The following is a 239,776-nucleotide window of genomic DNA, read 5'->3' as shown; positions in this document are numbered from 1 at the left end:
TTATCAGCACATTCTATGTATGCTGTAATTTAACTTTGAACTGCAGAAAGGAAGGATCCAGCGGAGTAGAAGGCAGCTAAAATACAAGATCTTGACAAAGACTCTCCCAGTCGAAATGCGTTGATCTAAATGACATGCTATACACCCGACTTCATGTGCTTTATTGCAAGTTTTATTGAATTGAAATAAAAAGTATTTTAGCTGCCTTTTACGCCGCTGGATCCTTCCTTTCTGCAGTTCAATATGTTTGCTCCAAACTGGAACCCTGCTTGGCGTTATCTGACGGTGAGGATTCTTCGCAGTGGTGAGCTGATCTTTCCTTTGGTTTTTTTGTAATTTAACTTTGTCTATTACCTGGTGATGTGAGGGGCTGGGGAACCTCCATCATGACATCCTTGTACAGATCTTTGTGTCCTTCTAAATACTCCCACTCCTCCATGGAGAAATAGACAGCAACATCCTGACATCTTATAGGAACCTGACACATACAATGATACCGTCATCCCCCGATCCCTTCATAGTGTTACTGTATAATGTCCCAGCATTCCCAGCAGTGTCACCTCTCCAGTCAGCAGCTTAATCATCTTGTAGATGAGTTCTAGGATCTTCTGGTCATTGATGTCCTCATGTATCAAGGGTTGAGGTGGAGGCCCCATGATTGAGCTCAGGGGTCCTCCCCATCCCTCAGACACAGGGTCCTGACAGCGCTCACTAGAGGTCTTCTTCACTACTGTGTAATCCTGGTTATGGAGAGACACATTAATAAATCTCACTACAGACATTTCCAGAGTCCTCACCTCTCCAGTTCTGTCCATCTGTTATTCCCATAGATAAGAATGATGTAATGTGACGTCATCAGAATCTCTCACCTCTCCAGTAAGTCGGAAGAGGATCTCTAGGGTGAGGTGTAATATCCTTTCCACCATCTTGCCTCTGTCCATATCCATTTTTGATTTGTAAATAAGAAAAATTCTCTTATGTAGAAGATCTTCACCGAGAGGAACCGATATTGTAGAGACCTGAATGAGAAGATGAGCCGATGTAACATCATAAAAATCCTGTGTAATAATAATAATTACTGGAGATAATAAGGGAAACATATGAGGAGATTTATTATTTTACAATATTTAGTTTTCTTCTTTACATCTACTATTAAATCCTATATATTTAGGCCACAGACAACAGGCAGTTACTTCCTTGGAGTCGGGAGCTGAATACGTTTCTCATAGACTCATCTTCCATAACACTAATTCTCGTCTCATTTCCCGACACTGGAATCGGCATTAGCAATACTGCAGGAGATATTCATTACACATGACAGGAGAAATAACCACTTCATGATGAGGACAACATCTTCATCTTCTACTACGGCTCTAGAAACATTTGTCCAGAGTCCGTCACTGACTCCATCACCACCTGCCGTCTATATGAAGGTTTCCCATCTTCCCCGCACTGTAATCTTCTATCACGTTAGCTCTCATGTCTGATTCAAACACAGAAGTTTGAGACTTTTATAAAAGATTTTTTAAATTGCACAAAAACTGTAGACAGAAATTATTTGATCCCAAAGTCTCCATGTACAGTGTTTTATGGGGTTTATTTCTGGCCTTAAGGTTTCCCATATTACAAGAAAAACAAAAAAATATATAATAAAATGTTTCAAGCGTAAATTGGCACCAAGAATACTTGGAAAAAGAAAAAAACATGCAAAAAGCATAAGACACATTGTGGAGACATGGGGGATCAACGGGTGCCCTGGTTTGCTAGCCGAAACTGCATGAACCAGGGATCATCCCACCAAATCCCTGCTCTCCTTTTACCGTGGGTATAACGCTACTCAGACAACACAGGGTGAGGGCAAAATAGTGTAGCAATCCTTTTTTGAACCACAAAACAGGTAAATGACACATAGAACTGTCCTAGCAAAATACTCAAGATAGTGAAAAATTACAGTCTCACTCTTCTGCTGATTCGCCGGAATAAGAGCAGTTGCAACTTCAGAGCTTCCGAGGCCAACTACCCTTACTTGAGGCACACACAGAGAGGAGGTAACAACAAGCTTAAGAAGTGACAGCCCATTGAGGTACAGAGCAAGTGATTGGGGGTCCAAATCCTGACTTCGCCAAAGTATCAATGGTTCAGTGATGGTCAATGGAGCAGATCTGTATTATTTCAGCTGGGGCCATGGTCCCCTAAGCTAGCATCCTGTAGAATGTCAAATCTGTGTCCCCTGTGATGGAGCAATGATCTGGAAGCTATCTTGTAGAGCATTTCTGGGTGTGATTTTGTCAAGAGTCACTGGTTGTTTTGATCTCTGTCTCTCTTGGCTGTCTGGATGAATGTTGTTAGAAAAATATTCCATTTATATAGTTAACAACTGTTCTCCTTCATACCAGCATCCAGATGTAAAGAGGAAAATGTGATGAGATTAATTTGCATTGTTTGACTAGTTAATCAATTTGCATAGTTTTTACTCCTCTCTTTTGCAAGGCAACAAGCCACAAGGCCCACACAATGGTCATTCAACATATTAAGCAAACATCCATTGTTCAATGACTGCATCACTGGCTTGCAAAGATAGCGGAAAATAAGTTGTAGGAGCTGATATAAGTGGCAAACATTAGACATTCAAAAAGAACATTTAAGACTCATATGATATGATGGTTCTTGACCAACTGAAGAACAAATGCATAAGTTCAAGTCAACATATAGACAACAATCTATTCCTCCTGGCTTACTGAAAATAGACGTCTCGTTAATTAAAATAAAATGCTGTGTAGTCACACACACTTTGTAATTTTTAACACATTAAAAATTTGTTTTTTTTAAATGAACCCTTTTGGGCACTAGAACATATATGTACACCGCAGTGATGGCACAGGTGCAGCTACAACAAAAACCCTGGCAGTTTAACCACTTGCTGCTGGCAAAAGCAAACATGGCAACTCAAACTTTTGACAGAGTTAGGCTGAATGCCCCTCCGCCCCCAAGTACTCAATAGTATGGGGTGGCCTAGTTACTACGATACTTACATGCCTAATAATGGTGTCTGGGCTGCAATGTACGAATGAGGCATCCAATAAGTTACCTTTTAACGCCACCATCCACAGAGTAAAGTTACATGAAAGCACTGATTTTGAGGGGTTTGTGCGACTATATAATGTATTTAGGGGCCTCCAGACAAATGATGTCAGGGCAGAGAAGGATCTGGCATCCTGAATTTCAGAGGCTAATCCGATTGTTCTTCCTGTAGATAATCTTCTGCTAGAGGAGTCTGGAGGCGACTCTCATACAGCCCACAGGAAAGCTAGAATATTTGTGTGCATGGGGGAGTTCGGAGAGATAGCCGTCTGCCAAATGACCGTTCAGCCAACATTTATCTCATGTGTATGGGGCTGTTAGTATTACACTGACAGGCAGTGATGATACACGGCACTACAGTAGAACAGGGCATCACCGTAGCCATCAGAGGCTTGTATGTTTTATGATCGCCCTAACCAGAAGTGTTTAAAAAAAGTTTAAAAAAAAAGGTTTAAAATGAAAAAAAAAAAAAAATTATCACGGTTATAGCGACAATTGAGAAAACAGAGTCACTGCACAATGTAAGTTAAGTCACGTCCATAACTCTATTATCCTATACACAGTGGAGTAGATAGAAATCACAGGTCCCATAGCAACAGCTGGAATTGGGCCTCCAACCTCAAAAGGAAAATAATATTATATATACAGTGGGTACGGAAAGTATGCAGACCCCTTTACATTTTTCAGCTCATAGAGCATGTCAGACCACATGAGAATCAGGAGGTGAAAGGAACTGACCAAGGAGCTCAGAGACAGAATTGTGCAAAGGCACCAAAAGAATTTCTGCAGTACTCAAGGTTCCTAAGAGCACAGTGGCCTCCATAATGCTTAAATGGAAGAAGTTTGGGACCACCAGAAGTATTCCTAGACCTGGCCAACCAGCCAAACAGAGCAATCGTGAGAGAAGAGCCTTGGTTACAGAGGTAAAGAAGAACCCCAAGATCACTGTGGCTGAGCTACACAGTTGCAGAAGGGAGATGGGAGAAAGTTCCACAAAGTCAAGTATCACTGCAGCCCTCCACCAGTCGGACTTTATGGCAGAGTGACCCTATGGAAGGCACTCTTCAGTGCAAGACATATGAAAGCCCACATACAGTTTGCTAAAAAACACATGAAGGACTCCAAGATTATGAGAAATAAGATTCTGTCTGATAAGATGAAGATAGAACTTTTCGGTGATAATTCTAAGCGGTATGTGTGGAGAAAACTGCTTATCACCTGCCCAATACAATCCCAACAGTGAAACATGGTGGTGGCAGCATCATGCTATGGGGGTGTTTTTCAGGTGCTGGGACGGGATAACTGGTTGCAATTGAAGGAAAGATGAATGCGGCCAAGTACTGAGAAATCCTGGATGAAAACCTCTTCCAGATTGCTCTGGACCTCAGACTTGACCGAAGGTTCACCTTCCAACAAGACAAAGACCCTAAGGACTCAGCTAAAATACCAAAGGAGTGGCGTCAGAACAACTCTGTGACCATTCTTGACTGGCCCAGGCAGAATCCTGACCTAAACCCAATTGAGCATCTCTGGAAAGACCCGAAATTGGCTGTCGACCAATGTTCACCATCCAACCTGACGGAACTGGAGAGGATCTGCAAGGAAAAATGGCAGAGGATCCCCAAATCCAGGTGTGAAAAACTTGTTGCATCATTCCCAAGAAGACTCATGGCTATAATAGCGCAAAAGGGTGCTTCTACTCAATACTGAGCACAGGGTCTGAATACTTATTATTACTATGTGATACTTCAGTTTTTTTAATAAATTTGCAAAAATTTCTACATTTCTGTTTTTTTCAGACAAGATGGGGTGCAGACTCTACATTATTGAGAAAAATGAACTTTTTTTGAATTCACCAAATGGCTGCAATGAAACAAAGAGTGAAAGATTTAAAGGAGCCTGAATACTTTTCATACCATATATATATATATATATATATATATATACACTCACTGGCCACTTTATTAGGTACACCATGCTAGTAAGGGGTTGGACCCCCTTTTGCCTTCAGAACTGCCTCAATTCTTCGTGGCAGAGATTCAACAAGGTGCTGGAAGCATTCCTCAGAGATTTTGGACCATATTGACATGATGGCATCACACAGTTGGCGCAGATTTGTCAGCTGCACATCCCTGATGCGAATCTCCCGTTCCACCACATCCCAAAGATGCTCTATTGGATTGAGATCTGGTGACTGAGGAGGCCATTTGAGTACAGTAAACTCATTGTCATGTTCAAGAAACCAATCTGAGATGATTCGAGCTTTATGACATGGCGCATTATCCTGCTGAAAGTAGCCATCAGATGTTGGGTACATTGTGGTCATAAAGGGATGGACATGGTCAGCAACAATACTCAGGTAGGCTGTGGCGTTGCAACGATGCTCAATTGGTACCAAGGGGCCCAAAGAGTGCCCAGAAAAAATTCCCCACACCATGACACCACCACCACCAGCCTGAACCGTTGATACAAGGCAGGATGGATCCATGCTTTCATGTTGTTTACGCCAAATTCTGACCCTACCATCCGAATGTCGCAGCAGAAATCAAGACTCATCAGACCAGGCAACGTTTTTCCAATCTTCTACTGTCCAATTTCGATGAGCTTGTGCAAATTGTAGCCTCAGTTTCCTGTTCTTAGCTGAGAGGAGTGGTACCCAGTGTGGTCTTCTGCTGCTGTAGCCCATCTGCCTCAAAGTTCGACGCACTGTGAGTTCAGAGATGCTCTTCTGCCTACCTTGGTTGTAACGGGTGGCAATTTGAGTCACTGTTGCCTTTCTATCAGCTCGAACCAGTCTGCCCATTCTCCTCTGACCTCTGGCATCAACATGGCATTTCCGGCCACAGAACTGCCGCTCACTGGATTTTTTTTCTTTTTCGGACCATTCTCTGTAAACCCTAGAGATGGTTGTGCGTGAAAATCCCAGTAGATCAGCAGTTTCTGAAATTCTCAGACCAGCCCTTCTGGCACCAACAATCATGCCACGTTCAAAGGCACTCAAATCACCTTTCTTCCCCATACTGATGCTCGGTTTGAACTGCAGGAGATTGTCTTGACCATGTCTACATGCCTAAATGCACTGAGTTGCCGCCATGTGATTGGCTGATTAGAAATTAAGTCTTAACACACAGTTGGACAGGTGTACCTAATAAAGTGGCCAGTGAGTGTATATATATATATATATATATATATATTTAATTAGTGTAGTTATACATCCCAACTCTGCAGACCACATGCTGCCATTGTACTTGGGTGGCCCAGACCAGATGATATGAAGATGAATTAGGGAGACCAAACTCCCCAAAAAAATTTTTCACGACTTAAAAACTTGATGAGGAGTATATACATAAGATAGCAAGAACAGCACTCTACAAAATGCTTTTTCTGCATTATGCAGAGTCAGGAACTTTCTGGTTACATGTGGCGGTACATAACTTTTGTTACAAGCTACAACAGTCCAGCAAACCATTATGGGAAGGCCCATGATCCCCTGTGGGGACCATACAGGCTGAGATGTGTCACCTCGGTCCCTCAGAGCTACCAGTTGACTTGTGATGACCTCATTGGCTGAGGTGCATCGGTACGACTCCTCAATAGTACTCTCAAGGTCCATTCGATGAGGGCCACACACTTCTTGGCGTGGCAATGCATCTTCAGCTCTCCATAGGAGAACTCGTGTCCCAGTTTGGCGACAATGTAGCTTCCTCTCTAGTATAGACAATTTGATGATTGCTAAGATAGTTGGAGCGCCCCGCGGGACCTGGGGGTACTCGGAATCGGTCCCGTCGACTTCCATGGGGGACAGGGTCACGGCGGCGGCGACCTGGTCCGTGGCCCAGAGGCGTCCAGTAATAAAATAGGGGAAAGTTGTGTGGTATTTATGTGGTAAAAATGAAAATAAAGTTATTAGATGGTGAAATACGTGACACCACCTGTGGTATTCTAGTCAGAGGTGACCGGCGCTGCGGTGCTGCTTCTCTGGGATGGATGTTGGGAGCAGCTACGATGTTGTAGCCCTCCACAGGTAGGGCTGTAGTCCCAGGGCAAAGATGTTAAATAAATAGTAAAAATGGCTGTGAACGTTGGGGTGCAGAGAAATGAGAGGGAAGAGGGGAAGAGTCTTGAGGAGATCATTTGCATATTCCCAGTGCCTTCTGGGATAAGTGAAGAGTCTCCGCGAGCTCTACGATCACTGGGTTTTGGCCGTTGCAGCTGAAAAGAGGAAATCGGAAAACCAGGGGAAGAGTCTTGAGATCATTTGCATATTCCCAGTGCCTTCTGGGATAAGTGAAGAGTCTCCGCGAGCTCTACGATCACTGGGTTTTGGCCGTTGCAGCTGAAAAGAGGAAATCGGAAAACCAGGGGAAGAGTCTTGAGGAGATCATTTGCATATTCCCAGTGCCTTCTGGGATAAGTGAAGAGTCTCCGCGAGCTCTACGATCACTGGGTTTTGGCCGTTGCAGCTGAAAAGAGGAAATCGGAAAAACCGCGCGCCTATCGGCGCGCGAATTTTGGCTCATCTTTCATCGTTTTTAAGAAATCTCAAGATGGAAGAGGCCAGGAGCCATTTGGTGAGCTGCATTTCTTGCTACATGTTCACAGACTTACCAGTGGAAAAGCCAAATTTCACATGCCACAAATGCAAGCTTGTGTCCCTGTTGGAGGAAAAGTTGCAAAATCTCGAAGAGAGGTTGGCTACGTTGAAGATCATTAAGGAAGGTGAAGAGTTCTTGGACAGAGCAGAATTATCTCTTCATGTTACAGAAAGAGAAGAAATTCGAAGTGCACCTGAAGAAACAGAGGAATGGAGACATGTGACCCAGAGAAGCAGGAGGATCAGGAGGCAGTCAGCACCCATACTGCTCAGAAACCAGTACCAGGCTCTCACGCAGGAAAATGATGAAGAAATACATCAGGATAAGACTTTGCCAACAAACAGCAACCTTGTACGCCTTCAGAGTCCTCCTGGATGGAGAAAGAAAAATGTTGTGAAGAAGAAACGGAGAGTGGTGGTCATGGGGGATTCCCTGTTGAGAGGAACAGAGGCCGCTATCTGCAGACCGGATATAACTTCAAGAGAAATGTGCTGTCTTCCAGGTGCAAAAATTAAAGATGTGTCTGACAGGATATCAGGACTCTTCAGACCTACAGATGACTACCCATTCCTGCTACTACATGTGGGGACAAATGACACCACAAGAAATGACCTGGAAACCATCTGCAGAGACTTTGAAGACTTAGGCAAGAAAGTGAAAGAACTGGGAGCGCAGGTGGTCTTCTCTTCCATCCTCCCAGTGGATGGCCATGGAACAAGGAGGTGGAATAAGATTCTGCAGGTGAACAACTGGCTACGTCGATGGTGCCGTCAGCAACGATTTGGATTTCTGGATCACGGAGTGAACTACTTATACGATGGACTACTTGCTAGAGATGGGGTGCACCTTACGAAGACTGGAAAGCATGTATTTGGAAGTCGCCTTGCTACACTTGTAAGGAGAGCTTTAAACTAGAACAACATGGGAAGGGAAGCAAAAGACCAGAAAAAGCCATACACCTGACAAATGCTATTGAGAACTCTGCTAATAGAAGTGGAAAGGAAGAACAAAGACGAAAGAATCTAATTAATAAAAATATTGGAGAAAGAGAAACCAATCACAAACTAAAATGTTTCTATACTAATGCACAAAGCATGGGCAACAAACAAGGAGAATTGGAACTACTAACACAGGAAAAGAAATATGATGTCATTGGAATCACTGAAACTTGGTGGGACAATACACATGATTGGAATACAAGACTAGAAGGATACAACTTATTTGCAAGAAACAGACTTGATAAACGAGGAGGAGGTGTTGCATTGTATGTTAGAAACGCGTATATCTGCACAGAGATTGAAGCTTCAGAGACTGGGAGTTCTGTGGAAACTGTTTGGGTAAGAATACAAGGACAGAACAATGGAAAGGACACCATTGTAGGCATTTACTACAGGCCGCCTGTGCAAGCTGAAGATATGGATGAACTCTTTATGCATCAAATGGCCAAGTTCTCCAAAAAATATGACATAGTTGTCATGGGAGATTTCAACTATCCAGACATTTGTTGGGAATCTCTCTCAGGCAAAACTAACAGGTTAAGGAAATTCTTATCCTCTCTTGCTGACAACTTTATCTTCCAAAAGGTAGGGGAGAAAACAAGGGGAACTGCTACCTTGGATTTAATCCTTATAAACAGGGAGGAAATGGTTGAGGAGGTAAAAGTGGCTGGAACCCTAGGAGGTAGCGACCATGCTATTTTAGAATTTTGGATAACTAGAGGCGGAAGACCTGTGAAGACTCAGACGTCAAGGTTAGATTTCAGAAAGGCAGATTTTAAGGGATTCAGAAAGATAATTGGAGGGATCCAATGGCTGGATATCCTTAAAGACAAAAATGTCCAGGAAGGATGGGAAATCTTGAAAAATGAAATTCTCAAAGCACAGTTGTTAACAATTCCGAAAAGAGGGAAGAATAGGAAGCATTTAAGGAAACCAGGATGGGTGAAAACAGAACTTAAGCACATGCTAAAAAGGAAGAAAAAAATGTTTATAAAATGGAAAGAGGGAGGCATATCTAAAGAAGAATATAATGCTGTCTGCAGAATCTGCAGGGCACAAATCAGATTAGCTAAAGCTGAAAATGAATTGAGGCTTGCAAGAGATGTCAAAAGCAATAATAAAGGATTTTGGGGATATGTCAAAAGTAAAAGAAAAGTCAAAGATGCTATAGGATTTTTACAGGATGAAAATAATGAAATGGTAAGACAGGATGTTGAGAAGGCTGAACTTTTAAATTCCTATTTTGCATCTGTTTTCTCTCAGAAAGGAAATGTAACACCAACTGTTATTCACTGTCCTATTAAGGGAATAGAAGAATCCAGGATATCTATAAACAGAAAGATAGTGAGGAAACACTTAGCTAACCTAAATGAATTCAAGTCTCCAGGTCCAGATGAATTACACCCCAGAGTACTGAAGGAGATAGCAGAAGAAATTTCTGAACCACTCTCCATAATCTTTGAAAATTCTTGGAGAACAGGAGAAGTGCCAGAAGACTGGAGAAGAGCAAATGTTGTTCCTATCTTCAAAAAGGGGAAGAAGGTGGACCCAGGCAACTATAGGCCGGTGAGTCTGACTTCTATACCAGGAAAGATCTTTGAACAAATTATTAAACAACATGTAAGTCAATACCTGGATAAGAATGAAGTGATCAAACAGAGTCAGCATGGGTTTGTAACTAATAAGTCATGTCAGACTAACTTAATTTCCTTCTATGACGGTATCACTGATTGGGTGGATCAAGGAAATGCTGTAGATATAGTATATCTTGACTTCAGCAAAGCATTTGACAAAGTCTCTCATACAATCCTTATTGAAAAAATGACTAAGTATGGAATGGACAAGGCAACTGTTAGGTGGATTCATAGCTGGCTTAGTGATCGGACCCAAAGAGTGGTCGTAAATGGCTGCACATCCAGTTGGAAGAATGTCTCAAGTGGGGTACCACAGGGCTCTGTCCTGGGCCCTGTATTGTTCAACATCTTTATCAACGATTTAGATGAAGGAATTGAGGGTAAACTGATTAAATTTGCTGATGACACAAAGCTAGGAGGGATAGCTAATACTAGAGAAGAGAGAGAGAGGATTCAAAAAGATTTAAATAAACTGGAGAAGTGGGCAGTAACTAACAGAATGGTTTTTAACAGGGAGAAATGCAAAGTACTACATCTGGGCAATAAAAATGAAAAAAGCATATATAGAATGGGAGGAATAGGGCTAAGTGACAGCACATGTGAAAAAGACTTGGGTATACTAATAGATCACAGACTGAATATGAGTCAACAGTGTGATGCAGCAGCAAAAAAGGCAAATGCAGTTCTAGGATGTATTAACAGAAGCATACAGTCTAGATCACGTGAAGTCATTATTTCCCTCTACTCCTCTTTGGTCAGACCTCATCTGGAATATTGTGTCCAGTTTTGGGCACCACATTTTAAAAAAGACATCAACAAACTGGAGCAAGTTCAGAAAAGAGCGACCAGAATGGTGACCGGTCTGCAAACCCTGTCTTATGAGGAAAGGTTGCAGGATTTGGGAATGTTTAGTTTGCAAAAGAGAAGACTGAGAGGAGACTTAATTGCTGTCTACAAATATCTAAAGGGCTGTCACATTGTAGAAGGATCAACTTTATTCTCATTTGCACAAGGAAAGACTAGAAGCAATGGGATGAAACTGAATGGGAGGAGACACAGATTAGATATTAGAAAAAACTTTTTGACAGTTAGAGTGATCAATGAGTGGAACAGGCTGCCACGAGAAGTGGTGAGTTCTCCTTCAATGGAAGTCTTCAAACAGAGGCTGGACAGACATCTGACTGGGATGATTTAGCGAATCCTGCTTTGAGCAGGGAGTTGGACCAGATGGCCCAGGAGGTCCCTTCCAACTCTACGATTCTATGATTCTATGAGAGAAAGACACAGAGAGGTGCAGTTTCCTTACCTTTTACTGGTAATTGGTTATAGTCCGGAGTACCACATACAGGTGATGGAATGAGTCCGGCTCGCCTGGAGGCATTCAGGGGATCCACCTTGCCAGGTGGGGATTTAGGACCTTCCTTTCTGCGCTTTGTGTGTGGGTCTCCGCTGTATATAACTATGCTGCGACCCTCTATTCGTGATGGTTTCACTAACCTGTACGGCTGTCAGCGTGACCCTATTCCACGGGTACCGTTCTCTTCACCGTCGACCCCGGGCTCCTTATCCGCTGCCGTGCCCTCAGGTGTTCAATGTGCACAGGAATTTACAATCCCCTGTACTTTCAGATTCGGCTATCAGGGCGTACAGCTCCTGTCAGCCTCGGACTCTGATGTCTCTTTTCTCTTTGTTAGCGCTTCACTCAGGGGTCTGCTATATGCAGTATTTTAGCTTCCCTAGAGTCTGTCTCTGCTCATGTCCTACTCCTTCTTCAAAGATCAGCTGCCTGTCTTGAACTGACAGGATCTTCCAGAAAGATCTTTTTATCTCACGTTTTTTTAACTGTCTGTTATTTTCCTCACAGCTGTTTCGTTTCCATGACAACTCCCTCAGCTGATTTCTAGCTGACTCACCAACCCCCTCTGCTGGCCAGAATTTATAAGGCATCTCCCTTTTCTGACCTGCAGCAGGAAATTGTGATTAAATCTATGCTGCCTGGCATGGGGGTCCCTTTTCTGCCTCCAAGCATGACTTCACCTCTTAGAGGGAGGCGATGTCACTGTGACAACCGGACTCTGGGGTGTCACATAAAGAATACTTAATCCCCTTTAATTAGGCCTCCTGCTCCCTCTCTCCCATGTCAATGTACCAGTATTTTTTAACTAGGCCTACTGGCCTGAGCTAAGGACCTCAACCTGCTCTTTGTCTCCGCTATGCTCCCTGTCTGATATCCAGATTTCCACTACCATTATATCTTTGCTTTCCTTAAGAGCGTTCTATCTGATGTCTCCCTCTTGGGACACAACACCATATCAATTCACGTCTGCAACCAGATAGACCAAAAGGTCTGTATTTCTCACTTACTTATTCCTATCTGACTCATCACAAGGAATTTGTTCTCCTGTGTGCCCACGTAGCTCTGAATGAGGGCTCCCGCACAGTATGGTGGCCCCCACAGCCCCTGACACAGTATGATGGCCCCCACAGCCACCCACACAGTATTATGGCCAGAACAGCCTAAAACACAAAATGAGGGCCCTCACTTAGTATGGAGGACCTTACAGTCCACCAGAGCCCCCAATCAGCATAATGGCCCACATTAGCCACCCACTCAGTATGGGACCCCTCCACAGCCCTACACTTAATATGATGCCCTCACAATTCCTGATAGTTAAAACAAAAAAAAAAAAAGGCACACACTACTCACCCAACCCCGTTCCCGAAGTGTGCTGCTCCGGTCTATGCAGTGTGAGTACTGAGGCTCCATACTACAGGAGTGATGTAGTAATGTCATTGTACCTGCAGTGCACAAAGTCGTAGATTCATAGGTGATGACTGAATGGTGGATCAGGAGCTTTTGACTCCCTGTGTCATGATCCAGGACGGGATTTCGCTTTGACCCGTCCTGGTTAGACTAGGGGTTAATTGTGCTGCCTCTCTCTGGCAGCAGGAGGCTATTTAGTGCTCACTGGACCTGGGTCCGGTGTCAGTTATACTCCTGCCCTCGGCTGAGTTAAGTGACCTCTTGTATACGTGTGCCTTGTGCCTGATATCTTGCTTGCTTGTTCGGTTGTGATCTGGTTCTGTCCCTGTTACGAGTTCTGCCTGACCCTCTTGTACTGCGCTACCTCTCGTGTATGACTCTCTGCTTGTGACCCGATTTCTCTCTGCTCGTCCCCTTGGTACCACGTCGCCCTCTTGTGTATGACCTTTGGCTTTGTCTGACTACCCGTCTGTTTGTCCCTCCTGTACCTCGTTTGCCCGTACTGCTGTGACCTCTGTTTTGCCTGACTCTGAGTTGTTGTATGGTGCCCTGTCCTATCTGAATACAGGACGCTAAGCCCCGCCCCCTTGCAGTCACATGACCATAGGTCCCGTGCAGACTATTCAGTTTCAGTGTCCGCAGGTCCTATGCCTCTTTACTTTCCAGCGCTGACTGGACCCTGACACTATTAGCCTGAAGCACGCATGGTCACCTCTGCTGCCCTGCTCCACAGGTAACTCTTAGCACTGCTTCTGTACTCAGGACACGCGCACTGGCTCTATGAGCAAGTGCAGTGCGGTGTCTCTGACACCCTGATTCACTATTATATTCAATTATATCACCGTCGTGGGAATGTGGAAATCACTGAGTTTGTGATGATGGTGAAGGAGAAGATGCCGTTGGCTTGTCGTGGATGTATATAACCATATGTAAACAATGATGCTGCTGAATAATTGATAGTCACCATCTTATCCTATCCAGTACCTAAACAAAGCTGATACTGGCTAGCCAGAAATGTTGGCACCCTAAGAAATGACGGCACCCTAAGAAATGACAATGGTGCCCCCGCACAACGGTGGCTGCCCTTCAGAAGCCCTAGTTAATCCCGATATACATATCAAAAAAATTCACTGATACATTAAATAGGACCAGATACGTCTAGGTATATACAGGAAAGGGTATGGTTCTCATCAGAGAATGGTTCAATAATAGTCCTTGACATGCTCCCCCAACAGCTTCATCAGGAGGCTTGGTACAGAGATGATAATTCATGATGCTCAGCAGTGTGCCTAATAGCCAGGAGGCCCACTTCATCCAAAACCACTTCCCTGACTAGGAGACCCATTCCCATTCCTAGAGGTGAATTGCCATAGGACATATAGAATGGAGTCTGTCTACAATAATGTACTGCGCCTGCGCTACTTATGTGCTAGAGGTCCGATAATGTTCGTCCCCTAGTGTGCATGTCCGGACGTGACGTGCTTTATACTGAAATGTCAGACAAACTGATTGCCGCCTCGCCACTCGTACCCAGGACTGCACATGCCCGTAGTTATGCGTTCCACGCCAGAGCACATCTAGGATCATTGTCTGCAATTGCGCAAGCTTAGATGTGCGAATTCCAAACCGGAGCGCATCCCGGTCTCCTATCTGCGACTGTGCATGTCCGGAAGCATGCGTTCCATGCTGGAGCACATAATGGATTAGGCATAGAAGAGCAAGAAAAAAGATCATGCCCATATATAAAGGAGCACCTCAATTGTATATATAAAGAATAATGACACTTTATTAGACAATATTACAAAAAGCAAAAAAAGCACACAAAGCATATTAAAAACATTTAAAATACAAAAAAGACCTACAATGAGTCATGCCTTATTATAGAAGCAATGACTTACCACACCTACTAATCTCCCAAAGAACCAGATAAGTACATAAAGCCACTGTCAAAGGTATTGCACATCACAAATATAATACATATGTAGCAGAATCAGATAATACTTCAGTGGCTATAAAGTGCATATGAGAAATACCATGTGGGCCCAGAGGTCCACAGAAAAAAAAAATGCTTTGTGTGCTTTTTGTGATATTGTCTCATAAAGTGTCATTATTCTTTATATATACAATTGAGGTGCTCCTTTATATATGGGCATGATCTTTTTTTCTTGCTCTTCTATGTTATGTTTTTTTCCAGGCCCTTAGTGAGCCCTCTTGTTTTGAAATTTATGAGCGGTGCCCTCCACTTCTCCAACACATAATGGATTAGGATTACATTCCAACAATAGAGAAAAATCCTGTCTCTGAGATCAGAGTCATGGGAGACTAAAACAAGTAAAATGTAAGGGGCAGGTTCATGTGGCCATATATAAAAGTTCTGAGGTTTTACAGAATAATCCCTCTGGGAAAAGTTTCATTAGTGGAGGAACTGGAGAAAGATTTACATGGTCTCATCCAATTACATGTACAACATTCTCCACATCTAAAGAAACCACAGATTCTTCTATCTAGCCATGTCCCCTTGGGTGCAGGGGTTTTTTTTTGTTATAGAAGCTATGGAGTAAATGGTCCCCAACTGACTGACCCTTTTCTGAAAGTTATTGTGGGAGTAGATTCCACAGCACACCTCAGGTTTGGGTCGGCCACAGGTATATCCCAGTGTTTTCTATGGATATTAAAGATTCGGTCAATCTGATTGTCGGAAGTTCCTATTACTCACATTATCCCATCTTCTTCTTGGTCAGGTTTAAAGGAGTGTCTGTTTCTCCCGCTTTCCAGCTAATGATTGTGTGAAATCCCAAATGTACTGCAAGTACCTTTCCCCTGAATCTGGGGTTAATGTCTATTGCCTGTATATTAGAATCTGTGACATTAGAACAGTTCTTTCTCAATCGTAAAAATTGGCCGGGGGAATTCCTTTTTTTTAAATTTTTTGGAGAATGGGCTGGTCGCTATCCCACCTCAATAGTTTATTAGTGCTTGTAGGTTTATAGTAGAGGAGGATTCCTAGGGTCCCATCCTGTTCTTTCTTGATTAGTACATCCAGGAAAGGCAACTGGTTATAATTAACCTCAGATTTAAATCTAAGGCCCACTCTATTGATGTGGAGCTCCCTGACAAATTCAAGGAATTGTTCACAAGTCTCTGACCAGATGATAAAAATGTCATCAATATATCTATACCACACCCCAATATATGGATGCCACCACTTATGATCATCACTGAATATTGTGGTTTCCTCCCACCAGCCCAAAATAGGTTAATATACGAGAGAAAAAGAAAGAAGTTATGAGTAAGAGTCAATTTTACAAGATCCTCCATGTTGTCATTGTGTCTGCTACACTCTATTGATCTCGATTTCAAAAAAATGTCTTACTCCTCTGAAACCATCCCTATATTACTGTAGAAAACCTCAATACCTAGTAAGGCCTGTATACATGATCGAGGGTATACCTGGATTGGAGCAGGCAAAGGTAAAACCATGTTCCAGCAGGATTACTTCAACTATAAAACCTCGCAATTTATTCCAACTGCAGGACCTCAGGCGGAACCCTGAGAAAATTATATGATGTGTGTGGGGGGATGACGGTACTGTAGGAACATAAAACTGTGTGTGGGGAATGATGGTACTGTGGGAATATTATACTGTGTGTGGGAAATAGCGGTACTGTGAGAACATTATCTTGTGTGTGGAGGGATGGCGGTGCTGTGGGAACATTATACTGTGTGTGGGGAATAGCAGTACTGTGGGAATATTATACTGTGTGGGGGGATGGCGGTCCTGTGGGAACATTATACTGTGTGTGGGATGGCGGTGCTGTGGGAACATTATACTGTGTGTGGGATGGCGGTGCTGTGGGAACATTATACTGTGTGTGGGATGGCGGTACTGGGGGAACATTATACTGTGTGCGGGGGGTATAGCGGTCCTGTGGGAACATTATACTGTGTGTGGGGGGATGGCGGTGCTGTGGGAACATTATACTGTGTGTGGGGATGGCGGTGCTGTGGGAACATTATACTGTGTGTGGGGGGATAGCGGTACTGTGGGAACATTATACTGTGTGTGGGATGGCGGTACTGTGGGAACATTATACTGTGTGGGGGGCATCATACATACTCCATAATGGGCATAACGGGGGCATAACACTGTGCTGTACGTATCCATTACAGAAAACAGAACAAAAACGTTATGATTCTTATATAGTGGCAACAAAAACGCTAAAAGTCTCAGTGCTGAAAGAACGAGGAATCTATCCATTCCTCCACCCGCAGAGCCGCACTCCACATATATGGCTGCTCTGTGCGCACAGGACCTGTGATGAGGTCACAGGAGGGGAGGAGTCAGGGGTCACATGATCAGGGCCTCAGTGTATGCAGGACTCTGCTGTGCTGGTTGTCATGGTGCTGGATGCGGGGAAGTTTGTGTGGGGTCAGGAGCCACCTGTGTACGAGGTGTACGGAGCAGAAGCACGTGTGTATGAGGTGTACAGTCATGGCCAAAAGTTTTGAGAATGACACAAATATTATATTTTCACATGATCTGCTGGCCTCTGGTTTTTATGTGTGTTTGTCAGATGTTTTTATCACATACAGAAATATAATTGCAATCATATTATGAGTAGAGTTGAGCGATACCAGCCGATACTTGAAAATATCGGATCGGAATGGATCGGCCGATCTTAAAAAAAAGTATCGGTATCGCCGATTCCGATACCGGGAACCAATGCAAGTCAATGGGGCCAAAATATCGGAATTAAAAAAAACCCTTTCTTTCCTTGTAGGTTAATTCTACATGAAGAAAAACAACTAAGAATAATGTAGAATGTATTGTGGGAGGTGGAGGAGACATTAAAGCCATAGAGGTTTAGCCCAATCAAATGGAATAGCAGGAATTAAACTTTTTTTTTAAAGATGTTAGGAGTTACAAAGATATTGACTATGTTAGCCTCATTTATATTTTGCCAGACATGTATGTCTTCTTCTTCTTTCTTCTTTCTTCTTCTTTCTTATTCTTCTTCCTTTTTTTACCTTCTTCTTCTTCTTATTCCTTTTTTTACATTCTTCTTCTTCTTCTTCCTTTTTTTACATTCTTCTACTTCCTTTTTTTACATTCTTCTTCTTCTTCCTTTTTTTACATTCTTCTTCTTATTCCTTTTTTTACATTCTTCTTCTTATTCCTTTTTTTACATTCTTCTTCTTCTTCCTTTTTTAAATTCTTCTACTTCCTTTTTTTACATTCTTCTTCTTCTTCTTCCTTTTCTTACATTCTTCATATTCTTCTTATTCAACAATTATTATTCTACATATTCAACTTCTTCATCTTCTTCCTATTCTTCTTCATCATATTCTTGTTTGTGTCAGGCATTCCTGTAGTTGTTATCTAGAAAAGTTAGAAGTTTACACCTTCCGTTCTGCCTGTCACAAAAGATTTACAACAGGATTTGTCCGCGTTCAGTTTGGCCTGCAGCAGCAGGCCTTTTCCAGGGGCACCACGAGGAGGAACGGACTCACCCCCATACACTGCTTAGTCTTCTTCTGCTTATAAATAAGATAATATCATTTGCTCAGAGTATTAGTCTTATGCTTAATGTTCTTCTGCTTTGTTTTTTTTATGCTTCTTTGTCTTCTCTCTCTTGTTGTTCTGCATCTTGGTGGTTGTCTTCCTGTTCTTTGTCCTCTTGAACCAGCTGACGGTACTGGCACCCGGAGGGGCAGCAGAAGGAACAAGAGCCAATGGCACTACCGAGGACCAGCTGACGGTGCTGGAACCCGGTTACTAAGCAGGAGGTACCTGTGCTACAAAGCACTACCAAGGACCAGCAGACGTTGCCGGAACTCGGATACCGAGATGGAGGCACCTAGGCCAAAGGCTCTGACGAGAACCAGCTGACGGTGCTGGAACCCGGAGGGGTAGCATAAGCTGCAAGAGCAAATGGAAATAGCGAGGACCAGCTGACAGTGCTGGCACCCGGAGGGGCAGCAGAAGGAATAAGAGCCAATGGCACAACCGAGGACCAGCTGACGGTGCTGGAACCCGGTTACTAAGCAGGAGGTACCTGTGCTACAAAGCACTACCAAGGACCAGCAGACGTTGCCGGAACTCGGATACCGAGATGGAGGCACCTAGGCCAAAGGCTCTGACGAGAACCAGCTGACGGTGCTGGAACCCGGAGGGGTAGCATAAGCTGCAAGAGCAAATGGAAATAGCGAGGACCAGCTGACAGTGCTGGCACCCGGAGGGGCAGCAGAAGGAATAATAGCCAATGGCACAACCGAGGACCAGCTGACGGTGCTGGAACCCGGTTACTAAGCAGGAGGTACCTGTGCTACAAAGCACTACCAAGGACCAGCAGACGTTGCCGGAACTCGGATACCGAGATGGAGGCACCTAGGCCAAAGGCTCTGACGAGAACCAGCTGACGGTGCTGGAACCCGGAGGGGTATCAGAAGTTACCCCTGAAAAGCAAAGTTGGCATGCCGCAAGCTGGCCGCAGTTACCGAATCACACAGTCCTACAGGGGGTGCTTGTCCTACTGGCACTATGGAACAAGCCTTTCTTACCAGAACCCACAGTCCACATAGGAAGCACCTAAACTGCTGGCACCCTAGCCTCGGCTAACCCAACCGCAACACGACATGGCAACTTGGGGTGGCAAACTGACATTGACACTTCCCGGAAACAGCAGGCAGGGCTGGAACCAAGCTGGGCAGGAGGGAGTACCCGTGCCAAAGTCAGTTATGAGCAGCAACTGGCGATGTTGGAGCCCAGGACAAGCACTTAGCAGGCTGAGGCCTGATGTGCTGTCAATTGGGAGGCAGCAGGACAGTTTGCCATCAAAACAGCAGGGGAACAGCTGACGTTACTGAACCCCACAAACACAGGAGCTAGTGTTTTACTCTGTGAAGACGGCACTTCCGAGCAACAACTGGCTGTGTTGAAGCCCAGGGACAAGCACGGAGCAGGCTGAGGCTGCATTGAAGAAATTTTAAGATCGGTTGTAGACTACTAATTTGAACCAAGCTCCACTTAGGCCTGTGGCTTCACTGATTTTCGTATTTCCCCTGTCCTCCAACCCCGCCAGTTACAGCTCCGAAGTGGCGTCTGCATGTGGGAATGTGGACAGAGCAGGCGACATTGCCGGACACACATCAGGGGATTAACTGACCGGACTGAACACCTGTAACACAGGAACAAGTGTGGATTGTGCAGACGCCACTTCGGAGCTGTAACTGGCAGGGTTGGAGGACAGGGAAAATACGAGAGACAGTGGAGCCACAGGCCTAATTGGAGCACGGTTAAAAATCAGTAGTGGTACGACTGTGTAGGCAGCAGGAGACTTTGCCATCCACACAGCAGGGGATCAGCTGACATTACTGAACCCCACTGAGACACGGGAGCAAGTATCTCTTTCCGTGTGGACGGCACTTCCGAACTACAACTGGCTGTGTTGAAGCCCAGGAAATAGGAGGGTGTAGGCAGAGGCCTACTGTATTTTGAATGAGGTGACAGCAGGAGAGACTGCCATCCACACAGCAGGGGATCAGCTGACGTTACTGAACCCCACTGAGACACGGGAGCAAGTATCTCTTTCCGTGTGGACGGCACTTCCGAACTACAACTGGCTGTGTTGAAGCCCAGGAAATAGGAGGGTGTAGGCAGAGGCCTACTGTATTTTGAATGAGGTGACAGCAGGAGAGACTGCCATCCACACAGCAGGGGATCAGCTGACGTTACTGAACCCCACTGAGACACGGGAGCAAGTATCTCTTTCCGTGTGGACGGCACTTCCGAACTACAACTGGCTGTGTTGAAGCCCAGGAAATAGGAGGGTGTAGGCAGAGGCCTACTGTATTTTGAATGAGGTGACAGCAGGAGAGACTGCCATCCACACAGCAGGGGATCAGCTGACATTACTGAACCCCACTGAGACACGGGAGCAAGTATCTCTTTCCGTGTGGACGGCACTTCCGAACTACAACTGGCTGTGTTGAAGCCCAGGAAATAGGAGGGTGTAGGCAGAGGCCTACTGTATTTTGAATGAGGTGACAGCAGGAGAGACTGCCATCCACACAGCAGGGGATCAGCTGACGTTACTGAACCCCACTGAGACACGGGAGCAAGTATCTCTTTCCGTGTGGACGGCACTTCCGAACTACAACTGGCTGTGTTGAAGCCCAGGAAATAGGAGGGTGTAGGCAGAGGCCTACTGTATTTTGAATGAGGTGACAGCAGCAGAGACTGCCATCCACACAGCAGGGGATCAGCTGACGTTACTGAACCCCACTGAGACACGGGAGCAAGTATCTCTTTCTGTGTGGACGGCACTTCCGAACTACAACTGGCTGTGTTGAAGCCCAGGAAATAGGAGGGTGTAGGCAGAGGCCTACTGTATTTTGAATGAGGTGACAGCAGGAGAGACTGCCATCCACACAGCAGGGGATCAGCTGACGTTACTGAACCCCACTGAGACACGGGAGCAAGTATCTCTTTCCGTGTGGACGGCACTTCCGAACTACAACTGGCTGTGTTGAAGCCCAGGAAATAGGAGGGTGTAGGCAGAGGCCTACTGTATTTTGAATGAGGTGACAGCAGGAGAGACTGCCATCCACACAGCAGGGGATCAGCTGACATTACTGAACCCCACTGAGACACGGGAGCAAGTATCTCTTTCCGTGTGGACGGCACTTCTGAACTATAACTGGCTGTGTTGAAGCCCAGGAAATAGGAGGGTGTAGGCAGAGGCCTACTGTATTTTGAATGAGGTGACAGCAGGAGAGACTGCCATCCACACAGCAGGGGATCAGCTGACGTTACTGAACCCCACTGAGACACGGGAGCAAGTATCTCTTTCCGTGTGGACGGCACTTCCGAACTACAACTGGCTGTGTTGAAGCACAGGAAATAGGAGGGTGTAGGCAGAGGCCTACTGTATTTTGAATGAGGTGACAGCAGGAGAGACTGCCATCCACACAGCAGGGGATCAGCTGACGTTACTGAACCCCACTGAGACACGGGAGCAAGTATCTCTTTCCGTGTGGACGGCACTTCCGAACTACAACTGGCTGTGTTGAAGCCCAGGAAATAGGAGGGTGTAGGCAGAGGCCTACTGTATTTTGAATGAGGTGACAGCAGGAGAGACTGCCATCCACACAGCAGGGGATCAGCTGACATTACTGAACCCCACTGAGACACGGGAGCAAGTATCTCTTTCCGTGTGGACGGCACTTCCGAGCTACAACTGGCTGAGTTGAAGCCCAGGAAATAGGAGGGTGTAGGCAGAGGCCTACTGTCTTTGTAATGCGGAGACAGCAGGAGAGACTGCCATCTCCACAGCAGGGGATCAGCTGGCAATGATGAACCCCACTAACACTTGAACGAATGTGTTTGGCTCTGTGGAGACGACACTTCTGAACACCAACTGACGCTGTTGGAGCCCAGGATTAGGCGAGGAGCAGGCTGTGGCCTACTGGATTTTGGCAGGTGAAGGCAGCAGGAGACTTGCCATCTCCACAGCAGGGGAACAGCTGGCAGTGCTGAACCCCACTAACACTCTAACGAATGTGTTTGGCTCTGTGGAGACGACACTTCTGAACACCAACTGACGCTGTTGGAGCCCAGGATTAGGCGAGGAGCAGGCTGGGGCCTACTGGATTTTGGCAGGTGAAGGCAGCAGGAGACTTGCCATCTCCACAGCAGGGGAACAGCTGGCAGTGCTGAACCCCACTAACACGCTAACGAATGTGTTTGGCTCTGTGGAGACGACACTTCTGAACACCAACTGACGCTGTTGGAGCCCAGGATTAGGCGAGGAGCAGGCTGTGGCCTACTGGATTTTGGCAGGTGAAGGCAGCAGGAGACTTGCCATCTCCACAGCAGGGGAACAGCTGGCAGTGCTGAACCCCACTAACACTCTAACGAATGTGTTTGGCTCTGTGGAGACGACACTTCTGAACACCAACTGACGCTGTTGGAGCCCAGGATTAGGCGAGGAGCAGGCTGGGGCCTACTGGATTTTGGCAGGTGAAGGCAGCAGGAGACTTGCCATCTCCACAGCAGGGGAACAGCTGGCAGTGCTGAACCCCACTAACACTCTAACGAATGTGTTTGGCTCTGTGGAGACGACACTTCTGAACACCAACTGACGCTGTTGGAGCCCAGGATTAGGTGAGGAGCAGGCTGTGGCCTACTGGATTTTGGCAGGTGAAGGCAGCAGGAGACTTGCCATCTCCACAGCAGGGGAACAGCTGGCAGTGCTGAACCCCACTAACACTCTAATGAATGTGTTTGGCTCTGTGGAGACGACACTTCTGAACACCAACTGACGCTGTTGGAGCCCAGGATTAGGCGAGGAGCAGGCTGGGGCCTACTGGATTTTGGCAGGTGAAGGCAGCAGGAGACTTGCCATCTCCACAGCAGGGGAACAGCTGGCAGTGCTGAACCCCACTAACACTCTAACGAATGTGTTTGACTCTGTGGAGACGACACTTCTGAACACCAACTGACACTGTTGGAGCCCAGGATTACGCATGCCGCATGCAGAGGCCAATGGGCAGCGGTTTTTATGGAGGTTGTGGACTACTACTGATTCTAACCATGCTCCACTTAGGCCTCTGGCTCCACTGTCTCTACTATTTACCCTGGCCTCCAACCCCGCCAGCTACATCTCTGAAGTGGCGTCAGCACAATCTACACTTGTTCCTGTGTTACTGGTGCTCAGTCCCGTCAGTTGATCCCCTGATGTTTGTCCGGCAAGTTCGCCAGCTCTGTCCTCATTCCCACTACTGGTTATGGGAATGTGGACAGAGCAGGAGACCTTGCCGGACACACATCAGGGGATAAACTGATGGGACTGAGCCACAGGAACACAGGAACAAGTGTAGATTGTGCTGACGCCACTTCAGAGATGTAGATGGCGGGGTTGGAGGTCAGGGGAAATAGTAGAGACAGTGGAGCCAGAGACCTAAGTTGGGCACGGTTAAAAATCAGTAGTGGTTTGAATGTTGATGGAGCTGGTGACTTTGCCGTCCACACAGCAGGGGATCAGTTGGCATTACTGAACCCCACTAACACAGGAGCTAGTGTGTTTCTCTGTGCAGACGACACATCTGAGCGACAACTGGCTGTGTTGAAGCAAAGGGATTATAGTTCAGGTGGTAGAAAAATGAACACACCAGCAGACCTGGATACAGTTGCCAACCACTAATTTAGTCTGTAAGAGGAATGGCAAAGTCTTTGGAGATCCAGGCCTTGTTCATTTTCAGAAAAGTCAGCCGGTCAACATTATCGGAAGATAGTCGCGTGCGACGGTCTGTTAGTACACCACCTGCGGCACTAAAGACACGTTCCGATAATACACTGGCAGCAGGGCAAGCCAGCACCTCCAATGCATACTGGCTAAGCTCTGGCCATGTATCCAGCTTAGAGACCCAAAACTTGAAGGGGGAAGAGCCATCTGGGAGTACAGCGACAGGGCAAGACATGTAGTCTGACACCATCTGACGGAAGCGTTGCCTCCTGCTGACTCGAGGCGTCGCTGATGGTGTAGACAATTGTGGTGGACACACAAAACTTTGCCACATTTGGGCCATAGTGGTCTTGCCTTGTGCTGCGGCGCTGCCTCTGCTCCCTCTTTGTGCAGAGTTTCCTCCACTGCCTCGACGCACAGAGCTGCTTTGTAAAGCACTAGCAACAATGCTGTCGGGTGGAATGGAAAACATTATGGACTGCACCAGTGACTCTTCGTACTCCCGCATTTTACGCTCCCGGTTCAACGTTGGTATGAGCCTTTGTACGCTGTCCCGGTAGCGAGGATCTAGGAGGGTGTACACCCAATAATCAGCCGAGACGAGAATGTGGGCAATGCGGCGGTCGTTTCTCAGGCACTGCAGCATGAAATCAACCATGTGCTGCAGACTCCCAACTGCCAAAGAACCGCTGTCCCCTGTTTGAGGCGTGACCTCGGCCTGCTCTGCATCACCCCACCCTCGCTGTACATACTGAGTAGAGGTTTGTGTACCTCCCTCCTCTGGAGAGATGTCTTCCTCCTCCATCGACTCCTCCTCATCCTCCTCACAAAGTGTCCCCTGCCTAGGCCTTTGTGAGGAAACACGTAGCGCAGACTGTCCAGAAGCAGATGGCATTTGGGACTCCTCATCCTCCACCTCTTCTGAAACCTCATCCCTTAGTGCTTGCAGTGTTTGTTGAAGCAGGCAGATAAGGGGGACAGTCATGCTGACTAGTGCATCATCTGCACTCGCCATCCGCGTGGATTCATCGAAGGCACGCAAAACGAGGCAGATGTCCTTCATAGAGGCCCACTCAATGGTGCTGAAGTGTGAACGGCGCACAGTGCGACTTGTTTGCGCCTGATGCAGCTGGTACTCCATGACTGCTGCCTGCTGCTCACACAACCGCTCCAACATATGTAACGTTGAATTCCACCGGGTGGGTAGGTCACATATGATGCGATGTTCCGGAAGGCCAAATCGTCGCTGCAGAGCAGCGAGGCGCGATCTTGCCGTGCTGGAACGTCGCAAGTGAGCGCACTCTATGCGGACCTTGTGCAACAGTGCAGCAAGATCCGGATAGTCCCTCAGAAAGCTCTGCACGACCAAGTTAAGAACATGTGCCAGACATGGGATGTGTGTGAGGTTGCCTAGGCCAAGAGCTGCCACCAGATTTCGGCCATTGTCACACACTACCAAGCCCGGCTGGAGATTCGCTGGCCCAAACCACACATCGCTCTCCAGCTTGATAGCATTCCAGAGCTCCTGCGCTGTGTGGCTTCGATTCCCCAAAGAAATTAATTTGAGTACAGCCTGTTGACGTTTGGCCACGGCTGTGCTCATATCGGTCGTAACAGGCTCCTGCTCTGCTGTTTCTGAGGAACTTGAGTAGGAGGAGGAGTCTATGTGTACAGACTGGAGTCCTGCAATCTGTGGCGTTGGAAGAACACGTACAGCGCCACTCTCCAGATCAACAACAAAGTCAGTTATGAGCAGCAACTGGCGATGTTGGAGCCCAGGACAAGCACTTAGCAGGCTGAGGCCTGATGTGCTGTCAATTGGGAGGCAGCAGGACAGATTGCCATCAAAACAGCAGGGGAACAGCTGACGTTACTGAACCCCACAAACACAGGAGCTAGTGTTTTACTCTGTGAAGACGGCACTTCCGAGCAACAACTGGCTGTGTTGAAGCCCAGGGACAAGCACGGAGCAGGCTGAGGCTGCATTGAAGAAATTTTAAGATCGGTTGTAGACTACTAATTTGAACCAAGCTCCACTTAGGCCTGTGGCTTCACTGATTTTCGTATTTCCCCTGTCCTCCAACCCCGCCAGTTACAGCTCCGAAGTGGCATCTGCACAATCCACACTTGTTCCTGTGTTCCCATGGGAATGTGTACAGAGCAGGCGACATTGCCGGACACACATCAGGGGATTAACTGACCGGACTGAACACCTGTAACACAGGAACAAGTGTGGATTGTGCAGACGCCACTTCGGAGCTGTAACTGGCAGGGTTGGAGGACAGGGAAAATACGAGAGACAGTGGAGCCACAGGCCTAATTGGAGCACGGTTAAAAATCAGTAGTGGTACGACTGTGTAGGCAGCAGGAGACTTTGCCATCCACACAGCAGGGGATCAGCTGACATTACTGAACCCCACTGAGACACGGGAGCAAGTATCTCTTTCCGTGTGGACGGCACTTCCGAACTACAACTGGCTGTGTTGAAGCCCAGGAAATAGAAGGGTGTAGGCAGAGGCCTACTGTATTTTGAATGAGGTGACAGCAGGAGAGACTGCCATCCACACAGCAGGGGATCAGCTGACGTTACTGAACCCCACTGAGACACGGGAGCAAGTATCTCTTTCCGTGTGGACGGCACTTCCGAACTACAACTGGCTGTGTTGAAGCCCAGGAAATAGGAGGGTGTAGGCAGAGGCCTACTGTATTTTGAATGAGGTGACAGTAGGAGAGACTGCCATCCACACAGCAGGGGATCAGCTGACATTACTGAACCCCACTGAGACACGGGAGCAAGTATCTCTTTCCGTGTGGACGGCAATTCCGAACTACAACTGGCTGTGTTGAAGCCCAGGAAATAGGAGGGTGTAGGCAGAGGCCTACTGTATTTTGAATGAGGTGACAGCAGGAGAGACTGCCATCCACACAGCAGGGGATCAGCTGACGTTACTGAACCCCACTGAGACACGGGAGCAAGTATCTCTTTCCGTGTGGACGGCACTTCCGAACTACAACTGGCTGTGTTGAAGCCCAGGAAATAGGAGGGTGTAGGCAGAGGCCTACTGTATTTTGAATGAGGTGACAGCAGGAGAGACTGCCATCCACACAGCAGGGGATCAGCTGACATTACTGAACCCCACTGAGACACGGGAGCAAGTATCTCTTTCCGTGTGGACGGCACTTCCGAACTACAACTGGCTGTGTTGAAGCCCAGGAAATAGGAGGGTGTAGGCAGAGGCCTACTGTATTTTGAATGAGGTGACAGCAGGAGAGACTGCCATCCACACAGCAGGGGATCAGCTGACGTTACTGAACCCCACTGAGACACGGGAGCAAGTATCTCTTTCTGTGTGGACGGCACTTCCGAACTACAACTGGCTGTGTTGAAGCCCAGGAAATAGGAGGGTGTAGGCAGAGGCCTACTGTATTTTGAATGAGGTGACAGCAGGAGAGACTGCCATCCACACAGCAGGGGATCAGCTGACGTTACTGAACCCCACTGAGACACGGGAGCAAGTATCTCTTTCCGTGTGGACGGCACTTCCGAACTACAACTGGCTGTGTTGAAGCCCAGGAAATAGGAGGGTGTAGGCAGAGGCCTACTGTATTTTGAATGAGGTGACAGCAGGAGAGACTGCCATCCACACAGCAGGGGATCAGCTGACATTACTGAACCCCACTGAGACACGGGAGCAAGTATCTCTTTCCGTGTGGACGGCACTTCCGAACTACAACTGGCTGTGTTGAAGCCCAGGAAATAGGAGGGTGTAGGCAGAGGCCTACTGTATTTTGAATGAGGTGACAGCAGGAGAGACTGCCATCCACACAGCAGGGGATCAGCTGATGTTACTGAACCCCACTGAGACACGGGAGCAAGTATCTCTTTCCGTGTGGACGGCACTTCCGAACTACAACTGGCTGTGTTGAAGCACAGGAAATAGGAGGGTGTAGGCAGAGGCCTACTGTATTTTGAATGAGGTGACAGCAGGAGAGACTGCCATCCACACAGCAGGGGATCAGCTGACGTTACTGAACCCCACTGAGACACGGGAGCAAGTATCTCTTTCCGTGTGGACGGCACTTCCGAACTACAACTGGCTGTGTTGAAGCCCAGGAAATAGGAGGGTGTAGGCAGAGGCCTACTGTATTTTGAATGAGGTGACAGCAGGAGAGACTGCCATCCACACAGCAGGGGATCAGCTGACGTTACTGAACCCCACTGAGACACGGGAGCAAGTATCTCTTTCCGTGTGGACGGCACTTCCGAACTACAACTGGCTGTGTTGAAGCCCAGGAAATAGGAGGGTGTAGGCAGAGGCCTACTGTATTTTGAATGAGGTGACAGCAGGAGAGACTGCCATCCACACAGCAGGGGATCAGCTGACATTACTGAACCCCACTGAGACACGGAAGCAAGTATCTCTTTCCGTGTGGACGGCACTTCCGAACTACAAATGGCTGTGTTGAAGCACAGGAAATAGGAGGGTGTAGGCAGAGGCCTACTGTATTTTGAATGAGGTGACAGCAGGAGAGACTGCCATCCACACAGCAGGGGATCAGCTGACGTTACTGAACCCCACTGAGACACGGGAGCAAGTATCTCTTTCCGTGTGGACGGCACTTCCGAACTACAACTGGCTGTGTTGAAGCCCAGGAAATAGGAGGGTGTAGGCAGAGGCCTACTGTATTTTGAATGAGGTGACAGCAGGAGAGACTGCCATCCACACAGCAGGGGATCAGCTGACATTACTGAACCCCACTGAGACACGGGAGCAAGTATCTCTTTCCGTGTGGACGGCACTTCCGAGCTACAACTGGCTGAGTTGAAGCCCAGGAAATAGGAGGGTGTAGGCAGAGGCCTACTGTCTTTGTAATGCGGAGACAGCAGGAGAGACTGCCATCTCCACAGCAGGGGATCAGCTGGCAATGATGAACCCCACTAACACTTGAACGAATGTGTTTGGCTCTGTGGAGACGACACTTCTGAACACCAACTGACGCTGTTGGAGCCCAGGATTAGGCGAGAAGCAGGCTGTGGCCTACTGGATTTTGGCAGGTGAAGGCAGCAGGAGACTTGCCATCTCCACAGCAGGGGAACAGCTGGCAGTGCTGAACCCCACTAACACTCTAACGAATGTGTTTGGCTCTGTGGAGACGACACTTCTGAACACCAACTGACGCTGTTGGAGCCCAGGATTAGGCGAGGAGCAGGCTGGGGCCTACTGGATTTTGGCAGGTGAAGGCAGCAGGAGACTTGCCATCTCCACAGCAGGGGAACAGCTGGCAGTGCTGAACCCCACTAACACTCTAACGAATGTGTTTGGCTCTGTGGAGACGACACTTCTGAACACCAACTGACGCTGTTGGAGCCCAGGATTAGGCGAGGAGCAGGCTGGGGCCTACTGGATTTTGGCAGGTGAAGGCAGCAGGAGACTTGCCATCTCCACAGCAGGGGAACAGCTGGCAGTGCTGAACCCCACTAACACTCTAACGAATGTGTTTGGCTCTGTGGAGACGACACTTCTGAACACCAACTGACGCTGTTGGAGCCCAGGATTAGGCGAGGAGCAGGCTGGGGCCTACTGGATTTTGGCAGGTGAAGGCAGCAGGAGACTTGCCATCTCCACAGCAGGGGAACAGCTGGCAGTGCTGAACCCCACTAACACTCTAACGAATGTGTTTGGCTCTGTGGAGACGACACTTCTGAACACCAACTGACGCTGTTGGAGCCCAGGATTAGGCGAGGAGCAGGCTGGGGCCTACTGGATTTTGGCAGGTGAAGGCAGCAGAAGACTTGCCATCTCCACAGCAGGGGAACAGCTGGCAGTGCTGAACCCCACTAACACTCTAACGAATGTGTTTGGCTCTGTGGAGACGACACTTCTGAACACCAACTGACGCTGTTGGAGCCCAGGATTAGGCGAGGAGCAGGCTGGGGCCTACTGGATTTTGGCAGGTGAAGGCAGCAGGAGACTTGCCATCTCCACAGCAGGGGAACAGCTGGCAGTGCTGAACCCCACTAACACTCTAACGAATGTGTTTGGCTCTGTGGAGACGACACTTCTGAACACCAACTGACGCTGTTGGAGCCCAGGATTAGGCGAGGAGCAGGCTGGGGCCTACTGGATTTTGGCAGGTGAAGGCAGCAGGAGACTTGCCATCTCCACAGCAGGGGAACAGCTGGCAGTGCTGAACCCCACTAACACTCTAACGAATGTGTTTGGCTCTGTGGAGACGACACTTCTGAACACCAACTGACACTGTTGGAGCCCAGGATTACGCATGCCGCATGCAGAGGCCAATGGGCAGCGGTTTTTATGGAGGTTGTGGACTACTACTGATTCTAACCATGCTCCACTTAGGCCTCTGTCTCCACTGTCTCTACTATATACCCTGGCCTCCAACCCCGCCAGCTACATCTCTGAAGTGGCGTCAGCACAATCTACACTTGTTCCTGTGTTACTGGTGCTCAGTCCCGTCAGTTGATCCCCTGATGTTTGTCCGGCAAGTTCGCCAGCTCTGTCCTCATTCCCACTACTGGTTATGGGAATGTGGACAGAGCAGGAGACCTTGCCGGACACACATCAGGGGATAAACTGATGGGACTGAGCCACAGGAACACAGGAACAAGTGTAGATTGTGCTGACGCCACTTCAGAGATGTAGATGGCGGGGTTGGAGGTCAGGGGAAATAGTAGAGACAGTGGAGCCAGAGACCTAAGTTGGGCACGGTTAAAAATCAGTAGTGGTTTGAATGTTGATGGAGCTGGTGACTTTGCCGTCCACACAGCAGGGGATCAGCTGGCATTACTGAACCCCACTAACACAGGAGCTAGTGTGTTTCTCTGTGCAGACGACACATCTGAGCGACAACTGGCTGTGTTGAAGCAAAGGGATTATAGTTCAGGTGGTAGAAAAATGAACACACCAGCAGACCTGGATACAGTTGCCAACCACTAATTTAGTCTGTAAGAGGAATGGCAAAGTCTTTGGAGATCCAGGCCTTGTTCATTTTCAGAAAAGTCAGCCGGTCAACATTATCGGAAGATAGTCACGTGCGACGGTCTGTTAGTACACCACCTGCGGCACTAAAGACACGTTCCGATAATACACTGGCAGCAGGGCAAGCCAGCACCTCCAATGCATACTGGCTAAGCTCTGGCCATGTATCCAGCTTAGAGACCCAAAACTTGAAGGGGGAAGAGCCATCTGGGAGTACAGCGACAGGGCAAGACATGTAGTCTGACACCATCTGACGGAAGCGTTGCCTCCTGCTGACTTGAGGCGTCGCTGATGGTGTAGACAATTGTGGTGGACACACAAAACTTTGCCACATTTGGGCCATAGTGGTCTTGCCTTGTGTTGCGGCGCTGCCTCTGCTCCCTCTTTGTGCAGAGTTTCCTCCACTGCCTCGACGCACAGAGCTGCTTTGTAAAGCACTAGCAACAATGCTGTCGGGTGGAATGGAAAACATTATGGACTGCACCAGTGACTCTTCGTACTCCCGCATTTTACGCTCCCGGTTCAACGTTGGTATGAGCCTTTGTACGCTGTCCCGGTAGCGAGGATCTAGGAGGGTGTACACCCAATAATCAGCCGAGACGAGAATGTGGGCGATGCGGCGGTCGTTTCTCAGGCACTGCAGCATGAAATCAACCATGTGCTGCAGACTCCCAACTGCCAAAGAACCGCTGTCCCCTGTTTGAGGCGTGACCTCGGCCTGCTCTGCATCACCCCACCCTCGCTGTACATACTGAGTAGAGGTTTGTGTACCTCCCTCCTCTGGAGAGATGTCTTCCTCCTCCATCGACTCCTCCTCATCCTCCTCACAAAGTGTCCCCTGCCTAGGCCTTTGTGAGGAAACACGTAGCGCAGACTGTCCAGAAGCAGATGGCATTTGGGACTCCTCATCCTCCACCTCTTCTGAAACCTCATCCCTTAGTGCTTGCAGTGTTTGTTGAAGCAGGCAGATAAGGGGGACAGTCATGCTGACTAGTGCATCATCTGCACTCGCCATCCGCGTGGATTCATCGAAGGCACGCAAAACGAGGCAGATGTCCTTCATAGAGGCCCACTCAATGGTGCTGAAGTGTGAACGGCGCACAGTGCGACTTGTTTGCGCCTGATGCAGCTGGTACGCCATGACTGCTGCCTGCTGCTCACACAACCGCTCCAACATATGTAACGTTGAATTCCACTGGGTGGTTAGGTCACATATGATGCGATGTTCCGGAAGGCCAAATCGTCGCTGCAGAGCAGCGAGGCGCGATCTTGCCGTGCTGGAACGTCGCAAGTGAGCGCACTCTATGCGGACCTTGTGCAACAGTGCAGCAAGATCCGGATAGTCCCTCAGAAAGCTCTGCACGACCAAGTTAAGAACATGTGCCAGACATGGGATGTGTGTGAGGTTGCCTAGGCCAAGAGCTGCCACCAGATTTCGGCCATTGTCACACACTACCAAGCCCGGCTGGAGATTCGCTGGCCCAAACCACACATCGCTCTCCAGCTTGATAGCATTCCAGAGCTCCTGCGCTGTGTGGCTTCGATTCCCCAAAGAAATTAATTTGAGTACAGCCTGTTGACGTTTGGCCACGGCTGTGCTCATATCGGTCGTAACAGGCTCCTGCTCTGCTGTTTCTGAGGAACTTGAGTAGGAGGAGGAGTCTATGTGTACAGACTGGAGTCCTGCAATCCGTGGCGTTGGAAGAACACGTACAGCGCCACTCTCCAGATCCGTACCCGGCTCCACAACATTGACCCAGTGGGCAGTGAGGGAAAGGTATCGTCCCTGTCCATGGTTACTGGTCCACGCATCGGTGGTCAGGTGGACCTTGCTACTAACGGCGTTTAGTAGCGCATGTTTTATTTTGCCCTCAACATGTTTCTGCAGGGCAGGGACGGCTCGCCTGCTGAAATAAAAGCGGCTGGGCACGTTGTATTGGGGGACTGCCAATGCCATTAAGTCCCGGAAGGTGTCAGTGTCCACCAGCCTGAATGACAGCATTTCAACTGCCAGAAGTTTGGCAATGCCAGCATTCAGAGACTGTGCTCGGGGATGGTTTGCCGAGTAAGGGTGCCTTTTATCCCATGCCTGTGCTACCGATGGCTGTGATGGATGGGAACGTGCTGCTATGGGTGTAATCTGACAGGGTCTCCGGACAACAGTGGCAGAGGTTCTTCCTTGGCGATCCTGTGAGGAAGCCGAACCAGCAGTGTGTGAGCTGGAGGAAGAGGGCCCAACACGAACTGAAGAGGTGGTAGGTGGTGCTGTACGTTGGCCTACGTCTTCAGGGTGTCTCTGCAACTCCAACTCGTGCTTGGTGCGCACATGTTTCCACATATTTGTGGTATTGAGGTTGCTGACATTTCTCCCTCTTTTGACTCTCTGATGACACAGCTTGCATTTGACAAAGCAAATGTCATCTGCAACTGTGTCAAAAAAGGACCACGCACTGCAACTCTTGTGAGCGCCCGGTTTGCCTTTGGAAGGAGGAATGCTCCTAACGGGTGCTGAAGTGGAGGGTACAGGCAACCAAGTCTTCCCCCTCCCTCTGCCTCCTGTTTTGGCCGGTAGGGGAATCTCTTCCTCCGAGCTGCTCCCACCACCTTCCTGTTGCTCACGCCATGATGGGTCAAGGACCTCATCATCTTCCCTCCCCTCTTCAAACAGCTGCTTCTCCGGGGTTGTCTCGCCAGCACCGTACGCACCAGAAAGTGGCAACTGAGTCTCGTCATCATCTGATGCGTACTGAGGTGTGCTGACCATAGGCACTGGCCCACTCGCCTCTTCAGATTCAGAGGGACAAAGAAGTTGCGCATCACTGCATACTCCCTCTTCTTCACATTCAGGAATGCTGCTTGGCTGGCCCCCTCTTTCCAAGCCAACAGATTCCGAGAACAGAAGTAGAGACTGTGATGGCTCCTGTCCATGTCTCTCTGACTGCCTGGGCACTTTGGCAGGTGGTGAAGAGACAGATGGTTGCTCTTCGGTGCTCTGACCCTGAGAGGATGCGGAAGTAATTGAAGTCGATGCGTTAGCTGCCATCCATCCGACAACGGCTTCAATTTGTTCCTCCCGCAGCAGTGGGGTACGTTGAGGTCCTACAAAGCTGCGCATAAAGGACTGTTGCCTGCTAAAACTGGGGGATGCTGATCCACTGGTGCCCGCAGCAGGCCCAGAATCCCCACGTCCTCTACCTGTAGAATCCCCACGTCCTCTCCCTGCAGAATCCCCACGTCCTCTCCCTGCTGAAACTCCACGCCCACGCCCACGCGCCTTACTCCCTGCCTTCTTCATCTTGCAAGACTGCTTAAGATAGGCAAAAAAGTACAAAGGGGGGCCTTAGTGTGCTTATTCCTGAACAGCTGGTTACAGGTACAAGAAACACTAATTTTATGAAGTGTGTGTGTGTGGATTAGACTTTAATAGGAGCTGATGTGGCCTACACAAGTTCCAAATGTAGTGTTTGGTGAACTTTTTTTGTGGTTTCTTTGTTGGAAACAAACTCAAAGTATGTGAACAAAGAATTGAAACTGATAGTATCACCAACTTTTTGGAGCTATTACAATGCAGGCAGGTAACCTACAATGCAAAAGATGAGGCTCCAAAAAAATTGGGTAATACTAATCTGGCTGCGCCGGCAGGGCACAAGCCAGAAAAAAAGGCTCCCCTATCTACTCCTATATAGTGTTTGCAACCAACCAATGTTGATGGATACGGATGGATGCACACTAATAGGAGAAGAAAAAATGAGCTGCACTCAAAGACAAATATGTGTGAGGCAGTGACGCACGTTGAGCGTCCTACAACCAGACATAGCTGCAGGACACTCTACTCAGCGTGAGCTGCACTCACACACAGTCAGAGGCCTCTCAGACAGCCGTCAACAGTGCAGCTAAGTGGGCACTGGCACTGACAGGCTGCAGAAAGGCTCCGCTGTGTACTCCTATATAGTGTTTGCAACCACCGTAGATGGAGACGGATGGATGCACACTAATAGAAGAAAAAATGAGCTGCACTCAAATAAAAATATGTGTGAGGCACTGACGCACGCTGAGCGTCCTACAGCCAGACGTAGCTGCAGGACACACTACTCAGCGTGAGCTGCACTCACACACAGTCAGAGACCTCTCAGACAGCCGTGAACAGTGCAGCAAAGTGGACACTAGCACTGAAAGGCTGCAGAAAGGCTCCGCTGTCTACTACTAGTGTTTGCAACCAACGTATATGGATACGGATGGAAGCACACTAGATTGAAATTATGTAAAAAATGCAGCTCAAAAAATAAAAGATGTATGAGGCAGCAGTGATCACACTGGGTGGCCTACAGCCTGACGTGGCTGCAGGACCCACTCCACAGCGTGAGCTGCACTCACACAGCCCTTGCAGACAGCTGTGAACACTGCTGCTAGGGCAAAGAAGGCTACAGTGGTGGTTTATGTAGCCTGGGTAAAGCACTAGATGTTTGGTGGAATCGCTATTTCTAACTGTCCCTCACAGTCTTCTACAGCAGCCTGTCCCTAACTGAATTCACAGCAGAGTGACCAGAAATGGTGGCTGCGGTGGCTTTTATAGTGCATCATGACATCATTTCGGCAGCCAATCACAGCCATGCCAATAGTTAACATGCCTACATGCCTAACAGGATGTGCCCACACTTCGGAGGATTCCCATTGGCTTAATCAAAGCAAGCAGGCTCATAGCATGATGGGAACGTCCTATTCCGATTCCGATTCCGGAATCCGATATGACAAAAGTATCGGAACTAAGTATCGGAATTCCGATACCGCTAATATCGGCCGATACCCGATACTTGCGGTATCGGAATGCTCAACACTAATTATGAGTAACAAAAGGTTATATTGACAGTTAGAATGAGTTAATGCAGCAAGTCAATATTTGCAGTGTTGACCCTTCTTCTTCAGGACCTCAGCAATTCTCCCTGGCATACTCTCAATCAACTTCTGGATCAAATCCTGACTGATAGCAGTCCATTATTGCAAAATCAATGCTTTTATTTTGTCTGAATTTGAAGGTTTTTGTTTGTCCACCCGTCTCTTGATGATTGACCACAAGTTCTCAATGGGATTAAGATCTGGGGAGTTTCCAGGCCATGGTCCCAAAATCTCTATGTTTTGTTCCCTGAGCCATTTAGTTATCACCTTTGCTTTATGGCAAGGTGCTCCATCATGTTGAAAAAGGCATTGTTGATCGCCAAACTGCTCTTGGACGGTTGGAAGAAGTTGCTGTTGGAGGACATTCTGGTACCATTCTTTATTCATGGCTGTGTTTTTAGGCAAGACTGAGAGAGAGCCCATTCCCTTGGCTGAGAAGCAACCCCACACATGAATGGATTCAGGATGCTTGACAGTTGGCATGAGACAAGACTGGTGGTAGCGCTCACCTGGTCTTCTCCGAATAAGCCGTTTTCCAGATGTCCCAAACAATCGAAAAGGGGATTCATCAGAGAAAATGACTTTACCCCAGTCCTCAGCAGTCCACTCCCTGTACCTCTTGCAGAATATCAGTCTGTCCATGATGTTTTTCCTGGAGAGAAGTGGCTTCTTTGCTGCCCTCCTTGAGACCAGGCCTTGCTCCAAGAGTCTCCGCCTCACAGTGCGTGCAGATGCACTCACACCTGCCTGCTGCCATTCCTGAGCAAGCTCTGCACTGCTGGTAGCCCAATCCCGCAGCTGAAACACTTTTAAGAGACGGTCCTGGCGCTTGCTGGTCTTTCTTGGGCGCCCTGGAGCCTTTTTGGCAACAAGGGAACCTCTCTCCTTGAAGTTCTTGATGATGCGATAGATTGTTGACTGAGGTGCAATCTTTCTAGCTGCGATACTCTTCCCTGTTAGGCCATTTTTGTGCAGTGCAATGATGACTGCACGTGTTTCTTTAGAGATAACCATGGCTAACAGAAGAGAAACAATGATGCCAAGCACCAGCCTCCTTTTAAAGTGTCCAGTGGTGTCATTCTTACTTAATCATGACAGATTGGTCTCCAGCCCTGTCCTCATCAACACCCACACCTGTGTTAATGGAGCAATCACTGAAACGATGTTAGCTGGTCCTTTTAAGGCAGGGCTGCAATGATGTTGAAATGTGTTTTGGGGGATAAAGTTCATTTTCTAGGCAAATATTGACTTTGCAAGTAATTGCTGTTAAGCTGATCACTTTTTATAACATTCTGGAGTATATACAAATTGCCATTAGAAAAAATGAAGCAGTAGACTTTGTAAAAATTAATATTTGTGTCATTCTCAAAACTTTTGGCCATGACTGTACGGAGCGGAGCCACGTGTGTATGAGGTGTACGGAGCAGAGCCGTGTGTATATGAGGTGTACGGAGCGGAGCCGCGCGTGTACGAGGTGTACAGAGCAGAGCTGTGTGTACGAGGTGTACAGAGCAGAGGCGCGTGTGTACGAGGTGTACGGAGCGGAGCAGTGTGTGTACGAGGTGTACGGAGCGGAGCCGTGTGTGTACGAGGTGTACGGAGCGGAGCCGCGTGTGTACGAGGTGTACGGAGCGGAGCCGCGTGTGTAAGAGGTGTACGGAGCGTAGTCGTGTGTGTACGAGGTGTACGGAGCAGAGCCACGTGTGTAAGAGGTATATGGCGTAGAGGCGTGTGTGTACGATGTGTACGGAGCAGAGCCGCGTGTGTAAGAGGTGTACGGAGCAGAGCCACGTGTGTAAGAGGTATATGGAGCAGAGGCGCGTGTGTACGATGTGTACAGAGCGGAGCCGTGTGTATGGGGTGTATGGAGCAGAGGCGCGTGTGTACGAGGTGTGCGGAGCAGAGCCGCATGTGTAAGAGGTGTACGGAGCAGAGCCACGTGTGTAAGAGGTATATGGAGCAGAGGCGCGTGTGAACGATGTGTACGGAGCGGAGCCGTGTGTATGGGGTGTACGGAGCAGAGCCGCGTGTGTAAGAGGTGTACGGAGCAGAGCCGCGTGTGTAAGAGGTGTACGGAGCAGAGCCGCGTGTGTAAGAGGTGTACGGAGCAGAGCCGCGTGTGTAAGAGGTATATGGAGCAGAGGCGCGTGTGTACGATGTGTACGGAGCGGAGACGTGTGTATGGGGTGTACGGAGCAGAGGCGCGTGTGTACGAGGTGTACGGAGCAGAGCCACGTGTGTAAGAGGTGAACGGACCAGAGCCGTGTGTGCACGAGGTGTACGGAGCGGAGCCGTGTGTATGGGGTGTACGGAGCAGAGGCGCGTGTGTAAGAGGTGTACGGAGCAGAGCCACGTGTGTAAGAGGTGAACGGACCAGAGCGGTGTGTGTACGAGATGTACGGAGCAGAGCCGCGTGTGTAAGAGGTGTACGGAGCGGAGCCGTGTGTGTAAGAGGTGTACGGAGCAGAGCCGTGTGTGTAAGAGGTGAACGGACCAGAGCCACGTGTGTAAGAGGTGAACGGACCAGAGCCACGTGTGTACGAGGTGTACGGAGCGGAGCCGTGTGTATGGGGTGTACGGAGCAGAGGCGCGTGTGTATGTGTACGGAGCAGAGCCACGTGTGTAAGAGGTATATGGAGCAGAGGCGCGTGTGTACGGAGCGGAGCCGCGTGTGTACGAGGTATATGGAGCAGAGGCGCGTGTGCCAGCGCTGCGTGCACGCCTGACTATGTGCCCACAGGTATTTAACTCCTACCTCTGTTTGTCCTATCCACTCATTTTTACATGTGAGCTTCTTTGATGAGTTTTTTTCATGATGGTATGATCTTGTTTTCTATAGGGACTCTCTCCCTTTGTCCCAAGACCTTGATATCTCTCTCCTCCCCTCCAAAAAGGTAAGCTTACATACCAGTCTATTTCTGTTCTCTATTTTCCTCCATCGTTTTGCCTGTTACTATGCATTCCACCACTATATTTTTACATTGAAAAAAATATTAAAAAACTGACCAATAGCAAATTTTTTTCTCACTTTTTTCCCCCCTTTTTTCACTTATATCTTTTTATATTTTTCCATATATTTTTGGTTTTTCCATTTTGATTTTCATTTTATTTTTTTCATCCATTTTCTCATCCATTTCATTTTCGTTTTTTCCTTTTTTTTTTTTGTTTCATTTTTTCGTTACATTTTAGTTGCCATTTTTTATTTTTATTTCTTATTTTTTTCCCTTATTTCCTTAATGTTTTTTTATTAATACTCTTATTCATTCCTACAGAGAATATTGCTACTTATCGTGACTGCCTTCCATGGACTTTCCATGCTCACATATATCTCCATACCTCTAGGTACTAGTTATTCTCGTATATTTCCTTTGATCCGGTAATTTCTCCAAAATTTATTTTATTTTTTTCCTGTACGCAACTAAACATGTTATAAGTAACTTTGTTATATTATCAACATTTTTAGATACTTCTGTCATATATGAAGTGTGAACCTCGTGTTAACTGGTGTTTCTCATTTTTTTGTCATATATTTATACAATTTTGATGAGCATCATCTTCCATTAGCCCTTGTAATATTGATTCTGAAACACAGTGGTTTTTATGTTTTTGGTTTTTTTTGTGTTTTTCTGTCTTTTGTTCTCAGTCTGATGAAGGGTCTGAGTTTTAGACCAAAACGTCTCCTCCCCTCCAAAAAGGAGAATCTTGCTACCTATCGTCGCTGCCTTCCATGGACTTTCCATGCTCACATATATATCTCCATACCTCTAGTCTGATGAAGGTCTGAGTTGTAGACCGAAACGTCATATAATTTTGGGAGAATCTGTTGTACTAATAAATTTCTTCTGCATATATTTCTTTTGAGTGCCGGAATTTCTTATACTATACTATACTAATAAAACCTATATATTTAGGCCACAGACAACAAGCAGTTTCTCCCTCGGAGTCGGCAGCTGAATACGTTCCTCATAGACTCATCTTCCATAACGCTAATTCTCGTCTCATTTACCGACACTGGAATCGGCATTAGCAATACTGCAGGAGATATTCATTACACGGGACAGGAGAAATATCTACTTCATGATGAGGACGACATCTTCATCTTCTACTACGGCTCTAGAAACATATTTGGCCAGAGTCCGTCACTGACTCCATCACCACCAGTTATTTGTTAGTGTATTAGGGGAGCGTGCATTACATTGTTGGTGACGTCCGTTTTTCTTTTGTAAAAAAAAAATAATTATTTGCTTTGGGTAAATCTATAGAGAGGTCATTAGTGTAGTGAATGTCTGTAATTTTTATACAAACTATTTTTTTACATCTTATCTTTTCATTTTTTGCTTCTGTTCATTTTTTCTTTCTACTTTTTTCTCTATTTTTAATAACGGTGATGTCACTGCTCTATAGGGCCTCCCAGTGATGAACTGACAGAAGACAATGCCTCCTGCAGTGCACCACTGAGGTTACCTGAGTTCAGGGTCTCACTTCACAGCAAAGCTGCTTGAGAATTAGGGTTAGGGGTACGGGACCTCTTTCACAGCGGCAGAGGGATACACAGCTTATCCCCCGCCTGTCGTTTCATTGCTGGAGCCCCTGGAGAGCGGTCACATCAGCTGATGTGGCTGCTCTCCAGGGGAGATCGTCGTGGGACACTCGTTACTAATTGGACTCTGCCGGAAAAGGTAAGTATAGGTTGGTTTATTATTTTATTTTTAATACAGGAGATCGATGGCTTCGGGGAATTCGGTGATTGGCAAGTATGTAATCTATGTTATGTGTTGTATGTTATATGTACTGTATATTCTGTCTGTTATATGTATGTAATGTATGTTTTATTTTTTTACATTCAACACATTAGCCGGATGGTGGGACTATTACTGTCCCATCATCGGCTAATGTACAGTATCAGTCAATGACAGTGTAGCAGGCATAGCCCGATGGCACTTGCAGTCCCATCGGACGATGCCTGCATACACATACACACCCACTGCACAGCCAGCAGAGCCCCCCCACCCGCCGACAGCCGGCACACAGCCCCCTCCTGCCGACACAGCCCCCCCACCCGCAGACAGCCGGCACACAGCCCTCCCACCCACAGACAGCCGGCACACAGCCCTCCTGTTGTGAGTTCATTCTCTGGTTCACCAGTTGTGAGTTCTCCTTCCAGACTCCCTCTGGTGGTAACAGGAGGCAGTGAGGCGGATTTGATTGGTGGAGATCTGCCACCTGAGAAAGAGGATGACGATTGGACCTCAGGAGTCTCAGATTGGATTTAAGACAGCAGACGCCCTATTCTGTCGCTGGTGATTCCTTCTGGCTTGTCAGCTCTTGGTTTTCAGCTCTGTTCCAGTCATCCAAAGCTAAGTTTTTCTGCTAATGTTCACACTTGATTTTGTTGGTCTATTCAGTTTCTTGTGTGGTCAGCCAGCCCCGGCTGCGGGCGGTGCTGAATTTCCACTCTTATTTATCTGTATTTGCCAATTTGCTTTTTGTCCCTTACTAGTTTGGCCTCTTTTTGCTCTGTCTCAGAATATTTCAGAGTGCTGATATAGTGGGAGAAGTCTAGTGACTTCAGGGTTAATTTTGCTATCAGAAGTGTTGGACATTATTTTTGTAGGGTTTTTTGCAGGTTGCAGACAGTGTCTTTCCTTTCCTTTCTAGGTAGTTTGGGCCCCATCGTTTGCTCAGCCTATTTTCCTGCCTGTGTTTGTGCTTTCATCTTGTTTCACCGTCAATACATGTGTGGGGGCTGTCTTTCCTTTGGGGTCTGCTCTGGGGCAGTTAGTTTTCCCCTTTTCTTGCTTTAGGCTTATTTAGCCCTCCGGCCGTGACGAGGCGTCTAGGATCATCATAGGTACGCTCCACGGCTGCTGCTAGTTGTGTGGTAGGATCAGGGATCTGCAATCTGCATAGTTACCAACCTCTCTGGTTTTCTGTGACTTAGCTTGTTTTGCTTTATCCTCCTCAGTGACCCATTCATAACACCCTCCGCCCGCAGACAACCGGCACACAGCCCCGTCAATGTGGATGGGAGAGGAGTCACGCTGCAGAGCGATGGGGCAGCACCGCCCACAGACTGCTGTCACTCTTGATGAGTGACAGCAGTGTGCAGAGGCTGGGTCACGCCTGCTTATTATGTCACGTCAATTTCCAGAGTCAGGAAATTGACGTGACATCAGCGGATGTTAGCGTCGGCTGCAGCCTGGGGGTCACGTGACCCGGACTCAGCTGCCAGCAAAGCGCTGCTCAGAGGCAGAACAGGCAGCGCAAGGCAATTACAATATTCATTAGAGGCCCCGGGAGGGATACGTTGGGGGTTAATAAAAAGTAGTGGATAACCCCTTTAATACTTTGTTGCACCACCTTTTGCTGTGATTACAGCTGCAAGTCGCTTGGGGTATGTCTCTATCAGTTTTGCACATCGAGAGACTGAAATTCTTGCCCATTCTTCCTTGGCAAACAGCTTGTGCTCAGTGCTGTTTGATGGAGATCATTTGTGAACAGCAGTTTTCAGCTCTTTCCACATATTCTCGATTGGATTCAGGTCTGGACTTTGACTTGGCAATTCTAACACCTGAATACGTTTATTTGTGAACCATTCCATTGTAGATTTTGCTTTGTTTGGGATCATTATCTTGTTAGAAGACAAATCTCTGTCCCAGTCTCAGGTCTTTTGCAGACTCCAACAGATTTTCTTCAAGAATGGTCCTGTATTTGGCTCCATCCATCTTCCCATCAATTTTAACTATCTTCCCTGTCCCTGCTGAAGAAAAGCAGGCCCAAACCATGATGCTGCCACCACCATGTTGACAGTGGGGATGGTGTGTTCAGGGTGATGAGCTGTGTTGCCTTTTCTCCAAACATATCGTTTGGCATTGTTGCCAAAAAGATCGATTTTGGTTTCATCTGACCAGAGCACCTTCTTCCACGTGTTTGGTGTCTCCCAAGTGGCTTGTTGCAACTTTAAACAACACTTTTTATGGATATCTTTGAGAAATGGCTTCTTCTTGCCACACTTCCATAAAGTACAGATTTGTGCAGTGTACGACTGATTGTTGTCCTATGGACAGACTGTCCCACCTCAGCTGTAGATCTCTGCAGTTTATCCAGAGTGATCATGAGCCTCTTGGCTGCATCTCTGATCAGTCTTCTCCTTGTTTGAGAGGAAAGTTTAGAGGGACAGCCGGGTCTTGGTAGATTTGCAGTGGTATGATACTCCTTCCATTTCAATATGATCACTTGCACAGTGCTCCTTGGGAGGTTTAAAGTTTTGGAAATCATTTTGTATCCAAATCCGGCTTTAAACTTCTCCACAACAGTATCATGGACCTGCCTGTTGTGTTCCTTGGTCTTCATGATGTTCTCTGTGCTTCAAACAGAACTCTGACACTATCACAGAGCAGGTGCATTTATACGGAGACTTGATTACACACAAGTGGATTATATTTATCATCATTAGTCATTTAGGACACCATTGGATCATACAGCGATCCAAAATGAACTTCTGGAGTGAGTTTGCTGCACTAAAAGTAATGAGGCCGAATAATATTGCACGCCCCACTTTTCAGTTTTTGTATTTCCACAAAAATTTTAAATAACCAATAAATTTCGTTCAACTTCACAATTGTGTCCCACTTGTTGATTCTTCACCAAAAATTTACATTTGGTATCTTTCTGTTTGAAGCATGATATGTGGGAAAAGGTTGAAAAGTTCCAGGGGGCCGAATACATTCTCAAGGCACTGTAAATCTAAGGACCACTCTATTGATGTGGAGTTCCATGACAAAATCAAGAAATTATTCACTCGTCCACCACCAGATGATAAAAATGTCATCAATATATCTATCCCATACACCAAAATATGGATGCCACCGCTTATTATCATCCCTGAATATTGTGGTTTCCTCCCACCAGGCCAGGTATAAGTTAGCATACGAGAAGGCACAGGGGCTCCCCATTGCAGTACCCCTAAGCTGGTGGAACTACTTCCTGTCAAAAAGAAAGAAGTTATGAGTAAGAGTGAATTTAAGAAGATCCTCCATGAAGTCATTATGTTTATTACACTCTACTGATCTCGATTTCAAGAAATGTCTTACTCCTCTGATACCATACATATGCGGCCGATATTCGCTGTATCGGAGTTCCGATACTGAGTTCCGATACTTTTAGAATATCGAATACAGGAATCGGAAGTTCCCATAATGCAATGAGCCAGTTTGATTTTATTCAGCCAATGAGGAATCCTAAGAAGTGTGGGCACATCCTGTTATGCATGTTAACTAAAGGCATGGCTGTGATTGGCTGCTGAAATGATGTCATGTTGCACTATAAAAGCCGCCTCCATTTTGGGTTCACTCTGCTGTGAATTTACTTAGGGACAGGACGCTGCTGTTCTGACTCTGAGTGACAGTTTGAGCTAACGATTTGCTTTATTGTGCTTTACCCAGGCTACTTTAGCAACCGCTGTGTGAGCTTTCTTTTGCCTTGCAGCGCTGTTTACGGCTGTCTGCGAGGTCTGTGTGTGTGAGTGCAGCTCACGCTGTAGTGTGTTCTGCAGCCACCTCCGGTTGTAGTCCGCTCAGCCTGCATCACTGCCTCATTCATTGTCCTTTTTTTGCATTAGTGCTGCTCATTTTTCCAGATTTCTCCTATTAGTGTGGTTCCATCCGTATCCAGCTAGAATATTTGCAAACACTATATAGGAGTAGATAGAGGAGCCTTTCTGCTGGCTTGTGCCCTGCAGCCCCAGCCAGATTAGTATTAGCCTATTTTTTGGAGCCTCATCTATTGCATTGTAGGTTACCTTCCTGCATTGTAATAGCTGCAAAAAGTTTGTGATACTATCGGTTTTACATCTTTGGGCACATCTAGTGTCTTTTTGTGAGAAAAAAAAGTTAATAAAGTTCACTAAACACTCCACTTTACAGTTGTGTAGGCCACATTAGCTCATATTAAAGTCTAGTCCACACTTTATAAAATTAGTGTTTCTTATACCTGTTAGCAGCTGTTCAGGAATAAGCACACTAAGCCCTTAGACTGATAAAGATAGGCAGAAAAGTACTACCAAGATGAAGAAGGCAGGGAGCAAGGCACGTGGTCGTGGGCGTGGAGTTTCTGCAGGGAGAGGACGTGGGGATTCTGTGCCTGCCGCGGGCACTAGTGACTCAGCATCCCCCAGTTTTACCAGGGAACAGTCCTTTATGCACAGCTTGTAGGAGCTCACCGTACCCCACTGCTGCGGGACGAACAAATTGAAGCCATTGTCGGATGGATGGCAGCTAACGCATCAACTTCAATTAGTTCCTGATCCTCTCAGGAGCACTGAAGAGCACCCATCTGTCTCTTCACCACCTGCCAAATTGCCCAGGCAGTCAGAGCCCTGGACAAGAGCCATCTCTACTTCTGTTCTCTGGAAAGAGCGGGCCAGCCAAGCAGCATTCGAGAATTTGAAGAAGAGGTAGTATACAGTGATGCGCAACAGCTTTGTCTCTCTGAATCTGAAGAGGCGGGTGGGCCAGTGACTATGGTCAGCACACCTCAGTACGCATCTGATGATGAGACTCAGGTGCCACTTTCTGGTGCGTACTGTGCTGTCGAGACAACCCAGGAGAAGCAGTCGTTTGTAGAGGGTAGTCTAGATGATGAGGTCCTTGACCCATCATGGTGTGAGGAACAGGAAGGTGGTGGGAGCAGCTCTGAGGAAGAGATTCCCCGAACGGCCAAAAAAGGAGGGAGGGGGTAGACTCGGTTGCCTGTAGCCTCCACTTCGGCACCCATTAGGAGCATGCCTCTTCCAAAATCCAAAATGGGTGCTCCCAAGACTTGCAGTGCCTGGTTCTTTTTTGACACAGTTGCAGATGACATTTGCTTTGTCAAATGCTAGCTGTGTAATCAGAAAGTGAAAAGAGGGAAAAGTGTCAGCAACCTCAAAACCACAAATATGTGGAAACATGTGCGGACCAAGCACGTGGTGGAGTTACAAAGACACACTGAAGACCTAGGCCAATCTACAGCGCCACCTACCACCGCTTCAGCTCATGTTGTAGCCTCTTCCTCCAGCTCACACACAGCTGGTTCGGCTTCCTCAAAGGATCGCCACGGAAGAACCTCTGGCACTGTTGTACAGAGACACAGTGTCATTCCACCCACAGTACCACGTTCCCTGTCATCCTCACACTCCCAGGCCAGTCTACAGCCATTGGTAGCACAGGCATGGGAGAAAAGGCTCCCATACTCGGTAAACCACCCCCCGAGCACAGGCTCTGAATGCTGGCATTGCAAAACTGCTGTCCCTTGAAATGCTCTCATTCAGGCTGGTGGAGACTGACACCTTCCGTAACTTCATGGCATTGTCAGTCCCACAATACAACGTGCCCAGCAGGCAAGCCGTCCCTGCCATGCAAAAGCATGTGGAGGGAAAAATTAAACATGCGCTACAAAACGCTGTCAGTAGCAAGGTCCACCTGACCACCGATGCGTGGACCAGTAACCATGGACAGGGACGATATCTTTCCCTCACTGCCCATTGGATCAATGTTGTGGAGCCGGGTACAGATCTTGAGAGTGGCGCTGTACGTGTTCTGCCAACTCCAAGGACTGCAGGAATCCAGTCTGTACACATTGACTCCTCCTCATACTCCAGTTCCTCTGAATCAGCGCTGCAGGAGCCGTCACAGTCTACCTCCACATGGACCCGTAAACGCTTACCTGTTACGACTGATATGAGCACAGCTGTGGCCAAACGTCAACAGGCCGTATTGAAATTAATTTCTTTGGGGAAATCGAAGCCACACAGCACAGGAGCTCCGGAATGCCATCAAGAAGGAGAGCGAAGTGTGGTTTGTGCCAGCGAATCTCCAGCCAGGCATGGTAGTGTGTGACAATGGCCGAAATCTGGTGGCAGCTCTGGGCCTAGGCAACCTGTCTGGCACATGTGCTCAACTTGGTCGTGCAGAGTTTTTTGAGGGACTATGCGGATCTTGATGCACTGCTGCACAAGGTCCGCATAGAGTGCACTCACTTGCGGCGTTCCAGCATGGCAAGATCGCGCATTGCAGCTCTGCAGCGCCGATTCCACCTTCCGGAACATCGCATCATATGTGACCTACCCACCAGGTGGAATTCAACGTTACATATGTTGGAGAGGTTGTGTGAGCAGCAGGCAGCAGTAATGGAGTACCAGCTGCATCAGGCGCAAACAAGTCGCATTGCGCGCCGTTCACACTACACCACCACTGAGTGGGCCTCTATGAAGTACATCTGCCACGTTTTGCATGCCTTTGATGATTCCACGTGGATGGCAAGTGCAGATGATGAACTAGACAGCATGACTATCCCTCTTATCTGCCTGCTTGAAAAAACACTGCAAGCACTAAGAGAGGAGGTTGTGGAAGAGGTGGAGGATGAGGAGTCACAAATGCCATCTGCTTCTGGACAGTCTCCGCAGGCCTAGGCAGGGGACACTTTGTGAGGAGGAGTCAATGGAGGAGGAAGACATCTGTCCAGAGGAGGGAGGTACACAATGCTCTAGTAGTCAGTATGTAGAGCGAGGGTGGGGTGATGCAGAGCAGGCAGAGATGACCCCTCAAGCAGGGGACAGCGTTTCTTGGCTAGTTGGCAGTCTGCAGCACATGGTTGATTTCATGCTGCAGTGCCTGAGAAACGACCACCCCATCACCCACATTCTCAACATGGCTGATTATTGGGTGTACACCCTCCTAGATCCTCGCTACCGGGACAACTTACAAAGCCTCATAACACCGTTGAACCGGAAGCGTAAAATGCGGGAGTAACAAGACACACTGGTGCATTCCATCATGTTCTCCATTCCACCCGAGAGTAGTGCTGCTAGTGCTTTACAAAGCAGCTCAGTGCGTCGAGGCAGTGGAGGAAGCTCTGCACAAAGAGAGAGCAGTAGCAGCGCCTCAGCACAAGGCAAGACCAGTATGACCCAAATATGACAAAGTTTTGTGTCCCTGCCACAAATGTCTACACCATCACAGACGGCTCCAGTCAGCAGGAGGCAACGTTTCCGTCAGATGGTGACAGACTACATGTCTTGCCCTCTCAGTGTTCTCCCACACGCCTCTTCCCCCTTCAAATTTTGGGTCTCAAAGCTGGATACATGGCCAGAGCTTAGCCAGTATGCACTGGAGGTGCTGGCTTGCCCTGCTACTAGTGTATTATCGGAACGCGTCTTTAGTGCCGCAGGTGGTGTACTAACAGAACGTCGCATGCGACTATCCTCCGATAACGTTGACCGGCTTACTTTTCTGAAAATGAACAAGGCCTGGATCTCGCAGGAATTTGCCAGTCTTCTTCCAGATAAAATAATTGGTTGGCAACAGTATCCAGGTCTCCTGTTGGGTTCATGTTTCTACCACCAGAACTGTAATCCCTGGGCTCCAACACCGACAGTTGCTGCTGAGAAGTGCCGTCTGCACAGTCAACACTTGCTCCTGTTATTGGAGTTCCGTAACGTCAGCTGATCCCCTGCTGTGTGTCCTTCTGAGTGTACCTTCTGCTACATTTCCAAGTTTATGCTTTTTGAAATGGTTTTTGGTAATCACTCGGGATCTCCCTGACGACGACCCTAAAGACGACGACCCTGAAGACCACCCCCGAAGAAGACGACGACCCCGAAAACGACGACCCTGGAGACGACGACCCTGAAGACCACCCCGAAGAATTAAAAAAAATTTTAAAAAAATTAATTCCTGCTATTCCATTTGATTGGGCTAAACCTCTATGCATTTAATGTCTCCTCCACCTCCCCCAATACATTCTACATTATTCTTAGTTGTTTTCCTTCATGTAAAATTAACCTACAAGGAAAGTAAGGGTTTTTTTTCATTCCGATATTTGTGTCCCATTGACTTGCATTGGCTTCCGGTATCGGAATCGGCGATATCCGATATTTTTGGGGCATCGGTCCGATCCAATCCGATCCGATATTTCCCGATATCGAAAGGTATCGCTCAACACTACATGCGGTATATAACTGTACAAAGTCTTGAAATCTAGTAAGATCAGCTCCCCTACATGCATGTATACATGCTCGAGGGTATACAAGTAGGGAAAGGAAAATCCATTTTCCGGAGGGCTTATTCCAACTGTACGTTAGGACTTATTCCAAATGATTCTAACTGACTCTCCCTTCCCCGCGGTCAGTAATTGGGAATCTCCACCACCTACCTCCGCCTGGAGAGCTGCACACCAAAGAGAATAATGGAGCCTCTGGCACCTACCTCCACCCGCAGAGCCGCACTCCACAGAGATTAATGGGGCCTCCGGCACCTACCTCCACCCGCAGAGCCACACTCCACATAGAGAATAATGGAGCCTCCAGCACCAACCTCCACCCGCAGAGCCACACTCCACATAGAGAATAATGGAGCCTCCAGCACCAACCTCCACCCGCAGAGCCGCACTCCACATAGAGAATAATGGAGTCTCCGGCACCTACCTACACCCACAGAGCCGCACTCCATATAGAGAATAATGGAGCCTCCAGCACCAACCTCCACCCACAGAGCCACACTCCACATAGAGAATAATGGAGCCTCCAGCACCGACCTCCACCCGCAGAGCCGCACTCCACATAGAGAATAATGGAGCCTCCAGCACCTACCTCCACCAGCAGAGCCACACTCCACAGAGAATAATGGGGCCTCCGGCACCGACCTCCACCCTCAGAGCCGCACTCCACATAGAGAATAATGGAGCCTCCAGCACCGACCTCCACCCACAAAGCCACACTCCACATAGAGAATAATGGCGCCTCCAGCACCGACCTCCACCCGCAGAGCCTCCACATAGAGAATAATGGCGCCTCCAGCACCGACCTCTACCAGCAGAGCCGCACTCCACATAGAGAATAATGGAGCCTCCGGCACCGACCTCCACCCACAGAGCCGCACTCCACATAGAGAATAAAGGAGACTCCAGCACCTAACTCCACCCGCAGAGCCGCACTCACCATAGTGAATAATGGAGCCTCCAGCACCGACCTCCACCCGCAGAGCCGCACTCCACATAGAGAATAATGGAGCCTCCAGCACCGACCTCCACCAGCAGAGCCGCACTCCACATAGAGAATAATGGAGCCTCCGGGACCGACCTCCACCCGCAGAGCCGCACTCCACATAGAGAATAATGGAGCCTCCAACACCGACCTCAACCCGCAGAGCCTCACTCCACATAGAGAATAATGGAGCGTCCAGCACCAACCTTCAATCCGCAGAGCCGCACTCCACATACAGAATAATGGAGCCTCCACCACCGACCTCCACCCGCAGAGCCGCACTCCACATAGAGAATAATGGAGCCTCCAGTACCGACCTCCACCCGCAGAGCCGCACTCCACATAGAGAATAATGGAGCCTCCAGCACTGACCTCCACCCACACTCCACTTAGAGAATAATGGAGCCTCCAGCACCGACCTCCACCCGCAGAGCCGCACTCCACATAGAGAATAATGGAGACTCCGGGACCGACCTCCACCCGCAGAGCCACACTCCACATAGAGAATAATGGAGCCTCCGGCACCTACCTCCACCCGCAGAGCCACAATCCACATAGAGAATAATGGAGCCTCCAGCACCAACCTCCACCCGCAGAGCCGCACTCCACATAGAGAATAATGGAGCCTCCACCACCGACCTCCACCCGCAGAGCCGCAATCCACATAGAGAATAATGGAGCCTCCAGCACCGACCTCCACCCGCAGAGCCGCACTCCACATAGAGAATAATGGAGCCTCCGGGACCGACCTCCACCCGCAGAGCCGCAATCCACATAGAGAATAATGGAACCTCCAGCACCGACCTCCACCCGCACAGCCGCACTCCACAGAGAATAATGGAGCGTCCGGCACTGACCTCCACCCGCAGAGCCGCACTCCACATAGAGAATAATGGAACCTCCAGCACCGACCTCCACCCGCAGAGCCGCACTCCACATAGAGAATAATGGAACCTCCAGCACAGACCTCCACCCGCAGAGCCGCACTCCACATAGAGAATAATGGAGCCTCCGGGACCGACCTCCACCCGCAGAGCCGCACTCCACATAGAGAACAGTGGAGCCTCCAGCATCGATCTCCACCCGCAGAGCCGCACTCCACATAGAGATTAATGGAGCCTCCAGCACCGACCTCCACCCGCAGAGCCACACTCCACACAGAGAATAATGGAGCCTCCAGCACCGACCTCCACCCGCAGAGCCGCACTCCACATAGAGAATAATGGAGCCTCCGGCACCGACCTCCACCCGCAGAGCCACACTCCACATAGAGAATAATGGAGCCTCCGGCACCGACCTCCACCAGCAGAGCCGCACTCCACATAGAGAATAATGGAGCCTCCAGCACCGACCTCCACCTGCAGAACCGCACTCCACATAGAGAATAATGGAGCCTCCAGCACCTAACTCCACCCGCAGAGCCGCACTCCACATAGAGAATAATGGAGCCTCCAGCACCGACCTCCACCCACAGAGCCACACTCCACATAGAGAATAATGGCGCCTCCAGCACCGACCTCCACCCGCAGAGCCGCACTCCACATAGAGAATAATGGAGCCTCCGGCACCGACCTCCACCCACAGAGCCGCACTCCACATAGAGAATAATGGAGCCTCCAGCACCGACCTCCACCCGCAGAGCCGCACTCCACATAGAGAATAATGGAGCCTCCAGCACCGACCTCCACCCGCAGAGCCGCACTCCACATAGAGAATAATGGGGCCTCCGGCACCTACCTCCACCCGCAGAGCCACACTCCACGTAGAGAATAATGGGGCCTCCGGCACCTACCTCCACCCGCAGAGCCGCACTCCACATAGTGAATAATGGAGCCTCCAGCACCGACCTCCACCCGCAGAGCCGCACTCCACATAGAGAATAATGGAGCCTCCAGCACCGACCTCCACCTGCAGAGCCGCACTCCACATAGAGAATAATGGAGCCTCCAGCACCGACCTCCACCCGCACTCCACATAGAGAATAATGGAGCCTCCGGCACCGACCTCCACCCGCAGAGCCACACTCCACATAGAGAATAATGGAGCCTCCAGCACCGACCTCCACCCGCAGAGCCGTACTCCACATAGAGAATAATGGAGCCTCCAGCACCGACCTCCACCCGCAGAGCCGCACTCCACATAGAGAATAATGCAGCCTCCAGCACCGACCTCCACCCGCAGAGCCGTACTCCACATAGAGAATAATGGAGCCTCCAGCACCGACCTCCACACGCAGAGCCGCACTCCACATAGAGAATAATGGAGCCTCCTGCACCGACCTCCACCCGCAGAGCCGCACTCAACGTAGAGAATAATGGAGCCTCCAGCACCTACCTCCACCCGCAGAGCCACATTCCACGTAGAGAATAATGGAGCCTCCAGCACCGACCTCCACCCACAGAGCCGCACTCCACATAGAGAATAATGGAGCCTCCAGCACCTACCTCCACCCGCAGAGCCACACTCCACATAGAGAATGGAGCCTCCAGCACCTACCTCCACCCGCAGAGCCACACTCCAAGTAGAGAATAATGGGGCCTCCGGCACCTACCTCCACCCGCAGAGCCGCACTCCACATAGTGAATAATGGAGCCTCCAGCACCGACCTCCACCCGCAGAGCCGCACTCCACATAGAGAATAATGGAGCCTCCAGCACCGACCTCCACCTGCAGAGCCGCACTCCACATAGAGAATAATGGAGCCTCCAGCACCGACCTCCACCCGCACTCCACATAGAGAATAATGGAGCCTCCGGCACCGACCTCCATCCGCAGAGCCGCACTCCACATAGAGAATAATGGAGCCTCCAGCACCGACCTCCACCCGCAGAGCCACACTCCACATAGAGAATGGAGCCTCCAGCACCTACCTCCACCCGCAGAGCCACACTCCACGTAGAGAATAACGGGGCCTCCGGCACCTACCTCCACCCGCAGAGCCGCACTCCACATAGTGAATAATGGAGCCTCCAGCACCGACCTCCACCCGCAGAGCCGCACTCCACATAGAGAATAATGGAGCCTCCAGCACCGACCTCCACCTGCAGAGCCGCACTCCACATAGAGAATAATGGAGCCTCCAGCACCGACCTCCACCTGCACTCCACATAGAGAATAATGGAGCCTCCGGCACCGACCTCCACCCGCAGAGCCACACTCCACATAGAGAATAATGGAGCCTCCAGCACCGACCTCCACCCACAGAGCCGTACTCCACATAGAGAATAATGGAGCCTCCAGCTCCGACCTCCACCCGCAGAGCCGCACTCCACATAGAGAATAATGCAGCCTCCAGCACCGACCTCCACCCGAAGAGCCGCACTCCACATAGAGAATAATGGAGCCTCCTGCACCGACCTCCACCCGCAGAGCCGCACTCCACATAGAGAATAATGGAGCCTCCAGCACCGACCTCCACCCACAGAGCCGCACTCCACGTAGAGAATAATGGAGCCTCCAGCACCTACCTCCACCCGCAGAGCCACACTCCACGTAGAGAATAATGGAGCCTCCAGCACCGACCTCCACCCACAGAGCCGCACTCCACATAGAGAATAATGGAGCCTCCAGCACCGACCTCCACCCGCAGAACCGCACTCCACATAGAGAATAATGGAGCCTCCAGCACCTACCTCCACCCGCAGAGCCGCACTCCACATAGAAAATAATGGCGCCTCCGGCACCGACCTCCATCCGCAGAGCCGCACTCCACATAGAGAATAATGGAGCCTCCAGCACCGACCTCCACCCGCAGAGCCACACTCCACATAGAGAATGGAGCCTCCAGCACCTACCTCCACCCGCAGAGCCACACTCCACGTAGAGAATAATGGAGCCTCCAGCACCGACCTCCACCCACAGAGCCGCACTCCAAATAGAGAATAATGGAGCCTCCAGCACCGACCTCCACCCGCAGAGCTGCACTCCACATAGAGATTGGAGCCTCCAGCACCGACCTCCACCCGCAGAGCCACACTCCACATAGAGAATGGAGCCTCCAGCACCGACCTCCACCCGCAGAGCCGCACTCCACATAGAGAATAATGGAGCCTCCAGCACCGACCTCCACCCGCACTCCACATAGAGAATAATGGAGCCTCCGGCACCGACCTCCACCCGCAGAGCCACACTCCACATAGAGAATAATGGAGCCTCCAGCACCGACCTCCACCCGCAGAGCCGTACTCCACATAGAGAATAATGGAGCCTCCAGCACCGACCTCCACCCGCAGAGCCACACTCCACATAGAGAATAATGGAGCCTCCAGCACCGACCTCCACCCGCAGAGCCGCACTCCACATAGAGAATAATGGAGCCTCCTGCACCGACCTCCACCCGCAGAGCCGCACTCCACATAGAGAATAATGGGGCCTCCGGCACCGACCTCCACCCGCAGAGCCGCACTCCACGTAGAGAATAATGGAGCCTCCAGCACCGACCTCCACCCGCAGAGCCGCACTCCACATAGAGAACAAAGGAGCCTCCAGCACCTACCTCCACCCGCAGAGCCAGACTCCACGTAGAGAATAATGGAGCCTCCAGCACCGACCTCCACCCACAGAGCCACACTCCACATAGAGAATGGAGCCTCCAGCACCTACCTCCACCCGCAGAGCCGCACTCCACATAGTGAATAATGGAGCCTCCAGCACCGACCTCCACCCGCAGAGCCGCACTCCACACAAAGAATAATGGAGCCTCCGGCACCGACCTCCACCCGCAGAGCCGCACTCCACATAGAGAATAATGGAGCCTCCAGCACCGACCTTCACCCACAGAGCCACACTCCACATAGAGAATAATGGAGCCTCCGGCACCGACCTCCACCCGCAGAGCCGCACTCCACATAGAGAATAATGCAGCCTCCAGCACCGACCTCCACCCGAAGAGCCGCACTCCACATAGAGAATAATGGAGCCTCCTGCACCGACCTCCACCCGCAGAGCCGCACTCCACATAGAGAATAATGGGGCCTCCGGCACCGACCTCCACCCGCAGAGCCGCACTCCACATAGAGAATAATGGAGCCTCCAGCACCGACCTCCACCCGCAGAGCCGCACTCCACATAGAGAATAATGGAGCCTCCAGCACCGACCTCCACCCACAGAGCCGCACTCCACGTAGAGAATAATGGAGCCTCCAGCACCTACCTCCACCCGCAGAGCCACACTCCACGTAGAGAATAATGGAGCCTCCAGCACCGACCTCCACCCACAGAGCCGCACTCCACATAGAGAATAATGGAGCCTCCAGCACCGACCTCCACCAGCAGAACCGCACTCCACATAGAGAATAATGGAGCCTCCAGCACCTACCTCCACCCGCAGAGCCACACTCCACATAGAAAATAATGGCGCCTCCGGCACCGACCTCCATCCGCAGAGCCGCACTCCACATAGAGAATATTGGAGCCTCCAGCACCGACCTCCACCCGCAGAGCCACACTCCACATAGAGAATGGAGCCTCCAGCACCTACCTCCACCCGCAGAGCCACACTCCACGTAGAGAATAATGGAGCCTCCAGCACCGACCTCCACCCACAGAGCCGCACTCCAAATAGAGAATAATGGAGCCTCCAGCACCGACCTCCACCCGCAGAGCCGCACTCCACATAGAGAATAATGGAGCCTCCGGCACCGACCTCCACCCGCAGAGCCGCCCTCCACATAGAGAATAATGGAGCCTCCAGCACCGACCTTCACCCACAGAGCCACACTCCACATAGAGAATAATGGAGCCTCCGGCACCGACCTCCACCCGCAGAGCCGCACTCCACATAGAGAATAATGGAGCCTCCAACACCGACCTTCACCCACAGAGCCACACTCCACATAGAGAATAATGGAGCCTCCGGCACCGACCTCCACCCGCAGAGCCGCACTCCACATAGAGAATAATGGAGCCTCCGGCACCGACCTCCACCCGCAGAGCCGCACTCCACATAGTGAATAATGGAGCCTCCAGCACCGACCTCCACCCGCACTCCACATAGAGAATAATGGAGCCTCCGGCACCGACCTCCACCCGCACTCCACATAGAGAATAATGGAGCCTCCGGCACCGACCTCCACCCGCAGAGCCGCACTCCACATAGAGAATAATGGAGCCTCCAGCACCGACCTCCACCCGCACTCCACATAGAGAATAATGGAGCCTCCAGCACCTACCTCCACCCGCAGAGCCGCACTCCACATATATGGCTGCTGTGCGCACAGGACCTGTGAAAAGGTCACAGGAGGGGAGGAGTCAGGGGTCACATGATCAGGGGCCTCAGTGTATTAGTGATGGATAGTGCGGCTCTTCTTGCTCCTTTTCCCTCTTTTCTCCCTCCTGTCCCTTCACTATAAAGCCTGGGCCTCATTATACGGCTGTACAGGGGTCTAGTGAAGGCTTTTTAGCCCTTTCCTCAGACTGTAGCTCCTGGGATCAGGCCCTCACTCCTGTCCCTTCACTATAAAGCCTGGGCCTCGTTATACAGCTGTACAGGGGTATAGTGAAGGCTTTTTAACCCTTTCCTCAGACTGTAGCTCCTGGGATCAGGCCCTCACTCCTGTCCCTTCACTATAAAGCCTGGGCCTCATTATACAGCTGTACAGGGGTCTAGTGAAGGCTTTTTAGCCCTTTCCTCGGACTGTAGCTCCTGGGATCAGGCCCTCACTCCTGTCCCTTCACTATAAAGCCTGGGCCTCATTATACAGCTGTACAGGGGTCTATTGAAGGCTTTTTGGCCCTTTCCTCAGACTGTAGCTCCTGGTAACAGGCCCTCACTCCAGTCCCATCTGTCATGAACTCATTTTCTGCTCCACCAGTTGAGAGTTCCCCTTCAGTTCTCCCTCTGGTGGTGACAGGAGGTATTGCGGTTGGTTTAAGTGGTATTGATCTGCCACCTGATGAGGAAGATAACGATTGGATCTCTGGAGTATCAGACTGGATATAAGACAGCCGACGCCCTATCCGGGTGCTGGGCATTCAGTCTGCTTCTCAGATTCTGGACTTCAGCTCTCTTCCAGTCTTCTCAAGTTAAGTTTGTTTTTTTGCTAATGTTCACACTTGCACTTGTTGGTCAATTCAGTTTGTTGTGTAATCAGCCTGCCCCTGCTGGGGCTATGCTGAAATTCCACTCCAATTAATCAGTATTTGCCAATCTGCTTTTTGTCCCTTATTAGATTGGCCTCTTTTTTGCTCTGTCTCAGAATATTTCAGAGTGCTGATATAGGTTTAGAAGTCTAGTGACTTCAGGGTTAATTTTGCTATCAGAAGTGTTGGACAATATTTTTGTAGGTTTTTGGCAGATTGCAGACAGTGTCTTTCCTTTTCTGTCCTTTTTAGTTAGCCGGGCCCCATCGTTTTCTCAGCCTATTTTCCTGCTTTTGTTTGTATTTTCATCTTGTTTCACCGTCAATACATGTGGGGGGCTGTCTTTCCTTTGGGGTCTGCTCTGGGGCAGTTAGTTTTCCTCTTTTCCTGCTTTAGGCTTATGTAGTTCTCCGGTTGTGACGAGGCATCTAGGACCAACGTAGGAACGCTCCACGACTGCTGCTAGTTGTGCGGTTAAGATCAGGGATCTGCAATCTACATAGTTACCAACTTCTCTGGTTTTCTGAGACTTAGCTTGTTGTCTTGCTTTTCCTCCTCGGTTTCCCATTCATAACACCCATCACTATAAAGCCTGGGCCTCATTATATAGCTGGATTAAAAACACACATGTGACATGCACAAATGTGAACAAGTCTGTTGGACAATGTTCACACCACCCTGACTGAAACACAAACAAAGAGCACAGAATGACAAATGTGCAAAAATACCTTGCAGTAAGACATATGACAGTAGTCAGCAAGTGCTGATAAAAGGTAATAACAAATACAGGGTATTTAGTCGATACTTTTTTTTGCAAAAAAAATGAATGCCAAGCTGTTCCACCTCGTCAAGGTAACCCGTATTGAAGCAGTCCCTATCTAATGTATTTAAAACCAGAACATATGAACAGTGCCTAAATGAGCAGGATTAAGACAGGCGCTTTCTAGTATGGGCACGTGGTGCAAGACAACTTATGTGCATGTCACACAAGAGAGGGGTGGGGTCTCTCAAATCATGCATAAGCACGAAAAAAACTGGATTAAAAACACACATGTGACATGCACAAATGTGAACAAGTCTGTTGGACAATGTTCACACCACCCTGACTGAAACACAAACAAAGAGCACAGACTGACAAATGTGCAAAAATACCTTGCAGTAAGACATATGACAGTAGTCAGCAAGTGCTGATAAAAGGTAATAACAAATACAGGGTATTTAGTCGATACGTTTTTTTGCAAAAAAATGTATGCCAAGCTGCTCCACCTCGTCAAGGTAACCCGTATTGAAGCAGTCCCTATCTAATGTATTTAATACCTGAACATATGAACAGTGTCTAAATGAGCAGGATTAAGACAGGCGCTTTCTAGTATGGGCACGTGGTGCAAGACAGCTCCTTATGTGCATGTCACACAAGAGAGGGGTGGGGTCTCTCAAATCATGCATAAGCACGAAAAAAACTGGATTAAAAACACACATATGACATGCACAAATGTGAACAAGTCTGTTGGACAATGTTCACACCACCCTGACTGAAACACAAACAAAGAGCACAGAATGACAAATGTGCAAAAATACCTTGCAGTAAGACATATGACAGTAGTCAGCAAGTGCTGATAAAAGTTAATAACAAATACAGGGTATTTAGTCGATACGTTTTTTTGCAAAAAAATGTATGCCAAGCTGCTCCACTTCATCAAGGTAACCCGTATTGAAGCAGTTCATATGTTCAGGTTTTAAATACATGTCTTACATACATGTCTACTGTCATATGTCTTACTGCAAGGTATTTTTGCACATTTGACATTCTGTGCTCCTCATTATATAGCTGTACAGGGGTCTAGTGAAGGCTTTTTAGCCCTTTCCTCAGACTGTAGCTCCTGGGAACAGGCCCTCACTCCTGTCCCTTCACTATAAAGCCTGGGCCTCATTATACAGCTGTACAGGGGTCTAGTGAAGGCTTTTTAGCCCTCTCAGACTGTAGCTCCTGGAATCAGGCCCTCCCCTCCTGTCCCTTCACTATAAAGCCTGGGCCTCATTATACGGCTGTACAGGGGTCTAGTGAAGGCTTTTTAGCCCTTTCCCCAGACTGTAGCTCCTGGGAACAGGCCCTCACTCCTGTCCCTTCACTATAAAGCCTGGGCCTCATTATACAGCTGTACAGGGGTCTAGTGAAGGCTTTTTAGCCCTCTCAGACTGTAGCTCCTGGAATCAGGCCCTCCCTCCTGTCCCTTCAGTATAAAGCCTAGCCCTCATTATACAGCTGTACAGGGGTCTACTGAAGGCTTTTTAGCCCTTTCCTCAGACTGTAGCTCCTGGGAACAGGCCCTCACTCCTGTCCCTTCACTATAAAGCCTGGGCCTCATTATACAGCTGTACGGGGGTCTAGTGAAGGCTTTTTAGCCCTTTCCTCAAACTGTAGCTCCTGTGAACAGGCCCTCACTCCTGTCCTTTCACTATAAAGTCAGGGCCTTATTATACAGCTGTACAGGGGTCTAGTGAAGGCTTTTTGGCCCTTTCCTCAGACTGTAGCTCCTGGGATCAGGCCCTCTCTCCTGTCTCTTCACTATAAAGTCAGGGCCTTATTATACAGCTGTACAGGGGTCTAGTGAAGGCTTTTTAGCCCTTTCCTCAGACTGTAGCTACTGGGATCAGGCCCTCACTCCTGTCCCTTCACTATAAAGCCTGGGCCTCATTATACAGCTGTACAGGGGTCTAGTGAAGGCTTTTTAGCCCTTTCCTCAGACTGTAGCTCCTGGGATCAGGCTCTCACTCCTGTTCCTTCACTATAAAGCCTGGGCCTCATTATACAGCTGTACAGGGGTCTAGTGAAGGCTTTTTGGCCCTTTCCTCAGACTGTAGCTCCTGGGAACAGGCCCTCACTCCTGTCCCTTCACTATAAAGCCTGGGCCTCATTATACAGCTTTACAGGGGTCTATTGAGGGCTTTTTGGCCCTTTCCTCAGACTGTAGCTCCTGGGATCAGGCCCTCACTCCTGTCTGTATTGTGACCTCTAATATCTGAGATTTGGCCATGTGGTTTTACATTAGTCAGTGCGGCGACATCGGCCGGCGCTGGAGAAGATTCTTATCAGTAAATCCTTGGAGCCATGTTCCAGCTTCTTACAGAGTAACTCTGATCTCTGCACCGCACACATGCAGATTACAGGATGGAAGCAAAGCAGATGAAATGGGAAAATGAGTTTATTTCAACCTGAAACAAAAATGTCTAAATGCTCCCAACGTTTCCTGCGGGTTGTGCACAGCACTACAATTCCCAGCAAGTCACACAGAATCTGGCTGCAGCACTGGTTACATACTATAGTTACAGTAACATTATAGTAATGATCATTGAGGTAGTATTGCATGTAACAGGTGTAATGAGGTGTCCATGACTTTACCATTGATAGCCTTATGATCAATGTCTGTTCTGTGGTGATGTGAAGCCTGGCAGCCCGGGAGATCACCTGGAACTTCCACCTACAGTTACTGAGCTGCTCAGTTTACTGTACAGTAGCCGCGTCCTGCACTTCCGTCCCCTATGGAAATACAGAAGATGGAGCCGCTCCATAACCGAGCAGCTCTGACTGCGGCTGACACAGAACAGGTGTTCAGTAGGGGGATCGTGTGTCACAGTCCAGCCATTGATGTCCTATTGTAAGGATAGCCAAATGCAAAGAAGTGAAGGATGGCACTCACCATTCAGGACCCGTAGAAGCGCAGAAGCGTGAAACGGTCATAGTCCGTACCCAACACATTGCTCCTGTGCCGATGTTTTTTATTCCTGAATAAAGTCTCCAATATTTGAACAGTGAGTGCCATCCTTCACTTCTTTGCATTTGGATATTCTATTTGTTTTTCTTCATGGATTGAGCACCCGTTCTTTGTGGGTTTATGACGTTTCAAAACGTGTGTGATTTGACCTCTAAGCATTGTGCTGAGGTTGAGGTGGCGCAGCAGTGCTAAGCCCTTTTTTCTTTGTATTCTAAGGATAGACCAATGTTAAAAGTCTTGGGCAACCAACTAAAGCAAATGATGTGGAGTTGGGTCACTAAGAGTAATATATACACATACAGTGGGTACCAACCAGAGGCATACCTAGGGTTTTGATTCAGGGCGGCGAAACCTCTCAATGGACACCTAACCAGGTAACCTTGATTACAACTGGTTTAAACATTATAGTCCTTGACCTCATACACGGGTCACATTCCGCACATGCATCAAAACCACCATACCTTACACGGATACCAGGAATGTTTAAAGTTTTTTTTAAAAAACATAATTTATCAATCAACATTCAAAGATTACATAATATAGGTGCTCATAGATCAATCAAAAACGGATGGGAAATGAACACAAACAGCCAGGTCACAAAATAATTATATGTAAAATGCTAGGTGGAACATAAAACTCATGTATCCATGAATGCTCCTACTAAAGTTGCACAAATTTATAAATATTTGAGAGCAGCTTGATCAGTAAATCAATACATGTAATGCATTATAAAAAATACATCATGACGTCTGACCGCTGCTTTCCTTAAAGTGTCTATGTGCAAACAAAAGATGGACTTGTATCTCAATAAGAGCAGAAACTAAATAATGCAGAGTTTTTCCTTATTGGAATTAGCCACCATTATATACAAGACATGTTAGAGTACCTGTGATGCTGTGTCGGGACCCACCACGTATCCCCTGACGCGCGTTTCGGCGTTCCTTCTTCAAAAGGGGCGTGATACGATTAGAAGTAAGAGCATTCATGGATACATGAGTTTTATGTTCCACCTAGCATTTTACATATAATTAATTTTGTGACCTGGCTGTTTGTGTTCATTTCCCACCCGTTTTTGATTGATCTGTGAGCACCTATATTATGTAATCTTTGAATGTTGATTAATAAATTATATATTTTTTTTAAAACTTTAAACATTCCTGGTATCCGTGTAGGGTATGGTGTTTTTTATTTCTTGATTACAACTGGGTGGCGCACCCTAATAGTGGATGCACAAGAATTTTAGCAGATGACCGCGCTGTTGCTGAAAATAATCTCTATATAAAGACCGATATTGTTGTTACCGCCATATGGTCAGTGGTAAATACCAGTCCTACAGAAAATGTAAGAGATCACAGCACAGTTACAGATAATGACTTACCGCTGACGTTCTGTCTGAAGAAATCGTTCACTTTTCCCGTCTTTTCCATCTGGCCCAGACCGACATGACAACTCCTCCAGCCAGGACTCGGCTACAGAGAATACAACAAAGACAGGTTTCACTTTGCATATTTTCAGCACTGTCACCAATGGGACTATTCCCAACCTTCACAAACTGCTCATCCTGCTGATAATAAATAATAACCAGAGTAGGGGACCCACACCCAGAGTGCCAAAAAAGTGGGAAATTAAAATTCTATCATTGTGAATCAAAGTAAACCATGGGTAATAAAACCACTATAATAGAGCACACTGAATGAATTGGACTGTACTAAGACTGGACATCGGAAAAGGAACCACCATAAAAACGAGACAAAAAACCGACTGAAAGTCCAAGGACATTTTTGATAATATAAAATATACATTTTATTGGTATATCAGGATTAAAATGGTATAAGATCAAAAAAAATATAATTCTTAATTAGCAATAACAAGCTGTATGCTATATAGAAAGAATCAAGTGGGGCGCAGCTCAGTGGTATAAAAAATAGATGTGGATATCTGTGATTGTATAGGGACATACTGTAGTAAACATAGTAAATAATGCAATGTGAAAAAAATATTATTATAAAGTGTAAGGAAATATATAAACATGTATAAAGTATATATATTTTTTAAAAAATATGTACAAAAAAATACAATAAAAAAAATATACAATAAGAATAGTAGTGCCACTCAGAATAAAGTGCAAATATAGTGCAAGAAATAAAGATATATATATGCAAAAAAAACTTTGATAAATATAATTTGAAACACACAAATTGTTAGTGAGGTGTAATACTCCAAAATCCAAATAATAATCCAAAAAGAACCACCAAGTGGCAGTCTATCCACAAACGGAAAAACTCAGCACATTGGGACTATTTCTATACACTAAATATGATAGTGATATTATATATCAGCATAGTGCTAGTTTTAATATATCCACATCTTAGTATTAGTACCAGGAATAAACATGAAAAATGAATAGGTATTGTATTATACTATTAGTAACTCACAATATAGTGTCAGCAACTCCTGGTCTCCTGAGGCATCCTCCCCAACGCGCGTTTCAGCCCACAGCCTTCGCCTGCGTCTATAAAAATGGCATAAGACCCTGACAACATTGTTCACACCTGTGAAGTCAGAAATGCTTCCAGGGACACTTGCAATGATGTTCCCATGGCATTTGAGCAGTGTTTCCATAATTTCCAGACGTTTTTAGACCCTAAAAGGACCCCCGGGGGGGTCACGTTAAAAATGCTCGGGTTTCCCATAGACTTACATTGGGTTCGTTGTTCTGGTCGAGAACCCGAGTATTCCAATTTGCTCGATCCGAGCAACGAGCACCCGAGCATTTTAGTGCTCGCCCATCACTAGTCATATTGTCTTACGCTGAGGATATGCCCTTGAAATGGGAGTTTCAACAAGACAACGACCGTAAACACACCAGGAAACAAGCAAAATCTTGGTTCCAGTCCAACAAAATTGAGGCTATGGAGGGGCCAGCCCAATCTCCGGACATTAATCCAATAGAACACTTGTGGGGTGACATCAAAAATGCCATTTCTGAGGCAAAGCCAACAAATGCCAAAGAATTGTGGGATGTAGTCCGAGCATCCTGGGCTGGAATAACAGGTGACAGGGACAGAAGTTGGATGACGCTATGCAACATAGATGTGAGGCAGTTCTAAAAAACTGTGGGTAACAACTAAATATTAGGTAGGTGATTCACAGGAATGATAAATCCACGAAATAGTACATATTGTGAGTTTATAAAGACAAATGCCGACACTGCTGGTTATTAGAACAGCCCAAAGTTCATTATTTGTTACTTTTTGTAAAGTAGTTAAAGATCATCTACATTTCTCTTCATGTTCTGAAATAGAGAACAGTGTGCAAAGTTCCCAATGCTGGAAATAAAAACTAGGATAACGATTTTGTGATTAACTCATGTTTTTGAACAGACAGCTATTATTTTTAACGTTAATTTATCATGACACAGGTGTAAAGTTTTTGATGAAGTTTATCACAATCTTGTCTAGTTAGTTGGTTTCAAAAGAAATTGAAAAGTCAACATTAAGGGAAACTCTGTTGTCATTGTACAGAAATTCACACTTGGCCTCACTGCACATTTACTGTTGTCGATCACAAAAGCAAAGTTTGGCCAGAAAGACTGGACCTGGTCTTGTAGGGACCATATGAGCACATTCAGCAGCACAGAAGGGAGAGAAGGAAGATTCATCCAATAAGATATCAGGGATCTAGGAAACCATCAGCATCATTACCATACACTTTCTCTTACAGGTGATCAAGTGGTTTTTGACCTTGTCAGCACATTTTATGTGCGCTGTCGTAGTAAAATAGTAACCTAGTTAGCAAGGCCAAAAAAAGACATTAGTCCATCCAGTTCAGCCTATATTCCATCAGAATAACTCCCCAGATCTACGTCCTTCTAAAGAACCTAATAACTGTAAGATACAATATTGTTACGCTCCAGGAAGACATCCAGGCCTCTCTTGAACCCCTCGACTAAGTTCGCCTTCACCACCTCCTCAGGCAAGGAATTCCAGATTCTCACTGCCCTAACAGTAAAGAATCCTCTTCCATGTTGGTGGAAAAACCTTCTCTCCTCCAGCCGCAGAGAATGCCCCCTTGTGATCATCACCTTCCTTGGTATAAACAGATCCTCGGAGAGATATTTGTATTGTCCCCTTATATACTTATACATGATTATTAGATCGCCCCTCAGTCGTCTTTTTTCTAGACTAAATAATCATAATTTTGCTAATCTCTCTGGGTATTGTAATTCTCCCATCCCCTTTATTAATTGTGTTGTCCTCCATTGTACTCGCTCTAGTTCCATTATATCCTTCATGAGCACCAGTGCCCAAAACTGTACACAGTACTCCATGTGCAGTCTTAACCAGGGATTTGTACAGAGGCAGTATAATGCTCTCATCATGTGTATCCAGACCTCTTTTAATGCACCCCACGATCCTGTTAGCATTGACAGCCGCTGCCTGCCACTGGCTGCTCCAGGTAAGTTTATCATTAACCAGGATCCCCAAGTCATTCTCCATGTCAGATTTACCCAGTGGTTTCCCGTTCAGTGTGTAATGGTGATATTGATTCCTTCTTCCCATGTGTATAACCTTACATTTATTATTGTTAAACAGCATCTGCCACCTTTCGGCCCAAGTTCCCAACTTATCCAGATCCATCTGTAGCAGAATACTATCTTCTCTTGTATTGACTGCTTTACATAGTTTTGTATCATCTGCAAATATCGATATTTTACTGTGTAAACCTTCTACCAGATCATTAATAAATATGTTGAAGAGAATAGGTCCTAACACCGACCCCTGCAGTACCCCACTGGTCACAGCGACGCAGTTAGAGAATATACCATTTATAACCACCCTCTGCTTTCTATCACTAAGCCAGTTACTTACCCATTTACACACATTTTCCCCCAGACCCAGCATTCTCATTTTGTGTACCAACCTCCTGTGTGGCACGGTATCAAACGCTTTGGAAAAATCAAGATATACGACGTCCAATGACTCACCTTGGTCAAGTCTTTAGCTTACGTCTTCATAAAAACTGATTAGATTGGTTTGACCGGAGTGATTCCTCATAAAACCATGCTGATATGGCGTTACACAGTTATTCTCATTGAGATAATCCAGAATAACATCCCTCAGAAACCCTTCAAATATTTTACCAACAATAGAGGTTAGACTTACTGGCCTATAATTTCCAGGTTCACTTTTTAGCGCCTTTTTGAATATTGGTACCACATTTGCTATGCGCCAGTCCTGTTGAACAGAAGCCATCACTATGGAGTCTCTAAATCTACATCACTTAGTTCTCTTAGTACTCGTGGGTGTATGCCATCCGGACCCAGAGATTTATATATTTTAACCTTATTAATCTGGTTTTGCACCTCTTCTTGGGTTAAATTGGTGACCATTAATATAGGGTTTTCTTTGTCTCTCGGCATTTTAAGTAGCATTTCATTTACCACCGTGAATACCGTGGAGAAGAAGGTGTTCATTTGGCTTTGTAATTTACAGATCTGGGCAGGGAACGGACAGCATCTTCTAATTTAGCTAGGTGAATCTTCCAGGTGGTAAGTTCTATAGAAAAGGGCTTTCAATGCGCAAAGTAATTTGAACAGTTTTGGGTGGAGGAGAATGTTGTGGTCTAGCAGCAAAATGGTGATCACACGATAGTCATACGGCTGTACTACATCACCGATAAAGCAGCCACAGTCAATGACTTGGAATAATCTGTGACTTCTCTGCATTTAGTGGTTACTACTCACCTGGGTAGTCATATGTAGGAATCTCCTCTGTACACCACTCATTGCCCCTCACATATGTCTCTGTAGTATTAATATGGGTCAGATCTTCACCCTGAAACAAATATTGTAAAAGTCTCAGACAGATGAAGAAGTCACATCTATGATCAGCTCTAATCCTGCCATCTCCACCGTTCTCATTACACAAGTATAAAACATATAATACTGGTGGATAAAACAAGACTGAGCACAAGACCTTCACAGCCATCTACACATCATAGGGGAGATCTCATGACACCTTCTCTCCATCTACCTGATGATCCTGAGGAACATTGGGATCTTCTTGTTTACAGTCCTGTGGAAGAAGAGGACGGGGACATCTCTCTGGTGTTGTCCTCTTACTGGATAGATCTGGAGGAAACACATACAGGGACTGACTTCATTCTTTACATACAGATAATTATAGGCCGTGTGTATTTAGTCCTGTCTATTACCTGGTGATGTGAGGGGCTGGGGAACCTCCATTATGACGTTCTTGTATAGATCTTTCTGTCCTTCTAAATACTCCCACTCCTCCATGGAGAAATAGACAGCGACATCCTGACACCTTATAGGAACCTGACACATACAATGATACTGTAGGGAAGTGGACTGACCCATGGACCTGTCTGAAGAGGAACTGTAAATGTAAGATGGGCAGTAAAGATACTTGACATGAATTTGTATATATGTATGGGGAAACAGCTAGAATTAGGAAGAGATGGTGTAGGACCGGGTTTTGGCCACTAGGGGGAGACAAAGAATAGCAGGAAAAGGAGACGGTGTAGTACTGAGGTTTGGCCACTAGAGGGAGACAAAAGAAAGCAGGGAAAGGACTTAACAACAGCTAATGCTGTTCCTCTCAACAGGGAATCCCCATGACCACCACTCTTCGTTTCTTCTTCACAACATTTTTCTTTCTCCATCCAGGAGGACTCTGAAGGCGTACAAGGTTGCTGTTTGTGGGCAAAGTCTTATCCTGATGTATTTATTCATCGTTTTCCTGCGTGAGAGCCTGGTACTGGTTCCTGAGAAGTATGGGCGCTGACTGCCTCCTGATCCTCCTGCTTCTCTGGGTCACATGTTTCCTTTCCTCTGTTTCTTCAGGTGCACTTCGAATTTCTTCTCTTTCTGTAACATGAAGAGATAATTCTGCTCTGTCCAAGAACTCTTCACCTTCCTTAATGATCTTCAAAGTAGCTAACCTCTCTTCGAGATTTTGCAACTTTTCCTCCAACAGGGACACAAGCTTGCACTTGTGGCATGTGAAGTTTGGCTTTTCCACTGGTAAGTCTGTGAACATGTAGCAAGAAATGCAGCTCACCAAATGGCTCCTGGCCTCTTCCATGCTCCTACTGTTAAAGAGATATCAAAGCGTTGAAAAATGTGCCAAAATTCTAGCAAATGCTAAGGTTGAACGATTAAACGGTACACTTAAGCTAAAGATTCAAAAAGCAAGTGAGTAATTGGGGAAACCTTAGACAGAATGTCTGCCTTTAGCTCTTTTCTCCATTAGGTAGACACCCAGCAGAGAGACAAACATGTCCCCTTTTGAGGTTCTGTTTGGATCAGAACCAAGACTAGGCCCGTACTTCCCACAGACATTACAGCTACAGTGTGACAACCTCACCAGTTATGTCCAGAACCTCCAAAAGAGACTCTCATTGATGCAAAAACAAGTTTTTGATTCTATTCCAGACCCAGAGAGTCAAGAAGGAACCCTTTCTCTCCAGCCTGAAGATTGGGTAGTGGTTAAAAGACATGCAAGAAAACCATTGGAGCCAAGGTTTGATAGTCCCTACCAAGTCCTCCTTCCTACAGCCACATCAGTAAAACTCGAGGGAAAACCTACTTGGATTCATGCAAGCCACTCTAAGGTCTTTGAAAGAATGATGATGCTGGCAACCTTACCACAGAAGGGACAGATGGTTCAGATAACCCAAAATGATGGGACAATAACTAGGTAGAAGGCTCAGTTGGGAACATTTTGGTTGAAGACCATTCCTCAATAGGACAATGCAAATGATGAGAACTACGATGTAAGTTACGAGAAGGTAGCTATAGAGACAGGTTATTCAGAAAGAAAAGAATGGCTTATGTGGATGAAATATACTACGGAGCAAAATAACTAGAGTTGAGCGACTTTTGGTTTTTTAGGGTCGCGTTTCGTTTCGTGAAACCCGACTTTTCCAAAAGTCGGGTCGAGCAAGATCGTCCGATTATAGGGAAAAGTCGGGGTCGTACCAAAACACGAAACCCAATGTAAGTCAATGGGGAATAAAAGTCGGCAGTGAGAGGAGGACAGGAAACACACCTACAGTGCCCATTTGAATGCCAAAAGCATCAATTCTTCTTACTTAAGCTTGTCAACCTTAATTAACTTCATAATACAAGTTACGCACTGAAAAATGGGGGTTATTTGGCTACAGTTGTGGGGGGGAGGGCTGGCTCCAGGTTTTCATGTGCCCTGGGCGAAAGAGCGCCCCTTTAACACATACCACAACTCATCATGCTCCGATACGGCAGAGAAATAGCGGTATAGTACAATGAAAAATACTTCACTTTTTACATCTCATGACGAGGCCCATCTATTTCTCCATACAGAATCATTGGTCCCATATAATGTTTGAAACAGTATATGATGAGCTCCACATAATGCTACAGTATATGTTGGTCCCCATGGATGAAGCTCCACTGTCTTATGGGCCCAAATAATGCTCCAAACATAATGGGCCCCATTTCTAATGCTCTAGTGTATAATGGGCCCTGTAAATGCTGCTCCAGTGTCTGATGTCCACCTTTGGAATGTTCCAGTGTATGGTGGGCCCCATCTATCATTCTCCAGAGTATAGTGCTCCCCAAAAATTGCTGTCCCAACATTGAAAACAATCAAATAAGTCTTCTCGCTAGGGAATCCCTGTACTTGTCTGGACTCCTCGTCGTCCCCATCTTCGATCTCACTGCACAGTATTTCAACTTTGCAAGTGCTGTGATCCTGAGCAAGCAGGGGGGGCCCACTCGTTGGCGACGGCACTGGCACAGGGCCCCTGATAGTACGGTGGTGTGTCTGATGGCGGGTGGGCCGAACCTGCACTTTCATCTGCAGCTTCCTCTTTGTCACCGTGTAAGATGGAACTGTATATGGGAAGGGTAACCTGAGTTTCATCAGGGTCAGATTCAGGCCGTGTAGCGTGCGAGGGGAATGTAGTGGTCTGGGTCAATGTACCAGCAGATTCATCGAGCAGTGGCTGGGCATCAGTGCACTTGTGTCGCCCCCAGGAGTACGGTCGCCACAGTGGCATTACCTTCTTCCTAGGGAGTGTAATGTCATGCTTGGGAGCAACGAACGATCTCTCTAGCAGGTTAACTGATTGGGCGGCGTTATTCCCACGAGTCATGACCCTCCAAACAGCGTTCATGAAGGCAAAGTGTTTGTTTTACGTGGGCAGTATGGTTGCAAAGCTGAACCTTAAAGGAATGTCCAGAAGGGCACCACCAGGAGTGGAGCCTACGGTTAAATTCGACTCCACCTGGGAAACCTCAACCATGCCAGCTACAGAACAGATGCACACATTGGAAGCTTAATTCCGTTAACGAACGAGACTCCGTCATGCCCCGCCGTCCGAGTCCGGCTTACTAGAGGGACACGTGAGGCTCTGGCACATGAGATTGGCCAATAACTGGTGTGTCATGCCCTTACATGTCCGTGGCTGCATGTGCGCTACACTGAAAAGGCCAGCGTTTGTCGCTTACAGGTGCAGATAACCCGCTGAACAACGTTAGTGATGGGGATCACTGATTACAATTATTACCCGCGAACAATGATTTCCCAGTAAGTGCAGGTCAACCGCAGTTCCGGAATTAGGCCTAACCGTCATTCCTGAAAAAATGAAAAACTTACGTATGCAAACCACAGGTGCTGTAGCTTGCTTAACAGCTCGCCAGCCGTTCTCACGCCCAGTATGGATTACACGTGATTGCACAAAGGTGAGAAAGGGTACCGTATCCCCAGATAACATGTATGGATAGCGTACACATTCAAAATATATGTCTATACATCAGGAGGCAGGCTCAGACGGTGTTAGGCCCAGTATGGATTGCACGTGATTGCACAAAGGTTAGAAAGGGTACCGTATCCCCAGATAACATGTATGGATAGCGTACACATTCAAAATATGTCTATACATCAGGAGGCAGGCTCAGACGGTGTTAGGCCCAGTATGGATTGCACGTGATTGCACAAAGGTTAGAAAGGGTACCGTATCCCCAGATAACATGTATGGATAGCGTACACATTCAAAATATATGTCTATACATCAGGAGGCAGGCTCAGATGGTGTTAGGCCCAGTATGGATTGCACGTGATTGCACAAAGGTTAGAAAGGGTACCGTATCCCCAGATAACATGTATGGATAGCGTACACATTCAAAATATATGTCTATACATCAGGAGGCAGGCTCAGACAATGTTAGGCCCAGTATGGATTGCACGTGATTGCACAAAGGTGAGAAAGGGTACCGTATCCCCAGATAACATGTATGGATAGTGTACACATTCAAAATATACGTCTATACATCAGGAGGCAGGCTCAGACGGTGTTAGGCCCAGTATGGATTGCACATGATTGCACAAAGGTGAGAAAGGGTACCGTATCCCCAGATAACATGTATGGATAGCGTACACATTCAAAATATATGTCTATACATCAGGAGGCAGGCTCAAACGGTGTCAGGCACAGTATGGGTTTGACGGCCCAGACTACACAGCGGAGGAGCAGGGAGAGGTAAAGATTGCAAATGCTGGGGCCCTGCCCAAGCAAGGGGGGCCCACTCGTGGGCATCGGTACTGGCACTGGGCCCCTCATAGTACGGCGGTGTGTCTGACGGCGGGTGTGCACCACCACCGTCAGAGACACTTGATTGCACTATGAGGGACCCTGTGCCAGTGCCCGCGCCCAAGAGTCGGCCTACCCACCTGTCCAGGGCAACGGCACTCGCACGGTGTCGTGCGCTAGGTGGTGACCCCGGCCATGGGGGGGAGGCAGCACAGTTAGGGAGTTTTAGAAAGTGGCATATGTTGATGTTGGACATTCAGCTGATGCAAAAGGTGAAATAGGTCAAGTCCCAGGAAGAGGTGGACCAAAGCAAGCCATTTTTCTGTCACCCTATGTGTCATCAGGGGAAGGTGGGACAAAATCCTTGGAAACCCATGCGTGGTTCATTTTAATGAAGGTTAGATCATCCACATTTTGGGTTGACAGACGGGTCCTTTTTTCTGTCAGGATTGATCCAGCTGCACTGAAGACTCTTTCCGATAGCACACTTGCAGCTGGGCAAGCGAGCTCCTGTAAGGCATATTGTACCAAATCAGGCCAGGTGTCCAGTTTAGCGGCCCAATAGTCAAAGGGGAATGACCTGTGTGGGAGAACATCGATATGGGAGGAAAAGTAGTTTGTAACCATAGTTGACAACTGCTGTCTCCTGTCACTTTCCATCGATGCAGTATTACCAGTTGTGTGAGCGGTACTTGAAAAATCAGTCCACAACATTGTCATGAAACCCCTGTCTCCAACGCCACTTCTGCTGTGTGCACCACGAACACCTCTGCCAAGCTGACCCCGGCCCGTACGGCTCGTGTGAGAACCATCACCGCTGCTGTGTGCTGGGAATGCCTCAAGCAACCGATTTACCAGAGTTGCTTGTTTATTAGCCAATATTAGGTCAAGGTTCTCCTGTGGCATGATGTTTTGTAATTTGCCTTTATAGCGTGGATCCAGGATGCTGGCCAACCAGTAGTCGTCATCGTTCATCATTTTGGCAATGCGGGGGGTCCCTTTTTAGGATCTGCAAGGCATAATCTGACATGTGGGCCAATGTTCCCGGTGTCAATGATGCACTGCGAGTGCTGGTTGGAGGAGCACTTTCTGGCAAATCCACATCCCTCCAGTCACGCACAAACCCTGTACCAGACCTTGCCACGCCAACATTTTCACTTGCCCCACGAGATGCATCCTCCTCCCCTAAGTAATCATCCCCATCATCCTCCTCCTCCTCCTCCTCTTCTTCCTCCACCTCGTCCAGGAGAGGTCCCTGAGCAGACAATGGCTGAATGTCATCAAGGATTCCCTCCTCCTCTTCCTCCTCATCAACATTGGCTGCAGAAGCCTGCTCCTTAAGGTGCGTCAAAGTTTGCATGAGCAGACGCATAAGTGGGATGCTCATGCTTACGATGGCGTCGTCTGCGCTTACCAGCCGTGTGCATTCCTCAAAACACTGAAGGACTTTACAGAGGTCTTTCAGCTTCGACCACTGCACACCTGTCAACTCCATGTCTGCTCTCAAAGTGCCTGGCCGTGTATCCTCCCACAAATGCATTATGGCCTGCCTCTGCTCGCACAGCCGCTCCACCATGTGCAGGGTGGAGTTCCACCTTGTTGCAATGTCGATAATGAGGCGGTGGTTGGGAAGGTGGAGCAATCGCTGCAGCTTCTGCATACGAACGGAGTGTACAGGCGACCGGCGGATGTGCGCGCACAGTCTTCGCACCTTCTGGAGCAGGGCTGTTAACTCCGGATAATTTTTGAGGGAGCACTGCACCACCAGGTTCAAGGTGTGAGCCAAGCAAGGTATGTGGCTGAGTTTTGAAAGGGCTATGGCTGCCACAAAATTACGGCCGTTATCACTAACTACCTTGCCTGCCTCAAGATGTACACTGCCCAGCCATGACTCAGTTTGTCGCTTCAAGTACTCGGCCAGCACCTCGGCGGTGTGTCTGTCGCCCAAACACATCATCTGCAACACAGCCTGCTGACGCTTTCCACTAGCTGCTCGATAGGGGGACATCTCGTGTGCAACAGTGGCAGCTGCAGATGGAGTGCTCGTACGACTGCGCTCTGTGGACGAGCTTTCGCTTCTGGAGGAGGAGGAGGAGGGTCGAACGCCTACAGCCAACTGTTTCCTATACCGTGGGCTAGGCAGCACTGTCCCACCACCGCTGTCCCCTGTGGACCCTGCATCCACCACATTAACCCAGTGCACAGTGATGGACACGTAACGGCCCTGGCCATGCCGACTGGACCATGCATCAGTTGTGAGGTGCACCTTTCCGCTCACTGACTGCTTGAGTGCATGGACAATGCGGTCTTTCACATGATGGTGGAGGGCTGGGATGGCTTTGCGAGAGAAGAAGTGGCGACTGGGTAGGTCATAGCGTGGTACTGCATAGGCCATGAGTTCGTGGAAAGCTGCGCTTTCCACCAACCGAAAGGGCATCATCTCAAACGAGATTAGTTTGGCAATGTGGGCGTTCAAACCCAGTGTACGCGGATGAGAGACTGAGTACTTTCTTGACCTACTCATAGTGTCTGGGAGGGTGAGCTGGACTTGAGAGCTGCATATGGTGGAAGTAGCGGTGGACAGGGCGGACTGAGAGAGGGTTGATGATGGTGATGAAGTTGGTGTTCTTCTGATGGCCTAGAATCAGTCTTTCGTTGATATAACAGTGGGATTCCCTGACTGCTGTGGCCTTGCAACGACACCTCAACATTTGCTGCTGTGCTGACCGGTGGGCTTACAGTGGGGGAAACAATGTAGCGTTGCTGACTACCTTCGTTGTGATCAGTTGCACATGTGGCACTTGAGGTTTGGTGTTGTGTCCACGCTTGCAAGTGCATGGTGTTTAAATGTCTAAGCATGCAACTGGTATTCAAATTTTTCAGATTTTTCCCTCGGCTAAAGGTCTTTGCGCACTTCTTACAGATAACCTTGGCCTGATCATGAGGATTTTGTTCAAAAAAGTGCCACACTGCCCTCTTCCTACTTTGGCAGACATTTTGCGGCCTAGCACACTGTGATCTTTTGACCCTCTGGACAAGCTGTCCAGCAACTCTTTTGATTTTTGGAACCTGTCTTTGGAGTGCTCCGGGCCTGCCAGATAGCAGCTGTTGCGATGTCGATGTCTGCTGTGGATGCTCCTCATCTGAGCTATTGGAAGCAGCACCCTCTTCCCCCAATGGATGCCAATCTGGGTCAACAACTGGGTCATCCATCACCTCCTCTTCAATGTCATGTGCACCTTCCTCTGTGTCACCGTGTATGGTGGTATAGTGTGCGGGAAGGGGCACCTGAGTCTCATCAGGGTCAGAATCTGGCTCTGTACACTGCGAGGACAATGTAGTGCTCTGAGTGAATGTACCAGCAGAATCATCCATCAGCGGCTGTGCATCAGTGCACTCCATGTCAGATTCATCTTGGCCTGGGTAATTCACCATTTGACTTGATAATCCAGGCATGGTATGTGAAAACAGCTCCATGGAGTAATCAGTAGTATGGCCTGCGTCATCCTTCAATCTTGGTTGGGGTGAAGGACACAAGGAAAGGTGTGGTTCATGAACATGAGCCTCCAATGACGACTCAGTGCTTTTACTTTTTACAACTGAAGAAGAGGAGGCGATAGAGCTGGAGGCTGAGTCAGCAATGTAAGACAAAACTTTTTCCTGATGCTCTGGCTTTAAAAGCGGTTTGCCAACTCCTAGAAAACTAAGCCTTTGAAGCCTTATGGAGCCAGACGATGACGCAGGCTCAACACCTCCTGCATTCGGTCCTATTTTGCTCTTGCCACTACCATCAGATCCACCACCAACACCATCATTACCAGCTGCCAACCCCCGCCCAATTCCACTGCCTCTTCCACCAGCCTTCCTCATTTTTGGTAGCAATGTAGACAAAATCCAACAAACTATATAGTAATGTAAAACAAGGTACAAGGTGTCTATAGGACAGGGGAGATTTTGAATTTCTGCTCACACTAGTGGACACTGGACACTTTTGGATTGTGTGAGGCCCACTGAATATCTGAGCGCTATGTCACAGGCTCGATGGCACAGCTGTGACCAAAGTGACTAGAGGATAAGTGAGATTTTGAATTTCTGCAGACACTTGTGGACACTGGACACTTTTGGATTGTGTGAGGCCCACTGAATATCTGAGCGCTATGTCACAGGCAGAAATTGGTTAGTGTATCACAAACTACAAGGTGTATGTAGAATTGGGCAGAGTAGGAATCTCCCTAGAGTGCAGGTCTGTAAGAACGGAACATGTCCTCGACTTATTCTCACAGAGTGACACAGATAGCTTCACTGTGGCTGTGATAACAGCCGTTACACGGTACTGTGTGAGGAGCGTACACCGCTGTCTGGTGTGAAAAAATGCACGCTCAGTACCTCGGCAGGACAAAAAAAAAAATTGGGATTGCTTTTAAAAAAGCAGTTTGCAGCTCAGTACCTCAGCAGGACAAAAAAAAAAAATTGGGATTGCTTTTAAAAAAGCAGTTTGCAGAGCAGTGGGTAAACAGCAATGCAGCTGTCAGGAAGCCTTAGAAGGCAGCCCAACAACCAACACCACTGATACACCACAATATAGCCTCCCCTTGCACTGCACACACAGTGACTGGTGTGTTGTACAGGCACAATCGCTAGCAGCAGAAGCAGTTTTTTTTTCTTCTTCCCTGCCTAACACTCTCCCTACAGAATCAGCAGCAACCTCTCCCTATGCTAAGATCGGCAGAAGTAAGATGGCGGTCGGCGTGCACGCCCTTTTATACCCCCTGTGACGCCCACCAAAGAAAGCCAATCACTTGCATGCCCTTCTAAAAGATGGTGGTGACCCGTGCCTATGTCATCACGTTGCCCACAGTGTCCGTGGATCCTGATTGGCTGAAAAAGAGCGCAAAACAAACTTTTGAAACGCGACTTTGGCGCGTAAGTCGCCGACCTCGTGGCCGACCTCATCCTAGGGTCGGGTTTCGTTTCATGAAACCCGACTTTGCCAAAAGTCGGTGACTTTTGAAATTTTTCGACCCGTTTCGCTCAACTCTAAAAATAACAAATCTAAGTGTATTGCGTGTGCAACTGCCAGATCCCAGTTAGGGACAATTCACCTCAAATTCTCGGAACAAGACCAAAAAGATTTGCAATAAATTTTTAGCCTTGTATGATGCCGCATATGATCCTACTAATGATACTGTGTTACACTCTCTCATAACTATACCTGCTGATAAAAACTGATCAAGTACCCCCTCGAGTTTTCGCATATCCAGGGAACTATACCTGCTTTCAAAGAATAGGGACAGGAGTGGGGAGATTGGTATTAAACTTAACTTCAGAATTCTGTGAAAACACCATCCCCATAGACAAAGATACTGATGGATATGACGCTAAATGGTTTACTGAGCAAACTGCAGCTAGAAGTGATATATGGTGGTTATGTGGGGACATGAAGCCAAGGCCCAGGTTACCAGCAAACTGGATGGGTAGCTGTGCTTTGTCCCAGGTACTTATGCCATTTGAAATAATCTCATCAGAAGAGATACAAAGGGGTTAGATGAATGCCAAAACTATACGCAGAAACAGAAGGTTGTTACGTGCTGGATCTTTGATCCAAGAGTCTACATAGACAATATAGGAGTTACTAGAGGGTACCAGATGTAAAATACAAAGCTAGGAACCAGATAGTGGCATGGTTTGAATCGGTTTTCTTTTGGTGGGTTACACTTAATAAAAATGTGGACTGGATAAATTACATCTACTATAATCAACAAAGGTTTATAAATTTTACTACGGATGCAATAAAGGGAATAGCAGAGCAACTAGGTCCAACTTCTTTAATGATGTGGCAGAATGGAATGGCTTTAGACATGTTGCTAGAAGGAAAAGGAGGGGTTTGTAAAATGTTTGGCACTTACTGTTCTACTTTCATCCCGAACAATACAGCTCCCAATGGAAGCATCATAAAACAATTGGAGGGTCTCACATCAATTTCTGACGAACTAGCAGAAAATTCTGGTATCGACAACGTGTTCTCACAATGGCTTGATTCGTGGTTTGGAAAATGGAGTCATCTGATGTTTAGTCTCCTCATTTCTCTGGCAGCTGTAGCAGCCATACTTGTTACATGTGGATGTTGCTGTATTCCCTGCAGCCGAGGACTCCTCCAAAGATTGATAGATACATCCATTAATAAAACTATGCACATGGAATTGAAACCTCGCCAAGACGAACATGATAAGCTGGTATAATTGAGAATAGAATATGATCTTCCCACCTCATGGGGAATTCGGTGAAGAAAGTAAGGGGGGAAAGTCCGACACTGGCATTAGGCCTTTGATCTACCTGTGGGTTAAAAGAAGAATCATATCTGTTCTTATAAGGAGGGATTGATAGGGGATTCAGAGACCCCTTATGGGACTTTTCCTTATAAATATAAAGATTTTGATTTTAGATAGATTTGTCTGTTCTGCTCGTTGTGAGCAGATTCAGGTCACAGTGACCTATAATAGTTACATGATCGCCAAGTGCTAGATTGACTTAGGAAACTAGTATGGGTGTTGGTGCTGGGAAAACTGATTAACTGTGTAAATTTCACATGATCAACGCCTGTTTGCTCTTACCTGTTAATGAAATGTTCCGATGACAGACGATGATAATGCTACTTTTAATACAGGTTATTGCTATAGATAGCATGCACGTAATAAAGATGTATATGCCCATCTTAAAGGGTATATAATGGGGGCATCTTTCAATAAATGTATGGCTCTTTGATACAGATACAACCTGTTTCTGTGTGAATCCAACATTTGAAAACCATCCAATATACTGTATGGTCTACTTGAGACCAACCTAACTGTTCTGTCCCTGCATGAGGCGAATGAGGATGTGGCTGGTGAATAGGGGCTGGGAGGGTCTACCTTCGTTTCCTCAATGCAGGGCAGACAGGACCATGTTGCTCAGCGTCCGGAGAGATGATGCACACCAGGGATTGTACAGTCCAGACTTGTTTAATTGGAAATCTGGACATCCAGCGTATGATTGGTAATTAGAGTTGAGCGATACCGTCCGATACTTCAAAGTATCGTATCGGATGGTATCGGCCGATCTTTAAAAAAAGTATCGGTATCGCCGATTCCGATACCGGAAGTCCCATTCAAGTCTATGGGACTTCCGGTATCGGAATAAGAAAAACCCTTTCCTGCCCTTGTACAGCCTCTCTGGGGTCTGTACGGGCCTTTCGGGGGCCTGTGCCGGCCTGCCAGGGGGTCTGTGCAGGCTCCGGTGGTCTGTGCCGGCCTGCCGGGGGGCTGTGCAGGCTCCGGTGGGCTGTGCCGGCCTGCCGGGGGGCTGTGCCGGCCTGCCGGGGGGCTGTGCAGGCTCCGGGGGGCTGTGCCGGCCTGCCGGGGGGCTGTGCCGGCCTGCCGGGGGGCTGTGCAGGCTCCGGGGGCTGTGCCGGCCTGCCGGGGGGCTGTGCCGGCCTGCCGGGGGGCTGTGCAGGCTTCGGGGGTCTGTGCAGGCATCGTCCGATGGGACTACAAGTCCCATCGGGCGATGCCTGCTACCATGACAGTGATTGACACATTAGCCAATGATGGGACAGTAGTAGTCCCATCATCCGGCTAATGTGTTAAATGTAAAAAAAAAAATAAATTACATGCTACATACATACAACATGCATACTACATACATGCTACATTCATACTACATACTACATACATGCTACATACATGCTACATTCATACTACATACATGCTACATTCATACTACATAAATACTACATACAACATACATACTACATATATACTACATACATACTACATATATACTACATGCATGCTACATACATACTGCATGCTACATATATACTACATGCTACATACATACTGCATGCTACATACATACTACATGCTACATACATACTACATGCTACATACATACCACATATATACTACATACATACTACATACATACTACATGCATGCTACATGCATGCTACATGCTACATACATAACACATATATACTACATGCATGCTACATACATACTACATGCTACATACATACCACATACATACTACATGCATGCTACATACATACTACATGCATGCTACATACATACTACATGCATGCTACATACATACTACATGCATGCTACATACATACTACATGCTACATACATACCACATACATACTACATACATACTACATGCTACATACATACTACATATATACTACATGCATGCTACATACATACTACATGCTACATACATACCACATACATACTACATACATGCTACATACATACTACATATATACTACATGCATGCTACATACATACTACATATATACTACATGCATGCTACATACATACTACATGCTACATGCATGCTACATACATACTACATACATACTACATGCTACATACATACTACATATATACTACATGCATGCTACATACATACTACATGCTACATGCATGCTACATACATACTACATACATACTACATGCTACATACATACCACATATATACTACATACATACAATACATTCATACAATACATACATAGACATACAGTACATATAACATAGAGTAACATACTTACCAATACTTGTCACATTGTTCCCCGAAGCCATTGTCTTTTCCGGAATAAATATTAACATAACAAACCACAAAAATACTCACCCACGATCCGAAGCAGTCCACGAGTGTGTCCCACGACGATCTTGGGTAGAGAACGGCAGCATCAGCTGATGCTGCCGTTCTCTACGGGCTGCAGGAATCCAATGACGGAAGGTAGGTATCCTTCCGCACTGTATTCCTCCGCCACTTAAAAAAAAAAAAAGTCCCTAGTCTCACTTTATGCCATTGCTGTGTGGGAATTTCCCACGCAGCAATGGCATAAAGTGAGACTAGGGACTTTTTTTTTTTCAAGTGGCGGAGGAATACAGTGCGGAAGGATACCTACCTTCCGTCATTGGATTCCTGCAGCCCGTAGAGAACGGCAGCATCATCTGATGCTGCAGTTCTCTACCCAAGATCGTCGTGGGACACACTCGTGGACTGCTTCGGATCGTGGGTGAGTATTTTTGTGGTTTGTTATGTTATTATTTATTCCGGAAAAGACAATGGCTTCGGGGAACAATGTGACAAGTATTGGTAAGTATGTTACTCTGTTATATGTACTGTATGTCTATGTATGTATTGTATGAATGTATTGTATGTATGTAGTATATATGTGGTATGTATGTAGCATGTAGTATGTATGTAGTATGTATGTAGCATGCATGTAGCATGTAGTATGTATGTAGCATGCATGTAGTATATATGTAGTATGTATGTAGCATGCATGTAGTATATATGTAGTATGTATGTAGCATGTATGTAGTATGTATGTGGTATGTATGTAGCATGTAGTATGTATGTAGCATGCATGTAGTATATATGTAGTATGTATGTAGCATGTAGTATGTATGTAGTATGTATGTGGTATGTATGTAGCATGTAGTATGTATGTAGCATGCATGTAGTATGTATGTAGCATGCATGTAGTATGTATGTAGCATGCATGTAGTATGTATGTAGTATGTATGTAGTATGTATGTAGTATGTAGCATGTATGTAGTATGTATGTGGTATGTATGTAGCATGTAGTATGTATGTAGCATGCATGTAGTATATATGTAGTATGTAGTATGTATGTAGTATGTATGTGGTATGTATGTAGCATGCATGTAGTATGCATGTAGCATGCATGTAGCATGCATGTAGTATGTATGTAGCATGCATGTAGCATGCATGTAGTATGTATGTAGCATGCATGTAGTATGCATGTAGCATGCATGTAGTATGTATGTAGTATGTATGTAGCATGCAGTATGTATGTAGCATGTATGTAGTATATATGTAGTATGTATGTAGCATGTAGTATGTATGTAGCATGCATGTAGTATGTATGTAGTATTTTTTTTATTTTTTTTTTTAACATTTAACACATTAGCCGGATGATGGGACTACTACTGTCCCATCATTGGCTAATGTGTCAATCACTGTCATGGTAGCAGGCATCGCCCGATGGGACTTGTAGTCCCATCGGACGATGCTTGCACAGACCCCCGGACATCAGCACAGCCCCCCGGCAGGCCGGCACAGCCCCCCGGCAGGCCGGTACAGACCCCCACAGGGTGCACAGACCACCGGCAGGCCGGCACAGCCCCCCGGCAGGCCGGTACAGACCCCCACAGGGTGCACAGACCACCGGCAGGCCGGCACAGCCCCCCGGCAGGCCGGTACAGACCCCGGGCAGTCCACACAGCCCCCCGGCAGGCCGGCACAGCCCCCCGGCAGGCCGGCAGAGACCCCCGGAAGGCCCGAAATGACGGCGCATCATGATGCGCACACACCGCGCATCATGATGACGTCAGTCTGTCAATCAACTTTGAACTTCCGATTCCGATGCCGAATTCCGATATTGAAAAAATATCGGAAGTCGGTATCGGAATTCCGATACAGCAAGTATCGGCCGATACCCGATACTTGCGGTATCGGAATGCTCAACACTATTGGTAATACAATAGTTCTCCAGAAATGCAGAGTGTTAACAAAGTGGTCGAAAAACTGATGCCTTTCACAGCTCGGTACAAGCATGTCTCTCCCAGAGAAAGTGAAACTAGCAATGGCTGGAAGGAGGAAGAGGAGAGCCGAACTTTGAACCAGAAGTGGAAGGCATGCATGAGGATTAATTAGCTGCAGGATCCCATACATAAAAAAGACCAGCAGGTGGCAGCAGAGCAAATGCAAGACAATTATACACAGCATGGAAATAGTACAATATAGAAACCATATAAGCATAACTTAGACGGAACAGCAAATAATAACAGAAGATTGCCCACATCTATGAATGAAGCAATTATTGTCCGGGAGAAAACCCTGAGCCCCCAGACTCGTATAGTCCAATAACCCGACTCCCTGCAGATAATGAAATAATAGCCAAAATACTAGCCAATAGGGAAAGAAAATGATAGTGGAAGTGATTCATGAAGACAAACAGGATTTATACCGAACAGACCTACGGCACCAACATCAGACGGTGATATCTTACTATACAGATGAGTAATAACGAGGCTGGAAATAAAGCAATTATGTCCGTGACGCTATGAAAGCTTCCGACAGCGTCCAGTCGAATTAATTATGGAAAGGATTGGGCAAAATGGGATTTGGTCATAAGTTTATAAATTGGGTCAATGTTCTCTATGGGTCACCACCCGCTAGATTGAGAGTAAATGGTCGATTGTCAGGGCCATGTGAGTTGGGCAGGAATACACAACAGGGGCGCACGCTCTCACCTCTCCTATTTGCAATAGCAATGAGCCGCTGGCTTGTAAACTGAGAGATTCCAAGGACTTCATTGGTGGTGAGATGGTGAGTCTGTGTGCCAGTGACGCTACTGTATGTGGGCGATATAGAATCATCTGTTGGCCCAATAATGATAGATATAAAAGATTTTGGTGCAAAATCAGGCCTAAACATCAATTGGGTTGTCTGTTATATTCCCACTGACCCTCTCCCACATATGGAAACAATTGCACCAGCTCAGACACAAGTGGTGGAACAGATTAAATATCTCAGTGTGGTGGTCGGTTCTAATATTACAGAATATATAGTGTTAAATATTAACCCCTCACTAGAGATTTATATCCAAAATAACTGCATGGTGTAAATTTCCTCTGTCTGTAATAGGTCGGGGGAATCTTATTAAAGTGATTTTAATGCCACAATTGTCATATTTGCTTCACAAATTCCCATGTTGGATCCCTCCTCCCATATTCCAAAAGGTGCAGTCATTGTTCAGAGAACTGATATGGTGCCAGCGAAATGCAAGGATAAAACTGACGTCACATCAAAGGGACAAAACTGAGGGAGGTTTGGAGATTCCAGATCCATGGATCTATTTTTATAGCTTTGCAACATTTTCATGGGTGTGAAAAAGAGTCTGGGCAAGAATGGTAGTCTTTTCTATCAAAACAAAAAATGTGTGTCACCCATATACGAACTGGAGGTGCTCACTAAGTACACAGGTATAGGCCGACCTTAGCAATGATGTACAAGGTGTGGGACGGGAAGAGACTGTTCGGGATTAGGGAATACTCTAATTTTACCCCATTATGGCAAAATCAGCGACTGGTGGAGTTTGGCAAGTTGGCTGGTATCAGAGGATGGGAATCAAGAGAAATTCAGACTTTAGATCAGTTAGAAGAAAACTGAACATTTAAAAGCTTTAACAAACTACAACAAGAGTGTGGATTGACTCACGGCCTCTTCTATCGATACCTACAACTTAGGCATGGATATCTGACTTGGCACAGGATATACGGAAAAATTATTTACTAGTCTCTCGTATATAGAACACTGAGCTTTCTTTTTAGACTTGGGGTATGTCCAAATGCAGATTGCCCAAGATGTGGAACAGGAGATGCACGTTTGTTACACATGTTCTGGGAGTGCAGGAGATTGGGCTCCTACTGGAAAAACACAATATCTATATATATAAAATTGAATGTATGTGTGCATCACCAACCAATCACGAAGCATCTTTTATTTCACCAGAGCTGTTTAAAAGAAGCTGAGCTGTGATTGGTTGCTATGAGCAACAGTTTTCCCACTCCACAACACCTCAGCAGACACTGACTGGGTGGGAGAAATCTAGCATCCCTGGGAACATAAGCTCAAAGCCATTGTCTGCCCCCCAGCATCACACATCCTCCATCCCATAGGCACATCTTCCCTCTTAAAGGGATCTCCGATATAGAAGTTAGGGCAACTCCCTCAGCGCTCTGATTCTGCCCCGAGCCTTCTATTAAAGGTATCATTGGTATGGAAGTCAGGGCAAATCCATCCAGTGCTTTGGTTTTGACCCCAGGCCTCACTTAAAGAGATCCCTGGTATGGAAGTTAGGACAAATCCACTCTGCGCTTTGGTACTGACCCCAGGCCTCTGTTAAATGGATCTCCGGTATGGAAGTTAGGGCAAATCCCTCAGCGCTCTGATTCTGACTCCAGGCTTCTATTAAAGGGATCATTGGTATGAAGTCAGGGCAAATCCATCCAGCGCTTTGGTTCTGACCCCAGGCCTCTCTTAAAAGGATCCCCGGTATGGAAGTTATTGCAATTTCACTCATCATTCTGGTTCTGACCCCAGGCTCTCTTAAAGGGATCCCTGGTATGGAAGTCAGGGCAATTGCCTTCAATTGCTCTGGCACTGACCCCAGGCTCTCTTAAGGGGATCTCCTGTATAGAAGTCAGGGCAAATCCACTCAGGGCTCTGGTTCTGATCCCAGGCTCTCTTAAAGGGATCCCTGGTATGGAAGTTAGGGCAATTCTACTCAGCACTCTAGTTCTGACCCCTGTCTCTCTTAAAGGGTTCATTGGTATGGAAGTTAGGGCAATTCCACTCAGCGCTCTGATTCTGACCCCAGTCTCTCTTAAAAGGTATTCCTGGTATGGAAGTGAGGGCAAATCCAAACTGTGCTTTGGTACTGAACCCAGGCTGTTGTGAGTTCAATTTCCCCTTCACCGTTGATGTCTGATGAACTCCCTCTGCTGGTGGAGAGGTATTGAAATTGATTGGGTTGAGAAGAACCTGTCATCTGAACAGGTGGAGCCTGATTGGACACCCGGAATCACTGAGTGGATATAAGGCAGCTGACGCATTACAGGGGTGCTGGTGATCCTTTCTGCTCTGAGCTCTTGCAACCAGTTAGTCCTGTCTACTGAAAGCTAAGTTTTTGCTCTCTTATTTTTCCATGAGATTTTGTCTGTTTGCTTAGTGTTTTGTGTTCAACCTGCCTTTGTTGGGACGGGCTGAGCTCCATTTTTGTCTCTGATCAGTTTATCTCTTTGCTCTGTTTTCAGAATATACCTGAGTGCTGATATAGTGATTTTGAAGTCTAGTGACTTCAGGGCCTTTTTCCCTATCAGACGGTTGGGACATTTTTGGTAGGGTTTTTTGCGGATTGCAGCCAGCATCTTTTCTGTCCTTTCCTATTTAGTTAGTTGGGCCTCATCGTTTGCTCAACCTGTCTTTCTGTCTGTGTTTTCATCTGCTTTTCACCGACAATACATGTTGGGGGCTGTCTATTGCTTTGGGGTCTGCTCTGGGGCAGTTTAGATTTCCCCTTTCTTTAGGCTTATTTAGTTCTCCGGCTGTAAACGAGGGGTCTAGGGCACCGTAGGAACCCCCCACGGCTACTGTTAGTTGTGGTGAATAGGATCAGGGGTCTACATTCCGATAGCTACCAACCTCTCCGGTTTTCTGGACTAAGCTTGTATTTTGTTTTTTCCTCCTTCGGTGACTCATTCATAACAGAATCACCAGCCATACCGCAGATTCTAGGGTACTCAATAGCAGGAAGGAATTGTAAAAAAAAAAAAAAAAAAAAGGGAAAGAAAAAAAAGTGTCAGAATTTTTTATTTTTTTGTGTGGATATTTTTTCCTCTGTGTCTTTGAGGCCGTAGGGGGAATTTTTTCTTCTCAATGGAGATGAAGCAATTGTCTGATCGTGTGGAGCAGCTCGCTGCTGAAGTGCGGGGAATTTCTACCTATCTTGCTCATTCACATGTTGCTGAGCCAAAGATCCCTACTCCTGATGTGTTTTTTGGGGATCGGTCTAAATTTTTGAATTTTAAGAATAATTGTAAATTATTTTTTGCCTTGAAGCCTAACTCATCAGGGAGCTCCGCACAGCAGGTTAAATTTGTCATCTCTTTGCTGCGCGGCGATCCTCAGGATTGGGCGTTTTCTTTGAAACCTGATGATCCTATTCTAACTAATGTGAATGCATTTTTTCAAGCCTTGGGGCTGTTGTATGATGAACCTAATGCTATTGATCAGGCTGAAAAGGCCCTGTTGGCATTGAGCCAGGGTCAGGATTCTGCAGAGTTGTACTGTCAAAAATTCCGAAAGTGGGCGGTCCTTACTACCTGGAATGATGGTGCCTTGGCATCTCTCTTTCGGAAGGGTTTGTCAGAAACCGTAAAAGATACTATGGTGGGATTTCCTGTTCCCTCTGGTCTTGACAATTCTATGTCATTAGCCATTCAGGTTGATCGGCGTTTGCGTGAATGCAAAACTGCACTAGAGGTGTTGCCACCTGTTGAACAAATGTCTGAACCTATGCAATGTGATAGAGTTTGGTCTAGGGCGCAACGTCAGGAGTTCAGAAGGCGTAATAAGCTGTGTTTTTTCTGTCGAGATGCCTCGCATATTAATTCTGTCTGCCCTAAATGAGAGAAATGTTTTGCACACTCATTTGCTGTGGGTGGTGTTCAAACTAAGTTTCTTCTGGCAATTACTCTGATCTGCTCCCTGTCCACATTTTCCGCTAAGGCTTTTGTGGATTCGGGAGCAGCTCTGAACCTGATGGACTTGGATTTTGCTAAACGTTGTGGATTTCTTTTGACACCTCTGCGGACGCCTATCCCTTTGAGGGGTATTGATGCTACTCCTTTGGCGAATAAACCTCAGTTTTGGACCCAGGTGGTAATGCGGGTCGCCCCAGACCATCAAGAAAATTGCAGATTTTTGGTGTTGCATAATCTGCATGATACCATTGTTCTGGGGTTTCCCTGGTTGCAAATCCATAATCCAGTTTTGGATTGGAAATCTGTGTCTGTGGTGAGTTGGGGTTGTCGGTGTGCCTTTAGTGACGCTCCTGTTTTCTCCACCTCTCCCCAGTCGCATGATGTTCCTGACAATTTGGCTGATTTTTATGATGTATTTAGTGAGAATGAGTCTGCGTCTTTGCCTCCTCATAGGAGTTATGACTGTGCAATTGAGCTGAGCCCTGGGTGTAAATTTCCCAAGGGTCGACTTTTCAATTTATCTGTACCCGAGCATGAGGCTATGCGATCCTACATTAAGGAGTCGTTGAAGAAGGGTCATATTAGACCATCCTCTTCTCCCTTAGGTGCTGGGTTTTTTTTCGTGGCCAAGAAGGATGGTTCATTAAGGCCTTGTATTGACTATCGTTCCCTCAACAAAATTACTGTTAAATATCAGTATCCGTTACCCCTGATTTCTGATCTATTCTCTAGAGTTAAAGGTGCTTGCTGGTTTACCAAGCTTGACCTCAGGGGGGCGTATAATCTTATTCGCATTAAGCATGGGGATGAATGGAAGATGGCGTTTAATACTCCAGAGGGACATTTTGAGTACCTGGTGATGCCTTTTGGGATCACTAATACCCCTTCTGTCTTCCAGTGCTTCATGAATGATATTTTCCGAGACTTTGTGGATACATTTTTGATTATCTATCTGGATGATATTTTGATCTTCTCCAAGGATTGTGATTCTCATGTGAAACATGTTCGGACTGTGTTCCGGATCTTGAGGGAGAATTCCCTGTATGTCAAAGTATCGAAATGCCTTTTTGGGGTACAGAGGATTTCATTTTTGGGATTTATTTTGTCTCCGTCAAGTATTGAAATGGACCCGGCCAAGGTACAGGCCATTTATGATTGGGTTCAGCCCACTTCTTTGAAGGCCCTCCAGAAGTTTTTGGGTTTTGCTAATTTTTATCGTAAATTTATAGCTAATTTTTCTGGTATTGCCAAACCATTGACTGATTTGACTAAGAATGGTGCTGATGTGCTGAATTGGTCTCCGGAGGCTGTTTCTTCCTTTCAGGAGCTGAAGCGAAGGTTCACTTATGCTCCGGTTTTGCAGCAACCTGATGTCTCACTCCCGTTTCAGGTAGAGGTGGACGCTTCTGAGATTGGTGCAGGAGCTGTTTTGTCCCAAAAAGATCCAGTAACATCTAAAATGAATCCCTGTGCTCTCTTTTCCCGAAAGTTCTCCCCATCTGAACGTAACTATGATGTGGGGAATCGGGAACTGTTAGCCATGAAATGGGCATTTGAGGAGTGGAGACATTGGTTGGAGGGAGCTAGACATCAAGTCGTGGTCCTTTCTGACCACAAGAATTTGATTTACTTGGAGTCGGCCAAACGCTTGAATCCTAGACAGGCTAGGTGGGCCTTGTTTTTCACACGTTTTGATTTTGTGGTCTCTTTTCTTCCAGGCACTAAGAATGTCAAGGCAGACGCCCTCTCTAGGAGTTTCTTTGCTGATTCTCCTGTTGTGACCAAGCCTGCTACCATCTTAGGTGAGGGGGTAGTTCTTTCTGCCATCTCACCCGATTTGAGACGTGCTCTGGAAGAGTTTCAGGAGGACAAACCTGAGCGTTGTCCCATTGGAAAATTGTATGTTCCTGACCAGTGGAGGAAGAGAGTGATGTCTGAAGTTCATTGCTCTGCATTGGCTGGTCATCCAGGTATTTTTGGTACTAGAGATTTGGTGAGTCGGTCTTTTTGGTGGCCCACCTTGTCTCGTGATGTCAGGAGTTTTGTGCAGTCCTGTGGGACTTGCTCCCGGTCTAAACCTTGTTCTCGCTCTAGTGGGTTGCTGATGTCTTTGCCAGTGCCCAGGAGGCCATAGACCCATATTTCAATGGATTTTATCTCTGATATGCCTGTCTCTCAGAGAATGACTGTTATTTGGGTGATTTGTGATAGATTCTCTAAGATGGTCCATCTTGTACCACTCCCTAAGTTGCCATCTTCCTCAGAGTTGGTGCCCTTGTTTTTGCAACAGGTGGTTCGCTTGCACGGGATTCCTGAGAACATTGTATCTGACAGAGGAGTTCAGTTTATTTCTAGATTTTGGAGGACTTTATGTTCCAAGCTGGGAATTCAGTTGTCCTCCTCTGCGTTTCACCCTCAGACCAATGGGCAGACGGAGAGAACAAACCAGACTTTGGAGTCGTATTTGAGGTTTTATTTCTGCTGATCAGGATAATTGGGTTTCATTTTTGCCCTTGGCCGAATTTGCTTTAAATAATAGAGCTAGTTCTGCCACTTTGATGTCACCTTTTTTTTGTAACTTTGGGTTTCATCCTCGATTCTCTTCAGGGCAGGTGGAGTCTTCTGCCTGCCCAGGTGTTGACACTATGGTGGAGAGAATGTACCAGATCTGGGACCAAGTGGTGGATAGGTTGTCTCTCTCCCAGGAAAAGGCCCAGCGGTTTTCCAACCATCATAGGACCATTGGTCCCCAGTTTAAGGTTGGTGATATGGTTTGGTTGTCATCAAAGAATATCTCTATGAAGGTGGCTTCTCCAAAGTTTAAACCTAGATTTATTGGACCTTACAAGATTTTGGAGATTCTTAATCCTGTCTCGTTTCGATTGGCTCTTCCTGTTACATTTAAGATCCATAACGTGTTTCATAAGTCTCTGTTAAAGAGGTTTCTTGAGCCAGTAGTTCCTGTGGTGGCACCTCCTGACCCTGTATTGGTGGAAGGTAATGTGGAATATGAGGTTGAGAAGATACTGGATTCTCGCCTGGCTAGACGGAGACTCCAGTATTTGGTTAAATGGAAGGGTTATGGCCAGGAGGATAATTCTTGGGTCCCTGCATCCGATATTCATGCCGAAAGATTGGTTCGTGCTTTTCATCGGGCCCATCCTGATCGTCCTGGTGGCGTGGATGAGGGTTCGGTGACCCCTCCTCAAGGGGGAGGTACTGTTGTGAGTTCATTTTCCCCTTCACCCCTTCACCGTTGATGTCTGATGAACTCCCTCTGCTGGTGAAGAGAGGTAGTGAAATTGATTGGGTTGAGAAGAACCTGTCATCTGAACAGGTGGAGCCTGATTGGACACCCGGAATCACTGAGTGGATATAAGGCAGCCGACGCCCTACAGGGGTGCTGGTGATCCTTCTGCTCTGAGCTCTTGCAACCAGTTAGTCCTGTCTACTGAAAGCTAAGTTTATGCTCTCTTATTTTTCCATGAGATTTTGTCTGTTTGCTTAGTGTTTTGTGTTTAGCCTGCCTTTGTTGGGACGGGCTGAGCTCCATTTTTGTCTCTGATCAGTTTATCTCTTTGCTCTGTTTTCAGAATATACCTGAGTGCTGATATAGTGATTTTGAAGTCTAGCGACTTCAGGGCCTTTTTCCCTATCAGACGGTTGGGACATTTTTGGTAGGGTTTTTTGCGGATTGCAGCCAGCATCTTTTCTGTCCTTTCCTATTTAGTGTGGGCAAATCCACTCTGCGCTTTGGTACTGACCCCAGGCATCTCTTAAAGGGATCTCCGGTATGGAAGTTAGGGTAAATCCCTCAGCACTGATTTTCACCTCAAGCTTCTATTAAAGGGATCATTGGTATGGAAGTCAGGGCAAATCCATCCAGTGCTTTGGTTTTGACCCCAGGCCTCTCTTAAAGGGATCCCCGGTATGGAAGTTAGGACCGTTCCACTCAGCGCTCTGGTTCTAACCCCAGGCTGATGGGATGATGTGGGATATTAGGGGTAGTAGTCCGGTGGCTCTGGCTGATGTGGGATATTAGGGGTTGTAGTCCGGTGGCTCTGGCTGATGTGGGATATTAGGGGTAGTAGTCTGGTGGCACTGACGGGATGATGTAGGATATTAGGGGTAGTAGTCCGGCGGCTGTGACGGGATGTGGGATATTAGAGGTAGTCGTCCGGTAGCTCTGGCGGATGGGATGATGTGGGATATTAGGGGTAGTAATCAGGTGGCTCTGGATGATGGGAAGATGTGGGATATTAGGGGTAGTAGTCTGGTGGCTCTGGCTGACGGGATGATGTGGGATATTATAGTGAATGTGGCTATGCGGAGTGGGCAGGGCTCTACACTCAGCTTTATTTATACTAGGAAGCGGCCTATCTTCATCCTGTTCATTTAGACACTGTTCACATGTTCAGGTTTTAAATACATTAGATAGGGACTGCTTCCATGGGGTTACCTTGACGCGGTGAAGCAGCTTGATATACTTTTTTTGGCAAAAAAAGTATCGACTAAATGCCCTGTATTTGTTATCATCTTTTCATCAGCACTTGCTGACTACTCTTATGTTTTACTGCAGGATATTTCTGGACAATTGTCATTCTGTGCTCTCTGTTTGAGTCAGTGGGTGGTATGAACAGTGTCCTACCGACTTGTTCATATGTGTGCATGTCACGTGTTTTTAATCCAGTTTTTTCCATGCCTATGCATGATTTGAGAGACCCCACCCCTCTCTTGTGTGACATGCACATAAAGAGCTGGCTTACACCACGTGCCCATACTAGGAAGCGGCCTATCTTCATCCTGTTCATTTAGACACTGTTCACATGTTCAGGTTTTAAATACATTAGATAGGGACTGCTTCAATAGGGTTAACTTGACGCCGTGAAGCAGCTTGATATACATTTTTTTGCAAAAAAACGTATCGACTAAATACCCTGTATTTGTTATCATCTTTTCATCAGCACTTGCTGGCTACTCTTATATGTTTTACTGCAGGATTTTTCTGCACAATTGTCATTCTGTGCTCTCTGTTTGTGTTTGAGTCAGTGGGTGGTATGAACAGTGTCCTACCGACTTGTTTATATGTGTGCATGTCACATGTGTTTTTAATCCAGTTTTTTCCGTGGCTATGCATGATTTGAGAGACCCCACCCCTCTCTTGTGTGACATGCACATAAAGAGCTGGCTTACACCACGTGCCCATACTAGGAAGCGGCCTGTCACGGGGTCCTTGTCTGGTATCACACAATCAACAGAGCAAGCGAAGAGTGAACAATTTTACAAGACCTTTATTCAGGCAAAAATACGAAAAGGTCCATATTCAGTCCACCACACAAAGGATAAGATAGTCCAGAATAAGAATGCAGTCCAGTATCAGGATAAAATGTCCAGGGAAACGAGATTCCAAAACTCTAGCACCAGAGGATAAAATGGGTCCTTCTCTCTCTGAAGTGCTGTCTTAACACAATCCTGTCCACACCGGAACTGACCTGTCCAGCTGCTGCTCTTCCCCTCCACCCCCTTCTTTGTCCAGGGGTAGTCAAACAAGTTGGGGCCGGTTTCCAGGCCTCCCAGAGAACAAAGGGCCTTAGGGATTAATGCACTACAGGGGGTCATCAAGAGACAGATACAGTGAGGCTGTAGACTTACAATGTAATAAGAAAAACACTATGAAAATGACTGAAATAGAAAAATAGGAATATACAAAAAAATGATATCCACATAGCATATCACACCATCACAACCTATCTTCATCCTGTTCATTTAGACACTGTTCACATGTTCAGGTTTTAAATACATTAGATAGGAACTGCTTCAATAGGGTTACCTTGACGCGGTGAAGCAGCTTGATATACATTTTTTTGCAAAAAAACGTATCGACTAAATACCCTGTATTTGTTATCATCTTTTCATCAGCACTTGCTGACTACTCTTATATGTTTTACTGCAGGATATTTCTGCACAATTGTCATTCTGTGCTCTGTTTGTGTTTGAGTCAGTGGGTGGTATGAACAGTGTCCTACCGACTTGTTCATATGTGTGCATGTCACGTGTTTTTAATCCAGTTTTTTCCATGCCTATGCATGATTTGAGAGACCCCACCCCTCTCTTGTGTGACATGCACATAAAGAGCTGGCTTACACCACGTGCCCATACTAGGAAGTGGCCTATCTTCATCCTGTTCATTTAGACACTGTTCACATGTTCAGGTTTTAAATACATTAGATAGGGACGGCTTCAATAGGGTTACCTGGAGGCGGTGAAGCAGCTTCATATACATTTTTTTGCAAAAAACGTATCAACTAAATACCCTGTATTTGTTATCATCTTTTCATCAGCACTTGCTGACTACTCTTATATGTTTTACTGCAGGATATTTCTGCACAATTGTCATTCTGTGCTCTCTGTTTGTGTTTGAGTCAGTGGGTGGTATGAACAGTGTCCTACCGACTTGTTCATATGAGTGCATGTCACATGTGTTTTTAACTCAGCTTTATTTATATAGATACAATCTTTATAATTTGTTATAACTAACCGTAGTTGGTTACTAAGCCCGGGCAACGCCGGGCTCTTCAGCTAGTGTTTAATAAAAGGGGTATTTGGTGTGCAAATCCAAACAGACCCCATAATATGCATATTGGGATATTAGGGAGATTCAGTCGATTTTGAATCCCCGATGGCAATAAGTCTTTTGTGAAGATTGTATCAAGCACGCAAATTTATTGCACAACATTGGCGAGACACCTAACCACTGACTGTTAATGAGTTATTAAATAAGCTGAACAATATTATTCGGTTGGATAAATTGGCATATAAAAAGAGAAAAGCAATCAAGAAATTTGACAACATCTGGGGATCCTGGTTGAATGTTCCAGACCTGCAATCTTTAATACGCCTGAGAAATAATATGACAATTTCTGGCTTCAGAAACACTTGTTGTATGATCACCCGAGGTTAAACGATATAAGCAGGGCCAGTACACATGTAAACTAATTATTATAACTGAATGGCAGTTATTCCAATGTATACACATCATAAAAAAACATGAATACAGATTTCTCTGGAGTGTTATCGGGGAGGGGGGTCGTATTCGTTTGTTTGAATGAAAAAAAATTGAATCATTTTTATTGCATTTTATGTATAACAATAATGTATAATGATACCATATAGCATTGAAAACATCTTTGTTCAACTGATGTCTTTGTAAAAACTTTATTGTGTAATTTTCTTAATAAAAATTATCTAATTAAAAAAAAGTGTGTCTTATAGTCCAAAAAATATGGTACGTTCTAAAGTAATTTCCCTTTCTCATTCAATTATATGACTGTGTTATATCTTTTTGTACAATTTGTCAATAACGTATATTGTTTCTTCCCATCTGAATTATTTTTGATGGCCAACAAAATACTATTTTCCAAGTAATTCATATTTCACACTCTTGGTATGGGAAAAAAAATTGGGTAAATGTGGATTTACTCTGCGCTGCTGAATAACTGGCTTTATTCAACGTGTTTCAAAGTTGTCAGACTTCTTCATCAGGAAAATACCACAAATTACATTTTTTCCCTTCGGTTGGTCATCAGCGGACCTGAGGATCTGCTGCAGTGAATACGGTTATAAGTCAAAATTTGGCTTCATCTGGTGAGTGCAATCTTATTGTGTTTAGTCATCTGAATCCCAGATAAGACCCTATTGGTGCTATTTCTCCAACAGTATTTATTACACTCTAGTTATGATGTCTTCTCCTCTGTGTGGGATTTTGACTTCTCATTCTTCATGTTTGGTCCTGTTAACATAAAAACACTTCTAAAAACCTCCCATGCTGGCACAGTTCCAGCAGTGTCAGCACTTACATTTCAGGGCCTCAGGTTGTTATGTCATGTGAGCCCTGTGTCCAATTAGCCCTGGCTTCACTGTTCTCACCTTCAGACAGCTCTGTCTTCCTGTTGATGTGTGATGTAACAACATCATATGAACCCCAGGAATGCGAGTGCTGATACCGTTGGAACAGCACCAGCTCGGGGGTGAATATGTTTTTTTTATATTAACAAGGCCAAACACAAGGATAACCACTTTAAGAAAATACAATTTCAGTTTAAAACATTTCCCACATTAAAAACATGAAAAAGGCTTCTCCTCTGTGTGGGTTCTCCAGTGGTGATCAAGATGCGTTTTCCGGGTAAAACATTTCCCACATTCTGAACATGTAAAAGGCTTCTCCCCTGTGTGAATTCTCTGGTGTATAATAAGACTGCGTTTCTGGTTAAAATATTTCCCACATTCTGGACAGGAAAAAGACTTCTCCCCTGTGTGAGTTCTCTGGTGCCTAATAAGAGTTGATTTAACCAAAAAACATTTCTCACATTCTGAACATGAAAAAGGCTTTTTCCCTGTGTGAATTTTTTGGTGACCAATGAAAACTGATTTATTCACAAAACTTTTCCCACAATCTGAACAAGAAAAGGGCTTCTCCCCTGTGTGGATTCTCTGATGATTAAGAAGAGCAGATTTCAGGTTAAAACATTTCCCGCATTCTGAACATGAAAATGGCTTCTCCCCTGTGTGGATTCTCTGGTGTATAATAAGACTGCATTTCTGGTTAAAATATTTCCCACATTCTGGACAGGAAAAAGGCTTCTCCCCTGTGTGAGTTCTCTGGTGTCTAATAAGAGTTGATTTAACCAAAAAACATTTCTCACATTCTGAACATGAAAAAGGCTTTTTCCCTGTGTGAATTTTTTGGTGACCAATGAAAACTGATTTATTCACAAAACTTTTCCCACAATCTGAACAAGAAAAGGGCTTCTCCCCTGTGTGGATTCTCTGATGATTAAGAAGAGCAGATTTCAGGTTAAAACATTTCCCACATTCTGAACATGAAAATGGCTTCTCCCCTGTGTGGATTCGCTGGTGCCTAAGAAAATCTGATTTCCAATTGAAACTTTTACCACATTCTGAACAGGAAAAAGGCTTATCCCCTGTGTGGATTCTCTGGTGGTAATCAAGATGCGCTTTCCGGTTAAAACATTTCCCACATTCTGAACATGAAAAAGGCTTCTCCCCTGTGTGGGTTCTTTGGTGCCTAACAAATTCTGCTTTCGAATTGAAACTTTTACCACATTCTGAACAGGAAACAAGCTTCTCCTCTTTGTGACTTCTCTGATGTTTACCAAGAGTTGATTTGTCTACAAAACATTCTGAATAGGAAAATGGATCCTCCCCTGTGTGACTGCTCTTGTGACTATCAAGATCTGATTTCTGGTTAAAACAGTTACCACACTTGGAACAAGAAAATCTGTTTTCCGCTGTGTGAAGTTTTTGAGGTTTATGAAAAGACTTTTGAAGGGTAAAATGGTTTTCATATTCTGAAGGTGAAAATGACTTCTTTGATTCAGAAGTGGTTAGTTTTTTAATGCTTATTTTGTGACTTTGGTTTTCCTTAGTAGTTGATAATGAATCAGAAGATTGGACCTGTTTCAAAGGTTCAGATAACAGATCTTTGCTTTGAATGGATATATCTTGAGTAATGATATTCACTTCAATTGTATCCTGTGGGATCTCAAGCGCTTCTGATTTAAAAACTGAAGATGTCAGCTGTCCCTCTGATCTCCTGGTACAGTCATCTGCTAAGACAAAAAACATTTTTAAATAAAATATCCTTGATTTTTATTTATTTTTTTTAACATTTCTAGAGCGTAGAGAGTAGAGCGTGGTGTGGTGTTCAACTGTTTGTTCATTCTGCCTCCCAAATATGGAATAAAAAAACACCAATGTTGTATTGGCAAAAATAATACTAATAAAATGTCTACTCATCTTACAAAAAACAAGTCTCATTTCAGGTCCATCATCTGTCAGTGTAAAAAAAGTGGTTTCCCCATTATTAGTGGCTCAAAGTTTCTTGAAAAGGAACATGACTTCCAAAAAACAATCAAGCAATATCCACTCTCCCAAAGTCAAATCTCCCCCTTGCCTCTGTGCCTTGCAGTGTTCGCAAAATCACTTTTAGCATCTATGTATTTGGCTTTATGTAGTGGGAAGAACCCACTTAAATTACTTTATGGTGTGCCTCCTGTAGCACAATCTGGGTACTAGTATGTGTTGGGGAATAAAATGGCAAATGTGCAATTTTTACTCTCCAACATCCCCTGAGTTCTAATTTCTGGAAAGTGCCTGTGGAGTCAAAATAATCACTACTCCTATAGATTAATTCACTGAGGGTTATAATTTTCAAAATTGAGTCATTTTATGGGGATTTCTACTGGACTGTTTTTTTTTTTTTGCTATTTTGTCATATAAGGGCTTCTGCTAATGAAGTGCCCCATCTCCTCTGTGATTTGCTGCTGCAATGTCTGCTTCTGTCACCAGATAGCGCCTTATTCATTCTGCAGGTGGCACTGGTGATAAAGAGGACATAAGAATAAGAAGCTTTGGGTGGCACAAGCTCTGTCCAGCCACTAAGATTAGTTTACTGGGACCAGTAGTTCCATCCAGTCTGGCAGTATGAGTGTGTTTGTGTTGTCCAGCTGAAGTAATCTGTGCCCTGCTTCAGCTAACTGGAAAGCACCGCACTCTACTAAAACTTAAGGTATATTGCAGGAAGCTGCCAGATACAGCCTTGCTCTCCTCTGGTTCAGTCCTCTGTGCTCAGATCCCTACTTGTGTATTTGTTTCCTTTTGTGTCCCCAGCCATTTAATGACTACTCTTGTGTCTTCTGATTTTGTATTTTCTCTGCCCTCCTGGTTCTGACCCAACTACTAGATTATTCTTCTTGCCATCTTATGTGAGCAGGTTGCGGGATGCAGAGCAAGAGTTAACGTTGTTTTTACTAAAACAGGGATATATTCCATGCAGGGAGAAGCGATAAACAGGGTATCACAAAAGGTATGAACACAAATGATGTAAAAGTTGCAGGAACGGATATTCTGAATATAGCAACAGTTCTTAAGGGTTAACTTATCAATCTGACGGCTTCCTAACTGTAGAGTCCACATTGTAAACGGTGGTGCCAAAAGTTAGCACATGATGGATCTGGTGTCATCCTGAAGGTGTTGATGATCAAAGTTCTGACGGCAGCGAACAGTCCTTGACGTCTTAGACAGGGTTCTTGGTCCAGGATTTGCTGTGTGGGGTGAAGTACAGTCCACAACACTGTCGGAGCTTAAGGTGGCTCGACAGAAGTACAGTATACTGGCAAGAACACAGTTCACGATGAGTCACCTTGTCCTCCTTTAGCGGCACGTGTGGGTACTCACGGGCCCAGTGGGATTGGCACCTTGCTTTGCGGGAGCCAACAGGCACATGGCATGTCTCTGGTCACAGACTCTGTCAGTGGTCACAGGGAAGCTCGAACGCCGGCCTGTGCTATCACGATGCTCATGGGATGGAGCACCAACAGTACCCTGCTGCTCACTGCTTGTTCCCACCAAGTCTGGTTTCTGCACCCGGTCTGGTCCTTCTTACACTTACACCACAGAACAGCAGGTAACACTATAGCCCAAGCCTAGGGGTCTCTGAGTAAGTCCAGCTCCATGTAGAAAGGTTAAATGGTGATTAGCAAGACAATCCCTATTTTGGACACTATCTACTGTAGTGAAAAACTGCGATTATAGATAATACAACTACTGAAATGCTCAAACTCGACAGTCTTCATCATCAAAGAATGAGTAACAAGTGGTGAAACCTCTCTGGGCTAATTAGAGTATATGGCTTGGTGGCTCTTGGCAATCTAAACTATCGTAATGGTGAATATTTTCTGTCAGATGAGTTTCAATTAGAAATATTAGACATTCAAACATAACTATTTATAATAGGGCAGAGCTGAGGTGTCTTAAATTTAGATCTCAGGCATTTGGAAGAGGCAATGGATTTTTTTTAACCCCTTTCTGACATCGGACATAATAATCCATCCATGTGCTCTTAGCCAATTTTACCAGGGACAGATTATTACGTCAGCACAATCGCCCACGTGCACGATGATTCTGACAGCTGACATCCGGCACCAAGTGCCGGGAACCTTCACGCATTGTTCCCAGCACTTTAACCCCCAAAATGCTGTGATCAAACATGATCTTAGCAGTCCAGGAGCCGGCAGAGGGCTGACAGCCCCTCTGCCCTTGGATCGAAGACCCTGCAGTGTGACGCGGGTACCGAAAGTTGCCATGGTGACTGGATGCTGCCATGACATCATCCGGGTCACCAGTGCTAGGAAACTTGCTGATCATGTGTAGAGCTGACAGTTTACATAGTATAGGGATGCTAGATAGGATAGTCCCATAGTGGTACAAAGTAAAAAAGTTAAAAAAAAACTAACAATTTTTTATTAAAATAATTGTAAAAATATTTAAAACAAAAAAAACCCCAAGATATTGTATCCATAAATAAATATTTGTATGGAAAAACAAACAATAAAAGTACACATATTTGGTATCACCGTATCGGCAATGACCTGACCTATAAAACTGTCCCACTAGTTAACCCTTTTAGTAAACACCAGAAAAAAATGAAAAATAAGGCAAAACAATTCTTTATCATCATACCACCTAATAAAAAGTGGAATAAAACGCGATCAGAAAGACAGATATAAATAATCATGGTACCACAGAAAGCGCCATCTTTTCCCACAAAAAGCAAACCACCCTACAGCTCCATCAGCAGAAAAATAAAAAAAATTATAGCTCTTAGAATAAAGAGATGAAAAATAATTATGTTTTCTATAAAATAGTTTTTATTGTGTAAAAGTGCCAAAACATAAAAAAAAAATAAATGAGGTATCGCTGTAATCGTACTGATCCGAAGAATAAAATTGCCTTATTATACTATACACGGAATGGCGTAACCCCCTAAAAGAAAAAAATCCTGAATTGCTGGTGTTTGTTCATTCTGCCTCCCAAAATCAGAATAGAAAGCAACCAAAAAATGTCATGTGTCCGAAAATGGTACCCACATAACTCTGGGCAAAAATATGGAAAAGTTATATCTCTCAAAATATGGTGATGCAAAAACTGTTTTTTGCAATAAAAAGGTGTCTTTTAGGCTACTTTCACACATCAGGTTTTCGGCGTCAGGCGCGATCCGGCGTCGTGCCGGAGCGTCGGATCCAGCAAATATTTCATAAAACCGGATCCGTTTTTCTGCCGGATCCGTCTTGTTCTTGACAGACAACACCGGATCCGTCTCATCCGGTTCATCCGTTTTTCGACGGATTACGCCGGATCCGGTTTTTAAAAACACCCCTTGTGGCCTTCCGAACGGGATTGGCTACTGGAAAACTATATATAGCGTGTTCCTACAGCCCTTCTTTGACAGGTTGTAGAGGAGAAAGTGCAGGTTGGAGAGAAGAGCAAGTTACTGGCGAAGATGGATGTTATCATTGGAAATATTTTGAAGAATTTGGCGGATTTTACAGCGGAGGCGAATCGTTTGAGGGTGATTGTTCTGGAGGAGAGAGCGAGACAGCAGCGCATCAGGCATCGTAGACGACGTTTGTGGATCCACCCCATCACAGCCAAGAGAATGACGCGTGGGGTCTATTCTACACTCTGCATGGACCTTCGACGAAACCCGGATAAATTTTTTGGATATGTTCGGATGAAAATGGAGAATTTTGATTACTTGGTGGAGCGCATTGCACACCTCATAAGAAAAGCAGACACCTATTGCCGCTTCTCTGTTTCACCCGCAGAGCGTCTGATGGTGACTTTAAGGTAAGCCACATTTATTGGATATGCTCGCATCAGAGCACACTTTCACTGCAATCTTGTTGGTGGTAGTTTGTATCTCCATGTGTTATAGCTGAGTTTTGGTATGTAATGCTGTGATTTAAAACTAATTGATTGTTTTTTAATTCCCCACAGATTTCTTGCAACTGGAGAATCCCTTTCGTCACTGCATTTCCAGTACAGACTCGGGATTTCCACCATATCTGGAATAGTGAAGTACACATGCCGTGCACTGTGGGACTCCTTAGCTGAAGAGTTTTTACCAGAGCCCACAACAGAGAGGTGGATTGAAATTTCAGAAAAGTTTCAACAGATATGTCAGTTTCCCAACTGCTTGGGCGCTGTGGACGGAAAACATATCCACATTGTAAAGCCAGCCGGATTGGGATCGGAATATTTCAATTACAAGAAATATTTTTCAATTGTCCTCATGGCCATCGCTGACGCGGAATACAAGTTTATTGCTGTTGCTATTGGGGCCTATGGCCGCTCTAATGACTCTCAAGTTTTCAAACTGTCTGCCATGGGGTGTAAACTGTATGGAAACACCTTCCAGTTCCCACCCCCTAGACCGCTGCCGCAAACATCTGGTCCACCTATGCCATTTGTCTGTGTAGGGGATGAAGCCTTCCAGCTGTCAGAACACCTTTTGAAACCGTACTCTAGCAGAGGATTGACAAGAACAAAATGCATTTTTAATTACCGCCTCACAAGAGCAAGAAGAATGGTTGAATGTACCTTTGGTATTCTGACAGCCAAATGGCGGGTCCTATTGACTGCGATCAACCTCAAGACAGAAACTGTGGACGAGGTGATCAAAGCTTGCGTGGTACTCCACAATTTTGTTATCTGCAAGGAACCCATTTCCATTGAGGACACCTCTGAAGAAACCACCTTGCAAGATTACCATGACATTACCACTAGAAGTTCTGTGACAGTTTCAGTAATGAGGGACAATTTTGCACTATACTTTATGTCACCTCAAGGCAGAGTACACTGGCAGGATGACAGAGTGTGAAAGATTTGTGCCCTTAACCAAAATTGTGTACCTTCTGTACCAACAGTATATACCTTTGCCAACCAAAGTTGGCTATCTTGTCATGGTCTTACTATTTTTACCTTTAGGCCACAGGTGTGTACCTGGTTGTGTTTTATGCAAAGTATTTCACCTTTTAACAAAAGTTGTGTACATTGTTAGGAAATCACCAACAATAAACACAACTTTTTAGGTGAAATACTTTGCTTCAAACACAACCAGGAACACAACTGTGGCAAAAAGCTAAAATTTACCCACAGTTATATACCTAGTTTTGAATACCATTTTACCTTTTAAATACCCTGTATTTAACCTTTTTGGCCGCAGAAAGAAATGACTGACAACCAGTGTAAAATAATTTAACTTTTATTGAAAAATGTTTTTTTTAGTAAACTGTTTTTAAATTTTAATAAACTTTTTTAATAAAGCTTTGAAACCATAAAACTGGTCATTTTTATTAAAATACACACATTATAAATCTGTGTAGTGTGGGGTGGAAATACTGCTGGAGGGGCTGCGGGACACTTCGACACTGGGAGTGTGGAGAGAGGACTGGGATCGTGGTGGGGAAGGAACAGTTAGATGTGAAGGTGTGGAAAAAGCTACAGAATGGGTGGACATGTGGGAGGCAGAAGAGGTGGTGGGCGGTGGAGTGGAGGGTTGGGCAGGGACTGTAGGAGCAGATGATGTTGATGGCAAGTTGTATGGGGAAGGAGTTTGGTATGGGGCAGGTTGCTGGAAGTGGGGAGATGTCTGGTACTGGGGAGGTTGCTGGTACTGGGGATGTTGCTGGTACTGGGGAGGTGGATGGTATGCAATAGGAGGGGGAGGATGGAAAGTGGCTGGAGGGGGTGCAGGTGGAGGAACTACTGGGGTGGGAAGAGGAGGTTGGGAGGTAACGTGCTGGAGAGCACCGTGGCATGAATGCATTACATGCATCTGCTGGGTAGGAGATAGCGTTTCCATGTGCTCCACAACAGACCTGAAAAAGGTGTGGTTTGGCAAAGATCTTGCTTCTGAATGCATGGTTTGCAGAAGTGTCTTCACCTCCAGAATGCTGGAGTTGATCTGCTGAAAGCCTGCGGAGATTTGCTCTGACAAGACTTTTAGACAGTTCTGGAAAGATGCATTCAGATGCAAGAACTCTGGCGCATAAGTCTTTTCCTGACCCCTCTGCCGCTGCCGGCCAGTACCCGCAGGTGTACTAGAGGTGGCAGGGGCAGAAGGGTGGGGTAAAGGGAAAGCGATCTCCTCACCAGCAGCTTCATGTAATGTAGGCGGCCACGATGCTCCTGTGCTGGTGGATGGGACAGAGGGGTCGAATGTGTGGGAAGGCTGTGAAGGTGCAGATGTACCGGGGCGGTCGAAGTGTCCCTCGGTGCCGGTCTCCTCAGGGATCGCCTCAGAAGGGTCCAACCGTGCAGGCTCCCGAGTGCTGCTTACCGTGCTGTGGAATAAAGAGAAAAAAAAACAATTAAAAAAGTGACATGGTATGGCCCTGGCTGAAAAAAAATTGTTGCATCTAAACATTTTTTTTTCACATGTGGTGTGTAATATTTACCTTCTGGTGACCATTGTATCCCGGAGGAACGACAGGGCTTGTGCGTACTTGTACTTGCTCCTGCGTCCTCCAGATCCACTCGGGGCCCGCATCTCTTTATTGAACTCCTTCTTGAAACGATCCCTCACAGACCGCCACCGCTTCACAATTCTGTCCCCTGAAACGAGAAAGGACAAAGTGGTTAGTATACAACATCAGTGTTTCCCAAACTCCAGTCCTCATGGTCCCCAGGGGTCATGTTTTCAGGATTTCCATAGTAAATAGAAATCCTGAACACATGATCCGTGGGGACCACGAGGACTGTTGTTCGGGAAACACTGGTTTACATCAAGCAACCGGTACTGTATATACTGACGCTCTTTAATCTGGGCCCGAGCATCGAGGTCCTCCCAGCGGTCCACAAGGAGCGAACAGATTTCCTCCCAGAGTCGTCGGGTAACGATCAGGTCAGCGTGGAGGCGGTCAGCCTTATTCCAGAGCGGCTCCCTTTCTCTGACGAGATCGATGAGGTGGTCCACATCGATTCCTCCATCCTCACCGTCAGAGTCGGGAGCACGCTGTGAAGGCTGTTAAAGAAAAAGACAAAAATAACATAATTAACCTCCACAAAAGAAATGAAATAAAAAGTGCAAAAAAACAAAGCAAAAATATTTATACTTACACGCTGGTGACCGCCGCGTTGCTGTCGCCGACGACCCTGGGAGGCACTCCGAGGACCTCTTGGCCGAGCACCAGACTGGGAAGACTAGAGAAGAAAACAAAAAATGTTATGTCTTTGGATGTAGGCATTTGTTTGCTGTGTGTGGTCTGCAGAACATTGTTTTCTATGTGTTGTGTGTAGTGTGATGTTGTGTTTCTGCGTTTGATGCCAAAATCTTACCAATTGTGAGCCCACTCCAGGTGTCTGTCCACCCCTTCCTTCTTCTTCTGGGAGCTCCTCTTCATCTTGTGATCCCTGTTTTGAAATAAAAGGCAATGAATAGACATATATTACAGAGATGATGGATTTTGGAAATAAAAACTTACCGTCAAACGCTGATGATGCGAGGGAGGGCTCCCAGAAGAAGATGTGCTGTCCTCTTGCTGGCCAGACTCCATGCCTGTGGGTGGTGTTACAGCTGCTGCCAGTGCTGCTGCTGCTGCTGCATCTCTTGGGCGGCTGTTGAATAAAGAGAAACAAAGGGCCAATGAATATCTTGATATTCCATGGCCCTAGTTTGGAGGAATGGGGGATTTGATAATTACCGTCTCTCATCTGCTGCTGGACTCCCCTCCTCAGCATGTTCCATTTGCTGCTCCATTTGGCGTGGTGGTGGTGGTGCTGATGGTGCTGCAGTGGTCTCCTGCCTTCTCCTGCGCCTGGTTGCTGTCTTGGGTGGCATGTTGGGTGTGGCTGAGGGTCCCACTGTCTTGCTTTTATATATGTGTCTTGTGGGCAGAGTTACTGAGCATGCTCAGACCAAAAAAACCGGATCCGGCCACCGGATCCGACTGTCGCCGGATCCGGCGCATTGCGGCGCTCATAGGCTTTCATTGTGTGAAAAAGCCGGACGCGCAGGATCCGGCGTGTCCGGCTTTTTCGCCGGAGATAAAAAACGTTACAGTAGCCGTTTTTTCCAGACGCCGGATTGAGACACATTGCCGGATCCGGCGAAAACCGGATGAAACGCATGGCCATCCGGCGCGATCCGGCGCAAATGCAAGTCAATGGGGGGGAAACCGCATCCGGCATTGCATTTCGCCGGATCCGGTTTTTGTCAAAAGCGCCGGATCGCGCCTGACGGCGAAAACCTGATGTGTGAAAGAGGCCTTAGTGTGTGTGACAGCAGCCAAACATAAAAACAGATATAAATCTGGTATCGTTGTAATCACACCAACCCGAAGAATAAAGTAGCCTAATCATTTATACCGCATGAAGAAGTAAAAATAAATAAAACCAATTTTTCACATGGTGTTGATTTTTTCATTCTGCTTCCCAAAGATCGCAGTCAGGCTTGGAGCACATTTATCCTGCGCTCTGCATTGAGCGCTTACATCGAGGTTTCCATGTAAATCTCTGAAATACGTGATTCAGACGGAACCACTGGTGGAAGATTCCCTATAAAGAGGCAAATGAAGGCACTGTGGATGCCATCTGACCTATGATCTGGTGGTGTCCGTCTTTTGAGGATTGCAAAAAATGCCATCGGCCACAGTTTTGTGAACTTCTGAAATGAAGAACACAGCTGAACATAGGCCAGACGGAGTCCTGAGTAACTGTGCTGCATCATTATAGTGAATAGATCTCTCAGGGGTTTCATCTAAATCACGCCACTCAGAGATCTAGATGGAAACTCCATAACAAGCGGTCAGCGTACAGCGCTGGATAAATGTGATCCCAGACGTTATGTAAAATGTTGCCAATAAAAGCTTCAACTCAATCCACAAAAAAAAGCAAGCCCTCACTCAGGTCGGTCATCTGTTAATGGAAATATATAGGGGGCTTCCACTTTACTGGTAGCACAAAGGCTCTGGAAAAGCAAAATGGCTCCATAACCCTCCAATAGAAATTCAGCAAATTCTGTGCTGCCAAATCCATATGCCCCCCCCCCTTCTGAGCCCCACAGTGCACCTAAACCACTCCAATAGAAATTCAGCAAATTCTGTGCTGCCAAATCCATATGCCCCCCCCCTTCTGAGCCCCACAGTGCACCTAAACCACATATAGTGCCCACGTTTGGCATTTCTGAAGCGATGAAATCCCATCTAACTTGCGGGTGCGTGGCTCCAGAAACACGGGCTGGGCATAACGTACTGGTGACTGCAACATACTGGTCACTACAACTGCAGTTTGCAATTTTCACTCGGCAACATTCAATGCTGCTTGTTTCTGGAAAATACTCATGGAGACAAAAATCGGCATTACCACTGTAGATAAATTCCCAAAGGGGTATAACTTCCAAAATGGGGTCACTTGAAGGAGGATTCTGCTTTTTAAGTAATTAAGGGCTCTGTATGTGGTGTCGGCAAACTCTTCTAGGAAAATCTGCGCTCCAGGAGGTAAATAGCGCTCCGTTCCTCCCGAGTCACTCCATATGGCTAATTAATACTGCACATATGGGGTATTGCCACGCTAAGCAGAAATTGTGGGACAAATTATGGTGCCATTTTTACCCACTACTTGTGTTTTTTCCATCATGTGGGGTATTGTCATGCTTAGGAGCGCATGACGTCACTGCTATGTGCTGCTTACAAGCATAATGCAGCAGCTGGCATTGGAACAGGAAGCTGCGAGGAAGTGCAGGAAGGTTAGCAGAATGGTTTATTTTTTAATGTTTTTTTCTGGGGCCATATATACCAGGATGGGGGTCAATCATGCCAGGATAGATAAGAGTGAGCCATGCATATGCATACCAGGATGGAGATGGAGGCCATGCATACCAGGACGGAGATGGGGGCCTGTATACAAGGATAGGGATGAGGCTGACCATGCCTACCTGAATAGGGATGAGGGGGCCATGCATACCAGGACAGGGATGAGGGGGCCATGCATACCAGGATAGGGATGGGGGACTGTTATGATTGAGTCACCGTAGGAGGCAAAAATAGAAATGCTAGCTAAGTCCAGAAAACCAGAGAAGTTGGCAGCTATCGGATTGCAGACCCCTGAACCTATCAACACAACCAGCAGTAGCCGTGGGGGGCTCCTACGATGCCCTAGGCCCCTCGATCACAGCCGGAGGACTACATAGCCTAAAGACAGAAAGGGAAATCTAAACTGCCCCAGAGCAGACCCCAAAGCAAAAGGCAGCCCCCCACATAATGACGGTGAAGCAAGAAGAAAGAACAAAACACAGACAGAAAGATAGACTGAGCAAAGATGGGGCCCAAGCTAGCTTAGATAGGAAAGGACAGGAAGGCTGCTGTCTGCAATCCGTGAAAAACCCTATGAAAATAAGAGCCAACAAACTGACAGTAAAAAAGGCCCTGAAGACGCTAGGCTTCAAAAAGGCTATGTCAGTACTCAGGAATATCCTGAAGACAGAGCAACAGGCAAAAGGAGATTCAGCTCACCCCAGCAGGGAATGGCAGAATCCAGAAAAGCAAGGAAAACAAAACACTAATGCAAAAAGGCAAAGCAGAAATCTTAGCTTTAGATGAGCAGGAATCAGACTGGTTTCCTAGAAGTCCACAGAGAAATCACCCGCAGGCCAGAAGGGCGTCGGCAGCCTTATATCCAGTCATTAACTCCACTCAGCCAGTCATCATCATCAGCCCCAGGTGTTTGACAATCAGGCTCACTATCTTTCTTCACCAGAAGAGGGAGTTCACCAGACCCCAGTGACGAAGGGGAAAATGAACTCACAACAGTACCTCCCCCTTGAGGAGGGGTCACCGAACCCTCAACCACGCCACCAGGGCGATCAGGGTGAGCCCGATGAAAGGCACGCACCAATCTTTTGGCATGAATATCAGAGGCAGAGACCCAGGAATTATCCTCCTGACCATAACCCTTCCACTTAACCAAATACTGGAGTCTCCGTCTAGCCAGACGGGAATCCAGTACTTTCTCTACCTCTTATTCCATGTTACCTTCAACCAATACAGGGTCTGGAGGTGCCACCCCCGGAACAACAGGTTCAACAAACCTCTTCAACAAAGATTTATGGAACACATTATGGATTTTAAATGTGACAGGAATAGCCAAACGAAAAGAGACCGGATTAATAATCTCCAAAATCTTGTAAGGTCCAATAAATCTAGGCTTAAACTTAGGAGAAGCCACCTTCATAGCAATATTTTTTGATGATAACCACACCATATCACCAACCTTAAACTGGGGACCAATGGTCCTATGTTGGTTGGAAAACCGCTGGGCCTTTTCCTGGGAGAGAGATAACTTATCCACCACTTGGTCCCAGATCTGGTGCATTCTCTCCACCACAGTGTCAACACCTGGGCAGGCAGAGGGCTCCACCTGCCCTGAAGAAAATCGAGGATGAAACCCAAAGTTACAAAAAAAAGGTGACATCAAAGTGGCAGAACTAGCTCTATTATTTAAAGCAAATTCGGCCAAGGGCAAAAATGAAACCCAATCATCCTGATCAGCAGAAATAAAACATCTCAAATATGACTCCAAGGTCTGGTTTGTTCTCTCTGTCTGCCCATTGGTCTGAGGGTGAAAAGCAGAGGAGAAGGACAACTGAATTCCCAGCTTGGAACAGAAAGTTCTCCAAAATCTAGACACAAACTGGACTCCTCTGTCAGATACAATGTTCTCAGGAATCCCGTGCAAGAGAACCACCTGTTGTAAAAACAGGGGCACCAATTCAGAGGAAGACGGCAACTTAGGGAGTGGTACAAGATGAACCATCTTAGAGAACCTATCACAAATCACCCAAATAACAGTCATCCTTTGAGAGACAGGCATATCAGAGATGAAATCCATTGAAATATGGGTCCATGGCCTCTTGGGGACAGGCAAAGGCATCAACAACCCACTAGAGCGAGAACACGATTTAGACCGGGAGCACGTCCCACAGGACTGCACAAAATTCCTGACATCACGAGACAAGGAGTGCCACCAAAAAGACGGACTCACCAGATCTCTAGTACCAAAAATACCTGGATGACCAGCCAAAGCAGAGCAATGAACTTCAGACATCACTCTCTTCTTCCACTGGTCAGGAACATACAACTTTCCACTGGGACAACGCTCAGGTTTGTCCTCCTGGAACTCTTCCAGAGCACGTCTCAAATCGGGCGAGATGGCAGAAAGAACTACCCCTTTGCCTAAGATGGTAGCAGGCTTGGTCACCACAGGAGAATCAGCAAAGAAGCTCCTAGAGAGGGCGTCAGCCTTGACATTCTTAGTTCCAGGAAGAAAAGAAACCACAAAATCAAAACGTGTAAAAAACAAGGCCCACCTAGCCTGTCTAGGGTTCAAGCGCTTAGCCAACTCTAGGTAAATCAAATTCTTGTGGTCAGTGAGGACCACGACTTGATGCTTAGCTCCCTCCAACCAATGTATCCACTCCTCAAATGCCCATTTCATGGCTAACAGTTCCCGATTCCCCACATCATAGTTATGTTCAGATGGAGAGAACTTTCGGGAAAAGAAAGCACAGGGATTCATTTTAGATGTTACAGGATCCTTTTGGGACAAAACAGCTCCTGCACCAATCTCAGAAGCATCCACCTCTACCTGGAACGGAAGTGAGACATCAGGTTGCCGCAAAACCGGGGCGGAGGTGAATCTTCGCTTCAGCTCCTGAAAGGAAGAAACAGCCTCCGGAGACCAATTTAACACATCAGCACCCTTCTTAGTCAAATCAGTCAATGGCTTGGCAATACTAGAAAATTTTGCTATAAATTTCCGATAAAAACTAGCAAAACCCAAAAACTTCTGGAGGGCCTTCAAAGAAGTGGGCTGAACCCAATCGTAAATGGCCTGTACCTTGGCCGGGTCCATTTCAATAGTTGACGGGGACAAAATAAATCCCAAAAAAGAAATCCTCTGTACTCCAAAAAGGCATTTAGATCCTTTGACATACAGGGAATTCTCCCTCAAGATCCGGAACACAGTCCGAATATGTTCCACATGAGAATCCCAATCCTTGGAGAAGATCAAAATATCATCCAGATAGATAATCAAAAATGTATAGACAAAATCTCGGAAAATATCGTTCATGAAGCACTGGAAGACAGAAGGGGCATTAGTGAGCCCAAAAGGCATCACCAGGTACTCAAAATGTCCCTCCGGAGTATTAAACGCCGTCTTCCATTCATCTCCATGCTTAATGCGAATAAGATTATATGCCCCCCTGAGGTCAAGCTTGGTAAACCAGCAAGCACCTTTAACTCTGGAGAATAGATCAGAAATCAGGGGTAACGGATACTGATATTTAACAGTAATTTTGTTGAGAGCACGATAATCAATACAAGGTCTTAATGATCCATCCTTTTTGGCTACAAAAAAAAAAAAAACGGCACCTAAGGGTGACAAGGATGGTCTACTATGACCCTTCTCGAACGCCTCCTTAATATAGGATCGCATAGCCTCGTGCTCGGGTACAGCTAAATTGAAGAGCCGACCCTTGGGAAATTTACACCCCGGGCTCAGTTCAATTGCACAGTCATAACTCCTCTGAGGAGGCAGAGACGCAGACTCATTCTCACTAAATACATCATAAAAGTCCGCCAAATAATCAGAAACATCATGCGACTGAGGAGAGGTGGAAAACACCGGAGCCTCACTAAAGGCACACCGACAACCCCAACTCACCAGACATAGATTTCCAATCCAAAACTGGATTATGAATTTGTAACCAGCGAAACCCCAGAACAATAGTATCATGCAGATTATGTAACACCAAAAACCTGCAATTTTCTTGATGGTCTGGGGCGACCCGCATTACCACCTGGGTCCAAAACTGAGGTTTATTTTTAGCCAAAGGAGTAGCATCAATCCCCCTCAAAGGGATAGGCGTCTGCAGAGGTGTCATCGGAAATCCACAACGTTTAGCAAAATCCAAGTCCATTAGGTTTAGAGCTGCTCCCGAATCCACAAAAGCCTTGGCGGAAAATGTGGACAGGGAGCAGATCAGAGTAATAGCCAGAAGAAACTTAGGTTGAACACCACCAACAGAAAACGTGTGTGCAAGGCGTTTCTCGCGTTTAGGACAGACAGAAATAATATGCGAGGCATCTCCACAGAAAAAACACAACTTATTACGCCTTCTGAACTCCTGACGCTGCTCTCTGGAAAAAACTATCATATTGCATAGGTTCAGACATCTGTTCAACAGGTGGCAACACCTCTCGTGCAGCTCTGCGTTCGCGCAAACGCCGATCAACCTGAATGGCTAAAGACATAGAATCGTCAAGACCAGAGGGAACAGGAAATCCCACCATAGTATCTTTTACGGCTTCTGACAACCCCTTCCGAAAGAGAGCAGCCAAGGCATTATCATTCCAGGTAGTAAGTACTGCCCACTTTCGGAATTTTTGACAGTACAATTCTGCAGAATCACGACCCTGGTTCAATGCCAGTAGGGTCTTTTCAGCCTGATCAGTGGCATTAGGTTCGTCATACAACAACCCCAAGGCCTGAAAAATGCGTTCACATTAGTCAAAGTAGGATCATCTGGTTTCAAAGAAAACACCCAATCCTGGGGATCGCCACGCAGCAAAGAGATGACAATTTTAACCTGCTGCGCGGAGCTCCCTGACGAGTTAGGCTTCAAGGCAAAAAATAATTTACAATTATTTTTGAAATTCAAAAATTTAGACCGATCCCCAAAAAATACATCAGGTGTAGGAATCTTTGGTTCAGCAGCATGTGAATGAGCAAGGTAGGCGGAAATTCCCCGCACTTCCGCAGCGAGCTGCTCCACACGATCAGACAATTGCTTTATCTCCATTGAGAGAAAAAAAAAAAATTCCCCCTACGGCCTCAGAGATATAGAGGAAAAAATATACACACTTTTTTTTTTTTTTTATACAATTCTTTCCTGCAATTGAGTACCCTAGGATCTGCGGTATGGTGGGTGATTCTGTTATGATTGAGTCACCGTAGGAGGCAAAAATAGAAATGCTAGCTAAGTCCAGAAAACCAGAGAAGTTGGCAGCTATCGGATTGCAGACCCCTGAACCTATCAACACAACTAGCAGTAGCCGTGGGGGGCTCCTACGATGCCCTAGGCCCCTCGATCACAGCCGGAGGACTACATAGCCTAAAGACAGAAAGGGAAATCTAAACTGCCCCAGAGCAGACCCCAAAGCAAAAGGCAGCCCCCCACATATAATGACGGTGAAGCAAGAAGAAATAACAAAACACAGACAGAAAGAGACTGAGCAAAGATGGGGCCCAAGCTAGCTTAGATAGGAAAGGACAGGAAGGCTGCTGTCTGCAATCCGTGAAAAACCCTATGAAAATAAGAGCCAACAAACTGACAGTAAAAAAGGCCCTGAAGACGCTAGGCTTCAAAAAGGCTATGTCAGTACTCAGGAATATCCTGAAGACAGAGCAATAGGCAAAAGGAGATTCAGCTCACCCCAGCAGGGAATGGCAGAATCCAGAAAAGCAAGGAAAACAAAACACTAATGCAAAGCAGAAATCTTAGCTTTAGATGAGCAGGAATCAGACTGATTTCCTAGAAGTCCACAGAGAAATCACCCGCAGGCCAGAAGGGCGTCGGCAGCCTTATATCCAGTCATTAACTCCACTCAGCCAGTCATCATCATCAGCCCCAGGTGTTTGACAATCAGGCTCACTACCTTTCTTCACCAGAACAGGGAGTTCCTCGGGCATCAGTAGTGAAGGGGGAAAATGAACTCAACAGTGGACCATGTCTACCAGGATAGGGTTGAGGGGGCCATGCATACGAGATAGGGATGAGGGGTCCATGCATACCAGGATAGGCAAGAGGGGGCCATGCTTAAATACCAGAAGAAATTAGAAAAAAATGGAAGCAAAAAATATGGTCAGTTCTGTAACAATATCCCCTATATTAGTACAGAACTGACCATATTTTTTGCTTCCATTTTTTTCTAATTTCTTCTTCTATAAACTAAGTGCGTCTTATAGTCCAAAAAATACGGTACTTACTGCAAAGTCAAAAGTTCACATACATTTCATTAGTATTTGGTACCACTGCACTTAAACTGAATGACTCGGGTAAAACATTTGGGATATCCTTCCACAAGCTCCTCACAATAGTTGGACGAATTTGGTTCCTTCCTCCTGACAAAACTGGTGTAACTGATCCAGGTTTCTAGGTCACCTTGCTTGCACCTGCCTTTTCAGCTTTGCCCATAAATTCTCAATAGGATTGAGATTAAGGCTTTGTGATAGCCATTCCAAAACATTGACTTTGTTATCCTTGACCCATTTCCACCCAAGCTTTAACATCCTGACTGATGTCTTTTCTCATGATGCCATCTATTTTGTGACATGCACAAGTCCCTCCTGCAGCAAAACAACCTCACAACATAATGCCGCCACCCCGTGTTTCACAGCTTGGATGGTGTTCTTAGGCTTCCAAGCTTCTCAGTTTTTCCTCCAAAAGTAATGATGGTCATTATGCCCCAAAAATTAAATTTTAGGTCTTTTTTCCTGTGTGCATTTGTAAACAATAATCTGTCTTTTCTGTTTCTTTTGGAGTGATCTTCTTGGCAGAGAGGCCTTTCAGTACATGTTGATACAGTACTCAATTCACTGTGGATATTGACACAATTTTACCAGCTTTCGACATCATCATTACAAGGTCTTTTGCTTTTGTCCTTGGGTTGATATGCACATGTCGGACAAAAGCACATTCATCTCTGAGACACAGAACCCGTCTTCTTCCTGAGCGGTATGATGGCTGGACATTCCCATCTAATTTGTACTTGCGTATAATTGTTTGTACAGATAAACAAGGCACCTTCTCAGTCTTGAAATTGTGCCAAAGGATGAGCCAGACTTGTGCAAGTCCACAATTCTCTTCATGATTTCTTGGCTGATTTCTTTAGACTTTCCCATGATGCTATATATAAAGAAGCAGTGTGTTTCAGGTGTGCATTCAAATACATCTGCAGGTGTGTCTCTAACTAACTCAGTTGCTTCCAAACACATGACATCATATGGTCCAGAATTGTTTAAACGCATACTAATCTTAGTGTATGTAAACCTTTGACTTTGCAGTAAGAAATAAAAATGCCTTAAATCATTCTCTCATTATTCTGGCATTTGGCAAATATTAATAATTATGGTAATCTTAATTGACCTAAAACGAGAAAGGTTTATTCTGATTTCATGTCTGATATTGAGACAAACATGCATATGTGTCTTTTTACAGAGTGGATGTAAACATTTAGTTTCAACTGTATATATGAGGGGAGAACTCGTTTATTGTGGACCATTGGAAATTCTATGAGTTCTGACTACAAGAGCAGAGAAAATTTTAGTGCTCCCCATTTCAGGAGCGATTTTGCAGTAATCTGAATTCCTTTTGATTGAAAATATAATTTATGATATGTAGTGAATCCATGAAACCAGGGCTCAAGCCATGTCAACACATCTCCTGCAGGTGTGAATAAATATATATTACTGCCATCAGCCACATACAGTTGTGGCCAAAAGTATTGACACCCCTGCAATTCTGTCAGATAATACTCAGTTTCTTCCTGAAAATTATAGCAAACACAAATTCTTTGGTATTATTATCTTCATTTAATTTGTCTTAAATGAAAAAACACAAAAGAGAATGAAGCAAAAAGCAAAACATTGATCATTTCACACAAAACTCCAAAAATGGGCCAGACAAAAGTATTGGTACCCTCAGCCTAATACTAGGTTGCACAACCTTTAGCCAAAATAACTGCAGCCAACCGCTTCCGATAACCATAAATGAGTTTCTAACAATGCTCTGCTGGAATTTTAGACCATTCTTCTTTGGCAAACTGCTCCAGGTCCCTGATATTTGAAGGGTGCCTTCTCCAAACTGCCATTTTTAGATCTCTCCACAGGTGGTCTATGGGATTCAGGTCTGGACTCATTGCTGGCCACCTTAGAAGTCTCCAGTGCTTTCTCTCAAACCATTTTCTAGTGCTTTTTGAAGTGTGTTTTGGGTCATTGAACTGCTGGAAGACCCATGACCTCTGAGGGAGACCCAGCTGTCTCACACTGGGCCCTAAATTATGCTGCAAAATTTGTTGGTAGTCTTCAGACTTCATAATGCCATGCACACGGTCAAGCAGTCCAGTGCCAGAGGCAGCAAAGCAACCCCAAAACATCAGGGAACCTCAGCCATGTTTGACTGTAGGGATCGTGTTCTTTTCTTTGAATGCCTCTTTTTTTCTCCTGTAAACTCTATGTTGATGCCTTTGCCCAAAAAGCTCTACTTTTGTCTCATCTGACCAGAGAACATTCTTCCAAAATGTTTTAGGCTTTCTCAGGTAAGCTTTGGCAAACTCCAGCCTGGCTTTTTTTATGTCTCGGGGTAAGAAGTGGGGTCTTCCTGAGTCTCCTACCATACAGTCCCTTTTCATTCAGATGCCGACGGATAGTATGGGTTGACACTGTTGTATCCTCGGACTGCAGGGCAGCTTGAACTTGTTTGGATGTTAGGCCTGTTTCACACTTCCGTTTTTTCAAATCCGTCAAAATCCGTTGTTTTCCGTAAAAAAACGGATCCGCCATTTTTTGCAGGATCCGTTTTTTTTGTCCCATAGACTTCCATTACGGTTACCGCGGATCCGTCTTTAAAAAAACGGATCCGTTTGCATCAGTTTCCGTCAAAAAAACGGAAACGGATCCGTTTGGCGGACACAAAAACGGAAGTGTGAAACAGGCCTTAGTCGAGGTTCTTTATCCAACATCCGCACAATCTTGCATTGAAATCCCTTGTCAATTTTTCTTTTCCGTCCACATCTAGGGAGGTTAGCCACAGTGCCATGGGCTTTAAACTTCTTGATGACACGGTGCACGGTAGACACAGAAACATTCAGGTCTTTGGAGATGGACTTGTAGCCTTGAGATTGCTCATGATTCCTCACAATTTGGTTTCTCAAGTCCTCAGACAGTTCTTTGGTCTTCTTTCTTTTCTCCATGCTCAATGTGGTACACACAAGGACACAGGACAGAGGTTGAGTCAACTTTAATCCATGTCAACTGGCTGCAAGCGTGAGTTAGTTATTGCCAACACCTGTTAGGTGCCACAGGTAAGTTACAGGTACTGTTAATTACACAAATTAGAGAAGCATCACATGATTTTTCGAACAGTACCAATACTTCTGTCCACCCTCTTTTTTATGTTTGGTGTGGAATTATATCCAATTTGGCTTTAGGACAATTCTTTTTGTGTTTTTTTCATTTAAGACAAATTAAATGAAGATAATAATAACAAAGAATTTGTGTTTGCAATCATTTTCAGGAAGAAACTGAGTATTATCTGCCAGAATTGCAGGGGTGTCAATACTTTTGGCCACAACTGTACAGCCTAGAGATTTATCATGGCACAGGTTTACTTTACGTAGTAGTATTTTATGTAGACTGTGAGCCCTCGCGGGCAGGGTCCTCTCTCCTTCCGTACTTGTGTGTCCCTTGTCTTGCACATGTTTATTGTATAAACCAAAAGAAAAAAATCGTGACCAAAATCGAAGTATAATGAAAATAGAAAAATATTTATTAGAATGTACAGACATACGGAGAAGGGAAGCTACCCTAAAAGGCACAAGTTGCAAAAAGACACTCCATGGATCAATACACACATGATGAATATCATAAGGGATAAAGGCAATAATTATAATAAAAATAATCAAAAGATAAATACAATAGAGTTCAGGTATACTGATCATCAATGCGGTATTACACAAAAGATATCACATAATTTTGCTATGATAATAAGATGAACACCAGACACCAAAATATAGGGCTGTGTGCAATATTGATACCTTCCCTACTGTTATGCCGTCCCTCCAAGGGTGAATAAGTGTGCAATGAGGTCAACTGTTCCCCAGATAGTTAAATACAGTAACAATTTACCTAGAGTAATAATGGGGGCAGGAGCCAGGTCCAGGAGCGTCACTCCGACACGCGTTTCGGCTTAAACCCTTTCTCAAGGGGCGTAGCCATAGGGGGAAGAGGAAGGTATAAAAAGCCCCAACAGCCAATCAAGTCGGCTGTAACAGTGGTCGTCATGGTCACAAATTGACCAATAGGGAATCGCGGTTCACATGTAATGTGACGCTACCACTCAGACACCGTGAGGTGACGCATGCGCATACCAGACCAGGGGATGGGCGGCGGCGTCATGTGACACGCGACGTGGACAGTCGTCGCCATGCCAACATAGACACCGGGAGCCGGCGCACAAACCAAGGTGCTAACGCGCATGCGTGCCGGGTCAGAGGGTAGATGGTGCCAGTGGCGTGTTAGTGTTATCTATTTTGCTGTGTGTCCTTGTAACCTTATATATGTAGACCTGACTACGAGGCCATTTAAAATACGTGTCCGCGAACACATTTTGGGGATTATAGCTGCCGCCGACCAGGACGATGTATCCGCACTAAGGACCCTTCCACGTCACTTCAAACAACATCACAATTGTGACAGTTACCTGATTAGATTCAGGGGTATTGATGCTACTGATCCTGGCATTTGGGGCGATAAAATTAGTGCCAGGCTGGCCCAACGAGAGACTAGATGGATTTGGGCCCTAGATACGGTCCAGCCTAAAGGATTAAATGAGAATTTAAGTTTTGTCCCATTTCTATGATCAACCATGCTGGGTTAAATGCATTTGATGTTTTTAATTCTGGATTCTTATGTATTTTACTTTTTTATCTTCTAGCCCTAGTGACATGGTCGTCTTTCGTTTGTCCTGTGGGGAAGGCTTCTACATGATGCATATCGTCTTATGCGAAGGAAGCATTGATCAAAGTGATATTAGTGGCAGTGTTCTATATATATATGTTTGTCATTATGCCTTCGGCGAATTTATAGAAATAAAGCATTAAAGTATACATCTATTTATTCAATTATACATTTTGTGAAGTTTTTGAATGTTTGAGGCAATATTTTATGTCATCAATTTTTGTATAGTATTGCCCGTATGGCATAATTATTTCACTTTTTGTGCACCGCAGATACATTAATATAATTCTATATTTATATATAAGGAACTATTGAAATAGCCACCTAATTTAAATCTTCTATGATATAGCTATTTTTGGCACACTTGATGTGATGTGGCTAATCTGTGGTGCGGTGCCATTTGTATTTTTATGGTATTGAACAAATCTCCTATCCACTATATATCCTTTCCTTTTCTATTTTCTTTTTTGTTTACTTTCTTCCCCTCGTATTAATATTGTTATGGCTATCTCACCCATGTTGACCCAACCATGTCTTTTATTTTGCATATCTTATTTTAGATCTCGTATGCATATGTGCCAGTTCCTGCCTTGTGCCGGTCTTTGGAGCTTATGTCGGCATAGCAACCATTGCTTATGCCGTGGGTCATGTGACGCCACTGTCACCATCTACCCTCTGACCCGGCACGCATGCGCGCTAGCGCCTTGGTTTGTGCGCCGGCTCCCGGCGTCTATGTTGGCATGGCGATGACTGTCCACGTCGCGTGTCACATGACGCCGCCGTCCATCCCCTGGTCTGGTATGCGTCACCTCACGGTGTCTGAGTGGTGGCGTCACATTACATGTGAACCGCGATTCCCTATTGAATTTATGACCATGACGACTGCTGTTACAGCCGACTTGATTGGCTGTTGGGGCTTTTTATACCTTCCTCTTCCCCCTATGGCTACTCCCCTTGAGAAAGGCTTTTAAGCCGAAACGCGCGTCGGGGGTGACGCTCCTGGACCTGGCTCCTGCCCCCATTATTACTCTAGGTAAATTGTTATTGTATTTAACTATCTGGGGAGCAGTTGACCTCATTGCACACTTATTCACCCTTGGAGGGGCGGCATAACAATAGGGACGGTATCAATATTGCACACAGCCCTATATTTTGGTGTCTGGTGTTCATCTTATTATCATAGCAATAATTATGTGATATCTTTTGTGTAATACCGCATTGATGATCAGTATACCTGAACTCTATTGTATTTATCTTTGATTATTTTTATTATAATTATTGCCTTTATCCCCTATGATATTCATCATGTGTGTATTGATCCATGGAGTGTCTTTTTGCAACTTGTGCCTTTTAGGGTAGCTTCCCTTCTCCGTATATCAGTACATTCTAATAAATATTTTCCTATTTTCATTATACTTGGATTTTGGTCGCGATTTTTTTTTTTTTGGTTTATATTATGGCATGCGATTTTTCCTATAATTGGTCCTTTTTTCATTTTTTTTCACTGGTAAACTTGAACACTACCCTTTGGGTGTGTTTGTGTGATGCATTTCACAAGATATTCATGTTTATTGTACTTGTCTATATTTCCCCTTTTCACATGTAAAGCGCCATGGAATAAATGGTGCTATATAAATGTATAATAATAATAGTTTATAGTCATCCTGTTTGAAGTTAGTCGGTTTTATAGAGAAACTCTGTTATAGTACAGAAATTCACACTTGGCCCTCACTGCACACTTAATGTTGTCGATCATAAAAGTGAAGTTTGGCCAGAGAGACTGGACCTGGTCTTGTAGGAACCATATGAGCACATTCAGCAGCACAGAAGGGAGAGAAGGGAGATTCATCCAATAAGATATCAGGGTTCTAGGAAGTCAGCAGCATCATTACCCTCCGCTTTCTCTTACAGGCCCATCATAATACTTTTCTTCAAGTGATTTTCTAACATGTCAGGACATTCTATGTACACTGTCATTTGGCTTTGTAGCTTACAGATCTCGGCAAGTAATGATCAGCGTCTTCTAGTCGCAGGGGGAAGGTGGATACTCCAGGTTGTAAGTTCTACAGAAAATGCTTTCAATACCCAAAGTCACTTGAACAGTTTTGTGTGGAGGACAATGTTATGGCAAAATGGTGATCACAGGATTGTGATATGGCCGGACTACAGCACTGATAAAGCAGCCACAGCCGGTGACTGAGAAGAGTCTGTGACTTCTCTGTGCTTAGTGGTTACTACTCACCTGGGTAGTCATATGTAGGAATCTCCTCTTTACACCACTCATCACCCCTCACATATGTCTCTGTAGTATTAATATGGGTCAGATCTTCACCCTGAAACAAATATTGTAAAAGTCACAGACAGATGGAGAAGTCACATCTATGATCAGCTCTAATCCTGTCATCTCCACCGTTCTCATTACACAAGTATAAAACATAATACTGGTGGATGAATCAAGACTGAGCACAAGACCTTCACCACCATCTACACATCATAGGGGAGATCTCATGACACCTTCTCTCCATCTACCTGATGATCCTGAGGAACACTGGGATCTTCTTGTTTACAGTCCTGTGGAAGGAGAGGACGAGGACATCTCTCTGGTGTTGTCCTCTTACTGGATAGATCTGGAGGAAACACATACAGGGACTGAATTCATTCTTTACATACAGATAATTATAGGCCATGTGTATTTAGTCCTGTCTATTACCTGGTGATGTGAGGGACTGGGGAACCTCCATCATGACGTCCTTGTACAGATCTTTGTGTCCTTCTAAATACTCCCACTCCTCCATGGAGAAAAAGACAGCGACATCCTGACACCTTATAGGAACCTGACACATACAATGATACCGTCATCCCCCGATCACTTCATAGCGTTACTGTATAATGTCCCAGCATTCCCAGCAGTGTTACCTCTCCAGTCAGCAGCTCAGTCATCTTGTAGATGAGTTCTAGGATCTTCCGGTGATTGATGTCCTCATGTATCAAGGGGTGAGGTGGAGGCCCCGTGATTGGGCTCAGGGGTCTTCCCCAACCCTCAGACACAGGGTCCTGACAGCACTCACTAGAGGTTATCTTCACTACTGTGTAATCCTGTTATGTAAAAACACATTGATAAATCTCACTACAGACATTTCCAGAGTCCTCACCTCTCCAGTTCTGTCCATCTGTTATTCCCATAGTTAAGAATAATGTAATGTGACGTCATCAGAATCTCTCACCTCTCCAGTAAGCCGGAAGAGGATCTCTAGGGTGAGGTGTAATATCCTCTCCGCCATCTTGTCTCTGTCCATATCCATCCTTGATGGGTAAATCGGGAAAATTCTCTTCTATAGAAGATCTTCACTGAGAGGATATTGTAGAGACCTGAATGAGAAGATGAGCCGATGTAACATCATAAAAATCCTGTGTAATAATACAATTACTGGAGATAATAAGGGAAACATATGAGATTTATTATTTTACAGTATTTAGTTTCTTTCTTTACATCTACTAATAAAACCTATATATTTTAGGCCACAGACAACAAGCAGTTTCTCCCTCGGAGTCGGCAGCTGAATACGTTTCTCATAGACTCATCTTCCATAACGCTAATTCTTGTCTCATTTACCAACACTGGAATCAGCACCAGAATAAAGATGTACACCGCAGGGACCACTTATGATTGAGTCACCGTAGGAGGCAGACACAAAAATAGAAGCTACGTCCAGAAAATCAGAGAAGTTGGCAACTATCAGATTGCAGACCCCTGAACCTATCAACACAACTAGCAGTAGCCGTGGGGGGTTCCTACGATGCCCTAGACCCCTCGATCACAGCCGGAGCGCTAAATAGCCTAAAGACAGAAAAGGAAATCTAAACTGCCCCAGAGCAGACCCCAAAGTAAAAGGCAGTCCCCAACATATAATGACGGTGAAGCAAGATGAAAAAACACTTACACAGATAGAAAGATAGGCTGAGCAAACGATGGGGCCCAAGCTAGCTAAACAGAACACGAAAGGAAGGTTGCTGTCTGCAATCTGCCAAAACCCTATCAAAGACATAAGCCAACAAGCTGATATGAAAAAGACCCTGAAGCAGCTAGGCTTCAAAAACTAAATCAGCACTCAGGTATTTTCAGAAGACAGAGCTAAAGGAATTCAGCACACCCCAGCAGGGAATGGCAGAAATCCAGAAAAACAAAGCAAAACAAAGTCTAAGCACAAATGCAAAAAGCCGAGCAGAAAACTTAGCTTTAGAGGAGCAGGAATTCAGACTGGTCTCCAAGGATCCCACAGAGAAATCACCCGCAGGGCAGAAGGGCGTCGGCAGCCTTATATCCAGTCAGTAACTCCACTCAGCCAGTCATCATCATCAGACCCAGGTGTTTGATAATCAGGCTCACTACCTTTCTTTACCAGAAGAGGGAGTTCTATATCTACACCAGCAAGCTAGAAAAATACCAGAAATAAAACTAATCTACTTTATTCAAAATTAGATTTAAAAAGGACTTAGTCCATTCATAAAAAATGTACATGTACAAAAAGACAAACACTTACAAGAAAAAACCACTCAGTCAGATGCGGTAAGACCAAACTTTCAAACACCTTACCGGTATACCCTTAGTGTCGTTATCCAACTATACATAGACACCCCCTCAGAGTATCCGCTTAGTGTAAATTTCTTTTGAGAAATCACACTCTCATGGTGCTAGAAAAATGTCGTTTACAGATCCATTGTTCTTTATGTGCCACTTCTGTGTAACATACATAATCATCACTAACAATGATCCTGGACAAATTTCGTAGTAACAGCCTTATTTCAATAATCACCTAAAAATGGCATAATAAACAGTCTGTAATTATGAAACCAGGGTGTGAACCTAGACATTCCTCTTTAGATCATGCAGTTCACCACCTTTACAGATTTTTAATGTCATCTAGTATATCATGGAAAGATCTCACCCAAATCTTTACATTCATGGGTTCCTCCATGTGACGCTCCCTTCTCCCTACGCGTTTCACCAACCAGATCATCAGGGGAGTACTGAGTACAGCGTTATGCCTACATGAGAAAAATGCCATCACTGGGCTGTTCATTTACCCGCTTTTTATAGCATGCACTCTTTAGTGTGTTCCCGCCTCATAAAGATGGGCGGGTGTATGCCCATGACCACTTCCTGTTTCTGTGTCACTATAGTGACAAGCCCGTTACTCATATATTCCTTCACATCACTTACTCACTTACTCACATAGCATATTAGTAGTATGCGATTACATCGACCTCCATTTAAAACACATGATCGTGCGCACTCTTTTCTTTATCGGGTTGCATAGTAACGCACTGACGTCACCTTTCTTTAGCGCATGCGCATTCTTCTTTGTCACGTCCAACCCTCTTTCTTACGTCACGGCGCCTATTCACTTCCATCATTATATCATTATAATGATGGAGGTCGATGTAATCGCATACTACTAATATGCTATGTGAGTAAGTGAGTAAGTGATGTGAAGGAATATATGAGTAACGGGCTAGTCACTATAGTGACACAGAAACAGGAAGTGGTCATGGGCATACACCCGCCCATCTTTATGAGGCGGGAACACACTAAAGAGTGCATGCTATAAAAAGCGGGTAAATGAACAGCCCAGTGATGGCATTTTTCTCATGTAGGCATAACGCTGTACTCAGTACTCCCCTGATGATCTGGTTGGTGAAACGCATAGGGAGAAGGGAGCGTCACATGGAGGAACCCATGAATGTAAAGATTTGGGTGAGATCTTTCCATGATATACTAGATGACATTAAAAATCTGTAAAGGTGGTGAACTGCATGATCTAAAGAGGAATGTCTAGGTTCACACCCTGGTTTCATAATTACAGACTGTTTATTATGCCATTTTTAGGTGATTATTGAAATAAGGCTGTTACTACGAAATTTGTCCAGGATCATTGTTAGTGATGATTATGTATGTTACACAGAAGTGGCACATAAAGAACAATGGATCTGTAAACGACATTTTTCTAGCACCATGAGAGTGTGATTTCTCAAAAGAAATTTACACTAAGCGGATACTCTGAGGGGGTGTCTATGTATAGTTGGATAACGACACTAAGGGTATACCGGTAAGGTGTTTGAAAGTTTGGTCTTACCGCATCTGACTGAGCGGTTTTTTCTTGTAAGTGTTTGTCTTTTTGTACATGTACATTTTTTATGAATGGACTAAGTCCTTTTTAAATCTAATTTTGAATAAAGTAGATTAGTTTTATTTCTGGTATTTTTCTATCTTGCTGGTGTAGATATAGTCTTCTAGCTAGTAGATCACTCGCTGTTAACCGCCCAGAAGAGGGAGTTCCTCGGGCCTCAGTAGTGAAGGGGAAAATGAACTCACAACAGTACCTCCCCCTTGAGGAGGGGTCACCGAACCCTCAACCACGCCACCAGGGCGATCAGGGTGAGCCCGATGAAAGGCACGCACCAATCTTTTGGCATGAATATCAGAGGCAGAGACCCAGGAATTATCCTCCTGACCATAACCCTTCCACTTAACCAAATACTGGAGTCTCCGTCTAGCCAGACGGGAATCCAGTACTTTCTCTACCTCATATTCCATGTTACCTTCAACCAATACAGGGTCTGGAGGTGCCACCCCCGGAACAACAGGTTCAACAAACCTCTTCAACAAAGATTTATGGAACACATTATGGATTTTAAATGTGACAGGAAGATCCAAACGAAAAGAGACCGGATTATTAATCTACAAAATCTTGTAAGGTCCAATAAATCTAGGCTTAAACTTAGGAGAAGCCACCTTCATAGCAATATTTTTTGATGATAACCACACCATATCACCAACCTTAAACTGGGGACCAATGGTCCTATGTCGGTTGGAAAACCGCTGGGCCTTTTCCTGGGAGAGAAATAACTTATCCACCACTTGGTCCCAGATCTGGTGCATTCTCTCCACCACAGTGTCAACACCTGGGCAGGCAGAGGGCTCCACCTGCCCTGAAGAAAATCGAGGATGAAACCCAAAGTTACAAAAAAAAGGTGACATCAAAGTGGCAGAACTAGCTCTATTATTTAAAGCAAATTCGGCCAAGGGCAAAAATGAAACCCAATCATCCTGATCAGCAGAAATAAAACATCTCAAATATGACTCCAAGGTCTGGTTTGTTCTCTCTGTCTGCCCATTGGTCTGAGGGTGAAAAGCAGAGGAGAAGGACAACTGAATTCCCAGCTTGGAACAGAAAGTTCTCCAAAATCTAGACACAAACTGGACTCCTCTGTCAGATACAATGTTCTCAGGAATCCCGTGCAAGTGAACCACCTGTTGTAAAAACAGGGGCACCAACTCAGAGGAAGACCGCAACTTAGGGAGTGGTACAAGATGAACCATCTTAGAGAACCTATCACAAATCACCCAAATAACAGTCATCCTTTGAGAGACAGGCATATCAGAGATGAAATCCATTGAAATATGGGTCCATGGCCTCTTGGGGACAGGCAAAGGCATCAACAACCCACTAGAGCGAGAACACGATTTAGACCGGGAGCACGTCCCACAGGACTGCACAAAATTCCTGACATCACGAGACAAGGAGGGCCACCAAAAAGACCGACTCACCAGATCTCTAGTACCAAAAATACCTGGATGACCAGCCAAAGCAGAGCAATGAACTTCAGACATCACTCTCTTCTTCCACTGGTCAGGAACATACAACTTTCCACTGGGACAACGCTCAGGTTTGTCCTCCTGGAACTCTTCCAGAGCACGTCTCAAATCGGGCAAGATGGCAGAAAGAACTACCCCTTTGCCTAAGATGGTAGCAGGCTTGGTCACCACAGGAGAATCAGCAAAGAAGCTCCTAGAGAGGGCGTCTGCCTTGACATTCTTAGTTCCAGGAAGAAAAGAAACCACAAAATCAAAACGTGTAAAAAACAAGGCCCACCTAGCCTGTCTAGGGTTCAAGCGCTTAGCCGACTCTAGGTAAATCAAATTCTTGTGGTCAGTGAGGACCACGGCTTGATGCTTAGCTCCCTCCAACCAATGTCTCCACTCCTCAAATGCCCATTTCATGGCTAACAGTTCCCGATTCCCCACATCATAGTTACGTTCAGATGGAGAGAACTTTCGGGAAAAGAAAGCACAGGGATTCATTATAGATGTTACAGGATCCTTTTGGGACAAAACAGCTCCTGCACCAATCTCAGAAGCATCCACCTCTACCTGGAACGGAAGTGAGACATCAGGTTGCCGCAAAACCGGGGCGGAGGTGAATCTTCGCTTCAGCTCCTGAAAGGAAGAAACAGCCTCCGGAGACCAATTTAACACATCAGCACCCTTCTTAGTCAAATCAGTCAACGGCTTGGCAATACTAGAAAATTTTGCTATAAATTTCCGATAAAAATTAGCAAAACCCAAAAACTTCTGGAGGGCCTTCAAAGAAGTGGGCTGAACCCAATCGTAAATGGCCTGTACCTTGGCCGGGTCCATTTCAATAGTTGACGGGGACAAAATAAATCCCAAAAAAGAAATCCTCTGTACTCCAAAAAGGCATTTAGATCCTTTGACATACAGGGAATTCTCCCTCAAGATCCGGAACACAGTCCGAATATGTTCCACATGAGAATCCCAATCCTTGGAGAAGATCAAAATATCATCCAGATAGATAATCAAAAATGTATAGACAAAATCTCGGAAAATATCGTTCATGAAGCACTGGAAGACAGAAGGGGCATTACCAGGTACTCAAAATGTCCCTCCGGAGTATTAAACACCGTCTTCCATTCATCCCCATGCTTAATGCGAATAAGATTATACGCCCCCCTGAGGTCAAGCTTGGTAAACCAGCAAACACCTTTAACTCTGGAGAATAGATCAGAAATCAGGGGTAACGGATACTGATATTTAACAGTAATTTTGTTGAGGGCACGATAATCAATACAAGGTCTTAATGATCCATCCTTTTTGGCTACAAAAAAAAAAAACCCGGCACCTAAGGGTGACGAGGATGGTCTAATATGACCCTTCTCCAACGCCTCCTTAATATAGGATCGCATAGCCTCGTGCTCGGGTACAGATAAATTGAAGAGCCGACCCTTGGGAAATTTACACCCCGGGCTCAGTTCAATTGCACAGTCATAATTCCTATGAGGAGGTAGAGACGCAGACTCATCACTAAATACATCATAAAAGTCCGCCAAATAATCAGGAACATCATGCGACTGAGGAGAGGTGGAAAACATCGGAGCCTCACTAAAGGCACACCGACAACCCCAACTCACCACAGACATAGATTTCCAATCCAAAACTGGATTATGAATTTGTAACCAGGGAAACCCCAGAACAATAGTATCATGCAGATTATGCAACACCAAAAATCTGCAATTTTCTTGATGGTCTGGGGCGACTCGCATTACCACCTGGGTCCAAAACTGAGGTTTATTTTTAGCCAAAGGAGTAGCATCAATCCCCCTCAAAGGGATAGGCGTCTGTAGAGGTGTCATCGGAAATCCACAACGTTTAGCAAAATCCAAGTCCATTAGGTTTAGGGCTGCTCCCGAATCCACAAAAGCCTTGGCGGAAAATGTGGACAGGGAGCAGATCAGAGTAATAGCCAGAAGAAACTTAGGTTGAACACCACCAACAGAAAACGTGTGTGCCAAGTGTTTCTCTCGTTTAGGACAGACAGAAATAATATGCAAGGCATCTCCACAGAAAAAACACAACTTATTACGCCTTCTGAACTCCTGACGCTGCTCTCTGGAAAAAACTCTATCATATTGCATAGGTTCAGACATTTGTTCAACAGGTGGCAACACCTCTCGTGCAGCTTTACGTTCGCGCAAACGCCGATCAACCGGAATGGCTAATGACATAGAATCGTCAAGACCAGAGGGAACAGGAAATCCCACCATAGCATCTTTTACGGCTTCTGACAACCCCTTCCGAAAGAGAGCAGCCAAGGCATTATCATTCCAGGTAGTAAGTACTGCCCACTTTCGGAATTTTTGACAGTACAATTCTGCAGAATCACGACCCTGGTTCAATGCCAGCAGGGTCTTTTCAGCCTGATCAATGGCATTAGGTTCGTCATACAACAACCCCAAGGCCTGAAAAAATGCGTTCACATTAGTCAGAATAGGATCATCTGGTTTCAAAGAAAACGCCCAATCCTGGGGATCGCCACGCAGCAAAGAGATGACAATTTTAACCTGCTGCGCGGAGCTCCCTGACGAGTTAGGCTTCAAGGCAAAAAATAATTTACAATTATTTTTGAAATTCAAAAATTTAGACCGATCCCCAAAAAATACATCAGGTGTAGGAATCTTTGGTTCAGCAGCATGTGAATGAGCAAGGTAGGCGGAAATTCCCCGCACTTCCGCAGCGAGCTGCTCCACACGATCAGACAATTGCTTTATCTCCATTAAGAGAGAAAAAAAAAAAATTCCCCCTACGGCCTCAGAGATATAGAGGAAAAAATATACACACTTTTTTTTTTTTTTTTTTTAATACAATTCTTTCCTGCTATTGAGTACCCTAGGATCTGCGGTATGGCGGGTGATTCTGTTATGATTGAGTCACCGTAGGAGGCAGACACAAAAATAGAAGCTACGTCCAGAAAACCAGAGAAGTTGGCAACTATCAGATTGCAGACCCCTGAACCTATCAACACAACTAGCAGTAGCCGTGGGGGGTTCCTACGATGCCCTAGACCCCTCGATCACAGCCGGAGCGCTAAATAGCCTAAAGACAGAAAAGGAAATCTAAACTGCCCCAGAGCAGACCCCAAAGTAAAAGGCAGCCCCCAACATATAATGACGGTGAAGCAAGATGAAAAAACACTTACACAGATAGAAAGATAGGCTGAGCAAACGATGGGGCCCAAGCTAGCTAAACAGAACAGGAAAGGAAGGTTGCTGTCTGCAATCTGCCAAAACCCTATCAAAGACATAAGCCAACAAGCTGATATGAAAAAGACCCTGAAGCAGCTAGGCTTCAAAAACTAAATCAGCACTCAGGTATTTTCAGAAGACAGAGCTAAAGGAATTCAGCACACCCCAGCAGGGAATGGCAGAAATCCAGAAAAACAAAAGCAAAACAAAGTCTAAGCACAAATGCAAAAAGCCGAGCAGAAAACTTAGCTTTAGAGGAGCAGGAATTCAGACTGGTCTCCAAGGATCCCACAGAGAAATCACCCGCAGGGCAGAAGGGCGTCGGCAGCCTTATATCCAGTCAGTAACTCCACTCAGCCAGTCATCATCATCAGACCCAGGTGTTTGATAATCAGGCTCACTACCTTTCTTTACCAGAAGAGGGAGTTCCTCGGGCCTCAGTAGTGAAGGGGAAAATGAACTCACAACAGACCACACAGGTGCGGCTGCAACAAAAACCCTGGCAGTTTAACCATTTGCTGCTGTCAAAAGCAAGCATGGCATCTAAGAACAGGGTCAGACTGGCCTGGTGAGATATCGGTAAAATCCCCAGTGGGCCTTTGCTGAGAGAGTGAGACATCTTCATTCCCTGACAGCTCCTGCAGTCAGCACAGCATCCTTCTCCGGCATATGGTGCAGGCAGGAGGACGCCCTGTGAGAGCGGATCTATGGCTGCCTCACTCTCCGGCTGCTCTTCTCATGCTGTGTGCGGCGTATTTAATATGGGAGACTTTGCAGACTGTTCTGTGTCTGTGAGCAGACTCAGAACAGCTGCAAAGTGACACGCATGTGGCATAAAGTTTTAGGAAGGGTGTTTTAACATCTTGAAATTCGATGCCATGGGGGCGGAGCTTACCATTTAGTTCCCACTACTCTAAGTGCCGGATGCATCTTGGTGGAATGGAGACAGAATCGGATGAGGCAAGTAAGCAATAATCGGACTTCATGTTTAGAATGGGTTTATGCTGGTGCTTATTCTGTACTGTTGTAGTGCCAAGATGTTAATGGCCATCAGGAATCCATTCTTTAAGGAACTTTTATAATTTTAGACAGTAACAGTTCAGCTTATATTAGCCTTGTATTTTCTGAAATTTTCCTTACACCCGGACCGCATAGCTCCTTTATCAATGTTTAGTGGGAAAGCAAGTTTATAGTATCATCCAAACACTGCATAGCTCCATTATCAATATTTAGTGAGAAATGTTGTGTTTATAGTATGGTAAAACACTTGGTATCAGGAGAGCCTTTGGCATGTTTTATCCGGTGATGTATTTGTCCGATGTTGATTGACGTCTGAAGAGTTGGCCACTCAGCCAGAGGGAAACTGTATTGGACAAATAGAACTTGTTAGGGCTTGTGTAATACTTGGTTACGCAAGCATTTGTTTCTAAACAAATTATAAGCTGGGGAAGACTGCAGCTAAGACAGAAGCCCTGTTAACCTGTGGACTAAAAAGGGGATGCCCGTGACATCACAGTGTGGATCCCAGGAATTCCTCTGTCTTCACTGTTCTGCTTCTCACAGCTGATGTTCCTGGACAGATGTGCTATTCCTGGTGAAGTTTTTCCTGTGTAGTGTGCAATGTAGGTACTTTACCTCTGATTTATATTATGCAAAAGTGTACGCAATATCACACTATTTCCTATTTTCTGTAATCAATTATTACAATAAAATTACTCGCCTTCTTTAAAGCTGTATCCGACCCCTTTATATACTTGGCAAAACATTTGGTGTCAGAAGTGGGATACGCAGAAGGCTTAGAATTTAAATTTAGCTAAATTCCGATAATCCGGAATTTTGAGACCAAATTCTGATAGCCCGGAAAAGTGTGTGAAATTGCGTAAAACATGTCTTTCTTTAAGAAAAAAAAGAAGTTGGAAACATATCTGTTGAGATTCCAGACTGGGAGCAGGCTCCCTATTGTGTTTTGGCCAATGTGTGGTGGCAATGTGCTGGATTGAGTGACTCATAGGATAATTTTAGGAAAAAGGCTGAACCAGCTGATGTGGTGCCATGTTTGAAAAGGATGGAAGTTAAAAGGAACAAGGAATTGAATGCAGTGAGTAGGAGAGGTTGAATTTTGTTACATGCTTATAGGAAGCAGCATGAAGAACGTATTCAGCTGTTGCAAAATACTTGGCAAAATAACTATTTTTTGTGTACACTGAACTTGTTTCATGTGTGCTGCTGCACTTGTGTGTGTGCATGGTGCTTGTGTGACGCATGTGCATGGTGCTTTTGTGACGTGTCTGCATGGTTCCTGTGTGATGTGTACAGTATTCATGGTGCTTGTGTGATGTGTGTGCATGGTGCTTGTGTGACTCATACAACATCTAAGGGTACGTGCCCACAATCAGTAAATGCTGCGGGTTGGACGCTGCTTACTTATGCAGCATCCAACCCACAGCGTCCAGCTGTTACAACATAGTGGATAGGATTTCTAGAAATTCCAGGTTCACTATGCGTCTGTTCTGTCTCCACATAATTTGAATGGAGGTTTAGCTGATTGATATGCGCTGTGAGAAGCCTTCCCTCCATATTCCTAGATGAGGAGCAGACAGGACCATTTCCAAACTCAGCGTACACAGGCTTGAATGTAGAACCTCAGCATTGGTACAATTCAAATCTGGGTTTATTTGGAAGGTAAGGAGTGCATGGGAGCTGTACATGGGAAAGGAAAGTATAGAGATGCTGATGTGTATGAGTTGTGATGGAGGGGGAAGGGCCGGTGAATGTGGATGGCAAGGGACACACAGAGCACAGGAGGATAGAAATAAAATACATGGTTAAAAGGAAGTACAAAGTGTGATTTATCTGACTCCTGCTCTGACTAACTGCCATAGAATAACTGCTTTTGATTGATGCATAGCTAATGCGATGCTTTGCTGAATGCATGCTACCCCTCACATGTGTGCTCCCTTAGAATATTGCTAAATTTATAGGCCCTAATACAGGGACAAGAGAGAGGGATTGTGGGAGCTGTTTGTTATAAATTAGCAACAGCTGCTCAACACATCCTGGTGTGGAATAGATGATCAAAGACGCTAGTCTTGATTCCATCTCTATGCTATAGCACCTCTCCCATAATAACATTTCTAGTGATTCCCCCCCATGGATATACAACAGTAAGTACTGAGAACAATGTAACAGATGAAATATAGCAAAGGAGTTGAATAAAATGATTACCAGTTCAAAATGCTTTGTGACATGGAATAGAGTAAACACATGCAAGATGGATCAATGCAGGAGTTGAATGAAATGACTACCAGTACAAAATGCTTTCTGACATCGAATAGAGTGAACATATGCAAGATGGATCAGTGCAGGAGTTAAATGAAACGATGACCTGTATGAAGAGAATAGAGATGTGTGTTAGATTCTGCCATGGAATAACTGCTTTTGTTTGATGCTTAGCTAATTAGATGCTTTGTTGAATGCATGCGACCCCTCACATGCGATGAGCGAATAGTGAAATATTCGGATTCAGGAAAATTGGCATGAATAATTTCTAATATCCGTGTATTCGTACTGACTAACAAATCCAATGCAAGTCAATGGGAACGCCGAATATTTTTCTGCTGGACCCAACAAACGGGTCTGGGGGCCTGAGAAAAAAAAGCTGAAATGGATGGGAATAATGTCAGACTATTGAGCCGATTTTACAGATTTATAAGAAGACCTACCAAAGCAAGCCTACAGTTCTTTTTAAAGGGAATAATGCTAAGAAACATTTTTTTCCTTCAGAATTACATGCATGTAATGCAAAAAAAATATATAAAAAAAGATACTTCAACTTTACCATATGTTTACAGAGCGTTTTTGCTTTAGTTTTTCCTTTAACATTTGGGAGAGCTCTCACTCCTACATTTGGGAGGTCCCTACCTCATTCTAAATTGTTAGCTAGATAGTGGAATACATATTCCCCATATATACCGAGCTCCTGTGCAGAAAGTCACTGGTAATCCCTATATTACCTGTACACTGACACTATATACAGAGCTCCTGTGTATAATGGCACTTAAATGTTTCTTTTATTAATGATCAGTATTGTAGTATTCGGTCACTATGTGATGGTAATATGTGGTCTGGTCATGGTGTGGTGGTATTTTTCCCTTATATGTGGTATTATTTGGTCACTGTGTGATGGTAGTATGTGGTCTGGACATGGTGCGGCGGTACTTGTCCCTTGTATGTGGTATTATTCCGTCATTTTAAAAAAATGTATGTGACATTCCCTTAAAGAAAAAGAAATTAAAATATACCTAAAACGAGTATTGAGTATTTTAAGAAATGTTTAATAGGTTAAAGTAGAGTTGGGACCTGCTAAAAGAGTCTACTTTGTCGTGGGGCCCTAAAATTCATGATGGCAGCTCTGGGTATGGTACTCAGAGAATAGTACAAAAATCCATCTCAACACGTTTTTCCAACAGCTTCTTCAGGAGAATTGATACAGTGATGTTAGTTCATGATGTTCAACATAGTGTGCCTAATAGCCAGGTGTCCATTTCTAAATATCCCACTTCATCAATAACCATTCCCCAGACTAGGAGACCCATTCCCATTCCTAGAGGTGAATTGTCATAGGACATATAGAATGGAGTCTGTGTACAATAATGTACTGCGCCTGCGCTACTTATGTGCGAGAGGTCCGATAATGTTCGTCCCCTTGTGGGCATGTCTGGAAGCGAAGTGCTTTATATTGAAATGCAAGATAAACTGATTGCTGCCGCTCCACTCATACCCATGATTGCACATGCCAGTACTTATGTGTTTAACGCCGGAGCGCATTTAGGATCATTGCCTGTGACTGCTCATGCCCGGATGTGTCCGTTCCACGTCGAAGCACATCCCGGTCTCCTATCTGCGACTGCGCATGTCCAGAAGCATGCGTTCCACACAGGAGCACATGATGAATGGATTGCATTTCACCAATGTAGAAAAGTTCTGTCTCTAAGATCAGCATCATGGGAGACTGAAAACAAGTATTGCGCTGTCATGATCCAGTCCGGGGCTTGTTTTTGATTATTCACTCCCCGGGATGGTCATGCAGGGGTTAATCTTCCCTGCCTCGTTTTGGTATCTGTCTGGCTATTTCAGTCCGCTCTTACCTGCAAACAGCGTCAGTTATAGTTCCTGTCTCTGGCTTAAGCAGCTGACCCCGTTATACCCTGATTTGTCCTTTGACCTTTTACCTAGGTCCCATTCCTGCTTTCCCCTGTGACTCCGCTCATCATAGTACTCGCTCTCTGTGTTGTGACCTCTTGGTATTTGACTCGGCTAGTCCTCTGTCCTTCACCCGTACCCCCTGGTGGAGATTGTGTGCTACTGTGCTGCAGCAGGCATTACATTATAACTGACCATATAGTTTGAGGGGTTTATTCATTTTTTTTTCTCCTGGCTATGGATCCGCTGTGCAATCTGGCAGACCAGGTGTCCAGTTTGGTGCAGATGATGCGGGAATTGTCTGTGAAACATAAGGCGCTGGCCACGTCCCATACTCAATTGCAGAAAGAGTTGACGGAGACGGTTAAGATGGTGCAGGGTACCACCTCCAATGTTGTCAGTAGGTCTGGCGATTCTGTAGATGTCGCCTTGCACTCTCCCAAACCTTTGGTCAAGCTCCCTGACACCTTTGCTGTGAGAAGAATAAGTTTTGTATGTTTAGGGAGGGTTGCAAATTGTTGTTTTCACTTAGACCTTGATCCTCTGGGGATGAGAGTCAGCAGGTGGGAATAATTATTTCCTTACTCAGGGAATGTCCCCAATCTTGGGCTTTCTCGTTGTCCCCTACTGCCCCTGAATGAATGTCAGTGGATAGGTTTTTTGAGGCCCTAGGACTTATCTATGACAAACCAGTCCATGTCAGGGATGCAGAAGATAATATCATGGGTCTTGCTCAGGGAAAGCTCTCAGCTGAGTGGTATTGCTCAGAGTTTAGCCGATGGTCCCCAGAGGTCTCATGGAACGACTCTGCACTCAGGTGTCAGTTCCGGAGGGGACTGTCTGACCATTTGAAGGATACTCTGGCTCTCCATCCACCACTTAGTTCTTTGGAGGATGCTATGATACAGGCCATCCAAGTGGATCGAAGACTAATGGAGAGGGGTGTCATTCAGCGTGAAGGTCCTTTGCTTCCGAGTAACCCTGATGCTATGTCTCAGTCCGAGCTCATGGAGGTGGGATCACCACATTCAAGGAAAGGGAGAGGAGACAACGAAGTTATGGGAGACTCTGCTTCTACTGTGGTAGTCCAGGACACTGAAAAAGGACTGTCTCTCCTGTCCTCCTACTCCCAATGTGCCAGGAAATGCCTAAGGGTATGTGCACACACTGCGGATTCTGCTGCGGTTCCGCAGCGGATTTGGCCCTGCGGATTCGCAGCAGTTTCTGCTGTGGTGTACAGTACCATTATTCCCTATGGGAAATGGAAACCGCAGTGCAGATGCTGCACAATTTTCCGCGCGGATTTCTAAATGTCAATTCTTTCTGCGGATTCCGCAGCGGTTTACCATCTCCTCCATTGTGGAGATGGTAAAACCGCAGGGCAAAACCACAGGATAATCCGCAGATTCCGCAGCGTGTGCACACAGCCTAAGTCGAGTAACTGTCGAGTAAGTTTCCCAGACTCTCAGGTACCTTTTTCCTCATCTCTTAAACTACTGTTGGAAGTAGAACTTTGTGTCAAGAATGGTTATACCTCCACTTCAGCTTTTGTGGATCATCTTTGAACTTTATTGACTCTGATTTGGTGGCCAAATGTAAGTTAGGGACACTCAGGTTGGAAACGCCTATTAATATCATGGCCATTGATAAAACACCCCTCACTAAGGGCCCCGTCACACAGTGACGCACCAGCGATCCCGACAATGATATGACTTTGTCAGGATCGCTGGTGTGTCGCTACATTATCGCTGGTGAGCTGCCAAACAGGCAGCTTCACCAGCGATCAGCACCAGCGACTGGAGGGTAACAAGCGACACATGTCGCTTAGTTACCCACTGTGTGCCTTAGTTACCAGCGCGCTGATGCAGGGAGCTGGTAACCAAGGTACACATCGGGTTTCTAAGCAGCATGTGGCACTTAGAAACCCGATGTGTACCTTGGTTACCAGCTCCCTGCACCAGCGCGCTGGTAACTAAGGTACACATCGGGTTTCTAAGCGCTGCACGCCGCTTAGAAACCCGACGTTTACCTTAGTTACCAGCGCGTTGATTGCTTGTCTCCCGCCTGTCACGCGCAGCGATGCGTGCTGGCCAGCGGGAGACCAGCGATCAAAAAAATGTCCTGGCCATTCCAGGACAATCAGAGATAACCAGCAGGGGGGCAGTCGCTGGTGAGATCGTTGTTGCGTCACAAAACTTGTGACTCAGCAGCGATCTCGCTGATCGCTATGTGTGACAGGGGCTTAAGAATATTGTTAAGTTTATCTCCAATGAGTTTATCCTAAAGTTGGTGTCCTGTCATCAAGAACGCATTACAGGTTTTATTATGGACAATCTACTTGCGTGACTGGTGTTGGGGTTTCCCTGGTTACTGTTACATATTCCCAATCAATGATCAGGTTCTCGAGGAATTGTTAATTGGGGGTTCTAATTATTCTAAAGGTTACCTTGTTAATGTTTTGGGGTCATCCGTCAGTCTGGAGGGTATTTCGGAGTACCTGAAGGATTTTGAGGATGTATTCTCTGAAAAGGAGGCTGAGGTTCTACCACCATACCACCCAATCGATTGTGCTGTTAATCTCGTCCCTGGTGCCAAACTGCTCAAGGCCCGTTTATACAATCTCTCTGGCCCCGAGCTGACAGCAATGAAGGAGTATATCTCCAATAGTCTTCGTAAAGGGCACATTTGCCAGTGTTCCTCCTGTGGCGGCGGCATTCTTTTTTGTGAAAAAAAAAAAAAAAAAGATGGTGGTTTATGCCCATGCCTCGATTTTCGACAATTAAACAAGATCACCATGAGGAATATTTACCCCCTCCCACTTATTCCTGATTTGTACAATTATTTGTCTGGGGCCAGATGGTTCTAAGTTGGACCTCAGGGGAGCATATAATCTAATCCGTATGTGGGAGGGGGATGAGTGGAAAAACAGCTTTCCTCATCTCTGAAGGTTTGTTTGAGAACCTGGTTATGTCCTTTGGTCTGACTAATGCACCAGCGGTATTTCAGAATTTCATTAATCATGTTTTTTCGGATTTCATTGGGCGCATCTGGATGATATCCTTATATATTCTGCTGATAAAATGAAACTTATGGGTCATCTCCGTGTTGTCCTCCAGAGGCTCAGGGAGAACTCTCCCTTTGCTAAACTGGAGAAGTTTTAATTTTTTTGTTCAAGAATTGTCCTTTCCGGGGTTTATTTTGTCTGCTGACGGGTTTCGCATGGACCCTAGAAAGGTACAGGCTATAATCAATTGGGTGCAACCCAAAGATCTCAACGGTCTTCAGAGATTTTTGGGTTTTGCCAATTACTATAGAAAGTTAATCAAGGGATTTTCACAGGTGGTTAAACCCCCAAGCCGATTTAACTCGCAAGGGGGCTGATATAAAAAAAACTGGTCGGCTCCAGCATTAGCAGCATTTTCTTCCTTAAAAGAATGTTTTCTGTCTGCCCCTGTACTGATTCAACCTGATCTGTCTGAGCCATTTATCATGGAGGTGGACGTCTCGGGAGGTGGGAGTGGGGGCAGTGTTGTCTCAAGGGCCCACCACGTTAACCAATTTAAGATCCTGTGCCTTCTTTTCTAAAATGTTTTCCTCTGCTGAAAGGAATTACGATGTGGGTAACAGAGTTACTAGCCGTTAAATTGGCTTTTGAAGAATGGAGGCATTTTTTGGAGGGGGCTGTCCATCGAATCACGGTCATCACGGACCACAAGAACCTGTCTTACATTGAGTCGGCCAAACGTTTAACCCCGAAGCAGGCTAGGTGGCCACTTTTTTTTTTTTCTTGATTTCAGTTTTCCATCACGTTTAGGCCTGGATCAAAGAATGTGAAGGCGGATGCCTTATCTCGCAGCTTGGATCCAATATCTCCTCCTGAACCTCCTAACTCCGTTCTTCAGCAAAGGGTGGTTGTGGCTAGAGTTTCCTCAGCGTTAGAGCGGGAGATTCAGCAGGTCCAGTCTCTTGCTCCTCCGTCCACGCCGGATAATAAGTTTTTTGTGCCTGTCTAGTATCGTTAAGGGTGCTCCGGGAATTCCACAACTCAGCTCTTAGTGGGCATCCGGGATTCTCGGCCACGCGTAAAACCATCGGATCTTTCTCCTTGTAATGGCAAAACTGTGGTCTGGGTGATGGTGGATAGATTCAGCAAGCGCATTTTGCACCATTGGCAGGGCTGCCTAATGCGGAAACTTTGTCAAATCTTTTCTTCGAGCATGTTGTGAGATTACATGGTGTGCCTGTCAGTGTTGTCTCTGATAGAGGGGTGCAATTTGTGTTTAAGTTCTGGAGGGCTTTTTGTAAAAGGCTGGGTATCAGTTTGACCTTTTCTTTAGCCTATCATCCTGAGACCAACGGTCACACTGAGAGGACCATTCAATCTTTGGAGCAGATTTTACGGTGCCTTGCCACGTCTTATCAGGATGATTGGTGCTCTTCATTACTGTTGGCAGAATTTCCATTTAATAATCATACCTCGTTTTGGTATCTGTCTGGATATTTCAGTCAGCTGTTACCCGCAAGCAGCGTCAGTTATAGTTCGTCTCTGGCTTGAGCAGCTGACCCCGTTATACCCTGATTTGTCCTCTGCCTGTTTACCTAGGTCCCGTTCCTGTTTTCCCCTGTGACTTCACTAGCTGTAGTACTAGCTCACTGTGTTGTGACCTCTTGATATTTGACTCGGCTTGTCCTCTGACCTGTGTTACTGTCTTCCGTCTCTGGCTTTCCTGTTCCCGACCGGCTCTGACTTCTTTGGCTTGTTTCTGACCACGTGTATTGCTGTGACCTCTGGTACTTCATTCCCTCTCTGTTGCTGACTACTCTTCCGCCACCTAATGGCATTACTTGTGCATACTCCCATCATGCAAAAACAATGTAGTTGTACTTTATCACTACATGAAATATAGGATGATGGCCCACAGTATGTCCTTAAATGGTCAAATGTGACCCCTATTGCATAATTAGAGATACACAAGGATCACCACACTTGTTAGCTACTAAATAGTATACGTGGGATATAATTGATGAGAAATAATTCTGATATAAAAGCTCAGATATCTCAATGAAGCACAACAATATGTGAACCCCATTCACTGGGAACTGAGTAGCAATTGGCAGAATAAAAAAATCCAAAAATGTAATCCAAAAATGGGGCTGTATTCACACAAAACATGCATAGGAAATCTGCTTATTTAGTCCCTTAGGGGCTCATGAATCCAGTCTAAAAACGGAGATTAGACCTACCGGTAATGTTATTTCCAGGAGTACATCCTGACAGCACCATGGGGGGTGACCTTTCATCCTTACAGGGACAGGAAACACACGAGAGGTTAAAAGGTCCCCTCCCACACCACACTCCAGGGATTTTCCAAGTACCACACCAGTATGGATGCAATTAAAATTTATTGAGATTTAGTACAAGCATATTGACACCAATACAAAATCCTGGGGCGGGAACCACCAGTGCTGTCAGGATGGACTCCTGGAAATAACATTACCGGTAGGTCTAATCTCCGTTTTCCAGGACGTCCTATCCTGACAGCACCATGGGGAATACCAAAGTAGGAATTCGCTTACGGCGGGACTACTGCTTGTAGCACTCTATGACCGAAGGTCGACTGGCTAGCCGTCAAAGTGTCCAACTTATAGTGTCTACAGAAAGTGTTCGGAGTAGACCAGGTGCCAGCCTTGCATATTTGATCTACTGAAGCTCCCGCTCTCTCTGCCCATGATGTCGCTATTGCCCTGGTGGAATGGGCTCCAAGTCCTACAGGTATAGAAAACCTTCGGCCTCGTACGCATAGGTGATAACTGCCTTGATCCACCTTGCCAGGGTATGTGTAGCTGCGCTTCTACCCTTACTTTTACCGCCGTACTGGACAAATAGTTTTGTGTCCTGTCGCCAATCCTGAGTGACTAAGTAGCGGATGACCGCGCGTCTAACATCCAGAGAATGGAATAGTTTTTCTTTATCATTCCTTGGGTCTGGACAAAATGAGGGTAGGATTATCTCCTGGTTTAGATTTTGCGGAGATGCTACTTTCGGGAGGAACCTCGGGTCTATTCTGAGCACTATGTGATCCTTGAAGATCTGAATGTAGGGATTCTGGACTGAGAGGGCCTGGATCTCGCCTAAGCGCTTGGCTGAGGTGATAGCTACCAAAAATACGGTCTTTTGTGTGAGCTTTGTAATGTCTATCTCTGATATTGGCTCATAAGGGGGTCCACACAGAGTTGAGCACTAGATTTAGGTCCCACGGGGGGACAGTCCTTCTCAATGTGGGTCTTAATCTCTGGGTGGCTTTGGTAAATTGTGCGATCCATGGATGGGAGGATAGGGAGAAATTGAAGAAGGTACTTAAGGCCTATCTGGACCTTGAGTGCGCTCGGGGTCAGGCCCTTATCAAATCCTGCTTGTAGGAAATCCAGGATCTGAGGGATATTTGGCCGAGACAGGTCTAAAAGGAGTACTACCACTTTCTGAGGAGAACCTCTTCCAGATTTTACAATATATTGCCCTCGTAACAGGTTTACGGCTGGCCTGTAATGTAGAGATTACTTGGTCCAAGAGGCCACTGGACTTCAAGATGTCCCTCTCAGGATCCATGCTGTTAGTAGTAGGTTTCCAGGGTTTGGGTGTAGAATTGGGCCCTGGGAAAGTAGGTCTGACGACGTTGGTAGATGGAGTGGTCCCTTTTGAGCCATCTTCTTGAGGAGGGAAAACCAACTCCGCCGGGGCCAAAAGGGTACGATTAGCATTACTCGAGCTCCCTCCTCCTGGATCTTTCTGAGAAACCTTGGTATTATGACGATAGGGGGAAACCCATATAGGAGTTCCCCTCTCCAGCTCTGGTTCAGGGCGTCGACCTCTTCTGGATGGTCCGCCGGATTGAGGGAGTAGAACCTCCTTAGCTTGGCGTTTTTCCTCGTCGCGAAGAGGTCCAGTTGGGGTGTCCCCCAGCGATGGCACAAGTCCCTGAAGATCTCCTCTCTCAGCTCCCACTCGGTGGCCCGGACTTCTTGCCTGCTTAAGTCGTCGGCTATATTGTTTTGGGAGCCTTCTAGGTGTACTGTCGACAGGTAGCGAGTGTTGTTTTCCGCCCAGGTGAGGATGCGAGCTGCTAGATCCTGAACTCTCCCGTGCCTTGGACCCCCTTGGTGGCGTAGGAAGGCTACTGTGGTCACGTTGTCCGACATGATCTTTATATGCTGATTCTGTAGGCATAACTTGTTTCTCTTCAACGTTTCCCAAACCGCTCGTAGTTCTCAGTAGTTTGAGGACTGTAAGCTGACGTTCTTGGGCCATGTTCCTTGCAGGTATCTTCCCTCTAGGTGGGCTCCCCATCCTTCTCTGCTGGCATCCGTGGTGATGGTCACACATGGAGATAGGATCCAAGGAGCCCCCTGGCTCATATTTTTGTGGCTGGTCCACCAACTCAGGGACGATCTCAAAGCTGGAGACGGTCGGAACTTCTTGTCGTCTGTCCCATTTTGTCAGAATCTCCCTCTGCAGGGTTCTTGAGTGGGCCTGGCTCCACATAACGCAGGGTAAGCATGCGGTTAGGGTGGCTAGGATCTTCATCGCGGTCCTTATTGAAACCTGGTGCTGACCGAGCTGACGAACCTTGTCCATGATGGGTTTTTACTTCTCTTCCGGTAAGAATGAGATTCTTCTTTTGGAGTCCAACATGACTCCCAGGAATTTCTTCTGAGAACTGGGCCGTAGGTCTGACTTTTCTCTGTTTAGGATCCAACCTAGGCTCTTGAGCCTGGAAATTACTGAAATGAGTTGTTCCCTCAACTCCTCGTCTAAATAAGGCACAATGATTATGCCCTCCTGCCTTAAATTTGCCACGACTTCGGCGACCAGCTTCGTAAAAACTCGAGGTGCTGACGCCAAGCCGAACGGAAGGGCCTGAAACTGAAAGTGGTAGTATCTGCCCTCTTTCTTTAGAGCGAAGCGTAGGAACCTCTGAGATTGAGGATGGATAGGCACATGATAATACGCACTTTTTAAGTCTATAGTGCACATGGAAGCGTTCTGGTCTATTAGCAGGATGGCGGTCTTCAGGGATTCCATCCGGAATCTCTTGTACCGAACCCATTGATTTAATGGTTTTAAATTTATGATGGTTCGGCTTTCTCCCGACGGTTTTTTTATCGTGAAGAGTGTTGAATAGTGGCCCTGACCTCTCTCTGCTTCTGGGACTGGGACTGGGACTGCTTCTGGGACTACTTCTGTCCTTAACAGGTCTCCTATGTCAGCCCATATAGGATCTATCAGGGCTCTGGAACGGGGTTCTGTAACAAATCGTGTTGGGGGGGTTTTTGTAAATTCGAGGGAATAGCCCTGGGAGATTGTATTGAGGACCCATGGGTTTTGGGAGATGAGTCGCCAAGTCCCCTCAAAGTGTCTGAGACGCCCCCCTACCGGCATGGCGTCATTGTCTTCTGCTTCTGGAACTTTGTCCGGAGCGAGACGGGGGAGCCCTACTTCTTCCCCCCCTCGAATACTCCCAGCGAGGAGATTTCCCTTTCCCTCTATATTCCCGCCTCTGGTAAGGACGGAATCTTTGAAAGGAAAAATGCTTTTTTTGTTTTTCCTCTGGAAACCCTTTGTCGTCAGAGACACTCTAGAATCTTATCTAAAGCAGGCCCAAATACTCCCCCCCCGAGAAAGGTATGGAACATAATTTATTTTTAGAATGGTAGTCCCCCGACCAGGTTTTCATCCATATGGCTCGACGGGCCCCTTTGGATAAAGAGTTATTCCTGGCCGCAAATCTTACAGATTCCGCCGAAGCATCTGCAAGATGCGATTTTTAACAGGGGAATGCTCTCAAGGATATCACCCCTAGGGGTTTTTTCCTTCAATTGTTGTTCCAACTGGTCAATCCATAGATGCATGGACCTAGCGACTGAAGTGGCGGCTATGTTTGCCTTCATCACCGCCGCTGAGGCCTCCCAAGCCCTCTTTAAGAGCACGTCGGCCTTTTGTCCATGGGTTCTTTGAGACTGGAAGAGTCCTCAAAGGGAATCGAGGTTTTCCTCGACACCTTGGCCACCTGGGAATCGATCTTAGGCACCTCGTCCCAAGTGTTGATGTCTTCCGGGTTAAATAGAAGTCGCAGTTTAAAGTCTCGTGGCACAATCAGTCTTTTCTCGGCATCTTCCCATTCTTCCAGGATCATCGCCCGGATATGGTCATTGACTGGGAAGTCCTGACGAACCCTGGCTCTTAACCCCCCGAACATCGCATCCTGGATGGATTGCTCCTTCGGGGCTTCCTCGATCTGCATCGTACTCCTCACTGCACTAAGGAGCTCGTCCGTGTTCTCCGATGTGAAGAGGTACTTTTTCCCTGTCTCCGGGGGTTCAGAGGTGATCTCGCCCTCTTCCTCCGAGTCCGTACCCCGTATCTCCTCCTCTGAAGACTGGTCGGACTCCCATCTTGGTCTTTTAGATTGGGACCGGTCGGCCGACTGCGTGGGTAGCCATGCAGAGACGGAGGCCTGGACCTCTTCTCTGACCACTGTGCGCATCTCCGTGGCCTGCTCGCCTCTGATGATCCGCAGGGTGCAGTCCTCACATAAGTGCTTCTTCCATGCGCTCGGCAGCTTGCTGGCACAGATGGGGCATTTGGGTTTGCCTGATGCCCTAGACGTTGCTGCCGTTGGGGTCGGCGTCGTCTTGTCCTAACAAAGAACAGGAGTCCGTTTTACTAACAGCTCCTGTCTTTGGAATAACAGCCCGCCATGCCCCCTACTCGCGGATGCTGGCTCTGGCTGATCGTTCCTGCGCCCGTGGTATCCGACCATGATGGCAGCGCTGAGAGGACTACAGATCTGTATCGCTTTCCCCTCCTACCTTATCTTGCGCTGGAACGCTTCTCTGCCGCTTCATCCTGACGTCGCAGGACCTCGTGACCGGAAGTCGTCACTCCTAGGCGCCCGGAAGTGACGCGGCCGCCGCTCTGCACTGTCTCGCGGGAGCCGCGCTGGGGGGAAGCGATACACTGTCCCGGAGCGACACTCCACGGGATCGCAGGCGGGAAACCCCCCTTAGGGGGGTGCTGCGCGCACCATCTGACCGGAGGAGTTGGCAGTTGGGACCCCGAACCTCCTGGCCCCGGTAAGTTGCTGCATGCCGCGGCTGCGGCGCTCTCATGCCTGTCCTTACAGGGACAGGAAAAACACTGGAGTGTGGTGTGGGAGGGGACCTTTCAACCTCTCGTGTGTTTCCTGTCCCTGCAAGGATGAAAGGTCACCCCCCATGGTGCTGTCAGGATAGGACGTCCTGGAAAATCCTCTCACTTTTCTATTTGAGGACACATTTATTGTGATCACCTACTCTCACATTGGGTGTAACCACCTCAATGATACAAATGGAGACATCTCCGGTGTCACCTCGATGCACACTGTTCACGCGTCTCGCTAATGAGGTGTCCCGACCATGGCGCATATCATCCAATTATTCCCCCACACTCCTCCTAAAATCCCTCTTGGTCTTGCCTACATAATCTAGAGGGCAGGTGCATGTGGCCTGAGGTTTTACAGTTGGAATAATCTCTCTGTAAAAAGGTTTCACCGGTGGAGGAACTTGAGAAGGATTTACATGGTCTCATCTAATTACAACATTCTCCACATCTAAAGAAACCACAGATTCTTCTATCTAGTCAAGTCCCTTTGCGTGCAGGTTTTTATAGAAGCCCTGCACTAAATGGCCCCTAACTGACCGACCCTTTCTGAAAGTTATTGTGGCAGTAGATCCCACAGCACCCCTCAGGTCCGGGTCGGCCACAAGAATATGCCAGTGTTTTCTGAGGATATTAACCCCTTCGCAACCTTGGGTTTTTCCATTTTTGACTTTCATTGTTTTGCTCCCCTTCTTCCCAGAGCCATAACGTTTTTATTTTACTGTCAATATGGCCGTGTGAGGGCTTGATTTTTGCTGGATGACTTGTACCTTTGAACAACGTCATTTGTTTTGTCATATAGTGTACTGGAGAACTGGAAAAAAAAAAAAAATCTATATGCGGTGAAATTTCAAAAAAAAAAAAAAAAAGTGCAATTCCACATTTTTTTTTTTTTTTTTGCTCTTTTACCATGTTCACTAAATGATAAAATGGACCTGCCATTAAGACTCTACAGGTCATTTCGAGCATTTAGTGGGTATCTATACCATACCCCAATATATGTATGCCACCACTTATGATCTCCTGAATAATGTGGTTTCCTCCCACCAGCCCAGGAGTAGGTTAGCATACGAGGGGGCACTGGGGCTCCCCATTGCAGTACCTCTGAGGTGGTGGAAGTTCTTCCTGTCAAAAAGAAAGATGTTATGAGACACAGTTAAAAGATCCTCCATGAAGTCACTGTGTCCATTACACTATTGATCTTGATTTCAAGAAATGTCTTACTCCTCTGATACCATCCACATGCAGAATATTACTGTGCAAATCCTCAAAATCTAGTAAGGCCTGCCCTGCTACATGCATGTATACATGCTCGAGGGTACATGTAAGGGAGCAGGCAATGGTAAAAACATTTTCTAGGGGTATTATTCCATTTGTGAAACCTCAGGACTTATTCCAATTGCAGGATCTCAGGCGGGACTACTGTGTGTGTGTGTGTGGGGGGGATGATGGCACTGTGGGAACATTATACTGTGTGGAGGCATCATACTTTCAAAAGGAGTATATTGGGGCACTACACTGTGTGGAGGCATAGAAAGGGGCCCTGTACTATGAGAATAATCCGTTTCCTCCTTTCCATAGTTGGGTCGTATGTATCTATTACAGGAAACAGAACAAAAATGTTATGATTCTTATACTGTGTCAAAAAAACAAGTGTCTCAGTGCTGAAGGGGTTAATGTCCCCTATGCTCAGTAATGGGGAATCACCACCTATCTCCACCCGCACGCTTCACATAGAGAAAAATGGAGCCTCCAGCATCTACCTCCACCCGCAGAGTCACACTCTACATAGAGAATAATTGAGCCTTCTGCACCGACCTCCACCCGCAGAGCTGCACTCCACATAGAGAATAATGGAGCCTCCAGCACTGACCTCCACCCGCAGAGCCGCACTCCACATAGAGAATAATGGAGCCTCCAGCACCGACCTCCACCCGCAGAGCCGCACTCCACATAGAGAATAATGGAGCCTCCAGCACCGACCTCCACCCGCAGAGCCGCACTGCACATAGAGAATAATGGAGCCTCCAGCACCGACCTCCACCCGCAGAGCCGCACTCCACATAGAGAATAATGGAGCCTCCAGCACCGACCTCCACCCGCAGAGCCGCACTCCACATAGAGAATAATGGAGCCTCCAGCACCGACCTCCACCCGCAGGGCCGCACTCCACATAGAGAATAATGGAGACTCCAGCACCGACCTCCACCTGCAGAGCCGCACTCCACATAGAGAATAATGGAGCCTCCAGCACCGACCTCCACCCGCAGGGCCGCACTCCACATAGAGAATAATGGAGCCTCCAGCACCGACCTCCACCCGCAGGGCCGCACTCCACATAGAGAATAATGGAGACTCCAGCACCGACCTCCACCCGCAGAGCCACACTCCACATAGAGAATAATGGAGCCACCAACACCGACCTCCACACGCAGAGCCACACTCCACAGAGAGAATAATGGAGCCTCCAGCACCGACCTCCACCCGCAGGGCCGCACTCCACATAGAGAATAATGGAGCCTCCAGCACCGACCTCCACCCGCAGAGCCACACTCCACATAGAGAATAATGGAGCCTCCGGCACTGACCTCCACCTGCAGAGCCGCACTCCACATAGAGAATAATGGAGCCTCCGGCACCGACCTCCACCCGCACTCCACATAGAGAATAATGGAGCCTCCAGCACCGACCTCCACCCGCACTCCACATAGAGAATAATGGAGCCTCCAGCACCGACCTCCACCCGCAGAGCCGCACTCAATATAGAGAATAATGGAGCCTCCAGCACCTACCTCCACCCGCAGAGCCGCACTCCACATAGAGAATAATGGAGCCTCCAGCACCGACCTCCACCCGCAGAGCCGCACTCCACATATAGAATAATGGGGCCTCCAGCACCGACCTCCACCCGCAGAGCCACACTCCACATAGAGAATAATGGAGCGTCCAGCACCGACCTCCACCCGCAGAGCCGCACTCCACATATAGAATAATGGGGCCTCCAGCACCGACCTCCACCCACAGAGCCGCACTCCACATAGAGAATAATGGAGCCTCCAGCACCGACCTCCACCCGCAGAGCCGCACTCCACATATAGAATAATGGGGCCTCCAGCACCGACCTCCACCCGCAGAGCCACACTCCACATAGAGAATAATGGAGCATCCAGCACCGACCTCCACCCACAGAGCCGCACTCCACATAGAGAATAATGGGGCCTCCAGCACCGACCTCCACCCGCAGAGCCACACTCCACATAGAGAATAATGGAGCGTCCAGCACCGACCTCCACCCGCAGAGCCGCACTCCACATATAGAATAATGGGGCCTCCAGCACCGACCTCCACCCACAGAGCCGCACTCCACATAGAGAATAATGGAGCCTCCAGCACCGACCTCCACCCGCAGAGCCGCACTCCACATAGAGAATGGAGCCTCCAGCATCGACCTCCACCCGCAGAGCAGCACTCCACATAGAGAATGGAGCCTCCGGCACCGACCTCCACCCGCAGAGCCGCACTCCACACAGAGAATAATGGAGCCTCCAGCACCGACCTCCACCCACAGAGCCGCACTCCACATAGAGAATAATGGAGCCTCCAGCACCGACCTCCACCCACAGAGCCGCACTCCACATAGAGAATAATGGAGCCTCCAGCACCGACCTCCACCCGCAGAGCCGCACTCCACATAGAGAATAATGGAGCCTCCAGCACCGACCTCCACCCGCAGAGCCGCACTGCACATAGAGAATAATGGAGCCTCCAGCACCGACCTCCACCCGCAGAGCCGCACTCCACATAGAGAATAATGGAGCCTCCAGCACCGACCTCCACCCGCAGAGCCGCACTCCACATAGAGAATAATGGAGCCTCCAGCACCGACCTCCACCCGCAGGGCCGCACTCCACATAGAGAATAATGGAGACTCCAGCACCGACCTCCACCTGCAGAGCCGCACTCCACATAGAGAATAATGGAGACTCCAGCACCGACCTCCACCTGCAGAGCCGCACTCCACATAGAGAATAATGGAGCCTCCAGCACCGACCTCCACCCGCAGGGCCGCACTCCACATAGAGAATAATGGAGCCTCCAGCACCGACCTCCACCCGCAGGGCCGCACTCCACATAGAGAATAATGGAGACTCCAGCACCGACCTCCACCCGCAGAGCCACACTCCACATAGAGAATAATGGAGCCACCAACACCGACCTCCACACGCAGAGCCACACTCCACAGAGAGAATAATGGAGCCTCCAGCACCGACCTCCACCCACAGAGCCGCACTCCACATAGAGAATAATGGAGCCTCCAGCACCGACCTCCACCCACAGAGCCGCACTCCACATAGAGAATAATGGAGCCTCCAGCACCGACCTCCACCCGCAGAGCCGCACTCCACATAGAGAATAATGGAGCCTCCGGCACTGACCTCCACCTGCAGAGCCGCACTCCACATAGAGAATAATGGAGCCTCCGGCACCGACCTCCACCCGCACTCCACATAGAGAATAATGGAGCCTCCAGCACCGACCTCCACCCACACTCCACATAGAGAATAATGGAGCCTCCAGCACCGACCTCCACCCGCAGAGCCGCACTCAATATAGAGAATAATGGAGCCTCCAGCACCGACCTCCACCCGCAGAGCCGCACTCCACATAGAGAATAATGGAGTCTCCAGCACCGACCTCCACCCACAGAGCCGCACTCCACATAGAGAATAATGGAGCCTCCAGCACCTACCTCCACCCGCAGAGCCGCACTCCACATATATGGCTGCTCTGTGCGCACAGGACCTGTGATGAGGTCACAGGAGGGGAGGAGTCAGGGTCACATGATCAGGGCCTCAGTGATGGGCAGTTCGGCTCTTTATGGTGATCTGGCTCACTCGGCTAAAGCGGCTCTTCTTGCAAAAAGCCTGGGCCTCATTATACAGGTGTACAGGGGTCTAGTGAAGGCTTTTTAGCCCTTTCCTCAGACTGTAGCTCCTGGGAACAGGCCCTCACTCCAGTCCCTTCACTATAAAGCCTGGGCCTCATTATACAGCTGTACAGGGGTCTAGTGAAGGCTTTTTAGCCCTTTCCTCAGACTGTAGCTCCTGGGATCAGGCCCTCACTCCAGTCCCTTCACTATAAAGCCTGGGCCTCATTATACGGCTGTACAGGGGTCTAGTGAAGGCTTTTTAGCCCTTTCCTCAGACTGTAGCTCCTGGGATCAGGCCCTCACTCCAGTCCCTTCACTATAAAGCCTGGGCCTCATTATATGGCTGTACAGGGGTCTAGTGAAGTCTTTTTAGCCCTTTCCTCAGACTGTAGCTCCTGGGATCAGGCCCTCACTCCTGTCCCTTCACTATAAAGCCTGGGCCTCATTATACAGCTGTACAGGGGTCTAGTGAAGGCTTTTTAGCCCTTTTCTCAGACTGTAGCTCCTGGGATCAGGCCCTCACTCCAGTCCCTTCACTATAAAGCCTGGGCCTCATTATACGGCTGTACAGGGGTCTAGTGAAGGCTTTTTAGCCCTTTCCTCAGACTGTAGCTCCTGGGATCAGGCCCTCACTCCAGTCCCTTCACTATAAAGCCTGGGCCTCATTATATGGCTGTACAGGGGTCTAGTGAAGTCTTTTTAGCCCTTTCCTCAGACTGTAGCTCCTGGGATCAGGCCCTCACTCCTGTCCCTTCACTATAAAGCCTGGGCCTCATTATACAGCTGTACAGGGGTCTAGTGAAGGCTTTTTAGCCCTTTTCTCAGACTGTAGCTCCTGGGATCAGGCCCTCACTCCAGTCCCTTCACTATAAAGCCTGGGCCTCATTATACAGCTGTACAGGGGTCTAGTGAAGGCTTTTTAGCCCTTTCCTCAGACTGTAGCTCCTGGGAACAGGCCCTCACTCCTGTCCCTTCACTATAGCTGGTTGGCTATTGCAGATTCAGTCTTCCCAGCCTGGTGCAGGGTTACAATTTTGTTTCTGGTGTCCTTTGACAGCTCTTTGGTCTTCACCATAGTGGAGTTTGGAGTCAGACTGTTTGAGGGTGTGCACAGGTGTCTTTTTATACTGATAACAAGTTTAAACAGGTGCCATTACTACAGGTAATGAGTGGAGGAAAGAGGAGACTCTTAAAGAAGAAGTTACAGGTCTGTGAGAGCCAGAAATCTTGATTGCTTGTTTCTGACCAAATACTTATTTTCTACCATAATATGCAAATAAAATGAAAAAAAAACAGACAATGTGATTTTCTGGATTTTTTTTTCTCAGTTTGTCTCCCATAGTTGAGGTCTACCTATGATGTAAATTACAGACGCCTCTCATCTTTTTAAGTGGTGGAACTTGCACTATTGCTGACTGACTAAATACTTTTTTTCCCCACTGTATAGACATACAGTACATATAACTGTCATGATCTCAGTGCGGGTTTGACTCGCACACGTGGGGTTAATGTCTGGAACCAGTGCTGATGACTGGCATTTCTGGGGTTAAAGGTTGTGATCCCAGTGCAGACTCTCACCTGCACACCTGGGACCTATTATGGTGGCCTCTCATTGGTCCTGGGAAAGCTTCTTATAGCCTCAGGAAGCTCCCATCCCTGTCAGTAAGGCCGGGGTCACACTGGCGAGGAATACGGCCGAGTGAGAGGCGCTAAAAGCACGCATTACACACGGACAAATGATTCTCTATGGGGTCCCTCGCACCAGCCGTATATTTCTCGTCTGTATTCTACGGTCCGCGCCAATCGCAGCATGCTGCGATTGTCAGCGTACTACGGCCGTAATACGCCAATGCAAGTCTATGGGTGCGCAAAAAATACGCATTACACACGGACCACACGTGTGACTTGTGAGAAATACGCACCCGGTGTCTTTTAGTAAAGCCGGCAATTCAGTGCGCTATACAGTAAACTCACACTGACATGTTTAATAAAGAAACGAAAGAATAGATATATACACATAGAATACATATATATATGCATTCTATGTGTATCTATTCTTTGGTTTCTGTTATAAACCCTGTCATAGGGCTCCATTATATGTCCATTTTGCAAGCCTGCAAGAAAATCTCGCCATACGTATGCCATACGGATTACATAGGGATGCTGACATGCGCAAAATACGCGACCACACCTTGCTTACGGATGACATATGGAGCACTATTTAGGGGCCATTCATCCGTATTATGCATGTAAAATACTGACCGTATTTTGCGTAGGTTAGTGTGACCCCGGCCTTACTCTTGCCCTTGGCATTGTGTGGTGACCCCTGAGTGTGTTTGTGCTGGGTTCTGGTTGCTTGATTCTCTGTGTATGACTCGGTCTGTTCTCTGGATTCTGCTTTGGATTCTGCTTGGTACCTTCTATGTCTGTTTGGTTTTGACTGCTGCTTGGCCCTGACTATCCGTTCTGTCTCACCCTCGGTACGTTATGGCTATCTCTGTGTGTGAACCCCGTTTTGCCTGACTCTGAGTAATTCTGTATAGTGTCTTTCCATCTCACTAAGGCCTGTTTCACACTTCAGTATTTTTGAGTCAGTTAAAATCCGCCAAAAAGGCGGAAAGCGGATCCGTTCCTAACTGATGTGAACGGATGCCACCGGATCCGTTTTTTTGACGAATCCGCCGAATGAAGAATTTTAAAGGAACCGCTGCCCGGGAAGGAGAGGGAAGGAGAGAGAAAGAGAGATTTTTTTTTTCTCTGTCTGCCAGAAATGATTTCAGATTTAAATTTCCTCCTGACTTCATTCCTCCGGGCATGCGCACTATAAAAATGCGGATCCTGCTGTGAAAAAAAGTTACATGGTCCGTCCAGGCATCTCGGCGGACGCAAAAAAATTGACGGATCCGCAAAAAAACGGACCCAACGGATGGCCATCCATCAAGATCCGCCGGTAATGCAAGTCAATGGGGAAAAAAATGGATCCGCCAAAAAAAATGGTGGATCCGTTTTTTTGAAAAAACGGCGGATTTTGACTGATGGTCAAAAATGGAAGTGTGAAACAGGCCTAAGCAGGACGCTAAGCCCTGCCCCCTTGCAGTCACATGACCATAGGTCCCGTGTCTGCTTGCTAAACTTCAGCATCCACAGGTCCTGTGCAGCGGTACTTTCTGGCTGTATCTGACCCCGGTACCCCTACAGTGCGGGTGAGTCCCTGCAGTGCAGGTGAGTCCCTGCTCAGCAGAGGCTGCACGCCGGCGCTGACAGGATCCTGACACTCAGGACACGCGCACTGGCTCAGTGAGCAAGTACAGTGCGGTGTTCCTGACATTATAACTGACCATTAAGTTTTGTTGTTTTTTTCTCTGCTGAGAAATATGGATCCCATACAGTCTCTTGCTGAGCAAATGAAAAATCTGAGTCACATGTTTCAGGGTTTATCTCTGGAGCTGCAAGCTCTGGCTCGTTCTCAGCAGCAGGTTTCTGAGACAGTGCGGGGGGCTTTAGCTGCTGGGTCTCTGGGGGCTGGGGCGAGTGATGTTGCTTTGGTGTCCCCAGAACCACCTGTTAAACTGCCTGATTTTTTTTCTGGGAACAAAAAGGAGTTCAGGGTCTTCATGGAGGGGTGCAAACTCTTCTTTAGTTTGAGGCCACGTTCCTCTGGGGACGAAAGTCAGAAGGTTGGTGTCTCTGTTAAGAGGGTCCCCACAAGCTTGGGCTTTCTCCCTTTCTCCCACTGCCCCTGAGAGAGTGTCTGTGAATGCGTTTTTTGAGGCCCTCGGGCACATATATGATGAGCTGGACCGAGTGCGATTGGCAGAGGACATGGTGATGACTGTCTGTCAGGGGAAACACTCGGCTGAGTGGTTTTGCACAGAATTCCGCCGCTGGGCTGCAGTGGTCTCTTGGGACACCGCCGCACTAGGAGGACTCTTTCGCAGAGGCTTGTCCGAGCGGTTACAGGATGCCTTGGCATTACATCCCCCACCTAACTCTCTCGAGGACGCCATAACCCAGGCCATCCGGATGGACCGCAGGCTGCGGGCCAGGGGGGTGATGCAGGCGGAGACTCCATTGTTCCCTAGTGGAAAAGAGACTATTTCTGTGCCCATGGACGTAGGTGCCCTCTCCCTGAAGGAAAAGGAGAGACAACAAACTGAATCTTCGGGGGGCATATAATTTGATAAGGGTCCGGGAGGGGGATGAATGGAAAACCGCGTTCCTCACGACTGTTTGAAAATTTAGTCATGCCGTTTGGTCTTACCAATGCCCCAGCCATATTTCAGAATTTCATCAACGTGGTATTCTCGGATCTCATTGGTCGTTTTGTTGTCATTTACTTAGACGATATTCTGATATACTCACACGACAGTCAATCTCATCTGAATCATGTACGAACCGTTCTCCAAAGACTGAGGGAAAATCATCTGTATGCCAAATTGGAGAAATGTGTGTTTTTTGTTCAAGAATTGTCTTTTTTGGGATTAATTGTGTCCTGTGAGGGTTTTTGCATGGACCCCAAGAAGGTGCAGGCCATTGCGGATTGGGTGCAACCCCGAGACCTTAAGGGTCTTCAGCGCTTCTTGGGGTTCGCCAATTATTACCGCAAATTTATTCGGGGGTTTTCACAGGTGGTCAAACCACTCACAGATCTTACTTGTAAAGGTGTGGATGTGAGAAACTTGTCCTCGCTCGCAAAAGAGGCCTTTGCGACCCTGAAAAGAAGCTTTATGTCTGCTCCTGTGTTAGTAAAGCCAGATCCATCCAAACCATTCGTCGTGGAAGTGGACGCCTCTGAGGTGGGGGTGGGGGCGGTGTTGTCCCAAGGGCCTGCCACTCTAACCAACCTCAGGCCATGTGCTTTCTTTTCCAAGAAGTTCTCTGCTGCGGAAAGAAATTACGACGTAGGCAATAGAGAGCTTCTTGCGGTCAAATTGGCGTTTGAAGAATGGAGGCACTTTTTGGAGGGGGCCAGTCACCCGATTACAGTGATCACGGATCACAAAAATTTGTCCTACATTGGTCTGCTAAAAGACTAACGCCCAGACAGGCCCATTGGTCACTTTTTTTTTCCCGTTTTCAGTTTACAATTACATTTCGTCCAGGGTCTAAGAATGTCAAGGCTGACGCCTTATCGCGCAGTTTTCAGCCGGTGTCGCCCCCTGAGCCACCGTCCTCCATTCTTCACCCTGGGATTGTGATAGCAGAGGTCTCATCTGAATTGGAACGGGAGATTCAGGGGGCCCAGTCGTGGGCCCCGGCGGCCAAGCCGGAGGGGAAGTTGTTTGTCCCAGAGCAACTTCGCCTGAAACTCTTGCAGGAGTTCCATGAATCCAAGCTGAGTGCTCACCCTGGTATTTCAGCCACACGTCTGGCGGTGGCTAGGATCTTTTGGTGGCCTACCCTTGGTTCGGACATAAAAAAATTCATTGCTGGTTGTAGGGTCTGCGCTCGTTCTAAAAGCTCTCATAGCCGGCAGGGGAGCTGGTGCCCTTGGCAGTGCCCGAAAGACCATGGACTCACTTATCCATGGATTTTGTTACCAATCTCCCTCCATCTAAGGGTAATACAGTGGTATGGGTAGTGGTGGACAGGTTTTCTAAGCAGGCTCATTTTGTACCCCTGTCCGCACAACCGTTAGCTGAGATGTTGTCCAGGTTGTTTGTGCAGCATGTGATCCGGTTGCATGGGGTACCCCTGAATGTGGTGTCTGATCGTGGTGTGCAGTTTGTGGCTAAGTTTTGGCGTGCTTTCTGCAAAAAATTAGGGATGTCTCTGTCCTTTTCGACTGCATACCATCCTGAGAGCAATGGTCAGACGGAGCGCACTAACCAGTCCCTGGAACAGATCCTCAGGTGTCTAACCTCTGCTAGATAGAATGACTGGTGCGATGCACTGCCGTTGGCTGAATTTGCCTTCAATAGTCGGGTGAGTCAATCCACGGGTATGACTCCTTTTTTGATCAATTATGGGTTCAGTCCTCATTTTGGTGAGTTTTCTCGTCTGGACTCGGGGTATCCCGGGGCTGAGGGCTCTGTTCAGCGATTACAGAATACGTGGGCAGAAGTTCAGCGGAGTATATCTAGGTCTCAGGGCAGGTATAAGTTTTTCGCGGACAGGAAACGAACACCATGGCCCACGTTTCAGGTTGGAGACAAGGTTTGGCTCTCCACTCGAAACATTAAGTTGAAGGTTCCTTCAGCCAAGTTGAGGCCCAAATTCATTGGTCCATACAAGATTGTGGAAAAAATCAATCCAGTGGCGTATAGGCTGTGCCTTCCATCCTCTTTCAAGATCCCTAACGTCTTCCACAAATCTCTACTGAAACCTTTTGAAGCAGTCCGGGGAGACTCCGAGTCTGCTTCTTCTCCTGTTTTGGTCGAGGGGCAGGTGGAGTACGAGGTTGGTCATATCGTAGATTCCAGGTTGGTACGGCGGTCGGTACAGTACCTGGCTCATTGGAAGGGGTACGGACCGGAAGACAGGTCCTGGGGACCGGCCCGGTTGATGCATGCTGATCGCCTGGTGCCGGCTTTCCATGCTAAGTACCCGGGCAAGCCTGGGGGTCCAGAGGCCCCCCGTTGAGAGGGGGGTACTGTCATGATCTCAGTGCGGGTTTAACTCTCATACACGTGGAGTTAATGTCTGGAACCAGTGCTGATGACTGGCATTTCTGGGGTTAAAGGTTGTGATCCCGGTGCAGGCTTACCTGCACACCTGGGGCTATGATTGTGGCCTCTCCCTGATTCTGGTAAAGGCTTCTTATAGCCTCAGGACGCTCCCATCCCTGTCAGTTATACTCTTGCCCTTGGCATAGTGTGGTGACCCCTGAGTGTGTTTGTGCTGTGTTCTGGTTGCTTGATAATCTGTGTATGACTCGGTCTGTTCTCTGGATATTGCTTTGGATTCTGCTTGGTACCTTCTATGTCTGTTTGGTTTTGACTGCTGCTTGGCCCTGACTATCCGCTCTGTCTCATCCTTGGTACGTTATGGCTATCTCTGTGTATGAACCCCGTTTTGCCTGACTCTGAGTAATTCTGTATAGTGTCTTTCCATCTCACTAAGCAGGACACTAAGCCCCGCCTCCTTGCAGTCACATGACCGTAGGTCCCGTGTCTGCTTGCTAAACTTCAGCATACCAAGGTCCTGTGCATCGGTACTTTCTGGCTGTACCTGACCCCGGTACCCCTACAGTGCGGGTGAGTCCCTGCTCAGCGGAGGCTGCATGCCGGCGCTGACAGGATCCTGACACTCAGGACACGCGCACTGGCTTTGTGAGCAAGTACAGTGCGGTGTTCCTGACAATAACATAGAGTACATACTCACCATCACTTGTCACTTTGATCCCCGAAGCCAGTGTCATCTCACTGTAAAAAATATTAAAATAACAAACAAGCAATATACTCCCTGATCCGCAGAAATCCACGAGTGTCCCACGGCGATCTCCTGCACTGCATCACTGAGAGGTTACTATGGTTCACTGGTCTCACTTTATGGCAAAAGCTGCGTGGGAACTTTCTCACACAGCAATGCCAAAAGTGAGACTAGGGACTATTTTTTTACAGTGGCGGAGGAATACAGTGCGGAAGGATACCTACCTCCCGTCATTGGATTCCTGGAGCCCAAAGAGAGCGGTCGCATCAGCTGATGCTGATGTTCTCCACGGGAGATCATCGTGGGACACTCGTGGATTTCTGCGGATCAGGAAGTATATCGGTTGCTTGTTATTTTAATATTTTTTAAAGATGACACTGGCTTCGGGGATCAAAGTGACAAGTGATGGTGAGTATATACTCTATGTTGTTTGTACTGTATGTCTATATATATGTATTGTATGAATGTATGTAGTATGTATGCTGTATGTCTGTAGCATGTTTTATGTATGTAGTATGTACTATGTATGAATGTTGTATGAATGTAGTATATATGAAGTATGTATGTAGTATGTATGTATGTTGTATGAATGTAGTATATATGATGTATGTAGTATGTATGTTGTATGAATGTAGTATATATGTAGTATGTATGTTGTATGAATGTAGTATATATGAAGTATGTATGTAGTATTTATGTATGAATGTAGTATATATGTAGTATGTATGTAGTATGTATGTATGTTGTATGAATGTAGTATATATGTAGCATGTATGTAGTATGTATGTATGAATGTTGTATGAATGTAGTATATATGAAGTATGTATGTAGTATGTATGTATGTTGTATGAATGTAGTATATATGTAGCATGTATGTAGTATATATGTATGTTGTATGAATGTAGTATATATGTAGCATGTATGTAGTATGTATGAATGTTGTATGAATGTAGTATATATGAAGTATGTATGTAGTATGTATGTATGTTGTATGAATGTAGTATATATGTAGCATGTATGTAGTATATATGTATGTTGTATGAATGTAGTATATATGTAGCATGTATGTAGTATGTATGTATGTTGTATGAATGTAGTATATATGAAGTATGTATGTAGTATGTATGAATGTTGTATGAATGTAGTATATATGATGTATGTAGTATGTATGTATGTTGTATGAATGTAATATACAGTGGGGAAAAAAAGTATTTAGTCAGTCAGCAATAGTGCAAGTTCCACCACTTAAAAAGATGAGAGGCGTCTGTAATTTACATCATAGATAGACCTCAACTATGGGAGACAAACTGAGAAAAAAAAATCCAGAAAATCACATTGTCTGTTTTTTTTTCATTTTATTTGCATATTATGGTGGAAAATAAGTATTTGGTCAGAAACAAAATTTCATCTCAATACTTTGTGATATATCCTTTGTTGGCAATGACAGAGGTCAAACGTTTTCTGTAAGTCTTCACAAGGTTGCCACACACTGTTGTTGGTATGTTGGCCCATTCCTCCATGCAGATCTCCCCTAGAGCAGTGATGTTTTTGGCTTTTCGCTTGGCAACACGGACTTTCAACTCCCTCCAAAGGTTTTCTATAGGGTTGAGATCTGGAGACTGGCTAGGCCACTCCAGGACCTTGAAATGCTTCTTACGAAGCCACTCCTTCGTTGCCCTGGCGGTGTGCTTTGGATCATTGTCATATTGAAAGGCCCAGCCACTTTTCATCTTCAATGCCCTTGCTGATGGAAGGAGGTTTGCACTCAAAATCTCACGATACATGGCCCCATTCATTCTTTCATGTACCCGGATCAGTTGTCCTGGCCCCTTTGCAGAGAAACAGCCCCAAAGCATGATGTTTCCACCACCATGCTTTACAGTAGGTATGGTGTTTGATGGATGCAACTCAGTATTCTTTTTCCTCCAAACACGACAAGTTGTGTTTCTACCAAACAGTTCCAGTTTGGTTTCATCAGACCATAGGACATTCTCCCAAAACTCCTCTGGATCATTCAAATGCTCTCTAGCAAACTTCAGACGGGCCCGGACATGTACAGGCTTAAGCAGTGGGACACGTCTGGCACTGCAGGATCTGAGTCCATGGTGGCGTAGTGTGTTACTTATGGTAGGCCTTGTTACATTGGTCCCAGCTCTCTGCAGTTCATTCACTAGGTCCCCCCGCGTGGTTCTGGGATTTTTGCTCACCGTTCTTGTGATCATTCTGACCCCACGGGGTGGGATTTTGCGTGGAGCACCAGATCGAGGGAGATTATCAGTGGTCTTGTATGTCTTCCATTTTCTAATTATTGCTCCCACAGTTGATTTCTTCACTCCAAGCTGGTTGGCTATTGCAGATTCAGTCTTCCCAGCCTGGTGCAGGGTTACAATTTTGTTTCTGGTGTCCTTTGACAGCTCTTTGGTCTTCACCATAGTGGAGTTTGGAGTCAGACTGTTTGAGGGTGTGCACAGGTGTCTTTTTATACTGATAACAAGTTTAAACAGGTGCCATTACTACAGGTAATGAGTGGAGGAAAGAGGAGACTCTTAAAGAAGAAGTTACAGGTCTGTGAGAGCCAGAAATCTTGATTGCTTGTTTCTGACCAAATACTTATTTTCCACCATAATATGCAAATAAAATGAAAAAAAAACAAACAATGTGATTTTCTGGATTTTTTTTTCTCAGTTTGTCTCCCATAGTTGAGGTCTACCTATGATGTAAATTACAGACGCCTCTCATCTTTTTAAGTGGTGGAACTTGCACTATTGCTGACTGACTAAATACTTTTTTTCCCCACTGTATATGTAGTATGTATGTTGTATGACTGTAGTATATATGAAGTATGTATGTTGTATGAATGTAGTATATATGAAGTATGTATGAATGTAGTATATACACTCACTGGCCACTTTATTAGGTACACCTGTCCAACTGTGTGTTAAGACTTAATTTCTAATCAGCCAATCACATGGCGGCAACTCAGTGCATTTAGGCATGTAGACATGGTCAAGACAATCTCCTGCAGTTCAAACCGAGCATCAGTATGGGGAAGAAAGGTGATTTGAGTGCCTTTGAACGTGGCATGATTGTTGGTGCCAGAAGGGCTGGTCTGAGTATTTCAGAAACTGCTGATCTACTGGGATTTTCACGCACAACCATCTCTAGGGTTTACAGAGAATGGTCCGAAAAAGAAAAAAAATCCAGTGAGCGGCAGTTCTGTGGCCGGAAATGCCTTGTTGATGCCAGAGGTCAGAGGAGAATGGGCAGACTGGTTCGAGCTGATAGAAAGGCAACAGTGACTCAAATTGCCACCCGTTACAACCAAGGTAGGCAGAAGAGCATCTCTGAACGCACAGTGCGTCGAACTTTGAGGCAGATGGGCTACAGCAGCAGAAGACCACACTGGGTACCACTCCTCTCAGCTAAGAACAGGAAACTGAGGCTACAATTTGCACAAGCTCATCGAAATTGGACAGTAGAAGATTGGAAAAACGTTGCCTGGTCTGATGAGTCTCGATTTCTGCTGCGACATTCGGATGGTAGGGTCAGAATTTGGCGTAAACAAAATGAAAGCATGGATCCATCCTGCCTTGTATCAACGGTTCAGGCTGGTGGTGGTGGTGTCATGGTGTGGGGAATTTTTTCTTGGCACTCTTTGGGCCCCTTGGTACCAATTGAGCATCGTTGCAACGCCACAGCCTACCTGAGTATTGTTGCTGACCATGTCCATCCCTTTATGACCACAATGTACCCAACATCTGATGGCTACTTTCAGCAGGATAATGCGCCATGTCATAAAGCTCGAATCATCTCAGATTGGTTTCTTGAACATGACAATGAGTTCACTGTACTCAAATGGCCTCCTCAGTCACCAGATCTCAATCCAATAGAGCATCTTTGGGATGTGGTGGAACGGGAGATTCGCATCAGGGATGTGCAGCCGACAAATCTGCGCCAACTGTGTGATGCCATCATGTCAATATGGTCCAAAATCTCTGAGGAATGCTTCCAGCACCTTGTTGAATCTCTGCCACGAAGAATTGAGGCAGTTCTGAAGGCAAAAGGGGGTCCAACCCATTACTAGCATGGTGTACCTAATAAAGTGGCCAGTGAGTGTATGTAGTATGTATGTTTTTGGTTTTTTTTTTACATTCAACACATTAGCCGGATGATGGGACTACTACTGTCCCATCATTGGCTAATGTGTCAATCACTGTCATTGTAGCAGGCATAGCCCGATGGGACTTGTAGTCCCATCGGACGATGCCTGCACACACACACAACCCCCGGCAGGCCCGCACAGACCCCCGGCAGGCCCGTACAGACCCCGCCCACAGACACGCACAGTGTCTGCCCACGCACCGTCCACACTCTTCCCCCCTCCCGAACTAGATGTACAAGTAAAGAAAGGGTTTTTTTTAATTCCGATATTTCTGTCCCATTGACTTGAATGGGGTTTCCGGTATTGGAATCGGCGATACCCGATATTTTTTGTGTATTGGTCCGATCCAATCCGATCTGATATTTCTCAATATCGGATGGTATCGCTCAACACTACTCATTATACAGGTGTACAGGGGTCTAGTGAAGGCTTTTTAGCCCTTTCCTCAGTCTGTAGCTCCTGGGATCAGGCCCTCACTCCTGTCCCTTCACTATAAAGCCTGGGCCTCATTATACAGCTGTACAGGGGTCTAGTGAAGGCTTTTTAGCCCTTTCCTCAGTCTGTAGCTCCTGGGATCAGGCCCTCACTCCTGTCCCTTCACTATAAAGCCTGGGCCTCATTATACAGCTGTACAGGGGTCTAGTGAAGGCTTTTTAGCCCCTTCCTCAGACTGTAGCTCCTGGGAACAGGCCCTCACTCCAGTCCCTTCACTATAAAGCCTGGGCCTCATTATACAGCTGTACAGGGGTCTAGTGAAGGCTTTTTAGCCCCTTCCTCAGACTGTAGCTCCTGGGAACAGGCCCTCACTCCAGTCCCTTCACTATAAAGCCTGGGCCTCGTTATACAGCTGTACAGGGGTATAGTGAAGGCTTTTTAACCCTTTCCTCAGACTGTAGCTCCTGGGGTCAGGCCCTCACTCCAGTCCGTATTGCTGATTTGTGTTATCCTCTAATATCTGACATTTGTCCATGTGTTCTGCATTAGTCAGTGCTGTCACATCTGCCGGCACTGATTATTCTAAGGCTATGTGCACACGTTGCGGATATGCTGCGGATCCACAAGTGATTTACAGTACAATGCTATTCTATGGGGAAAAAACCGCTGTGTACATGCTGCGGAAAAATCCAAGCAGAAACGCAGCAGTTTAATTTCCGCAGCATGTCAATACTTTGGACGGATTCCGCAGTGTTTTTACACCCATTCCGTTATAGGAATCCGCAGGTGTAAAAACGCGGGCGAAATCCACACAAAATCCACAATAAATCTGCATAAAAACCTCACAGATTTAGACCTGCGGATTCTGCCAAGAGATGCAGATTCCGCACAGAAAATTCCACACAGCAATCCGCAACGTGTGCACATTCCCTTATAAGTAAATCCTTGGAGACATGTTCCAGGTTCTTACAGAGTAACTCTGATATCTGCACCATACATGGCACCCCTTACCTACCAATCCTGGTATGGATGGTCCCCTCACCCCCCAATTCTGGTATGCATGGTCCCCTCATCCCCAATCCTGGTATGCATGGTCCTCTCTCACCCCCCAATCCTGGTATGCATGGTCACCTCACTCCCAATCCTGGTATGCATGGTCCCCTAACCTCCCTATCCTGGTATGCATGGTCCCCTTACCTACCAATTCTGGTATGCATGGTCCCCTCACCCCCAATCCTGGTATGCATGGTCCCCTCACCCCCCAATCCTGGTATGCATGGTCCTCTCACCCCCCAATCCTGGTATGCATGGTCCCCTCATCCCCATTCCTGGTATGCATGGTCCTCTCTCACCCCACAATCCTGGTATGCATGGTCACCTCACCCCCCAATCCTGGTATGCATGGTCACCTCACCCCCAATCCTGGTATGTATGGTCTCCTAACCCCCCAATCCTGGTATGCATGGTCCCCTCACCCCCTATCCTGGTATGCATGGTCCCCTCATCCCCCAATCCTGGTATGCATGGTCCTCTCACGTCCCAATCCTGGTATGCATGGTACTCCCTCATCCCTATCCTGGTATGCATGGCCCCCTCACCCCCCCCTATCCTGGTATGCATGGTCCCCTCTTCCCCAATCCTGGTATGCATGGTACCCCTCACCCCCCAATCCTGGTATGCATGGCCCCCTCACCCGTTATCCTGGTATGCATGGCCCCCTCACCCCCTATCCTGGTATGCATGCTACCCCTCACCCACCCAATCCTGGCATGCATGGCCCCCTCACCCCCAATCCTGGTATGTATGGTCTCCTAACCCCCCAATCCTGGTATGCATGGTCCCCTCACCCCCTATCCTGGTATGCATGGTCCCCTCATCCCCCAATCCTGGTATGCATGGTCCTCTCACGTCCCAATCCTGGTATGCATGGTACTCCCTCATCCCTATCCTGGTATGCATGGCCCCCTCACCCCCCCCCTATCCTGGTATGCATGGTCCCCTCTTCCCCAATCCTGGTATGCATGGTACCCCTCACCCCCCAATCCTGGTATGCATGGCCCCCTCACCCGTTATCCTGGTATGCATGGCCCCCTCACCCCCTATCCTGGTATGCATGCTACCCCTCACCCACCCAATCCTGGCATGCATGGCCCCCTCACCCCCTATCCTGGTATGCATGCTACCCCTCACCCACAATCCTGGTATGCATGGTACCCCTCACCCCCCAAACCTGGTATGCATGGCCCCCTTACCCGTTATCCTGGTATGCATGGCCCCCTCACCCTCTATCCTGGTATGCATGCTACCCCTCACCCCCAATCCTGGTATGCATGGTACCCCTCACCCCCCAATCCTGGTATGCATGGCCCCCTCACCCGTTATCCTGGTATGCATGGCCCCCTCACCCTCTATCCTGGTATGCATGCTACCCCTCACCCACCCAATCCTGGCATGCATGGCCCCCTCACCCCCCTATCCTGGTATGCATGCTACCCCTCACCCCCAATCCTGGTATGCATAGTCCTCTAACCCCCCTATCCAAGTATGCATGGCGCCACAACCCGCCCTCTACTGACTTCACGGTGCATACCCGATCGGTAATCTTTTGTGCCGTGATGTGAGGGCGGGTTTTTGGGCCGGAATTGGCGCCTGCACATTTCTCTCTTTCTGGCGCCATTTTCTTGAAGACACACTGCAGTGTGTCTTACACAAAATGGCGCAGGAAAGCACGGACTGCGCATGCGCCGATTCCGGCCCAACAACCCGCCCTCTCCTGTCATCACCGCCAGACGCAAGACCCCACCGAATCGGTAAGGTGTTGTGCCGGAGATCGTGGTATGAGTTCAGTGCTTACGCATACCGCGATCTCCTGGGGGGAGTGTCACTCTGTCTGGAGCCAGACTGCGCAGGTGCGTCGCACTTGCGCAGTCTATAAAGGCTTCGGGCAGAGTGATGCTTAGAGCGTTATATTATACATATACCCGGATCTGTCCAGAGTTTCTCTGCCTCAGATTTATATTATTACTTTCCCACTGTAGAGCAGCAGGAACTACAGAACATAATGAGAGGAATAAGATGGCTGTCAGTGCTCATCCTGCAGCTGCCGGACATCCACTGTTACATCAGACAGTGACAGTCTGTGTGACTGCACATTGTGATCTATCACAGATCATGTGTGCACTCACTGCACTGAGCAGCCAATCACAGTACTGCTATGTGTTCATGTGGGAGGAGCCCAGTCGCAAGTCAAAGCCTTGCCAGTCACTCCCCACTTGTGCTCACTGCTCTAAGTCTCCTCCTCAGCTCCTCCCAGCCCCCAGCCAGGCAGCAAGAAGCTACGCAAACAGCAGGGGAAAAAAAAATATTTGATCAGATGGATCACCTCTTAATTCTTCCAAATTCAGTAAAGAAATCTGCTCCGAAAAATCCAATCCTCGACAGATGTTTTCACAAACATTTTTTCCAGTTCAAAAAAACCTCATCTTCAAAATTTTTTTTAACCATAAGATTTCTTACAAAGCGGTTAATGTCCATCATTGTTCCAGACAGGTAAAAAAAAATTTCAGGCATAAAATGAAGGCCTCTTGACAGCAAAATAAGCTGTTCATTTGAAAAAACTCGGGAAGACAGATTCAATACACTTGATTCAATACACAGATTCAATACACTTGTATTGTTCAACATCTTTATCAACGATTTAGATGAAGGAATTGAGGGTAAACTGATTAAATTTGCTGATGACACAAAGCTAGGAGGGATAGCTAATACTAGAGAAGAGAGAGAGAGGATTCAAAAAGATTTAAATAAACTGGAGAAGTGGGCAGCAACTAACAGAATGGTTTTTAACAGGGAGAAATGCAAAGTACTACATCTGGGCAATAAAAATGGAAAAAGCATATATAGAATGGGAGGAATAGGGCTAAGTGACAGCACATGTGAAAAAGACTTGGGTATACTAATAGATCACAGACTGAATATGAGTCAACAGTGTGATGCAGCAGCAAAAAAGGCAAATGCAATTCTAGGATGTATTAACAGAAGCATACAGTCTAGATCACGTGAAGTCATTATTTCCCTCTACTCCTCTTTGGTCAGACCTCATCTGGAATATTGTGTCCAGTTTTGGGCACCACATTTTAAAAAAGACATCAACAAACTGGAGCAAGTTTAGAAAAGAGCGACCAGAATGGTGACCGGTCTGCAAACCCTGTCTTATGAGGAAAGGTTGCAGGATTTGGGAATGTTTAGTTTGCAAAAGAGAAGACTGAGAGGAGACTTAATAGCTGTCTACAAATATCTAAAGGGCTGTCACATTGTAGAAGGATCAACTTTATTCTCATTTGCACAAGGAAAGACTAGAAGCAATGGGATGAAACTGAATGGGAGGAGACACAGATTAGATATTAGAAAAAACTTTTTGACAGTTAGAGTGATCAATGAGTGGAACAGGCTGCCACGAGAAGTGGTGAGTTCTCCTTCAATGGAAGTCTTCAAACAGAGGCTGGACAGACATCTGACTGGGATGATTTAGCGAATCCTGCTTTGAGCAGGGGGTTGGACCAGATGGCCCAGGAGGTCCCTTCCAACTCTACGATTCTATGATTCTATGTTGCATCAATCATTTCTTGTTTCTTGTGGTCATGCTGTGCGTTCCGAGTATGTTTCCTCCCACCCCATCTTTTGCAACCTTTATTATGGGAGTAGCATCATCAGTGCTTTCAGTTTCAGATTGAGTTGAAACGTTGGATCCTGAAAAACTGACGGATAATGGTCTGGTTTTAGATATATCCAAGTCTTCTTTATTTTTTTAATTTTAATTTTTTTTTTTTTGAGAATGGATTTAGGAGTGCGATCACCACCTGTGTTGTGACTCCAGTCATACACATGATTCAGAGAGTAATCCAGGGTGTCCCTTTGAAATCTACATTTTTTTTTTATTTGCGTGATATCGTCAAGTTTGGTGACAGATTTCTGAATTTTAGCAAGGGACTCATCTAGTTCCTTCTTATATCCATTCTCAATTAAATCAGAATTTTTAGCTTCAATGTCCTTTTGGGCGAACTGGAGTTTTATGTTCTCAAATTTTAGAATTAGTTTCATGAGGATTAATGAACAATTGCTCAAAATGCTGTTCCAATCATTTATGAAATCCACATTGTAAACTTTGGTTGGTACTGCATCTTAAAGGGAATCTGTCACCTCATTTTTCCAATGAGATGCGGCCACAGCCATCAGAGGCTTATCTACAGCATTTTGTATTGCTGTAGATAGGCTCCCGATGTAACCTGAAAGAGAAGAAAAACGAGTTAGATTATACTCACCCCGGGGTCCGGCGCCTCCCATCTTCTAGCTATGACGTCCTCCTTACTTCTGCCGTGGCTCCTGCGCAGGCGTACTTACTCTGCCCTGTTGAGGGCAGAGCAGAGTACTGCAGTGCGCAGGCGCCGGGAAAGGTCAGAGAGGTCCGGCGCCTGCGCACTGCAGTACTTTACTCTGCTCTCAACAGGGCAGAGTAAGTACGCCTGCGCAGTAGCCGCGGCAGAAGTAAGGAGGAGGAAGTCATCACTAGAAGATGGGAGGCGCCGGACCGGACCCCCTGGGTGAGTATAATATAACTCATTTTTCAGGTTACATCGGGGCTTGTCTACAGCATTACAGAATGCTGTAGATAAGCCCCTGATGGCGGTGACCGCATCTCATATGCAAAAAATGAGGTGACAGATTCCCTTTAAGTCTCAGACCCCTCTGTATCATGTCTTTATTTAGATACTTTTGTAAAGTTGTGGAATCCCACCAAAGCTTCAACTCTTCCTCAATGGGTATTAGATATTTTCTTACCACTAACTTCTGACAAAAAACAAACTGATCTACTGTGTCCTAAAACTAAAGTATAAAATGATTTTTTGAAAAATAAACCTGTCATTTCGCTTCAATATAGTGCACAATACTCAGAAATAAAAAAAAAATTGTTATATAAACATCTAGCAATGCTTTTTGAGGATGAGACATTGGCACGCTTTGTGAAAAAAGGCTGCAATGTTGTAGCAAAAAAAGGCACCTTCAATAGGCAATTCACGTTCAACTTTTTTTTCTGACCCATGAAAAAAAAAAAAAAAAGTACTTGGTTGCAGCGAAAAGGACATTTTAAATGTGGTTCAGAGAGATGTGGCATGTGCTCATTCACACTATGCAGTTCTGTTTTCTATGATTCTGCAAGAGGTGGAGATATTAAATGCAAATTATTGACAAAAGAATCGTATTGGCTAGAGTTGAGCGACTTTGGCCGGATCGGGTTTCGTGAAACCCGAATGAAACAAAATTTGAGTCGGATGAAACTGGTCTGACTAGGGCAAAAAAAGTCGGAGTTTCGTCCGAAACCCAACCCCAATGCAAGTCAATCGGGAATAAAAGTCGGCATTGAGCGGCTGACATTCATCCACTCTGCCGACTTTTATTCCCCATTGACTTGCATTGGGGTCGGGTTTCGGGCGAAACTCCGATTTTTTTTTTGCCCTAGTCTGACCAGTTTCATCTGACTCAAATTTTGTTTTATGAAACCCGATCCAACCAATGTCACTCAAGTCTACAAACCATGTATCACTAGTGACTGTTTTCATGCACCAGTTGCTTAATGAATGTATTCACGGATATAATTATGTCATGTGACTTGTTCCAACTGTTTTCATTGGCACATCTTTAGTATTATAGTACATTTTCTTGATTATGTAGCTAAGCTGTGATAAAGAACACAAGTGAGCGTTCAAAACGCATCTTGCTTCCCCGCCTTGTCTATGCAACTATTGTACTCCGCCTTGTCTATGCAACCATTGTAGCTTTTGCAAGTTTTACTGGATTTAAAATAAAGAAAGAACTAATTTTACCAGATGCTGGAACAACAAGCCTTTTTTTTTTTCCTTGAGCATATTATCTGGTGTGGATCCACCTGGTTCCGTGCAAACTGGACTTCAAGTACTAGGTGAGCTAGCTTCTTTTTTTTTTACTACATGTAATAATAAAATATTCTTAATCTTTAGATTTGCAAAAATAATAATGTCTCAAAGTACTGAAACTTTCATGCATTAATTACACGTAGAAGTAAAAGGAAAACTTTAATATCACAGAAACAAGAAACAACTAAAAAATGTTATTGTGATATTTGAATTCAGGAGGTCAAAATTATTAAGAAATAGCTCATTTCATAACTGAAAGTGACAACACTTGAAAATATGTAAAAACAGTGTTACATGATCTGAACGGTTCTTGAGCTAGTTTTTGTGGAAGGTTCTTCAGCTGCTCGCTCAGGACATGCATCCTCTGTGCAGGTCCCGGTATCTTCCTCTCCTGCTCCGCATCAACCAGTAGGATAAGTGTGTGGCTGGAGGAGAGAGAAGTTTTCTCAGTGATCAGGAAGGACATTGTCTTATTGTTGTCCTCTGTCACAAAAAGCTGCCTCCAGTCTATAAGACGCACTCGCTTATTAGCAAGCTCTTAAGAAGATGGCCCTTTAAGAAGATTTCGGTTAAAACATATCCAACAGTCTAAACATGGAAAAGGCCTCTCCCCTGTGTTATTACTCTGATTTTATTAAGAGTTGATTTCCTTGCAAAACATTTCCCACATTAAGAACATGACAAAGGTTTCTCATTTGTGTGGCTGATCTGGTGTATAAGAAAAGATGATTTCCTCGAAAAACATTTTCCACATTCTAAACATGAAAAAGGCTTCTCCCCTGTGTGGGTTCTCTGGTGCATGATAAGTTTTGATTTCTCTGCAAAACATTTTCCACATTCAGAACAAGAAAAAGGCTTCTCCCCTGTGTGAGTTCTTTGGTGTATAACAAGATGAGCATTTTTATTAAAACATTTCCCACATTCTGAGCATGAAAAAGGCATTTCCCCAGTATGAATCCTCTGGTGACTAACTAAAACTGATTTCTGCTTAAAACTTTTTCCACATTCTGAACATGAAAATGGCTTCTCCCTTGAGTGAGTAATTTTGTGCATAACAAGATTCCATTTCTGGTTAAAACATTTCCCACACTCTGAACATGAAAATGGCTTCTCCCCTGTGTGAATTCTTTGATGTTTGATAAGACTTGATTTTGCTGAAAAATATTTCCCACATTCTGAACAGGAATATGGCTTTTCCCCTGTGTGAATTCTCTGGTGACTAACAAGGTGTGATTTCTGGTTACAACATTTCCCACATTCTGAACATGAAAATGGCTTCTCCTCTGTGTGACTTCTCTGGTGTCTAACAAGATTTGATTTCTGGTTAAAACATTTTCCACACATGGAACAAGAAAATATATTCTCTGCTGTATGAACGTTTTGATGTTTAAGAAAAGACTTTGAGGGTAAAGCTATTTCCATATCCTGAACATGAAAATGGCTTCTTTCCGTTAGGAACAGTTCTTCTTTAATGCTTATTTTGTGACTTTGATTTTCCTTAGTAGTCGGTAATGAATCAGAAGACAGGACTTGTTTCATAGGATCAGATGACAGATCTTTGCTGTGAATGGATGATGGTATATCTGGAGTAATAGCAATCACTTCTATTGTATCTTGTGGGATCTCAAGATCATCTGATTTAAAAAGTGAATATGTCAGCTGTCCCTCTGATCTGGTACAGTCATCTGCCAAGAATAAAACCAATTATTTTTTAATAAAAAACATAAATTTCAAGGATATATTTAACATTTCTACTTAAACTATCTGTAAAAATGGCAAGTTCTGCAAAAATATTGAATTTTTCACCAAGACAATGACAGTTCACAGTTGAATAGAAAACCTCATAGCATGAACCAGTAGAGTGTGGTGTTCAACTGTTTGGTCATTCTCCCTCCCAAATATGGAATAAAAAGACTTCAAACAATGTTATGTATGCAAAAATGATACAAACAAAAATTTCTACTCATCCCACAAAAAACAATCTGTCAATGGAAAAAACAGAAGAAGTGTCCACATTATTAGCGGCTCAAAGATTCTTGAAAAGCACCATGCCATCCATAAACCAATCCAGCAATATCTATTCTCCCAAAGTCAAATCTCCCCCTCGCTTCTGAGCCTTGCAGTGTGTCCAAACTAAATTTATCATTCATGTATGTAGCATTACTATAGTGAGAACCCACTTAATTTATGGTGTGTGCCTCCTGGAGCACAATCTGGGCGCTATGTGTTGAGTACTAAAATGGCAAATCGTGAAATTTTCACTCTTCAACATCCACTGTGCGCTAATTTCTGTAAAGTGGCAATGGAGTCAAAATAGTCAATACGACTATAGATTAATTCACAGTGGGTTAAATATTTCAAAATGCAGTCTCTTTATGGGGATTTCTACTGCTCTGGTTTTCTGCAATTTTATCATATTAGGGCTAATGGTGTGTCCCATCTCCTCTGAGACCTGCTTCTGCTATCACGCCTTTTTCATTCTGCAAGCGGCGCTGGTAATCGAAGAGATGGGGGAGCAGGGGGCACTACTGAAGGGCATATAAACTCAGAAAAAATATATTACCAGGGGTGCAGCAAAATGCACGGAAAAGAAAAAAAGATCCATGCACAAGGAGAGCACACCCATGAATGAGAGTATCGCTGCTGACCGCAGCTTCGTCACACTTCCCCTGACGAAGCTGTGGTCAGCAGCGATACGCGTAGGGTTCCCACATCATCTTGGTCCTGGGACTATTGTCCCTCCTGCCCTGACATCCCTGATGCCCTGACATGTGCTGTCCTATTTGGTGACTTGCTGGCTATTTTTTAGCCTTACAATTTGTTTCTGCACTATCTTCCGTGTAGGTCATTCTTATTACTTGCACTCTAGTGAGTCTTCTCCCTCACTTAGGGACACTTGCTTTCTATTTTCTGTAAGCATTCCATGTGGTTATTTATATTCCATATGGGGCTTTGTGTTTTTATAGCCTCCTGGGGACACCCAGGTTGGCAGTATAATTGCATAGACTTGAGGCTTATATCTATTGCATTAGCTCAGGGACTCTTCATTTACTTGTGTTTATCATATTGTGGTTGTTGTATTGCTGTTTCATGGGACCTTATCTATGTGTCTGTTTTAAATGATTTTGTGAAATTTTTTTGGCTTTGGTCTACGAATAAATATTTTCTTATATTCAAATGTATTATTGCCCACATATACTCTCATTCATGGGTGTGCGCTCCTTGTGCATGGATCTTTTTTTTTTCTTTTCTAGTAATGGAAGAGACATCAGAACTAGAAGATATGGGCGGCACAGGCGCTATCCAGCCACTAAAAGTAGGGTTCCTGGGACCTGTAGTACCATCCAGTCTGGCAGTATGGGTCTGTGTGCTGTCCAGCTGGAGTAATCTGCTCCCTGCTTCAGCCAATTGGAAAGCACCACGCCCTACTAAATCTTGAAACATATTCCTGAAAGCTGCCAGATACAGTCTTGTTCTCTTCTGGTTCAGTCATCTGTGCTCAGCAACCGGCTTGTGTATTTACTTTCTGTTGTGATCCAGACATGATCGCTGACTACTCTTGCCTCTTCGGATTTTGTATTTTCTCTGTTCTCCTGGCTCTGACCCAACTATCTGACTATTGTTTTTGCCATCTCACTCCACAGAACAACAGGTATCAAAGTGGCCCAAGCCTAGGGGTCTCTGTGCAAGTCTGGATCCAAGACGAGAGGTTAGAGGATGATAAGCAAGGCAATCAGGATGGGATCAAGAAAATGGAGTAGATAATGCCAAGCCTGTTCATAGTGGCCATATTTTGAGCTGCCAGGTGACCATGAACAGTGCCCCCAATACATTGTGTCTGTAAGCTATTCCAGCAAGATCTGCATTCAAATAGCTAAATTACGCTCTTTTCCTTCTTAACCCTGCCATGTGCCCAGATGTGGTGTAAAACCTATATAAGATATTGTTAGATTCAAGAGAAAATGGAAAATAATTTGTAAGGTTCATCTGTTTCCTATTATGCTTTGTGAGTAATTCTAAAGTTATCACAACATAAAGAGACGCACATCATCTTCAAAGGTTAGGGCCTGGTTAGGAACAGAAAACTGGCGGCGGGAAGTGGTTAAATCACTACTGTACTGTGATTTGGGAATTTACTACTGTAGTCAAAAACTGCTTACAGACAAAAACACATCTACTGAAATGATCAAACTCAACAGTCTTCATCAGAAAAAAAAAAAAGTAACGGTGCAACCTGTACAAGAAAAAAAAAAAAAAAGAGTAATGTTTGGGGGGAGGAGAACTGAAGCAAATGGACTTTCAATAATTTATAGTGGACCACTGGAGCTACTATGAGTCCGGACCAGAAGACTAAAGAAAGTATTAGCGCCCCCATTACAGGAGAGATCGTGCAGTAATGGGAATTTCTTAGGATTGCAAACATAATATATTTTATGACGTGGAGTGAATCCATGAAACCAAGGCTCGAGCCATGCCAACACATCTCCTGCTGGTGTGATTAAATGTATATTACAGATATCAGCCATGCACAGCTTAGAGATATATCATGGGACAGGTGTAGTGTTTTTTATGAAGTTTATTGGTTTTAAAAGAAATTAAAAAGTCAGGATAAAAGGGAAACTCTGTTATTGTACAGAAATTCACACTTGACCCTCACTGACTATTTAATGTTGTCAATCATAAAAAAAAAAAAAAAAAAAAAAAAAGACTGGACCTGGTCTTGTAGGGATCATATGAGCACATTCAGCAGCACAGAAGGGAGATTCATCCAATAAGATATCAGAGCTCTAGGAAGCCAACAGCATCATTACCATACACTTTCCCTCATCATAATATTTTTCTTCAAGTGATTTTCTAACTTATCAGCACATTCTAATTTAGCTGTCATTTGGCTTTGTAGTTTACAGATCTGGGCAGATAGAATCAGCGTCTTCTCATTCCAGGGGGTACGTGTGTGGCGCCTCTGACTGTTTAGTCACCACACAGGTACTGCACCTCCTCCTGAGGTGTAGTATCCCACTCCTTAAGTAAGATGGGAACACCTGACCAGACTCCAGCGCAGACACCTTAGAACAGCAGAGCACCCTTTATGGCAGCTGCTTTGGTTCATGAAGGGTGCTGGAAGGTGGGTGGAGCTTAGCTTGCACTTTTTCCATGAAGAAAAAACCCGTTGGGTGTGGCCGAAGACAGGGTCTAAAGGCAAGACCAGAATGTCCTGCAGCCCACCCAGGACCACCGTTGGAGGTTTTGAGCAGGTCCTCCACAAAGAATAAGGACACTTGAAGATACCCCGGCTGGGATAGTATCTGTCATTTATCATTGATTATTACAGCTTTTGTACCAAATAAAAATGTTATTATAAAATTGTAATGTTTGCACAGTATAGGATGTTTTATAGTATTGAATGTTGATAAATTTTTGGTAGCAGGTACCATTTAATGTGTAATGTAACATGGCAAATAGGATCTTAAAGCACTTTTTGATAGATATAAATAGAAATGGTAGGGCGTGGCATGGCCGGCGAGGAATGAGGACGTGTTCTGGAGAGCTCCCGCTCCTACACCGGTAACCAACCTGATCAGTGACCTCTCCAGATTCCTTCTACCCCGATGACCACCAGAAGCAGCAGAGGGAGCGTATCCACCGGCCCCGCGGCATCCGACAAGGCTCATAACATCTCCCGCTACTTCACAGGAGCGGGGAAGAAGAAGGTCGTAGGCGCCATGATGGATGCGGCGCGCAAAGGACAGCAGGCTCCGCCGTCAGCGGGGAGCAAGGTACAGGAGGTGGGGGAGCAGTCAGAGGAGGGAGGACCGCAAATGGACCCCTTCGGGATCTGATGGGGCAATCTTGGAGGCTCCACAGGAGACGGGGCATTCTCCCCACAACATAACCGCTGAGCCCCTGGAGGCTCGTCCTTCACGGGGAGACCCCGCAGACAAGTCGATGCAGCATGGCACCGGCGTGACATGTGCAGGCCCTGAGGAGAGTTCCCTGGTGTTCCCTGCGCCATGCACCCAGAGAGGCAATATTACTCCCCCTGACGCCAACCTTATCATCATGGGTGGTGTTACGGTGCATGGAGAAGCAGACCCTACAATGAGAAGGCAGTCAAATCACACCATGATATCTTCCCATCAGGCTGAACTGCCACCTGTCATAGCTCCTCCACCTACCCACCAACTAGCCGCATCCTTAACACCACAATGCGGTACTTCTGCCCCTGCCTTTATGGGACAATCTGCAGCACCCATGAGAGATGATTTCACTTTATTATATAATAAAATAAAAGACATACCGACAAAACAAGATATGGAACAATATATTGTTCGTCTGGAATCTTCTTATAAAGCTGAACTTTCCATACTTAAGGACGACATTCAACAATGCGGAGAGAAAGTTGAATCCTATGATCAGCTTCTGACTTCCCTGAACGAAAGAATGGAGGCTCAGGAGGCGGCTGTGGCCGCTCAAGTTAGACAGCTACAGACCCTGGCAGAGATGCTGGATGATTCCAAAAATAGGGGACGCAGAAACAACATAAGAATACGGGGATTACCCAAATCTATACCCCCCAGGAGTTAAATACCACTTTGAGAGGCATCTTCAACTCGGTATTAGATAGGCCCCAAGATACTCCACTGGAGCTAGACCGTGATCATAGGGCTCTGGGCCCGCGTCCTAGTGAACAGGACCCACCGAGGGATGTCATATGCCGGGTCCATAAATACCAACTTAAAGATGCGGTCATGGGGGCAGCCAGGAGAGCAAGACCCATAAAACACTTGGACACCCGCATACAGCTCCTACCAGATCTGTCCAGATGGACTTTGCAGAGGCGCAGAGCTCTTCGTCCCCTCTTGGATGAGTTGCGGCAGCACGACCTTCTCTATACCTGGGGGTTTCCGTTCTGCCTCCGGATTCAGAAGAGGGGTAGAGTACATCGTTTGAGCCATCCTAGTGGAATCCCAGCATTCTTGGCCGCCCTGGATATATCTGAGGTGGACATCCCTGATTGGCCACCCCTACCATCATTTAACAGAATGGATGACCCTCACAGGGGGCAGGCTCCTCAACGGCAGCGTCGACCCGGAAGACGGCTCAATGGCCATGGGCACGTTCATCCAGGAAAGAGAGAGGATGATTGACTATTCAGTTTTTGGATATGGGATGGGTTATTGTCTGGATGGGTGGGGGACGGGGATTGGGGATCATTTCTACCAGCGATGCAGAACTGAAGCTTAAATCAGTTTTACCAACAGCTGATTCCATTCCTCCTTTTCTTCTCCTCCTTCCTTCCTTTATCCCCCTCCCCTTCCCCCCACATACTTTTAGACAGTTGGGTTTCCACCCTAACCACTTCCAGGTGTCTCATTAGATTTCCACTTTGCCGTGTTCTATTTTAAAAGAAGGATGATTCATGGAAGCTTACGTTGCTTCAGATTTAAAGGTGGTGACATCTATAACATTACCAGCTTTGATAGCACTGAAGCTATTTACAATAAGTGATATGTTAATGACTCATGTGTTTATTAGCTAAGGTTATATAATCTTTGTATGTTCGATTCCCTGCGTTAGGGGTATGTGATTGTTATATCATCATGAGGTTGGGGACCGGAAGAGACGGCGTCTCCATTTCTCTTCTTGTCATACACTTCCACCCCGGAGGTGCTGTTTTGCCAGTGAGGCGCACAGCAACTAATACTTACCTCCACTAGCTTCCACGACATCTGTGGGAGTGTGTCTATCCACACTCGCATCGTTAATTTCACCTTTATTTTCTGCTTTTTCGCTAATCCTCTGTTTATTCTCTTTGTTTACACTCCCCTCACCCTACTAGTTTCTTTCCCTCTCCACAGCGGGCACCGGACTCCGAGACCGATCCATCCTTTGGAATGAAGCCTGATTTTCTCGATTCCGGACTACAAATACAATGCCTGATAAGACTGCCACACAAAAGATAACACTGGGCTCCTTGAACGTTAGGGGCTTTAATATACCACAGAAGCGGTCGCAAATTTTATATGGTATGCACAAGAAAAGAGTAAATGTATTGATCGTACAGGAGACCCATTTTAAGATTGGACATATCCCTAACATCCCTGATTGCTACTATACGACTTGGTTCCATAGCGCCAACCCGGACTCACGATCCCGAGGTGTGTCTATATCACTTCCTAAAGCCTTCCAACACACCATACTAGACACACTAATTGATACTGAGGGCAGGAACGTGATCTTGAAGATCCAGATTTTTTCAACAACATATACTATAGCGGGCTAGTATGCCCCCAGCCGGGACCAAATTCAAGCTACTAGGTCTTTTTTGAAGACAGTGGCGGATTTTGCTGAAGGGGTTGTTATACTTGGGGGAGACACTAACGTGACTCTTAATCCGACGATGGATTCCACGGCGGCAAAATCCTCTCTCTCTCTCTTCGTCAGTTGTCCTCTTTGAAAAGAGACCTTCACGATCTGCGCCTCACCGATGTTTGGAGGCTTCTTAACCCCAACATGAAGGATTATATATTCTTCTCCACGCCAAATAACTCGTATGGCAGAATAGATTTCTTTCTCCTTAGTCATTGTGCGTTGGCTTGGGACCCGAAACCGTCCATTGGAAGCTTCCAGTGGTCAGATCACGCTCCAATCTTTTTGGACATCAGTCCTCCGGACTCGGTGATGCACCAGTGGACGTGGAGATTGATAATCTTTTAAAAGACCCTACATGTGTGGCAGACGTTAGGGCAACCATAGCAGCATTTTTACAAGATCACGCACACGATACCACTGCTATGCCTATTAAATGGGAAACCCTTAAATGCGTTCTTAGAGGGGTACTAATTAAACATGGTTCTCGCCTGAAACAAATGAAAAATAAGGAAATTATGGACCTCACGGAAAAAATACTATCCCTGGAGGCGAAACATAAGAACGATATGGGGGCAGGGACGCAGACTGACTTGATCAAATGCAGAGATGACCTGAAATTCCTGCTAAATGAGAAATCTCGTCATCATAGAACTCGCTTTAAAAGTATTCTATACGGCCAAGCTAGTAAATGTGGACGCCTACTAGCTAGATTTCTACACCCACGCTGTCAGACCACATACATCACATCCCTCCAACGGCAACGGGGTCAGACGACGTCGAATCCAAAGGAAATTCTTGACATATTGCGATGTTATCATACATTGTACAATATTAAAGGAGTTAGCCCCCCCTCAATCGCCCCTGGACCTTCAACCGCAAATAGAATCTTGCATACAGGATACCGCCCTCCCGACACTGACTGCAGACTTAATGACACCATTGGACACTGATTTTACAACTGAAGAGGTTGACGAGGTCATTCAGAACACCCTGGCTGGTAAAAGTCCGGGACCGGACGGTTTCTCCCCTCATTTTTACAAGATGTTTTGAGAGCAACTTAATCCCATTATGATGCTGGTCTTTAACTCCATCGCGAGCGACTCCCCGTTCGTCCCACAATCCTTAGAGGTATTCATTACAGTAATACCGAAGCCAGGGAAGGATCCCACGGTAGTGACCAATTATCGTCCAATATCTCTTATTAACGTTGATGTAAAACTTTACGCGAAAATTCTAGCTAATCGAATAGCTCCCCTTCTACCTTTAGTTGCACATTCGGACCAGGTGGGGTTTGTGCGGGGGAGAGAAGCAAGAGATGAGATAGGCAAGACCCTCATTTTGACTGCACATGCTAAATTAAAACACAAGCCGATGGCTTTGCTGTCGATTGATGCGGAGAAGGCCTTTGACCGTGTACACTGGGGCTTCATGTTTTCGGCCTTACGACAGATAGGCCTAGGGAACCGTTTCCTACATAGGATTGCGGCTCTATATTCTGGCCCTTCGGCGAGGGTTAGGGTCAATGGTGCAATGTCAGACTCTATAACCATCGGGAACGGCACACGACAGGGCTGCCCTCTGTCGCCCCTATTATGCACGGTAGTTATGGATCATTTAGCGGTGGCAATTAGAGGGAATACCAGTGTGCACGGTCTAAGGGTGGACCGCACTCATTATAAAGTCTCTCTATATGCAGATGATCTCCTACTGTACGTATCTCAGCCGCACATTACCCTCCCATCGTTGATGGTGGAGTTTCAAAAATATGGAGCAGTCAGCAATTTTAAAATTAATTTTCAGAAAACCGAAGCCCTTAACATATCCCTGAGACAAGCAGAACTTGTGAAAATCATGGGGAATTTCCCCTTCCGTTGGAAATCTGGAGCTATTCAATATTTGGGTGTTCAAATTCCTACCGCCATGACTGACCTTTACAAATTAAACTATTTGCCCCTCCTAGAATCGACTCAAACGTTTGAGAGAATACGGACGAAAGAATATCTCGTGGTTTGGCGAGATGAATTCGTTTAAGATGGATGTTCTTCCCAGGTTTTTATACCTGTTCCAGGCGGTCCCGATTGTTCCGCCGTAGGCATTCTTCCAGACCATTAGATCTGCATTGACCCGCTTTATTTGGCAGACTTCTAAGCCCCGTTTAAAGTACACCATTCTGACAACACCGAAGTCCAGAGGCGGTGCGGGCCTCCCTGACTTCAAACTCTACCATAGGGCCTCCTTACTTGCACATCTATTCGATTGGCAATTCGGCCACCGTTAGAAGCAATGGGTTCATCTAGAACAGACATCCTTTAATATCCCTCTGCGACACTTCCCATGGATTCGAAGCTATGACTAATGCAAATGACTGAGGGATCCACAGGCTTTCTGGCACGAGAGACCCTATGGTTTTGGAACTGCATGAAAATTAAAAAGACATTGATTAGCGCCCTGAACCCGTTGGCACCAATTTTTGGTAACCCAGACTTTCCTCCTGGTTGTTTTATAGACTAATTTTTGGGTTGGCATATCAGTACTGACTTACGCCTGGGTCAGGTTTTGGTGGGAGGAGATATTCCATCTTTGGAGACCCTACAGGAACAGTTTCCCACTAAGACGCTCTCCTGGATGGAATACAATCAGCTGAGGTCGTTTATCCGGAGACACACGGGTGACCGCACTTCTCGCCCCCCCACGACACGATTGGAAGATTTACTACAGTAGCAGGACCCTCCCTCTCATCTGATTTCTCTCTTATACAAGGAATTCCATGGCGGGGATTCGGAAGCGGTCCCGAGTTACATGCGGGCATGGGAAGAAGAGATGGGATGTAAATTTTCTGCTGAGGACCTTGACAAAGCTTACCTTTTCACACACAAAATGTCCCCGGCTGGGGGCGCACAGGAGAAAAATTTTAAGATACTGACCAGATGGTATCTGTCCCCCGTCAGACTAAAGTCTATTTTTCTGTCGGTAGATGACACCTGTTGGCGGTGTGGAACCGAGAGAGGCACACTATTTCATATATGGTGGCAGTGCCCCGCTATACGACCCTTCTGGAAGAGGGTGTTCTTGGCTTATCATAGAATTTCTGGAGAATATGTTCCCCCTTCCCCGCAAATTGTCATCCTCTCGATCCTCCCGGGTCCCATATCCACTTAGAAGCGGAGCCTCCTCCGGTTTTGTATTACCGCGGCATGCATGGTAATCCCAAGCCATTGGCGCACGGCAATACCGCCAACTATGGCGGAATGGGTGTCGGAATTCGGAGACATCTTCCGTATGGAAGAACTGAAGGCTGAATTGGAAGGGGACAACACCTGCGTGATCTGCGTGTGGCAACCTTGGATCTTGTTCAAGGAAACTACTGGACTATCTCAGCTGGTCGACGAGGCTTCGTAGAGGTCGACTCGGAGGACTGGTGTTTGTTTCCCTCCCCCCACCTTTTTTTTTTTTTTTTTTTTTTACTATTACCCCCTAAGTGTCCCACCCTAATTTCCTTCGTGCTCTTTCCCCTTCCTTTTCTGTCTTTTTATCCTTCTTCTGAAATACACCTTTGCTGATACATGTAAGGATGTCGTTGTGTATGTCTGTAACTATTGTCAGCTTACGCTGGTCCAACTATACTACCAATATGCCAGATGATATCTGGGGAGGAATGACAGCTCTCAAGCCTGTTCCAATGCATATAAGTAAGAAATGTATAATGCATGTTTATATAGATAGGTCTATCAACCTATAATGCCTTCTCTTGGTCTGATTCTGGTAGATGGTAGTGCACATGAATATAAAGTTATAAACCAACATTCAACTCATTGAAACGTCGCGAGCACTTGTCACAGAAGATGGGTTGGTTTTATACGAGACTGTTTATTCTGCATCCTTGTACAGCTGGGTGTATAATGTTTGCTGCCTTGTATGTTACCTTTGTCTATTGTTTTTCAATAAAATAGATTTAACAATAAATAGAAATGGTTAATTAGGGACCAAGAATGTTTATAGTAAGTGGAGAACCTTAGATTGTCGGTGGTCACTAAAGAGTTTTGATACTGAGAAAGTAAAATAAAATATGAAGGAGTATACAGTAGCACTTTGAACTGGTAATGAACCTTAGCAACGGTTGCTACCTACAGCACTTAATAGGATAGCGAATGCATAGTTATTAGATAAGATATTAGTTTAAATAAATTGTGTTAAGCAACGTTCAAGTCACAAGTGCCTCCCATATTGGCAAGTTGTATTTCTTATTGTTTATCAGTTATCACGCATCAAAAATTTGTATGTTCCATTAATACCTTTGTTTTCTCACTTGTTTACAACCCGCAGATGTGCTGTGGTTAACGGGGGGGGGGGGGGGGGGCAGGGGTATGTGGCGCCCCTGAGGGTTCAGTCGCCAGAGGGACTGCACCGCCTCATGAGATGTAGTATCCTACTGCTCAGGTAAGATGGGGACACCTGACCAGACTCCGGCACAGACACCTTAGAACAGCAAAAGCACCCTTTATGGCAGCTGCTTTGGTTCATGAAGGGTGCTGGGAGGTGGGTGGAGCTTAGCTTGCCCTAAGAAGGGAAAGCTGACAGGAAGTTAGAGCAGTTCCCCTGAGGGGGAAGGAGAGAGAGGATGTAGATGCAGCAGCCTCCTCTGAGCTGGAGCTGCTGGCAAGGAAAGAGACAGGAAAGATCAGTTCTTCAGAAGGAAAGATAGAAAAGGACGGAACATAAGGAGGAGGGAACTGGGATTGGAGCTAGAGCAGAGTCCTTCCCTAAGTTTAATGCGCCAAAGGCCGGGCGCCGGTATCCGAGGCTGTGTGTGATACTAATGACCCTACAGCAGAAACCAGAGGAATAGAAGTTGTGACCACTTTATTCCCACCTAAGACTCGACGACACCGCAGCAACATGTGTGAGCCAGGACACGATTGTAAGGAGTCCCCGAAGTTGGCTACAGCTGCCTGTCATGTGAGTGGAGTTCTAAGTAACAGCAAGAAAGAGGAACTTGAGTGCAATTCATAACTACAAGTACTTCAGATTAGCACTAGTAAGGAGACGTTCAAAAAAGGCACATTTGGAAGGGAGTGCTGGAAGGGTGTGCTCCATCTGCCTGGGAGTTGGCTGAGCGCCTGACCTGGAGGACACAGCACTGAAGAGAGCACCAGTCTATGCCAGAAACGTGAGTAAAGCATTGGAACTGCATTCAGCTGTGTCATTGCCTTCTTCCTGCGTCAACCCCTTCAGCACTGCTACATCTCTGTGCCTAAACACTACACCATCTACCTCAACATCTACTACTGCTGCCCTGGGACTTCAGCTCTGCCTGTAGAGAGCTATTACATCTCTGCTGCACCCCACCATCTGTCCCAGAGGATCTGCACTGCAGCACTGGTCCCTTTCTGACCAGATACCACAGGTGGCGCCACAAACCTATCCATACATAAACTTTATTCATTCCACCTATTTTACATGGACACCCAGGGCCACGGACCGGCTCATTGCCACCGCGACACATCCCTTTTGAGACACTGGCCCGGTACCGATTAAGTGAGGACTACCCCACTTGCCCTGGGGGTGCTCTAGGTGGATCCTCCAAGTTGTAAACTTTCTACAGAAAAGGTTTTTCTCAATTTCATAAAGTAAGTTGAACATTTTCAGATGGCGGAGAATGTTATGTTCTAGCAGCAAAATAGTGATCACACAATTGAAATACGGCTGGACTAAACGGCTGATAAAGCAGCCACAGCCGATGACTGAGAAGAATCAGACTCATCTGCATTTAGTGGTTACTACTCACCTGGGTAGTCATATGTAGGAATCTCCTCTTCACACAGCTCATCACCCCTCAGATATGTCTCTGTAGGATTAATATGGGTCATATTTTCATCCTGAAACAAATATTGTATAAGTCACAAACAGATGGAGAAGTCACATAGAATCCTAGAATGTTAGAGTTGGAAGGGACCTCAAGGGTCATCGTGTCGAAGCCACTGCTCAATGCATGATTCACTAAAGCATCTCAGACAGATGTCTGACCAGCCTCTATTTAAAGACTGGTAATGCGACACAGGAATATTTTTACGGCTGGTTTATACAAACATGGCATAAAACAAGTGCAGGGTTCAATAACACAAAAGTGGCCTTTTCTGGCAAAGCGGGAAAACAAAAGATTGTACAGTATAGTCCATTTGCTTCCTGCCTCCAGATCCACAGACCAAGAAAAAACCTCATTGGACAGACATTTAACTTGTCGAATCACACCCTTTGGGAGGAAATATGGTGAGTGGCCATCCCGCCCTCTCTTACAGCCACTCATAAAAAGAGCCCAACACTGTCATAGTGATTTAACTCCTCTCAGCATATAACATGCTGGAGCCAAACTTTTTGTGTTTTCACATCACGATAGATAGCAATCTTGGTGATACATATCTTCCCCTCCCTTACATTGCCAGTGACCCTATCACATCTTCCATTGAAGAACTCACCACCTCTTGTAACAGCCTGTTCCTCTTATTAATCACCCTGTCAACGTTGTTTCTAATATCTAATCTGTATCTTCTCCCTTTCAGTTTCATTCCATTGCTTCTTGTGTTTCCATGTGCAAATGAGAATAATATGTAGACATCTACTAAGTCTCCTCTTAAACTTCTTTTGTGCAAACTAAATATTCCCAGATCCATTAGACGTTCCTCGTAGCACATACTTTGCAGTCCATCCCACCTCCTGGTTGCCCTTCTCTGAATTTGCTCCAGTATTTCAATGCCTTTTTTAAAATGTGGTGCCCAGAACTGAACAAAGTATTACAAAAAAGGGCTGACCACGGATGAGTAGAGGGGTACAATTACTTCATGGGATGTGTGCTTCTCTTAGTACATTCTAGAACTGCATTTGCCTTTTTTGCTGCTGTATCACACTGTTGAATCATGTAAACCCTAGTTTTTTTTGTTTGTTTGTTTTTTTTACACACATGCTGTTGCCTTGTTCTTTTCATCCCATTCTGTAGCTGTAATTTTTGTTTTTCTTGCTCAGATGTAGAATCTTCCTCTTTTTCCCCTGTTAAATACCATTCCACTAGTCACTGCCCATTGTTCAAGCTTATCTAGATACTTTGAAATCCTCTCTCTGTCTTCTCTAGTATTAGCTATCCTTCATAGCTAATTTCGAAGTATTCACTTGGTACGTCACTCAGCTTTCCACACAGACTTCTTACCAATTCTCCTAGTATTCACTCGGTATGTCTTTCAACTAACCCCTGCATTACCCCAGTTTTATTTATGACCTTGTTTACTTTGGCTTGATCATATGCATCTGGTCCCTTCTTGTCTGACCAAGATGAGCACAGACCACTCCTCTCTGCTTCACACCTGAATTCCACTTTGTATCACATATATTGCATAGCACAAGTCTTTAGACTTTAGTCTGCAGTGTGTATCCTATAAGTGTGTATCTTACAAGTGTGATATGAATTAATTCAGAATTGAACCAGAAGGGAACTGAAGGTAACTGAATAGTCACTGTAAACAATGTTTGTTTGTTTTCACTCTGACCCCTATAATCCTTCACTTTCTGCTAACCCCCCTATTCCTTACACCAAGTAAGGAACTGTTCATCTCTTCTTCAATCCTCCCCATCCATCTCACCTCTTCCTCAGATCTGTTTCTCAACATACAATCATCTGTCTCCAAACACAGACAGCGCCCTCATGCCCTCTCCTGCTCCCACCTGCTACCATTCTCTTTGATCCTCCTCACTGCCGGCGATATCTCTCCAAATCCTGGTCCTCCTCACCACATTTCCACAGTCATTTCTACCTCCCATCCACATTCTATCACAACTTTCCGTAACCTCTCCAACCTCATACCCATTCGCCCGGCCCCAGCTTCCCCAGTCCCACTAACAGGACCTCTGTGGAATGCTCGCTCTTTCTGCGACAAACTTTCCTACATCCATGATATCATTATGAACAAACTTTCCTTCCTCGCCATCACCGAAACCTGGCACACCCCCACTGACACAGCCTCTCCTGCTGCTCTCGTATGGTGGATTCCAGCTCTCTCACACCCCCACCACAGCAGCAAGCAAGATGGAGGAGTTGGTTTTCTCCTGTCAGATAACTTCTCCTTCACCCCAATCCCACCATCTGTTACACGCTCTTCCTTTGAGGTGAACTCTGTGTGCATCTATTCCCCCTCCAACTAGCTGTCATTTACCACCCCCCAGGGCCAGCCACCACCTTCTTTGACCACTTCACCATCTACATTTCCACTATCATCTTGAGCAACTTTAATATCCCCATTGACACTTCCCTCTCAGCTGCCACTAAACGTCTATCCCTCACTTCCACCTTCAGCCTCACTCAATGGTCTTCTGCAGCCGCTCACAAAGATGGCCACACACTGGACCTCATCTTCATCCATCTCTGCTCCCTATCTAGCCTCTCTAACTCACCTCTTCCTGACCACAACCTACTTGCATTCTCTTCCCTCTCTTCTCCAGGTCCACAATCCCCACCCCACAAACTTGTATTAGGAATCTGGGTTCTATGCTGCCTGTGCGGGAATCCAGATTCTCACATTTGTCTCCAGAGGCAAAGTCCTTTTTTCCAACTTCTGAGCATGCCCATGGGACGAGCTCCCATTGGAGTTCAGGAGTCAGGTGCTCAGGTCCTGCTCCTGATTCCATTGGCTTAGCTCAGGGCTCTGGAGATTTCTGGCAGGTCCCGTATGAAATGGTAAGACAGGATGTTGAGAAGGCTGAACTTTTAAATTCCTATTTTGCATCTGTTTTCTCTCAGAAAGGAAATGCAACATCAACTGTTATTCACTGTCCTATTAAGGGAATAGAAGAATCCAGGATATCTATAAACAGAAAGATAGTGAGGAAACACTTAGCTAACCTAAATGAATTCAAGTCTCCAGGTCCAGATGAATTACACCCCAGAGTACTGAAGGAGATAGCAGAAGAAATTTTTGAACCCCTCTCCATAATCTTTGAAAATTCTTGGAGAACAGGAGAAGTGCCAGAAGACTGGAGAAGAGCAAATGTTGTTCCTATCTTCAAAAAGGGGAAGAAGGTGGACCCAGGCAACTATAGGCCGGTGAGTCTGACTTCTATACCAGGAAAGATCTTTGAACAAATTATTAAACAACATGTATGTCAATACCTGGATAAGAATAAAGTGATTAAACAGAGTCAGCATGGGTTTCTAACTAATAAGTCATGTCAGACTAACTTAATTTCCTTCTATGACGGTATCACTGATTGGGTGGATCAAGGAAATGCTGTAGATATAGTATATCTTGACTTCAGCAAAGCATTTGACAAAGTCTCTCATACAATCCTTATTGAAAAAATGACTAAGTATGGCATGGACAAGGCAACTGTTAGGTGGATTCATAACTGGCTTAGTGATCGGACCCAAAGAGTGGTCGTAAATGGCTGCACATCCAGTTGGAAGAATGTCTCAAGTGGGGTACCACAGGGCTCTGTCCTGGGCCCTGTATTGTTCAACATCTTTATCAACGATTTAGATGAAGGAATTGAGGGTAAACTGATTAAATTTGCTGATGACACAAAGCTAGGAGGGATAGCTAATACTAGAGAAGAGAGAGAGAGGATTCAAAAAGATTTAAATAAACTGGAGAAGTGGGCAGCAACTAACAGAATGGTTTTTAACAGGGAGAAATGCAAAGTACTACATCTGGGCAATAAAAATGAAAAAAGCATATATAGAATGGGAGGAATAGGGCTAAGTGACAGCACATGTGAAAAAGACTTGGGTATACTAATAGATCACAGACTGAATATGAGTCAACAGTGTGATGCAGCAGCAAAAAAGGCAAATGCAGTTCTAGGATGTATTAACAGAAGCATACAGTCTAGATCACGTGAAGTCATTATTTCCCTCTACTCCTCTTTGGTCAGACCTCATCTGGAATATTGTGTCCAGTTTTGGGCACAACATTTTAAAAAAGACATCAACAAACTGGAGCAAGTTCAGAAAAGAGCGACCAGAATGGTGACCGGTCTGCAAACCCTGTCTTATGAGGAAAGGTTGCAGGATTTGGGAATGTTTAGTTTGCAAAAGAGAAGACTGAGAGGAGACTTAATAGCTGTCTACAAATATCTAAAGGGCTGTCACATTGTAGAAGGATCAACTTTATTCTCATTTGCACAAGGAAAGACTAGAAGCAATGGGATGAAACTGAATGGGAAGAGACACAGATTAGATATTAGAAAAAACTTTTTGACAGTTAGAGTGATCAATGAGTGGAACAGGCTGCCACGAGAAGTGGTGAGTTCTCCTTCAATGGAAGTCTTCAAACAGAGGCTGGACAGACATCTGACTGGGATGATTTAGCGAATCCTGCTTTGAGCAGGGGGTTGGACCAGATGGCCCAGGAGGTCCCTTCCAACTCTACGATTCTATGATTCTATGCTATAAAAAGTGCGCATGGCCGCTATGCCATGCGCTAGTATTTCATACTGCTGCTGTATGTATGGTGACGGATGCTTGGACTGGTGACTGACTTATTAAGAAACCCCTTCCCTCTGACATTACGATTGTGTGAGTGATTGGGCAGCCGCCAGCGCGCTCCAGCTATTCCTGTCTCAGCAGCTAGTATCCTGCATAGCGCCAGCGATATTGCGGTGTCTCCTCTTTGGCTCCGTTCACACCGCTCTGCGATTGCAGTTTCTCGAACGTTCGCAGTTGCGACGCCTCGCACCTCTTTTCATGGTAGGTCTAGTTCGGAGTAGTTCGGAGTGTTAAGGCTACTCCTGTGACCCTGTAATACCGTGTCTTTATCGCTGTTGTTCTGTGACTTAAACAGACACAGTGTTTTTGTGTGCTTTAAGTTTGCAGCTCAGTGTCCTCAATAGAGCTTGCTTCTATGCACTCTGGGTGCAGTTAACCCCATGCACATTAACGCCACAGGGCTCTGCCTCTCTAGCAGCGGTTATATCACCTGCCGCACGGTGGACCCCGAGTGGCGAAGGCACTTTATTTTTTTAGTGCCTTCCGCCACTCCTAACAACTTGCACATCCTTGCAGAAATCTTGATCTATACTCAGTCTGAATCCCTCCTCCCTCTTATAGACACAAGTTCCCTACACAATACGGATGTAGCTGCTGCTATATATAACACAACAATAGCTGTAGCTTTGGAATCAGTTGCCCCTCTCACACATACTAAAGCTCGCAAAATCAACAGACAACTTTGGCACACCAGCCTGACCAAAGAACTGAGGTGAGCTTCCAGGGCTGCTGAGCAGAGATGGAAAAGATCCCACTCCAATGGAGGATTTCATCGCATTCAAACAGTCCCTCACTACTTTCAAGAACACAATCGCTGCAGAAAAACAAACCTATTTCTCATCTCTCATATCCTTCCTGTCTCACAACCCTAAAAAGTTATTTAACACCTTTAATTCTCGCCTCCGTCCCTCAGCACCCCCTCCCTCTCCACTCATCTCAGCTGAAGACTCATTTTTCAAGCAGAAGATTGATAACATCATAGACAGTGGTCGACAACCCCCAGAGCCCTTCCTCCTAACTGTCCAGCCTTCATCCTCCAAAACCAACTTCTCCACCATTACAGAAGATAGACTCTCCACTCTACTCTCATGATCACATCTCACCACCTGTGCACTTGACCCAGTCACATCCCACTTCATCCCAAACCTCACCACACAGTCTTCATCCCAACCCATCCCAATTAGTGGAAACCAATAAATGAAGACTTAATAGCAGCTGAACTGCATCACTTGCGCTCCATATGACCGGTCTACTTTACTTTTATCCTGTCTGATCCTCTCTTGAGGTACCCGGCCGGAGATGCAGCGGACCATGCTCATTGTATCTACTCCCATCGCCAGCCTGGCGTTCCCTTTGAAGCAGCCTACCTGACTGTCTACATTCATCCCAACCCTACCCATCTCTTCAACCTATCACTAACAACTGGCGTTTTCCCCCTCAAGCTTTAAACATGCCTCAAATCACACCTATCCTCGAAAAGCCCTCTCTCTTGACCCATCCTCTATATCTAGCTATCGCCCTATATCACTTCCCCCCTAAACCTCAAAACTACTGGAACACGTCCATCTTGAACTGTCCTCTCACCTCTCTTCTTGCTCCCTCTTTGACCACTTGCAATCTGGTTTCGGGCCACACCACTCCACTGAAGCTGCCTTAACTAAGGTCACCAATGACCTATTAACCGCAAAGGCCAAGCAACACTACTCTGTCCTCCTCCTCCTGAACCTGTCATCTGCCTTTGCACCATTCCCTAGTACTACAGACCCTCTCATCTCTTGATATCACAGATTTGGCCCTATCTTTGATCGCGTCACGCCTAAAAGACCAGACATTCAGCATTTCTCACTCGCTCGCCGCCTCACCGCGCCCCCTATCCGTTGAAGTCCCACAAGGTTCAGTCCTAGGGCCTCTGCTTTTCTCCATTTACATCTTCGGCCTCGGACAGCTCATAGAATCTCACGGCTTTCAGTATCACCTCTATGTTGATGACACACAGATCTACATCTCTGGACCAGATATCACCTCCCTACTAACCAAAATCCCTCAATGTCTGCCTGCTATTTCATCCTTCTCCACTAGATTTCTAAAACTTAATATGGACAAACAGAATTCATCATCTTTTCCCCCATCTCACGTGACCCCCCCCCCATGGGCCTATCCATTAAAGTAAACGGATACACACTCTCTCCAGTCCCACAAGTTCGCTGCCTTGGGGTTATCACTGATCTCTCTTTCAAACCACATACCGAAGCCCTTTCCACTTCCTGTTGACTTCAACTCAAAAATATTTCACGGATCTGTACATTCCTCAACCAAGAATCTGCAAAAACCCTAGACCATGCCCTCATCATCTCCAGCCTTGACTACTGCAACCTCCTGCTCTGTGGCCTCCCCCCTAACACCCCTCCAATCTATTCTAAACTCTGCTGCCCGACAGGGCGTGGCATGGAGTGAGATGTGAGCAGACGTGTGCTCATCCAGTTCCTGCACAGTATCTAGCCAGGACATACTTTGTGACACTTAGAAACACTTCATTATCTCCCTACTGTGAAGATCAAAGTGCGGTGACCCTGCTACATCCTCTGGAACGCTCCTATTTCATCCATGACAGGCAAAAAAGTCCTCAGAAAGAATGCCAGGAATCCGGACAGGACGGGCCAAGATGGCTCTCATGCTGCTGGTGAGGTGGAGGAGGGGTCGGCCTGAGATGAGAGCAGGAAGAAGGATGCTGTGAGTAGATTACAGCATTTTGCCAGGAGCACAGGAGGGCACCAGACTCAAAAGGAAGGTGGAGGAGGAGGAGATGTGTGCACATCACAGAGGTATGAGAAGGGAGAGGAGGAAACTGAGCAGGGGGAGGTGGACAATGATGAAAGTGAAGATGAGATTCAGAGTGGCTCTCAGGGAAGTGACACAGGACATGGCGAGGTGAATGCAGAGTTGCTGAGGGGAAAGAAGGGAGAACTGTTATTGCCGGAGGAGCCGACCTTAAAAGATGTTTTTCGCGCCATAACTCACTGTGACTCCTCTATCAGCAACATGGTGACACAGCTAGGCAACATCCAAGCTAACGTGACTAAAATGCAGCACACTATGCATGTGGTGAGAGTGGGAGAAGTTGAAAAAAAGAGTCAGCTCTGCGGAGGACTATATAGCAGGAGCTGAGAAGGAACATAAACAAATGGCAATGACCCTTACTGCTGTCCAGGCCAAAGTGGATGACTTGGAAAACAGGTCCCGGCGCAATAACTTGAGGTTGGTTGGCGTTCCGGAAAAAGTTGAGGGCAATACCCCTACAGAATTCTTTGAGAAATGGCTCTTGGAAAAGATGGGTGCTGATAAATTGTCACGGTTCTATGCCATTGAACGAGCTCACAGGGCTCCCACGCGTCCCCTCCCCCCTGGACGTCCACTACGGACTGTAATAGCTAAAGTGCTCCATTACCGGGACAGAGATACCATTTTGAGGCTTGCTAGAGATCACTCAGACCTTGTGATTAAGGGTTCTGCAATTTCCATTTTTCCAGACTATTCTATTGAAGTGTAAAAGCAGAGAGCCAGGTTTATTGATATCAAGAAAAGGTTACAAGAAATTGGTGTGAAATACTCCATGTTAAACCCTGCCAAGCTGCAGATCGTAACTGCAAATAAAGTTCAATTTTTCTCTGATGCCAAGGATGCTCTCAGATGGCTGGACTGTAATGAGAAACAACAACGGTTGGAAAAGGAGAAAGTCTCTGCAGACTGAAGGTTTCATGAACTGAGCGTCTTTTTACCTAATTGCCACTTACAGTGGCTTCCTGGGAGGTTCCTTTGTGACGATATACTATGTTCTTTTTTGTTCACAAGTTTAAGACATAGTGGATCCTTGTATTGGAGGATCTGATGCGGGAGTGGATATGGCGAGGTTAAGATCGGATAAGGATAATATACGCCCATTTTTCTTTTTTCCAATACGGGAAAAGATATCTGGCTTTCTTTGTTACAATTTTTTTTTGCTCTAGGGATAGTTGTTGGGGGAGGGGGGGTGGAGGGTAATGGGGATGGATTATGTCATGCACAAGTCTGAGTATCAATGTTGGGTGATGTAAAAATTCTGAGCTGGAATGTTAGAGGCCTTGCAGCTGATGTTAAAAAAAACAAGCAATTTTTCAGTTTTTGCGAGCTGCGAAACCAGCTATAATATGCTTGCAGGAGACTCATATGGTCCCAGACAGGATTCACACCCTGAATGGGCGTTGGATACAAGTGAGCTATCATGCTACGTACTCTGTCTATTCGAGGGGAGTAAGTAAGTATCTTGATATGTAAGGGAACGAAGTTTGAAAAGCTCAACGTGATCATTGACCCAGAGGGGCAGTACATGCGTCTATTATGCAAACTTAGCGGTAGGCCTATACTGCTCATATCTGTGTATGTTCCGCCACGGTATAACAATACACTGTTTTTGAAAATACTTGAAATTATTGCGGGCTTCCCTGGAGTCCCGTACTTGGTGGTGGGGGATCTCAACAATGTACCTGACTCTCATTGAGATAGAGGTAGGGGAGAGGAAATGAAACCAGGGGGGTAACTGTACTCTATTTGGTGCTTTGTTGAGAGAAACATCTATGATTGATCTCTGGAGGGTCCGAAAACCCTGGGGTGCGTAGATTCTCGTGCTTCTCAGCGACTTTTTCTTCTTTGTCAAGGATCGATTTGGCGTTGGGGGACAACCAGATGTTAAGACTTGCGACAGATGTGGGATATTTGACTAGAATGGTGTCTGATCATTCTCCTGTGTATGTCGTACTTGGTGAGCAGGGTGAGATAAAGAATAACAAACCCCCTTGGCGACTAAACCCCTTCTGGCTGCATATAATTGATAAACGAGGTGATCTAGAGAAAGAGCTCCAAGAGTTCTTCAAGGTTAATAGTGGTACGGCCCATGAGGGAGTTGCTTGGGAGGCCATGAAAGCTTTCTTTAGGGGGCTTTGTATTAAAGGAATATCTAGGGTTCAGACGAATACTAAGCAGGAGGATTAATGGGTATTCAGGGAACTGAGAGAGGCGGAGGAGGCACTGACCTTGAACCCATCCACTCAGGCGGAGGAGAGGCTTAAAAAGGCTCAGGTTGCAATAAATGCGCTCTCCTTACGGATGGCGGAACGAAAAAAGATGTTCCAAACTATGCAATACTTTGAAGAAGGAGAGAGAGCCTGTCATCTCCTGGCCCAAGTAGCTGCTGCACAGAGAGACAATGCTTATATAATTGCCTTGAGGGGAGACGATGGGCAGGAGGTTAGAGATACTACGGGCATACTAGAGGTGATGGAGGGTTTTTATATTAATTTGTATAGATCACAGGCACATCCGACAGATACAGAGATTAGTGATTTCTTGGTCAGAGCTGAGCTTCTCAGATTGTCTGCAGAGAATCAGCAATTATTGGATAGACCGTTTAGCTTGGAGGAGCTGGAGATAGCATTGGCCTCTATGGCTAATGAAAAGGCTCCAGGGATGGATGGCTTGCCTGGTGAAGTAAACAAAAAATATGGGAAATTTTTGCTACCCGTTTTGCTGGAAGTATATAAGGCAGGGATGGATAGAGGTGAACTTCCACGGTCCATGCGGGAGGCAATTATTGTTGCGCTCCCTCAGAAAGGCAAGGACCCTACTGACCCGGCCTCGTATCGCCCAATCTCACTACTAACGACGGATGCAAAACTTCTGGCTAAAATGATGGCTAACCGTCTTAATAAAGTTACAACATCTATGGTGCATGGGGATCAGGTAGGCTTTATGCCTAACAAGTCCACAGTGACGAATTTGAGGAGACTTTTTATTAATATGCAAGTGAAGGCGGATAGTGATGGGCATAGAGCGATCTTGTCGTTGGACGCGGCCAAAGCATTCGATAGCGTAGAATGGAAATACTTGTGGGCTACGTTGCAGCACATGGGCTTTGGGGAAGTGTTTATGTGACACCCCAGAGTCCGGATGTCACAGTGACATTACCTCCCTCTAATGGGTAAAGTCATGTTTGGAGGCAGAAAGGGACCCCCATGCCAGGTAATAGATTAAATCAAAATTTCCTGCTGCAGGTCAGAAAAGGGAGATGCCTTATAAATTCTGGCCAGCAGAGGGGGTTGGTGAGTCAGCTAGAAATCAGCTGAGGGAGTTGTCATGGAAACGAAACAGCTGTGAGGAAAAATGATGACAGTTACAACGTGAGGACGTGAGGTAAAGAGATCTTTCTGGAAGATCCTGTCAGATGAACACAGCTGATCTGTGAAGAGGGAAAGGACAAGAGCAGAGACTGAGAGACTCTAGGGAAGCTAAAATACTGCATATAGTAGACCCCCCTGAGTGAAGCGCTAATAAAGAAAAAAGGGACATCAGAGTCCTAGGCTGACAGGAGCTGTACACCCTGATAGCCGAATCTGAAAGTACAGGGGATTGTAAATTCCTGTGCACACGTCAGTGGATAAGGAGTCCGAGGCCGACGGTGAGAAGGACGGTACCCGTGGAATAGGCTCACGCTGACAGCCTTACAGGTAAGTGAAACCATCACGAATAGAGGGTCGCAGCATAGTTATATACAGCGGAGACCAACACACATAGCGCAGAAAGGACAGTCCTATATCCCCACCTGGCAAGGTGGATCCCCTGAATGCCTCCAGGCGAGCCGGACTCATTCCATCACCTGTATGCGGTACTCCGGACTGCAACCTATTACCAGTAAAAGGTAAGGAAACTGCACCTCTCTGTGTCTCTCTCATTTATCTGCACCCCAACGTTTACAGCCACTTTTACTATTTATTTAACATCTTTGCCCTGGGACTACAGCCCTACCTGTGGAGGGCTACAACATCATAGCTGCGCCCAACATCCATCCCAGAGAAGCAACACACGCAGCGCCGGTCACCTCTGACTAGAATACCACAGGTGGCGTCACGCATTTCACCATCCAATAACTTTAATCTTCATTTTTACCAGATAAATACCACACAACTTTCCCCTATTACTGGACGCCTCTGGGCCACGGACCGGGTCGCCGCCGCCGTGACACCGTCCCCCATGGAAGTCGACGGGCCCGGTACCGAGTATCCCCAGGCCCCGCGGGGCGCTCCATTTATCAAATGGGTTCAGTTGCTATATACTCCTAAGGCCAAGGTACGTGTAAATGGGCAAATGTCTGAGGGGTTTTCCTTGTTTAGAGGCACACGACAGGGATGCAATAGAGCCACTGGCAGCGGTAATTAGAAGGGACCAAAATATTGTAGGATTTAAATATGGGATACATGAGGAAAAAGGCACGTTATGCTGATGACATGTTGCTATTTTTGGGAGATGCGGAAGGTTCCTTGGGGAGGGTGATGAGGGTTTTAGACGAATATGCCGGTATATCTGATATCTGCATTACCGTAATTGGGATAAGTCCGTTTTGTTGCCGCTGGGTGGTGAGACTCTTGTAGGAGATCAGCCAACTCCGGTTCAAGTGGTTACAGAATTCACTTACTTGGGCATTAGGGTGTCAAATATTGAAGATTATGAAAGACTTAATTTGAACCCGCTGCTAGGTAAATTTAAACAGAAAATTACAGCATGGAGGAAATTAAATTTAACAATGGCTGGGCGTGCTAACTTAATAAAGATGATACTTATGCCTCAGCTTTTGTATGTGCTACACAATGCACCGGTTTGGCTGCCTCATAATAGATTTTATAAAATTAACGCCATTTTCCGTGATTTGATTTGAAAAGGAGGTCGAGCTCGTATTAAGTTGGAACTGTTGCAACGTCCAAAAGATGATGGAGGTTTGGCGGTTCCCAACCCATGGCTGTATTATATTGGGTTCCAATGCCAGAATTTGATAGGATGGGGGGGGGGATCATGATGTTATAAGCTCAGTGGGGAAGGTTATTTCTCATGTGGTAGGGAGGGGCCCGCTGCTGGCTGCTCTGGAGGCTGGTAAATTTCGTCTGAATCCTAAAACTTTGGCGTTGCATGAAAAACTGTTGAAAAAAAAAAAATAAAGCTATGGAGGGATATAGGGGAATACACGAGATACACAGCCATTTGGTTTGACCCCCGGCTGACCGAACTGTTAAGTCTACGGAATTTTGGACAGTGGAGAAGAATAGGTATATGGTATGTGTCGCAGTTGCTAGATGGTGAGACATTTAAAACATTTGAAACACTTAGTATGCTCCAAAGGGAACTCTTCCCTATGTTTTACCAGTATCTGCAGCTGCGACACGCATTCTCTAGACAGTGGAGAAGGTCACCAATAGTGATACAGAATGACAGTATGTTGAATATGCTTGGCCCCTCCAGAGGGGTACTAGTGGTCTTATATCGATAATTTACAGGGGATTGCTGGGTACGTTTTTGGATAGACACCCATTGATGGCTAGATCCAAATGGACAAGGGATTTAGGAGACATATCGGATAAGCAGTGGGAGTCGGTTTTACAATATGTCCCTAGAATATCTATAAGTGAATCTGGGAGGGTGTCAGTTATACACTATACATAGGGTATATAGGACACCTGTGTGGATGAAAAAGGCTGGACTAAGGGCAGACCCTGGATGTCCGAGATATACGATGGATGAAGCTGATATTTTTCATATGCTATGGTCTTGTCCAAGATTACAGGCATTTTGGATTAGGGTCCTGGATTTGGTGGAAAGAGTGACGGAAGCAAATATTACTCGAGATCCATTGACGTGCATTTTAGAACATGTAGAGGAGGTGGCGTCGGATGAATGGGGTAGGCTAGCAATAGCCAGATTGCTTTATGTTGCAAGGAAGACTATCAGATTGCCCTGGTTAGATGAAAATCCTCCTACTAGGAAGGAATTTGTAAATAGAGTTAATTTTGTAATCCTTATGGAGCAAAGCGTATATATGAAAAGAGGCAAGATGAACCACTACGAGAATATCTGGGGGGGCTGGTTGGACTTTCCTAAATTGGCTTCTGCAGAACTCGTCAAAAACAGGTTATTAGGGTTATAAAAAAAGTGTTCAACCTTGTAATGCATGGATAAGGATTGTAGATGCGTGACTGGGGGGGGGGGGGGGGGATGTGTCCGGTGTATCTGCATTTATTAAAAAATGGGAAAAGTATTATAATTTGTACTCTAATGTATACTTATGTATGTAATACGATCATGTATGCTTTCTTGAATAAAAAGTATTTGATTTATAAAAAACAAAAACAAAAAAAAACAAAAACACACAACTCTGCTGCCCGACTAATCCACCTGTCCGCCCACTATTCCTCGGCCTCTCCCCTCTGTCAATCCCTGCACTGTTGTCTCCCCATAACCCAAAGATTGCAGTTGACAACCCTAACCATGACATACAAATCCACCGGCAACCTGAGTCCTCCATACATCTGTGACCTAGTCTCCAGGCACTTACCTGCACGCAACCTCCGATCCTCACAAGATCTCCACCTGTACTCCCCTCTTATCTCCTCTTCCCACAATCGCAGACAAGATTTCTCCCAAGCATCCCCCCTACCATGGAAACCTTCAAAATGAACCTGAAGACCTACCTCTTACAACAAGACCTACTGTTCCATAGTCGCTGTTAATGGCGACTATGTTGTAATTACAGTAAACCGGCCCCAAGCCGTCTCCTTACAGTAGCTACGGTATGTTGGCATTGTATATATATATCTTTCCTCACTACCCATATACTGCTACTTATTTATCAGGACATCACTACCTGTGCCAAGTTTATATTTAGATTTGTCACGGATTGGGGATCCTACCTGTGCACCACAATTAGAGTTGTGCCATCGGTTTGCTCTTACTAGTTACCCCTTACGCTGAGCACACTCATCTGGGGAATGTCATCACTTACATTCTCGTATAATGCAGAAGAAACATCCAGCATTATAAGGCTGGTTTCACATTAGCGTTAAAACAACGCTGCGCACTGCGTCAGTAAGCCCCGCCCCGATCCGGCTCCCTGCCCGCCCCATCCGGGATCACCGCCTACTATCGCATTTGCACGCATGCGATCGGCGCACCCTATCTTTAGCATAGGGTGCGCAGATCATGCGCTGCCAGTGTGAAAGTAGCGTGCTGCGCACTTTTGACGGTGCGCCGTGCGCGCCGAAATGCAACATGCTGCATTTTTCTGATAAAGTTGACATAGATAGATAGGTCACTTCACCTGAGACTTCGGTTATTTCTGCCCTGAGCTTAGGTATTAGGAACAAAAGTAACTACAGACCCCCTACAGGGTCTCATGCCTTGGAGACATTTATTTCCTTTGTAGATGATACATTCCAAAAACTCAGGGATGACATCAACAAAGGAAATGTACATTTCCCTTCAAATCTGACTCCACTTGATCAGCAGGCCTTAAACATACAGAACGATAAAGACATAATCATCAAGCCTGCAGATAAGGGTGGGACGATTCTGATTCTTGATAAAACAAAGTACCTGGGCGCAATACAACGCCAATTAGGTGACAACTCTGTTTAACAACTACTTCAAGGGGACCCAACCCATGAAGTCGAACACTTGATTCAGGAGACACTAACGAAGTATAAGAATAGAGGGATTCTTGACAATAAGACATGCAAATATTTAATCATACAGTTCCCCATCACCCCGGTCTTCTATGTACTTCCCAAAGTACATAAAAATTTAGACAACCCCCCGGGGAGGCCGATTGTGGCTTCCACGGAATCTGTGTTCTCATCCATCTCAAAATACTTGGAAAAGATCCTGACACCCCTTATAAAACGGGCTACGTCATTTCTCTTGGACACAGGGGCCTTCTTGGATGTAATACATAATTTAGGCCAGATTCCACCCAATGCTATCCTAGTGACGTTTGACATAAAGGACCTATACACATCCATACCACACTTAGAGGGCATCAAATCAGTACGTAGACTGTTGGAACTGTCTGAATATGATCCAGAACAAGTCAATCTCTGTTGTGACCTCCTTTCAATTGTCCTAACAAGGAATTTTTTCCTTTTTGAGGACAATTTTTATTTGCAGATCAAGGGCACCGCTATGGGCTCGAACACAGCACCTCCATATGCTAATTGTTATGTAGCCCATTTTGAGGAAAGTGTAATCTATACAGATGACCTCTTCCGCACACATGCACTGGTGTGGAAGAGGTACATCGACGACATCTTCTGTATCTGGGGGGGCCCACCAGATACGTTAGATTCATTCTTTTCCCTTTTACAGTCATCATGGCCTGGACTTTCCTTCATGATGACACATGACTTGAGACAGATTAATTTTCTGGACACGCTAGTCATCAAAGATGACTTTTGTCATCTTTCTACTGACTTGTATACCAAGCCAACCGATCGTAACAGTCTACTTCACTACGGGAGTTTTCATCGTACCAGGATGAAAAACTCCATACCAAAATCACAAATGAAAAGGCCTACAAAGAATAGGGTCTGATACTGTGACCCAAGAGAAACGCATAACAGAGATGCGGTCAAAATTCTCAGAAAGGGGGTATCCCCCAAATGTATTGAACACCATAGATCTGTCTATTCCTCCACGACCAAAAATGGGCAATCGCATTCTTTTTGTCCATGACTTTCATCCCTTTGCCTATCGTCTTCATACCAGCATACGTCGACACTGGCACATCCTCAGGACAGCTCATCAAATATTAGGGAATTCAGCGAACCATTCCTCCCGTTTCAGGAGGCCACGTAATCTACGTGATCTTCTGATTAGAGCAGATGTGGGCTCCTCTCGCCCGTCTAAACAACGTATTCTCATGAACCCCAAATACGGTACCTTCCCCTGCCTACAGTGTACACAATGTAATAATGTCCAGAAGGGTAGTTTTTTTCCACCATCCCCACACAGGCAAGCAATACAACATAAAAGAATACTACACATGTAACACGTTTTTTGTCGTGTATCTAATTAAATGCCCGTGTGGTTTACTATACGTGGGAGAGACTACACAACCTATACGGGATCGAATTTCGAAACATAAATCCACCATCAGGTGTAAAAATTTACTTCTGTCGATCCCTTTTCATTTTGTCACTACAGGCCATTCGATTGCTCAATTAAAATACCAAGTCATCGAGCAAGTCCAACTTCCACGTGGGGGGGGGTAATCGTATTAATCTCCTAAAAAGGAGAGAGGCATATTGGATCCATGAACTTAACACATTGGCACCGAAGGGGTTAAACAGAGAATACGATGTCCAGTCATTTCTTAGGTCTTAACTCAATTTTCTATTTCAGGCGTGTAAGTTTCCATGAGCGGTCTGTGATGTAACATCAATTCAATTCATGATACTAATTGGATGCATTTTTTATTGCAGAATCAACCACACTGAAAATTATGAAGTCACCAATTTCGGAAAGTCACTATGCACCCTCGTGGCACCGCCTGACTTCTACACGTCTGATCCCACAGCGGTTTAACAGTGATATCCACTCACTCTCCATTATCACCACTTAGTTATTATGCAGACTTGCACAGGAGTGGTAAACATTCCCCTCCCCTCCTTAGGAGGCGGAGCGCATTCTCTCTCCCCTGCCAGCATTTTCCGGCTAGTGGAACGCACCTGGGTGACGCTGGAGCGCACGCTGGACGATTACCGGTGACGCACTTGCTCCCACCCACCCTCCCTCTTCCTTACACAAATACACTGCCGATCTCACTTCATTCAGCACTCGTGACTCGCGGCAGATGCCGTGCCCATGCTATTTCCTGCACCGTGCACCTCCCAAGGGTAAGATACTCCAGATACTTCTAATTTTTGCTTCTATGATAAGCATCCACTTCATATTTATGCTGTTAATGGTGACTATGTTGTAATTACAGTAAACAGTCCCCAAGCCGTCTTCTTACAGTAGCTACAGTATGTTGGCATTGTATATATCTTTCCTCACTACCCATATACTGCTACTTATTTATCATGACGTCACCACCTCTCTCTTACCCATAGAATTCTCTTTTTTGCCCTGACAATAGGAACCATAGTGATTTTTAGGGGTATGTGCCTCTCATTAACCATTTCTTGCACTTTAGATTGTTGCATCTCCGTGTCTAAAATAGTATGCTACTAGCCACGTTTTTTGCATATATATCATGGAAACCACACCTGATACCCAGACTTAATGATGTGTTGTACAACCTTTGTCTATATTTGATTTATTTAATATATTAAACTAACAGCCATAATGGTTTCTGAATATGAATCATGTCAATTACACTCTGTATTTTGGCTTAACTATGTGTTGTACAACATTTGTATATACCTGATTTATTTGATACTTATATCCACTTTTTATTTTTAGTACATTGATGAAGGTCATATAGACCGAAACGTCACTGTATGTACTGTACCTTATTAAACCACCATTTGCATTTGATTCCACGTGCATGTGCCAAGTTTATATTTAGAAAACCCTAACCATGACATACAAAGCCACCCACAACCTGAGTCCTCCATACATCTGTGACCTCGTCTCCAGGCACTTACCTGCACGCAACCTCCGATCCTCACAAGATCTCCTCTTCCCACAATCGCATACAAGATTTCTCCTGCGCATCCCCTCTACTCTGGAACTCTCTACCACAACATATCAGACTCTCGCCTACCATGGAAACCTTCAAAATGAACCTGAAGACCTACCTCTTCCAACAAGCCTACAACTTGCAGTAACCACCGATCCACCAAATCACTGCACAACCAGCTCTCCCCTCGCCTACTGTATCCTAACCCATCCCTTGTAGATTGTGAGCCCTCACGGGCAGGGTCCTCTCTCATCCTGTACCAGTCGTGACTTGTATTGTTTAAGATTACTGTACTTGTATGTATTATGTATACACCTCCTCACATATAAAGCACCATGGAATAAATGGCGCTATAATAAATAATAGTAATGATAGCTTTGTATTGTCTGCAAATTTAGTTTACCTTCAGTTCCCTTATCTAGATCATTTATAAAAATGTTGAACACTGGGGTCACGACAAAGCCTTGTGGTACTCCATTTGAAATACTCTTCCAATTGGATGTCCAACCATTGATCACCACTATTATGATTATCGCCACTTTTAGTACGGTCACTGAGCCAGTTACAAATTCAACTAACTGTAGCCTTGTCAATCCCTTACTTGCTCATTTTATTTAATAAGGATAGCATGAGATACTTTATCAAATGCTTTGCTGAAGTCGAGATACTGTATACCTACCACATTTCCTTGATCGACCCAGTGAGTGATTACCTAATAAAAGGAAATTAGATTAGTCAGTCATGAATTGTTTGCTACACACCCATGATGGCTCTGGTTAACTACTGCATTCTTATCCAAGCATTTACATACATGCTGTTTAGTAATTTGTTCAAAGATCTTTACTGGTATCTATGATTAGCTCTAATCCTGCCATCTCCACCGTTCTCATTGCACAAATATAAAACATATAATACAGGTGGATAAAACAAGAATGAACACAAGACCTTCACAGCCGTCTACACATCATAGGGGAGATCTCATGACACCTTCTCTCCATCTACCTGATGATCCTGAGGAACATTGGGATCTTCTTGTTTCCAGTCCTGTGGAAGAAGAGGATGGGGACATCTCTCTGGTGTTGTCCTCTTACTGGATAGATCTGGAGGAAACACATACAGGGACTGAATTCATTCTTTACATACAGATAATTATAGGCCGTGTGTATTTAGTCCTGTCTATTACCTGGTGATGTGAGGGGCTGGGGAACCTCCATCATGACGTCCTTGTACAGATCTTTGTGCCGTCTTAAATACTCCCACTCCTCCATGGAGAAATAGACAGCGACATCCTGACACCTTATATGAACCTGACACATACAATGATACAGTCATCCCCCCCGATCCCTTCATAGTGTTACTGTATAATGTCCCAGCAGTGTCACCTCTCCAGTCAGCAGCTCAATCATCTTGTAGGTGAGTTCTAGGATATTCTGGTCATTGATGTCCTCATGTATCAGGGGGTGAGGTGGAGGCCCCGTGATTGGGCTCAGGGGTCTTCCCCATCCCTCAGACACAGGGTCCTGACAGCGCTCACTAGAGGTCTTCTTCACTACTGTGTAATCCTGGTTATGAAGAGACACATTAATAAATCTCACTACAGACATTCCCAGAGTCCTCACCTCTCCAGTTCTGTCCATCTGTTACTCCCATAGATAAGAATGATGGAATGTGACGTCATCAGAATCTCTCACCTCTCCAGTAAGCCGGAAGAGGATCTCTAGGGTGAGGTGTAATATCCTCTCCGCCATTTTGTCTTTGTACATATCTATCCTTGGTGGGCAATTCAGAAAAATTCTCTTATATAAAAGATCTTCACTGAGAGGATCCGATATTGTAGAGACCTGAATGAGAAGATGAGCCGATGTAACATCATAACAATCCTGTGTAATAATACAATTACTGGAGATAATAAGGGAAACATATGAGGAGATAGAACGTGTAAATGTTGTATTCTCTAGTCTTGTATGGACTGGAATATAAGTTGAATTGCTGACTAAGGCTAGTTTCCCACTAGCGTAATGCTGAGGTGCGGAGGGCTGCGGAATTCCTCTGTGAAGCTTCACCCACGGCCGCACCTCCTCCCGTCAGCTTCGCCTACCTCGGCATGCGTACCCTATCTTTTGCATTGGGTACGCAGGTCACGCCGATGTATGCGGATGCCGCATTCGTCGTTTTGACGGTGTGGCGACCACACCAAAATGCAACACGTTGCGTTCGGCGCAGGTCGCCGCACCGTCAAAATGAGGCATGCAGAGGCCTCCGCATACATCGGCGCAGCCTGCATACCCAATGCAAAAGATAGGGTATGCACACCGCATGCCGAGGTAGGAGGAGCTGACCTTCACAGAGGAAGCCCGCAGCAGTCCGCACCTCGGCAATACGCTAGTGTGAAACTAACCTAACACATCTCTTCCATGCTCCCAATCACTGGCTATGTTACTCACTGCTTCAGCAACTGATTGGCTGTAGGAATCACAAGTTCGTTGGGAATGACCACGAAATACAGAGACTGGCGGGGATCCAAGCAGCAATGGTATTGTTATTATTTTACAACATTATGTTTTTATCATTTAATTTCTTATTTATTTTATTATCTTACAGTATTTAGTTTTCTTCTTTAAATCTACTAATAAAACCTATATATTTAGGCCACAGACAACAAGCAGTTTCTCCCTCGGAGTCGGCAGCTGAATACGTTCCTCATAGACTCATCTTCCATAACGCTAATTCTCGTCTCATTTCCCGACACTGGAATCGGCATTAGCAATACTGCAGGAGATATTCATTACACGGGACAGGAGAAATAACTACTTCATGGTGAGGACGACATCTTCATCTTCTACTACGGCTCTAGAAACATATTTGGCCACAGTCCGTCACTGACTCCATCCCTACCGGCCGTCTATATGAAGGTTTCCCAACAATACCGTGTGAGGGCCCCGAACTATGAAGCTGTGTGCACACAATGCGTTTTTTTTGCATTTTCGCGGCGCTTTTCCGCTGCGGAATCGCTGCAAAAACACTAAGAAAACGCATCCCATGCAATCCTATGGGATTCTGCAATGCTATGCTAATGCTGCGGAATCGCATAGTGGAAAAATAAGCAGCATGCTCATTCTTTTTGCGGAATAGCGGTGATCCCGCGCCCATAGGATTGCATTGAAACGCTCACTTTACGCATGTGGCTATGCCCACCATGCGTAAAGTGAGTTCTCAATGGGTGGATGGTACCCAGGGTCTGGAGGAGGAGACGCTCCTCCAGGCCCTGGGTACCATATTCCTGTAAAAAATAGAATAAAAATAAAAAAAATAGGATTTCCGGGGTGTGCGGACAGTGAGGCAGAACGCTGTCTGTGATTCAGGACAGGTGGGAGACGTGACCCTGAGGTGAGGAGGCTGCTGATAGAGGACGGTGGGGAGGCTGGGAGAGGAGCCGACAATTATAAATCACAAGACTCACCGCGTGCAGAGAAACACAGGGGAAGAGCTCAGGGAGCTGGGGGACCAACAGGGTGAAGACACTGACAACAGATCAGCAGGCAAAGCTGAGATACAAAGGAGAACATTGCCACCCGCTCTCCAGACACTAGTCTAAAGACACAGTTGGGAGCTGCAGCAGCTATGACAGAAGGATTGAAGTGCGCGGCAGTCCTGTACTTGAGCTGTCCTCTCTGAGACAGTAAGACAACAAACGCTGTCTGAATAATTGCACATTGGCCTTAAGAGAAATACAGCATCAAACATAATCCCATCGAGCCATTAAGCAAAACCCACCTCTAGTTGCATAACTTTTGTGGAATTCTCGTTACATAACTTTTACTGAACTCTCGATATATAATTTTGCTGAAATCTCGAGTTGTCACATAATTCTTTATATATAACCCTTACTGATCGCCCGGACATTTAAAGGGCAGGTGTCTATTAAGTAAGACTTGACTCTCGGGGCCTTCGGGAGGTGGAGCTTGAAGATGGCTGCATTTTAATAGAGCTCCCTGACGGCAGAATTGAATCCGCTGCCATCACACTGCAGCACTGAGCGGGCAGCAGGGATAAGGCCCGGGCAAGGTTCCCCTGATAGCGGGACCAGCTCTCTGGGAATCCCGAAGGTCCTAGGTGCAGGCAGCACTGACATCCGTGGATTCCAATACGTGGGGCACACGCTGGAGTGCTCCACGCTACATCACCGGATTGCAAGTTAACCGGGGCAGTTACATGTGCGGCAGATATTCAATAGCGACGCCACTGCCAAACCTACACAAGCTCATCAGGTCTCTTTTTCATTATGGAAAATTTTGCAGCCAAATCTGGAAAATCCAATAGACCCTTGACTAGGCACCAGAACACTAACTCCCCACCTAAGATGACCGCTGATGCAGAACAGGAGGATACGTAATCTCTTGCTCAGGCCATTACGGATATTTTAATGCCAAAAATAGACTCTCGACTGGTGGCATTTCAGTCAACTTTGGATGCTATCGCCGTTCAGGTTAACAGCTGCAGAAGAATGTCAGATCTGGAGGACATAGTTACAGAGCTCTCCGGGAAGCTAGAACAGAGGGAAAAAGATGTCACATTTCTTCTTGATAAGGTCGAGGATCCAGAGAACAGATCTCGGCGTATTAATCTGAAGCTTGTTGGTCTCCCCGAATCGATCAAAACACCTGATTTGATGGGGATAGTGTCAGAATGGCTCCCAAAGGCACTAAATTTATCACTGCCCTCGGGGCCCTGAAGATCGCGAGAGTTTATCGCCTGGGCCCTTCTAGGAATGATACGGATTCCAGACCACGTCAGGTAATCTTCAGGGTCCTGGATTTCCAAGATAAAGTCAGATTGCTATCGGCATACAGGAAGAAGCAACCATTATCCTATGAGCATCATAAACTGTTTCTCTTTCAGGACTACTCGGCTGTGGTGACAGCCAAACGTAAAGCTTTTCATCCCGCATGTGCCATGTTGGTGGATAAAGGTATCCGTTTTAGGCTTCAATTCCCTGCAATTCTACAGTTTTCTTTGAATGGGAAAAACTGGATCTTTGCGGAGCCAGAAAAGGCTTTGCAGCATCTTCAAGCAGATAGTCAAGCTGCAGTGCAGATCCCAGACAAGACCTGAATGCAATTGAAGTTTTTCACCACTTAGTCACCTAGAAGGGTGGCTTCGCTTTTGTTCGCTTTTGTTGTCTGACTCATAGTGTTGAGTTTTATTTTGTTGAAATATTAATCTCCTTTCTCCAAACAGGTTCACGCTCATATCTCCTTTGAGCATGGTTCCTTGCGGGGTTATTGTTAAGGGTGGGGTGGGTGAGTTCCTACATATGTTCATCGCACCTTTTTGTTGATGTGACCTCTACTCCCACTCGCTGGGATGGGTGTGGGGTCCATACACATCTGATATTATTTGGGAAGATTACACCACGTTCTGGTATAGGTTAAATGATAGATAATAGCAGTACTTCTTTGTCCACAATGCATTCATTATATTGGTGCTCTTGGAATGTGAATGGCCTAAACACTCCAGTCAAGAGGAAAAAGGTTATGCATTACTTACAACGCTTTAACTTTCATAGTCTTTTTACAGGAAACCCATTGGGTGAGGGATAAGCATCCATCTTTATTTAGTAAAAAAATACACATTGTACGCTGAGGCATCATATTCCAAAAAACAGAGGGGGGTGGCGATACTTATCAATAAAGGTCTTAATTATGATATTTTGGACACCTGGGAGGACCCAATGGGGAGAATTTTAATAGTCAATATAAAAATAGAAGGAGTTTGCTATAATTTGGTAAATATTTACACACCTAATGGTCCAGACTCGCAGTTTCAAACCCAGTTGTTCCCTAAATTGGCGGGTTGGGACACAACCAATCTGATAATTGAGGGGGGGATTTTAATGAGGCACATGATATATCTATGGATAGATCAGGATCACACAGTCATGGAGCTACAATACACGAAGGTCTCATCCAGAGGCTGATGGACCACTTGGGGCTGACAGATGTATGGAGGTGGCAGCATCACACTGATAAGGATTTCTCGCAATACTCTCATGTTCATAACACTCATGCAAGATTAGACTATTGGTTACTGGGATTATCTATGGTGGCCCTTGTTCTGTCGACATATCTTGGATATTCAGAAGTCTGACCACGCCCCGGTGGTTTTCAACTCTAGATTGGTAATTCCGGCACGTAAGGACAGGAGATGGTGGTTCCCCTCTTATTTATATTCGTCCGATGATTTTAAGGCCTATTTGCAGATGCCGTGGAATACATACAAAGAGGACAATAGGGAGCATTGTACTGACCCTCATTTATTTTGGGCTGCCTCTAAGGCAGTTTTAAGGGGACAAGTAATCTCTTATGTTGGGAATAAAAGTAAAAAATTATTAGAGGCCACGTTGGCTGCTCAGGAAGAACTGACCCAGGCATATAAAAATGTTAAACGTTCTAATAACCCCAGAAATAAACAGAAATTCATAGAGGTCAAAGAGGCAGCCGAAAACATTGAGCACGAGAGAGCGCTGTATAGTCTAGACTATCAAAAACACAAATATTTTAAATGGAGGAACAGGCCGGGGAGGTTACTGGCCTCTCTCACTAAACCTTTCAGACAAGCAACTAGGATTACCAGGATTCGTAACCAAAATGGCATAGCTATAACGGATAATGAACAAATAGAGGAATTCAGACAATTTTTGAGTCCTTGTATGCAGATGGGGGAGAGGAGATTTCAGAGGCATCGGGTTTCTTCGGGGATGGGGTGGCTCCTGGTATTACGGAGGACCAAAGAAACTTGCTTACTTCACATATTACCATTACGGAGGTCCTGTCAGCCATTTCTACTCTTAAGATTTCTAAGGAACCAGGTCCAGACGGGTTTAGTGGAGAATATTATAAAATCTTAGGCCCATGGGTAGGTCCACATCTAGTTGAGTTATTTAATGGAATTATGGAAAAAGGTTATATTCCAGACAGATTTAATGAGGCTTGTATCATTATGCTTCCTAAGCCTGGGAAGGATCCACTGCAGGTGGAGGGATACCGCCCAATCTCACTGCTCAATGCAGATTTTAAACCAGGGTTCAGTAAATTATTCCTGAGTTAATTTCACCACATCAGATGGGGTTTCATAGAATCATAGAAATGGAAAGGACCTCCTGGGCCATCTGGTCCAACCCCCTGCTCAAAGCAGGATTCGCTAAATCATCCCAGTCAGATGTCTGTCCAGCCTCTGTTTGAAGACTTCCATTGAAGGAGAACTCACCACTTCTCGTGGCAGCTTGTTCCACTCATTGATCACTCTAACTGTCAAAAAGTTTTTTCTAATATCTAATCTGTGTCTCCTCCCATTCAGTTTCATCCCATTGCTTCTAGTCTTTCCTTGTGCAAATGAGAATAAAGTTGATCCTTCTACAATGTGACAGCCCTTTAGATATTTGTAGACAGCTATTAAGTCTCCTCTCAGTCTTCTCTTTTTCAAACTAAACATTCCCAAATCCTGCAACCTTTCCTCATAAGACAGGGTTTGCAGACCGGTCACCATTCTGGTCGCTCTTTTCTGAACTTGCTCCAGTTTGTTGATGTCTTTTTTAAAAAGTGGTGCCCAAAACTGGACACAATATTCCAAATGAGGTCTGACCAAAGAGGAGTAGAGGGAAATAATGACTTCACGTGATCTAGACTGTATGCTTCTGTTAATACATCCTAGAATTGCATTTGCCTTTTTTGCTGCTGCATCACACTGTTGACTCATATTCAGTCTGTGATCTATTAGTATACCCAAGTCTTTTTCACATGTGCTGTTGCTTAGCCCTATTCCTCCCATTCTGTATATGCTTTTTTCATTTTTTATTGCCCAGATGTAGTACTTTGCATTTTTCCCTGTTAAAAACCATTCTGTTAGTTGCTGCCCACTGCTCCAGTTTATTTATATCTTTTTGAATCCTCTCTCTTCTCTAGTATTAGCTATCCCTCCTAGCTTTGTGTCATCAGCAAATTTAATCAGTTTACCCACAATTCCTTCATCTAAATCATTGATAAAGATGTTGAACAATACAGGGCCCAGGACAGAGCCCTCTGGACCCCACTTGACACATTCTTCCAACTGGATTTGCAGCCATTTACGACCACTCTTTGACTCTGATCACTAAGCCAGTTATGAATCCACCTAACAGTTGCCTTGTCCATTCCATACTTAGTCATTATTTCAATAAGGATTGTATGAGATACTTTGTCAAATGCTTTGCTGAAGTCAAGATATACTATATCTACAGTATTTCCTTGATCCACCCAATCAGTGATTCCGTCATAGAAGAAAATTAAGTTAGTTTGACATGACTTATTAGTTACAAACCCATGCTGACTCTGTTTAATCACTTCATTCTTATCCAGGTACTGACATACAGTACATGTTGTTTAATAATCTGTTCAAAGATCTTTCCTGGTATAGAAGTCAGACTCACCGGCCTATAGTTGCCTGGGTCCACCTTCTTCCCCTTTTTGAAGATAGGAACAACATTTGCTCTTCTCCAGTCTTCTGGGACTTCTCCTGTTCTCCAAGAATTTTCAAAGATTATGGAGAGGGGTTCAAAAATTTCTTCTGCTATCTCCTTCAGTACTCTGGGGTGTAATTCATCTGGACCTGGAGACTTGAATTCATTTAGGTTAGCTAATTTTTTCCTCACCATTTTTCTGTTTATAGATATCCTGGATTCCTCTATTCCCTTAATAGGACGGTGAAGAACAGTTGATATTACATTTCCTTTCTGAGAGAAAACAGATACAAAATAGGAATTTAAAAGTTCGGCCTTCTCAACATCCTGTCTTACCATTTCATCATTTTCATCCTGTAAAAATCCTATAGCATCTTTGACTTTTCTTTTACTTTTGACATATCCCCAAAATCCTTTATTATTGCTTTTGACATCTCTTGCAAGCCTCAATTCATTTTCAGCTTTAGCTAATCTGATTTGTGCCCTGCAGGTTCTGCAGACAGCATTATATTCTTCTTTAGATATGCCTCCCTCTTTCCATTTTATAAACATTTTTTTCTTCCTTTTTAGCATGTGCTTAAGTTCTGTGTTCATCCATCCTGGTTTCCTTAAATGCTTCCTATTCTTCCCTCTTTTCGGAATTGTTAACAATTGTGCTTTGAGAATTTCACTTTTCAAGATTTCCCATCCTTCCTGGACATTTTTGTCTTTAAGGATATCCAGCCATTGGATCCCTCCAATTCTCTTTCTGAATCCCTTAAAATCTGCCTTTCTGAAATCTAACCTTGACGTCTGAGTCTTCACAGGTCTTCCTCCTCTAGTTATCCAAAATTCTAAAATAGCATGGTCGCTACCTCCTAGGGTCCCAGCCACTTTTACCTCCTCACTTTTGTACATGGAAAATCGATAACCTATAATATAAGAACAGCAATAGGCACTATATCTAGTTGTAGAGTCAATAAAGGCAGGAGAAGCATAGTGGTGGGTCTTGATGCAGATAAGGCCTTTGATAAAGTTTCCTGGAATTATTTATATAAGCTGTTAGAGGGTTTGGGTTATGGTTCTGCAATGCTATTAAATTATTATATAGGGACCCCACATCTAGGCTTTTTATAAACAACACTTTATCGGAGCCCTTTGCCATTCAGAGGGGTACGAGGCAGGGATGCCCACTGTCCCCATTATTGTTTAATTTAGCATTAGATACCTTGTTGAGAACTCTTCAAACTATGCCGGATTTCCATGGGATTCCTACAGGGAGCACGGAAACAAAATTATTGGCTTTTGCAGATGATATTTTACTATTTCTTGCCAACCCAACACAAGCTATCCCAACCATAATCTCAACAGTTTAAGAATTTGGACATCTTACTGGCTTTAAAATTAATTATAATAAGTCAGAAGCAATAGCGATATTCAGGGCGGGCAGAATAGATGAGAGCTGGTTCTCCTTTCAATGGAGGAGTGGGTCAATTGGATATCTAGGCATCAGACTTCCAGCAGATCCACATAAATTGTATTGCCTTAATTATGGACCCATTATTAATAAGGTTACTAGCCTCCTCAACTCCTGGAAACATTTCATTTTGTCTTTTACAGGGAAATGTCACTTAATTAAAATGATAATTTTTCCTAAATTATTATATTTATTTCAAACATTACCACTTATGTTATCAAAATCGGACATTAGCCTTTTGAATAGGACATTTCGACAGTTTATATGGGTAGTGGGGGGGGGGGTTGTTCACGTATTGGGTTATGTAAATTACAACTCCCAAGATCTGAGGGGGGCATTAACTTCCCAGATATTGTCCGATATAACATAGCGGCCAATTTACGATATGTAATAGATTGGATGGGGGGGGGGGGGGGGACATCCCACTTCGCCAATACTCATCTAGAGGGGCAGATTTACCCACATATTTCATTAATGGCCTTGTTACATCTGACTAACGAGGAACTCCCTGATGAAACTAGAGATCATCCAATATTGTGGCAAACTATTCTGTCTTGGAGAAGAGAGAGTAAATTGTGTAATTTGAATGGTAGACTGTCACCTTTCCAGCCTTTTCTGGGTAACCCATTGTTTTTGGAAGGTAAACCGCCAAAAGTTTATAAAACTATGGCGCAACAAAAATGCGTTCTTGGGGTGGATCTATTAGACCATAGTTTCTCTATGATCACTTTTGACGAGGCAGTATCCCGTTATCCCATATTTGAAGGACGGCCGTTCTTATTCCTGCAAGCACGCAGTCTGGTTTTTAGGTTTATAGTTAGCAGACGGAGTGAGGGTTTGGGCGATAAATTGGATATCCTTCTCAGAAAGGGCAGGGCTCACTTGGTGTCTTGGCGAGATGGGTATGGGACATGGAAGGTATGGAGGTGGGAGATATATTAGAAGCTACTGAGACACAAAAGGAAAGTTTATCCATATAATAGTTATACAGATATGGCCATATTATTGCTACATAGGGCTTATATTCCCCCGTACGTCCAATCAAGAATGTCTCCCACAAATTTATATCAATGTGTAAAATGTGGTCTACATCAGGCTTCCCCAACTCCAGTCCTCAAGGCCCATCAACAGGTCATGTTTTCAGGATTTGCTTAGTATTGCCCAGGTGATAATTGCATCACCTGTAAAATACAATACTGACATTTTCCATCATATGTGGGGTTGTCCAAAAATTAAAAAGTAATGGCGTGATATCCACTCTGAATTGCAACAATTAAATGGTTTTGAGTTCCCTCTTACCCCACAATGGGCTATTTTTAATATCCTAGAGGAGACCCAAAGAGTATTACCAAAGCACACCAAAGCCATGTTAGTGATTTGGGCCTCAGGAGTAAGGAAAAGTATATTACATCAATGGCTACACTCAAATGTTCCGTCAAAATCGTTAATATTGACAAAAATTCATTTTCTGTTTAAAATTGACTGGTTGGAAACCTTGACCAACAAAGAAAAATTAAGTTCTTCACCAGATGGTCATTTTTTGTTCAATCCTTGGATACAGAATCTAGGAACAGACTTAAGAAGCAATTTGAGAGCACCAGATGGTACCTGCTACAAAGCATCAGTGGACACGCACCAATTTAAGGAATCCTTTCAAATGATGACTATTGTAGGAAGAGGGGGGGGGGAGGTGGGATTTTGGCTTAATGTCATAAATATATTGTAACTGTGTGTACCTTTTTCTTGTTAAAATTGTTAAATTAATAAAAATAGTTTTAAAAAAAAATAAATAAAAAGTAGTCATATTCTCACCTTTCGACGGTGAGAGTAAAAAGTTGGTCACACTTGTCAAGCGCTATGCTTGACAAGTGTGACCAACCTGTCAATCACATTTCCAAGCGAAGCTTGAAAATCGCTTGGAATGTGCAAGCATTCCGCAAAGGAAAAACGCTTGCAAGACGCTTGTTTTTCGCAGGAAAAATGCATGCGAATTCGCATGCGTTTTACATGCGGTGGGAGTTGCGTATATGCTGGGGACATTTTCGCAGCATTTCTGCAACGTGGGCACATAGCCTGAGGATATTGGGGTCTTTATCTGCTACTGTCCTGGTGGGATTTACTCGGTAAAGTGCTGGAATCACTTTCTCCCAAACGGTTAAATGGCGTCTGTAACTTCAATGTCTTTCCATGAAGCTTCTTCTCTGAACTTTCTTCCTCTGTTTTCTGCCGTATTTCTATTACTCTCCAGAATCAGGAATGTATTAAGTCCTATAGAAACTGCGGAGAAAGAATAATTTCTAATTCTGTGTTTCCAGGATTCTTCTTGTGGTAATTGGCTGCGATATCCCCTATGCAATAGATTTCTAATATTAATGCGCCAGCAATGGGGAATCTCCACATCCCTCCACCCGCAGAGCCACACTCCACATAGAGAATAATGGGGCCTCCGGCACCGACCTCCACCCGCAGAGCCGCACTCCACATAGAGAATAATGGAGCCTCCGGCACCAACCTCCACCCGCAGAGCCACACTCCACATAGAGAATAATGGAGCCTCCAGCACCGACCTCCACCCGCAGAGCCGCACTCCACATAGAGAATAATGGAGCCTCCGGCACCGACCTCCACCCACAGAGCCACACTCCACATAGAGAATAATGGAGCCTCCAGCACCGACCTCCATCCGCAGAGCCGCACTCCACAGAGAATAATGGAGCATCGGCACCGACCTCCACCCGCAGAGCCACACTCCACATAGAGAATAATGGAGCCCCCAGCACCGACCTCCACCCGCAGAGCCGCACTCCACATAGAGAATAATGGAGCCTCCGGCACCTACCTCCACCCGCAGAGCCGCACTCCACATAGAGAATAATGGAGTCTCCGGCACCGACCTCCACCCGCAGAGCCACACTCCACATAGAGAACAATGGAGCCTCCAGCACCGACCTCCACCCGCAGAGCCGCACTCCACATAGAGAATAATGGAGCCTCCAGCACCGACCTCCACCCTCAGAGCCGCACTCCACATAGAGAATAATGGAGCCTCCAGCACCGACCTCCACCCTCAGAGCCGCACTCCACATAGAGAATAATGGAGCCTCCAGCACCGACCTCCACCCGCAGAGCCGCACTCCACATAGAGAATAATGGAGTCTCCGGCACCGACCTCCACCCGCAGAGCCACACTCCACATAGAGAACAATGGAGCCTCCAGCACCGACCCCCACCTGCAGAGCCGCACTCCACATAGAGAATAATGGAGCCAACGGCACCAACCTCCACCCGCAGAGCCGCACTCCACATAGAGAATAATGGAGCCACCGGCACCAACCTCCACCCGCAGAGCCGCACTCCACATAGAGAATAATGGAGCCACCGGCACCAACCTCCACCCGCAGAGCCGCACTCCACATAGAGAATAATGGAGCCTCCGGCACCTACCTCCACCCGCAGAGCTGCACTCCACATAGAGAATAATGGAGCCTCCGGCACCGACCTCCACCCGCAGAGCCGCATAGAGAATAATGGAGCCTCCAGCACCGACCTCCACCCGCACTCCACATAGAGAATAATGGAGCCTCCAGCACCGACCTCCACATAGTGAATAATGGAGCCTCCAGCACCTACCTCCACCTGCAGAGCCGCACTCCACATAGAGAATAATGGAGCCTCCGGCACCGACCTCCACCCGCAGAGCCGCACCCCACATAGAGAATAATGGAGCCTCCAGCACCGACCTCCACCCGCACTCCACATAGAGAATAATGGAGCCTCCAGCACCGACCTCCACCCGCAGAGCCGCACTCCACATAGAGAATAATGGAGCCTCCAGCACCGACCTCCACCCGCAGAGCCGCACTCCACATAGAGAATAATGGAGCCTCCGGCACCGACCTCCACCCGCAGAGCCGCACTCCACATAGAGAATAATGGAGCCTCCGGCACCGACCTCCACCCGCAGAGCCACACTCCACATAGAGAATAATGGAGCCTCCAGCACCGACCTCCACCCGCAGACCCGCACTCCACATAGAGAATAATGGAGCCTCCACCACCGACCTCCACTCGCAGAGCCGCACTCCACGTTAAGAATAATGGAGCCTCCACCACCAACCTCCACCCACAGAGCCGCACTCCACATAGAGAATAATGGAGCCTCCGGCACCGACCTCCACCCGCATTCCACATATAGAATAATGGAGCCACCAGCACCGACCTCCACCCGCAGAGCCGCACTCCACATAGAGAATAATGGAGCCTCCAGCACCAACCTCCACCCGCAGAGCCGCACTCCACATAGAGAATAATGGAGCCTCCGGCACCGACCTCCACCCGCAGAGCCACATAGAGAATAATGGAGCCTCCGGCACCGACCTCCACCCGCAGAGTCGCACTCCACATAGAGAATAATGGAGCCTCTGGCACCAACCTCCACCCGCACTCTACATAGAGAGTAATGGAGCCTCCAGCACCGACCTCCAACAGCACTCCACATAGATAATAATGGAGCCTCCAGCACCGACCTCCACATAGAGAATAATGGAGCCTCCGGCACCCACCTCCACATAGAGAATAATGGAGCCTCCAGCACCGACCTCCACCCGCAGAGCCGCACTCCATATAGAGAATAATGGAGCCTCCAGCACCGACCTCCACCCGCAGAGCCGCACTCCACATAGAGAATAATGGAGCCTCCGGCACCGACCTCCACCAGCAGAGCCGCACTCCACATAGAGAATAATGGAGCCTCCGGCACCGACCTCCACCCGCAGAGCCGCACCCCACATAGAGAATAATGGAGCCTCCAGCACCGACCTCCACCCACAGAGCTGCACTCCACATAGAGAATAATGGAGCCTCCAGCACCGACCTCCACCCACAGAGCTGCACTCCACATAGAGAATAATGGAGCCTCCACCACCAACCTCCACCCGCAGAGCCGCACTCCACGTAGAGAATAATGGAGCCTCCACCACCGACCTCCACCCGCACTCCACATAGAGAATAATGGAGCCTCCAGCACCGACCTCCACCCGCAGAGCCGCACTCCACATAGAGAATTATGGAGCCTCCGGCACCGACCTCCACCCGCAGAGCCGCACTCCACATAGAGAATAATGGAGCCTCCAGCACCGACCTCCACCCGCAGAGCCGCACTCCACATAGAGAATAATGGAGCCTCCAGCACCGACCTCCACCCGCAGAGCTGCACTCCACATAGAGAATAATGGAGCCTCCGGCACCGACCTCCACCCGCAGAGCCGCACTCCACATAGAGAATAATGGAGCCTCCGGCACCGACCTCCACCCGCAGAGCCACACTCCACATAGACAATAATGGAGTCTCCAGCACCGACCTCCACCCGCAGAGCCGCACTCCACATAGAGAAAAATGGAGCCTCCAGCACCGACCTCCACCCGCAGAGCCGCACTCCACATAGAGAATAATGGAGCCTCCGGCACCGACCTCCACCCGCAGAGCCGCACTCCACATACAGAATAATGGAGCCTCCAGCACCGACCTCCACCCGCAGAGCCGCACTCCACATAGAGAATAATGGAGCCTCCGGCACCGACCTCCACCCGCAGAGCCACACTCCACATAGAGAATAATGGAGCCTCCAGCACCGACCTCCACCCGCAGAGCCGCACTCCACATAGAGAATAATGGAGCCTCCAGCACCGACCTCCACCCGCAGAGCCGCACTCCACATAGAGAATAATGGAGCCTCTGGTACCGACCTCCACCCGCAGAGCCGCACTCCACAGAGAATAATGGAGCCTCCGGCACCGACCTCCACCCGCAGAGCCGCACTCTACAGAGAATAATGGAGCCTCCAGCACCGACCTCCACCCGCAGAGCCGCACTCCACATAGAGAATAATGGAGCCTCCGGCACCGACCTCCACCCGCAGAGCCGCACTCCACATAGAGAATAATGGAGCCTCCGGCACCGACCTCCACCCGCAGAGCCGCACTCCACATAGAGAATAATGGAGCCTCCGGCACCGACCTCCACCCGCAGAGCCGCACTCCACATAGAGAATAATGGAGCCTCCGGCACCGACCTCCACCCGCAGAGCCACACTCCACATAGAGAATAATGGAGCCTCCGGCACCGACCTCCACCCGCAGAGCCGCACTCCACATACAGAATAATGGAGCCTCCAGCACCGACCTCCACCCGCAGAGCCGCACTCCACATAGAGAATAATGGAGCCTCCGGCACCGACCTCCACCCGCAGAGCCGCACTCCACATAGAGAATAATGGAGCCTCCGGCACCGACCTCCACCCGCAGAGCCGCACTCCACATACAGAATAATGGAGCCTCCAGCACCGACCTCCACCCGCAGAGCCGCACTCCACATAGAGAATAATGGAGTCTCCAGCACCGACCTCCACCCGCAGAGCCGCACTCCACATACAGAATAATGGAGCCTCCAGCACCGACCTCCACCCGCAGAGCCGCACTCCACATAGAGAATAATGGAGCCTCCGGCACCGACCTCCACCCGCAGAGCCGCACTCCACATACAGAATAATGGAGCCTCCAGCACCGACCTCCACCCGCAGAGCCGCACTCCACATAGAGAATAATGGAGCCTCCGGCACCGACCTCCACCCGCAGAGCCGCACTCCACATACAGAATAATGGAGCCTCCAGCACCGACCTCCACCCGCAGAGCCGCACTCCACATAGAGAATAATGGAGCCTCCGGCACCGACCTCCACCCGCAGAGCCGCACTCCACATAGAGAATAATGGAGCCTCCGGCACCGACCTCCACCCGCAGAGCCGCACTCCACATAGAGAATAATGGAGCCTCCGGCACCGACCTCCACCCGCAGAGCCACACTCCACATAGAGAATAATGGAGCCTCCAGCACCGACCTCCACCCGCACTCCACATAGAGAATAATGGAGCCTCCACCACCGACCTCCACCCGCAGAGCCGCACTCCACGTAGAGAATAATGGAGCCTCCACCACCAACCTCAACCCACAGAGCCGCACTCCACATAGAGAATAATGGAGCCTCCGGCACCTACCTCCACCCGCAGAGCCGCACTCCACATAGAGAATAATGGAGCCTCCGGCACCGACCTCCACCCGCAGAGCCACATAGAGAATAATGGAGCCTCCGGCACCGACCTCCACCCGCAGAGTCGCACTCCACATAGAGAATAATGGAGCCTCCGGCACCAACCTCCACCCGCAGAGCCGCACTCCACATAGAGAATAATGGAGCCTCCAGCACCGACCTCCAACAGCACTCCACATAGATAATAATGGAGCCTCCAGCACCGACCTCCACCCGCAGAGCCGCACTCCACGTAGAGAATAATGGAGCCTCCAGCACCGACCTCCACATAGAGAATAATGGAGCCTCCGGCACCCACCTCCACATAGAGAATAATGGAGCCTCCAGCACCGACCTCCACCCGCAGAGCCGCACTCCATATAGAGAATAATGGAGCCTCCAGCACCGACCTCCACCCGCAGAGCCGCACTCCACATAGAGAATAATGGAGCCTCCGGCACCGACCTCCACCTGCAGAGCCGCACTCCACATAGAGAATAATGGAGCCTCCGGCACCGACCTCCACCCGCAGAGCCGCACCCCACATAGAGAATAATGGAGCCTCCAGCACCGACCTCCACCCACAGAGCTGCACTCCACATAGAGAATAATGGAGCCTCCAGCACCGACCTCCACCCACAGAGCTGCACTCCACATAGAGAATAATGGAGCCTCCACCACCAACCTCCACCCGCAGAGCCGCACTCCACGTAGAGAATAATGGAGCCTCCACCACCGACCTCCACCCACATATAGAATAATGGAGCCTCCGGCACCGACCTCCACCCGCACTCCACATAGAGAATAATGGAGCCTCCAGCACCGACCTCCACCCGTAGAGCCGCACTCCACATAGAGAATTATGGAGCCTCCGGCACCGACCTCCACCCGCAGAGCCGCACTCCACATAGAGAATAATGGAGCCTCCAGCACCGACCTCCACCCGCAGAGCCGCACTCCACATACAGAATAATGGAGCCTCCAGCACCGACCTCCACCCGCAGAGCCGCACTCCACATAGAGAATAATGGAGCCTCCGGCACCGACCTCCACCCGCAGAGCCGCACTCCACATAGAGAATAATGGAGCCTCCGGCACCGACCTCCACCCGCAGAGCCACACTCCACATAGAGAATAATGGAGCCTCCAGCACCGACCTCCACCCGCACTCCACATAGAGAATAATGGAGCCTCCACCACCAACCTCAACCCACAGAGCCGCACTCCACATAGAGAATAATGGAGCCTCCGGCACCTACCTCCACCCGCAGAGCCGCACTCCACATAGAGAATAATGGAGCCACCGGCACCGACCTCCACCCGCAGAGCCACATAGAGAATAATGGAGCCTCCGGCACCGACCTCCACCCGCAGAGTCGCACTCCACATAGAGAATAATGGAGCCTCCGGCACCAACCTCCACCCGCAGAGCCGCACTCCACATAGAGAATAATGGAGCCTCCAGCACCGACCTCCAACAGCACTCCACATAGATAATAATGGAGCCTCCAGCACCGACCTCCACCCGCAGAGCTGCACTCCACATAGAGAATAATGGAGCCTCCAGCACCGACCTCCACATAGAGAATAATGGAGCCTCCGGCACCCACCTCCACATAGAGAATAATGGAGCCTCCAGCACCGACCTCCACCCGCAGAGCCGCACTCCATATAGAGAATAATGGAGCCTCCAGCACCGACCTCCACCCGCAGAGCCGCACTCCACATAGAGAATAATGGAGCCTCCGGCACCGACCTCCACCCGCAGAGCCGCACTCCACATAGAGAATAATGGAGCCTCCAGCACCGACCTCCACCCGCAGAGCTGCACTCCACATAGAGAATAATGGAGCCTCCGGCACCGACCTCCACCCGCAGAGCCGCACTCCACATAGAGAATAATGGAGCCTCCGGCACCGACCTCCACCCGCAGAGCCACACTCCACATAGAGAATAATGGAGTCTCCGGCACAGACCTCCACCCGCAGAGCCGCACTCCACATAGAGAAAAATGGAGCCTCCAGCACCGACCTCCACCCGCAGAGCCACACTCCACATAGAGAATAATGGAGTCTCCGGCACAGACCTCCACCCGCAGAGCCGCACTCCACATAGAGAAAAATGGAGCCTCCAGCACCGACCTCCACCCGCAGAGCCACACTCCACATAGAGAATAATGGAGCCTCCGGCACCGACCTCCACCCGCAGAGCCACACTCCACATAGAGAATAATGGAGCCTCCAGCACCGACCTCCACCCGCAGAGCCGCACTCCACATAGAGAATAATGGAGCCTCTGGTACCGACCTCCACCCGCAGAGCCGCACTCCACAGAGAATAATGGAGCCTCCAGCACCGACCTCCACCCGCAGAGCCGCACTCCACAGAGAATAATGGAGCCTCCAGCACCGACCTCCACCCACAGAGCCGCACTCCACATAGAGAATAATGGAGCCTCCGGCACCGACCTCCACTCGCAGAGCCGCACTCCACATAGAGAATAATGGAGCCTCCGTCACCGACCTCCACCCGCAGAGCCGCACTCCACATACAGAATAATGGAGCCTCCAGCACCGACCTCCACCCGCAGAGCCGCACTCCACATAGAGAATAATGGAGTCTCCAGCACCGACCTCCACCCGCAGAGCCGCACTCCACATATATGGCTTTTCTGTGCGCACAGGACCTGTGATGAGGTCACAGGAGGGGAGGAGTCAGGGGTCATATGATCAGGGGCCTCAGTGTATGCAGGACTCTGCTGTGCTGGTTGTCATGGTGCTGGATGAGGGGAAGTTTCTGTGTCGGGTCAGGAGGGGTTTACAGTGTAGGTGTGGCAGAGCTGTGTGTGTATGAGGTGTACAGAGCGGATGACGTCACATTTACATCATTCTTATCTATGGGAATAACAGATGGACAGAACTGGAGAGGTGAGGACTCTGGGAATGTCTGTAGTGAGATTTATTAATGTGTCTCTCCATAACCAGGATTACACAGTAGTGAAGAAGACCTCTAGTGAGCGCTGTCAGGACCCTGTGTCTGAGGCATGGGGAAGACCCATGAGCCCAATCACTGGTGTTAGATTTGGCAGAGCGCACCAATTAAGAAATAAGGATGAGGTGCGTTTGCAACTCGGGGTCCACCGTGCGGCGATGGAGAAACCGCAGCTAGCACAATGGCGGAGCAAGGCTGCAAGAAAACACTTAAAGCACACGGAGTTAAATGTCACTCAGTGTGCACAGAGCGCAAAGTAACAAGCTCTGTTACACCACAGAGCGGGACTATGAAGCAAAGCAAAAAGGACTATACCCTGTTACACTGCACAGGCATATAGAAAAATACTAATTGGGGTCTCTATAACTTAACCCCCAGGGAAGACTAAGCTGGTGGTTGACCCTGCTCTGACACACGGTGTGCTTGAGGATGCCCGATGCAGATGCTAAATTCAAGCTTTAGTTCCCACCCTACACTGCCTGTCTAGACCAACACTCACAGTTCTATTAGCGGCACACGGGGTGGTAAAGTAGCCACCATACACATGATACTAGTGCTCAGGCGAGCGCCATTGAGAGCTTTTTATACCTTGCTCAAGTCCAGACAGACAGGACCTTGCCTGTGGACCAATCTGAAGCTGCCACATCATCAGAGCACCTGTTGTCCGAGCAACAATGGGAAGGCACAATATCATGGACATGCTGTGTAGGATGAAATCTGGACTTAGGCTCCAGAGCACAGTAAACTAGTAGTCACCATAAGCTTAACTGGAGGGCCAGCAGTAACTACACCTGCATCATGAGTATGGGCAGGGCGCCGGGAACGAAGTCTGTGCTGAGCAGTTATCCCAGCGGCTGATCCTGCGTGGAAGACCACAGCACCAGATAAGGCTTGAGATGCGTCCCGTGCAGCGGGAGAATCCCGGCACCTAACAACGGGGCCTTCACCTCACCCCCTGATACATGAGGCCATCAATGACCAGAAGATCCTAGAATTCACCTAAAGATTATTGATTTTGATTGAGCGTAGCCACATGTGTCTGAGGTGTACGGAGCGGAGCCATGGGCGTATGGAGCAGACTTGTGTGTGTATGAAGCAGAGCCGCACATGTTCGAGGTGTACAGAGAGGACCTGCGCATGTTTGAAGCAGAGCTGTGCATGTACGTGGTGTATGGAGCAGATCCATGTTTGTACGAGGTGTACAAAGCTAAACCATGTGTGTATAAGGTGTACAAACAGATCCATGTGCGTATGAGATGTACAGAGCAGAGCTGTGACTATGACCAGATTTTGGGGGCTAAATGGCTTTCTATACTTGACATTAGAGGGGCTGACTGTTTGATACGCATCAAGAAGGTTGAAGAGTAGGGATGTACAAATCCAAACAGTAAAGTTTGGAGTCCGTATTGAACACCTACTGTTTAGGCATGGACTTCACCAGGTAGTCCGTTTTACTGTTTGGTTTTAGCACCCTGAACATTGGGAGTTTCTTGCGCTGTCATGCAGATGCGACTTTAATTTGCGGTAAGATTAATACCACCCTTCTGAGCACTGCGGCTCCCTCGCTATCAGATGACCACGTGTCACGACGCCGTCGGACTCGGGGGCTGGTGTTCCGGCCTCGGCCACTAGGAGGCGCCGGACTGTCACGTCACCGTCAGACTCGGGGGCTGTTGTTCCTGCCTCGGCCACTGGGAGGCGCCAGACTGTCGTCGTCGGACTCGGGGGCTGCTGTTCCTGCCTTGGCCACTGGGAGGCGCCGGACTCTTTCGACTGGTGTTGCCAGCAATAGGAGGGCTAGGTCCTCATGTGGGTCCGCTCCTTTGACGCATGCCTCTGTCATTGAGCATCGCCGTGTTTCTCCCATGGGTGATGGTGGTGACAGAGAAGGGGCTCCTGCGCAGGCATCTGGTGGGCGCAGGCTCCGCTCCTCTGTCCGAGGTGAAGGGGTTGGTGCATCGCCATCTGGCCTGGTTCTGGGGGTGGTCTAGATGAGGTCATCAGAATGTGAGCCTGTGAGGGATAGCCTTATCCTTCAAATACTTTGGGGCCTGTCCTGCAGGCCGCCAGATATAGCCTTGGTTTCCCCAGTGTGCTAGTGTTGTATTTGCTATTTTTGACTCTGACCTTAAGCCTGGATTTCTGACCCTTCTACAGCCTGCCGATTTTGTACCTCTGCTATTCTCCCGGTTTTTTGACTCTGACCGTAAAGGGAATCTGTCACCCCTTTTTTGAGATATCATATAATGATATCATTCAATTGTGTGTCACATAAGGATTCTCTTAGTACTTTTGCTTCCCCCTGACCCCGCACCTTTCATGCATAAATACCTTTTTTAGATCGGTTCAGATGTATGTAAACTGCTGCAGTCCGGTCTGATGGGCGGGGCTTATTCACCTGCTCCCCCCTCTCTGTCTTGCTCTACGCAAGAAGAAATGCATAGAGCAAGACAGGGAGGGGGGGGAGCAGGTGAACAAGCCCCGCCCATCGGACCGGTCTGCGGCAGTTTACTTACATCTGAACCGATATAAAAAAGGTATTTATGCATGAAAGGTGCGAGGTCAGGGGGAAGCAAAAGTACTAAGAGAATCCTTATGTGACATACAATTGAATGATATCTCAAAAAAGGGGTGACCGATTCCCTTTAAACCTGGATTTCTGACCCTTCTACAGCCTGACGATTTTGTACCTCTGCTATTCTTCCGGTTTTTTGACTCTGACCTTGGCCTGGACCTTTGACCCTTCTTCAGCCTGCCGATTTTGTTCCCCTGCTGCCCGCCTGGTTTAGACTTGGACTCCTGACTACGCTTTCGATCCCGTTTATTAATCCTTTTCTGGCGACCGTCCTGCTCAGGTCCGCAGCTCTCATAGGCAGCTACCTCCTGGGCTCTGCTGTAATTCCAGATCCCTGTATAGGGGTAAAGGGTCTCGTGGTCTCTCGGGGTGCTGTCTTATTTGCGGCTCAGACTCACAATTGACGGACGTCACATTATATCTGGCCCCAAAATCATTTTTATATTTATATCCAGCATATATAAAAGCATTACCTTACCTTTTTCCCTGAATTTTTTTTCTCTCCTGCCTCGCTGAGTTGATTCTGTGGCTAAAGCACCTGTTACCTGCTTCATTGCATAGCTCTGTGGAGGAACACTCCCATCATCAGGCACAAACATGCTGCATAAGCCACAGTCTGCAGCCCTCAGGGAAACAATGGATGTCAGAAGTCTTCACGCCCGTGACATCAGCCCCTGGGTAGTTCTGTTCAAGCCTTCCCAGGGGTCCAGGTATTGCCCGCAGATGCGGCCAAAGTTTTTTTACCCATCTCTCTGTCATACCTTAAGCAATCTCTGTGTTTGGAGGCTTATGTAGATAGTGGTTCTGAAGGGAACTTCATGGATTTCCTGGTAGCAAGGGATCTTGGTGTATCACTGCTAAGGATTAATGCCCCCATTAAAACCACTGCTATTAATGGCACATCTATTGTCCAGGGTGGAGTGGAGTTTGTTACTAAGGAAGTATCAATGTCATTGGGGTCATTACATGCTGAACATGGCATTTTTTGTTATTGATAATTTATTATCTGCAGTTATTCTGGGTGTACCATGGTTGCGCAAACATAATCCGGTCATAGACTGGCACCTGGGTGATATTGTGTGCTGGAGCCCACAGTGTCAGGACAACTGTATATCGCTATCAGTGAACCAAGTTAAAATCAAACCTCCCTTTATACCTTATGCATTTAAAGATTATGAGGATGTCTTTTCCATAGTGGAATCAGAGAAACTACCCCCCCACAGAGGGTACAATTCCCCCATAGACTTGATACCGGATTCTCGTCTCCCAAAGGGGAGAATATTTAATCTCTCTGGTCCAGAGCGTCAGGCCATGAGAGACTACATAGCAGACAGTTTACATAAAGGGTTTTATTAGACCATCCACCTCACCTGTTGGGGCCGGGTTCTTTTTTGTGGAAAAGATGGTGGTCTCAGACATTGCATTGATTACCGTGAGTTAAATGCAATCACTGTGAAAAACAGTATCTGCTTCCACTCATCCCTGATCTTTTTAATCAGCTGTTGGGAGCCCGTTGGTTTACTAAGCTTGACCGAGGAGCATATAATCTTGTTCGTATAAGAAAGGGACATGAGTGGAAGACCGCGTTTAACACACCCCTTGGCCACTTTGAGTACCTCGTAATGCCGTTCGGGCTCAGTAACGCACCTGCAGTGTTTCAGAATTTTGTGAACAATATCTTCAGAGACATCTGTGGGGTATATGTAGTCGATTATTTGGATGACATCTGTCATGATCCATGCTGGATCAGGACTGATAAAAAGCACAGGTAACCTTTTTTTTCCCTAAGCTGTGCTTAAGGTTGGTTTTTGCCCCTGGTGGCCATTAGGATTATTGCACTGTGGTGTCGTTTGTTCTAAGTTTGCCCCCAGTGGTGGTGAGTGTCATTGCACTCTAGTTTCGTTAGTTAAGTGCACATGATTATAATGCAGGTACGATTGCTGGATCTGCTAAAAAAGAGTCACAGGTGTTGCAATCAGTGTTGGTGATAGTGTTCATTTCAACCATCCTTGGTGGAGGAAGGAGCTAGAAAGCGTTCCTTGCCGCACTGTCTTAGCCCTGGTGTGGAAGGAATCATAGGGGATTTCCTTGTAGCTCTGACAGAGCTTGGTGGCAGTGATTCAGGAGGAGAGCTGCATGCTGGTGGTGGACTCTGTTGCCAGGAGCAAGTGCAACAGAGTAAAGCTAAGTGGTGTTTCCCCGTTTGTGTTTTTCCTTAGTGTGTATTAGTACAGGAGTGGGGCCAGTGCCTGCGCCACCCAGCTCCCTAGCAAGGGATAGGTGTAGGGTGTGCTAGGGCGACAGGTTCCTGATCTGCACCCGGTGCGGACCGGCATAGGGAACGTTAGGAGCGTTAGGGACACTGACTCAGAGGAGTGCAGGAGGTCTCCACGTCCCCTGTCCCTATCGCAGGGCCCACCGTTGTAACTGTTGTTCCCTTCCCCTTGTCTTGTTGTTTTAGTTACCGGCCTGCGAGCCATTTCACACAGGACAGTATCACGTGCCGCGTCTTGTTGTTTTAGTTACCGGCCTGCGGGTCGTGTCACACAGGACAGGTCCACGTGTCAATATCCTGATCTACTTTGCTGACCTTATAACGCACGTCCAACATGTCTGTTCTGTCCTCCAGAGACTTAGGGAGCATTCCTTATTCGCCAAACTAGAGAAATGCGTTTTCATGGCTGAGGAGGTACAGTTTCTGGGGTACATTGTGTCAGCTAAAGGGTTTCGCATGGATCCTGCCAAGATCCAACCCATTAATGAATGGGTACAACCCAAGTCTCTTAAAGCGCTGCAGCAATTTTTAGGTTTCACTATTATCCCAAATTTATTAAAGGTTTTTCGGAGATTGCCAAACCACTCACGGATTTGACTCGGAAAGGGGCAGATGTGGTTAACTGGAAGCCTGAGGCACTTCAGGCATTTTCTGTTTTAAAGGAATGTTTATCCTCTAACCTGATATTGGTTCAGCCTGAACTGGACCGCTCCTTTATTGTAGAGGTAGATGCCTCTGAATTTAGAGTAGGAGCAGTGCTATCGCAAGGCACTGCATCCCTCACTCACCTTCATCCATGTGCCTTCTTTTCCCGAAAATTCTCTTCCACTGAGAGGAATTATGATATAGAGAATCGGGAATTATTGGCAATAAAATGGGCCTTCGAGGAATGGAGCCACTTCTTCGAAGCTGCCAAACATAAGATCACCGTGATTACTGATCACAAGAACCTGACCTACTTGGAGTCAGCAAAAAGACTGAATCCTAGACAGGCAAGGTGGGCCTTGTTCTTTTCTAGATTTGATTTTGTGATCACTTTCCGACCAGGTACTAAGAATGTAAGGGCTGATGCCCTCTCTCGAAGTTTTTGCCCCTCACAGGTCGAGGACTCTGAACTGACTCCAATATTGGCCAACGGGATTGTTGTTTCGGCTGTGTCTTTGGATCTTCTGGAGGAGATTCGTAGATCCCCAGAAAAAGTCCCTGACACTACTCCTCCCCAAAATTTGTGTGTTCTGGCCACATTCCGCCTTCAAGTTCTGAAGGAATCGCATGATTCTGTCCTTGCAGGGCATCCAGGTATCAATAACACCATCAGACTTGTGACCAGGAATTTTTGGTGGCCAACTATAGTAAAGGATTGTAAGGACTATGTACTGGCTTGTGAAATCTGTGCTCGCGCTAAGTCTCATTATAATCGCCCTGCCAGCTGGCTCCAGTCCTTGCCTACCCCTGAGGGTCCTTGGACTCACATCTCCATGGACTTTATTACTGACTTACTGCTCTCAGAAGGGAAGATGTGTATCTGGGTGGTGGTGGATAGGTTCAGTAAGCAGTGTAATTTTGTTCCTCTGTCTGGACTACCTAATTCCGAAACCCTGAGCAAACTGTTCATTACTCATGTTGTACGACTGCATGGTGCTCATGTGAATATTGTGTCCGACAGGGGTACCCAGTTCGTTTTGAAATTTTGGACGGCATTCTGTAAAAGGATTGACATTGAATTGTCCTTCTCCTCTGCCTATTACCCTGAAACCAATGGTCAAACCGAGCGCACCAACCAAGCTCTTGAACAGTATCTCCGTTGTTATGTCTCTGAGCATCAGTCCGATTGGGTGGAACATCTGCTGTTAGCAGAGTTTGCCCTGAATAATCAGTACCAGGAGTCCATCAAGACTACCCCTTTTTTCTGTAATCATGGGCTGCACCCACGCTTTGGTTCATTCTCTGCTAAGATGTCAGAGCTTTCTGGGGTAGAAAGATCTACACATCAGTTAAAAACTATCTGGTCAGAAGTTAACATAAACTTAAAAGGGGCTCATGCTAAACAACCTTCTTCTGCTAACAGACGGCAATCCAAGGGGCCGCACATGGGAGTTGGAGACAAAGTCTGGCTTTCTATCAGGAATATTAGGCTTAAAGTGCCATCTGCTAAACTGGGTGCTAGGTTCATTGGTCCATATGAAATTATTGAGGTGATTAATCCAGTAGCCTTTCGTCTGAAACTCCCTCAATCATTCAAACTTCCGAATGTATTGCATAAGTCCCTTCTCAAATTGTACCTCTCTCCAATTCATCATGTCCAGTCCCCTCCTCCTCCAGTTTTGGTCGGGGGTGCCTTGGAATACGAAGTCCAGGGTATCCTTGACTCCCGCTTAGTGAGAGGATCCGTGCAGTATCTGGTGCACTGGAATGGCTACGGTCTGGAGGAAAGGTCCTGGGTCCCTGTCAGTAACGTTCATGCCAAGGGGTTGATCAGGAAGTTTCATCTCCTTCATCCCAACAAACTGGGTTTGGAGGGTCTGGAGGCCTTTCTTAGAAGGGGGGGTACTGTCACGTCGCTGTCAGACTTGGGGGCTGGTGTTCCGGCCTCGGCCACTGGGAGGCGCCGGACTGTCACGTCACCATCAGACTCGGGGGCTGCTGTTCCTGCCTCGGCCACTGGAAGGCGCCGGACTGTCGCCGTCGGACTCGGGGGTTGCTGTTCCTGCCTTGGCCACTGGGAGGCGCCGGACTCCTTCGACTGGTGGTGCCAGCAATAAGAGGGCTAGGTCCTCATGTGGGTCCGCTCCTTTGACGCATGCCTCTGTCGTTGGGCATCGCCGTGGTTCTCCCGTGGGTGACGGTGGTGACAGAGAAGGGGCTCCTGCGCAGGCATATGGTGGGTGCAGGCTCCGCTCTTCTGTCAGAGGTGAAGGGGTTGGTGCATCACCATTTGGCCTGGTTCTGGGGGCAGTCCAGATGAGGTCATCAGAATGTGAGCCTGTGAGGGATAGCCTTATCCTTCAAATACTTTGGGGCCTGTCCTGCAGGCCGCCAGATATAGTCTTGGTTTCCCCAGTGTGCTAGTGTTGTATTTGCTATTTTTGACTCTGACCTTAAGCCTGGATTTCTGACCCTTCTACAGCCTGCCGATTTTGTACCTCTGCTATTCTGCCGGTTTTTTGACTCTGACCTTAAAGGCAATCTGTCACCCTTTTTTTGCCTTTCAGCTGCCGGCATTGACATCAGGGGCTTCTCTACAGCATTCTGTAATGCTGTAGATAAGCCTCCGATGTAACCTGAAAGAGAAGAAAAACACGTTATATTATACTCATCGGGGTGGGCGGTCCGGTCCGATGGGTGTTGCGGTCTGGTCCGACGCCTCCCTTCTTCATGTGATGATGTCCTCTTCTTCCAGTCCTGTAATGGTTTCGGCGCAGGTGCACTTCTCTGCCCTGTTGAGGGCAGAGCAGAATTCTGCAGTGCGCAGGCGCCAGACCGCTCCCGATGCCTGCGCACTGCAACAGGGCAGAGCAGTGCACTTCGACGGAGCCATTACAGGACGGGAAGAAGAGGATGTCATCGCATGAAGAAGGGAGTCGCCGGACCGCAACACCCATTGGACTGGACCGCCTACCCCGGTGAGTATAATATAACGTGTTTTTCTTCTCTTTCAGGTTACATCGGAGGCTTATCTACAGCATTACAGAATGCTGTAGATAAGCCCCTGATGTCAATGCCGGCAGCTGAAAGCCAAAAAAAGGGTGATAGATTCCCTTTAAGCCTGGCTTTCTGACCCTTCTACAGCCTGATGATTTTGTACCTCTGCTATTCTCCCGGTTTTTTGACTCTGACCTTGGCCTGGACCTTTGACCCTTCTTCAGCCTGCCGATTTTGTACCCCTGCTGCCCGCCTGGTTTAGACTTGGACTCCTGACTACGCTTTCAGTCCCGTTTATTAATCCCTTTCTGGCGATCGTCCTGCTCAGGTCCGTTGCTCTCATAGACAGCTACCTCCTGGGCTCTACTGTAATTCCAGATCCCTGTATAGGGCTAAAGGATCTCGGGGTGCTGTCTTATGTGCGGCTCGGACTCACAACTGACAGACGTCACACCGCGCGAGCCAGCAGATATGATCGGATGTATAAGTTTACCTCTGGTCACTGGTGTCGGCTGATGGGACAACTACTCCCATCAGCACCCACCTGCTGCCACTAATACAAGCAACAACAGGTAGTGGCTGATGGGAGTATTCAACAGCCGGCACCTGCGCTATAAATGAATAATTTAAAAAAAAACTGTGGGTTTCCCTATATTTTTGATAAGCAGCCAGGCAAAACTCATTGCTGCGGGTGCAACCTTCAGCTGTCAGCGTTAGCAAGGCATGTTATCAAGAATAAAGTATTATTTAAATAAGTAATTTTAAAAATCGGCATGGGGTTTGACAACCAGCCAAGCTAAAGCAGACAGCTAAAGCAGACAGCTGGGGGCTGGTATTCTTAGGCTGGTAAGGGGCCATGGATACTGGCCCCCATCCCAGCCTAAAAATAGCAGCCCGCAGCGACCACAGAAAAGGCGCATCTAGTTAGATTTTTTTTTGCTTTCACAGCTCAACGTTATACACTTCTGTGAAGCAGCTAGCGTTTAAGGTGCTGACTGTACATCTAGATTTCAGGACGGGAGAAGAGAACGTCATCGCATGAAGAAGGGAGGCGCCGGATGGGATGGCGACACCCATCGGACCGGACCGCCCACCTCCGTGAGTATAATATAACGTGTTTTTCTTCTCTTTCAGGTTACATCAGAGGCTTATCTACAGTATTACAGAATGCTGTAGATAAGCCCCCGATGTCTATGCCGGCAGCTAATAGGGCAAAAAAAGGGTGACAGATTCCCTTTAAGGGATCCAGTTTCCACAATATGGTCACTTATAGGGTATTTCCTCTCTTTAGGCACATCAAGGGTTCTCCAAACGTGACATGGCGTCCACTAATGATACCAGTCACAAAGTCAAATGTCGCTACACCACCTTCTGTGCCCTATTGTGCGCCCAGACAGTAATTTTCCCCACATATGGGGTACCAGTGTGCTCAGGAGAAAATACACAACAAATTTTGCATTTCATTTTCTCCTGGTACCCTTGTGAAAATAAAAAAAAAAAATTGGGTCTAATGTAAACTTATTTGTGAAAAAAAGTTAAATGTTCATTTTTTTTCTTTGACATTCCACTTATTCCTGTGAAGCACCTGAAGAGTTAATAAACTTGTTGAATGTCATTTTGAGCACCTTGAGGGGAGCAGTTTTTACAGTTGTCACTTTGTGGTATTTTTTGTCATATAGGCCCCTCAAAGTCATTTCAAATGTGAGGTGGTCCCTAAAAAAATGGTTTTGTAAATTTGTTGATAAAAATAATAGAAGTTTCTGGTCAACTTTTAACCCTTCTAACTTCTCAACAACAAAAAGTAATGTTTCGAAAACTTTGCTGATGGAAAGTAGACATATGGGAAATCCTATTCATTAACTATTTTGCGCAACATCACTCTGAATTAAGGGCATAAAAAGTAAAAGTTTGATAATTGCGACATTTTCAAAATCTTCACCAAATTTCTGATTTTTTTCACAAATAAACCGAAGTCATATCGAAGAAATTTACCGCTATCATGAAGTACAATATGTAACAATCATATGCCGCCATATAGTAGACGTCCGGTAACTGGTGATAATTCCCTCGTGTGGGGTCTATTTGTCTCCAGAGAAATCACACGTTACATTCCACACACAACACTGTGTAGAAAAGGCAGCGCGGGGTAATTGTGCCAGTAGTGAGGGGGAATAATGGCGGGAACGTCACTGACTGAGGAGAAGTCTCCATGTAGCGTCTGCACTCCGGAGATCATGTGACCCCTGACTCCTCCCCTCCTGTGACCTCACCACAGGTCCTGCGCACAGAGCGGCCATATATGTGGCAGACACTCGCTGGATCTTCTCCTTTCTGGGCCGGTTCCTCCTGTGAGTAGTGTGACAGGAATTTTAGCAATGTGGAAGGAAAAAAATGACCATTTTACTTTTTTTCCTCACATAGATGTTACTTTAGCCCCAAATTTTCCATTTTCATAAAGGTTTCAGGAGAAATGACACCATACAATGTGTTGTGCAATGTCTCCTGAGTGCGCCGTTGCCCCATAGGCTCGGAAGGGAAGGGACGCCATTTTGGCTGGAATAGATTGCGGACGCCATGTCACATGTGAAGAGCCCCTGACAAGCCATAACAGCAGAGACCCCACAAGTGACCCCATGTTACACACTCCACCTCTGGGGGATTCATGTCGGGGAGCAGTGAGTATTCCTAACCCTCACAGTCACAGAATTGTATAACATTGAGCTGAGTAAATGAGAAATCACCATTTGTCCCACTAAATTGTTGCTTTGTCCCCAAAAGGAATAATGGGAGAAAACAAAAGCAATTTTTTTTTACACAATTTCTCCTGATGAGTCTATGAGAAACGTATTCAGCTGCCGACTCCGAGGAGGAAACTGCTTGTTGTCTGTGGCCTAAATATATAGGTTGTATTAGTAGATGTAAAGAAGAAAACTAAATACTGTAAAAGAATAAATCTCCTCATGTGTTTCCCTTATTATCTCCAGTAATTGTATTATTACACAGGATTTTTATGATGTTACATCGGCTCATCTTCTCATTCAGGTCTCTACAATATCGGATCCTCTCAGTGAAGATCTTCTATATAAGAGAATTTTCCTGATTTACCCATCAATGATGGATATGGACAGAGACAAGATGGCGGAGAGGATATTACACCTCACCCTAGAGATCCTCTTCCGGCTTACTGGAGAGGTGAGTGATTCTGATGACGTCACGTTACATCATTCTTATCTATGGGAATAACAGATGGACAGAACTGGAGAGGTGAGGACTCTGGAAATGTCTGTAGTGAGGTTTATTAATGTGTCTCTCCATAACCAGGATTACACAGTAGTGAAGAAGACCTCTAGTGAGCGCTGTCAGGACCCTGTGTCTGAGGGATGGGGAAGACCCCTGAGCCCAATCACGGGGCCTCCACCTCACCCCCTGATACATGAGGACATCAATGACCAGAAGATCCTAGAACTCACCTACAAGATGATTGAGCTGCTGACTGGAGAGGTGACACTGCTGGGAATGCTGGGACATTATACAGTAACGCTATGAAGAGATCGGGGGGATGACTGTATCATTGTATGTGTCAGGTTCCTATAAGGTGTCAGGACGTCACTGTCTATTTCTCCATGGAGGAGTGGGAGTATTTAGAAGGACACAAAGATCTGTACAAGGACGTCATGATGGAGGTTCCCCAGCCTCTCACATCACCAGGTAATAGGACTAAATACACACGGCCTACAATTAACTGTATGTAAAGAATTCAGTCCCTGTATGTGTTTCCTACAGTTCTATCCAGTAAGAGGACAACACCAGAGAGATGTCCCCGTCCTCTTCTTCCACAGGACTGTAAACAAGAAGATCCCAATGTTCCTCAGGATCATCAGGTAGATGGAGAGAAGGTGTGATGAGCTCTCCCCTATGATGTGTAGACGGCTGTGAAGGTCTTGTGCTCAGTCTTGTATTATCCACCAGTATTATATGCTTTATACTTGTGTAATGAGAACGGTGTAGATGGCAGGATTAGAGCTGATCATAGATGTGACTTCTCCATCTGTCTGTGACTTTTACAATATTTGTTTCAGGTTGAAAATCTGACCCATATTAATACTACAGAGACATATGTGAGGGGTGATGAGTGGTGTAAAGAGGAGATTCCCACATATGACAGCCTAGGTGAGTAGTAACCACTAAATGCAGAGAAGTCACAGATTCTTCTCTTTATCGGTGGTGTAGTCCCGCTGTATTACCATGTTCATCATTTTGCCTCCCAACTACAACATTCTCCTCCACCCAAAACTGTTCAAATAACTTTGGACATTGAAAGCCCTTTTCTATAGAACTTAGCACCTGAAGTATCCACCTACCCTCTGGAATTAGAAGACGCTGACCGTTACCTGCCCAGACCTGTAAACTACAAAGCCAAATGATGGCATTAATAGAATGTGCTGACAAGTTAGAAAATCACTTGAAGAAATGTATTCTGATGAGTTTGCAAGAGAAATCAGAGGGTAATGATGCTGTTGGCTTCCTAGAACCCTGATATCTTATTGGATGAATCTACCTTCTCTCCCTTCTGTGCTGCTGAATGTGCTCATATGGTCCCAGGACCAGTCTTTCTGGCCAAACTTTGCTTTTATGATAGACAACATTAAATGTGCAGTGAGGCCAAGTGTGAATTTCTGTACAATGGCAAAAGAGTTTCCCTTTATCCTGACTTTTCAGCTTGTATTAAAACTAACTAATTTCAAGGAGGATTGTGATAAACTACATAAAAACATTACATCTGTGCCATGATATATCTCTAAGCTGTGCGTGGCTGATGGCTATGATATACCGTAAATTTATTCTGGCCTGCAGGAGATGTGTTGGCATGGCTTGAGCCCTGGTTTCATGGATTCACTCCTCGTCATAAATTCCATTATATTTTTGACCCTAAGGAATTCAGATTACTGCATAATCTTTCCTGCAATGGGGAACACTAATACTTTGTCTACTCTTTTGGTCAGGACTCACAGTAGCGCCAATAGTCCACCATAAAGGAGTGCAACTCCGGTTTACTGTTGGAGTTCTCCCCTCGTACATACGTTGTTTTTGGGGATATAATGTTTTTTTCATTCTATGTCTTTTTTTACCTGTTCATTCTGTATGATAGCTTGATTGTGGTGGGATCTGCCTCACTTATTTGAGTCTGTAACTCCCTGATAGTCTTAATAAAAAGCTCTCCATCGCCTCTTCCAAAAGCCTAAGATCTAAATTTAAAGTGAACCTGTCAGCAGTATTGTGCACAGTAATCTACAGACACTGTCAGGTTGGCGCCGTTATACTGATTACAATGATACCTGGTGATGAAATCCGTCTTGTGGTTGTTGTTGTTTAATCTTTATTTGTAGTTTTCAGTTAGGCTGTGTGCCCACGATGTGATTTTTAAGCGTTTTTGCCGCGATTTTTGGCGCGAAAACGTTTAAAAATCGTGTACAGAATGCCCCCCATGCATTCCTATGGCATTCCGCACATGCTGTGCTAATGCTGCGCTTTTTCCCGCGGCGGAACCGCATCGCGGAAAAAATCGTAGCATGCTCATTCTTTTGTGCGGAATCGCAAAGAATTGCCGCGATTCCTCACCCATAGGAATGCATGAGAATCGCTTACTTCCTGCATGTGGCTATGCCCACCATGCGGGAAGTTAAGCGTCTCATGTGTGGTTGGTACCCACGGTGTGGAGGAGAGGAGACTGTCCTCCAGGCCCTGGGTACCATACCCCTGTAAAAAAAATAATAAAAAATAAAAAATCGGGGTATATTTACCTTCTGACGTCCCGCGCTGCATTCCCGGCCTGTGATGACGTAGTCTCGCGTGACTATCGGTCTCGCGAGATCGCTATAGCAACGCGAGACCAACGTCATCACAGGTCTCGCAAGGCATTACTGGGAACGCTGAGGCCCGGGATGGCAGCGCGGGACGTCGGAAGGTAAATATACCCCGATTTTTTATTTTTTTAGCATTTTTAACATTCTATCTTTTACTATTGGTGCCGCATAGGCCGCCTCAATAGTAAAAAGCTGCTCACACTTGTCAAACACTATGTTTGACGAGTGTGACCAACCTGTCAATCACTTTCCAAGCGATGCTTCAAATCGCTTGGAAAGTGCTTGAATATCGCACGTGAAAATCGCGAACATAATCGCGGTGAAATCGCGCGGAAAAAAGCGTGCGATTTCTGGGAAGGAGTCCGGTTTTTAGTGTCCGGAATAAAACGCTACGTGGGCCCAGAGCCTTAATGAGATTCTCATGCTCTGGCGTGGGGCTGTGGGCGGGGCTTTATGTGGTTCTCTGTTTACATATTCATCTGTATTGGCTTATGGCAGGTCACTGATCCTTCAGTGACCTGCCCCCTATTTTACGTAATGCATATAATAGCGTTGATATTATTGTTGATAATGCCTTGAATATTGTGTCTATTGTGAGGCTTAGAACAAAAACTACATCCAACAAAATGACATCGGCGGTGCCTGTCCAGTAGCATCTATCTCTTACTTATAGATGGTACTCCGCAGGCGCCGCCATTACCGGTTACATTTTGCTGGATGTAATTTTTTTTCTAAGCCTCACAATAGCCACAATGTTATAGGCATTATCAACAATAAGATCAACGCTATTATATGAATTATGTAAAAATGGGGGGCAGGTCACTGAGGGATCAGTGACCTGTCATAAGCCAATACAGATGCATATGTAATCAGAGCGACACATAAAGCCCCGCCCACAGCCCCGCTCACATCCCAACCCACAGACCCACCCACAGACTCACACCAAAGCACGAGAATCTTATTAACTGAAAACTACAAATACAGATTAAACAACAACCACAAGACGAATTTCATCAACCAAGGTATCATTGTAATCAGTATAACGGCGCCAACCTGAAAGTGTCTGTAGGTTACTGTGCATAATCCTGCTGACAGGTTCCCTTTAAGATATCTCAGCTCTGCTCTTTAAATGCCTAATATTTCTTCTTGAAACTCATCTGACAGAAAATATTGGACCTTACGATAGTTTAGATTGTGAAGTCACTGAGCCCCATACGCTATTTATCCCAGAGAGGTTTCACCACTGGTCACTCATTTATTACTGATGGAGACTGTTGGGTTTGATCATTTCAGTAGATGTGTTATTGTCTATACTCACAGTTTTCGACTACAGTAGTTAGTGTCCAAAATACTCTGATTTAACCTTTTCCCGCAGCCAGTTTTGTGTTCCTAATCAGGCCCCATTTTTAAAATCTGACTTGTGTCACTTTATGTGGTGATAACTTTGGAATTATTCACAAAGGATAATAGAAAACAAATGGATCTTACAAATTATTTTCCAGCTTTGCACAATACCCTATATTCGATTGTACACTACTGTCTGGGCACATGGAAATGTTCAGAAGGGAAGGAGCGCCATTTAGCTATTTGAATGCAGATCTTGCTGGAATAGTTTGCAGACACAATGTATTGGGAGCACTGTTCATGGTCACCTGGCAGCTCAAAAGATGTCCACCATGAACATGCTTGGCACTTTCTTCTCTGCTTTCCATATCCCAAGGATTGCCTTGCTCATCGCCCTTTAACACCCTTAGGCTATGTGCACACGTTGCGGATTCTGCTGCGTTTCCGCAGCGGTTTTGGCCCTGCGGAAACGCAGCAGTTCCGCTGACCATGTACAGTACAATGAAACCCTATGGGGTTTCAAAAACCCTGTGCTGACGGAGCGGATTTTTCCGTGCGGTTTTGCTGCGGTTTACAAACCACAGCATGTCAATTGTTTGTGCGGATTCCGCAGCAGTTTCATACCTTTACCATAGTAGAGGTGTGAAACCGCAGGGCAAAACCGCAGACCAAACCGCAGGAAAACTGCAGGTCACTTTACCTGCGGTTTTACCTGCGTTTCCGCACGGAAAAACCCACAGCGGAATCCGCAACGTGTGCACATAGCCTTACATGGATCTGGACTTACACTGGGACCCCTAGGCTTGGGCCATGATGCTACCTGCTATTCTGTGGTGTTAGAAGGCAAGAAGAATAGTCAGGTAGCTGGGTCAGAACCAGAAGGACAGAATACAGAATCAGAAGACACAAGAGCAGTCAGTAAATGGGCCACGGTTACAACAGGAAACAAATACACAAGCCGCAAGCTGAACACAGAGGACTGAACCAGAGGAGAACAACGACAATATGCTTTGAGCTTTAGTAGGGTGTAGTGCTTTCCAATTGGCTGAAGTAGGGAGCAGATTACTACAGCTGGACAGCAGGAACAGATCCCAGATGAGATTGGACACATCATTTGCAGAAGCCCTAATATAACTAAAAGACAGAAAGCCAGAATAGTCGAAATCCCCATAAAGTGATTCTATTTTATAAATTAATTCTCTGAGGGTTATAATTTATACAGTAGGAGGAGTGAATATTTTGACTCCACAGCAACTTTCCTGAAATTAATACGCAGTGGATGTTGGAGAGTGAAAATTACACAATTGCCATTTTACTACCCAACACATAGTTCCCAGATTGTGCTGCAGGAGACACACACCGCAAATTAAGAGGATTCTTCTCACTATAATATTCCTAAATACAGGGATCCTAAATGTTGTTTGAGCGCACTGCAAGATTCAGAAGTGAGAGCGGATTTTGTTGGATTGGTTTATAGAAACCTTGTTGCTTTTCAATAGGCTTTTAACCACTAATAGTGTGGGAACCTCTGTTATTCCATTGACAGATGATGGACCTGAGTGGGGACTTTTTTTGTGAGATGAGAATTGGTATTATTTTCTCCTACATATCATTGATTGGTTTCTTTTTATTTGATATTTGGAAGGCCGAATGAACAAACAGTTGCACATCACACACTACTGGCTCATCCAACAAGGTTTTCTATTAGACTGTGAACTGTCATGGTCTTGGTAAATAATTCAAGTTTTTTACATAGCTTGCCATTTTTATGGGCAGTTTAAGTAGAAATGTTCAAAAATATAAAACTGAAGGATATTTTATTAAAAAAATAATGTTTTTTATCTTAGCAGGTGACTGTACCAGGAAATCAGAGGGACAGCTGACATCTTCAATTTTTAAATCTCATGATCTTGAAATCCCACAAGATGCAACTGAAGTGATTGTTATTACTCCAGATAGACCATCATCCCTTCACAGCAAAGATCTGTCATCTGATCCTATGAAACAGATCTCATCTTCTGATTCATTACCGACTACTAAGGAAAATCAAAGCCACAAAAGAGGCATTAAAAACCAAACTGTTCCTAAAGCAAAGAAGTCATTTTCATGTTCAAAATGTGGGAAATATTTTACATGGAAATCACATTTTGTTACGCACCAGAGAATTCACACAGGGGAAAAGCCTTTTTCCTGTTCAGATTGTGGGAAATGTTTTCAACAGAAATGGAATCTTTTTATACACCAAAGAACCCACACAGGGGAGAAGCCTTTTTCCTGTTCAGAATGTGGGAAATATTTTACACATAAATCAACTCTTGATGCACATCAGAGAACTCACACAGGGGAGAAGCCATTTTCATGTTCAGAATGTGGGAAATGTTTTAATGAGAAATCAGCTTTGGTTAAGCACCAGAGAACTCACACAGGGAAGAAACCTTTTTCATGTTCAGAATGTGGGAAATGTTTTACCCAGAAATGTCATCTTTTTATACACCAAAGGATTCACTCAGGGGAGACGTCTTTTTCCTGTTCAGAATGTGGGAAAAGTTTCAATCAGAAATCAAATTTTGTTAAGCACCAGAGAATCCACTCAGGAGAGAAGCCTTTTTCCTGTTCAGAATGTGGGAAATGTTTTAACCGGAAAGAGCATCTTGTTAGACATAAGAGCAGTCACACAGGGGAGAAGGCTTTTTCATGTTCAGAATGTGGGAAGTGTTTTACCCGGAAATCAAATATTGTTAAGCACCAGAGAACTCACACAGGAGAGAAGCTTTTTTCATGTTCAGAATGTGGGAAATGTTTTACACAGAAATCAGATTAGGTTAACCACCAGAGAACTCACACAGGGGAGAAGCCTTTTTCCTGTTCAGAATGTGGGAAATGTTTTAATTGTAAAAAGCTTCTTGTTAGACATCAGAGCAGTCACACAGGGGAGAAGCCTTTTTCATGTTCAGAATGTGGGAAGTGTTTTACCCGGAAATCAAATATTGTTAAGCACCAGAGAACTCACACAGGGAAGAAGCCTTTTTCATGTTCAGAATGTGGGAAATGTTTTACACAGAAATCATATTTGGTTAACCACCGGAGAACTCACACAGGGGAGAAGCCTTTTTCCTGTTCAGAATGTGGGAAATGTTTTAACTGAAAAGAGCGTCTTGTTAGACATCAGAGCACTCACACACAGAAGCATTTTTCATTTTCTTAATGTGTGAAATATTTTACTTTGAAATCAACTGTTAATAAACATCAGAGACATCACATAGGAGAGACTTTTTTGTGTTCATAATGTTGGAATAGTTTTAACCAAAATTGGATCTTCTTAATGGGGTTGTCTCTTGTCATTCCTCATGTTTGCTGACAAAAGGATAAAATTAAACTTTATTAATTCCAAATGTAAAACTATACAAATAATTCACCCCCTGAAAGTTAGTCAGAAGGTGACTAATGGAAAAAACATATACCCCACGTTGTAGTAGATAGGGTGAGGTGATGTATACACACTCACTCTCCAAGCCTCTCATTTCTACAGGTGTCATGGTCCTCACAAAAGGCGACTCATCAGGAGACTATTTAATACTGACCTATATTCAAGTGAGACTAGACAAAAAAAATCCTAAAATCATGTATCATGTTATCCGGAACAGTCAGAAAACTAGCCACATATATGTAAACTCCAGACTTCAAACCAGCGTCAGACTGGAGCACCTTGGGCCCACCAGAGACAATCTTTCTTGGGGCCCACTATGTAGCTACATAGAAATAAATACAAGACCACCAATTGTGTGGTAAAACACGCTAATATCAGGGTATA

General features: G+C 46.3%; 2 protein-coding genes and 1 pseudogene across 2 annotated transcripts; 1 reads left to right on the top strand and 2 right to left on the bottom strand.

The window, feature by feature from the left end:
* Positions 1-1,015, bottom strand: part of LOC141047261 (uncharacterized) — a 38,753-nt pseudogene extending 37,738 nt beyond the window's left edge.
* A 91,286-nt stretch (positions 1,016-92,301) lies between these two features.
* LOC141047267 (uncharacterized) lies at positions 92,302-215,763 on the bottom strand. Its single transcript, XM_073542274.1, is given in 13 exon segments — positions 92,302-96,654; positions 119,928-120,018; positions 120,215-120,312; positions 120,396-120,519; positions 120,602-120,781; positions 120,910-121,054; positions 169,337-169,496; positions 181,970-182,060; positions 201,243-201,340; positions 201,424-201,547; positions 201,623-201,802; positions 201,932-202,081; positions 215,661-215,763. Coding segments are annotated over 13 exon segments (2,979 nt in total). The 5' UTR covers positions 215,688-215,763; the 3' UTR covers positions 92,302-95,143.
* A 4,263-nt stretch (positions 215,764-220,026) lies between these two features.
* On the top strand, positions 220,027-239,223 carry LOC141047251 (uncharacterized). Its single transcript, XM_073542252.1, has 8 exons — positions 220,027-220,201; positions 229,706-229,855; positions 231,800-231,949; positions 232,079-232,258; positions 232,342-232,465; positions 232,541-232,638; positions 232,837-232,927; positions 237,813-239,223. The coding sequence occupies exons 2-8, from the start codon at positions 229,796-229,798 to the stop codon at positions 238,784-238,786; spliced, it is 1,677 nt and encodes a 558-aa protein (XP_073398353.1). The 5' UTR covers positions 220,027-220,201; positions 229,706-229,795; the 3' UTR covers positions 238,787-239,223.
* The last annotated feature ends 553 nt before the right edge of the window (positions 239,224-239,776 follow it).

The sequence above is a fragment of the Dendrobates tinctorius genome, unplaced genomic scaffold (genome assembly GCF_039654945.1).
Source record: "Dendrobates tinctorius isolate UK_male_01 unplaced genomic scaffold, ASM3965494v1 ptg000126l, whole genome shotgun sequence".
NCBI lineage: Eukaryota > Metazoa > Chordata > Amphibia > Anura > Dendrobatidae > Dendrobates > Dendrobates tinctorius.
The sequence above is the reverse complement of the archived record's forward strand: the minus strand, read 5'-3'. Positions and strand labels throughout refer to the sequence as shown.

Coding starts and splice junctions, on each gene's coding strand:
- LOC141047251 (XM_073542252.1), top strand. CDS start 229,796: ATGAAGAAGGGAGGCGCCGGATGGGATGGCGACACCCATCGGACCGGA. Junction 229,856..231,799: donor GGACCGGACCGCCCACCTCC/GTGAGTATAATA, acceptor CTTCTCATTCAG/GTCTCTACAATATCGGATCC. Junction 232,259..232,341: donor TTGAGCTGCTGACTGGAGAG/GTGACACTGCTG, acceptor TGTATGTGTCAG/GTTCCTATAAGGTGTCAGGA.